Source organism: Cavia porcellus, unplaced genomic scaffold, assembly GCF_034190915.1.
Source record: "Cavia porcellus strain 051 isolate PalLab524CR breed Dunkin Hartley unplaced genomic scaffold, mCavPor4.1 scaffold_10, whole genome shotgun sequence".
Lineage (NCBI taxonomy): Eukaryota > Metazoa > Chordata > Mammalia > Rodentia > Caviidae > Cavia > Cavia porcellus.
This window is the reverse complement of record NW_026947493.1, coordinates 31,980,490-32,251,172: the sequence shown is the minus strand read 5'-3', so window position 1 is coordinate 32,251,172 and position 270,683 is coordinate 31,980,490. Positions and strand designations below refer to the sequence as shown.

At 44.5% G+C, this 270,683-nt stretch overlaps 7 protein-coding genes, 3 long non-coding RNA genes, 2 other non-coding genes and 1 pseudogene across 32 annotated transcripts; 8 read left to right on the top strand and 5 right to left on the bottom strand.

Moving 5' to 3' along the window:
* Positions 1-7,012: 7,012 nt before the first annotated feature.
* Positions 7,013-16,701, bottom strand: LOC134477870 (uncharacterized). The gene is made up of 5 exons (XR_010050115.1): positions 16,596-16,701; positions 14,730-14,814; positions 11,856-11,943; positions 8,284-8,331; positions 7,013-7,833 (listed from the first exon to the last, which is right to left on the bottom strand). It is a non-coding gene; the product is annotated as an uncharacterized LOC134477870 (long non-coding RNA).
* On the bottom strand, positions 7,316-7,452 carry LOC111754643 (small nucleolar RNA SNORA2/SNORA34 family). The gene has a single exon (XR_002789325.1). It is a non-coding gene; the product is annotated as a small nucleolar RNA SNORA2/SNORA34 family (small nucleolar RNA).
* Positions 16,702-45,388: 28,687 nt separating the features above from the next.
* On the top strand, positions 45,389-85,270 carry Abhd6 (abhydrolase domain containing 6, acylglycerol lipase). 3 transcript variants are annotated; one of them, XM_013144108.3, is made up of 10 exons: positions 45,389-45,527; positions 55,659-55,723; positions 61,793-61,944; positions 69,184-69,340; positions 71,121-71,234; positions 72,848-72,980; positions 73,655-73,812; positions 77,701-77,755; positions 77,960-78,060; positions 83,414-85,270. In XM_013144108.3, exons 3-10 carry the CDS (start codon positions 61,826-61,828, stop codon positions 83,588-83,590), a joined length of 1,014 nt encoding a protein of 337 aa, XP_012999562.1. In that variant the 5' UTR covers positions 45,389-45,527; positions 55,659-55,723; positions 61,793-61,825; the 3' UTR covers positions 83,591-85,270. The 3 variants fall into 3 exon arrangements, with proteins under 3 accessions (XP_012999562.1, XP_063113270.1, XP_005008328.1); XM_005008271.4 differs by lacking the exon at positions 45,389-45,527 and adding an exon at positions 45,646-45,796; XM_063257200.1 differs by lacking the exon at positions 55,659-55,723 and having other exon boundaries at positions 45,402-45,527.
* Positions 85,271-92,143: 6,873 nt separating this feature from the next.
* Rpp14 (ribonuclease P/MRP subunit p14) lies at positions 92,144-98,873 on the top strand. 3 transcript variants are annotated; one of them, XM_013144114.3, is made up of 6 exons: positions 92,144-92,241; positions 93,646-93,743; positions 93,840-93,924; positions 97,284-97,360; positions 98,218-98,296; positions 98,686-98,873. In XM_013144114.3, exons 2-6 carry the CDS (start codon positions 93,667-93,669, stop codon positions 98,740-98,742), a joined length of 375 nt encoding a protein of 124 aa, XP_012999568.1. In that variant the 5' UTR covers positions 92,144-92,241; positions 93,646-93,666; the 3' UTR covers positions 98,743-98,873. The 3 variants fall into 3 exon arrangements, with proteins under 3 accessions (XP_012999568.1, XP_003480169.1, XP_005008331.1); XM_003480121.5 differs by having other exon boundaries at positions 92,144-92,320; XM_005008274.4 differs by lacking the exon at positions 92,144-92,241 and adding an exon at positions 92,381-92,542.
* Htd2 (hydroxyacyl-thioester dehydratase type 2) lies at positions 98,860-99,426 on the top strand. The gene has a single exon (XM_023561706.2). The coding sequence runs from the start codon at positions 98,860-98,862 to the stop codon at positions 99,364-99,366; it is 507 nt and encodes a 168-aa protein (XP_023417474.1). The 3' UTR covers positions 99,367-99,426.
* A 12,271-nt stretch (positions 99,427-111,697) lies between these two features.
* Pxk (PX domain containing serine/threonine kinase like) lies at positions 111,698-189,163 on the top strand. 12 transcript variants are annotated; one of them, XM_063257198.1, is made up of 19 exons: positions 111,698-111,881; positions 133,983-134,033; positions 146,999-147,046; positions 153,584-153,770; positions 160,890-160,967; positions 161,429-161,502; positions 162,041-162,115; positions 164,982-165,086; positions 165,580-165,681; positions 166,959-167,120; positions 167,501-167,618; positions 168,806-168,884; positions 170,838-170,886; positions 174,453-174,530; positions 175,051-175,137; positions 175,598-175,667; positions 178,052-178,111; positions 184,566-184,595; positions 187,874-188,033. In XM_063257198.1, the coding sequence occupies exons 1-18, from the start codon at positions 111,780-111,782 to the stop codon at positions 184,580-184,582; spliced, it is 1,542 nt and encodes a 513-aa protein (XP_063113268.1). In that variant the 5' UTR covers positions 111,698-111,779; the 3' UTR covers positions 184,583-184,595; positions 187,874-188,033. The 12 variants fall into 12 exon arrangements, with proteins under 12 accessions (XP_063113268.1, XP_063113269.1, XP_063113264.1 ...); XM_063257199.1 differs by having other exon boundaries at positions 184,566-184,600; XM_063257194.1 differs by having other exon boundaries at positions 184,563-184,595.
* On the top strand, positions 151,423-151,543 carry LOC111754676 (small nucleolar RNA SNORA40; annotated as a pseudogene).
* Positions 189,164-189,697: 534 nt separating the features above from the next.
* Pdhb (pyruvate dehydrogenase E1 subunit beta) lies at positions 189,698-195,926 on the bottom strand. Its single transcript, XM_003480123.5, has 10 exons — positions 195,785-195,926; positions 195,645-195,698; positions 194,316-194,423; positions 194,162-194,224; positions 194,025-194,060; positions 193,221-193,506; positions 192,016-192,126; positions 191,621-191,712; positions 190,480-190,621; positions 189,698-190,171 (listed from the first exon to the last, which is right to left on the bottom strand). Exons 1-10 carry the CDS (start codon positions 195,824-195,826, stop codon positions 190,026-190,028), a joined length of 1,080 nt encoding a protein of 359 aa, XP_003480171.1. The 5' UTR covers positions 195,827-195,926; the 3' UTR covers positions 189,698-190,025.
* LOC134477869 (uncharacterized) lies at positions 195,919-199,820 on the top strand. Its single transcript, XR_010050114.1, has 2 exons — positions 195,919-196,337; positions 196,630-199,820. It is a non-coding gene; the product is annotated as an uncharacterized LOC134477869 (long non-coding RNA).
* A 22,524-nt stretch (positions 199,821-222,344) lies between these two features.
* On the top strand, positions 222,345-232,014 carry Kctd6 (potassium channel tetramerization domain containing 6). Of its 4 annotated transcripts, XM_063257186.1 has the most exons (4): positions 222,345-222,644; positions 225,948-226,055; positions 229,437-229,505; positions 230,637-232,014. In XM_063257186.1, the coding sequence occupies exons 3-4, from the start codon at positions 229,479-229,481 to the stop codon at positions 231,321-231,323; spliced, it is 714 nt and encodes a 237-aa protein (XP_063113256.1). In that variant the 5' UTR covers positions 222,345-222,644; positions 225,948-226,055; positions 229,437-229,478; the 3' UTR covers positions 231,324-232,014. The 4 variants fall into 4 exon arrangements, with proteins under 4 accessions (XP_063113256.1, XP_063113255.1, XP_063113257.1 ...); XM_063257185.1 differs by lacking the exon at positions 225,948-226,055; XM_063257187.1 differs by lacking the exons at positions 222,345-222,644; positions 225,948-226,055 and adding an exon at positions 223,108-224,687.
* Positions 232,015-233,571: 1,557 nt separating this feature from the next.
* Positions 233,572-261,114, bottom strand: Acox2 (acyl-CoA oxidase 2). 3 transcript variants are annotated; one of them, XR_001199397.3, is made up of 16 exons: positions 260,688-261,114; positions 260,226-260,433; positions 259,508-259,670; positions 259,167-259,318; positions 258,707-258,814; positions 257,444-257,563; positions 257,032-257,147; positions 256,342-256,514; positions 255,348-255,510; positions 251,721-251,911; positions 250,018-250,197; positions 248,307-248,412; positions 242,326-242,543; positions 240,744-240,846; positions 237,228-237,363; positions 233,670-233,802 (listed from the first exon to the last, which is right to left on the bottom strand). XR_001199397.3 is itself a non-coding variant. In XM_063257183.1 (15 exons), the coding sequence occupies exons 2-15, from the start codon at positions 260,383-260,385 to the stop codon at positions 233,740-233,742; spliced, it is 2,049 nt and encodes a 682-aa protein (XP_063113253.1). In that variant the 5' UTR covers positions 260,386-260,433; positions 260,688-261,109; the 3' UTR covers positions 233,572-233,739. The 3 variants fall into 3 exon arrangements, 2 of the variants coding, with proteins under 2 accessions (XP_063113253.1, XP_063113254.1); XM_063257183.1 differs by lacking the exon at positions 240,744-240,846 and having other exon boundaries at positions 233,572-233,802; positions 260,688-261,109; XM_063257184.1 differs by lacking the exons at positions 240,744-240,846; positions 258,707-258,814 and having other exon boundaries at positions 233,572-233,802; positions 260,688-261,110.
* LOC111754712 (U6 spliceosomal RNA) lies at positions 252,653-252,759 on the bottom strand. Its single transcript, XR_002789381.1, has one exon. It is a non-coding gene; the product is annotated as a U6 spliceosomal RNA (small nuclear RNA).
* A 46-nt stretch (positions 261,115-261,160) lies between the features above and the next one.
* LOC106025832 (uncharacterized) lies at positions 261,161-266,521 on the top strand. Its single transcript, XR_001199398.2, has 2 exons — positions 261,161-261,291; positions 265,843-266,521. It is a non-coding gene; the product is annotated as an uncharacterized LOC106025832 (long non-coding RNA).
* The last annotated feature ends 4,162 nt before the right edge of the window (positions 266,522-270,683 follow it).

Sequence of the window (270,683 nt, the reverse complement as noted above, 5' to 3'; positions counted from 1 at the left end):
TTTTTTTTTTTTTGTCCCTTCGAAACAGGGTCTCACTATGTAGCCCAGGCTGGCCTCAATTCCCCATGGTCCTCCTGCCTGGCTGCCTGGGATTACAGACATGCACCACCGTGCCCAGCCCAGTTAGCACTCTTGCTGGGTGACCTAACAGTGTGTTTTTTACCCCTCCCCCGAGAGCTTGCTAGTTTTTTTGTGTATATTCTTTCCCCTTGATTAGAAGGTCAGAAGATGGCTATTATAGAGGGTAAGTGATAAGGAATAGTAGAGTTTATCTTTTGCAGTCTTTTGTGTTGTTTTTTTTTTTTTTAATCAAGTTGTAAATAAGGGGCCTCTGGGCGGTCTCATAGGTGCTCTCACTGAGGGAAGGATGGGCCCTGCCCTGCAGCAGTTGGATAGGGGACAGCAGGGGAGTCCCAGGGGGCTCGCAGTGCAGGGCTTCTCCACCAAATGAAGCCCACACCAGCATTTGCCCAAACACCCGCTTCACAGTCTTTTTGCCTATTTATGCACTAGGTCTGACCACTGTCTCTCAGATTTAGTGGCTGAGCCTGATAAGGACAGACTAAAGTAGCATGTGGAGAGCAGGGTAAAGAAGTCATCTGTCTCATCCTTTGCTCAGTTTAACCTCAGATTAGATGCTTCATTTGTAGAATGAGAGCTGGAGGATTAAAGAAAGTAACTCCATGCAGTGTGTCACACAGTAAACCCTTATGTGCATAGGTAGCATCTCCTTCAGTCCTCATGTTTTGTGTCACTTTATTGAAGTTTAGCGTACGCATGAAAGGTATACAGATCAAATGCCCAGCTCAGTGAGTACACAGAGCGGACACACTTTTTCCCATGGAAAGAGAGAGAAAAGAAATGAAGAGGAAGGAAAACAGGCCTTTATTGAGGACATTGGAGGGCCGCTGAAGAGATTCATCCACCCTTTGGAAGCTGCAGGAAAAACAATTTATTTGGTTTTTTCAGGAAAAACCATTTATTTGGAGTTTGACAGGGGTGGAGCTAAGGGGGTGGGTGAAATGACCTGTTGACAGCTGGTAGGAGGAACCTATGCACAAGGAGAAAAGAAAAGCGGAAGGTTTGACTTGGGGGTTTGGGAAGAGAACACAAGGGGGCACTGTCCAGCGCCAAAGGGAGCTCCTGTGTGAGGAAAAACTTGTATCAGTGCGTCCAGCTGAAGAAATGGATTATCAGTGCTCTGGTACCCGCCGTGTCCAGCTAAAGAAGCAGTCCACACTCCAGAACCCTCCTGCCCCGTCTAGTCTCTGTCTCCTATAGGTGACCACTCGCATTCTTTCCACAGGTGTTGAAGGACAACTTACAGAATTATAAATAAAGACACTGGAGTAAAAAATAAGCTAAGACTGGGAATAAGGTCAGCACACCGGTGGTATTACGGGTGGTGGTACATGCCTAAACTAAATTATGTCTGACTCCCTGGAGTCAGTATCGAGGAGATAAATCCAGACCGCAGGTGAACTGAAGCAGCTGCTCTGAGATTTGAGGAATCTTTCCCTCTCTTACCATAGTGAGGGGTCTCAGCAATTTTATCCTGTAAGAAATATAAGTATCAAAGTATTGTTTTTGATGGTTTTACTTAGGTAGGTACAGTGTAATCCCAAAAGAATTAAGTGAGTACTTCTCTGGCAGAGAGGTCTGAAAGGCAGTGTGGGAATCAAGGAAAGATTGCTGGGATGCTGGTCCTGCTGACAGAGGAGTGTCAGTAGGAAACAAGTCTCCTCTTGTTTGAGACTGTCTGCCCTGAGGCGTAGCTATTGGAGGTTACCCAGGGCAGACCATCTTACCCAGCAGAAGTGACCACAGAAAGCTGAACAGGCTGTGGCTATAAATCAGGGCCTCCACTTTTGCCAGTAGTTGGCTGAAGGGACACCTGGGAAGCAGACCGATAGTTTTCCTCCAGACTCAACTTGGAATATTTCTCCCAACAGGAGCAATGATGGCCCCAAATTCTTAGCCAGTAAGGCCAGCTGCAAGTGTTTTCGGTTGGGGTATTTCAAGCTGGTTTAATGGCATGCCCACCTCCAGCCGTACCACTCAGACACCGCCTCCCCCAAGGTGTGTTGGTTGGAAATACACTTCTTACTAACTAAATGGGATGACCAAACTGTGAACCAGGAAAAATGGTTTAAGTAACTCAAAGTTTAAAAGGTTGAACATAGTGAAGCACATCCCCACTTCCCGACTCTCCATGCACTGGGTCCTTTCTCCCTGGGTACACCACACCCAGCTGAGAACTTGTATTTAGAAATAATTGTGAAATTGAGACTCCTTTCCTGTCAAGCTAAAAAAGTTTAAAATTATGATATTCAGCACTGGTGAAGGAATAGACTGATCATGGAAGTACAAAAACTAAGCTTTTCTAGAATAACACTAACCTCTAGACCAGTCATGGCAAACCTTCTAGAAAGTCTCTGAATCTGCAACCCAGCACCCGCTTGTTGCAAAGCATCAACACTGCAATTAAATGTGAATGCTGAGGTTTTAGTTTAGAAAAAATGACTCATACGTTACACCTTTTGTCATAAAAACACAGCAACAGAGCTCTTAACAGTACAAACAGCTTTTTATTGACAGTCAAACACTGTAGTTGGGGTGCTTGTGCACTGTTCCCCCCAAGCTCTGCTGATGGGCAGTGCTGAGTGATGTGGCTCCCCTGCTGGCCAAGAGCAACAAGTGCCTGCTGCGGCCCGGTGCTATGGCTTCACCATCACAGCACTGGATTCTGCGTGATGGGACTGTTCTCTTTGCTATCCAGTCCACACAGGCTGTTGAGGACAAGGCTAGTTACCCAGAGCGGCACAGGAACTGACTTTGTGTGTGTGTGGGGGGGTCTTTTTGAGACAGGATCTCACTGTGCAGTTCAGGCTGGCCTTGAGCTCACAAGAATCCTGCTGTGTGCTGGGATTACAGGCACACACCACCACACAGGCTAAAAACTGATGTTTTAAAATTGCATTTAAACTTATGTATAGAAAACCATGTGGTCGGTTGTTACCAACTTGGGCATTATAGGTCTAGCACATCAACAACCACTGTGTATGAAACTCCTTAAACTAAATACAGACTTTGATCCAGGGTGTTTCAGAGTCCAGTTTAAATGAAAGTGTTTATATGAAGATTTTCATCACTGCCTGACTTAGAACAGTGAACAGGTGGTGCTGTGGTTTGGCTAAGTGTGCCTGAAAGGCCTGGGTATTAAACCTTGCTGTGCCACCCCTGATACTGTTGAATAGTAGAACTGAAGATGCAGGGCCTATAGGAGGAGCCCTTTAGCCAGCATCTTTCCTTCCCTTCCAGCATCCCCAGCCTCAGGTAACCACTGTTTCTACTTCCTGCTTTGATGAGTTCAGTTTTTTTAAATCTACCAGTTTTTTGTGTGGATCAGACTTGACTTGGTTAGGTTAGGTGTGGCGTGGTGTGGTGTGGTATATGCGTGTTTCGCTTTGATACGTCCTTAGCTGTTCTCAAACTTCAGGGCCCAAGCGAGCCTCCTCTATCAGCCTCCCAACAGTTAAGCCTTCAGGCATGTGGTACAACCCTGCTGAGCTCAGCTTTTCTAGATCCATGGGTAGCAGGGTGTTTGCCCTCTGCCTGGCTTCACTTTAACATTGTATCCTGCAGGTTTGGTTGTCACAAATGGGAGTACTTTCTCTTTAGTACTCCTCAGATTTTATTGTCTGTGAGGTTATCTTTTTTTTCAAAAATACTTTTGCTGTCATTTAAAACATACAGTAATTACGTATTTCTGGAATAGAGTTGTATTTCAATATAAGTGTACAATGCAAAGTGATCAAATCAGGGTAACTGGAATATCTTCTCACCTTAGTAATGTAGCATTTCTTTGTGTTGGGAACTTTCATAATCTTCTTTAGTGATTTAGAAATCATTTTTGGCGAGTTACCCTACTATACTACAGAATATTGGAGGTGATTCCTGCCAGTGGCTGTAGCGATGCACGTCTGTAATCCCAGCCCCTGACAGGCTGAAGGAGGAGGATCGCAAGTTCAAAGGTAGCCTGTAAAATTCATGAGAACTTGTCTCAAATAAAATAAAAAGGGGTGGGGCATAACTCAGCAAAAGGAGGCTTGCCAGCATGCATGAGCCCCTGGGTTCAACAGTCAATAGCACTTTTTAAAAGATGCTATTCATCTGCACCCCTGTGTACCCCTTAACTACATGGTCTCTGTCCCTTCCTGTCCTCCACGGTTCCCAAAGCTCTGTAAACACTCTTCTTTTCCCAACTTGTTTTTGTTTCTTTTTAAAAATTATTATAAGTATGTGTTTGCAGTGCACAATGATTACATTCATTATGAGGAGTTGGTACGTGTACATAACACACCCAAATTTTTCTCCCCCTTTCACTAAACCCGGTTTTTATTTCTTTTTGCCAGCATCAGATGATTGATTGATTGATTTTATAAGGCTCTAGCAAGTTCATTATCAAGATTAACAGATAAAAGCAAATAATATACTCAAAGTACACCTTTAGATAAACTGGCCACGTCATTGCTTTTGCTATTGTAGGTCTCTTCTGGAACGTATGAATTTTTAGTCCTCTTCTCTAGTTCTGTGAGGGCTGCTGTGGGTATTTTGATTGGGATTGCATTAAACCTGCATACCTGTTCTGGAAGTGTGGCCGTCTGGACATTGGGTTCTGCCTACCCAGGAATGGGGGTTATCTTTGCATTTCCTAGCGTCCTCTTCAATCTCCTTCAGAGTCCTGTATTTCACATGGTAGAGGTCTTTCACGTCCTTGGGTGAGTTCATTACTAACTGCTGAAGTGCTCCCCAACCTGTTGTATTCAGTTAGGCTTTTGGGGTCACTGGATTTGTTACCTCTTTCTAAGATATCCTTGAGAATTTTTGTAGTGCTTTGGTGATCATGAATTTCTTAAGATGCTCCTTGTTGTGGGTATATATTTTTTTCTCCTTTAAATTCGAACAATAATTTTGCATGATATATCAGTATGAGTCAGAAGGTGTTTTCTTTTTAGGGCTCAAAACACTTTACTCCAAGGTCTCCTGGCTTTTAAAGCTTGCGTTGAGAAGTCTGCTATAATTCTAATGGGTTTATGTTTATAACGGAGTCATTGCTTTTTCTAATAACTTTTAAAATTCTTTCCTTATACTAAACATCTGAGATTTTGACTGTGATGTATCATGGAAAAATCCTTTTCTAATTGTGTCTATTTGGGGTTTTACATGTATCACTTATCTGTTTAGTTCTTTTGCTATGATTTCTGTAGACAGGTTTTTGTCATTTGTGCTGTTCTTATTTTTCACTAATTCCAGTTAATCTTAGGTTAGTTTCTCGGTCAGCAGTGTTGGATCCATTTTCCTGATCTTCTGTTGGTTTTAAGGTATCTGTGAGTCATTGGTCACCCATAAGCAGCCCTATCTTCTAGTTCTGACATTCCCCCCTCATATTGGTCCTTTCTGCTACCCATACTTCCTTTTTTCTTTTCTTTTTTTTTTTTTCTTTTTTTGTGACAGGGTCTCACTATATAGTTCAGACTGGCCTTGAACTCATTTTATAGTCCAGGCTGGCCTCAAACTCACCAGTGATCCTCCTGCCTCAGCCTCGCAAGTGCTGGGTTTACAGGCATGCACCACTACACCTGACTCTGCCCATACTTTCAGTAGTTCTTAAACTATGGACTTCTGTTTGTTATCTTGTCATGAATTGATTCTTTGCAGTGCTGTTCACTCATGTAATTGTACTGTTCTGCTTAGCTCATCAAGTTGCTTTATTAGTGTCTTTTATAAACTCACTTATCAATTGGTTTATTAAATCCATTATCTGTTCAGTTATATCCTCTTTGAGCTCACTAAACATATTACTGATCTGAATTTTAATCTCCTCTTTCATCATTTTGAGTAATTCAGCTGTGTGGCTTTGATTTCCTCTCCTTCAGTTCCCTAGTGCTTAACTTTGGGAGACTGGGGCATTTTGGGAAACACTTTGTTGCCTTATTATTGCATGTTTCTGTTTTTGTGTTTTGTTGTGTTTTGGATTTGGGATGTGTTTGGGGTGGGGGGTGCTTTTAAGCTCCTAGAGTAGAAGGCTTTTGTTGCTGGTATGGCGAGCTCTTTAGCTGCTGTCTGCTTCTCAGTGACCCACTCTTGTGTGACTGACTGTAGGCCTTTGCCTCTGTCCCAAGATCTGACCCCCTCTGTTAATTAGGGAAGGAAAGATGTAGTGTAACTGCCCAGCACTTACTTCTTTAGGGGTGAGCCACAGTATTGTTAATGACACAAAGGCAAATCTGGATGGTGGCCTACAGAATAAACCAACTAATAGCAACTAGATCAGTAACAGTGATAGTGTTGAAGACAAACTGAGTATTGACATAAGAAATAATAACGTACTACACTTAAGCACAGAAAACAGATCTATAATTGTAGTATAAACACCAACACAAACCAAAATATGGACACCCAGAAAATACCTACTATCTGCAACAACTATACCTCCACTAACAGTTGAAAAGAATTCGATAGTAATAGCATAAAGTTAATTATATAAAGAGTAAGAAAGCTTAGGGCTGGGGATTTAACTCCGTGACCTAAGTGCCTGCCTGGCAAGGTTATGAGTCCAATTCCTGATACCAAAAAAAAAAAAGAAGAAAAAATTAAGAAAGCTTAATGGTTATACTAGTAAAGACAGAGGAAGAAGTGAATGGGAAAATGAAGGAAGAAAACTTTGACAAATTAAGCAATGGATAAGGACTGTCAGCGACATCACCTCCAAGCTGGGAACTGGGGAGATGGCCCAGACCGACCCATGACCATGCAGGACCTCACCTCAGTGGTGCAGACCCTCTTTTTTTAGTTTTAATTTTTATTTTAAAGGAGTAAAATTAAACACAATAAAACAGGACATAAGAAAGCAATGTAAGAGATATAAATTTCAAAGCTAGACGACCTGAGATCTTCACTATCTTATCATATTGTCTCTTGTTTTCTTCCAAATAGTTGTCCATGTCTTCACATACAGAGAATTCATACAAAACAACATAGTCTAAAACTGATCCGAACAGAATGAGGAAGGCATTTTACATCTTCAAAACCAGACAATAGGGAAGTCACTAACGGCTGTCAGTAGAGTCTCTTGTTCTCTTCAAAATAGCTGTCCATGCTTTCATGTATAATGAAGTTCGACAAAACAAACAGGTGGGGAGGAGTTGCCTGGTTTCCTGGTGCTCTAGGTCTGGTGGCTCCTGTCCTGGGCTGCCACATTCTGCCACGCTCACAGCCGCTCACCCTGGGTTGTGGGGGGGGGGGTGCTTCAAGCTGTTTCTTTCTAGTGAATTGACCATTTCACTGCCCAAGTTCTGAAATGGCCAACAGACCATAGAAAGACATCTCTTTAGGCTCCTGCTTGAAACCAACAGCGTCAGAAAGCTGCCAGCCTTGATTCAGGGCCAGAGTGCAGACCCTCTTGCAGCAGATGCAGGATACATTTCAAACTATATCTGACCAGATCATTGCAAGAATTGATGATGAGTAGTTGCATTGATCATCTGTAGAAAAGCATCGCAGACCTCGTGAGGCAGGCTGGGGTGGGTGAACTAGAAGAGTAAAAATTTTATCAGTGATGACAGAAGACGAGATATTCTAGCCACTCAGAAATGCAGCATCAGAAGTGCTGAGACAAAGCCACCACCTATGACCTGGAAGATGACCCATGTTTGTCACCACAGAGCAATTTCCTAGGACAGAAGAATAAATGTTTGCAATACCTGAGGGCTGGTGTGGTCCTTCCTGAAGGGAAACCCTGAGTTAAAACAGTATGATCTTTTAACTTTCCTGTAAAACAAAAAAAAAAAAAAGAAAGAAAGAAAGAAAAAGAAAAAGTGAAATGAAAGATCCTGTTGAGTAAAAGGAAATGAATAGAATTAGATAAAGGGAACTGTGGGGAGTGGCTGAGCTGGAGATTGACCACACATTCAGGGCTAGGGCCAGGCCAGCCCTGGAAACACAGTGCTCGTTGCTGGGACTAGAGCAGGGCCAGTCAGCAGGTGTATGGCCATGGTGTTCTTGCCTGTTACCTGCAGCATGGATGGCTCTGAGAACGTTTCGCTTTCAGCATCTCAGCAAAACACTGAGACTTTATACTTTTGACTCTGTTGCACACTTCCCCCCTTTTACAGTGCATGAATAAAGAGGCAGAGCATGCTGGTTGGTCCACTGCCTCTCCCCTGACCAAGATCAGTCCCACCCAGTCTGGCTTTCCTTTTAGTATGTGTCTAGTCTTACCTTAAATCTCCTGTCATCTCCTCTCAGGACCCTGCTGGCTGCTCCGATCTTGGCAGTAACAGAAAAGAACAAAAAGAATTAAACTGAAAGAAAAAACCACCAACACCTAAAAAAAGCAGTAAAGAAGAAAGAGAAAAGCAAACAAAAAAAATGAGTTCCCCAAAATCTGTATTTTTGAATGAGTGTTTTTTTTTTTTAAGATCCACAGTTTTGGAGTCCAGCAAGTCCCATTTCTCCACCTCACTTTGTGGCCTGTAGTTTGTGAGGGCTCCTGCCTGTTCTAGAAGCCCGTGTATCTGTTCGCCCCACGCTGTGGCAGTGGCCCAGCGTGGGGCATGTTCTTGCTCATATTGGTAGATGAGGAAAGCCATCAGATCTCTGATCGTAGGTAGGCACCTGGGCAAGTGTACAGTACTTATTGCCAGCATTTCAGACCCAGTCAACTCTGAGAGCCACACATACTAGGCCTGCCTTCTCACATGGTGGGAGGGACTCCAAGGATTGGCCCACTGAGGAGTTTATGGTAATATGTGGTATCAGGAGGCGAAGCTCCCCACAGGAGGAGGTAGGTCACTGGAGTGTGGGCTGCAAAGCTCCATCTCTGTCCCTCCTCTGTTCTCTCTCTGCTTCTGCTGCCATGCCATGAACAGATTCTCCTCTGCCATACTGCCCTTGGAGCCAGCTGACTCTGAACTGAAACCTCTGCAGGGTATGAGCCTCCTTTATGTTGTATATGTCAGGTATTATGTCCTGGCATGAGAAAATAAGACAGCATCCTACTTCAGCATCTGTTGTGTGCTCCAGGAAAGCACCTGAGTCTCTGATCTCTAATGTTCTGAGGGACTATTTCAGCTGCCACTTCCTAAACTGAAACTGTTGGAACTTGTGTTGCACCCACCCCAACTGCCTGTTCCTGACTGTAACCGGCTGCTGAATAAGCCACACTGCTGACCCTAGCACAGGACGTCTGCCTGGCCTGTAGGACAGTGCCCAAGGACTCAGGCTCATCCTTGCTTCTGGCCCCGTGCCAGCCCCAGAGCATCCTCCCAGGTATCCCCAGCACACAGCCCTCGTCCTGTGCCCTGCTGTACCCAGCCCAGCACCCTTCACCCTCAGGCTCAGCCTTGCCAGCTTCTGTGTCCTGAGAAAGTCAGTGTGGTGCTCCAGGTCTGAGCCAGACACGTCCAGCTACACACAAGCCAGCAACCGCTGGAGGATGGGAACATCAGGAGGTTCCCAGAAGTTGTGCCAGCACTGTTCCATCCAGGTGCCCAGGATGATGGACATGGTGCTGGAGGCAGGGAAAGATCAGCAGAGTCAGGGACCTAACCAACCTGCAGTGTGGCCTCCCCTGCCACCCCTGTGAGGACTGGGCTGCCGGTGGATCTCTTGCCTATGTGGAAGTTGGGCCAGCCCAGTCTGTGCCCTGTCACCTGTCCAGGGAGCAGCAGGTCGACTGGGCAGACACAGACTGCAGAGAAACCTAAGGGCAGTAGGGCCGGGAATCTACTGTGGGGCCCTCTTCCTTCAGGGAAGCCCTACACATTGCTCTCTGGCCCCAGGCCTCCTGCCCACTGGAGGCTTGGTGCTCCTGCCTGGTATCCACAGTCTAAGACATATACCACTCGACTCCCTCTCGATCTCTGTGGACCTGGATGGCTCTTACCTTCCCACGCAGCTTCTCCTAAGCACATAGTCACCCCTGTGCCCTGGGCACCCGCCGAGCATGCGGCAGCAAGGAGACCCTAGCTCAGAGCCCCATCTTAGTGCGTCCAGTAGTTCAGTTAGAAATGGCTCACCAAATAATGGCTCAAAGAATTGGGTGACACAGCCAAGAACAGTGCCAAAAGTTTATCTGAAGGGTGAAGAGATAAAGGAAAAATTGGTTCTGTAGAGCGAACTTATTTCCCAAGCTAGTCTTGCCACCTCACTTTCTGTATTGCACAGACCTGGCCAGCCAATCTGACTTTCTTCTCCCATAGACCAAGCTTGGGACTTTGGCCCTGTAGCAGGAATCACAACCAGACCTGGGGTTTTCCCAGCCTTTCCAAGCAATCTGCCTTGTCGCTGTAGAGGACCACCTGGACAACTCTCCTTGAATACAGAGCAGGTACCTCCACTTTGGCTAACCCTAGCCCAATCTCCATGTACTGTTGTATACAGAGATGGCTAAGCTATTGCCTTTTCCCTTCATTTGGCTCTAAGCCATGTAAATAGGGCTCGCTGAGGTGCTGATGCATAATCTTTGAGGCTAGGCAACAGTGCTGTCTCCCACCCCGGTGTCTCTCTAAACACGGTTGAGCTGGGCAAGATGGTAGAGCCACCACTGCACAGCTGTTGACTAGGTTCAAGCCTCAACATAAAAGGCTGTGACTTCCCAGGACAGAAAAGTTTTGCACATCAGAACTGAAACACCACCTCCTAAACATTAAATGCTACCTCAGCTGTGTTACGCAAATTGGTCTTCCTGAATACCTTCTCTGCATGTTGCAGAGGTGCCTTCTGGCCACCTAGCCAGCCCAGCTCACAGTACTCACGTGATCCCTGCCATTCTCCCAGGCACTCATCCTTAGCCACTCCCTTCTTCATGAATTAGTAAAATCCAGGTTAGGCCCTGGGCCGAGGCCTTTGTTCCAGTGAGCCTTCATCTGGGCTAGACTCAGGATCCCTTGGCCCCCCACAACCATAAATATGTCTTAGTGTCTTTAATCCTATTGTGAGTTGCACTGGAAGTGGTAGAGTAGAATTAACTTGTTAGAATCTCAGTAAGTTTTCCATGGGATTACAGATAGAAACTTCTCAGACTGCAATGAGGACAGGAAAGGAATCTCTAGAGTCCCTACTTTGAAAACAGGAAACTCCCTCTTGACCCACACACATTTTCAGTTGCTGCTGAGAAATCATCCTCACTGCAGTCGAGGAGGGTGCAGCCATACCTAGGGGAGGTGACAAGAGCGTCTCATGTTCGGTGATGTCTTATGGCCTGGCTGCATGGGGGTGGAGAGGTAGGCAAGAAGGACAGGATTTTCCAGTATTTTGCACTGAATTATACCAAGGACCTGGAAATGAACTGGCACCCAGTGGGTACTTCCCATTTTCATACAGTAAATGAATTCAACCCATTTCAACTAGAAAACTCAGTTGATCCTGACCCCTGAATTGACCAACAGTGTTTTTGCTCTGGCTACATCCAGGATGGAGACCCCTACTCCCTGGTGGAATCTGGAAAAACTACTCGGGGAGGCTGAGAGCTCCTTCCTGGGAAGAAAAAGTCCCCCTGGAGAAGTCCCCAGCCCAGAACAACCCAGGGGGTAGTGCCAGGCCCAGGGCAGACATTGCCAGGACTCACTCCTCTTAGCCCTACCAACAGCTCATGGGAGAGTCTTCAAAGCACCCCGGGTTCCTCAGAACAGACAGGGGCTCAGAAAGATGACAGATGTCCCCATGACCAAGGGAATACCTCTGGCCTCAGAATTAGGGCACAAACTTTGTGAACATGAGGTGTAGGCCTACTGTGTGTAGCCAAACCATCTGCAGCTTTACATAAAGCCAAGCAAAGAAGGGGGGCTCACCACTCAGTAGGGTAGGCGTGAAGGAGGCAGTCCACCATCTTCCTCAAGTGCCTTGAGTCTGGCCATAGGTCCCCACACCGAGGCTCATCTAGGAGGAGTCATAGTGCACTTTTACCATGGAGTGGGACTCAGGAAGAAGAGATCAAACATAAAAATGGTTGCAAACCTCAAAATACCCCTTGCCATTTGGTAAAGTGAAAATTACCAAAGAATTTTCTGCACACACACACACCCGACTCAAATCCAGGGCGGTGTCTGGGGCTATGAGCAGTGAGAGGCCCTGCCTTGCCCTGTGTCTTCTTGTACTCCTTTGGGGATGTGTGTTCTTCCTTATGGAGACCCCAAGGAATACCTCATAACCCACTGTTTAGAACTTGGAAAATTACTGTTTCACTGGTGAATTATTGGTAGACAACACTACTGTCCATGGGATAACTAAGATAGATTTATGTGCCCTATTAAATAACATCCCAGCAAAAATTAGAAGAGAATGTTGTTTGGTCCACATGCCATGCTGCATGATTGGTTGCTAATGGAGCCTTAGAGGGACCTACATAGTTAAAAGGAATTACAGTCCACTGGCTGGTATCTTTGTCCCCAAAAGCAACAGCCAGCCTCTGATCACACTAGTAGGTGTTCACAGTTCATAGAGACAATATTTTTGTAGACATTGTGGTTGTGAATCTGTATCTCCTTGGCAGGGAAATAAAGGGGATCATTACCTTTTCCTCACTCGGGAGACCCCATCTTCCTGCACCCTTAACCAGTGTAATCTTACAACTTTCAGACCCAAAATCCAAACAGATCCTGTTTGGAAAGCAAGATTACATTATGGTACTAGGTTATGGGTCTCTGGATATGACCCAGGAAGCGCCTTTATCATTCAGTTTGTTCTTGGGCCTGTTCGGACAGCCCCCACCAGGCTCATAGGCCCTCAGGCTCCCCACCTCGATCTCTTCCTGTCACTCATCTTCCGCCCCCCTCCACTAGACTTCCTGTTCCTGAGACCTTTTTGCCCTCTGCCATTTCTGCACCATCCCTAGACCCCTTCTTGCCTCTGGACATTGCTTACCAGTTGCTCAATCTTAGTGCCCAAACCTCACTGCTGACTGCTGGTTATGCCTCCCATCTTGACCTCCCTTTTATATGGGCACCCCTGTGACTATTATGGTAAGTCAACTTTTAAATTCCTCTGCAGATGACACCACTTGTTGGTGGGGCGCTAGGCCCCTACTCACACTGGACAATATACAGGGTACTCCAGGAACCTGTGTTTACTCTGCCTCCTACTCCTTGCACACTTCCCTTATGCCGTGCTGTGTAATCCTACCTCTTCAGCCTTGATTCATAATTTTTCCTATCCTGCTAATCAATACCTTGTTGCTCCCAATGGAACCTGGTTTGCCTGTACTTCTGGTATAACTCCGTGTTCCAAGCATCACCTGTTCACCCAGCGCCTTGAGCTTTGCATATTAGTCCATATCTTTCCCCAAGTGTATTGGTAATCAGGAAATAATGGAGTCATTTGTTCCCTAGCTTTGACTTAATAGAGTCTGATCTGATTGAAGAGAAATCCCGTACTCATACCTGTATTACTGGGAATTGGAATGGCAGGGTCAGTAGGTTTAGGAGTGTCCAGCCCAATAGTTGGAGACCAAAATTATAGACACTTAAGTGCACTCATTGACCAAGATCTAGCAGCCCTTAGTGACTCTGTCTCCAAGTTAGACGATTCTTTAAGTTCACTGACTGAGATGGTTTTACAAAATCAGTGGGATCTAGATCTCCTGTTCCTAAAGGAAGGAGGCCTCTGTCTGGCCTTAGGAGAGAATTGTTGCTTGTATGCCAATCATTATGGCGTTATCCGACAAAGTATGGCCAGCCTTAAAGGGTGGCTACAGGAACGAGAACAAGCCAGACAAGCTGAACGGAATTGGTTTGAGCAATAGTTTTCTCCATCTCTATGGTTGACAACATTAATCACAGCAGCCTCCAGACCTGTTAATCTTACTTACTTGTTTAACAATTGGACCTTGCATTATAAAAAAATTGGTAAACTATGTCAAAGATCAGGTTCAAACTATAAAGCTCATGATTTTAAGGATACAAGGTTATGAACAGATACCTCTGTTTGAAAATTATGAGCCAGTGATTTGGATCACTGACAAAAATCCATGGGGAATGTTGTGCTAAAAATAAAGCTAAAATGCAAATTTAAAAAGATTGGTATTAGCAAAAAGAGCTTTGTCATTCTGTGTTATGCTTATCACCCTAGTAACCATGTACCTGGGGCACCACTGATGAGTCACGCATACTGTTCTGTATGCGTCATCACCTTAGTAACCTGTTTGCTGCATCAACTTGTTCCCTTTGTGAGAGACAAATGATGCTGTGTCAACCTTTGTTCACTTTGTTAGAAACAAATGTTCCTGGAATTAGCAGACCAAGGAAAAAAAGGGCTAACTACCAACTGCAAAATGTCTCTGACCCCAAGCAAAGGGGAACAAAGGCCTTCTCCATTTCTGCTCTGTCAGGTCACTCTTCACTTTGACGGTTAATGGGCTATAAAAATCTGTCAAAATTCTAACCCAGTGCACAGCTTTGCAAACTCCATCTGCACTGTGCCACTGGTGCCAGCTTAAATAAAAGCACTCTTTTTTTTAAAAAGACATCTTGCCCTAGTTTTTTTAAATAACATCTTGGGGCCTTGTTTTGGAGGTATAACACTGGGGATTTAGCTCAGTGGCATAAGCCCCTGCCTTGCAAGTACACAGTCATGAGTTCAATCCCCAATACTGATTAAAAAAAAGCCAATGTTACTGGCTTGCAAAAAAAAAATCAATAGAAAATCATTTTAAATGTGAAAATAGTTACCTGGGTGCTTGATGGTACCTACAGTCCCAGCTGCATGGACAGATGAGTTGGCAGAATCCCTGGAGCCCTGGAGCTGAAGATGACCCTGGACAGCATAGTGAGATACAGCATTTAAAAAGCCAAAACAAAACAGCGCTTCTGCTCTCCCCTTGGTGCCCACAGTGTGCAAGGACTTCCTTCCACAGACTCTCCACAGGCTGCATATGTCCTAGGGGCAGCCACATCCACAAGAAAGGTATGTTTCTACATGGACAAGGAGCTGAAGGCATGGGATTGAAACCTGAAGAGAAAAATCAAAAAGTCTAGGCTTTTTTTCTTTTCTTTCTTTCTTTTCTCCCCCCCACCCCCCCCCCCCCCGTATCAGGGATCAAACTCACGACCTTGCAGTTGCCAGGCAGGCACTGTGCTGCTGAGCTAGATCCCTGGAAAATTCCAGGCTTTTTCTTCTCAGCTTTTTTTTTCCGGGCATCAATATTAACAAGACCAGGATACCACATTCAGTGACTTAATAAAACACTGTCCAGCCAGATGTTAAATGTTAAAATATATACCTACTCTAATTTCACTTAGAAAAACTTTATACATAATTACAAAATAGTACTTAGTTCGAATTTGACATGGGTAAATATCTTGACAAAAGGTAAACATCATTTTGATATAGGGGAAATAATACAACTTCCAACCTGCTAGAGAGGTCAGATATACCGAGTTTGTGTTTTCCAATATCAAAGAATGAGTTCTAAGAAAAGAATGTGGGTCAAAAGTTTGATCAGCCAATAAGATTACAAGTCTAGCCACATAGTAATATTGAGCAATGGGGCAGCAGGTCATGTACCAAGGGTACACAGAACAAAGACCTTCAGGAAGGGCTGGATTGGGGGTCCTGGTCACCCACTGCAGTGACTGGTGTCTGTGTAGGCTTTATCGTACCAGGTGATCACAGTTATCCCTGGGGTGCAGTGTAAGCCTGGTCTCCAAAACATGCGCCTCCAGCCACAGCTGTACTGTTTTCATTCTCTGCTCTGAGGCTCCTGAAGGCCTAGGCCTGACTGCCTCTACTATTTCTGCCTAAATTAGCTGTCTTTGTAGACTGAAACTAAAATTTACCTAAGATTATTGCATACATCCAGGAAAGTCTCATCTACATAAAAGAAACATACCTGAGCAAAACAAAAACATTGCTACAATATAAATAATTACTGATTGTAGATGGTGATGCAATTGTGAATTATATTTCCTTTCAGTCTTTAACATTTCTGTAGTCTGGAATTTTGTTTTTAAAAAACTCACACATGTGGGACTGGGGATTTAGCTCAGTGGCCTAAGTGCCTGCCTTGCAAGTGGGTGGTCATGAATTCAATCCTTGGCAGCGATAAAAAATAAAAAAAAAATTTAAAAACTCAGACATGTACAATTTCTTATTTTCTAGGCTGTATGATTTTTTAAAAAAATTTTATTAGTATATGAAGTACATAATGATGACAGTTATCATGTGGAGTTGATACATGTGTGTAACACATCTTAATTCTTTTAAAAACCCCCACCCCTCCCCTCTCAATCTTTTGGTCTCCTTCCATTTTGCAAAAATTCTTACTCCCTATTTTCTATTGCCTATCCTTTATTTTCTCTTTAAATTGTTTATACTCTGGATTTCTTATATAAGAAAAACCGTGCAATATTTAAATTTGTGTATCATTTATTTCACTTAACATTGTGGTTTCAAGCTGTATCCATTATCCAATAAATGAGTCAAAGTTACCCTTCTTTATGGCAGAGTAAAAAACTGTTGTCCTGCTTACTTATCCCTTGCTGAGACAAAATACCTGATACCCATAGTTAAAGTAGGAAGGGTTTCTTGTGGCTCACAGTTTGTGCAGGTTTCAGTCCATAGCTGGCTGGCTCCAAGGCAGGTGGCATGGCAGAGGGGCATCACAGTTCACGGCAGGCAGAAGGCAGGAGGTCAGCAAAGCAGCATCAGCCTGCCTCTCCCTTTCATCATCCCCAGGCTCCTTGCCCATTCAATACAGCCACCCACACCCAGGGCAGACCTTCCCATTTCACCCAGAACTATGCCAGACCTCGGTGGACAACCTTTGTCCTACACTTAATCCCAGCACCACACACCCTAGGTCCAGCCCCCTCTGAAAAGCCCCACCTGCGACCACCTGAGAGGGACATCTAGACACAAGCCATAACAACTACATATACTATTTAAGTCAACAAGGTTTTTGTAAGTCAGATAAAAAATAAAAAAGAACCACCAGTAACAACAACTGGGCCATCTAGAGAGCAACACCTCCTTGGAGTGCAAAGCCTGCCAACCAAAAAGTTGTGATACATGTGAAGAATTCCAGGCCATACCTCAGTGCTGGGAGCCATTGAAGCTGGAAATTTAAGGGCTCCACCTTATCCCAGCTTTGTCTCATCTTTATTGTCTCATCCTCTCATGGTCCTTCACCCCAAGAACCTTAAGAGCTGCATGGATCACGGCACCTCAGCAGCACTCAGTCAACTGCCTTCCCTTCCAGGAGCCTACAAACAGCTCTGTTTGCAAAGTATTGAGTGTTTATCTGAGGGTTTTTTTAGGGCTAGAATGCATGCTTTGCTCCCCTCCTGTCTTACAACGTTGGCATTCTCAGGGCCCAGGTCAGCCAGTCCCCTCTGATGTCAATTGTCAGACTTGCTCTCAAATGAAGGAAAAAAGATCATTGACACCATCAGCTAGCAATGCCCATTGGACACCTACTGTGTGACAAATACCTGCCTCACGATGATGGAAAGGAAAGGATAAGACAGATAAGATCCCTGTACACTTGATGCTGTAGCTCATGAAGTTTTCTGCATATATCAAAAAGCTGAGAAGACCAAGCATACACATGTCTGAGGAAGAGCCTCAGAACCAACAGGCTGTGGCATGGGATGGGAGACAAAGACCTTCACCTCTAGCTCTCTGAAGGCACAGAGAGTTTTCATGTGTAGAGGAAAACCAAGCCTGGGGCCCATGTGCTAATGCCCGACCCAGTTTCAGAAACCCCCTCATGTCATCAGGAGGAGTACAGTGCCTTAACCCAAGAGATACTAAAATGACCCATGTGAGGTGCTACGTATGGGGACTACATATGAGGAAGCCTATGCCAGCTTTTTGTTTTGTTTCATTTTTGGTGGTAGTGGGATGTCACCCAGGGATGCTCTACCATTGAGCTACCTCCCCAGCTCTTTATTATTTTTTGTTTTGAGTTGGGGGTCTCACTAACTTGCCTAAAGCAGCCTTGAAGTTGTGATCCTCTTGCCTCAGACTCCCAAGAAGCTGGCATTACAGGTGTGCACCATGGCTCCCAGCTCTTACTGCTCTCATGTAACAGTTGATTGCTAATACAGACACAAGCCCAGCCCCTGGACTCCACTGGGATGACTGCTGTGTTTCATTTATCCTAATCACACACACACACACACACACACACACACACACACACACACACACACATCCCTATTCTTTTTTGAGACAAACGCTAAAAGCAGTGCAGTTTGAGCTTGATTCCCTGTGTAATTCAGGATAGGCTCAGTCTCTGAGTGCTGGGATTATAGGTGTGTGAAACCACAGCTGGCTCTGATATGTATTTTGTTGAAGTTTTGACTTATTTGCCAACATTTTAATTATCCAGATATAGTTTCATGAATGTCACAGTCTCCACTTCAGAACCACAGAAGCCTAGGCCCGAGGGTCCTCATCTGCAATGGGCAATGATCAGTGGGAGCATTGAAAAGAATGCTCCAGCCTTCTGTAGCACCCACCAGCCTGCCATGGGCCCCACCATTCCCTTGCGCTCCTGCTTCTTTCTGGGTGCTGTGGGCCAGTGACTGTCCCTTACGTTCTGTGTCTCTCCAGTTTTCCTTTTGGCCTTCTGTGAGCTACAGGCAAACCCTAGCTGGCACCCCTTAGCTCATGTGGCTGCTGGTCACCCACATGGAACCGTTTGATGTCACATTGCATCTATTTTTTTAATCTTAAGGGAAAAAAACAGAACAATAAAATGAAACAAAATGAAAATGGTCATAAAACAGGCAATCCACAGTAGTTACTATATTGCACATAATTAAACTTTAAATAGTTGCTTAGACTACGGACTTTGAGCTTGCAAAGTCAATCAAACAATACAAGTGTTAGGTTGTTTCTTTACTTCAGTAGTTATCATCTCAGCCTGTGTTCCTCCGGATCAGCCAGTTGTTTGGGGGCAGGAGGGCATGGCCTCCTTCCTAGTTCTCCCAGGGCAGCATGGCCACCACTGGCACACAGGGAGCTGGGTAACTTCCTTTCTGGTTCTCCTTGGTTGGTAGGGCTGCCACCAGCACACTTCGAGTTGTGTAGCTTCCTTCCTGGTTCTCCCTGACCCCACACTGCATCCTAAAGAATATTTCCTGCTGCCTATGTCCCCCTCTTTCTACTCTTCCTTCATACTCCCAATGGAGTCATGTGAAAGGAAAACTATTCATCAAAACTCCTGATGGGACATCTGCCAGATCTCTCTGCTTTCTGTCTCTCTGTCTCTGTTTCTCTCTCTCTCTCTCTCTCTCTCTCTCTCTCTCTCTCTCTCTCCCTCCCTCTCCTTCTCCATCCTTTCCCATGCATTTATACAACCCAAACCCACATTTATGTCTTGTTATAAGGGGATGGGAATACTGTTGTGACCCCTTTTAAAGTCTAAGAACACAAAGCTCGGATTTGAACCTAGATCTGACCCTTTTCAGCTCTATGAGTTTTGGACAGCAGCCAAACCACTCAGCCCTGGGAGGTTTGAGGCAGAGTCAGAAACTCTGCTCAGGACCAGTGAGGCCGTAACTCCTCCTCCATCAGGTCACCTGTCCAGGTGCCACCCTTGAGCATCCATCCCAGGCAGGATCACTCCCTCCTCTGAAGTACCCAGGAGTCTTCTCCCAAGACTGGGTCTACAATTGCAAAGCCCCATTGTTCATTATTGGAGACAATGAACAGTCTGAAGTCTCATGGGCCTGATCCCTCATCTATCCAGGAAACCTGGAGTTTCTACACCTGGGCCACATGGCTGTAAACCCCGCTTTGCGCACAGCCTGCCCTGACATGGTTTCCTTCCATCTGTCTGCAGAAAGATCTAGGGCATGGGATAAAGCTGTAGCTTAGTTGCAGGTTATTGCAAATAAGCAGCAGGCCTGGTGGGGGGGGGGGTGTCAGGTGTGCACATCTGTAATCCCAGTGCTCAGGATGCCGAGACAGAAGGATCAGGAGTGTGAGCCCAGCTCAGGCAAGTTAGCAAGATCTTGTGTCAAAAATAAAAAATAAAGTACAGGATGTGGGTGACTGAGAAGCCATGGGTGCAGTATCTAGTACTGAAAAATACTACTAAAGAATCAAAGAACTATGGGTCACTTAGGGGCTAAGTGACACTACAAACTGGCACTGTGTCACTGTGTCACCATAGAGGTTGGAGGTCTGCGGGGCAGCACCTCTGTTTCATCTTCTCTCCGTGTGGAGGCCTCAGCTCCCTCCGGATCCAGGACTCTGGCCAAGGGCGGTAGAGGCTAATCCGAGGCCCTGCCGGTAGGGAAGTATGGAGCAGTAGTTCGAAAGCACAGAAAGTTCAGATTTTAGCTCTTGCAAGTTGTGAAAATAGTGAAGGATGCTTAAACTACTTAACATTCAAGTGGCTGTCTGGTTAATCATCTTCAGAAGACTGGATTTCTGGACAGCTACTCTATCTCTGTTGACTTTTAAAACATAATTTAGACCTAGGATGTTGGCAGCCATCTATGAATTCTATGAACCTTTAATTACCTTGTTTCGTATGTTTGAAGCTTCCTCGGGGGGAAACAGTGGCATCAGCAGTGGTTGACAGTGAGGCTCTATTTTGGAGCTTTTCAGCAATGGAGTAGGAGGAATTCAAGAGGTTCGGCATCCAGTGTGTTACATTCTGTGTTGTCCACAGAAACTAATGCATGAACTAATTATGCAATGAGTGGGAAACAGATACTTGGAAGTAGAAATGGATAACGCATGAAATTATCTGTGTAATGTGCCATGGATCCTTGCATAACTTAGGTAATAAGCTGAGAAAGGAACTATAGTTTTAGAACACCTAAATTTTTAGGCCATGTGTAGATTAGAATGTGTTGGTAGTAGGGAAAAGACTGGGAAGAAAGAATACTGCAGTGTTGGTTGAGACATAAATTTAAAATCTTGGTAAAATCCATTTTCTTGAATCATAGAATATATAGAAATATACTGTGCCTATATCTTAGGTTAGGATTTTGTATCTGCTGTGTCATCTTTATTGGTTATTATGTTATATTTAATTTTGTGTGGTGATTGCATTTTAATCTACGTACTGATTAACTGTGATAGCAGTTACTTGGAAAAGGTATTCAGATTTTGAAATTTTATACATGTAGAATTTTTAATTATTACCATAGTTTTAAATTTTCGTGTTATTGAAAACATTAAAAAAAATAAGACAGGAGTGGGGAAAAAATTCCTGGGGTTTCAAATCCCCGTTAAAAGAAGCCACAGAGGAGGCTAGGAGATCCTGTGGGGCTTCCAATTTGCCACAGGCCTGCTGCCCTCCTCATGGTGATCCAGCCCTGTGTGCCTCCTGGGCAAGCAGAGACCGGCTTGGGGTTGGGGATGCAGAGCAGTGGTGGGTGAGGCTCACGGTATGTGTAACCTCCTGGGGTCCCTCTTTGGTACCCAAAGTGGGGCTTGTCTGCCTGGAGCCCCCTTACAGTCTGGGCAGAACCCAATCAGCAGGACGCCTGGCCAGGTTATGAGTAACGAGTGTTGCATGCAGCCTCTGGGCATCACCCACCCTTATACTTCCTTCCTTGTTTGTCTGGAGACACCATCAACACCTACTGACCTCACAGCTGCTTGTCTGCCTGAGATACTCATGATACCTGACATCCTAGCAAGATGGTATCCACATTGCAATGGCCAACAGAAACATCAAAATGACACCCAGAATTTGGAGACAGATTTATTTTACATCAATGGGCACTGATCAGACTCATTCCCAAGATGTCAGGCCCTGATCTCTGTTGTCTAGGGCTTATATAGGATAAGCAAGCAGGAAGTACAGAGACAGAATGGTTTGTCAGTTGGGGATTGGTTTATCCAGTGTGCATCACAGTGACCAGGTGTTTCTAAGAGACAGGAGCAGCCAGAACTGGAACAGGAACTGTTACCTGAGCTACTAACAAACTGAACTATACTGGATTGGGGAAGGGGGTGGGTTTTCTGCTACAACCTTAGCCCCATATTACATATGGGAAAAATGAGGCACATAAAAGCTCAATAACTTGTTCCGGGTCATGATAGAGTCCAAGTTAAATGACCTTTAGAGATTTGGGCAGGAAGATAAGGTACGAACTGTAAAACTGTCAGAATACAACTCTGTCAAGAACATTTCTGTGAGCAAAGTTTTGGGAATGGGGACGGCCTACAGCTAATCTTTTGGACTTGGGATCCCCTCCTCTGTGGTGATAGGCTGTGGTCCAGGCTCAGTAATATTGGAAGGTGGTGGAACTTCAGGTTGGGGCCTAGTGGGAGGCTTTAGGTCACTGGGAACATGTCATCAAAGGGGATTATGGGACCTCCATTACTTACTTCTTCTCTATCTTGTGGCCCAGCCTGAGGTGGGCAGCTTTCCTCTACCATGAGCTCCTACTGTGATGTGCTGACTCCACCACAGGCCCAGAAGAAACACAGCCAACCTCTGATGGCCTGAATCCACCAACATTGTGAGGCAGGTGACCCTTTTATCGTGTTAGGTGATCATTTCAGGTGTGTTAGAGTGACGGAACATTGACTGACACAATGCTGGATGATTATAGTTGGGGGCTGTCCGGTGCATTGCAGGATGTAACTTACTGGGTCACTTCTGCTCAATAGTTGTCATACCACCTGTCCTTCTTTGTGACAACCAAAAATGTCTTCAGACATATCCGAAGCATATGCACTTTCACTATGGCTGTTTGAACTCAGAGAAACAACTGCACCTCTCTGTGTCATGTCTTCATCTTTCATGGTTTTTACATCTCTATGCTGTGAAGACATAGCGAGTTTATAATTAAAGGGTGAGTTCAGCACAGTGCCTGGCCCCAGGAGCACGCTGTTGGATAACATTTCATCTTCAGTGTAAACGGAGGAAAGGGAGCCGACTTTCATGGAGGTGAAGAAACCTGCCAGGCTTTGGGGCTGAAGAGGATGGAGCAGCAGCAGAGGCTGGCGTATGTGTGCCAAGCCTTTCTTAACAGGGTCCTGGGCTTCACACCTCACCTCACCTTCACACCAGACTCTGAAGGCATGGTAGTGAATGTGTTATTCTACCTGCCAGGCCGGGACAGGGTATCCAATGGGACGCTGGCCTTGGAATGAAAAGTAGGCCTGGGGTATCACGGCAAATTTTTAGAAGAGGTGCGTTATGGGTGTGTGCAATGCCCAGGTTCATTTTTGCAAAGGATTTCTATGGATGAACTATAAGAGTTTTATTATATTAAATAATGTGTAATTAACAGGAAAATAAAATATCACTCAAATATTAAATTCTAATATGCAATGAGTAAGTAGAATAAGCATCAACATTTTCAACATCAGCTGTTTACCTGTCTACAAGATCTAAAAAATAATGGCAGAAATAAATTCCTATATGAACAGCAATGGAAATAGAAACAAAACTGTATCACAGAAGTAATTTTTGATTCGATTGTCACACCTAAGGCAGTCTTCATGCATGACAACTGCATGTTCCGTACACAAATCCCACTTACGCTGAGGACAGCACAGGGGTTTAACTTCCCTTTCCTCTTTGGCAGGCCATCCCTGTCACCCCTCTTGTCTCCCTCTTTTGTCAAGAGCTTTCTATTATATTATACAATATTCGTTTAGCAGAAAAATAAAATACCAATAAAACAAAATGTTAAATATGTACTGCTGTTTGGAATAAACATCAACATTTCCAGCATTAGCCATTTGTTTGCTTTCTAAATCTAAAAATCAACACAGAAATAAATTCCTATGTGAACTATGCTGCAAATACAAATAAAACTGTCACAAAAGTAATCTTTACTTCAGTTATGACCTACGGCAGTGTTCACATGAGAACACCATATTCTACACGCCAGATAGCACTCACACTGATAGCACCTGCAGGCAGAAACACTAAAATGACCCCAGGATTGGAGGCAGATTTATTTAACATCATACGGGCACTGCCAGGGAGAGAGTTGTCCCTCAAAATGTTATGGTGTCTGCAAAAGAGAGGTACAGAGGTGGAGTATTTGACTTTGATTGGTTCTTAAAATATGCATCACAGTGAGCAGCCATTTCTAAGAAACAAAAGGTATGGGAACTGTGACCTGAACAACAACACCTGACGCATACAGACCAGGGGGATGGGGGTGCATTTTCTGCTACAACAGCACAGGTGCTTTGTTTTCCTGAGGAGTGGATTCCCTGCTATAAATTTCTCTCTTAGAGCTGCTTTCATTGCATCCCATAACTTCCATTATGCCGTATCGGCATTATCATTTAATTTATATACTGTTTAATTTTTCTAATTGCATATGTAATTACTTATGAGAGTGGTATTTAGTTTTCATGTGTTTATGGAGCTTTGGGAGCTTCTTTGCCATTGATTTCCAATTTCATTGCACTATGGTCAGATAATATGCATAGGGTAATTTCAGTTCTTTTGCATTTACTTAAGTATGCTCTGTGGGCTGGTGTGGAGTCTGTTTTGGAGACTACTCCACGTAGTACTCCAGCTGAGAAGAAGGTGGGTTCTAATGTGGGATGCAATGCTCTGTGGACATGTACTGAGTCTATTTGTGCAAGGTTTGGTTCAGCTCTGATATTTCTAAGATTTTCTTGGTTGGTAAGTTCTTAACTAGATTTTCAATTTCATTCACTGATATTGGGTTATTTAGAATTTTGATATCTTCTTGATTCAGTTTTGGTAATTCAAATTTTCTTGGAATCCGTGCACTGTTTCTGCATTTTCCATCTTATCAGCATAAAAATTTTCAAAGTAGGTATTGATGATATTCTGGGTTTCCATAGGGTTTGTTGTGATTTCACCTGTTTCACTCCTAATTGCATGAATTTGAATCTTTTCTTTCCTTTTTTTTTTTTTTAACTAATAAACTCAATGTTGAACTTCAAGTTTCTAGAAAAAAAAGAGCAAGAGCAAGTCAAGCTTTTTTTTTTTTCCTTTTTATCAGTACCGGGGATCGAACTCACGACTGCCTACTTACAAGGCAGGCGCTTATGCCACTGAGCTAAATCCCCAGCCCCCAAGCTCAAAGCTTGTAGGAGGGAGGAAATTATAAAGACTAAAACAGAAGTTAATGCAATGCAGACTAAGAAAGTAATACAAAGATTAATGAATCAAGGTGTTTGCTCTTGGAAAAATTAACTAGGGACAGCTGATCCGGCTGGTATCAGGGAGGTGAGCCAAGGCAGAAGGCCTCGGGGCCATGATCTACTATTTTGTCCATCCATCTTTGGAGTGGTCTTGGGCCCTGTGGGGAGTGTGATGGACAGATTTCTTTTATATGTTTGGAGTTATACATTTGTGTGCACTCTTAATGATATTTGAGGTTGGTTGGTTGTTTTGTTTGTTTGAGGCAGGGTCTCACTATGCAGTTCAGGCTGGCTTTGAACTCACTTTGTAGCGCAGGCTGCCCTCGATCTCGCAGTGATCCTACTGTCTCAGCCTTCCGAGTGCTGGGGTACAGGGTGTGCGTTACCATGCCAGGCTTGATGTTGGTTTACAGTTAGATTTATAAGATGTAATCTCCATGTATAAAGTCTGGCCCTCTGGGTCTCCGGAGGGTGCTCTTGCGCCCAACTGCATCTGTATGCCGCTGGGCACCTTCCCTTTTCGGACACCTGGCTTTGCCATCTGCTCTTTAGCCTCAGGGCCAGCAGCAGTGGCCCACAGAAGCAGGTGTGGGCATTCTCGTCGGTGCTGGTTCTCTCCGCCTGCGCGTCTCGCGCCCCGTCTGGGTGGCGCTGGGCTCTGCAGCTCTGCGACACCGCGCAGCGGGAGTCACACGCAGCCCGTCGGTGGACACCGCGGTGGACCCGGGAGGAAACAGCGCTCTCCTGGGGCTGGGCTCGCTTGGCCCTGCTGGCAGCATCTCCGCGCCAGGAAGGTTTCCTCCCCACCCTTCCAGAGGACACTGGGCTCACGAGGTGCCCACGGGTCAGAGGGCTCCGCTGCGGCACTGGCGGCACTACGCTGGGCCCTTCACTCGTCGCCATCGGTACACACGTGCGGAAGACGGTTCTCACGCTGGCTGCTAGCGCCGAGCTGGCCTTTCCGGGTGACCACCAGGGGGCGCAGCGAGGAGCCAGGCGGGCGCCGCCCTCCCAGGCTGAGTGGGGAAAGGAGCTGAGGGCGGGCTGCCTGCGGCCTGAGATCTCCTCTTAAGGGGTCCCTAGTTTTAGGGCCTCCTTGTATTTATGTATGCTTCATTTTTTTTATTTTAAAGTAATGTCAAATGTCCCTAACAATTGCAAAAATAGCATACAGAACTCATATGTTCTCTACTCTGAATCTACAAGGAGTATTTCGCTCCATCTCTTTTTTCTTTAGTTTCCTATGACACAATTTTTTGCATCTAGGAGTAAGTTGGAGACATTGTCACTCTTTTCTCAAGAACAAGTGTGTTTTCTTATGGAACCACAGAATTATTATGAAAACCAGCAGGTGTAACCATGGTGCTGTGTTATTCCTAATCCACAAATCTTATTATGGGCCCCAACGGTTTCAGTCACGTCCTTTATAACCTTTCCTTCTGCTCAGGAGCCAACCCAGGGTCACACGAGGACTTGGCAGCCGACTGTTTCTACTTTAATCTGATCTGCTGCTCAGTCCCCTCCACCTTTCAGGACCTGACGGAACAACTCAGTAGTTCAGTGTCATCAGTCTGAGCTTGTCTGAGGTCCCCTGGGACTGGATAGGGGCTGCCTTGGGGACAGAGATGCTGCGTGTTGAGTGTGACTCTGGAATTTCTTAAACAAATGCCTCCTGCATGCCCATTGATTTGAGTGACTCTGAGACATAGGAAGCAGATTAAGGCTTAGCTGTTCCTAACAGTAGCTGGAATTTACCAAGAGCCTGCTCTTTCTGCACCAGCTGATTTGGGGGACACTTTCCTCTCAGAACAGTGTCATGTGGGTGCTTTTTCTGGGCCACAGCAAATAGAGGGCAACAGTGGCTTCAGCAGCTCTTACATTTTACATCCTCCTCACGTGAGCTGGCTCCTTCAGCACTCACGACTCCCTGTGTCCTGGGAACCTAGCCTCAGCATGGCTAGTTACCTGCCCCGTCTCATGGCAACGGGAGACACAGCAGGACTCTTGGTCACCTGGTGTGGGCACCTGCTCCACGCCACACACCATCCATACCTTTAAAACCTCCCACTCACACAGGCAGGGTGAGGAGGGCAGGCTCCAGCAGGAAACAAACATTCCTTAACCACCAAACAGCAGCCCACAAGAGGCCTCCTACTCCCAGGGTGGGGATTCCCCTCCAGAGGAGCACCGTCCACCAGTCATCTCTGAAATGGACTTGGACACAGCTAGTGCCGTTCATGACCGATGGCCTTCCGAAGGGAGCCCTGCAGATTTGTTGGAAAGAGCAGCTCCTGGCCTGAGACTTGGACTGTTTTGCATGGTGGGTTTCAGGAGCTCTGGTATGAAGTCACTGAACACTTCACCCTCCTCAGGCCACCAGTGGTGCTGTGGTTTGAGTATAGTTTGTGCCCACTGAAACTCAGGTTGAAATAGGATCGAGAGGTAACAGGGCCTATTAAGTCTAAGGGCAACTCACGCCTTTCTCCTTTATTTCCCTTTTCATTTTTCCAACCTGCACTGAAGCAGCACAAGCCACTAAGCAGTGCAGCCCTTTCCTCTTGGATTTTTAGTCTTCTCAACTGCGAGCCAAAATGAACCTCTTTTGTTTATTGATTATCCAGCCTCAGGGATTCTATTGCAGCAACACAAGGGTGAACAGACAGTTTCTGCCAATGAAGGCTCGAATATAAATAATGAATTGGGCTTGCCTTTGGTTTCGCTGATTTTTCTGCAAGTCTCAGCTGTTATTTTGGTCCAAGCTATTAAGACTTCTGTAACTGCAGGGCTGGGGAGAGTGACCCACCTTCCCCACTTGCTCACAGCGGGGGTTCCCAGGTCCCTTCAGAACATTAAGTAAAATAAATAGAAAGAATTTAGTAAGATTGAGAAGAATGTATGGAGTAAGTACCATTTTTATGGGAGTATGAACTGGGGCCCAGAGACGATAAACAATTTGATGGCAGCATCCCCTCGGCGACTGGCAGGCTGAGGGAGGCCGGAGAGTGGATCTCTGTTCTCACCCTCATTCTGCACTGCCTTCGGGGGTCCTGTGTAATTGTGGCATGAAGTCCTGACGCTGTGTTTGAAATGAGCCCTTAGAGAACGGAGGCAAAAATAAGCAAAAGCAGTGTTTCCATGGATACCCACTCTTCTCTAACCAGGCTGGGTACAAATGTAGCCACACAGGGACACCCACTCTCAAGGGAGATGCCTTTCCTAGGGAAGAGACTGCAGTAGCAATGTCCCATGTCCTCAACACGCAGCCTGTCACCTGCAGCTTTAGAGATGACAGCCTGCACAGAGAAGAGAAGGGGACAGACATCAGTCCCTGGTGCTGCCGGGGTAAGAGACAGAGTAAGGAGGCCATGTCCTCCTCTCGCCACTGGCTGTGGGGCCAGGGCAATGCACCCAGCCTCGAAGCTCAGTGTCCTCAACACTACATAGTGAAGCAATGACCCACTCAGTGGCTGCTGTGAAGACGGCAACAGAGGGGAGAATGAGTGAAAACCATGGACCCGACCGCAAGAAAACCATGAAGGAAGGCACGCCAGTTGCCATGGCCATCCGCCTGCCCTGTGTCTTCAAGTGACAATGATCCCATGAGGATGCAGCCTAGTGTCCCCAACCCCTTACCCTGCCAGTGTGACCTGCCCCATCTCTACTCAGTTCCAGCACCCATCCTCCTGCCCATGCTTTGCCTGTTCTGGCATTTGGGGTCACTAGAAAGAGATGGCCAAACTTGGCTCCTCCTGTTCCTAGCCCTGTTGGATCCCTGGAACCCCAGGCCTCAGAACCCCAACCCAGGCTCCAGAGCCACCCCCTGAAGGGTGGGAAGACATCCATGTAGAGAATGTGACCCAGCTCTCAGAGAAAAGGGGACATGGGCCACAGGCGGCTTCATGATCCCTCTGACGGGTTGGGAGAGTCAGAAAGCACCATGACATCATTGGCACAATGTGGCCTGCATCACTGAGAGTTCCATGAAGCTGTTTGGGTCAGTGGACCATGGTGGGGTGCTTTCAAAGCTCAGGAGAGGGGCCGAGGACAGGTGGGAGGCAGCAGTGTTGGTACAGGGACCTGGGTGACATGGATGCTGAGACGAAGCCTGCAGGGAGTCTTAGAGAAGCAGGCATCTTACTAAGAGCTCTGAGCTGCACCCACATCTGCTGGGGCTCTTCACCTGCTGGTCCACACCTGCATTAGCGGGCTTCACAGTCTCTTCCATGCCAACCTTTCATTATTCAGTTATGCTTTGGGGGCCCTCTAAGGATGAGGTGAGCACCATTAACACCACGTGTGGGGCAGGGGTGCTGGGAGCTGGCCTTGTGCTCTGCAGCTCCGTTCCAGCTAGGTGATGACCTGTGAGCATGCCTCTTGGCTTACTGTTCTCAACAGCCTATGAGGTTAGCACCACCACCACCACCAGCATCCCTAGGGCAATCTTGTCAACTTGATTTGCTTTCAAGACACCCAGGAGATTAGTAAAGTGTCCTTCTGGGTGTCATCTATACGTGGTCCCTGACCCCTTCCTCACTGACACTGTTCCCCGGCTCTGCTTCCCTGCCCCCAAGGACTGAGCGTCTTTGCTCTCTGACATCCTTGCACCTGCTATGTCTGAAGCCAGCTGACCAGGGACTGGGTCCTCCAAAGCTGTGAGCTACTTTAGGGAACCAATGGCAGGAGGACAGCAAGGCAGAGAGGAGCCAGTGCATGTTGGCCATAACCAATAACATAGATGGCCTCATTTCACCAATAAACAGAAACACAGGCAGAGTAAGTCAGGAGACAGGATCCAGCAATATGCTGTATACAAGAAATGCATTTAACTCTAAAGAAAGTTCCTAAACTGAAAGTCAAAGGAGAGAGAACAATGCTGTATGTGACAGGGAACCGGAAAGAAGTGGGGGTAGCTCATCCATCAACTGCAGGATGGGTGAGAAAGATGAGGCATTTTTATACAGTGGAAAACTACTCAGCTATAAAGAAAGATAACTGCCAGGCTCTTGTAGGTAAATGGATACAACCTGAGATCATGCCCACGGATGAAATGGTTCAGAGTCACATGGGTGGATGTTGTGTTCTCTCCCTTGTGTAAAAACTGAAGGAGTCGGGGGCTGGGGATTTAGCTCAGCGGCATAAGCGACTGCAAGCAGGCAGTCGTGAGTTCGATCACTGGTACCGATAAAAACGAAAAAGAGAAAAAAAAAAAAACTGAAGGAGTCAGTGGGATCCAAAATGTACAACAGATACTGTAAAAGTGAAAGGGGAGGAATGTCTAACAAAGAAAAAGCAGCGGCCATTGTTAAAGTATTATACTGTTTTGAAGACCTGTATTGTTTCCATTGTTCTGTTTAGTTTGGTTTTATTCTGTTTGATTTTATTAATATTTGATGGCATGGACAGCTATTTCAAAGATTAAAAAAATGTATTATGGTAGCCATTATTGATTTCCTAGTATACTGTTTTGAAGTCCTGAATTGCTTTCATTGTTTTGTTTTGATTGATTTTATTCTATTTTGTTTTGTTTGATTTTTATGTCTGATAGTATAGGCAGCTACTTTGAAGATAATGAGAGGCGTTATGGTATCCACTGTTGTTTTCCTGTTGTATTGTTTTGAAGTCCTGTATTGCTTCCATTGTTTTGTTTTGATTGGTTCTGTTCTGTTCTGTTTTGTTTGATTTTACTATGCCTGATGGTATGGGCAGTTATTTTGAAGATAACAAGAGGCAGTATAGTAGCCATGATTGATTTTCTTTTATCCTGTTTTGAAGTTCTGTACCACTTTGATTGTTCTGTTTTGATTGACTCTATTCTGTTTCATTCCATGGTTTTATTCTCTTTAAAAAATCTCCCCTACTTTAAGTTGTATGATGTATTGTGCCCTAGTGATGGGAAGGCTTCAAGTACACCTGTTTACAGAGGTAAAAAACAGAAGTTTAGATAGTTGGGTCTCTAACCAGCAGGAGAGCTGGCCTTTTGATGCCAGAGCTCAGTGACTTTACCCAAAATGCATTCCTGAGACTTAAGCCCCAGATCTGGGTTGCCTCTCTGCACAGGCACCTGTCTTGTTTGTTTGTTATTTTTTTCTTTCTTTTTTTTTTTGCCAGCCCAGCCTCCATCACTCCCATTTAGCACCCCAACCCCAAGTTCTTGTTTCGGTATCTCCCTAATTCCAATCCATGTGACAGGGATGTAGGGAAAGGTTTCTTCAACAAGACATCAAGGATACTAAACATAAAGGGCAGCTTGACTGCATTAAAATTAATGGTCACTTATTAAATACACTAAAGAATGGGAAAAGAGGGCAACTCACTAGCACACTGCAGTGTGAAGGGTCATCTAGCCAGCGTGCTTCAGAAGAATTGTAACCAACAAAGAAAGAAACTGGGGCCTCCTGGAAGAAGCAAAAAGATAGGAAGAGGAAGCAACAACAAAAAGTTCCCAGGTCCCAACCCTGAGAACATTGACCCAGGACAGGTAAATACAAAGGAGAATGAGAACAGCAAACATGCAATATCAGACACAGCACCAGTGGACATAAAGAGATATATTCAGGGCCTCATAGATGAGTTCAAAAGTGAAATATTTAGCCAAATAAAGCAAAATATAAGAAGATTAATAAAAGTGATACTAAGCACCCCTCAAGCAGACACAGACAGAAGAAGGGAGGAACTCAAACAAAGGAGAGAACCATTTGGTGAAGAATATAAAAAAATATAGAATACATGAAGCAGATTCAAAGAGATCACCAGGAAATTAAAAACTCTATGGAAAGATGGCAAATCAGCTTGAAAGAAACTAAGAATAGATTATCCAAACTGGAGGACAATTTTGAAATGTGGGAGTAGGAAAGAGAAAACTTTTTTAAAATAACAAGGAAACAAGCAGTAACAATACAAAGGCTAGAAGATGACAAGAGGATCTATAACTTGAGAATAAAGAATGTGAATGAGGAAGCAGGGGTACAAACAAAGGAACTACAAAGGTTATTCACAGAAATAATTAAGGAAAACTTCCCTAACATAGGAAAAGGAAATGATATTCTGATATATGAGGCATACAGAACTCTAGCCACCTACAACCAAAAGAGCTACACCCAGGCATATAATAATCAAGATCCCAGAAATTCAATATAAGAACAGAATATTAAAAGTTGTTAGAGATAAGAAACAGATAACCTATAGAGGAAGGCCCATCAGAATAATGGCAGACTTCTTGACACAAACCATCTAGTCAAGAAGAGCGTGGAGCAAAATATTCCAAGCTCTGAAAGAAAATAACCTCCATCCCAGATTGATATACCCTGCTAAACTGCCTCTAGAAATTAATGGAGAAACAAGATGCTTTCAAGACAAAGAGGAACTTGGGAAATTTGCAACCACCAATCCAACTCTACAGAGAATACTGCAGGGCATTCTAGAGAGAGAGAAAAGTCCTAGAATTCCAGGAACAGTGGCAGAGAGGCTTCAATGAATGGGGCAGAAAACAGAATAAAGAAGCAGACAACTAATGGCAAAAAAAGAGCATAATAGAAATGAGGCAGAGAAGATTTTATTCAAAACTGATATGATTGATAGTATCAAGTCTGAGAGTATAGGCAACTACACTGAAGATGACAAGATTCCGATACACATTCTGGTTTGCTAACTGCCAGTTTTTGAAGTTCTATACTATATACAAAGTTGTGTTTTTATTAATACTGTTATGTACTGACATATTCAATTATACTATGTCTGATAATATAGCCAATTCTATTGGAGATAACAAGAGACAACACAGGAACCATGGTAGAACGATTTGTAAAATGGTCTTATGTGTTTATTTCATTTCATGTGTTTATAGGAATATGTTTTGTTTTGCCTTGCTTTGTTTTGCTTCTCCCTCTAATATAGAAAGGATAGAAATACATGTTAAGACTCATGCATGTGTAGAATCTATAAGCAGTTTATGAAAACTGATCATATGACACATGATGAAATGAACAGATACTTTGAAGAAAAAGAGACACTAAAATACCCAGTGCTGATCCTGGAATGTCATAATGTGAAACCCAGCAATAGTATTATTCTTTGTTCAGAGTGATATTAGCCTGCTTGGGTTTATTCAATCTCAACATAATTGAAGATATGGATAACTGCATGTATGTTTAAGTGTATAGGATTGATAACCATATTTCTAAGTTTTTGTTGCATAGTTGAACAGAACTGGTTGCAATTTCACTGTTTGAATCCCCACTTTATAAGCTGTACTTTAGTATCTTGAATAACTATTTGTAAGAAGACAATCTGTAATCATCAACTAGTGATTTCTTACTATTTATTTTTTCTTTGACATTAAGTATTATTTCTACCCATTTTCTGTTTTGTTTCATCTTCCTTTAAATTAAATTTAAAAAAAAAGACACTACAGTACCCAGTGCTCATCACAGAATGTCATGATGTGAAACCCAGCAATACTATTATTCTTTGTTCAGAATGATTTTAACCTGCTTTAGTTTGTTTAATCTAAACATAAATGAAGATATGGATAACTGCATGTATGTTTAAATGTATAGGATTGACAACCATGTTACTAAGTTTTTGTTGGACAATTGAACAGAACTGTTTGCAGTCTCTCTGTTTGAATTCCTACTTTACACATTCCATTTTTGTATCTTGAACAACTATTTGTAAAATGACAATATGTAAAAATCAACTAGTGATTTCTTACTGTTTATTTTTTTCCTCTAAACATATGTATTATTTCTACCTATTTTCTGTTTTGTTTAGTCTTTCTTAAAAAAAGAAAAGAATGGGAAAGATAAACCAGAATCTGAAGAAGATACTTGCTATTCATATATTACACACCGCTAAGACAAAGATGATTTGACAAGAAATGACATGAGCATGGAATCCAGAGTGGAAACACAAATGGTAAAAAAATTACATGAACAATTGCGCTACCTCAGCAGTAATGATGGGCATGAGGATTGAGATCAGAAGTTACTCTGCATGCCCAGGATTAGAAGGAACCCTAACCAGGTACACCTGTATTTCCAGCACTATAGTTCAAGGTCAGCCTGATTACATAGCAAGTGCAGGGCTAGCCTGGACTAGACAGCAAGACCAAAAGGAAATGGTGGGGAGACAGGGAGAGAGAGAGAGACAGAGAGACAGAGACAGAAACAGAGACAGAGACAGAAAGCGAGAGACAGAGAGACAAAGAAACACAGAGACACAAGGCAGAGAAAGACAGAATAAATCTTGATTGTGCCAGCCATTTATAAGGGTGCCACCAAGATCCTGAAGAAAATATTTTCTTCAGTTATCTTCTAAAAGTTTAAAGTTTTGCTTTTTAAATTTGTCTTTAATTCATCTTGAATTGGCTTTTGGAGGGTGAGTGAGAGAATCATGAAATCTTCTGTGTGAATTCTCAGTTGTCCAAGCACTTTCTACTGAACTGTCCCCCCTTTCCCCAGTGACCTGAAATGTCACCTGTGATAAGCCGCTTCTCTCGCACACTGAGTCTGTTTCTGTGATGTGCTTTGTATTTTATTGATGTTTTTATCTGTCTCTGCATGAGAATCACATTGTCATAATGACCATACTTTTACGGTAAGTCTTGATGTGGTAAATCTTGCTGTCTTTTAAAATTGGTTCTTTTTCTTTAAAATGAAACCAGGAGTTTCTTAGGTTGATGGGTATTTGGGTTGTTTCCAAAATTTAGCTATTACCTCAATATAATAAAGGCCATTTATGACAAACCAACAGCCAGCATCATACTAAATGGCCAAAAATTGAAAGCCTTTACTTTAAAATCGGGCACAAGACAAGGATGTCCTTTATCACCACTCCTATTTAATATAGTACTGGAAGTACTAGCCAGAGCAATTAGGCAAGAAAGAGAAATAAAAGGGGTAAAGATAGGAAAAGAAGAAGTTAAATTATCATTGTTTGCAGATGACATGATACTCTACATAGAAGACCCCCTAAATTCCATTGAAAGACTCTTAGATACAATAAATAAATTCAGTAATGTGGCTGGATACAAAATCAATACTCAGAAATCAATAGCATTCCTATACACGAACAACAAAATTACAGAGAGGGAAATAAGAGAAACTGGACTATTCACATTAGCAAGCAAAAAAATGAAATATTTAGGAATTACTGTTACGAAAGAAGTGAAAGACTTATACAGTGAAAATTATAATACACTGAAAAAGGAAATTGAAGATGATCTCAGAAAATGGAAAGACATCCCTTGCTCATGGATAGGAAGAACAAACATTGTGAAAATGGCCATTCTCCCAAAACTGTTATACAGATTCAATGTAATCCCAATAGAAATACCATCAACATACCTTATAGATCTAGAGAAATCACTCCTAAATTTCATCTGGAACCAGAAGAGACCTAGAATCGCAAAGGCAATTCTAAGCAGCAAAGACAAAGCAGGAGGCATCACAATCCCTGACTTGAAGTTATACTACAAAGCAACAGTAGTAAAATCAACATGGTATTGGAATCAAAACAGAGCCGAAGATCAGTGGAATAGATTAGAAGATACAACCACAACTACAAACACACTCAACCACATTATCTTTGATAAAGGAGCCAAGCAGGTTCACTGGAAGAACAACAGTCTCTTTAATAAATGGTGCTGGAAAAACTGGCTCTCCATTTGCCGAAAACTAAAGCTAGACCCATGTCTATCACCATGTACTAAATTAAAATCTAAATGGGTCAAAGATCTGAATATTAAAACAGAAACACTAAATCTATTGGAAGACAAATTAGGTAGAAACCTTGGAGACATAGGAGTAGGTAAAGAATTCATGAACAGGACTCAAACCGCACGGGAAATACTTCCCAGAATCAATAACTGGGACCACTTCTTATTAAAAAGTTTCTGCATGTCAAAAGAAATCTCCAGCATAGTGAAAAGAAAACCCACAAACTGGGAAAAGATTTTAGTGAACTCTCTCTCAGACAAGGGCCTCTTGTCTAAAACATATAAAGAATTAAAGAAACTCAGACCTCCAAAATTCAAAGATCCAATCCAAAAATGGGCATCTGAGATGAATACGCAATTCTCAGATGAAGAAATGCAAATGGCAAATAAATACATGAAAAAATGCTCATCATCATTGGTCATTAGAGAAATGCAAATTAAAACCACACTGAGATACCACCTCACTCCTGAAAGAATGGCCAGGATCAAGAAAACCAACAACAAATGCTGGAGAGGCTGTGGGGAAAAAGGAACTCTCCTGCACTGCTGGTGGGAGTGTAGACTGGTACAGCCTTTGTGGAGATCTGTCTGGAGATTTCTCAAAAAGTTGGGACTGGAAATCCCATTTATTCCAGCTATTCCACTTCTAGGCATATTCCCAGAAGAACTGAAAGCATCATACCATAGTGATGTATGTGCACCTATGTTTATAGCAGCACAATTTGTAATCGCCAGATCTTGGAAACAACCCAAGTGTCCATCAACTGAGGAATGGATAAAAAAGTTGTGGTATTTCTATACAATGGAGTATTATTCAGCTATAAAGAAGGATCACATTGAGATATTTATCAATAAATGGGCGCAGCTTCAGACCATACTCATAAGTGAAATAAATCAATCTCGAATGTGTGAATACCGAATAGTTTCCCTAATGTAAGTAATGATTCAAATATATAAAAATATGTGGTAATCATGATTCCCCATTAGGTGGCCTTGAAGCCTTATAAAGTTTTCACTCATTAATTAGAAAGGCTTTATTCTGGGCTTCTTGATATGGAAATATTTGAAGCTATAGTATATGAAGTTTTATCCAAATATTTCAAGGAAAAAGGCACTATGGTAACTACTATTAAGTCGGGTTATTTGGTGATGAAGCACGAGGTTGCTGAAACAGTCATGCTTTGACCTCTATTGTTATATTGTTATGTCCTGTTTTAACTCAATCTCTCCCATATTCTTTAAAAAATTATTTAGTTATTTCTTATGTTTATTTTAATTAAGGGGAAAAATTTAAAAAATTAGGATATATAATAGTAACTCTTTTTGATTTCCTATTAACTTGTTTTGAAGTCCTGTAATACTCCCACGATCTTGTTTTGACTGATTAGACTCTGTTCCATTCTATATGATAGTATCAAGTTTGAAGACATAGGCAACTACTTTGAAGGCAATAAGATTCACTAAGATGCCCATTCTGGTTTGACTATTGTCTCCTTTGGAAGTCCTGTAATGTTTACAATGCCTCAGTTTTATTGGTCTTGTTCTCTACTGTTTTGTCCAACTTTATAATATCTAATGAGATAGACAATTCTTTTTAAGGAAACAAGAGACAATGTTGATAACCATTGTTGATAACCTTGTACTCTGTTCTACATCATGTGCTATGTCTATCCTTGGTTTTGACTGACAGCTTTGTTTTGCCATATTTGACTTTATTCTCTCCCCCCCCAAAAAAGTAATAAGAACTAAGGAGTAATAAAATCCAAAGTGTGTAAATTTTGTTGTAAAAAAGAGAGGGAGGAAAAAAAAAAGAGCTCTAACGGATGTAACAGCAAGTGTGTTTAGGGGTGTTAAATAGCTGACTATATCAATGTTTTTGGATCATTGAACACAGCTGTTTGCAGTCTCCCTGTTTGAATGTCCACCTTGTATTCTTTGATACTGTGTTTTGAGCAACTATTTTCAAGATGATAATATGTAATCTATTAACAGGTGATTTCTTACTGTTGTGTGTTTTTTTTTTTTGTAGTTCTGTATTACGTGTACCCTTACACCGCTTTGTTTTGTTTTGTGTTTTTCTCTTTTTCCTCTTAAATAAAAAAAAAAAATTTAGCTATTACGAACTGTGCTGCTCTAAACATGGATGTGCATATACCTCTGTACTGTGATGCTTTTAATTCTTTCAGGAAGATACCAAGAAGGGGAAGAGCTGGGTCAAACTGGAACTCTAGTTCTAACGTCTTGAGGAATCTCCACACTGATTTCCACAGTGGTTGCACCAGTCTATACTTCTGTCAACAGTGGAGAAGCATTTCTTTTTCCCCACAATCCTGCCAGCATTTCTTATTGTTTGTTTTCTTGATAATAATCATTCTTTTTGGGGTAAGATGGAATTTCAGCATTGTTTTAATTTGCACTTCCTGAATGACCAGTGACACAACATTTTTAATATATTTATTTGCTATTTGTATTTTGTCATATGAGAAGTGTCTATTTCAGATGCCCACTTTTGCACTGGGTCTTTGAATTTGGTGGTGGTGGGGTCTCTGTTTTTATAGTTCTTTATATGTTCTAGCTATGTCTTTAGTCTTACTGAAAACTGGCTAAAATTTTTTCCCACCGTGTGAGTTGTCTTTTCACTCTATTGGTGATTTATTTTACTGTACAAAAGCCTTTTAATAAGATGAGATCTCAAGAAAAAGACAAAAAAATTAAAAAAAAAAAAAAGCTGCTAGGGATTTAGCTCCACGGCATAAGCACCTGCCTTGCAAGCAGGCGGTCATGAGTTCGATCCCCGGTACCGATAAAAAAGAAAAAGACAAAAAAAAATTAATAAGATGAGATCTCAGTTGTTGATTCTTTTTAGAAATTCACGTACAATGGGAGTTTTGTTCATGAAGTCTTTTCCCATACCTATGTCTTCAAGAGTTCTACCTATTCTACCATCCAGCAGATTTAGTGTTTCTTTTTCAATATTTAGATCTTTGATCTATTTTGATTTTAGTTTAGTGCATGATGATTCCATAGCATAGCTGGATACAAAGTCAACATTCAAAAACCAATAGCATTCCTGTACACAAATAACAAACTCACTGAGAGTGAAATTAAGGGAAAAACACATTTTATAAGAGTATCAGAAAGAAAGAAAAAATAAAGACAGACAGACAGGAATCAATCTAACAAAGGAAGTAAAAGATCTCAACATTGTAAACTACAGTACTCTGAAAAAAGAAGATTGAAGAGTAAATCAGAAAATGGAAAAATATTTCTTGCTCTTGGGTAGGAAGGGCCAACATAGTGAGAATCACTATATTTCCAAATTGTTATACAGATTTTATGTAATCCCAATCAAAATGTCATTAGCATACCTCACAGAACTAGAGAAAACTTTCCTAAAATGTATTTGGAACCAGAAGAAACCTAGAATAGCAAAGGCAATTCTGAGCAATAAAGGCAAAGCATCACAATCCCTGACTTGAAGTTATACTACAGAGCTACTGTGATAAAAACAGCATGCTCCTGGAGAGAGACAGACAGACAGAGAGAGAGACAGAGAGAGACAGAGACAGAGAAAGACAGAGGCACAGAAACACAGAAACACAGAGTGAGAGAGAGACCCCGAGATCTGAGGATCAACGGAACAGATTAGAAGATGCAGACACAACTCCAAACTCACTCAGCCAACTGATCATTGACAAAAGGGCCAAACACATTCACTGGAAGAAAGATCACCTCTTTAATAAACATTGCTGGAAAAACTGGCTTAATAAACCCATCTCTAAGTTTTATCTTTCTGAAAAAGCCCTGCTAAAATTATGTTCTCCTGTTTTTTATTTCAAAGAAAAGATTTTAACTTTTTTTTTTTAATCGGTACTGGCGATCGAACTCATGACCGCCTGCTTGCAAGGCAGGTGCTTATACCACTGAGCTAAATCCCCAGCCCCCAAGATTTTAACTTTTAATTATGGAAAATATTTGTTACAGGTTTCTGGTAGATGCTTTTCAACTGGTTCAGGGAACTTTCTGTTCTTGGTTTACTTTGAGATATTGTCATGAAGGGTTGTCATGTTGTATAAAATATTATTTTGCAACTACTGAGATATTATAGTTCTTTTATATGTTAATGTGGCCATTACAGGGATATACATTTTCTAACATCTCTGTCCTGCATTCCTGGGATAAATCCAAGATGGTTTACAATGTATCACCCTTTGATCTGTGGTCAGAGCTGATACAGTAATATTTCATTCAGACTTTTTACTGCTGTGTTTTGAGTGATAATGAAGTAGTCTCGTTTTGGTATCAGCTGACATCCCAGAGTGACTTGGTCCATGGTCTCACACTTTCCATTTTCCATAACTGTGAGAGCTGTAACAATTACATGCTTGCAAATGTAGTCACGCTTGCTTCTTGACCATTCGGGCTTGATGTATTTCTCTGGTTAAGATTTTCCTCGATGTCTTTAATAATTCTGAGACTGATTTTCTTTTGTTTAATATTAACATATTTTCTTGGGGACTTGATCTTTATACTATTATCCAGCAACTCTTTCCATCCTTAGTAAGGTTGTCTGTTAGTCTTTGTTACAAGAATTATACAGCTGTCCTGGCTTTCTGTAGGACAGGATTTGCCCAGTTATCATTTTACACACTGTTCATTTTTTCAAATCCCTGTGTTTCAGGATTGCTTCTTGGAATGCACTCATGAGGCAGCAATGAAATGAAAAGGGTGAAGAACTTGTTGAGGATGGTAAAATTCAGCAAAATTGTCCCATCAAATGTGATGATGTCAACAGTAACACAATCTATGGGTTCAGAGCAGGGGTGAAATGAAGACACAGGAAAGGAGGTGACTGACTTGTTCCAATGCCTTTCAGTCATGTGGGAAGAGAGTAAAGATGGGGTGGTCAGTGGGACTCACTTTTGAACTTTAGGTAGGTGGTGAGCATGTAAAGTATTTGCTGTGTCCTGAAAGCTCCTGCATGGTATGAGTGCGATCTCTGAGCATCCTAAGTACCGCCTTCTAGAACATTTTCCTGTGCATGTGCTTGGAGTAAAGGGACACGACCCATGGGGCCAACATAATTTGTAGGTCCTGCCTAAATGTGGGATTCTCAGGCTCTACTCCTCCAAGAGACACCTGGGGCTTTAGTCTCCAGTACATATTGCCTGGGAATATGGTATGGACCTTTGGTCTCAAGACAACCCTGCATCCACTTTGTTGTTCATAACCTCTTTTTCTCATTTTAATACACACATGACCAAGTGTATTCTACCCAGGGTGGAAGTGTTTTGAAAAGGGTGCATCTGATCCACTATTTGCTGAGATAAATTTGAATTTTAAAGGCTTACTAAATAAATAAATAAAAATAGATTTTAAAAAGTTTTATTGGTGAGGCTGTTAAATGCCACTATAAAATTTTTGGCATATACCAAATTAGTGAAATAATTTTGAATTCCAGATTTCTTCCCAATTTTGATTGATGTAAAATTTGATGAGGAGTTGGGGATGTGGTATAAAACCCTAGGTACAATCCCAGCACTATAAAAAAATATAAAATAAAAACTTGATTTTTATATTCATCTAAATGAACATGTTTATTTTTAAAATTTAAAAGAGAATTGGTGCATTCATTAGAAAACTGTTTCCATCCTGATATTGTCAGGTTAAATAAAACTGGATTGCTGTTACTTAAACTTCCATGAAAGCACTAACCTCTGATGTTTGGCGGTCTAGATTTCTTCATCCTGTCCATGAATAGACCCTTGGCCCGAAGCCTCCTGTAATCTGGGTTTCATGTGTAATACCCTCACGGTCTCCATGCCTGTTTACATTAGTATCTGTGATAAAGCATAATGTAATAGGGATTCCTGTGTTATGACTGTTCACAGTGAACCCAAGCCCCAGCTGCTGCCATTGTCACGAGCTCTGCTCATACCTGTTTTCTTTCTTTTCTTCCTGAAACAGGGCCTTGCCATGTAGCCCAGGCTGGCCTTGAACTTGTGACGCTTCTCCTGCCTCAGCAGCCCAAGTGCTGGGGTTACAGGCATGTGCCACCATGGCCAGCTGATCTTCCTATTACTTCAGTAGTCAACACTATGTCTCCTGGTTTCTAGATTTGTGTATGAGTCTTCTTATCCTATTTGAAATGGGATGCTCACTCATAAAAGCCTTCTAGCATAATTTTTTAAAGATCACTGATTATGTTTCTGAGGGCATAGGTAAATGTCCGTTCAATACCCTGAGCTGTAACTTCTTGATCTGATAACTGGAACTAATTTAAATCAACAAGGGCTTGTTCCTGAGTTCTCTTTCTGAGCTCAGTTTCTCTCTTGGTATGTTCTAACCTGACAAATAGGAGTCTGTTCTCCATCACAAAGTAAAGTAGGAAGCCAGTGGTCTGTGCTGTGTTAGCATTCCATATGCTCAGTTCCTTATTTGTCTTAATTCAAGTTTGGGTTTAAAATGACCTGCTTTCATCTTCAGCATTTTGAGTAACAACCATCCTTGCTTCTAGTCTCCTTAAACGTCCAGGTTAAGCTGAGTATGTTGGCACATGCATATTATCTCAGCACTTACGGAGGCTGAGGCAGGAGGACTACAAGTTTCAGTCTCATGTAGGAAATTTAGAAACACCGTCTCAAACTTTAAAAAAAGTTTTTAATAGGGTTGGATGAGGCTGTAGCTCACTGGTAGAGTTCCCCTGGGTTGTACCCCCAGTTGCACAGGGGAAAAAATATGGTTAATCTTCTGGAAAATTTCCCTCAGCTTTCAACTTTCACAAAGGTGCCTGGAAAATCAGAGCTTTCGAGAGTAGTCATTTGGGTCCCTCAAAGTCCTCCTTATTCTTCCCACCTGGACATTCACTGACCTAGTGGAGGCTCAACTGGAATTTTACGATTAGAGTGCAAGTTACCAGGTCCTGGTCATTCAGTCTTTCTGTGGTCCTATACTGCTTTTGAAATGTCAACTTGTGTTGTGACAGATTATTACTTTATTCTTGATTGATATTGTTTGGCAGAGGAGAGTTTATGAAACTCCCTGCTGATGCTGGGCAAAGATCTCTCAGCAGATAAGGAGTTTCCCTTTGGTGACTAAAGAAACAAGGGTTCCCGGGGAAAGGAGGGAGCCCTGGGCCACCCACTTATCCCTATGCCTCAATGACAAGGCTCAGGGGCATCACTGACTCAGGGAGTGCTGGAAGTGCCTTCCCACATTCCCTTGTCTCCTTGGCTTTCCTGAGAAACCGGAGCTAATTAAGCTTCGCACAAGCTTAGGTGTGGAAGAGTCACCAAGGCTGTGACTCACCCCACGGTTTCAGCTGGGTTTCTAAACAACAGTGCTGTGAGAGGAGAGCTATCTGCACATAGAGACCACAGGCTATGAGTTAAAACAGAGGCTTAACTATCCATTTTTAACACAGTTCTCTTTTCCTTTGGTTTTGATTTTTCTAGTGCTAGGAAACAAACACAGAGCCTCACACAACCCAAGCACGTGCTCTACCACTGGGCTACACCCTTACCCCATTTTTAAGGTTATGAAGAGAAAAAATGAAGAAATATAAAAGCTGTCAGTTTTTTTTTTTTTTTTTCTTTTTCCTTCTTATCGGTACCAGGGATCAAACTCATGACTGCCTACTTGCAAGGCAGGCACTTATGCTGCTGAGCTAAATCTCCATCCCCAAAGCTGTCAGTTTTCAACACAGGTAAAGTTGTGGATGGCTTCCACACTGGGGCCTCCCAAGAAGTTGTTTTTGGCTTCCTTTCCTCATTATTCAATACTGGTCTGTCTCTGGGGAGGCTCTGGGAGCCGGGATTTCCAGGCCCTTAGATGGCTGACAGGGATGAAGGCCAGCTGTTTCCTCTCCTGCTCCCCTCTGGACTGCCCTGGAGATATTGGTGAAAGCGGCTTGGAAAGGTGTCAGCTTGGCAGTGAGGAGAGAGAAGATCAGAGAGAGAAGACAAAGCAGCACAGCCTTTTGTGAGTCACCTGTCACCAAAACTGTGGGTATGGTTCCCTGCAGTGACTCTCAGGCAGCCCTTGAAGTCTGAGTGATGAGGTGACCACCAATTTGGAGGATGCTGCTGCAGCCCCAGGAGACTGTTCCCAACTCTGAATAAGATCTAGCAGCTTTTCCAGATACGGCTTTTCAGGAATGTTCCCAGTGGCCTTCTTTCTGTATCTTTAGGGCTTCCTGCCCGCGTCCCACTCACAAAGCCCCAGACTCACCCAATTTCACCAGGATACCCCGCGCTGGAAAATGGGTTTGTTTTTGTTTTTGTCTTTTTCCTTTTTATCGGTACCAGGGATTGAATTCACCACTGCCTGCTTGCAAGGCAGGAAAATGGGTTGATGAGGGTGACTTTGCAACAGATTTCAGTGGTGAGAGTCCAGCTGAGTGGTGATCCCACCCACGTGTGCAGTGAGGAAGAGCCTAGCACACTAAGGATTTAGCGCTGCAGTAAGCCCCAGGTGCTCTGAGCACAGGCCCTGTCTCTGTTCACTCCTGCACAAAGCGCCACACGGCACATTGCAGGTGTTCAATACATGTTTGTTAAATGAACACTTTTTCTTTTCTTGCAGTACTAGGAATTAAACTTAGGGTTCTCACACTGAACTACAGTCCCAGCACTTTTTATGTTTATTATTTTGAGACAGGGTCCAGCTAAGTCTAGAAGTTGCCCAGGCGTGGCTCAAATTTGAGATCCTTCTGTCTCAGTGGAGAGTGAGCCCAAAGGAGGCTGAGAAAGCCTGGAGGAAGTAAAACCTAAACTGGACACGGACCCCGTTGCCATGGCACATGCCCTGAATACCAGCACTCTGGGACGCTGACACAGGAAGATTAAGAGTTGGACCTCAGTCTGAGCGACTAAACCATTTAGTAAGATCCGGTTTCGAAACTTAAAAATTTTACAGGTTGGGGATGTAGATCTGTATGAAGACCCTAGTTCGATCATCCCTAGTGCTGCAAAACATGAAGAAAATAATAAAATAAATAGAGCCTCAGAAACAGAAGGAATATCAGGCCAGGCTGAGGTTTAATTATCCCTCACAGGAAGACATGACCATAGCATGCGTTTCTAGGAGCGGCAGAGATCTTTCCAGATGCTAATCCCGATCCCGCACTTCTGGGCCTGGACGTCCTCTAAGGCGATTGCCAGTCCCGTCCTTTCCAGGCACAGAGCCCCGTTTCCTCTGGCAGGAAGCTAACCTCAAGCCGGCTTTGGGGATGGCATGGAAACCCGAGGCCGCGCTGCAACGCTCCTCGGTCCCTTTCTAACTCTCTTGGCCTCCTCAGAGCAGAGATGCTACCCGAGACCCTGGTGGGTGCAAAGCCCAGTGGCGCCGGCACACAGCGTGTGCTCGGTGACGGGAACCGAGCCCGAGCCTCCGGCCCGTGGCCCCAGTGCAGCCGCGGCTCAGGGGCTGCAGCGCCGCCGCCCACGCCTGCGCCGCTGTGCGCGCTTCCGGGCGGAACCTGGGCGCCGCTGACTAGAATCGAGCTGCCGGGGTCCGGCTGCGCCTGATAATAACTTTGCATCTAGGTATTGCGCGTGGAGCAGGAGGCGGAGAAGCTGGCGTGGGAGCGCCGGCCCCTGTACGTGCGGACCAGACTTTTCTGTCGGAGGACGCGGGTGGGCGCACTGCGCCTTTAAGAGCGCAGCGCGGCGGCGGCGGCGGCGGCGGAGGCGGCCAGGTGAGCGACAGCGGCGGAGTGGGGTGCAGGGTCCCGGAGCTCCCTGCCCCCGTCGGGCTGCAGCCCGCGGTGCCGGGCGTCGGAGGGTCGGAGGCGGCGATCCCGGCCAGGGGGACGCGAGGGCGGGCAGGGCTGCACCGGCCCGGGCTCCGCCGCGCCGGTCTCCCGCGCCCCTGCATCCCCGGGCCGGAGCCGGGGCCCCGCCAGCATCTCGGCTTCCCGTGACATCCCGCGGCCGCGGCGGGCAGGGGAGGCTGCAGGGAGTGGGGGTTAGTCGCGTGGACCCCAGGGTGAGGGATGGGGCGGTCGTGTTGGGGACCTCGTCGTGCCCAGGAATTGGGAGTAGAAGAAGGAGACCTAGGAGGCGCCTGTCCCAGCCTTACCCGGAGGCCAGCAGGAGATAGTGGTCCCCTGTCCTGCCCAGAAGGGTCAGATAGCTGGCTGCACCTGGATGGAAGTTAGTTTCTAATTCACAATAGGTGGCATAGAGTAAGCAAGTTCTGGGTGCTTGGTCTTGTTCTAGGCGCCTTAAAAAGATCACCCCTTGGAGCCTAGAGGTTTATGTGCCTTGTAATCCCAGCACTCCGGGAGGCTGAGGTAGGTGAACTGCAAATTCAAGTCCAGCCTGGATAATTTAATGACTTTAACAAGACCTTGTCTCAAAATTAAAAAGGACCTGGGATGTAGCTCAGTGAAAAGGCCCGGGGTTCCATTCCTGGGACTGGGGGAGAGATGAAAAAGATCACCTGCCTTGCTCACAGCAGCCCCCAGGGGGTTGGGGGGAAATGTGGGGTGGCCTCTTTCCAGGACATGGTGACTCTAACCTCAGACTTAGTCTGATCACTTCCTACTGGACTTTTTACCCAGTTTTTGTTGTTGTTGTCGTTTTGTCTTTTTGAGACAAGAGTCTCTCTATACAGTTCAGGCTGGCCTTGAGCTCACTTTGTAGCTCAGGCTGGTCTGGAACTCACAATGATCCTCCTACCTCAACTTCCCAAATGCTGGGGTTACAGGCGTGAGCCACCATGCCTGCCTTTTTACCCAGTTTTGATTTAACATTTTTGTTGTTGTTGTTGTTGTTTTGTTTTTGTTTTTGTCTTTTTCCTTTTTATCGGTACCAGGGATCGAACTCACCACTGCCTGCTTGCAAGGCAGGCACTTATGCCGCTGAGCTAAATCCCCAGCCCAAATTTAACATTTTTACAATGTTGGAAATTAGAAACAAATAACTTGTGTTCTTAGCACTGATTTATTTTTCTAAAAATTAGCTTCTGGGACTGGGGATGTAATCAGTGGTAGAATGTTTGACACCATGTGTGAGGCACTGTGTTTATTCCCAGAGTTGCAAGGAAGAAGGAAAGAAAGATTGAAAACCAAACATGAAGTTCTCAGACAAGCATGAGGTCTTCCCTGCTGTCCTCAAAGAGACTGAGGCCCAAAGAGCAGAAGGAACTTGCCTGAGGCTATATAGGTGGACTAGGTCAGGGGCTGGCCCAAAAAAAGGACCCTGGGATGATGGTTCATGGGGTGCTCCCTGGGCTGCCTCTGCTGCTCTGGCCCTTTGGCTTAGGCCCTGGGGACCACCCCTCCCGCTTCCTTTGCTGTAGCCCAGGCAAGCGAACATGCCTCTTCCCCCTGTGAATGCCCTCCCAGGCGGTTCTGATGTCTCCTGCCCCAAGAAGTGCTTATCGGGTACTCCTCCATGGGTGCTCCTCCAGGGCCACTCCCAGTTTGTGGCCTGCCCCACCAAGTGGGAGGCACTGCCCCTTGGGTGCAGCTGTGCTGGAGGAGGAGGAGTGCTTCCCAAGGCCTCACCTGCCTGGCCCAGCCCTAGGATGGAAAGAGAAGCACATGACAGGTGATTATGGCTTGTGACGTAAGAGTCGGCCCAGGGTTTTTGGGCCCTGCCACAGCTGGCTCCCTCACCAGGCTGCATCCCGATCACAGGAAGAAAACTGCCACCTGGTGCCCCCATTATAGTGCTGTGTTTGTTTCTGTCCAGAAACCAGACCTTTCTATCACTGAGGCAGCCCTGTCAGACATCTTCCCTCTACCACTTGTTGTCTGTGTGGCCTTAGGCAAGATCCCTTACCCTGTGAGCTTCGGTGTTGCTGAACCTGCTTCAGAGAACAGTGATGATTCTTAAATAAAATGATGCAGGGGGCCTTCATAACAGCATTAGCTGTTACGAAAAGCAGTGATGATGGACCATGGCCATGCAGTACAGAAGCTGTGTTAGACCATTAATAAACAGCTCATGTTGCCTGTTCTTAGGGGTGAGAAAGGGAGTTCAAGTCAAGCAAAAGTATGTGTGTGTGTGTGTGTGTATGTGTGTGTTTGTGTGTACACACATGCACTCAGATTTACAAAGCTTTTTTTAAAAAAACTCTTAAGCTATCCTTTACCTTTACCCTAAGAAACAGAGTGGAAGCCAGATATGGTGGTCCATGCTTATAATCTCAGCATTACAGAGGTTGAGGCAGGAGGATTACTGGAAGTCTGAGGCTGGTCTAAGCTACATAGTGAGTTTAAGACTAGCCCCAAGTACATAGTGAGACCCTGTCTTAAATAAACGAACAGAGGTGACATTGACCTGGTTTTTTTTTTTTTTTTTTAGCTTTTTAATTTTATGAGCTATGGATTCCCTGAGTATCTGCACACTCATTCTGAGTGTGGGAATCTTATTTGGGCAATTAAAATTATGAAACATTATCTGAACAGAATGACCTTAGTGTACAGTGTGTTTTGGTCTAAGCCTGTCCTAGGGGGAGACTTTAGAATCAGAGATTATCTTTGAATTTGGATGGAAGGAAAGTCAGGGTGAGTGTTACCACATTCACTGGCAAGCAGCTGAGAGTGGAAATATACTTTCACTGTGCCGTATTCCTTACAGAGCTCCTGCTTCTGAGTGACCAGATTGGTGACTGTGGTGAGGAGTGCAAGGAAAGAAGTCAGGGATGTCATCTCCAAACTAAGTGCCAGGAAGCACATCTGCAAGTTGGAAAACACTTACTTTAAAATTTCTCCTAAACCAAGTCTTTACTGGAATAGATTAGAATCCCACTTGAGAGTTTAAAAGCTGTTTAGATATTTTAAGGCATAGATTTTTATAAATTTTACTTTCGAAAGCAATTTGGGAAGCTCTAGAAGTCTTATTTCTGTGACTGTAGGGTCCGAAACGTGATCACTAGCTATGTTAGAAATGAATTAAAATTAAATAAGATTGAGCTGGGGATGTAGCTCAGTGGCACAGCACTTGTGCCTGGCAGGTGATTCCTGGTACAGAGAGAGGAGAGAAGAGGAGAAGTGGGGGTGGGGAGGGGAGGGGAGAGCCAGAGCAAAAGAGAGAGAGAAAGGAAAGAAGAAAGCTGGAAGTTAAGTTCTTCACATTTTAAACGCTTGGTAGCCACATGTGTCCAGGGCAAGGTACCTTAACTGTGAGCTTCAGCAATGAACAGCAAATAGAGACCATTTCCACCTCCACAGAAAGCTCTGGGAGACAGCACTGCTGATGGTAGAGTGTCGGGAAAGCCACTTGATAATGGGGTTAAGTTGTGTTTGGCAAGGCCAAGATGGAGCTTACCAGGGATGTTTCGTCCCTGGTATGGGGAGGTTGATAGAATTTCTTGGCCTCATTTCAGCTGTCCCTGGTTCTTACCACTGCTGGAGTCTGAGGATGAGGGAGAGGGTGGGATACAGGAGATGTCCCAGCCCTGTTTCTTCACCCCAGCTGCGTGGTAGAACCATGTAGGGGCCATCTTAAAAACACTTACCAGAGCTGTGCCCCAGAGCATCTGCCAGGGATGGGGAGGCCCAGGGATGTGGAGGCCATCAATGGCAGGTTTTAAAAAGCTCCCTGGGGAATTTTACTATGCACCTGTGAGTTGAGAACTGCCTTCAAGATTGAACTGAAACCAAAGTCCTAGAGGACTGGGAGGCAATTTTTCAGGGCAGATTTAGTGAATGGCTGTAATGTTTCTCACACTTTGCCCAGGAGACGGAGTCCAGAGTTCTCAGCAGGAGCCACTTTGTCTGTTTTTGGTTGTCATAGCTTAGAGGTAGCATCAGTAGAGACCAGAAGTGCTGCAAAGCCTCTAACCCACAGGGCAGCCCCCAATAAAGAGTTATATGGTCCCCAAAGTGACTCGGGTCATGGTCAGGAAACCTGATCTGGATCTGATTTGCACAGAGTTCAAATTCTTTCGGACCTTGAATGTACCTGCATCTCCTGAAAAGATGGAGGGTTTCTCCCAGACCAGGCACTTTAGGGCCTTTGGGAGCACATTCAGGCTTTCCGTCTCAGCCCATGGAGTGTCACTGCCTCCCCAAGGCTGGATCAGCTGGCTTTGTCCCGGGCTTCCTGATGGTGCCCTGGTGCTGTGCCAGGGAAACTGCTGAGTCAGGGGAGCAGAGAGCAGGCAAAGGCTCCTGCCAAGGTCTCTCTGCTGAAGGCTGGGATCCGGGGCCTGTTAAGTGATTAGCTAAGGTCACAACAGCTTTTGTGAGAGGCAGTTTCAGAAGCTCTGGCTGCTTGGCTTTGGCATAGTGCTGCTTGTGATGTGCCTGGACTAGGAATCCAGCCCTGTGTGTGAGGGTTTGTGGATACTGAGCCATAGGTTGCACTCAGAGCAGGAAGACAGCTGCACAGATCCTGCCCCAGTGTGGTCCAGCATCTGAACAGCCCCTGAGCAGAGAAGGGAAGGGGACAGAGGTGTGGCCAGGCTGCCTGACTGAGCTGTGCAGAGGGAGTGCCCAGTATGTGACAGTCACCATGGAGAGCTGTTTTCCCATACCATTTCAACTGGACCCCACACTGAGGTTCTCAAAGATGAAGTGACTTTTTTGTTTGTTTGTTTGTTTGTTTTCATTTTTTATCGGTACCAGGGATCGAACTCATGACTGCCTGCTTGCAAGGCAGGCGCTTATGCCACTGAGCTAAATCCCCAGCCCCATGAAGTGACTTTTCAAAAGACTGGTGGCTAGCCAGTGATGGGAGCAGGGATTGTGACCCAGAGTATTGAGGTGCAAAACAGAGCCCTCAGATGAGCATTGACAAGTGGGTCATGCAGCAGTAACAGGCAAAGCTTTCCAATAAGCTGGATCTCAAGCAGGAGAGAGAATCTGGAGGGGCAGAGGTGCCAGAGCCATGGAAGTGTGGAAGGGTCTGAGGGGTCTGGGAGTTCCAAATCAGTTGCAAAAAGACCTGGGTGGGGGGAGTTGGTGAATGATAGAAGAAAACGACACTTTAAAAATGGGCAGGTGCTGGGTCACCAGTGGCCTTGAGCCCCATGCTGAGAGCCACTGTGAGCATCTGGTGGTTGGGGCAGAGGAATAGAAAGTGGGTGACATTGGGCAGTTTGCTTAGCCTCTGTGGGTCCCAACTGCCCATCTAGACAGGAGCCTCTAGTAGTCCTGCTGTGATGAGAAGTGCTCACTGTGTTGGTGACATAGGACTGGCCAAGGAAGGACAGGCCTGCTTGAATACTAGCAAGGTATATGACTCCTCACTTTTGCACCCAAGTCTATTCAGTGGCTGAAGGGACCGGTCACTTCTCCATCTGAGAAGGCGGTTGCATGTTGACGGAAAGCTTGTTTGGTGTTTACCAAGTGCCCACCAAGAGCAAGGACAGTGAGTGTTAAGGGTTACAACAGATGCAGAGATGTGGTCTCACTTGTCTAGGGTTTGCAGCCTCGTAGGGCACAGCCAGTGTTCTCACCATGAACCACAGATTACAGGGGCCACGAGGAGCAAGTGTTAATTCAGAACTGGGTGGCAGGGAGGGTGAATTGGAGGTTGCTCAGGGTTTGAGGCAGGGCTAAATGAGGGAGCCAACCTTTGTTCTGCCAAGAACAGGGTTTTTTGCTTTATTGTTGTGACCTGGAGATGCCTGATACATGTTAGGCAAGTGCTCTACTGCCAAAGTGATATCCCCAGCCCTTTTTATTTTGAGCCAGTCTTGCTAACTTGCTTAGCCTGGCATCAAACTTGTGATCCTCTTAGCTCTGCCTCCTGAGTAGTTGGAATTTTCTTACAGGTAAAGAAAGAGAGAATTAACAGGTCAGTTCAGGTACAGTCACCAGAGGGTCCTACTAGCATATATCATACCTGGACCCCCATAGTTGCCAGTTTGTAGATGGGAACCGGAAGTTTTCATGCCAGGGAAATACTCACTTTGGACTTGCCATATCGGATCATGTGCTTCCTCCCCTGGCAGCCATCCAAGCTCTGGCAGCATCTGTACTGTGTTCATCTGTCTCTCCCAGGCCAGAAGACATTTTAAGACGAGCAGTGGACAGGAAAATAGTAACTCCTGCAAAAGGGGCAGGTTTCACAAAAGTGACTGATGGAGAACTGCTACAGTTACATGTCAGAACCATCCTAGGATATGGCAATGTGAGTCTTGTCACCGCCTGAGAAGGAGTGAGCTCCCCTTCAAAGCAGAGCCTGAGAACTCAGAGAATTAAGAGAACTGAGAAATGAGAAATTAAGAATTGAGAAATGCATTTTCTAAGAAAAGAAAAATGGCCTCTTCCTAATAGCACCATGGTAACCAAACGTTAATGGGGAGGGCTTTGCACACTGTGTTTAGTATGTGTTGTTATTTTTACAATATGCAGTTTTGATTTTTGTTTTATTTACTTGGCTAAAGTTCCAAACAAAGCTGTGTTCTACTCTGAACAGTGAAATTTCAAGGATGGCTTTGCCACATGCCCCTTTTTGCACTCATTTTCCTGGCACCTTACCTAGGGTGGAATTCTAGGCAAAGAGCAGAGAATGCTAGATTTGATGCCAGAAGCTGGAAATGGCTTCCTAAAATCTGGCCCCCTTAAATCTTGGCAGCTACTTATTACTAATGTCCCTTTACCTTTGTTTATGCCGGCTTTGTTCCTGTAGTTAGACGATGCTATAGGTCTTTTAAGATGTAAAATCCTCTTTAATCTCCTAACTGTTCCTCTTGTTTATTTTATAAGTGCAAGTTTAGGTAGCAGAAGAATGTTTTTGGAGACCCAGGTTCTATTTCAGGCCTGTAATAGCACACCCATGTACAGGGCTATTTTAACTCCTTTTAGTCATCTGAAAGATAATCTTTATGTAATGTGCTTTCTAGCACTTTGCTTTGAGGAAGATGAAAGCTTGTAATGACTATAGAGTCCATGCAGGTGAAGGCTCAGGTGGCTTTTTGCTTCTGTCCTATCAAGCGGAAGGCTGGCTTGTACTTTAGCAATGTGGTCTCGTCTTCAACATGGTTTTCAGCAGGTGGTTATTTCAGACCATCGCGGCCCACATCTTGGCCCAAAGAGATGTTTTCAAACTGCTCCACGAGGTCAAGGCTTCTGACACACATTTCACTGCTTCTTCTTGGTCACTTTGCTTCTGGAAAAGCCATGCCACAAGGCACACAAGCTGCTGCCCCAGCGAGCCCCTGACTGATCTCCTGCCCTTCCCTCCTCTTCCTGTCACCTGTCAAGAATCAGGCAGTAGGATTTCCCCATTCCGCTCCTCCGCCTCTGGGTTTGTGCTTTCTGCCAGAAGGCAGGTGGGCTAGCTGTTTCTTGAACCAGAACTCTTGAGGGGAACCTGCTGCTGGTACCATAAAGCAGGATGGTGCTCAGTCTTCTCCCAGAATCACAAAGAGGATAGGAATTTATGGCTTATGGACAGCTGTATGATTCCAGGGTGGAAAACTATTATCTTCTACTATAGACTTTCATGATAGTTCTATCATGAACTTTGAGCCAAAGATCTTGCTGAGTTGACTTAAACCTCAGGCCAATCACAGAGGGCAGGGTCTCCCAATCTTCAAATGTTATTAACCAAGCCATCCAGCTGATGTGTGGAGATGAAGGGATTTTCCCCCGATAGCATCTACATTCCTATTTCTTCTCTTGTGAGAATCTACAGTTTGATTACTGTCCTTCATTCCCTTTGAAGCTAGCGTAGAGTGTGTGATCAGCCAGCAGTTTGGTTTTGTAGTGACAGTGTCTGTGATAGCCACAAGCTGCATGTCACTGTGGAGCCGTTGACATGTGACATGTAGCTGAGGAACAAAGTTAAAATTTTATTTCATTGTGGTTACCTTACATTTAAATAGTTACCAGATGCTGGTGGCTACCCTTGGAAAATGTGTAGATAGACCATTTTAATTGAGCTGTTGATACTGTCTTTTTTCTTTCTTTTTCAGCTTGAAAGATTAGAAAGAGGGCCTCACAGGGCTGGGGATTTAGCTCAGCAGCATAAGCGCCTGCCTTGCAAGCAGGCAGTTGTGAGTTCAATCCCTGGTACCGATAAAAAGGAAAAAGACAAAAAAAAAAAAAAAAAAAGAGGGCTTCACATATGCTCGGCAACCTCTCTGGCACTGAGCTCCATCTCTGGCCCTCTATGTTTTAATTAGATTTAAACATCCACATTTGTATATGGTTGCAATTCGAAAGCCACAAAGGAGGAGTAGTGAAAATGCACTCGTCTCTGCCCCAGATTCCATTCCCAGAGCAGCCACTGCTGCCAGTTTCCTGAGCATCCACCTAGAAAGGTCTCGTACATGTGTAACATAATCTCTCGCTGTCTTTGTTAATGCAAGAGCTTTTTTTGGCGATAGTAATGGGCCTTGAGATTTTCACCCACAGGGAGCAGAAGGGCTGGCTGTCTTGTATTTATTTATAGTGACTGCATACAGTACTCCTGGAAAGTTGCACCATCGTGTACTTACCAGGTCCCCTGTAGTAGGTCCAAGCGTTTATTATGGTATAGACAATATCGTAATTAAAAACGCTGCACAAACATGTTTCTGTGTATGTAACTACAAGTAAATGCGTAGAAGGAAAGCATCTTGGTAGGTTAAGGGTAGGTGTGTTCTGTGTTTGCCACACATTTCACCAGTTGCCCTGTGGAGTTTGGATTGGTGTGTGACGTGTGGTGAGAGCCTCTCGGTCCACCTGCCCTCGGCCACACAGATGCTAGGCTTGTTCTTTGCCAGTGTAGTCAGTGAAGTCCATCATCAACCCAAAGACTTCATTTGCCTGTCTCATTGTAACTGTGTTGTACACCTTTTTATATGTTTAAGAGTCATTTCTGCTCCCTTTCTGCTGTTATCTGTTCAGTCCATTTGTTTATTAGTCTGCTGGAAGAAGCCTTTCAGACATTAAGTAAATGAGTCCTGAACCTCTGATATGTGATGGCTTTGGTGGTAGAGGGGAGATATTGGGGGTGGGGGTTGAAGCCAGGGCTTTCACACTGAGCCGCGTCCCAAACCATTTTTATTTTTTATTTTGAGAAAGAGTCTCCCTAAGTTGCTGAATTACTCAGGTGCTATACCCTAGCTCTGCCTCCCAGAGTGCTGGGATGATAGGCATATGCTGCCAGGCCCAGTTTCTTGTCTTGACAAATTTTAATCACGTTTATGATGTCTCCAAGCAAATGTTTAAAAGGCAGTTTTATGCAGTCAACTTGTTACTTTTTTGTAGCAGTAATACCAAAATTGTTTTATAATTACAATGTTTTGCTATGCCTTCTGGTTTTTATCTTTCTAAGAAAAGCCTTCTCCAAAGAGATATTTTTAAAGGATTCTTAACAGTTGCAGACCTTTGATGGTTCTGTTTCTCAGAGTTGACGCTGACCAGTTCCAGAGTTGTGTGGCTTTGTGCCCCTTGCCTGTCTCCTGACAGTCCTGCTGCGGAGCCCCTGCTGTCTGCCCAGCCCTGATTCTGAGCTTGGTCACTCCGTAGCAGGATTGTCCTCCTTCCTCTTCCTACATTAGGAAAGCCTAGTGCACCTGGAGAAGGAGCACCCTGTGTCTTTATTTGAACATTTTTGCTGAGCTCAGAGTCCCCAGAGCCGTGTATCCCCAGAGCACCTCCATGCCCCTTGTTGTATTGTCTGTTTAGCCCGCCTGACTGCCTCTTGCCCTCTCACCTACTTTCTTCCTTGACCTCCTGAATCCCTTCCTAAGGCTGCCTCCTTATCTGAGAGGGCCTGCTCTCTGTGCACTTTTGCCTGATTGGGGAGGTGGCCCGAGGCAGAGGGCAGCTATAAAGCCACAGGATGTGTGCACTGCTGTTTGTGCTAAAGAGGGTACTTTATTCATGTTGCCTTAGAAGAATTAATGCTTTGCCATTTTATTTGTGGTATTCTAGAGTCACATTTTCAGTTCCTGTCAGAGCCAGGAGCAGTTGGAAAAGAAAGCTGTGCTCTTTGACAAGTAAGTATGAATTTTTAGCACCATAAATCACCCCACAAAGCCAGCCCCTCAGGAACCTGGGCCTGCCACCTGGGTGAACTCCCTCTCTTTGGTCTACCACGGAGGTGACTCCCTGGTCTCAGTCTACTGGAAGGGCAGGTGCCTGAAGGGTTTTAAACTACAATATACTCCAAAAGCCCCTGTAAACAGTTCTTAAGGAATGTGCCGCAGGCAGGGCCCTGATGTGGAGAAAGCCTGGAGGACATGGGAACTGGGGACTGCAGTGCTTTCCTCAAGCATGTGGACTGTGGCCTGCCCCAGGGGCAGAGCGGAGGTCATCAGGGAGCCAGGACAGCATGGCTCTGCACTGGAAGTGAACGGCAGGGGGGAGGACAGAGCAGGGAGCTCTGCAGGTCTGGCAAGGGCCGGGGAGATGGTTAGTTGGGGCAGAGGTGGTCAGGAAAGTCGGTTCTGAGATGAGTGGGACCATGCAGGATGGTTCACATTTTTATCGGCTAGACATTAGACCAGTGCAGTCCCTGCTGTGAACGGAAACAACTGCTTCCAGAGGTGCTGGTGGGATGATGCAGGATGTAAAGGATGAGCCTTTACAGAAACAGGGGCAGTGAGGCCCCTGTGTGCCGCAGAGGCAGTCCAGGTACTGACCAGTGGAAAGTCGCATTCCCGATGAGGCTTCTCTTCCCAGGCAACATTCGCAGTGAGTGTTGACCCAGCCTGGCCTAAGAGATTGCTTGCATGAGGCCTTTAAGTATAAATCCTCGGTGCTAGGTTGTCCACTGTGGTAGCTCCTATCTCAGGTGGGTAGTCAAGCATTGGAAAGGTGGCCTAGTAACTAACAGTTGAATTTCGGATTTTGTTTAATTTTATTGAACCTAAGGTTGAAGGGCCATTTGTCTAGAGTAGGACAGGTTGACTTTGGGGCTGGTGTCTCTCCAGCACTGCATAACTGGAGTGGTGAAAGGAGGAAGACTGGAAAATGCAGTCACCTCTGGCAGGCCTAGCTGATGGGGCACTGTTTGCAGAAGTCAGTGAGTCAGAAGCAGGGGAGAGATGAGTCTGAGATGGCTTAGGGCCTGTTGGGGGAGGGTCCTGCATTTAGAAAAGTCTGAAAAAGTCCTGTTAAGTGTGTTGGTTTTTAATTCCCTGCAAGTGAGAGTGGTGAAAGATGGAAGCCAGAAGAGAATTATGGAGCACATTGTAAGGGTGGGGTGTGTGGAGAGCATCATGGGAATATCCAGGGAAGAGAGTTAAAAGGGCATCATGGTACCCTGGCCGGGCATGCTCGGCTGCTGGCTCAGGGAGAACAGACTCAGCCTAGGAGCACTGAGACAAAGGCCACAAGGCAGGCAGCAGTGAGCACCTGTGGACAGTGACCCTGGGGCATTGACATTTGCTGTGAAGCCTGGGCTAGCTTAACTATCGTTTGGAAATTTCAGTGTAACTTTCTTTCCCCCTGTGATGGCGAAGACCACATGATAAGGAGTTAGGGCGCAGTTTCTCTAGTTACTTTGTCCCCCTGGTTCTGGGGCTTCCATGTCAGAGACCCTTTTCACTGTTACATGATTTTTAGCTCTTGCACTTTAGCAAGGTTTAAGGAATTACTCTTTTCAGGAAGTGACATCAGAGGTCAGTGTGATAAACGCAGCTCTAGTTGACAGCTGGGCATTGCACTCAGATTTCAAGAACATGGTGTCTTTCTGATGGGATGTTGTGGAGAGCAGTTTAAAAATGTTTTTGTCAGTACGTGTTCGCATTACATGATGATTACATCCCTTCTGTGGAGTTGGTACATGCACGTAACATACCTTATTTTCTCTTTAACCTCGGCCATCAAATTTTTTTTTTTTACAAAGGGACCAAAAACATAGGTTGTAGATCTCTCTTTACACATTTGAGGTTTTTAAGCTACTAGAGACTGAATCTAGGTCATAACACATTTCAGTTTCTTTTTTTTTTATCCTCTCTCCCTTCCCTTCCTTCTACCTCCTTCATTCACTTGATTCCTTTTCCATTTGAGAAAGATCTGTCTCCCTGCTTCCTATTATCTGTCTTTTATTTTGAGTTTCTCTTATATGTGGTATTTAAACCTGTATGTCTGATTTATTTCACATAACACTATGGTTTTAAGGTGCCTCCATTTTCCTACAGATGACTCAAGTGTGTCCTATTTATAGCCCAGTAACTACTCCATCGTGTATAACTACCACGTCTTCTGTACTCATTCATCTGTTGTGGACACACAGGCTGCTTCCAAGATTCAGCCATTATGAATTATGAATTGTGCCTCTGGAAACATGAGTAGGCTTGTATCACTGTAGTATGATGATGATGTATAACTCTTTAAGGAGTGGGATAGTGGGTCAAATGAAATTTCTAGTTTTAGTTTTTTAAGGGAAGAATTTTTATTTGTGCAATTGTCCACATCTCTATATAGCTGTAGCAACCAGTAGGAATAAAGAGTGAGCCAGTGGCAGCTTGTAAAGTTGTTAACATGTTGTTTGCTGTTGAAGCAGTTCCAGAGAAGTCTTGAACCTGTCCAGAGCACACTGCACCCTGTACCTTGTGCATAAATAACGTACAATAAATATCTGCTAGGAAAAGCATCACAGAGGCAAAGGGGCATAAACTCAGACCTATCTACCAATTGGTGTTGGAACTTGGTCCATTACCTTGGGGACATTTGTAACTTCTAAAGCCTCAGTTTTCACATTTTTAATCTGGGAGGAATATTTTCCTCTCACAGCACTAGGAGAGATCAAACAGAAGGATGTGTGTGCACCTCTGTGCAGGGCCTGGCACACAGAGTTCTCAGTGCATGGAAACAGTTACTCCTGAGTGTTGGCCTTGGGCGGTGATGGCCACGCCATTACAGTTCATGTGATTGCTACTGTGATCATTATTATCCTAGAGGGAGCAGGACTTGAGTTTGTCAGATTTGATGGGCTGTAAATAGATGTCTAGAGAGAAAGGCAGTCTTTCCTGATAGGGTTCTGTATTCTTGGATTTTTGCTTTATACTCTGAAAACTTAAGATTGGAATATAGGATCCCCAGTTTTCAAAGTCAGTAAGAACAGTAGAATAAAATTGTAAAGTGTTCTTCATGACTCCTAGCCCCACACTAAACTGCAGTGTCTGGGTCTCTCGACATACCTCTCTATCCACTGAGTCTTTGCCCCTGTGTTCAGAGACAAAGGCCCCTCCTGCCCAGCTGGTGGCCCCCATCTAGGTGGACAGTGTACTGCTCTGTCTGGTGTCACCACAGCCCGCTCCTTCCTGACATTACTGTATGTCATGCTGTGCTGTGGGTGCCTGGGGCACTCAGCTGATCCCCAGATATGTAAAGAGTGCTGTCTTTTCAGTTTACTAAGTCAGATAACAGTGAATGTTATCAAGCAGCAGATATTTGCTAGGTACTGTTCTAGCTTCTTGGAAAACATAATAGTGGACAAGATTCTTGGGAGGGCAAGCCAGCTACACCAGTTTTCTGGCATGATTTCAGAAAAGACACAGAGTAGCAGAGAACAGATTTGGTTGAATGTTCTTGTTTAATGGATCAGGAGATCAACTTCTCACAGCAGATGTGTGTAAGAGCCAGGTGCAAGAGCCTCCTCTTAGCACTTTTTAAAAACTCCTTTTTGCTTAAAGTTACTTTTAAAATTAATTCACATCTGTAAATCATTTGAAAGTATCCATAAAATAAATGAAAAGGAACAGTATTCCTAATTGGTTAATACCTGTAAGAGGCCCCAGGCTCACAGAGTTAAGATGATCGGCCTGAGGGTTGCTTGTGTGTGTGTGGATGTCTGTGTCTGTGTGTCTGGGTGGTGCTGGTGATTGAATCCAGGGCCTTCACACTGGACTATATCCCCTGTCCTTTTTCATTTTTCATTTTGAGACAGGATCTTGCAGAGTCGTTTATTTTCCAGGTTAGGTGCAAACTGGCCTTCCTCCTGCCGCAGCCTCCCAGAGGGCTGGGATTACAGGCCTGTCCCACCATGTCCACCTGACGATTGTTCTTTGACTTGAGCAGGATTAAAACTGGAATACATCATAGTATGTATATCAGTATTTTCCAGTGCTGCTGCCCTGAAGCGTGGCTTGATGTTTACCTGATAGTCGTCGTCAGTTTCACGCAGTTTGTGTTTTAGTCCTTGTGATTTTCAGTCACTGATGAGCCCTGGTGCATAGGGCTTTGGTTTTTCTGTCTCCAGGCTGTGGGCATGTGGAATATTCTGTTCATAAACACCAGCGGGCTGGCAAGCTGCCCAGAGGAAAGCTGGGTCAAGTCTTTTTTTAAGTGAAGGATGTTGCAGAGGTTGGAGTAATTGTCCATGATTTATCTGTGTAGAAAACGTTGCAGTCGGAAAGCTTAACTTGATTTGACCTTGTCAGGGAAAGTATGTGGGTTCTTTGTAGTAAGTCCAGCTTGCTAAATTGAGCATATCTAGGAAGGACTTTATTCCACTATTCACTGTCACATGGAACCCGATGGAACTGTCCTCAAAACCAAGTGACACCCTCAGCAAGCACCCACAAAGAGCATTTATTTTTTCACCATCATACCTTTATTTCAGAGCTGCCATTTCCAATGTCAGAGCCTTGACATGGATGGCTTTGGGCATGTGATGCTCTAACTTTGTTGTTGTTGTTGTTGTTGTTGTTTTTGTCTTTTTCCTTTTTATCGATACTGGGGATCAAACTCACGACTGCCTGCTTTCAAGGCAGGTGCTTATGCCGCTGAGCTAAACCCCCAGCCCCGATGCTCTAACTTTGGTCCAAAGGAACATCATGTAATGAACTCCCTGCAGCTAAGGATTACAAATTCACTGTAGACCTTCCTAAAGACTTTCCGTGATATGGGAGAGGTCTGGGAAGCCGACGGTTCCCATGATCATCTTCTCGTATGAGGTCCATGATGTTCAGATCTGTACAAATTCCTTGCCCTTGGCAATTCATTTGCTGCCCCTGTGATGGTGAGGCCTTTTAGTAGTGTACATTTTGCCCTGCATTTCATAGGTAATTCCTCCAGGGAGTTTTGTGACTACCGAAAGAGGAAAAATGTTAGGTTTCTGACAGCATCTTTGGGAATGGTTTTTCCTTTAAAACAGCTCAATAGCATTGAGTCCATTTTGTAACTTAATTTTCTGGCAGGCTAGGCATGGATCTGAGGGGTAGATGCAGGAAAAATGCACTACTCCTGCGTTACACCCATAACTCCTGTACCTGTGCTTTCGAACGTCAGCGCATGTGCAATACGTGTGTGTCTCGTACTGTGCAATACAATCCCATACACAAGAGAGAACATACATGACTGTCCCTACCCTTGGGAAACCTGGTTCTAGAAGGAGAAACAGTCTTGTTTCCTCCCAACTTATTGTGTTATTTTCAAGTAAATTATACACTTCCATGAAAGATAATTCAAAACATTTGAAAAGTGAAAAGCAAATCTCTTGTGTATCCCTGACACCAAGCCCTCTAGTTCTCTGCCTTAGGTGTAACCATTATCTCCAGGTTCTTGAGTATCCATCCAGTGTACCCTGGGATACAAACATTCATGTATAGGTGTATTTTTTCATTTATTTCTTTAAAGTTCCCTGTCCTGTTTATTTTTAAAAATTATAAATCTGTAGAAAAGTAAAGGACTAATACCATATAACCTTCACGTGGAATCCCTAGTGCTCAACATTTCATCCTGGTTTCCTTATTTCTTTCTTCCTAACCACACACATGTTACTTTTTCCTTCCTGAGCCTTTAGAGTGAGTAGCGGACCTGTACCTACATCTGTGTACAGTGTACGCTTCTGCACTGCAGCACAGGCTCCTGAGAACAGTGTCCCACCTGCACATGGCGTCAGCGCCCGAGCAGCACCATTACCCGGTGTCCAGGCTTGACTCAGAGTTCCCGGCTGTGTGCCTTAGAGTTCTGTCCTTTTAGACCCACGCCTGCTGGGGTCACCGTCGCACTGAACGGTCAGGCTATTAGTTCCCTCCTGATCTGCCCTACCTGTCCTCTTTCCTTCTGGTCCTCCACTTTTAAAAGGAGGCAACGTTAACAGAATCTCTCTCCAGCCCCTGCAGGCATTGGCCCATTCTCTCGCCCAGATGGACCTTGATGTGGTGAACATGTTTGTGATTGCTGGAGGGACGCTGGCCATCCCGATCCTGGCATTCGTGGCCTCCTTTCTCCTGTGGCCTTCAGCGTTGATAAGAATCTACTACTGGTAAGTTAATTACATAACTGGCCTTTTCAAGAACATGGTAATATTGTCAACAATGCTTATCCTATTTGGTGTTGGAATAAATGTTATGAAATTTTATTATGAAATGTTCAAACATAAAGAAAAGTTGAGCTGAGTGATGCACACCTGTGATCTCACACTTTGGGAGGCTGACACAGGAAGAGCACCCCAAGTTTGAGGCTAGCCTGGGCTAGACTGTGAGTTCAAGGTGAGCCTGAACTATATAGCAAGGCCCTGCCTCAAAAGTAAAATAACAAATAAATATTTTAAAAAATTAGAAAAAAATAAAACGTTTCCAGAATATCTGCTCTGCTCATACCGCCTTTGTTTGTGTCCTATCTGCAGACCACCTGGACTTTTGTATTTCCTGTAGATTGAGTCACTTCTCTGAAAACCTTTAATCTGTTTATTTAAAAAATGATTGGGGGCCAGGCATGCAGCTTAGTAGCCCATTGCCAGGCTGGAGTTCGATTCCTGGTTCCCCATACTTGCCATAAACAGTAAGTTAGTATTCAAACCGAATTTCAGCACGGTGACATTAAGCAGTCCATTCTAGCCTAAAAACGGCTGCCCCGAGGCCCTGCATCTGTGTTCTCCTTGTAGGGCGCCAGGAAACACAGCTGCCCTAAGAGAGTACCGCTTTGTGGGGTAAGGAGGTGAACAGAAAGTGCTTCCCCCTCCTGCGCATTCCCGACTTTCCACACCACTGCCTGCTTGCCACAGACAGTCACCCCGCTACCCGCTGGAAAGAACATTGAAACAGTCCTGAATGTTCCCTAAGGGAGCCCCAGGTTTGACCAGCGTGGGGGAGTTGGCGGGCATTTCTGCACCCAGAAGTGCTCAGCGGTGCCCTTTACTTGCCCTCTTTTTGGCTTCTTGCACTTTGCTAGAGTGTGGGATTTGTCACCAACCAGTTGGGCTCTAGTTCTTGAAAAGAAGCTAACTGAGCAGAGCAGCTTTCATCTCTCACTCTCTGTCCCTCTGGGTGTTGGGGAGATGATGACCCCTCAGAGAGTCACCCAGGACCCACCTTCACTGACAAAGCCAAACCTGCAACTTCGTAACTGCTACCGCCCCTGCAGCACGGGTCGCGGGAGTTCTGTGCCTGGGACCAGGGATCCTGGGTGGCCCCTGACCAGGGGTGGCTGCCGTTGTGTTCCTACCCTCATGGCTCTGCCTCAGCACCGTGGGCCACCACACTCAAATGCCATTCTCTATTCAGCAAACCAAGTGGGGGCAGAGTGCAGTTTACTGACATGGACTGAGGCCATGGATGTGGCTGTCCCAGAGGGTAGAGATAGAAAAGCCTCTTCTGCTCTCCTGCTGTGGAAACTAGCCTCAGTGCTGCTGTGGTCTCTGCCTCCTCCGTCCCCAGGCTGCTGAGGAGAGCACTTCAGTCGAGGTCACCCCTGAATATTTGGGGGTTTGGCTTTGTTTTATTTGCAGTGCTGTTTGTAGCTTATATGTGCTAGGAAATAGTTGATTTTTGAAAAGTTACTTCCTAGCAAATATTTCATTTTTATTGATTTCAAATTCACATAAAATTCACCATGTTAAAGCATACAGTTCATTGGTTTTCATATATTTACGGTGCTTACAGTCATCACCGTGTAATTCAGAGCTTTTCTGTCTCCCCAAAGAACCCCCATACCTGTTAGTGGCCACTCTCATTCCCCCCTCTCCCCCGCTGACAACCACTCTCCTGCTTTCCATCTCTGGATTTGCCTGTTATGGACATTTCATGTAAGTGGAGTCGCACAATCTTGCTTTCTGTCTGACTTCTTGCATTTAGCATAGTGTTCTCAGGTTTATCTATGTTGTCCTGTGAATCAGTACTGCAGTCCTTGTTGTGGCTGACTGATACTCCATTTTGTGTGCCATGGACCGTCTGGTTTTCCCCTCGGTAACTCCCGATGACAGTTGGCTGCCAGGGTAATGATGTTGAGAGGCCATGGGGCCTTTACCAGGTGATTGAGTTGTTAAGAGATTAACATGGTGCTGGGGGCCTGGACTGTGTTACCGAGTGAGCGTGGGTCCCTGCAGAGCAAGGCAGCCCCTCCTGTTTTGTCTTCTGCACGTGCCTGCTGCCCTTCTGCTTTTTCCATGAGTGGAAGCAGCAGAAACCCCGCACCAGAGGCTGGGCAGAAACCATGCGCTTGGACTTTCCAAGCTCTTGAAACATGAACCAAAATGAACCTCTACTTATAAGTTACCTGGTCTGTGGTATTTTGTTATAGCACGAGAAAACAGACCACATTTCGTTTCTCCATTCAGCTGTTGCTGAATACTTGGAGTTGTTTCTGCCTTTTGAATGTTATAAATGCTGGATTTTAAAATTTTATTTATTAATTTATTTTTTTGAGATAGGGTCTTGCTATGTTGCCTAGGCTAGTTTTAAACTCCCAGGCTTAAGCAGTCTACTGCCTGTGTCTCCTGGCATGCCCTCCATCCCCCATGCCTAGCTCAACGCCTGTGATCTGAAAGCCTTCCTAGGCTGATCCCAGCTCTGAGTGGTGGCCGGAAGATAAACACAGTGTTTCTGTGAACTCAGATGCACAGGCCAAGAAGAAACCCCAGCTGGTTGAGGAGGATGAGAGTCCTAGAAATCCTTTCAGATCATGCCAGATGGCGCTATGACATGGGGGATTATGATTATAGTGACAGCACCTATGGCGCCACTGCAGAAGCTGTCAAAAACCCTGGTTCGCTCTCTGCCTCACTGAAAAGCGTAGCCCAGTTGCCTCTGAGTCACCTCACTGCAGGTAGCACTTACACGTGGTGAGTGGCTGTGCCATGAGTCCCTCACCTCCCTGAATTACAGCCACCCCAAAGGCTTTCTGACCACCAGTGGGGTCAGCTTGCAAAACTAGGTGCATCAGTTAATTTTCCAGTTTTCCAGGCAAACAGCAATTGCAGGTAGGAGAGACAGCCCTGCCCTGCCTCACCCCACCCCTGCTGCCCTATTGTGCAGACATCACACTGCACTCCTGGCTCCCTGGAGGTCTTCCCAGCTTCTCAGGGGCCAGGCACAAGTGTCCTCAGAGACCACAGCCAGTCTCCAGAGCAGCTTTCTCTGAGGCCGAGCATCCCTGGAATGTGGCCAGCCCACTGCCACAGTGACATGGACAGTGGTTGCTCCTGTAGGAGGTCCCACATGCTTCACTGAGTCAGCAGTGGCACAGCGGGATGCTGTGACTGCTTGGGTGCGTGGCTTCCGCAGCAGTGCTGATTTTCACTGTGTAATGAGAACACCGAGACCATCCCTAGGTGGAAAAGACTGAGATTCTCCAGGTGTTTTGCTTTACCAAAGAAACTCAATTGTGAAATTAGAATAAAAAAGTGTAGTAAATAACTGGAGAGAGTAAGAGGGACATGAGTTGGAAAGGAGGAAATAAAATGAGCGTTTTCTGCAGCTGGCAGGACTATAGCTAGACCATTGGAAAGAACTTATAAATAATAAGTAAATTTGGCTGGGATGATTAATACAAGATCAGTAATAAAAACCAGTTATATCTCCGCATCAGCAACAAGTGAAAGAAATGAAAAACAAAGAATTTAATGGTGTTATTTATCATTGATAATTATAAATTAACTAATAATAACGTAAAGAGTAACATAGAACGCTCTATACAGAAAATACAAGGTATTTGTGAGGGGAATTTAAAAAGACTCAATTAATGAAAGTATATTTGCAAGTTGGAAGCCGTCACTGTAGAAATGTCAGACCTATCTGCAGTGACCTGCAGATTCAATTTATTATAACAGGTTTCTTTGTGACGGAACTTTTTTCTGGTTTGTTTGTGGTACTGATGATTGAATGCAGGGGTGCTCACCATTGAACCACAGCCCCAGAAAACTGGATGTGATGGCACATGCTTGTAATCCCAGCACTAAGAGGATCGCCACCAGTTGAAAGCTGGCCAGGATTACCTAGTGACTTCAAGGCCAGCCTGGACTATAAGAGCAAGACCCACTCTCAAAAAACTAATAAAAAACTTTTTAAAAAAATTTTGAGACAGGGTCTTGTTAGTGATCCAAGATGACCCAACCTTGCGATCTCCCTGCCTCAGCCTCCTGAGTAGTTAGGATCACAGGTGTGCACCACTATACCCGGCCTATTGATGGAATTTAATAAGCTAATTCTAAAAATTTATAAGAAAAAGCAAAGGACTGATAAAACAAGACAATTTCTAAAGAGAACAAAGATGATTTATGCTACCAGCTGTTAAGACTAATTACAATATTATAAAAGTTGAGTCAGTGTGAAATTGGCGCTGAAGAAGACGGACTGGCAGAACTAGAGAATCTAGTAATAGAGTCTACTGCTTGGCCAGATCTAGTAGTAGATCTGATTTCTGACAAAGGTAGTGTGCCTTGCAGCAAACGGGCCCTGGGCTAACTAGATAACCATCTGGGCAAAGCTTGCTTTTCACACGTTTGTTAGGAACAGTGCCGAACCTGGAACCTCAGAGATGTCCCTCCCTAATCCCCAAACCTGTGACTGTGAGGACACAGCATTCCGTGGTGCAGCCATGTTATCTGCAGTGACTGTGTTACACTGTATGCAGTGGACTTTAGAACAAGGACCTTATCTACTGAGCCTCATGTACTCACCCTAACTAACTAACCCTTAAGAGCAGAGAGCCGCAAGGCCTGCGGAGAGAGGACTCAGGGCTGTTCCTCCTCTGACGCTGGAGAGGGATGCATGGGGGGTGCACAGGTGGGTTTTAAGACACTGACAGTCTTCACCTGAAGGCCTGCACACACACAGGAGCCTCGGTCCTACAGCCAAAGGAACTGAATTCTGCCTGCAGGGTACACTGAGTTACATGGTAAGACGGAGTTTTATGCTGTGTTTATTTTACCACACTAAAAAAAAAGATAAAGAAGTTGAAGTGCTTTCTTCAGAATTTCCCTGTAACTGGAGGAGAAACTTGTAGAACGCGGATTCTGGGCACTGAGGAAGTTCCTTTTTTGGATTTCTCAATGTAGGTCAGTAGAGCCTGCAGTGTCTTCTGTCCTAAAGCAGGAGCATTTGACTTCTGTGCAGTCACGCTCTTGCCACGTTCACTCACCTCATCTTAATTCTTGTGTTTCTGTCTGTAAAGTTGCCAGGAGGTCTAATCTCTGACCCTGGGAGTCAGAGAGAGAGAATTACTGTTTCCTATGGTTAACCCAGAGAAGCTGTAGTCTGTCTCTTTCCATCTGGGCCATGGGTCTTCTGCAATGTTTTAGCTGGGCCTGTAGCTTCAAGTCTTTTTCCCAGCTGTTCACTGAGAGCATTTTTTTGAAATTACTGACATCTACCTTCTCACTGGGACTAGAGCCTTAGTCCCCTAAGGTTTCCTTGGAAACTGATTGTGTGAAAACTAGTGGGCGCCCCGCTTGGCCTCCTCACTGACTTCCTGGCCCTGTTCTCCTCATGCGGTGCAGCTCGTCCCTGTGTCCCCAGGTCCTGGCCTCTGCCCTTTGACCTCCTCTCCACAGTTTCCAGCTGCTACCTTTGGGTGTCTGGTAGCTGCTCAGTTCCACCTTGTCTGAGAGGTATTCTTAGTGTGGCTTGCATCAGTTTGTGAACTTTTTTATATATTAAGGGTATCTTTTTTTCTTTTTCTTTTCTTTTCTTTTTTTTTTTGGCATGGGAATCGAACTCAGGACCTTGTGTTTGTCAGGCAGACGTTGTGTCACTTAGCTATGTCCCTGGCCCAAGGGTATCAATCTTTGGGTTAGTGATGAGTGTTTTCTAGCCATGCATGAGGCTCTGGGATCAATTGCTAGCCCCCTGGAGAAGAAAAAAAGGGGAAAAATAAAGATATCAAGTGTGACTCATATTTGTTGCAAATATTTCCCTCCACTTTTCCCTTGAATGTTGGCAAATGATATACCACAAGGATAGAATTCTTTTTATATAGTAGCGGTATCCACCACTTACTGAATATTTACCATGCCTGGATTTGCACAGAACATTGTATGTGGATGATCTTTTTAACTGTTGCTGTGTTCTTCCTGGAATGCAGAATTTTTTTTGTATTATCCGTGAGGAGTTGAGGTTCAGGATCTTAGAGTCAGCCAGAGATGTAGCTCAGTGGCACAGCGCCTGCCGGGCAAGCACAAGGTCCTGAGTTCGATTTCCAGTACCAAAATAAAATAAGATCCTGTAATCAGTAAATGAGTAAGCTTAGACCTAGAGCCTGAGTGAAAGAACAAACACTGCAATGCTATGGTTTAGAATTCTGAAATGTTTGCTTCCTCATTTGATGAGCTGATAAACTGGCCAATTCTATTTTTAGTAGAAATGTAAATAGCAATGAAGTCATTGAAGAGTATCAAAAGGAACACAGACTATGTCTTCCATGTCCATTCTCTAGCTCCTTACACTGTTCTCCACCTCTACTCAGATACCTTTAGTGGATAGTGTTCTCCCACATTTTTTGTGTGCAGATATGAGTAAGTACTTGCCGCCTTCTTCCTTTATTTTACACACATGGGTAAAGCCAGTTGGTTTAGGTTACTGGTTTTTACAAGGTTTGCCTGCCTCCTTATAGTGTAAACTATATCCCCAAGCACATCTCTGTTTGGATTGCCTTCCATTTTGGAGACCCTTCCAGCAGAGTTCAGTTTGTTTGGATGGAAGTTTCATGCTGAAATCAAGGCAGGGCCGAACTGTAGCTCTGCCAAGTCTTATGTAATCAACAACAGCTGAGCTCTCAGCCAGCTCCCATATGTTGTAAAGAATACAAGCTAGCGGGTGGGTACACAGGGTTCTCAAGAAATAAATTAGTCTCAGAGTATCTGTCTAGAACTATGTACTCACACAGAGTTCTGTGTGCAATATGCCGGGTGCTGCCCTTTCTTAAGAAAACATGCTGAGCCAGGCATGATGGTGCATGCCTATAATCCCAGCACTCTGGGAGGCAGAAGCAGGAAAACTGCAAGTTCAAGACCAACACAGGCAATTTAGCAAGATTGTTTAAAAACAAAAAACTGAGGATATAACTCAGTGCAGGGCCCTGGGTTCAGTCCTCAGTACCACTGGAAAAGAAAACACAGTACTTCTTTGTCCTTCGTGCTTCCTGAAAGTAAAGACCTGGGGAACTTCACAGAGGCCAGAAGTGGGGAAAATGTTTTACTCACCACCAAGTGGGGTATCTAGGGAGGATGCCTGTCCCTCAAAGCCACTTACTGAGAGCGTGCTGCTTTTGTTTGCCTTTGTTCCCCCAGGTACTGGCGGAGGACGCTGGGCATGCAGGTTCGCTATGTGTACCACGAAGACTATCAGTTCTGCTACTCCTTCCGGGGCAGGCCTGGGCACAAGCCGTCCATCCTCATGCTCCATGGCTTCTCTGCACACAAGGACATGTGGCTCAGCGTGGTCAAGGTGCAGTCTGCCACTTCTCCCTCAGCAGGACAGGGCTTCTGTGTGCATGTGATGTCCCAGAAAGAGTGGAAAGCAGAGGGAACCCAGAGCCACAGTCCAAGTTCAGTCTTAAAACTAACACAATATAGTAAGTTTATGCAGATTGTCTTGTCAGACAAAACTTACTGAGTTGAGTATTCTTTGTAAAATCCGTGCCTTAGAAATCTGTTTGCCCTGTTTTAGCAGAGATTTCTGTTTCTGATGCAGCTTCAGCTCAGAACTGCCACACTCATCAAGGCTGAGCTTTTAACAAGTGTTTGTTCTTTTATACTCCAGGTTTCTTCTCTTCCTCCCCACAACCTTCTTTTTACACTGTCCCCTTCCCCAATTCTTACACTTTAGAGCACTCACTGCCACCTCCACCAGGGTCCCCTGCCATGTGCTGGAGATTGAACAGAGCCTTCACACTGAGCTACATCTCTGGCTCTTTTTCAAACATTCTTTGTTTTAAAGGAAAATCTCCCTGATTCGCCAGGTTGCCGAGGATGGACTCAAACTTGCCATTTCTCTGCCTCAGCTTCCCATAGTGCTTGGATTATAGGCATGTGCATCATGCCTGAGCCTGTTTTCTCTGCCATTTAGAGAAACAGTCTTGATCAGGCAGCCTTCTGGAATAATTGTCCAAGTTGTCCTGGTTTGTTTACTGTGCATGTTAAGAATGACCAGTTAATGAAGATTAGGACTGGCAGAAGCCTGGGAAGGGATATCCTTGATCAGACCTGAGGGTTCCCAGGTGTTTTCTATCTCCAGAGGAAAACACACACATGCTCCAGTTACTGGTGTTCCTATCTCCAAATGCCACTGTGAGGCCATTCATCTCTCTTTTTTTTTTTTTTTTTTTTTTTTTTTTTTGTCTTTTTCGTTTTTATCGGTACCAGGGCTCAAACTCATGACTGCCTGCTTGCAAGGCAGGCGCTTATGCCGCTGAGCTAAATCCCCAGCCCCCGAGGCCATTCATCTTCATGCTTCCCTCCTCACTTTCTGTTCCCACTCTGCCTTCTCTGTGATTGGATATTTGTTTGTTGGTTACTGATCTTTTCCAGTTTTCCAGTCGAGAGTGGGAATCTCAATATGGTAAAAGATGCTTTAGGATAACAATCATCTAAAAGAATTAGAAAAAGAGAAAAATTCAAACCAGCGTAGGGTGATCAGACCTGGTTTTGGAGAAGCCAGGCATGATGGCACACATCTGTAATCCCAGACTTGAGAGGCTGAGCAAAGAGTTCAAGGCCAGCTTGTGCTACATAGTGAGCTCAAGACCAGCCTGAATATGTAGTGAGACCCTGTCTCAAAAAATAAAACAAAACAACGCATGGTCTTGGGGAAAGCATTTCTCCTGTTGGCTCAGAAGCTGGCCAGGTTTCTGGGAAAATACAACCATCCCTTAAAGTTCCAAATAAGATGCCTTGTGGAAGAGGGAGGGAAAGGGAAAAGCTGGTTTCTGCTGAGCAGTGTTAACAAAGAACAATAAAAGAAAGAAAGAAATCTCAGTAAGCCTGCTCACTTGTTTTGTGCCCCATCTCCACCTATCTACTGTGCCCCTTTTCATATATTAGTCTTTGGGGGTCTACACCCCATGAGCCTACTGGCAGTGCTTATGCACATTAATACTGGGAGGCCTGGAAGTATAAGCCCAAAGATGGCTTCCCAGGTCACTTGGTAAATGGGGGCACCCTTGTTAGAAAAGTGGGCAGATACCTCTTGCACACCTGATACTGACTCTGGGCTTATGTACCCTCAGTTCCTTCCAAAGAACCTGCACTTGGTCTGTGTAGACATGCCAGGACACGAAGGCACCACCCGCTCCTCCTTGGATGACCTGTCCATAGATGGACAGGTCAAGAGGATCCATCAGGTAAGCAGGAAGATCCTCCGCCATTGCATGCTCCAGGCTGGAGGCAGGCGGGAGCTTCCACCCTGACTCCTGGGCAGCGCTCCCTGGTGACACTGCAGCCTGATGCTGTCCTAGGTCAGCTGGAGAGGGCCAGAGCTTGGTACAGACTGTGCCCTCTTAGCCTCCTGCACTGGCCTTTCTCAGCTCCTTGGAAGGGGAGTCCAGAGTTCCTCAAGACTATCCCTTTTTGGAGGTCTCATGTTTTCTCTTACCAGCTGCATGGCCATGGTGTAGCACTTCTGCCTAGAGAGGGAGGGTGTGCTTTGCATTTTGTTGTATTTCAGCATCATCTCTAGCTTTCTCTAGCTGGGCTCTCCAGGGCAGGAGCCTATGAGCCATTTCAAAACTCAGGAGCTCTTACATTTCAGGTTAATATTAAGTAATTTCCCCAGATGAGGATATTTATGTAATAATGTTTGCCTTCTCCATTGACCCTACACTTTAATGAAATCAGGAATCTTATTTCTTTGGCCTTTTGCTGTATCCTCAGCTGTGGATTCTCATTTCTTGTGCCTGATAGATACATAAAATTTTTTAGATGGTGGATAGATGAGTGGGTGGTGGTTGGATAGGACAGGCTGTAGATGAGGGCAGGAGTCATTGAACTGTGGCCCTTGAGCTTTCTGGCCTTTTGGCTTTTATTTTATTGGTACGTTAGATATACATAATGATAACATTCATCATAGGAATTTGTACTTGTACATATCTTGCTTCTTCCTTTTTCTCATTCTCCTCCATTCAACCCCTTTACCCCTCCTTATTTACAAAAGCTTTGTTTCTATTTTTTCCTTTTTTTTTTCTTGTCCTTTCTTTCCTTTCTCTCTCCGCCCTTCCTTGTTCACCTCCTCATTTGAACATTTTCTTCCCATTTCCCAGTATTTGTTATATATTTTGGTCCTTATCTATACTTTTGTTTTCTCACACAAGAGAAGCAGTATAGTATTTTAACATGTCTATTCAGGTTTATCTTTTTTATGGTAGGGTAGTACTCCATTATATTAAAAAAAAAAAACCCACCTCTTCTTTATCAGTTCATTGGTTGATGAGCACCTGGGCTGTTTCCATGATCTAGCTATTACAAATTGTGCCACTATAAACATGGGTGCACATATATCGCTGTGGTATGATGCTTTTAATTCTTTTGGGAAGATGCCCAGAAGGGAGATGGCTGGGTTTCATGGACCTCCCACTGCTTTTGTTAACTGTTTTATTGGAACACAGACCCAGGCATTCAGCTAGGTGTCATCTGGCAGCCAGTGGCAAAGGTGAATGGTTGCAACAGAACACATGCAGCCCCACAGCGGAAAACAGTTACTCTGCACCTTCCTGGAACAGTTTCCTGCCTCGTGGCTGAGGGACTGAGAAATGTCCCCAACATCACTTTTGCTGAGTAAAGAGAAGCACACACTTGTCGAAGGCTCTTTCTGTGACGGGGCCGGCAGAGTCTCAGGTCCCCTTTGTCCACAGTGTGTCGCACTTCCCGTGGCCATGCTCAGCTCTGCGGGATTCTCTCCGCACGATCACCCAGCACTGCCAGTGTCTCACGGTAACCTCCTTCTCATCTCCCTTCCTAGTTTGTAGAGTGCCTAAAGTTGAACAAGAAGCCCTTCCACCTTGTGGGTACCTCGATGGGCGGCCACGTGGCTGGAGTATATGCTGCTTACTACCCGTCAGACATCTGCAGCCTGAGTCTGGTGTGTCCCGCGGGTGAGTGCTGATGCTGGAGGTCCCGTGAGTGAGCGGAGCAGGGCGGCCTGGCCCTCGGGCGACACAGGTGGCCACTGTCTGCTGTGGCGGTCTTTAAAATCCTCTTCTGATGTGAACTTTAGGAATATGCAGTGTTTAGTGATGACTAACCAAACAATAGTTATACACTCAGAATCATTACCAGCCTGACTTAAAATGTGGAGCCAACCCTGTTCCATGAAGAATTTAAGGTAGATGGTTAAAATGTGCACAGTGCTTTGAAGCACATAGATATTTTGAGATACAGTGTGAATATTAATATTCACCCTGCATTGAGCTCTCAGTTGCTAAGGTCTTTATATGGGTTTAATTTCCCCAATAACCATATGAAAGCACGCCTATAATCTCAGTGCTCTGGGAGGCTCAGGCAGGGTTCTCGGGGGCTCTCGGTGCACCTGGTCAACAGGCCACAGTGTGAGTAACCAGCATGAAAACACAGTCTTGAAGGACTTTTGTTTGTTTCTCTAAGCATGTTTTTGACTTTAAGTAAAGATGCAGTGCCAACTAAAAAGAACTCTGGTGAAAGAAACCTGAAGTGTATTAACTTTGGGCTGTTACTGGAAGTTCCCTGCATAAAATGTGGGTTGTTACAAAGACAGATGTACTGTCAAGCTGTTTTGGTTTGAATCCCACAGGCCTGCAGTATTCAACTGACAATCAGTTTGTACAGCGGCTCAAAGAGTTGCAGGAACCAGAAGACGTGCAGAAGATTCCCTTGATCCCATCTACCCCAGAAGAGATGAGCGAAATGCTCCAGCTCTGCTCCTATGTCCGTTTCAAGGTGCCCCAGCAGGTACTGTCTCAGTACCACATGCTCACCTTCTGCCAGGCCCTTGGGCGCCAGCTCCTTGTGCATTCCCTCCTGCATCTACCCTCAGCTCCATCTTGTCCTCTTCCATTTATTTATCTGTCCTTGAGACACGGTCTCGCTATGTAGTTCAGGCTGGCCTTGCACTAACTTGTAGCCCAGGCTGACCTCAAACCTACTGTGATCCTCCTGCCCCAGCCTCCTGAATGCTGGGACTACAGGCATGTGCCACCCCACTCCCGGCCTCTTGCATTTATTCATTTCACACATACCTGTAGGGTGCCTGTGATATGTCAGGTTTTACTGGACATAGTTTTATATATGAAAGAGAAGGTCCCTGGGCAGAGCAGTCTAGTGCAAGAGACAGACAGTTAACAAATAAACAAAAAATTACAAATTGAAATGCATTATTGAGAGGAAATGAAGATGATACAGTGGTTGAAAAATGGAGCCAGGAGTTGCCATGACCCACGTGCCTATTGAAGTTCCTGAGGTGAAGGACTGTGAGAGGATGGGAAAACAAAGAAGAGACAAAAGCGGAGGTCAGGTGGAACCCTGTCTCCTGAGGGGAGGAAAGGGACTGCTCAATCTCTATAGCAGTTCATTTATACACTTGGAGGAGGATGTCAATTTCAACCCACTGCCTCGCCACCTGTTTGCCTGGCTGGCCTGGGCCCTGGCCTTCTTAGAGCTGGAATGGCTTGTTTATGTGGCTTGCTTTGGGCTTTCTGGGCTCTCAGGGCTGGCCTTGCTTTAGCCCCACACATGTGACCAATCTCCAGCTTCAGCAGCTCCCCACAGGGAGTAGCTCTGGTCAGCCTGTCTGCGGGGACAGTATGTGCAAAAGTGAAAAGGTACACAAGGTCAGGACAGTAGGATAGAGGCGTCTTAGGCCCAGAGGGTAAGGACGAGAATGGGGTGAGAGGAAGTGGAAAGGAAGGAGGTGCTGAAGCACATTGCCAGGTAAAAACATTCAGTGGACATGGTGGCACACGCCTATGACCTCAGCACTCTGAGAGTACTGATTGCTGTAAAACAGAGGTGCTGGGCCTGTTGTCATTGTCACAGCCCTAGGTTCAATCCCTAGCACCAAAGAAGAGGCAGTACTTAGGAGCCCTTTACACTCCTAAAACTCAAGGCCCGTATTTATGGGGGCTGTATGTCTTGGCATTTGTGCAAGCACTGATTCCATGAGCATAGAGAGCTGGCGATCTCCTCGTGACATAGGGCCTGAACAGCCGTATGCTTTGAGAGACTCCCAAGTGAAAAGGCAAGTGAAACTGAGTACTGTGGTGAGCATAGGGTGGCTCACACCCTGAAACTCACCTGAGAACTGCTGGACTGGTCCTATGGGGCCTCATGGGTTATGGGAAGGAGCCCAGTGTTTATCTGAGAATAGAAATGCCCTATGCAGGATCGTAGGGGAGCATACACAGAAGCAGAAGCCCAGGGGCTCTGGTGAGTTGGAAACGATGCTGTGGACTACGGTGGTAGCAGTGCAGCTGAGAGCATGAAAACATCAGTAGGAAGAAGAATGGACAGGGCTTCCTGGGAGGTTGGAAGTGGTGGCCCAGACATCACAAGTGGCTTGCAGTCCTGAGTAATCAAGTAGCTAAAGGTAGCATTGTCTGAGCAGGGGAAGGAGAATGGACAGATTTAAAGCATACGAAAGAGCTTTGGACATGCTAAGCAAAAGCAGCAAGTTGTTGGTTCTATAAGTGGTGCTGAGGGAGATCTGGCTGAAGTTGCAAAGTGAGAGCTGCTGGCAGAGGAAGACAGACTGACTGAGCTCCCTTAGGGAGAAGCTGTGGGGGACTCTTATGGTTTAGATGGAGATGTCCCCCAAAGGTACCCATGTGCTCATACGCAGGGCTTCAGGAGGGTACGTGACTCCTGGAGCAGTATAGCTTACTTGGTGCTGGAGGTAGGGTACAGTAGGGTTAGAGGCAGGTTACCGTGGGCGTGACCTGGAAGGGTACGTATCCCTTCCTAGCTCCTCCCTTTATTGTCTGCTTCCTGCACCATGACATGAATAACTTTTCTCCATAGGCCTCTCTGCTATGCTCTTTTCATCTCAACCATGGCCTGCAAGCACGAGCCAAGATAAAGGTTTCTGCTTTTAAATTTTGGGTGTCAGGTATGTGTCTCAGGAATGAGGAACCTGACTGAGATAGGACCAAGAAAGCAGAGTTCGTGGCTGAGGCCTTAGGACCCCAAATTATTTATCTATTTAGGCATTGTAAACATGACTCAGTCACTAGGCATGGGTTATCCTGACAAAGACTCAGAATCTGATTCTGTGGTATGTACTGTCTTTGAAATCCTGATCTCTTCCAGAATTGTGTGGCCAGTGTTTTAGAAGACTCACAAGTTTTGTGTAGTCAAGGATAGGAAAACACTGAGAGAAAATAAACAGGAGCTCCAAAAACCTTTCCTTTCCAGGAGACCAGGAGCGTCCAGCACTTGAGGGCCATCTTGCATGGTGGCCGTGGTTTCTGGTCTGTCTTCCACTCTCAGCTCTTTAAGATCAGGGGCTTCGCCTTAATTGGCTGTTTTGTCTCCTGACTTTAGCAGTTTGTTGATGGAAGTCCCAGGTCTAGATCAGATGGATGATAGATGCCTTGATGATTCAGGGTGGAGAATGGATGGAAGGGTAGACACCGGAATCTGGGTGAACTGATGCCGTCCATGCACGGATGATGTAGGACTGTAGGAAAGAATGGGTGGCAGAGTGGTTGGTTGGGTGAAGATGGGACGGTACCTGGCGAATGCAGGGATGCAGGGTGGATGAACTGAGGAACACAGGATGAACAGTCATATGCACATGTCAGTTGGAAGCAGGATGGACAGATGTATCCATCAGTCAGTGAAGCAGAGGTGCAGGATGGATGAATGCAACATGGACAGATACATGGGTTCAGGGCCAATGCTGAGCACAACATTTGCTCAGCAAATGTAATTGTTCTCACTTCTGTGCTTCTACTTTGAGAGCCAGAACTATTTAGTTTCGTTCCAGAGGGTTGCTTTCACCCAAAGGAGCATGGCTGAGTCTTCCCAACGTCTTCAGTTGTACCCAGGGCTCCTGAAGGGCACTGAAGCTACTTAGGTTGAGTCCCAGGTGAATACAGGAAATGGCAGCTGCTCCTATGATTTCTGGACTCTGCCTAAGAGTTCTGAGGCAGGAGGAGCATTTAAAGACACCTCTTTGGGTCAGTAGCCTAGGTGATGGCTGACACCCCCACTAGCCCTCAGCAGGGAAGGCAAATGTGACATCAAATATGAGAAGTGCTGCAGAAGCCAGGTGTGGTAGCAACACCTGGAACCCCTGCACTGGGGGTCTGCAGCAGGATAGAGAATTTGAAGGCAGCCTGGGCTACTCTGTCTCACAAAACAAAATAAAGCATTATGGAACCCTCTCCAGAACTTCCTCAATAGTTTTTTCTTCATTGTATAATAAACCCCAATCATCCCCAGCTGTTCTATTTTTTAGAACAACTTTGTTCTACATTTGAATATCAGTGAATAATTCCTTGATACTATGTTTGTTATCTTGATTGTGTTTAAAGCTAAGCAGAGAACTTCTCAAGATAAAGTTGTAAAACTGCTCAGGTATCTTTTTACGTGCTGCAGGAGCCCTCTGGTTTCACCTGTCCCTCTACCTGTCCTCCCTCAATTTGAAAAGTTAAAAAAAAAAAAAGACTTTCAAGGAGTCTGTTTCCCAGTTACATTTGGACATCCTGAAAACTTACAGGACTGGTTCTTGACAAGTGCAGTGCATGGCTAGATTTTCTGGCATGTTGTTGCACAGAGCTGCGAGGGGTCTGGGAAAAGGAGCCTTCTCCTGCTTTCTGACTTTGGGTTGTTTATCCTCAGATCCTGCAAGGCCTTGTTGATGTCCGAATCCCTCATAACAACTTCTACCGGAAGTGTAAGTAGCCCTCTTTCTGGTTGGAACTTGGTACAGGTGAAGCTTAGGGTGGCTGTCTTTTCTTTCTGAAACTTCTGCAACTTTGTTGTTTTCTGGGCCCCCAAGAGAGGCTGTGGTGGCTTCGACTTCATTATGCTGTCCCTCATCCCTCATGCCCAAGGGCACAAGTCTGCACACACTCACCATGTTTTCTTTTTCTGCAAGTGTTTTTGGAAATCGTCAGTGAGAAGTCCAGATACTGTCTGCATCAGAACATGGACAAGATAAAGGTCCCCACACTGATCATCTGGGGGAAACAAGACCAGGTATGGTACAGTGTCCTGTAGAAGCACTTGACAAACAAGTGGTTATTTACAGATTGAGCCTCCTGGGTGATTTTTGTTAGGGGAAGAGGTGCCACACCTGTGCCGGGTGCCGGCGTTCACAGGAGCAGTCTTACGAGTTGAGAGCAGTGACATTTGATTTTTAACATGCAAGACAATTTGAATTATTTTTTACTGCTTTTTTATCAGCTGGTCACAGTGGTGTTGTTCTAGCTACTCAGGAATCCATAATGGGGATTCCTTGAGCCTGGCACAGTGTGACAAACCTACAGTGCATGTGCTGCTGTGGGCTGCATGTATCATTGAGAACACTAAAAGGTTTGCAGCACTGGCCTAGGAGTTAGGAGTTCAAGGTTAGTTTTAAAAAATCAGTCACATACTCAGAAAACTCCCAAAGATTACCAGAAAATTTATTGTGAAAACTTACTCTCTTTCACATCCCAAATCTCAGTTTGTTTCTTTGAGACAACTTTTATTACCTTACATATATTTCTTAAGCTAGAGCTTGGAAAACTTTCTGTAAAGGGCTAAATAACAGGTATTTTTGGCTTTGTGATCCAGGCTGTTAAAACTGTTCAGTTCTGCCCTTTGCTGTAAAAACAGCCTTAAATGCATGTAAACAAATGGCATGGTTGTGGCCTAGAGGACCTTGGTTTATAAAACCATAGAGAGGGGGCTGGGAGTGAAGCTCGGTGCTGGAGCACACCCTAGTCTGCCAGAGGCCCTGGAGTCAGTCCCCAGCTCTACCAACAAACCCCCAGAACAGAAGCACGGTGAGCCATTGTTGCCTACTCCTCCTCTAACTCATATCTGTCTATCTATCTGTACATATATATGTAAATAGTGTGTATATATGCCTGTATTTTTTAGTACAAACTTCATCTGTTTCAGTAATGTTTTACTCTTCTCCCCCTTCTCTTGACTCCCTGATCCAACCCAATATCTACTATTCAATATCATATTTCCTTAGTCTCAAACATGTCCTTGGTTTGCCCTTGTCATCACGATGTTGAGATATGTGGAGCGTGCAGACCCATTCTATAGAAAGTGTTCTTCAATTTGAGTTTGTGGATCATTCTGGCTGCCTAGTCAGACTGCTATCTGCTTCAGCCTTGTGGAGCTTCTAATAAGCAGGCTTTGGGACCAAGCAGTTGTCCAACCATCTTCAAACATCCCTCCTAGATTAGTCTTTAGCATTGTCATTGTTGTTATTATTATTATTATTGTTTGGTACCACTGTGGCTTTTCTTTTCTTTTTTTGAGGCAGAGTCTCCCTGTGTTCCAGTTTGGCCTTGAACTTGCAGACTTGTCTCTACCTGCCCGAGAGCCTGGGATGCATACGTGTGCTGCCACACCCAGTTATCTTCATTCTTTTTAAGAACATAATAACCCATTACATGGCAGTGTTGTTCTGTGCTTAGTGCCCAACTGCTGGTCATTGAGAATCCTTGTGTTTTGCTATTAAGCAGTGCTCCAGTGAACATCATTATATGTGTGTTTGTGGAGTAAGTGTGCAAACATTTCTGAAGGGTAAATTCTAGATGTGGAATTCTCTGGTCAAAGGGCACATGTGTTTGTTTATTTTGTGGTTTGTGTCTGGATATCTGCCCAAAGCCTCATACAGTCATGTGGGCAGGCTTCTAGAATTTTTTTTTTCCAAATCCATTTTATCTCAAAGAGAAAAAAGAAGAAAAGAAAATAACACAAATTTTCAAAACAGTCAAGCAGGGGCAGTAGTGTTGTGTACATTGCACATCATCATCCCCAGATCATTCACCCACAGCACAAGACAAGAACATCAGCACAGACCTCTTTCTTCAGTGAACTCAGAGAAATCAGTAGTATAACTACTTTAACTATTTTTATACATACATACATATATACATATGTTGTTTCAACTTCTCACATTAGTGAGACAATACAGTGTTTACACATGTGTCTGATTTATTTCACTTACAAGTATGGTCTCAAGTTGCATCCATTTGCCTATAAAAGTCTCCTGTTTATCCTTCTTTATAACTGAGTAGTACTATATTGTATAAAAATACCACATCTTTTTTATCCATTCCTCAGTGGATGGTCATTTAGATTGTTTCCAAAATCTGGCTATTACAAATTATGCTGCTATAAACATGGGTGCACATATATCACTGTGGTATAATGTTTTTAATTTTTTTGAGAAAATACCCAGAAGGAGAACAGTGAGTGGAATGTAATCTCTATAGTTTTTTGAGGACTCTCCACACTGATTTCCAGAGTGGCTGCACATGCTACACTCCCATCAACAGTGGAAAAGCGTTCCTTTTTCCCCACAGCCCTGCCAGCATTTGTTATTGGTTAATTTCTTGCTGTTAGCCATTCTTTCTAGAGTGAGATGATATCTCAGTGTTGTTTTAATTTGCACCTCTCAAATGACCAGTGATAATGAACATTTTTTCATTCATTTGCTGTTTGTATTTCTTCATCTGAGAAGTATGTATTCATCTCAGATGCCCATTTGTAGATTGTTTTTAAATCTGGGAGGACTGATTTTTTTTTAGTTCTTTATGTGTTCTCAGTAGTAATCCTTTGTCTAAGGTACACCTCGCAAACATTTTCTCCCACATTGTGGGTTGTCTCTTAATTCTTGCTGTGCAAAAGCTTTTCAGTAGGATAAGATCCCAGCTGTTGATTCTTTGTGATAGTTCCTTTGCAATAGGAGTTTTGTTCATAAAGTCTTTGCTTACACCAATGTCTCCAAGAGTTTTAGGTACTCTTATCTTCCAGGAGATTTAATGTTTCTGGGTTTTTTTTTGTTTGTTTGTTTGTTTGTCTTTTTCCTTTTTACCAGTACCAGGGATCGAACTCAGGACTGCCTGCTTGCAAGGCAGGCACTTATGCCGCTGAGCTAAATCCCCAGCCCCCCCCCTTTTTTTTTTGTCTTAATGTTTCTGTTTTAATATTAAGATCTTAGATCCATTCTGGTTTTAGCTTAGTGCAGGGTGAATCTTCAGCATGTGTAGAGCCAGTTTTTCCAGCACCATTTACTAAGGAGAGAACACGTATATTTAAGGTTTTAATAGGTCTTAGCAGATGGTCCCATATTAGTTTAGTGGGGCTCCCACAACAGTACCACAGCTGGGTGGCTTAAACAAGAAAAATGTATTGCTTGTGGTTGTAGAGGCTGGAAGTCTAAAATCAGAGTGTCAGTGGGGTTGGTGGTTTTCTGAGAGTAAGAGGGCGAATCTCCTCTGTGCCTCACGCCTGGCTTCCAGCGCGTGCTGGCAACCTCTGCTGCTCATCTCCACAGGGACTGTGCTCTGTGCATCCCTGGCACTCTGCCCACATTTCCCATGTTTATAAGCATCAGTGACATTCTAGGACCCGTCCTACTGCAGTATGCCTTCATCTTAACTGATTACATCTGCAGTGTCTCTGTTTCCAAACAAAGTCACTTCTGAGGTACCAGAGCTGGAGGTTTCAACCTATGGATCTGTGGTATTCACAGTTCCTCCCAGAGAGTCCCTCCAAAGAAATAGTCATTTATACTTGCACAGGCTCCTTTTCTATTTGTAATTTTTTTTAGAAAAAACGTCCTACTGGAAGTTTTTCATAAAGTTTAAAGCAAGAGGAGGCAGTGATAAACAAAGACTTTGTAAGGCCCACAGTACACATACAACCACAGTGTCTGTTAAAGGCTTTGAAGGAGTCCTGTGCTATTGAATGTTGTGAGAAAAAGACATTCAAAGGGAGCTTTTCCCTGTCTTGGTTTGCTTTCTGTTGCTACAACAAAATACCTGGGGCTTGGTAATGTATAAAAGACCAGAACTTTATTTGGCTCAGTTTTAGAGAATGGAAAATCTACCAGGAGGACAGCATCTGCTCAGTACCTAGGGAGGACCTTGCTACTACTTACTGCATAATGCCTGGAGGGCACACGCGCACCCAGAGCAAGCATGCCACACAGCTAACTTTTAATAAAGTCTCTTTCACGAATGCGCACGTACATGACAGTGACAGCAGTCCAGTGGTGAGGACAAAGCTGTCATTAATTTGTTAATCTATTCTCAAGGGAAGGGGCATAAAGTTTCCAATACATGAACTTTTGGGGGACCCCCAAGTGAAAGCCATCATGATGATGAAAACAAAGGCAGGAATTGGTTCATGCTGCGGTCACAGATGGCCCAGGCCAGAGAGCCTGGGAGGAGAAACGAGCCATGTGGTCACCATGTGTGTCTTAATGGGGGAATGTGGTCTCAGGTCAGTCGGCTTAGCCCAGCACAGGAATGGGGATAAGGAGAGGAGGGGATCGCACATGCCCCTCCTTCATAGCCAAGTGACTGAAAGAGGGTGTGTGTGCCTGAGTCACAGAAGCAGGATCCAGACTCTGCCAGCAAAGAGTCACCTGACTAGAGATGATGACCAGAACAATGAAAGCCTTTCTTCCTCATAAAGATCTTAGAGATGATTTGGGGCACCAGGGGACCAGCAGGGAGGAGGTCATCACCCACAGTCCTGTGGAAACAGTGCAGCAATAGAAGCACTGGCCTTGCAGTCAGGCAGTCTGTGTTGAAACCCTTTAGTAGCTGTGGCCAAAAGCAAGCTGCCCAGCCCCAACAGGTACCCCACTATCATCTGGGGCAGGAGTGAGGCACAAATGAGATAATGCATATGCAAGTGGTCATTGTCTTATCACAGGACAGATGTTCCATCCCACATGCCCCCTGTCTCTGACAGCTGGCCTCAGCCCCATGTGCAGAATTTCTTCCTGGACTCTGAAGTCTATTTTACTTCAGAGGAAGAGCCCAATTGTACAAATACAATCAGCTTCTTTATGTTTTGTTCAGCATGCCTGGGTAGAGGCCCAATATCAGAGGCTTCAGTGGGCCTCTATTTTATGGTCTTTTGCTTGTCCAGTTCTCTGGTTCTTTTCATGACATCCTCTTGGCTCTCCCAACACTTATAAATGATATCTTCTCCTTCCATGCCTCTCTCCTGTGCTTTCTCACATGCAGGGTTCCCCCGCCCCCAGCAGAGTTCCTGATACATAGAAGTCTTTTGACCTGTCTGCTCTCCACCACGCTGTGACTCCTTACAGTCAGGGACTGGGTACTGTGTTTTCCACCTTGACATTGCTGGAAGCAGTGTCACTTTCCTGGTACTAAGTTACAGAATGAAACAGGAGCCATGCTGGACACTCTCACAAGAGTCACAAACCCAAACAGCAAGGTGGCTTGGTCCCTAAATTCACCCTAGCTGCCTGACCCTTGCCAGGCTTTGGTGGAAATTCTACTCAGAGTACAATTGAGATATCTAAACCTTTGTGTGTTGTCTGATTCCTTCTCTGTCCTGATAGGTACTTGATGTGTCTGGAGCAGACATACTGGCCAAGTCAATCAACAACTGCCAGGTGGAACTTCTGGAAAACTGTGGGCATTCAGTGGTCATGGAGAGACCCAGGAAGACAGCCAAGCTCATCACCGACTTTTTAGCTTTTGTGCACAACACAGACAACAACAAGAAACTGGACTGATACCCAAACAGCAGCTTGCATTCTGCACACAGCATCCGCACCTGTCCCCAAAACCTGATGCGGCCACCAACCACTCTCAGGGATCCTGCCCCAAATGCAGCGGTGTGCCAGCATCCCTGAGGAACCCAGTTCCCATTCCTCTTCCCCTTCCTCTTGGTTCCACAGAGCTTCAGCATCCCCAGATCTTTTTCCCAAGATCTGGAAATCTCCAAGATCTTTTTCTCAATGTGGAAACTCACTTGGAACAAAATAAGAAAACCCAGGCCTGAAATCTCCCGAGAAGTCTTCAAGTTTGTGTCACTGACAAGTTTGTGCTGAGCGGCCACCCTGAACCATGATCATCAAGGACGTTTTCTTTTAAGACATTCCCTGCACACTGAGATGTGAGATGTTTTCGTTGCTTCAGGCATATTCCCGTGCATGGCCAATGGCTTCTGTAGGAGCGCGGTCCTCAGTCACTGCTCCCCTCCCTTAGGTCTCATTTAAATAAGTTTTGCGCAGAGGTCCATATGTAAACACAGTCTGTCAACCACAGAACCACGGAGGAAGACGGCAGATTGCGAGAGCGGTGCCTGCCTTTTCCCATTGTTAGAGCATGTATGTATGAACACTGCTCTGGAGAGACCTGCCCTGGAACTGTCTAGGCAGCAAGATGCTTGGGTGGATGAGTTGGCGCTCATGAGTCAGCTGTGCTGAGGGAACCTGGATGCAGAGTGGGGAACACCAGATAGGTTGGGTTTCCTACGAATCATTATATTTTAAAATAGGACTAATAAGGGCCAGGAATTTAGCTCAGTGGCATAAGTGCCTGCCTTGTAAGCACAAGGTTGTGAGTTCGATCCCTGGTACCAAAAAAAAAAAAAAAATATATATATATATAGGACTAATAAAGCAATAACACTCTAGACATCTATCTAAATAATCTGATTTGAGTTCCACACTAAAGCAGCTTGTAGGCCTCTTTCCTATTTTGCTGTGCTCCTGAAAACCCTTGGATGTAACATACTAACTTGTTAATGAATTCTGTGAATTCTGTGAACAGTAATGTGATTGAAAATAAGTCTAAACAGCTGTAAAAGTGACCACAAGGATGTGAAATAAGTTTTAGTAAGTCTAGATCAGCAACTTTTAGATGGTTCCTACTTTGGAGCTCCTAGTTAAGTACAATGTTGGTAGATTTTCTATTAACTTTAAAATGTGTTTTTAAAAGTAAGCCTTTCTTTGGCCCCCAAGTGGAGCTGTGGAAAAAAAATAAATAAATAAAAAAGTAAGGCTTTCAGGCTGGGCATGTGGCTCAGGGGCAGAGCACTTGCCTGGCATGTGCACGGCTGTGGGTTCAGTTGTCAGCTTTACAAAGTAAAAATACAAATGAAGATGTGTTGTACAGGTGTTGCAAGCTTTTGCTTATAAGTTAGTTTCATTTTAAGAAATCATGTTTATAGGTGAGTGTGGTAGCTCACACCTATGATCCAAGCACCCTGGGTGGCTAGGGCAAGAGGTTCACAAGTTCGAGCCCAGGGAGGAACTTAGTGACTTAGCAAGATCTTGTCTCAAAAAAATGTAAATAAAAGATTGAGAATGTAGCTCAGTGACTTGGATTCAAACTTCAGTGTCCTCCCCCCAAAAATCATCTTGCAGGTTTTATTCAACTGAAATATATCAAAACCAGAAGTCATCAAACTATTGCATTCCTTTTGACTCTCTTCTTTTGCATTTAAGAGCTCTAATCTTCCCAGAATCAATTCTTCAAATCTTTTTACAGCCCATAGCCACATAGTTCTGCAAATAAAGATGAACTTTATAGTTTAAATGAAAATTAAACAACAATTGTATTGAGTATTTTAATTTATAAGAGATAAGTGGGATGGATTTTAAAAACAATAAGATATGAAGATGTGACATCAATCTTTAGGGATGCAGCTAAAGCAGCGTGTGTGCCGAAAAGCAATAAATGGGGCTTCTATCTCAACAAGCTGGAAGAGAAATAGTAAGTGAAGCCAGAGAAAAATGGAACAGATGGAATCAAAAATCAGCAGAATAGAAAATAAAATCACAGATGTTTTACTTGTGATCACCTGTACTCCCCAGCAGTTTGAGCTTCATGGGAGAGGAAGTCAGTCATTCTTAGTGGGTGTGGGTGGGGAACAGTGGATTCCTTGGGATCACTGGACCCTAATCCACTGGATCCAGATCTGGGTTAGTCTCTCAGGTGAGGAGCCCTGCAGAGTGCAGGAATTCTTAGGCTCTCAGTTGCTGTACATATGGCAGGGTACTTGAAGTAGGGCGTGTGCTGACCAGCCCAGCCCTGAAGGACAGTGCGCAGGACTCTACAGGATATGGCTCATACCCCCTCTATTGTCAGCAGAAAACCTTGCTTATCAGTCATAAGCAGAGACTATGAGAGTTATTTTTGGTAAACTTAAGTAGGTCTTCAAGGTTCTCCCATGCCCCTCCAAGTCCTTCTCCCCATAGTGGGGAGACCCTTAAACCCACTGCTTGCCCCTGTGCTTATAACTAACTTGCTGGTTACTGCTGGTTAGCTGGTCGCATATAAGACTCCACTGTCCTGTGTGTCTTTGATGACAGTTCTGGAAAGAAGAAAGGGGTCATTCCTCTCAACTTTCCCTCAAAAACTGCCAAAAATGTCTGAAGTAACAATGGAAAACCCCAAGAATCACAACTAGGCTCTTGATAGTACTGCTCAAAGTTGGGGACTTCCTGGCTGTTGTTGGATGGACCCTGTTGGCAGATGCTGAAAAAGCCAAGGAAGAGATAGTGACTAGATTTCAGTTTGTCAGTCTCAGCATCTTGCCCAGAAGGGTGAGTGACACCAGCAGTGACCAGTATAACATGCATCAGTTTGATAGTACTGCGTGCTGTCCCTTCTGTCTGAGCTCCTCTGCAGCTTACCCAGAGGAAGTTCCCAGAAAATGCTGGTGATTGGATGTCTATCTGGCTGGGTCAGAGGCCTACATCTAACCATTCTAGTCACTTTGTTATGCCTGTCTGCCTCTCCGGGTCAGCTACACACAGAGGTGCACACAGACGCACTCCCTCTCATAGTTGGAAGCCTTAGTGAGCCCTTCTCTCTTCCAGTGTTGCCCTTTTAACCACAGGCAACTTTCTCAGCTATTGGGAGGAGTTTTCTGAGAGGGTGAGAATGGTCTTAGATGGTGTAGCGGAGACGCCCTGAACCTGCAGAGATCAGGACCACAGGGTTACAGTGCTAGGGATGCTGGTCTGACACTGCTCTGTGGCCCAGTGTCACTGCTCTCAGGACTTCCTGTGCCCATTGTGGCATCGAGGGTCTTGGCTGGCCTCGTCTGGGAGAGGCAGAGGACATCTGGCTGGTTGGCCTTCCCTTCAGCAAGATATAGCCCCTTTCAGCTCCTCAAGGAACCTTCCCTTCCTTTATGATTTCTCGGGTCATGTTTGGTTCTAAACCCTCGAGGTAGTGAACAGCGACCTCAGGCTCTCCCTAGGAGGCAGGTGCTTCACTGGGCATGAAAGAATGAAGAACTCTTGACAGTTCAGTGACCCCAGCCAAGGCTAGCTGTAAGAATGATGATTGTCACTGGAGGACAAACCGCCACCATGAGACATTAAAGTGAGCTTCTGTCCCCATCCCTCACCCAGCCCTCAGGGCCAGTCGTAAACCAAATTCAGAAAGCTCCCATTCAGAAAGGGATCAGGGTATTTACATCACTTGCCATGTAACACTCCTGCTACCCCACAGGATCAAACATATCCATACTTTTCTTCCTTCCTTCCTTTTATTTACTTATTACTTTTTGGTTGTGTGTGTGTGTGTGTGTTTCAAGACAAGGTCTTGCTCTGTAATTTAGGCTGGCCTGAAATTCACTATGTAGACAGGCTGGTCTTAAACTTGCAATAATCCTCCGACCTCAGCCGCCCGAGTGCTGGGGTTACAGGTGTGCACCACCATGCCCAGCAACATCCATATTTCTGTGGGCAGTGCATGCATGGCTACAGTAATTGGGCAAGAGCTGATTAAGTGCTGCTGCCAGAAAAAGATGTAATTTCCAGATTTTTTTCCCTTATTTTTTCCTTCTTATTTTCTTACCCTCCCTCCTTCATTGTGGCTAAAAATAAATAAAAAAGATAGAAGGCTGTGTTCTCGGTTTTAGTTCAGCTTGGCTCTGGACAGTGCACGGAGGAAGAGCTGGGTTTTCTAAGGAGGAAGAAGGAGTGGGCTCCCAGATGGGTGTGTGCTACAGCTCCCTCTTGTGCCTATCAGTAGGTCCTAAATTCTTTACTTACTAATCATCAGTGTTACAAAAATGGTGCTGTCACTTTAAAACTCATACAAAAAAGAAGGGAGTCTCCTGTGCCCTCTGCACAGGGTCCCCTTCTCCCATCATTGGTCCCCTGGGAAGTGTGGACACCCGCATACGCACACACATACCTATAAACAGAGGGGGCCCTGCACGTGGTGGTTGTGGATTTGTTTCTTGTGGCCATGGAGTCACACTGCTGTCCCTCCCCACTCTTTTCACTTCCCTCCACGTCTTGGGGTTCCTCTAGGTCTAATCTATAGATCCCCATTCCTGTAACTGACAGGCAGGATCCTCCAGAGAAAGTGTAGAAACCTCTCTAAGCACCTAGGAGAGAATTTCTTTTTTGTTGTTGTTTTTTTGTTTTGTTTTGTTTTTGTTTTTTTTTCCTTTTTATCGGTACCGGGGATCGAACTCACGACTGCCTGCTTGCAAGGCAGGCACTTATGCCACTGAGCTAAATCTCCAGCCCCCTAGGAGAGAATTTCTGAACTTTAAAAAAGAATCTACAGCCCTCCAGAAATAATCTGCTTAATTACAGGGTGATTACCTTCTCCCGAGATTCTCCCTTCCTGGGGTCATGGAGGTTTTTCTTAGAGGACAGATTTCTAAGCCACTTCTAAGGCAAGTTTTCTCCATCACTCATGTGCATTTAGGAAATGCCGGGCGAGGCGTTGACACTCCAGCCCCACCCCAGCAGGAGGAGGCCCCAGTGGGGCAGACATCCTCCAGGGGCTGGCGGAGGACTGCAGGAGGCCTCTAAGTGAGAATCAGGTAGTCCTGCTGCTCTTCTGGGTGATTTGCACCTGACTGGTCAGAGCTTCCAGTCCTTATGAGCCCTTAGTGAGCTGTCCCCAGAGTCCCTGCCTGCAGGAGGTACTGACCACGTCCTTCTAGATACCCCTACTGACTGCTGCCCTCTGCCTCCTGCTGTGTGTGTTGGCTGCCGGCAGCTCACAAATTGCCTGGAGCCTAAAGGGTTATCCCCCTCCTCCTGCCTCCTAGGGTTCCAGGAAATACAGCATGAGCGGTAAGATTTTCATTTTCAGATATGCTTTAAGGGTACCACTGGCACTCTACAGATGCCTGGGAGTCTGCCTGCGGGCAGTGTGTGGTTGACCTCACCTTTGGTAAGCTGCCTCCACTGCTGCGTCCCCTCCTCCAAGCAGGTTTCACATGAGCTGGCCCCTTCTAACCACAGACCGAGTGATTTTTAGGTTTGGAGATGGTGCTCAGGGTGGCCTCAAGGAGCCACTCTCAGCCTGGTCATCCCCATGGGAGGAGTGAGTCCTCTCTCCACCTCAAAGAGACCACCTCTTTGGGCTTAACTATCTTCATCTCTGAAAGGTGGTAATGACAGTGACAGTGCAGTCCATGGGGTAACATGGGCAAGCAATCTGGCACTTCACAGGTCTCCCTAACTGGAAGCAGTTGACTACTGTTCCATACCCTTCTGCTTCTGGTGATTTCGTGTCCCTTGTCCCATCTTCACGATGGCAGCACAGTTCCCACTGAACTGTGGGACTAGAATTCCTATTGGGTCCCTCTCTTGCCTTTTCTTCCCCGAGTCAAGAAAGCTCTTAATGTCAGCAGCATCCATGTGGCAGCAGTTAGCAGCCATACTACAGAGGTGGAAAAGGTATGGATTTAACTCCTTGGCTGCCATATTTTCCAGGGACATTAACCCAGATCTACTCCAACAAATTTGCTTTTAGTAAGAGAGACAGAGAGCTCCACAGTGCCCCTCAAAAGCCAACTGACTCCACATAATGTTTTTGTTTTTTGATCGCAAACTCGTAGCAATCCTTCTGCCTCGGTTTCCCAGTTGCTGGGATTACAGGCATGTGTTACCATGCTAGGCTGTTTTGTGTGTTTTGATGTAAAGTGATATTATGCTGCATTTTATTTTTTTTTTATTTATTTATTTATTTTTTTTGGTCTTTTTCGTTTTTATCGGTACCGGGGATCGAACTCACGACTGGCTGCTTGCAAGGCAGGCGCTTATGCCGCTGAGCTAAATCCCCAGCCCCTATGCTGCATTTTAAAGAAGGAAAAGCCCCCATACCATACTACTGGAGACATGTAACCAATATCATGGAGAGAGGAGGTTGGCTGCGGAAGAGGTGAAAAAAGAACTTACTTTTCATTGCTTATCCCTTTGTATCCTTTGAAATATGCTATTAGCCTATAATACCCATTCCAGAAATAAAAATTAAATCCAGACATGGTTGTCCATGTCTGTAATCTCAGACTCTGGGGGTAAGAGGATAACACATTCAATCATACTCTGGCAATTCAGTGACTTAGAAAGACCCTGTCTCAAAATTAAATAAATAATAAATAAATAGCCAGGCTGGAGATGTAGTTCAGTTTGAAGGTCTTGAGTTCAATCTCTAGTACAAAGTAAATAAGGTTCAGTTGAAAAATAAAAGTTAACCAGTGTTTTTACTATGCCAAAATATCTCTTATACTCAACTAAATTAAACAATGTATTATGAGAATTCAGGTGGTTAGGAAGGTACTTTCTTTTCATTTTTGACTAAAAACTTACCAAGGCTGTTGAAGCCCAAAATGTATAAGCTCTGTTTTTTCTGGGCTACAGCGTGGCTGGATGACTTTGCCAGACACCTTACACTATCAGTTATGTTTTCCTCAAAACTCTGTGAGGTAGAGACCGAGGATCTCTTCATGGTAAGAGCCCAGATAGGTGATAGGTAGCAAAGGATGGATTCAAAGTGAGTTACGGTAGCTTTCAAAATCCAGGCTTTGTTGAGAAATAAAATGACAATGTCTAGGGTCTGTGTTGATTACCTCCCCATTGTTCCAACTGGAACAATGTCTCCTGTCTTTGAAGGGAGAAGGAAAGGAAGCAGAACCGCAGGACTAGCAAACTATGGCTAAGGGCAAGGGCTAACCATTCCATAGCAGTGGGGCTTTAAAAAATGAAATGAGGGAGAAGGTTCCCCACTCACCTCCCCCAGTCCATGCTGAAGCAGCACATGCATTCAGGAAATACATGGGTGTCAGGGATTGGAATGCAGCAGAAGCCATCACAGACAAGACCTTGTCCTCAAGTGACTTCCACAGTTCCTTTTCCACTCACTATGTAGTCCAGGATAGCCTCAAACTGATAGCGATCTTCTTACTTCAGTCTCTCAAGTGCTGGGATTACCATGCCTGCCTTAGTGGTTATAACAAGTTGCAGTGTGGAGAGTGCCAGCCTGAATCAGCCTGTTCCACCACTTACAACTGTGTGACTTGGGACAAATAACTTAGCCTCTCCCTGTGCCTCAGTTCTACTTCTGTGAAGTGGGCATTGAAAGGCTTTTGGCCCAGGCCGGACACTAACCTGAACCAGGAAGCCACTATCTCCCCCCCACTTAGGTTCCACCCCAAAGGAGGCCACTTACATACCCCCCAAGCCACGTGTCCGCTGGAGAGATCACTGGACTCTAGGGGGGGGGGGTGCCAGTCATCTCTCTCCGTGTTCTCAGAATAAAGGCCTCTTTTTTGTTTTATACTTCTCATCTTTTGGAAATACTTTTCATCTTTTGGAAATAATCCTATCAGGCATGATCATAGTAGTAGCTACCTCAGGACTGTGAGGATTCTGTGAGATGTAGTGCATGTAAAACCTTTTGTCCAGCGCCTGCTGGCCCAAAGGAAGCACTTGATAAATATTAGCTGTAATTATTATTACTTATTACTAAATACACAGTACATGTTCTGTGAGTACAGGAGTCATGTCTTATTCTCCATAGTTCCCAGGACTCAGAATAGGGCCTGGCACATAGTAGGCCCTCAACAAGTATTTAGTGAGTAAACGCATAGGTGAAATTTGGCTTACATTTGGCAGTAGGGCCAACTGGATCTTTCCAGGTCACAACAGTATGTGCTGAGGAATGGGAATATTGACAACGGTCCTGTGCTTGATACCAAAAAAGCAGAGATACTGGGGCTGGGAGTGTAGCTCAGTGGTAGAGCACTTACATAGTATGTGGGAGGCCCTGAGTCCGATGGTCAGCACAAAAAAAAAAAAAAGAGAGAGAGAGACGCTAGATATAAAATTGTTAAAGAATGAATGTATGAATAAATAAATTTCTATGAGGGTTCCTCGCATACACTTGTACCTTGAGCCCCACACTCTGCAGTGGTACACACTTTCTCCAAGTGGTCAGCAGGGGGTGCTGCGCTCCGACAGCCTCTGCGCTTGCTCCTGATGGACTCTGGGTTCCTTTGGGCGACGTCATGTTCTGACGTCATATCCGCCCGCCCGCCTCGCTTCCGAGGTCGCCCCAGAACGAAGCCAGACGCAAACATATTAGGACTATCCCGGCCTCAAGCTCCGGCCACTGTGTGGGTCTGCCAAACTTTGGCAAATTCGTTCAGCGAATGGCAGTCAGGGAAGGCGCCAGGCTAATACCACGGAAGGCGGGTAGGCAAAAGCCCTTGGGAGAGCCGCCACGTTCTGGGATTGGTTTCTTGTTAGACTAGTGGGGCCGATTGCGCAGGCGCGGAGCGTGCTGCGTGTGCTGAGCACGCACAGAAGCGCTAGTGCGCTTGGATCACGTAACTGTGTTTGTGTAGTCCTGGTGGCAGACCCTGGCTGAGAGGACAGAGCAGGACTGTGCAGGGCGTTTCTTGCACCAGGAGCGAGGTGGGCACTAAATCAGTAGAGGGTGTTCGTCCAGAAAAGTTGTAAGCAATCTATAAGGGATTGAGCTTTTTAAAAAGTAGTGGTTTGGGGCTGCGGATTTAGCTCAGAGGCATAAGGTGAGGTCATGAGTTTGATCCCCGGCACCCCCCCCCCCCGTCCTGGTGATTGAGGGGTTTTGAAGAGTGGCAGGACATGAGGTCAGAGAAGTGCAGATCTTGTAGGCCTTTGCAGCGTATTGTAAGGGCTTAGGCCTTACTGTACAAAATGGGAAGCATTGAAAGGTTTCAGGCAGAGGAACTATCCTGGGGACGTGACTCCCAACCTGTTAAAAAAGTTAGATGTGCCAGGTTTGAGTCTGGATATCAAGCAGTGGATTCGAGGACAAAAGAGGTTAACAATAGGAAAAGTTTACTGCAGCTCCTGAAAGACAGGAAGGATCCGAAGGTGATTTGCTGCAGAGAATATTTTATGCAGCAAAATCACAAAGTGGGTAGCTACCAGTATGGGTCACACTACAATCAGTCTATAGGATTACAAGAATAGTTGCCTACCTAAATTTAATCCAGTAGCGAAGCAAGACATGTAGCCAAGCATCATTAATTTTAGCGTTTCTGTAACTTCTAACATAGAGCAAGGCATGCCTGGAAAGGGTGGGAGTATAGTTAGGATGTTCTGGTCACTCACTTAGAGGTCTGGGCCCACTAGAGTAGCTGGTACTGATTGCAGATTGATCTCAAGCTGCTGTTTATCTCTAGGGAGGTACGCAGGCCTGGCCATCACATGCCATCTTCAGCTGTGGCTCAGAAAATAAAAACAGATGGGGATATAGCTAAATGGTAAACCATTCTTGTGTTCAGTCCCCAGTAACATCAAAAAACAAAGTGTGTATGTGTATAGGAACATATGAGTGACCTTAGTTTGACCAAAAGTGGCAAAGTTACAGTGTCAGGAGGTCTTTTAAAAATAAGGCCAAATTGTCCTTCAAAATGTGAAAAATAACATGCACCCAGCTCTGGTTCTTTCCATATCACTGGGAAGAGAAAAAAAAAGGAAGAAAGATAACTTATACCTTGGTAATTATTAACGCTGTTGACTTATTGTAGGTGTGATCAACATTGGAAAAGATGCCAGCATCAGCTGCCACATATGAAAGAATAGTTTACAAAAATTTCTCAGAATACCACTACATGAAAGTCTGCCTGTAAGTTCAGTCCCCTGAGTTCTATTTTAGATTACTTTAAAAAATAATGATTCCGAATAAAATGAAACAGTATTTTTTTTTTAATGTTTGTTGCAGAGAATTTCAGGATCATGGAGTTGGACTGAATGTTGCACAGTTCAAACAGCTACTTGTTTCTGCTCTAAAGGACCTGTTTGGGGAGGTATGGAAGCACTGGGTAGATGAGCATCCTTAAATTCACTGTAAGAAATAGAGAAAGTGATATAGCCATGTAGCACACAGAGCAGTTGTTTAGCATGTGCCAGGCTCTGGTTTGATCCCTACACAAAGAAAAACATAACGTGCTTTTTTAAAAAAAATATTTTAAAACTACTTGAGCCAGGCATGGTGTTACACACCTGTTAATTCCAGCATTTGGGAGGCTGAGGCAGAAGGATCACCTGGAGTTTGAGGCCAGCCTGGGCTACATAGTTCAAGGACAGCCTGAACTACGTAGGGAGACCCTGTCTCAAAAAACAAAACAAAACACTACCTGAAGTTACATCAGGCTTTCAGAAACGATGAATTTTGATAGCGTTGTTGTTATGTCTTGCTTTTTGACAGGAACTTGTTAGGCAAGTTTTTGCTTAGCACAGTGCTACTAGTACCCTGCAGATATTTTTTTTGGCCCATCCTGAAGAGTTATGGTATTTATTTTTGAGTATGTGTGGGAGGTATTTAGTTGCTTTTTTTTTTTTTTTTTTTTTTTTTTTTGCTTTTTGAGTCAGGCTCCCCCTGTGCAGTTCAGGATGACCTTGAGCTCACTTTGTAGTCCAGGCTGGTCTCAAACTTGCAAGGATCTGCTTGCCTCAGCCTCTCAAGTGTTGGGATTATAGACATTCGCCACCACGCCTGGCTAAGAGATAAGGGATTTATATCAGAATAGCATATCATTTCCTTTAGTGAGAGAGTCTTGTTATTAAACATTGTGAGCCAATCTGAAAAGTATGCTTAGTGATACTGTTATTTTATAATCTGATGTGGCACTTTATCCTGTTTCAAATTATTACCCGAGTCCTATGCCTGACCTCAGTGGGAGCCCATCAGACTATGTTCAGCCGCTCATCCTGAAAGACCAAAGGAGAAGAGTAACGATGCAATAGGAAAGGAATGACTCTGGGTAGCCATAGTGAGAAGGCCAAAGTTTTCTGACAAGAGACTTGCGGTTATAATAAAAAAGGAACAGAGGCAAAATTTGGAGGCTCATATGGCTCACCATCGTATGCCGTGGGCTGGTTGGTTGATCATTATCTAGGATTCTTAGGAGAAATTTTGTTGTGATAACAAAGTTGCTGCCACCTAAGATGTATTTTCAGCTCTTGTTGCAAGATGTTTATCAGTCAAACCTGTTGCTAGAATCTCCACAAGAGAGAATGCTTATAAAGGACAAGAGGGTAACAGTTGGGCCCTCCTGCAAAACCATCACTTTTTATTCCAATGTTAACTTGAGAATGAAAGCAGAAATTGAGAACAGCAAGACAGGATTGTCAGGAAGTTATTTCCTGATTTGTATATTTTGTCAGGTCAGAATCTGCCAAGTGCCTCATCAGAATTTTAGAAACTTACTCTGCAGCTTTAGGGCTTTCCTCCTGATAGCCCACCTGCTTTATCCTGACAGCCCACCTGCTTCTCCAGGTGTTATCTTGTCTTTTCTTCTTTTACTTGGCCTTTGCTTCACTTGCTCGCTTCACTTTTACTAAAGTATTGCCATTACTTTAAAAAACAAAAACAAATGCATGTTGGAGGCCTTTGATTCAATCTCTAGCATCCAAAAAGATCCGAAACAAAAACAGACAAAAAGAGACGAGGTGGGAAGATCATTGTGAGTTTGAGACCAGTCTGGGCTACAAAGTGAGCTCAAGGCCAGCCTGAACTGCATAGCGAGACCGCGTCTCAAAAAAGACAAAAAAACAAACAAACAAACTTACTCTGCAAAAGGCTCTGGTAAGAAGATAAAAAGATAGGCTGTAGTTTGGGGAGAGGGATAGAGTTACAAACTGAGTATCTGGCAAAGGACTAAAACCTAGTATATATAAATATATATAAAAAAACTTCCAAAACCCAATAGTAAAAAAACAGACAACCCATCTAGAAAATCAGCAAAAAGTATGTACAGACTTTTCATTAAAGAGGATGGAGAATTGGTATAGAAACTCATGAAAAGATATTCTGAAGATCAGCCACCGAGGGAACTACATCAATATAATGAGACACTAGTGTATGCTTAGCAGAATGACTGAGATAAAAACAGTGGTAACTAAATGCTGGCAAGGGTATGGAGAGTGTGATCATTCATACACAGCTGGTGGGACACAGTGGTGCACGCTCCTCTGCAGCATAAACAAAGCATGTGCCTGCATACCGCAGCAGTAGCACTGCCGGGCTTTTATACTGGAGAAATGTGAACTTAGGTTCATGTGAAAGCCTATCATAAATGTTCATAGTCGATTCATCTGTAATAACCACAAACTGGGAACACACACGTTGTCTTCTATTGTGCAAATAAGCTATAGTACATTCAAATTATGGGATATACTTTACAATAAGAAGGAGTGAATTATTGATGCACACAACCAGATCGATAGAGAATTCCCCTGACGATCACACACTGAGTGAATATGTGTGCGTAGTGTTCTTGAAATAATACAATGTGGTGAAAAACAAGTGGTGGCCAAGGGTTAGAGATAGGGAGGAGAAACTGATGGAGTGAGGAAGCCTGGTGCTGGTGCAGCTCTTTCTCTTGATGGTTGTAGCAAGCTGTGCGGTAAGAAAACACATACACACACGTCCAAACATGAGTACGTATGTAACTGACCACATTCAAATTCTGGCCTGGTCTGACACCAATGGCCTAGTTTCAATTCTGTATAGTAGGGATGCAACAAGCCGATATTGGGGGATAGTAAAGGATGTACAAAACCTCCTGCAATTTGTTTCAATCTTCTGTGAACCTGTAATTTTTAAGAGATCTGTGCACTTTATGTGTGTCAGGTATAAAATAATAGTTTCAGAGCTGTAGCTATAAACAGAAGGGACCTTTGTCTCATGGGCTGGTGATCTTGATTCTTTTTATTTTTATTTATTTATTTATTTTTGTCTTTTTCGTTTTTATCGGTACCAGGGATCGAACTCACGACCGCACACTTGCACACTTATGCCGCTGAGCTAAATCCCCAGGCCCCAGTGATCTTGATTCTTGTCATAGGAAAATACGTTAAACGATTATTGACAAAAGGATAAAAATTGTAAGAGAGAAGGAAGTACGTGTCTAGTATGGGAAGAAGACAGCAAGCAGATGGAACCTAAGTGTAAGGATCAGAGAAGAATTTAAACAAAGATAGAGGAGTGGAAGGCTGAGCCATGTGAAGAGGTACAGGAACACTCCAGGCAGAGGGAGCTGTAATTAAATGAAGTGCTGATTTTTTATAGAAGAAAAACTTAAAAACAAAGAGTTGGCAGGATTCACTAGCATTCAAGAATGATGTTGATAATAGTTAGCTAATAGCATAATCCTGTACGTAGGTTGGTGCTGCCTTGCCCTTGGACGTCCTGACCTATGAAGAGAAGACCTTGTCAGCCATCCTGAGAGTGTGTAGCAGGTATGACAGTGGAACGTGCTAGTACGCTGACAGAGAACCTGGGGTACGCGTGCGGCAGCAGGCATGCAGAGCCCACTCTGGTGACATCACAAGTTGTTTTTCTAAACTAAAACCTCAGTGTTCAGGTTTCATGGCAGGACTGGCCTTTGGTGATAAATAAGTGGGTTTTGGGTTGCAGTTTGGGGACTCGGTCTCTAAAAAGCTTGCCATCACTCCATTCAGAGCATAGGCGGAGAGACTGACAGAGAAGCAACAAAAGTGGTTGCTTTCTGAATGAGAGCGACTTGGAAATTTAAACTGAAGTGAATGGCAACATTCATCTAGCAGGGGCTTATTGAGACAGAAGCTGTGATTTGGTTAAAACTGGAGTTTCCTAAGGGCCAGGGATTTAGCTCAGTAGCACAAGCACCTGCCTGGCAAGCGTGAGGTCATGAGTTTGATTCCTGGTACCAGAAGACTCCAAAAAAACAATCTGGAGTTTCCTACTTGATGGTTATGGTTGCAAAGTGAGAACTCTGTATTAGAAATACTCTTTATTTCATTTTATTTTATGTATAGACATACCATGCTTTGACCTCTTTTTTTTTTTTTTTTTTTTTGTATTTTTATCGGTACCAGGAATCGAACTCGTGACTGCCTGCTTGCAAGGCAGGCGCTTATGCCACTGAGCTAAATCCCCAGCCCCAATGCTTTGACCTCTTAAGATTTTTTTTTTTTTCTTTTAAATCAGGTTTTCTGGTAAAAAAAAAAAAAAAAAAAAAAAAAAAAATCAACTTTCTGGAATATGCAAAGAAAAGTATCAAGGAGATGACATGGGAGGAAGTCTTTTATTTACTGTTTTCATGATCTTTCCACAGTGGTGTGGTCAAATTGTGGAGCTCTTTGACCCTTCTGGGATCCTATAAAGGCAAAAAATGTGCTTTCAGAGTGATTCAGGTAAGAGCTTTTCCTTCACATATTAGAAACAAAGCTGGGTGTGGAAAACTTGATTTTAGTTGATGATTTTAGCTTTATTGCTTGAATAAAGCTAGTAGAGTTAATATCTATCAGAGAAAAGAATAACCTAGGTCTTTATTGCTTCTAGAAATGTGAGCCAAAGTACTTAGAGTTTCGATTGTATGGGAATTATTTGGCTTAGCTTCATTTAATGCTTATGCCTGGGGTTACACATTGGTATGTTCTTTCTGAGCTGCTGACTGCTCATTTAGCTAAGGATGCTTCCCCAATATGTTATTCTTCCTATAAAACTGGGCTTGTTTCTACATTGCCCTGTGTTTCAGTACAATTTTTTCCTAACGTTATTAATGTTTCTTTTTCTCTCCTAGGTTTCTCCCTTTCTCCTTGCATTATCTGGTAATAGTAGGGAACTGGTATTGGATTGAATAGTCTTCAATTTGAGGAACTTTTCTTGTGCTCCTGAAAGTATTTTTGACATCTCCATATTTTGAAAGCAGCAGCAGGCTTGAAGACCCCAGAGCTGAAGTTTGAGTGTGTTGAAGATGTTCCTAGTGACCCTCAGCCATCAGCTTTGGCGGGGTGGGCTTCAGAGGAGGTTCTGCTTGAGTCGGCCAGTGCTAAACAGACAGCACTCTGAGCAAGTGCACGTGAGAGTTGGAGACCGAGCCGAACTCAGCAGGGCCTTCACACAGAGGGATGTGGCTGCCTTCTCAGAACTGACTGGAGATGTTAATCCCTTGCATCTAGATGAAGATTTTGCAAAACACACCAAGTTTGGAAAGACAGTTGTACATGGAGTTTTGATCAATGGATTGATCTCAGCTCTCTTGGGTACTAAAATGCCGGGACCAGGCTGTGTGTTTCTTTCTCAAGAAATTAACTTTCCTGCTCCTTTATATATTGGAGAAGTGGTTTTGGCTTCTGCAGAAGTGAAAAGGCTAAAGCGTTTTGTTGCTTTTATCACAGTGTCATGTTCAGTAGTAGAAAGTAAAAAGACTGTTATGGAAGGCTGGGTTAAAGTTATGCTACCAGAAGCTCCCAAACCCTGAAATGTGCTGCAAGTTCAAATACCAGTGTATTTGTTATTAAAGAAGCACCTGAGGAAATGAGCTGCTGCCTGTCTAAAGTGTGACTGACAGACCTCAAAGCCTTATTAGGGAGAGGGAAAGGTGGAGGAGGGGGTGTTCAAATAATCCACTTTCCAGTTGGCTTTCTGCTTCACCCAGACCTGAGATCTTGTGTAATTTCATCATCTGTGTAATTAATTTGCATTTACTAACCTCTCCCTATATCTATGTAGGATTTCTCACTGTATTTATAACTAGGAAGCACTTAATTACTGAAGGAAGTCGAGCTGACTTTGAATACCTATCCATTACCGGTAAATCTAGACCCTTTTCTCAGCTATTTTGGGGTTGGGTTATTATGATTTGTGATCCTTTACTCCAAGGTGGCATGCTGCTCACCCTTCTCTGGGACTTGCCTTTCCGGTGGCTTTTGTTACAAGAGCTGAGTGCATTTGCATACTTGAGAGAATATCCATTCTATCTCATCCATAAAGCAATGGTAACATACTGGGCAGGATTGTTGTCTAAAGTGGTAGGCACAGATTTAAGCACCAGATCAGGCCTGTAAACTCTCCTGTTGTCCATTCCCCTGCAAGTGAGGTTGGAGATTTTCCTGAATTTTCCTAAAACTAAGTGGCCTGTTAAACAGGTAATAGGCCAATTTTCAGGTTGTCTATTAGTATTTTTAACCAGGAGTAGAATCTCATGTACAAAGTTTATATCTTAAAAATCCATGTTCTGGGCTGGGGATTTAGCTCAGTGGCTTAAGTGCCTGTCTTGCAAGCACATGGTTGTGAGTTCAATCCCTGGTACCAATAAAAAAAAAATCCGTGTTTTCCTTTTCCCATGAAAATGTGGGTCCACCTCACATTATGTAAACATCTGCCTATTGTGAGGGGAAAAAAATACCCTAAGAAATAAGACCACCGAGACCAGATTCTTAAGTTTGGTGCTATTCAATATGTCAGTACTAAGTACCCTCCCCTAATATGGCAAACATTTTTTTTTTTTTTTTTTTTGCCAATGCTTTTGAAACAAGGTATAGGGTCGGGGATTTAGCTCAGTGGCATAAAGACCTGCCTGGCAAGTGTGAAATCATGAGTTTGATCCCTGGTATCAAAAAAATAAAACAATATAAAACAACATATAAGTGGTCCACTTGTTACTGTAGCTTTAGTTGGTAACTGACCGGAGCTAGATTAGTTTTGAGTAAGATCTGGTAGGACTGATAGGCTCCTTGTTTTGTTGGAAAATAGCTTTTCTTCTAGCTGCTAAGTAAATAGTTTTTTTCTTTTAAACAAAAAGAGAAGCAGTGGAACTGATTACTAGAATTATTCTAGTGACTAGGGCACAGTGGTTATATAAAATGAGTTATTTAGCTACAGTTACTAACATACCATCTTCTAGTGTTTCAGGTAGTAAGAAAATTTAAAATTTTTTTATTTTTCAAATCTGTTTTACTCAAGGATAAAATGAAAGGAAGAAAAGTATCAAATTTAATATAAGGAACAAGGTTGTTCTAATTGAGAGCTCAGAATGGGCAGCATGTGGAGGCCGAGATCCACCTAGAGAAGACTTGTTTATATGTGAACTACTAGACATGCTGAAAATTTGCTGCAGTGTCAGAACAAAATAGAGAATTGAGGTCAAGAGCACTTAAACAACTTTGTCAAGTTAATGTCCATTTCTATAAGCAAGGGAACAGACTGATGCTGTGTAACTCATGTAAGGTACAACTAACATGGAAGAAAGCTGGGATTCAGACATGAGATGACATGGCTTCAAAGCCCTTTGCCTGTCACCATTTGACTCTCATGCTGTCCCACTCCTGGAGCACAGTCAGTTTCTATAGTAGTATTTTATTATATGGATTTAATTGGAACCAGTCTAGAATTTTTACATTCAGAATGTTCTGTGTTTTCCTGGTACTGAAATAGCAATTCCCTATATATTACTTGATGACTTAATACAAACACATGTCATCTACCATTTTTCTAGGTTGCTGCTAAGTGACTATCTTCGGGGCAGAATTGCTAAAACATTCTGAACATGAAAAGTTAAGTGCAGGCCAAGGGTGGCGAGGGAGGGTAGCTGATTTGCACTGTGTAACTTTGAAAAAGAGCTTCTAAAGGAGAATTTCCGTATTTTCAGTGCTCCTTAGGGTCATGGTGTTTGGTCCCACTAAATCATAAAAATTGGATCAGAAAAGTAGGCAAGATATGGTTGGTTTCCTCCATGAATCTGACTTGTTATTTTCATGCAGAGCCAAGAGTCTCAGTCCCTCAAGCTTTGTTAATGCCGGAGCTCAAGAAAATGGGCTGGTTGGCTTCCTCATTTCCAGTGCTACACAATCTGCCAAAAAGAATGACTGGCAGAGCTTGGGTGGCCTCATGTTAGGAAATCCTCCCCCAGATTATTGAGAGGTGTTCTCGAAGGACACTGTAGGTTAGATGTGGAAGTAATGACTAAAATAGACCCAGTAGTACCGCCACTTACCACGCAGGGGCATTGTAAGAGTCTGAGTTTTGTGATGTTTGATTGTCACACAAAGGAATACCCATCTTAAGTAACTGCAGCCTCAAGTACTGGAAAATTGCTTACCAGATTTTATATTGTATTAGAACATTTCCAAAGGAAAAAAAGCTGAGGGTTTAGCTCAGCGGCATAAGTGCCTGCTTGGCAAACTCAGGTCCTGAGTTCAATCCCCAGTACTAAAACAAAAGAGAAACATTTCCATTTTGGTGAAATGCCAGTTTTCTTTTTCAGCAGCAAGGAGAGCCTTGCCACATCCACCATTTGTATATTCATCTAGAAATTTCCCAGTGTACCAGTATGTCGGAGGTGATCGTAGTTTTCATGTTGTGCTGAACTATTAGGAATTACTATGGTTTTATATTTAAACGTTCTATCAAGGTTTGGCCATCATTCTGAGTATGCCATGACTACCTCGTGTGTTGGCATAGTTTATTAACTAGCTTTCTCCTAGCATAGCAGTAGGACCGCCTATTTCCTCTTGGGCAGGTAGCACGTGTGAGTGTTACTTCCAAGGTTCTAGATGTTTTAACCTTGATTCTTATCTTTGCTTCCTTTGAGCTGCACATAGTGGAGCCATGAATTTGCAGCAAATTCAGAGAAATTCAGATTTGGAGTAAAACCACCAGTCAAAGAGACTAAGTCTGTCAATCAAATAAGATGAATAGAGGCCCCAATTTTATTTATTGTTTGTTTGAGACAGGACCTCACTGTGTAGTCAAGAATGGCCTGGAACTCACTGTGTAGCCCAGGCTGGCCTCAAACTCACAGTGATCCTCCTGCCTCAGCTTCCCTTTTGCAGGGATTATAGGTATGTGCCACCATGCCCAGTGCCACAATTTTATTTCTAAGGTGATTTAACTGTAAAACAGTTAGGATTTCTTAGCCTGGGTAAAACTGCCCTGTAATGTGATGGAAGACAGCAACTGGGAACCAACAGCAGTAAGGGAAATGAGGATTAGTTTGAGTGAAATTTTGTTTAGTAGCTAGATCATGAATACGCCAAGGAAACTGTTTTCACTGGGAGGTGGTCCTGCTTGGGCAACAGTTCACAGGTTTCGGTGTTACGGTTTTGTAGAGCAGTTCCCAAGCATCAGCACTAAAACTCACTGATCAATCTGGCCAAACATTAAGTCTCAGAGAAACAACCTGTGGCCCAGCTAGCAACATAGGAGAATGTAAAATATTTTTTTTCCTCTTACTATCCTAAGTAGTTGTGTACATGACAAAAGCTGAGGTCACCTCTTCTTTCCTCATTAGCTTTACCCAGCCTGAGTCTCTGGAAGGAACCTGATGTGATGTATATCAGCTCTGTGAGGATTTCCCATGTTTACTCTGATTTGCTTCTCTGGCCCCAGCTACTCAGGAAGCTGAGGAAAAAGGATCATTTGAACACTGGGATTACAAGCTAGCCCGAAATCCTAGCATACTGGGCAGCTGAGGCAGGCAGATTGCCAAACCTGGGCAATGTAGGGCCTGTTTCAAAATAAGAAATAAAGGGATGGGGCTGTATCTTAGTGTAAAGGCCTTCGATCTGATTTGCTGTGCTGTAAAACCAATAAAATCAAGAGCGGATTGATATTGAGATTGACTGGGCGTGGGTCCCCAGCAGACCTTGGGATTCAGTTAAGCCCAGGATTTTAAGGAGGTTACTGACGTGGGTAGACAGTAATTTTTGAGGCTTACCATAGAACTCACTTATTTTTTGCCTCAGTACTTAAGGGGCCACCTTGTGGGAAGAATGTCCAGAGGACCGGAAGGGTTTGTTCCTGCTTGTATCCCATTAAATCTTATTTCTCACTTTCAGTTTCCTTTTCCCAGTCAGGATACTTTCATTTCTAATTCCCTGTTTTATCCTCTTCCTTTCTGGAGAGAAAAGCATTTGAGTTCCTTCCAGTTTCCTTTCTAATGTAATGTGAAGTCCTTTCTAATGTAAGAGCTGACCCCTGCTGCGGGAGCACCCTTTCTTCTGGCCATTACCTCCGGCAATGCGTTCAGTCCTGGCCATAATTCTGCAGGGCTGGCATGGCTGCATTCATCTCCATTCCGTCCTGCAGTAGAGGGAGGTGGGGCGAAGGGAAGTCTGCTGCCAGCCAGCTGTGGAGTCCATACAAGCCCACGGAGTTGCCTCAGCTCGGGTCCTTGCTGCAATCAATATTTAGTTTCATCTCAGGTTCCTGAAGGCAGCTTCTTGCCTAGTTCTTGAATCTGATTGTGACTTTTTCCCTCTAAGGAAAACTTCCTTCAACCTTTCTCCTCCTCTCACTCCCAAACTACTTTTACCTGCCTCCTCATCTTTTCCTCCTTGAAGCAGCACTGCCCAGGTAACAAGTGTGCTGGTGGCTGGTGAAGTCTCAGAGTGGCTCCCCACACTTGTCAGGTCTCAGAGATGCCTGTCCCCTTGAGAATGCCCTAACTGGCTCTCAGGAGAAGGCTTCACAGAACTAGGAACCTAGGGTGTGAAGGGCTCCTCCCATCTGCTAAGCATCTCCTGTCCAGCCTGTCCCATATTCCACTCTGCCTTCAGGGCTCAGCTCTCCCCAGAGTTCCCATTAACCTCTGGATCACTGTTCCTGTGTGTTCTCACTGTTTCCAATCATTTCTGTGGCTTGCTAGCAGGTGACATGTCTTATTTAACTTGCCTGTGCCTAACAGTGTCTTGAATCTTGCTTTAAAAAAAAAAAAAAAAAAAAAAAAGCAAAATTTTCTTTCTCATTAAAAGCCTTCCTCAAAGCCAGGAATGGTAGCACATGCCTGTAATCATAGCACTTAGGGAACCTGGGCGTGGGGATGCACATCTGTAACCTGACTATACCAGAGGCAGAGGCAGGAAAACTGCAAAGTTGAGCTCACCCTGGGCAACTTAGACCCTATTCAAAATAAAATGAAAAGGGCAGATGGTATAGCTCAGTGGAAGAGCCCTTATTTAGCGTGCAAGAGGCCCCCAGTTCCATCTTTAGAATTTAAAAAGAGTAACACTTCACATTAAAGCATTACTGCTGTAATTTGACATGAATACAGTGTTATCCTCTGGCCACATAATCTTAAATGAAGAAACAAATCTGCTTTGGAAACTGCCAAATGTCCTTTCAAGTCATTTGAAATTTTTCACCAAGTACAAGCTATGACCAAGGTAGATTTCCTACTATAGTACTGGATCGTGTGTATGGAACACGGTGAAAACGCAGTGAGACTGCAGCTGGCTGCAGTCAAGGAATGCTTCTCAGGAATTAATTCTGTGGGACCAGTGACTTGTTAGAGTGGTGGACCCTATGTGCTGCTTTCCCCTATTAGAGAGCTGCAAAACATGCAAAAAGCATAAAGAAATCATGATTCTACTTCCTAGGGGAAATGTTTTGGTATAGTTTTATGTGGTGTCTTTTCTGTAAACATACTGGTATCATTCAGATGCATAATTATAATTGTCATTTACTATAATGTCAAGAATATTCCCTAGCATCATTTATCCTTTGATAATTTGATTTGTTTGTTCTGTATGTGCTGATTGAATCCAAGGCTTTATACATATACTAAACATGTATTTAATCACTGAGCTACATCCTAGCTAATAATCTGATTTTTTTCCTCTTTGAGGTACTAGGGATTCAGTCCAAGGCATCACACTGAGCTATATTCTCAGCCCCCTTTTTAACTTTTTTTTTGGTAATGGGGATCGAACTCAGGACCTTGAATTTGCCAGGCAGGCGCTTATGCTGCTGAGCTAAATCCCCAGGCCCTTTTATTTTTGTTTGAGAGAGGGTTTTGCTAATTGCCCAGTTAGCCTAGCTGGGCTTGAATTTGTGCTCCTGCTGCCTCGGCCCTCTAGAGTACTGATATTACAAGTGTATGTAACCTTGCTAGTTTGTTTTTTAACATAAAAAATTCAAGAAGCTAAGTATGGTTGCACATGTTTGGAATCCCAGCTACTTCAGAAGCTGACGGAGGAGGATTACAGGTTCAAGGCTACTCTGGACAATTTAGCAAGACTGCCCCAAAATAAAATAAAGACTAGGATATATCCCAGTGGTAGAGCATTTGCCTAGCATGCATGAGGCCCTGGTTCAATCTCCAGTACTGCAAAAATAAATAAATCACTATACTATGATTTATCTAATCTCTTATTGAGAATTGGATAATTGTGCTTGAATACTGTACCTTTGAGGGGCTGGGGATTTAGCTCAGCAGCATAAGAACCTGCCTCAAAAGCAGGCAGTTGTGAGTTTGATCCCTGGTACCGATTAAAAAGAAAAAAATATTGTACCTTTGCACAAATCTGGTTATTTCCTTATAACCCTCCTTGAGGCAGAATTACAGAGTTATAGGATAAGAACATTTTTGAAACACTTGACAGGTATTGTTAAATCCTGGCTCCCTAATACTGAGTTTATTATATGATGTATTCAGTAAATACTTGAATAAATGACCACATACCAGTGATTGGGCCAGTTTATACTCCCAGTATTTGAGAACAGCCTTGTCTTGGTCAGTCCCCATCATAATAATGATTAAGCAGGATTTTGGTTTCCATGACTCTGGCAATGAAATGGAAATAAAAATTGAATCCTCCCAATATGATGTACAGTTCTGCTTTAATAGACTGCTGCTTTGAGACACTGGGACAAAAATGGACTGTAAGACTTCGGAGAACATGGCAGACAGATAGCAGCAGCTATGGAGGCTCTCTGAAAGACCCAGCTTAGAATTCAGGAATGGTGCAGAGTAAGGAATCATAAGCAAGAGGAGATATGCCCTGCTGACCCAAGAACGAACTGGGCTGAGAGAAACCAACTGGGAACGCAATCCTGGTGCTATAACAGGAACAGAAAAGCCTCAGTGTGGAAGCTGGAGCCCACGCCATTAAGCCGTGATTTGGGTTTCCTGCCGCTGCTGCTGCTGCTGTGTCTACATCGGCTCGGCAGGGAGAGGTACGCGCAAAAGCTCTGAGAACGGGAATTGGTGAACGGAGTTGGAAGCAGGATGGGCAGGGAGCTGTGCATCGACCTGCGGTGAGTGAGAGAAACTGGGACTCTTCCACGGTCTAGGAGACTCTAACAGAGGACATTCTGGGACCGGGCAGACTTGCGGGAACAGGGCGCTGCAGTGACTTCAGTCACGTATCCCCCTCTCAAGCGGGATTGGTGAGCAGTGCCTAGCCTATATGACGCTGCTGGCTGAGACCCAGTAGGCTAGCACAACCCAGGTCCCAGTGCCTGAAGGTAGGTTGACTTGGAGGGGCGGGCCCCACATAGGCTGCCGGTCTGCAACTTCCTGGTGTGCTGCAGTGGGCAGGAACACCTAGCCTGTGCAATTCAATCAGACTGTGGCCAACAGGGAAGGAAGCTGGGCTTCCTATATATGCTTGCATATATATAAGGAACAAAGAATATGGGAAGAGGGAGCAACAAGAAAGGCTCCTCAGCCCCCAATCCTGAGAAAGAGGCAATAGCAGACACAGCACCAATAGATATAAAGCACTATCTCCAGAGCCTCATAGACGAGTTCAGGAATGAATTTATTAATGACATGAAGCTAGACATAAGCAGAATAGTTAGAGAAATGCTAAGCACCACCCAAGAAAAAACAGATGGTGGAATGGAAGAACAGAAAAAGAGGGGAGAATTTTTTGATGGAGAAAATAGAGAAAGCATAGAATATGTGAAGCAGGTTCAAAGAGATTACCAGGAAACTAAAAACTCTATCGAAAACTGGCATAACAGCTTGAAAGAAACTAAAGACAGATTATCTGAACTGGAGGGTAGATTTGTAATATGGGAGCATGAAATGAAAAACTTCTTAAAAATAACAAACAAACAGCAATAATACAAAGACTAGAAGATGATAAGAGGATCTATAACTTAAGAATTAAGAACATAGAAGAAGTAGGGACACAAACAAATGAACTACAAAAGCTACTCACAGAAATAATCCAGGAGAATTTTCCTAATTTAGCAAAAGGCAAAGATACTCAGTTGTATGAAACATACAGGACCCCAGCCACCTACAACCCAAACAGAGCTACACTCAGGCATATAATAATCAAAATTCCAGAAATCCAATACAAGAACAGAATATTAAAAGCCATCAGAGACAAGAAACAGATCATTTACAAGGGAACACCCATCAGAATTACAGCAGACTTCTCGGCACAAACCATCAAATCACAAAGAGCGTGGGGGGAAATAATTCAAGCTTTGAAAGATAATAACCTCCAGCCAAGATTGATATATCCTGCACAACTATCCCTGGAAATTGATGGAAAAACAAAGTGCTTCCAGGATAAAGAAGAACTAGGGGAATATGCAACCACCAAGTCAACTCTACAGAGAATACTGCAGGATATTCTAAAAAAGAAAAATACGAAGAATCCAGAAATAGTGGCAGAGAGGCCACAATGAATGGAGCAGAAAACAAAATGAAGAAGACAAACTGACAACTAATGACAGAAAAAGAGCTCAACAGAAATGAGGCAGAGAAGATTGGATGATAGGAACAGCTATTTTGGAGAAAATGACATCATAATAGGTAATACTGATTTAGTATCATCTTGTTTTGAAGTCTCATCAAGCTTTTGTTCTTCTGTCTCAATTGGTCTAAACAGGTTGTATCATATTGGATTTTATTATATGTGATAGTATAAACAAAAACTTTTATAGACAAGGAGATTATACAGAAACCATTGTTCATTTTCTGTTAGTTGATTCTAAATACCCTGTAATATTGTCATTCTCTTAAATGGTTTTACATTGTTTTGATATATGTGATGCTACAGTATATGAAGTTATACTCAAAGATTTCAAGGAAAGAGACAATATGGTAACTACTTTTATGTCAGGATTATCTTGTGGTGAAACACTATTTTGCTTAAATGGTTATGTTTTGATCTGCGCTGCTTTGCTGGTATGCCCTCTTTTATCTCAATCTCCATTTTATTATTTTTTATTTTTATCCTTTTAATTAAGGGAAAAATAAATAAAAAATAGCAGGATATATTATAGTAACCCACTTTGACTTTCCATTATCTTGATTTGAAGCCCTGTATTGCTTTCACCATCTTGTTTTGACTGATGTTCCTCTATTCTGTTTTGCTTGATAGTACCAGGTTCGAAAGTTTAGGCAACATGTGTGAAGATAGTGGGATTCATTATGACGCCCACTCTGGTTGACTATTATCTACTTTTGAAGACCTGTAATGTCTCCAATGTTTTGGTTTTGTTGGTTTCGTTCTTTACTGTCTTGTTCAATTTTATTATAACTGATGATATAGGCAATTCTATTAGAGATAGCAGGAGGCATTATGGTAACCATTGTTGATCACCTTGTATTATGCTTTTACATTATCTATTATGTCCACCCTTTTGATTTGACTGACTCTGTTCTGTTATGTCACATTTGGTTGTCCTCTCTTCCAAAAAAAGTAATAAGAACTGTGGGAGCAACAAAACCCAAAATGTGTAATTGTCATTGTACAAAAGAGAGGAAAAGAAAGTTGCTCTAAACGATATAACTGCATGTATATTTAAGTGTATAAGATAGATAAGGATATTACTGAGTTTTGTTGGATCATTGAACAGAACTGTTTGCAGTCTCACTGTGGGAATGTCCACTTTATAAGCTTTAATTTTGTAATTTGAACAACTATTTCTAAGATGACAATATGTAATCCATTAACTAGTGATTTCCTACTGTTTATTTTTTTTCTGTAAATCTGTATAACTTGTACCGTTTTTCTGCTTTTTTTTTCTTTTTCTCCTTAAATAAAATTTTAAAAAATGGACTATAAGAAGAGTGCTTATTATTTTAGGGATAGATTTCTAAATTTGATGATTTTTTTTTTTTTGTCTTTTGCCTTTTTATCGGTACTGGGGATCGAACTCACAACTGCCTGCTTGCAAGGCAGACACTTATGCTGCTGAGCTAAATCCCCAGCCCCTGATGATTCTTTCTTCACAGCTCCCTCTTTTGGGTCTTGGCCCTGACACAGATCTGTCACAGGCACTTCTTAGGGTTGCCCAACAGTCTTTAAGTCAGAGATCTAGCAGGCATACCCTTTAAGACAATCTGGGCCTTTGCTATGATGTCAAAGGGTGGAGGTGGAACTACCAATAAATATTGTTACCTGTTTGAAAGGTAGGTGCTGAGTGGAGACATTTGAAGAATTAGAAATCCTTAGTTCTGTGAATTATAAGAAGTAATACTCCTTGGGCTTTATTATATGCCCAGTCTTCCTGTTCTATTGCATTCTTCCTATTTAACTTTTCATACAGGTCCTACTCTACTTTGCAGTTGGGAAGCTGAAGCTGGCACTCAGAGAAGTTGGGTAATTCACTCAAGGGATTGATTGATTGATTGATTGATTGTTTGAGACAAGGTCTCTCTCTGTAGCCCAGGCTGGCCTTGAATTTGCAGCAATCCTCCTGCCTCAGCCTTCCAAATGCTGGGATTATAGGCGTATACTGCTGTGCCCATCTAGTTTTATTCAAATTAACAAATGGTATAGCCCTGAAGATCCTGGTCATCTGATTCCAAACTTTAACCTCGCTATCTTGGAAAGTTGCCTGGGGGCAAAGGTATATGAATTGTGGTTTTAACTGTGGAGCAGATTTGGGGCTGAAAAGTTGATCCTGTTTCTCTGGCTCTTGATTTGGTGTTCTTGGTGCTAATATGGTGGGATCACAGACTCCTGGTCTGGGGCTGGGGATTTAGCTCAGCGGCATAAACACCTGCCTTACAAGCCTCTGGTCATGAGTTTGATCCCTGGTACCGGTAAAAATACAAAAAAAACAAAAACAAAAAAACAAAAAAAACCAAACTCCTGGTCTGAGGGATTTGACTGAGGTTCTGGGGTGTGAAGGTCTGGGCTGAGCTGGGAGCTTGGGCCAGAAAGACCGGCCTGAAGTCTCTGGACCAGCTGCTTTCTTCCCATTTATTAGAGCTCATGCCTTAGGGTTCTGGGGTCCAAAGCTTCCAAGCGTGGGGTCCTCTTTTGAGGGTAACACTGTTAAGTTCCCTTGTCAGAAGATTCGGTTTCAGGGCTTCCTGTAAAACCTGAATCAGAGAGGCCTTTTTAGAAAGCCCGCGGGTCTGCAGGGCCTGGACCGAGGGTTCATCCTGGAAGGCTCTTCCGAGGCTTAGCGTGCTTGGTGTGGAAGGCATGAGCAGGAGAGATCCAGTTCTAAGAGTCTCTAGTCTAACAGCCCCAGTTTCTTTCTTTTTTTTTCCTTTAACTTTTTATCGGTACCAGGGATTGAACTCAGGACCGCCTGCTTTGCAAGGCAGGTACTTATGCCGTTGAGCTAAATCCCCAGCCCCTTCAGCCCCAGTTTCTGATGTTTCATCGGAAAAGCCCAATTCTGCAAGGCCTGGTCTGGAAGCCTGGGACTTCCTGATTCCAGGACTCAGCATGCAGTAGCTTAGGATCTAAGAATTTCTGGTGATGACAGTTTAGGGTTTGCAGGGTGCTAAGGTCCTGGTAAAGCTGCGAAGAGCTGAAACGTTCAAGTCCAGAGCAACCACATGGGATAGCACACCTCCGCCGTCCGATGTACAAGAACGCTACAAAAGTGCAAAGTTAACGCGCAGTCGACGCTGACCCTGACGGCGCCAGCTCCCCGGGGTTTCGGCGCTAGGACCCGGCGGGAGGCGGCTGCGCGGCGGGCCTCTGTTGACAGCGTCGGAGGCGTGGTCGGGCGGCGCTAGGACCCGGCGGGCTGGGCGCGGTGGCGGCGCGTGGGGCGGCGCGTGTTGACAGCGGCGGAGCGGGGCGGAGCGGGCCGGGCCGAGGCGGCGGCGGACGGCGGGCGGCGGGCGGCGGGCGGCGGGAGTCTGCGCCCTGGGTCCTGACCCGCGTCCCGGGCGGCGGCGGCATGGCCTTCATGGAGAAGCCGCCGGCCGGCAAGGTGCTGCTGGATGACACGGTGCCGCTGACGGCGGCCATCGAGGCGAGCCAGAGCCTGCAGTCGCACACGGTGCGGGGGCGCGGGCGCGGGCGGGGGTCAGGCCGGCCGGGGTGCGGGGCCGGGGTGGGGGGCCGGGCGCCCCGCCGCGCCGGGGGCTGGCGAGCCCTAGCCGGGTCCCCGGCCCGCCACCGGGGTCGCCTGGAGCCGAGGGCAGGAGGCGCTGTGCTGGGCCAGAGGCGCGGCGGACTCCACAGCCCACTGCGGGACGGCACAGCTAGCGTGGCCGGGGTCAGCAGCCCCGCTCCCAGGTCTGCTGCGTGGCCCTGGGCCGTGACCGGGAGCGCGGACTGACCGGGTCCTGCTGGGCAGGTGTAGGAGTGCGCCCCTGCCCTCCCGCTGCCTGCTCTGTAGTGGGCAGTGGTGGCGTGCATTTGAATTTAAGACCCACTGGAGTAGCATAAAGGAGTAATAATAGGTCCTCGTAGTACACGCAGGCGGAGTTCATTGCTGTCACATATACCGTCTTTAATGGAGCTTTAAAGCCGCGGTTGTTTTCATTTGCCTGCACCCCCCTCCCCAAAGGCATACTGTGCATTATAATTTACAAGCAGTAAACCCAGAAACCAGCAAAACCCGTGGAGCTGGCCAGAGGGACTTTGGGAAATAATGAATGGGAAGCGATTTCTTCAATTGTAATGTTCTGTCAGACCACCAAATCAGATTGCAGCTCAGAGGCTTGTTTGTTTACCATTGCAGTGTGTTTGGGGGTTCATCATCTGGAGGCCAAAGCCCCACAATAGCCTTCTGTTTCTCTTTTTGTTCAAGCTCTTCTGGTGTTCAAAGAGACCTTTGATTCTGTTGTATTAAAATAGGACTTTTTGAACCTCAGTTTCCTCTTCCGGCGACCAGGCTTTGTAGGTCTTGAATTGTTGAAAATGTTCATTTTCAGTTAGGAAAATTATTTCTTTAAACAGTGCATTTCATTTCATTTTGAGTATCTTTAATCCTATTTTGTAGACATGTGAAAAGCCACCATGAGAATGCTAACCTTGTTACACTTGTAATTTGTTCCGAGGGAATATTAAGGATTGAAATAGCACAGGTAGTCAAAAATGATTGTGACTTGAACGCTGGCAAATAAATCTTACAACCTCTCAAGGAATAACGTTCTGTCTTTTAGGTCAATTTTGTACTGAAAGTGGGGAGAGAGATGTTTAAATGTCCTCGAGGTCACTTCCTCCAGGGAGCATTCCCTGGTGGTCCCTGCCCAAAGCCATGTGCTCATCTTTGCCTTAGCCTTGCTTGATAAATTAATTGTGTAATTCTTTACTTTTTCTTCTCCATCAGCTTATGAGAGAAGAGACAATTCTTGTTCACTTTTGGGTCCCAGGTCTTGGTAGGTGATAGGATTTCACGTGTTCTTTTGGCAAATAAATAAGTGAATTGTAGCCTTAGTGTGATACTTGCTCTTTTTTAAAATGGTAATTGTGAAAATCAGAACAACAAAGTATCTTAGGTACGAGCAAAGAGGTCAACATTTTAGCAAGATGGTAAGAGGTGCAATGGCATTCCATTTTTATTGGAGAGTTTTTCTTTAAAAAACAATAATTTTAGGCTAGAAATATGATAGTTCTTATAATGATGACTGAACACAAAAGACAATGACTCATAGGAAACTCGTAAGAGACAGACGTGATGAAATAAAAAAAAATATATAGCTCTGTCCTGTATAATTTTTGACTGTTCTATATTCTTGTCATTAGTTGTAAAGTTTGAGAACTAGAAATACTGCATCAGCCCAAAACTTTATTGAGAAAATTATATGCTGATGCAAATGTTTTAGACTATGAGTGTCTTTATGACTAAGTCCTTTTAAAACATGAACTGTTGGAAATTATTGTGGAACAAAGTAGTTGTTACAAGTGGTATGTAGATGAGAAGAGAAAGGCCTAGCTTTCTAGTGGGAAGATTGAAAATGGCTTTGCACCTTGTTAGCTAAATGGAGATGGTATCTCAAAGGTTAAAGATCTACCCTTGCTTTTATATATATATATGTGTGTGTATATGTATATACTTGTATATATATATGTATATACTTGTGTATATATATATATATATATATACTTTTTTTTTTAAAGCCAGTCTTACTAAGTAGCCCATGCTGACCTTGAATTTATGGTGATCCTCCTGCCTCAGCTTCCTGAGTGCTGGGATTATAGCTGTGTGCCACCACACCCAGTTTGCTTGGAAATACTGACTGTTCAGGAAGTTAGTCCCCCGGTGATAGACAGAAACTTATGGGAGAGAGTAGTGGACATCTACTGTATTAGAAGTGGGATTACCTTAGTATAGGCCTGTGACGACAGTAGTCAAGTGACATTGGTTGGGCAAGTCTGAAACCTTTTCAATTTTGATTTTGCCATGTGTAAATGGAGGTAATAAAAGCAGGCTGTCTTAAGTCACTTTCTTGTTGCCCAGGCAAAATACCTGGCAACCTCAATTTAAAGGAAGATAGATTTATTTTGGCTCATGGTGTCAATCCATGGTCAGCTGACTCCAAGGTGGAAACAGGATGACAGAGAGACATGGAAGTTTCTCGACCCATGGCAGCTATGGAGCTGGGGCCAAGGATATACCCTTCCAGTCATATCTGGATCGTTATGAGGTTTAATAAAATACTCTTTTGCAGTGTAAGTCCATTCCTTCCTTTTTCCATCTCTTCATTCCCTGACAATGTATGTGCAGAGTTAAACATATTAAGATATACTACTGCAGGTGAGCTAATTTCTCAGTTTCTTTTTTTTTTTTTTTTTTTTTTTTTTTGTCTTTTTCATTTTTATTGGTACCGGGGATCGAACTCATGACCGCCTGCTTGCAAGGCAGGTGCTTATGCCACTGAGCTAAATCCCCAGCCCCAGGTTTGTTTCACCTTGGGAAACAGTTCATAGCTGAAAATTTTGTATCTGTTTTAGGATATATGAACTTGGAAGGGAGAAATTCAACAGAGAAAATATAGACACTAGAAGGATGCAAAGAACACAATGTTAGAACAAGAAAAGGACCAGCTGGGCATGGTGTAATCCCAGCACTCAGGAGGCTGAGGCAGGAGGATTCTTGCAAGTTTGAGACTAGCCTGGGCTACAAAGTGAGCCCACGACCAGCCTGAACTGCATACATAGTGAGGCTGTGTCTCAAAAAAAAAAAAAAAAAAAAAAAAAAAAAAAAACCACCACAAAAACAGGAAAAGATGTATTTGTATGAGCCACTAGAGGGGTACTAGTGGTAGGTGATTCAGTGCTGCCTGTGATTTTTATTTTCTTTTTTTATGAAGCACAATGAATTTAGCTTCAAGAGATAGACCAGACCTATCCTCAAGGAAATGAAACTTCCATAAAAAGGCCAGTATTTAGGGACAGAATACTTTCAGTCTAAACTCCATAGAAGGGAGAAGGTTTGTCACAGAGGTGATTGGTGAGACAGCTTGGGAGAAATAAGAAAAGACAAGGAAAATATAAGTTCTTGGCTACATGCAAGGAAAAATTTAAAATCAAGAGAAAAATGCTAACCCCACTGAAAAAGAAGCCGGAGGAGTCAGACAGTTCTGGAGAAGGCTATTAGAAAACATGCTCATCTGCTCCTTTCCCGGTTTGTCCAAGTAATATGGATAGCTTTTCACCTCACTTTCCTTCTACTTAATAATCTTCGTGAAGTTCATTTGGATTGCGACCCACTTCCTCTGCATTAGGTGTATTTTGTTGTTGAAAAACTAAAGATAATTAATGAAATTTGCAGCATAACAATTTTTATAAATCTATGGAGAAGATAATGTTACATATTAAAATCTTTACTGAAAAGCCGGGCATGGTGACACACACCTATAATCCCAGCACCCGGAGGCAGAAGCAGAAGAGTTGTTACGAGTTCCAGACCAGTCTGGGCTACAAAGTGAGCTCAAGGCCAGCCTGAACTACAGAGAGAGACCCTATCTCAAAAAGAAAAAGAAAAAAAAATTTTACTGAAAGTGAATCTCTCCTTGATGTTTTGAATTTGGAAACCACATTTCTACACGTTTGTTTATTCAACAACACTCACTGAACAAAAATGATAGGGTGTTGGATCAGAAAGTACCTACTTTCCTGGACCTTGTTCTACTAGATTTTGAAGTCTTTGGTTTTCTAAGGTATATAAACAAGTCAACCAGGATATTTATTTTTTATACCAGTTCCTTCTGTAGTTTAGTTTAGTTTCAGCTTCTTTAGTCCTTTAAACTCTATTCCTATATCATCCAAATATCTATTCAAATGGGATACCAAAAAAGAACACATGATACTGTTCAGAGCCTGAAATTGTAGGGTAATCCAGTACTTAATTTCAGAATTTACCTGGACTTCTTTTGGGGATTCTATTTGGAAGTTTCTTTAAAATTCCAAGTTAGCCTGAATACTTTAAATTTTTTTCTTCAAAGATATTTGCATAGACAAATGTAGGATATATGATAATTAGGTTGGCAGCTCTTCTACATATTATAATAAGGTAATAATAGCAGTTATTTCCTGAGAATATAATCACTCATCTACTTGGTTAGGTATTTTTCTCTAGTTGTCCCAGAAACCTTGATGAATGAAGTCAGAAAGCTTTGAGCTGGAAGCCTTTCCAGACTGGTAATTAGTTCATTTGGGAGTGTAAGTAATCTCTTTCCATTGAAGAGTCAATGTTTTGCAGCCTGATTTAGGAGGCGTAGTGATACTCAGTTTTTATGTATCACCTCTTCTGAGGATTATCCCGTGAGGAAAGTTTCTTGTGATAGGAATACAAATAAGAGCCTGGCCCTAGTTGGTAATAGGAAGTGTGGGCTTCTGGGGCTGGAGTTTATTTTACTGAAAAGTTAATTGTGTGCTTTACTTCCCTGGGGAAAAGCAGAATTAGCCATACCTTCCACATGGATAGTGGTCTTGAGATTAATTGAAATACAGTTTGAGTGAAGGTTTAAACGGTTCATGCAGAGAGAGTGGCTCAAGCCCTCTGCACTCCCCACCTCCAGGCCTACAGTGCTATAGTTCCTTGTGGAACTGTGAGAATTTCTGAGTGCCTTTATATGAAATGATGCTCTCTCTGTGTCCCGGCTCTTGGCATCCTGAGAGAGCAGGAGCTGGACCTGACATTGTTTTGGAACTGAGTGCTTAAATAGGGCCTTGGGAGAGGGAATAGTAGATTTCTCTTTATGTTTTGTGTTTTCTTTCCTTAGACTGGAAGTCACTCTCTTGTCTTGGGGGAGATCAAAGGCCCTTCATTGCAGTATGAGACTTTTGACTCAGGTTGAAGGGACAAGTGCTGTATTTTGGGTAAATAGACTTCAGGAGGGAAGGGTTTGTGTGGTATAATTATTTAACCTCCAGTTGAGCCTGAATTTTTGTGAAGGCTTAAGATAACAAGTGTTTCTTCCTGCTTCCTAGAAGGACAGGATTGAAAACAATGCGGAAAGTGCCACTGCTGTCTTTGAATAGCTGATAGTTATATATTGGTGGCTAAAAGTGCCCTGTCCTCTTTAGTTGTGTGGAAAAGGAATTGTCCTGAGTTAAGTTTTGTTTTGTTTTTGGCAGTACCTTTGTATAATGCACAAACAATGCAGTCTACCCATTTAAAGAACAGGTCAGTGGCTTTTAGATATCTGCAGAGTTGTCACCACAATTTTAGAATTTTATTATTCCCCAAAGAAGCCCAGCACCCCTACACCATCACCCTAGAAAGTTTATTTGTTAATTTATTTATTTAGCGACTAGGGCTTGCTTTGTAGTTCAAGGTGGCCTCAAACTCATGGCAGTTCTTCCTCAGCCTCCTGAGTGCTAGGATTACAACCATGTACCACCACGCCTAGCCAAAGTTTAATAACATAGCAGCATGTTAAACTCATAGCATAGTGTAAGCACAGGTTCTTAAGTTCTTGGCCCTCATTAGAAGGACAGCGTCTCTCCATAAATATTCTGACATCTATCTGTATAACCTCGCAAAATCTCACTGACCTGAAGTCACTCTTACCTATGGGTCTTGGGGTAAACTTAGAGAATTTATTTTAGCAATAGTTGCATGCATTTTTTTTTTTCCTGTACCAAGGATCGAACTCACGACCTCACACTTGCCAAGCAGGCGCTTATGCCACTGAACTAAATCCCTGGCCCTAGTTGCATGTATTTTAAAAATGCTACCACATGTACAGTATGTTAGGAAAACCATATACTAATAGATGGATCACAACAAATTGCTTTATTTAGGTCAAAGCTCGCCTAGTGCCTTGTAATGTGTGTGTAGAGGATGACTGAGTTCGTGGTCCAGGAAGAGGCCAGAGTGTTCTGGGCGGGAAAGCAGATAGGTAACCCTAGCTGTTTCTACCTGCTAGTCAGAGTACCTCTATGTAAAATACTTAAACAAATCTGCCCACATTTCTTTGACATGATTCATTGACAACAGGTCATTTCTTCACTTGATTTTAGCCAAAAGCCAAGAAGCAATGACAGGTCATTTCTTTTCCTCTGTGTGTGTGTGTGTGTGTGTGTGTGTGTGTGTGTGTGGTACGGGGAGTTGAGTTGAGGGCCTTTGGACTGAGGAGCTACATCTCCAGCCCTTCTTTATGTATTTTATTTTGAGGTAGGGTCTTGTTAAATAAGGCACTGGGCTTGAAGTTGCAATCCTCGTGACAATCTCCCACAGGGCTAGGATTACAGGTGCGTACCACAAATCATTTCTCCGTGGTAATTCAGGTGACATTTTTCTCCTGTGGTGAGAGAGGAAATGAATGGCGTTGGTATGGAGAAATCCTGGTCCCAGGAAAGAAGAGGAAGAGCAGTCTTGTTCATGCTGAGCCCCTCTGGAGCCAACCCTGCCCTCAGGCACTTAGCACATTTTGTCTTTGCGTACTTTCCTCTGCGAAAGCAGAGTAAAATGAAACTGCTTGCAGCGACCTGTACTGTCAGGTGAGGGTCTGGGCGGCAGACCTCACACTGGCCCACCAGAGCTCAGGGCGTGTCAGGGAGGCCCCTTGCATGCTCTGGGCTCTTCTATGTGTGACTGTCCATAGCTGCCTCGTAGGTCTTTACTCCACAGACACCTCACCTTTGGAGCTCCAACTCTGCTGTCTCTGTTCCTAGCCGTTCATCCTTTCATGGGAAGCAGAATGGGCATCTTGTTCTGCCTCTTGCCTTGTTCTCTCTCTCTCTTTTTTTCTTTTTGAGACAGGGTCTTTTTTTTTTTTACCAAATTTTTTTTTTAATCGATACCAGGGATCGAACTCAGACTGCATACTTGCAAGGCAGGCGCTTATGCCACTGAGCTAAATCCCCAGCCCCTTAAGACAGGGTCAGGTTGGTGTTGAGCTCACTGTGTAGTCCAGGTTCAGGTTGGCCTCAGACTCATTGCAGTTCTCCTGCCTCAGCCTCCTGAGTGCTGGGATTACAGATATGAACCACCATGCTGGTTTCCATGTCTTTCTAAGTCTGTTTTGTTTTATTTTTAACACCAAACCCAGTCTTTCTTGTGTACTTATTTCTATTTTGATTGTTTCTTTTTTCTTTTTTTTTTTTCTATTTTGATTGTTTCTAATGAACAGTTCTCGGCGTGAAAATAGTAAGCATTCAGTATGAATATTTGTTGAGTAAGTGAACTTGTTGAATAGATATAGTCCTTTAAGGTACAACTCAAGAGTTTAATGAAACCCTTCATGTATACCACTGCCTGATGTCTTAGCTACCAAGCTGTCTCTATAATTTTTTTCCTCTGAAATTCCCATACAGAATATTAGTCCCAAAGGTATGAGCATTTTATGTGCCTGTTATTTTCTTTCTTTCTTTTTTTTTTTTTTTTTTATCTTTTTATTGGTACCGGGGATCGAACTCACGACTGCCTGCTTGCAAGGCAGGTGCTTATGCCGCTGAGCTAAATCTCCAACCCCATGCCTGTTATTTTCATTTCCCTGTTTTTTGCTTCCTTCTCCCAGGGTGCAACTGAACAATCTGAGGCCAGAGATAGTATCTTAATGACCCTAGATTAGTTACTAACTGTTTTCCACATGTTTCTTTGTCTGTAAAGTAGGGATGGATAGTGAGAGTCTGCTGGGGGTGCGGTGCCGAGATTAACCGAGCTCATGCTCCTATCAGACGCCAAACTTTGGAGCAGTCAGAACAGTCCCGTCACTGCTTAGTACAATTATAGATGCTGTAGTTATAGAGGCGCACACTGCCGAGTGCTTTTTTGGCATTTAGGTGTACTGAGTGGAAAACAGGAAAATTACTTAAAGTTAATCGTAGCATTAGCTGTAACTACTTTGATAACATATGGCAAAAAAGATCAGAAACATCCCAGAGAATACCTCCTGCTGCCCTTTTGGTCCTAGTTCCTTGTATCTTGTTACATGTAAGTGCAGCACAGACTCTCTTTGCTGGCCATCAGAGTTCACAGGGCTCCAGGAAGCAAGCGGGAGTGGGATGTGGTGGTACAGGCCTGTAGTCCCAGCACTCAGGAGGCTGAGGCAGGAGGATCTATGAGAGTTCATGGCTAGCAGTGAGTTCAAGGTCAGCCTGAACTTTGCTGCAAGACTGTGTCTCCAAAAACCAACCAACCAAAAAATAAAAATAAGCAAGTGAAATTAAATAATATATTGTTTGATACATTATATTAAAATACTATTTCAAAAATGTTATTTCAACATCAGTGAATATATAGTTGTTACACTACATTTCTTTTATCATACAAAGTTTTGAAATCTGTGTAATTTATAATTGCAGTACTTTTCAGTGTGGACTAGCACATTTCAAGTGCTTGGTAACCAGGTATTGCTTACTATCCTGTGCAGCATAGATATAGACAGTGAAAATAATATTCAGGCAGTGTGTGGTAGCACATGCCCATAATCCCAGCACTGGGTAGGCTGAGGCAAGAGGATTACAAACTGAGCCAGCAAAGAGTTTCAGTATAAAGGCTCTGGATTCAAATTCCAGTACCAGGAAAAAAAAAAAAAAAAAAAAAAAAACCAACTTAAAGTGCATTGCTATGGAAAAGAATCTGTGTTCTATTAAGTGGAAAAGAAGCAGATCATAATGCTACATCTAGTCTGCTTTCATTTTCATAAATAGCTGTTCATACCTGCAAATTGTCTGTAACCACACAGGCCAGTACTGTAGCCACTAGACTACTTTAAATTAATAAAACCAAGTAAGATAACAACTTAGTCTCTCACACAGGCTGCATCTTGAGAGCTCAGTGGCCTCAGGCGCCTTCTGTGTCAGATGCCAAACCTTAGATCACCAGTTTTCTCAGCCTGCCGCAGTGGCTGAGAAAGCCTGGGTGAGAGGCTGAGAGGCCTGGAGCCCTGGGCACCTCCAGCCTGCCCAGGGTTAGCGGTAGCACGCAGGAAGGACACCCGCCTGGTGCTCCCTTGTCAGTGCAAGCACCTGTGAAGCAGAGCAGCGCCAAGGAGGATGCTGTTCTGCTTGTGCACCCTAACATTACTGTACCCACATTCACCTTCAGACGTCTCATGTTTGCTTCCTCTCCGCAGGGAAGAAAACTGTAAATTTATCTCCTTGAATGAATATTAGTGCAACCCTCTGGAAGGTGCGACTTTGCATATGGATACAGTAAGGCACAGAGAAGTTAGGCCAGCAAACTAGAAGGCAGTGGTTGGACTCTTGGTTCAGGCCTCCCTGAGTAGAAAGCCTGTGTGCCCTTTTCCCTTGGTGACTTGTTGAGGTAGGGAGGAGGGATAGCACGTTCCGGCTGATCTTACACAGTGACCAGTCCTCCTCCAGTTCCAGGACTCTCAGGTGGCCGAAGGCCAAGAAAAGACATTACCCTCAGAGGAGAGCTTGGCCTCTCAGCAGGCAGTCGGGTCAGAACCACCTAAGAGTATGGTTCTTGGAGACCAGAGTCCTCAGAGAAATCATTACTGCTTCTATTTAATATTTAGATCTTTGATCTGTTGATTTTAGCTTAGTCCATGGTGATAGACTTGGGCCTAATTTTAGTCTTTGGGATGTAGCAAGCCAGTCTTTCCTGTACCATTTGTTAGAGAGCTATCTTTTTTCCAGTAAGCACATTCAGCCTCTTTGTCAAAGAAAAGGTGGCTGAGTGTGTTTGGAGTTGTTTCTACATCTTGTAATCTGTTGTATTGATCCTCAGGTCTGTGTTTTTGCAGTACCATGCTATTTTATAACATTAGCTCTGTAGTATAATTTCAAGTCAGGGATTGTGATGCCTTTTGTTGCCCAGAATTGTGTTCGCTCTTCTAGGTCTCTTCTGCTTTGCAGGTCCCGTGTTCCTCTGACACATGAATTTTAGAAATATCTTTCCTAGTTCTGTGAGAGTATTTTGTTTAGGATTGCATTATATCTGTATAACAATTTCAGGAGTATGAACTTTTTTGCTGTGCTGGTTCTTCCTACCCAAGATAAAGGATATCTTTCCATTTTCTGTATCTTCTTCTTCTGGGTACTGTGGTTATCAATGTAGGGATCATTTACTTCCTTAATTAGGTTGATTCCTATGCATTTCATTTTTTTGATGCTATTGTGAAAAATGTTGTTTCCCTAATTTCTTTCTGAGTGAGTTTGTTGTTTGTATACAGGAATGCTATTAGTTTCGGAGTGTTAACTTTGTATCCAGCTACTGAATTTGGTTATTAAATCTGCAAGTCTTTTGATGGAGTTTTTGGGGTCTTTTATGTAGAGTATTGCATTGTCTGCAAGTAATGATAATTTAACTTCTTCCTTTACTATCCTTATTCCTTTTATTTCTCTCTCTTGTCTAATTGCTCTGGCTAATGTTTCTAGAATCGTACTGATTAGGAGTGGTGATAGTGGACATCCTTGTCTTGTTCCTGATTTTAAAGTAAAAGCTTTCAGTTTTTGATGATTTAATATGATGTTGGCTGTCAGTTTGTTATAGATGGCTTTTATCAGACTCAGATAAAGAACATTTATTCCAATTTTTATAGAGGTTTTATCATGCATGAGTGTTGGACTTTGTCATATTTTTTTTCTGCATCTATTGAGATGATCATATAAGGTTTTTTGGTTTTTGTTTTTTGGGGTTTTGGGGTTTGTTTTTTTTAAGTCTTTTTGGCACAGGGTTTCACTGTGCACTTCAGGCTGGCCTCGAACTTACTTTGTAGCCCAGGCTGGCCTTGAACTCGCAGCAATCTTCCTGCCTCAGCCTCCAGAGTGCTGGAATTACAAGTATGTGCTACCACACTCAGCGATCATACAGTTTTTGTCCATGTCTGTCGATATGCTGTATTATGTTTATTGATTCATGTATGTTGAACCATCCCTGCATTCGTGAAATGAATCCTACTCGGTCATGATGAATAGTCTTCTTGATGATTTACTGCATTCTCTTTGCTAACATCTTACTGAGGATTTTTGTGTCTGTGCTCATTAGGGAGATTGGCCTATAGTTTTCTGTTTTGCTCGGGTCCTTCCCTGGATTTGGTATCAGGATAATGCTTGCTTCCAGAAATAAATTTGGGAGTATTGTTTCCCTTTCGGTTTCATTAAAGAGCTTCTGGGAGACAGAATAGGTAGAACTCTTGAAGACATAGATATAGGCAAAGACTTCCTGAACAAAACCCCCATCACAAAGGAAATATACAATGAATTGACAACTGGAATCTCATCTTTTTAAAAAGCTTTTGCACAGCAAAAGAAATCACCAACAAGGTGAAAAGACAACCGACAGAATGGGAAAAAATTTTAGCTAGTTGTTCCTCTGACAAAGGACTAATATCTAGAATACATATAAAGAATTAAAAAGATCAACCCCACAGATTCAAAGACCCAATCCAAAATGGACATCTGAGATTTCATGAACACTTCTCAGGTAAAAAAGTACAGATGACAAATAAATATGTGAAAAAATGTTCAACATTAGAGGTCATTCAAAAGGTGCAAGTTAAAACAGCATTGAGATTCCATCTCACTCTAGAAAGAATGCATATCATCAAGAAATGAACCAATAACATGCTAGCAGGAGAAAAAGGAACCCTTCTCCACTGTTGATAAGTGTAGACTGGTGCAACCACTATGGAAATTGATGTGGAAACTAGAAAACTAAAAGTAGAGGCCACAAAGAAAGGTAGATTTGGGACATTTATAGGTAAATGGAGGCACCTTGAAACCATACTCTTAGTGCAATCACATGTCCACACATGCATAAATATCACATTGTCTCTCTGGTGTGAGAAACTGTAAGTGTAAATAAGGACCAAAATGTAGACTAGATATTGTGAAATAGGAAGAAAATGTTTAAAAGGAAAAGGAACCTAGAGAGGGGAAGGAAAAAGAAGGAAGGGAAGAGAAAAAATGAGAAAAAGATAAAAAGGAAACAAGTTTTGTAACTAAGGAGGGGCAGAGTGCTGAAGGGAAGGGAAGGGTGTTGGGGAAAAAGGGACTCAAGATAAACCATGTACAGGCACAGATTCCCTGTGATGAAAGTGACCAACTTAATTTAAAACTATTAAAATGTGCAGTTAGAAAAAAAGAAGTCATTATGGCTGAGTTAGCAGAGTCTGGATGTTGCATCCTCTTTTCTAGCTAGTTAAAGGGTGAATGGTACTTTGATTGTGTTCACTGCGTTCATTTCTACCATTTAAGACATTGTGAGGTTTCCTAAACAGGTCAGTAAAGTTTATATGCTGTTTTAATGAAGCCTTTCGGAGGTGTTTTTGTTGTTTGCTTTACTTTGGTGCCAGATACACTTCCCGCGTTAGTAGGTTATGTAAGCTGCTTTGGTGTCATTTAAGGTGATTGTATTGTGAAATGCTGTGAGGCTGGCTGTTGGACATGCTGTATCCATTCTATGCTCATGTCTGAAGTTGGAGTTTAGAGTCCTTCTTTGCAGTATTTCTGGGAGCTGGAACAACAGCTGTTTTTGAAATCAGGTGGAGACCACCTCTCCTGTCAGGAGACCTGCCGCGGAGGAGGACTTGTGCTTCCAAAGCTCTGAGAGGGAAGAAGCCTGTGCGGGCATCCTTGCTCACCTCGTGAACACCTGAAATGTGTGCTTCCTCTATTCTGTGAGCAGAGTAAAAACTGGGGAATTTTGTTTTGCATAAAGCATTTGGGGAAGTCTTTTTGTGTAAAATAAAGCACAAGATTCTATGATCAGTTAGTCAGATTTGTAAATTTACTTATTGTGGTCAGAAAGGAGATGTGCTTGGCTTCACTCACCTAACAGAATTTATGTTAAGGTAGTGGCAGTTCCTCAGATGCCTCTTTAAAAAAAATCCTTAATATTTTCACTTATTTGGGGGCAGTTTTTGTACATTATTAGGCTGCACAATAATTGAAATAGCTCAAAGGTAGGTTCTGGCATCAAAAATCTACAGATAAAACAATTGCAAATAATGAGCACTTACCAGAGTAATCATTAGAGTTTGTTTGTTTGAACTCAAGGCCTTCACACTAAGGTACATTCCTAGCCCTTTTTAAACTCTTTATTGTGAGACAAGGTGTTGCTAAGTTGTCTGGACCCCACTCAAACTTGGATTGCTGCCATAGCCTCCCAGGATAGTGGGATTATAAGGATGTACCAAAATATACAGCAGTAATCATTCATTCTAAGAAAACGTTAATGATGGTATGCAGGGCTAGGGATGTGGCTCAGCAGTCATGAGTTCACTTCCCAGTACAAAAAGTAAAAGAAAAAAGATGGTATGCAGCTGGGCAGGTAGCTGGTGCCTGAGCACAACTCTTACAAGCTATTCTATACTAAGAACTTGCTCAGAAACCTTCTTGTCCTTGAGAATGTTGCTGACTGTGTCTTGTGAGTTGTACTGTAGGATCCTGTGATTTGCATGTTAGTTCTTCTAGCGGGCTACATCTCCCATGGAGATTTTCTTGGAGGCTGTTTGCTTCTGTCTGGTCGTAGTACCCAGCTTTCTCCCTCCCAAGGGTGCATCAACAAATGCCCATCACAGGTGCTGGGGCCTATCTGGGACATGAAGAAATGTATAATGCTAGTCCTTGAAGAGCTTAATCTGGTTGAAGAGATGCCCCTTCTCCAAACATAGATGGATATGTAACAAAATAGCAATAATGTATTTAAAAATCTGAGTTTCCCAGGTTTTGGACAAGTAGAAAACATCAGAGAAGAGAAGTAAGATAATGATATTTAGAACATAGTCTGATGTAGAAAGGATTGAATAGCAAGAAAGGGTTCGTCAGTTTGGTTGGGAGATAGAAGAACGTGGATGCTGGGGCAGTGGCATGATGTGTTTCTCCTGTGGCCAGAGGGAGCCTTAAGGTCCAGAGCACAGAAGTTATGGTGGTGGAAGTCCACTGCACTAAAGTCAGTTGGCTTTAGCATTCTTTTGGAAATTCTTTATGAGGGAAAGTGCCAGGAGAGATGTGGATTTGGGAGTGAACCCAGAGGAGTGGTTTGGCTGTCTTCTACCCAAGTGAGGCACGTGATCTTCTGAGCCTCAGTTCCCTCAGGTGCAAAACGGGTCTAATCATCTTCCCCGCTCACCTCCAGGCACATTCGCAGATGGTGTGAGTGGTGCTGTGCCACCAAAGGGACAAGGGTAAGGGGGCCCCAGAAGCTCCGGTTAAGTACAGGTGGTCCCTAAGCAGACAGGAGAGCTGAGCCCTGGCGAAGAGGCAGAGAGAGAAGGCAAGCCCAGAAGGCTTGCTGAGTGGTGGTTCCTTTGTTTCCTTCCTCCCATGGGAGTGTTTTTGTTTTTGTGGTGAGGAGCTGCTTCTGACTTAAGAGGTTTTGCAACAGTGATGCTCACTCTGGCTGCACGTTACAGTCACCTGGGGAGTGTCCGTGACCCACTCATGTGGGTTCCCCATCTCAGGCAAAACGACATTTATGGGAGCCAGAGCCCAAGCCTAGGAATCTTTTTTTTTTTTTTTTTTTTTTTTTTTTTAAGTTCTTTAGGTGACTCTAGAATGCAGCAGGGTCCAGACTCTCTGCTTTGGGTATAGAGAGGTGGAAGCACTGACAGGTAAAACCTCTCTGCTGCCTTGTCTTTCTGTACTTTGAGTAGTAGGATAATTCCAACAGCTGTGCCAAAGAGGAAGAGACCATAAATTCATTTTTGAACCCCTCCATGGTCATTTGAGCCCTCTTAGGGATAAGCTGGCTTACTGTAGCATTTACTTTGCTCTATGTATATGAACAGGTAGCGTCACTTAGTCCTGTTATTTGTGTGACATGTTTCTCATGGTTTACTGAGAGAAACAATGGTGAAAGCCTTCATGGCGGGGTGGGGAAAAAAGAATTATGCAGATCAGGCTGGTTCTTTAATGTTTTTCTTTCAAAGGATCTTCCGTTTGTAGCCTTACTGAAATAACCCGGTATCTAAGTGTGGTGGTGCACCCTGTCACCCTAGCTATTTGAGAGGATCACAAGCTCAGAGTCAGGCTAGGCATCTCAGTGAGACTATTTCTCAAAAATATAAAGGGCAGGGATGCAGCACAGTAGAAGAACACTTGCTTTGCATGTGAGAGAACCTGGGTTCAATCTCTAGTATCAAAAAAGGAGAGAGAAAGAGACAGACAGGCAGGCAGGCAGGCAGGAACTACCCTGGGAGCAGATAGACTTAAAATCAGATTTTCCTAAACCAGGATAGCAAACCTTTTATAGACCTAGTGGCCACATTGCAACTTAAAACTTACTTATTCACCGCAAAGTGTCAGCACTGCAATTAAACCTGAATATCAGCTGCTGGAGCAATGCTGGGCTTGGTTAGCATCCTGACAGAGAGAGCTCTGTGCTCTGCATGGCATGCATGCCATGGTTCACCACTGTTGTCCTAAACTCTCAGCAAAGGTACTTTTGAACCCAAATCACAGTGTAGAGCAGTTCTAAATGCCCTTTTGGAAATTTAGGAAATGCAGAATACCCATGGGGATGCTTACTTGGAAAATAGCCAATGTTGGAAGCTTTAATCAATAGTGGTGGAATGAAGCCCATACCCAGCACCATCAGGTGAGAGTCATCCAGTCTGTACATGAGGGGTGACCAGCCGAGTTCACGCAGTATATGATGTGTACCTTTCAGGACTGCAGGAAGATTCCAGCCCAGGACTTCCCCAGGTCCCCAGGGTCATCAACCACTTCCAGAAGATTGGAAGGTGTTGGGAGTCCAGGACTCAGGTTCCATGCCCAACCAGCTGCTTCCTGAATGTGTGCCCTTGGACAGCTCTGTCCCTTGCTAAACAGAATCCTTAGGGTGGCTGCCAAGAAGGATGGAATGAGACGTGTTAGGAAAGTTAGCCAAGTTCCTAGCACATGGTTATTGCTCATCGGACATTAATTTCCCCTTCCCTTTCCTTCTGAAATCATGTGTTTCTAGTGTACTGTTTGACAGACTTCAGTACCAGGCACACTGTCTTGCTTGGGTCTTCCTGGTGTGCCTAGGTCAAGAGTGTTGTCTAGAGGAGCAAGCGAGCCCTTTGGGGAAGTGTTTGCATGTGGCATAGGCCCTGGCCAGTCCTGCTCCACACAGCCCTCAGCTCCCCTTTCCGTGGCTTCTGGCCTTTATGGTTCACTGCCTCGCCTCGCTTATCCAAGCTGTAGGTTCTGTTCATCAAACAGGATAGGGAAAGATGTGTGTGATTCCTTGAGGACTCTGGGCTGACTCTAGCTGAGGAAGTAGAGTCCTGGCTTCTAATGTTGGCTTTTATTAGTCTTCAGGGCTTCTTCTGTGCTTTTGCAAGAGCTTACAAGGAGCAGGCACCCAGGCGGTTTTCTTTAGTTTACAGCAGTGAAAATTTGAGGTGGAAGTTACTTCCTTTTGGTAACACTGGATGGTGGGATCAAGCAGTGAGAAGCAGAAGGAAAAAGAAAGTGAAAGTGGCCTTTATTGAGTGGACTCTCTCGGAATCCACCACACATGGGGGTTTGGCTTTCTCCTCGGACTGGATAGAGGAGCGAAGGGTTATATGACCTCTGAATGGAAGTCGTACATGGGGCGGGCATTATGATGTACAAGGACCTGATTCTCTTCCTGCGCAAAGTTGAATGGAAGTTGCAGTTCGGGCTGAAACAGAAGAAGGAGGAAGTGGTTGTGAGGGTAAGCGTTTCCGCTTTGGCTTTTTGCCATGTTAGAACACTGCCATACTTGTACAGTAAGTTACACGAGGGCAAGAACCTTTCAGATGATTTTTATAAATAGGGGCGAACTTACTCCACTGAAGTAGATTAAGAATATTTCTGAAGGTTGGTCCGAGTACAGTGGTGTTTACAACTAATTGATCACAACCAGTTACAGATTTCTTTGTTCCTTCTCCACTCCCACTGCTTCACTTGACTAACCTTAAAAAAAATTAAAAAAAATTTCTGAAGGGCCGAGGATATGGCTCAGTGGCAGCACTTGTATGGCAAACGCAAGGTCATGAGTTTGATTCCTGGCACTGAAAAACAAACAAACAGAGAATGTGTCTGCGTAAAATCTCTCTTGTTTCCTGTTCTTTTTCTATATCTTTAACTGTGGCAGATGGGCTTAAGGACTACAGTGGAGATCGCCACCCTATTTTTTTGTAGGTTTATTTGTTTTTTTTTTTTTTCAAAGGGGAAATAGGACTTGAACTCATACATCATGCATGCTAGCAACTTTATGGTATTTTTATCATATATGTCTAGTCAGTGAGGTGTGGTGGCACACACCTGTAATTCCAGGAGACTGAGACAGGCCAGACCATGAGTTTGAAGACAGTTTGGGCTACATAGTTGCATCCAGGGCCAATAGCAAGCCTGTCTCAAAAAAACAAAACAAAACAAAAAAAACCCCCGAAAACAATATTATCTAGTCAGTTTTGTTGGTCTCTTGAAAAGGTAATTTCATTTCATTTTAATGAACACATAGTAATTGTATATATTTATGGGATATAGTATGTTATTATGATAAATACTATGTGAAGTGATTAAGTTGAGCTAATTAACATACCCAGCACCTCACATGCTTCCCATTTCCTTGTGGGGCGGACATTTAAAACCTATTTTTAGGAGCTTTGAAACATGCATCGTTATTAACTGTAGTCACCACACAGTGCAGTAGATCACTAAGACTTCCTCCTTCTGTCTGATCGGAACTTCTACCCACCCTGTCCTGTCCTCTGGTAACCACCTTTGACTCCGTCTGTACCTTTACAGTGGAAGCACAGCGGGGGGATTGCATCCCCTATAGCAAGGCAGAACCTCTAGGTGAGAAGTAGTGAACCTGTGGAGACCAAGTACCCAAACTGAACCCAGAACCCATGTTTTTATCATAAAGTGCCAACACTGCAATTAAGCCTAAATTTCGATTGCTGGGGCGACTTGACACGTGTGCCAAAGGTTTGGCATCACTGTCGTGGGTGGTGTGTGTGGGAGCCAGTGGTCTGTGGCCAAGGACAGATGATGAAAGCAATTCCCAGCGTCCTGCGTCTCACGCCTGCATGGACTGGGATGGCAGTGTTATTGTAACTACTTTGCCCTGAGTTTCTCTTCCTCGCCACACTGACATTTGGGGCCAGACAGTACTTTGTATGGCAGTTGCCTTGGGCATACAGCATGTTGGACAGCATCCCTGGCCTGCTGGGTAGCACTCCTCTTGCCTCTGTGACAGTCAGAAATGTTGCCCAACGTTGCTAAATGAATCATTGTTCAGAGAGCGCTGACCTAAACATATAGTATCTTAGCAGAAACATGTTGGTTAGGGTGTCACTTTAGGGCATCACACCCTGCTGTCAAGACTCATCCCTCTTTTCTGTGTGTGTATGTGTGTGTGAGTGTGCGTGTGTGTGTGTGTGTGTGTGTGTGTGTGTGGTATCGGGGACTGAACCCCAGACCTCTGCACCAAGCAGCTTTCCCACGCTGTTTGCCTTTTCATTTTGACACAGGGTCTCACTGTGTTGCCCAGGTGAGGCTTGACCTCGTGATTTTGCTACCTCAGCATCCCGGAATGCAGGGGTGACAGGTGTGCCCCACCATGCTTGGCTCCATGCTCCGTTGGTAGCTTGTGCTTTCTACCTGCCAAATACTCTCCCTAAACATTACTGTAGGCTGTTTTACAACCAAGTTTAGACTTAATGAATTGTGCACTGAGTAAAAGAATAGCATACAATGCCTTTCTAGTCAAACTGCATCTTTCTTGATCAGTTATACCCCCAATAGGAGAAACACTTAGGATGTGGAACGTGAAAGGTACTTAGTCCACGTTTACACCCAGTAGCAACATCTTTGTAAACCTATGTCCAAACTTTAAACTCAAAAGGATTTCAAGGAACCAGCAAATGCTTATGTAACACCTGCTAGCTGCCCAAAACAGCTGGAATTTTTAGTTTTTGGTGTAAACATTTTGGTGTAAACATTTACTGGATTAGTGACCATTATGGATGAAATTCTAACTATGAGTTTATTAGATGGATGGACTTTAGGAAGACGTGAGGAGATAGGGAAATTCCAGCTGGTGTCATCGGATGCTCCCCCGTTAACATGGTGGTGTGTTTTCCCTTGAGCTGGAATGTTAGAAAATATTATTCCTGTGAGAAATGAAGCAGTGATGCTCAGTCTGGTTTTTGAGATTTAATATTTTCCCCTACTTTAGACATCAAAATGTACTTGTATTTGCTTGGAATTGAATGAGCTCATTTACAGCTCCACTATTAAAATAGAAAGAGCCGGGCAATTTGGCAGTAAACTATCCCAAAGCAAAGAGCGTTTTAAAACTAATGAACTGATTCCCTAAAGTAAGACTGTGAGATGTTTTTAGCATTGTCTTTATATTCAGAAATAATTACACTAAGACTTTTCAGAGCTATACAAAAAGGTTTTTTTTTGGCATCGAGGATTGAACTCACAACCACATGCTTACAAGGTGGGCACTTATGCCACTGAGCTAAATCCCCAGCCCTACAAAAAGTTTTAAAATGTTTATTTTTAACTCCATATGAAACCAGCTGGGCACGGTGCCACGTACATAGTCGATTCATTCAAATGGAATGTGTATTGTATGGCTTTTATCAGCCTTTGCTTTATGCAGAAGCCTGGTGCATTTACCTCTGTGCCTCCAGCCCTTTTGTCTTTTTGTATCTGCAGTTTGTGTGATACTGTGTTTCACTCTTGATACTAGTAATTCATGTCTGATCTCTGTTCTTTGTTAACTTTGCTGAAGAACTTTGTCAGTTCTTTTTTTTTTTCCAAAGAATCAGTTTTTCATTTTTTTTTTTTATTTTTCACTTGTTTTCTCCTCTTACCTGTATTTATTTTCTCCCTTCTACTTGCTTAAAGTTTATTATGCTATTCTTTTCTTGGATCTGGGGGCAGTTAGATTATTGATTTGATATTTTTTTCATAAAAGCATATAGTGCTTCCATTTCCTTTCAGCATGGCGGCGCCTCATAAATTTTGATATGTTGTTGTACAGTAGGAATAGTTCCATCTCTGCTAAAGTTTCAGGATAGGTTTGATGTAAAAACTGACTAACACAGATTAACAAGAGAATGGCGTAACAGATATTTGATCAGTGTTTTATGTGCCATTGGAACCTACACAAATAAAGACTCAGGGAAAACGGTCTTTATACTTAGGTTGGATGAAGAATGGGCAGCTATTTTGAAATGTGACTGAACAGAGGGTTTTTGGGAACAGATCACTGGGAAACCCAGAAAGACCTGTCTGTTAAGATTCTTCCTGGCCCCTCTGTGTAACATCTCTTTCTTCTAGGTATATGGTGGGACCCTTTCTGAAAAGAGGGTATTATGGTCCATTATCAGAGAAGGTAGATCAAAAAATTTGGTTTTGGCCACACAGAAAGCCACACAGAATAATATTTCTGGGCCTTATACCTGGCTTGGGAGAGAAGAATTTTAGTTTCTATGATCCACCTGGAGAAAAAGCAATTCTAGTTTCTGTGGCCTACCTTTAGAAGAAAAAGAAAGAAAAGAGAATGCCAGAAAGATCTTGTTTCTAATCTCTTTCCCTGAGTTCAAGGAATTTAGCATGCCAAGGCACTGTCCTTTGGGATATCATGTTCCAAGTCCAAACCCTTTGTGTGTTTGTGTGTGTGTGTGTGTGTGTGTGTGTGTGTGTGTGTGTTTAGTTCAACGTGTTCTTTTCTCTTCAAGTTTCCTCTTTGGCCAGGGATTATTTAGAAGTATGTTAATTTTAAACGTTACAGAGATTTTCTTGTTATCATTGTTATTAATTTCCATTTTAAATTTGTTTACATTTGTTTTGTGGCTCTGGATGTGGTTTATATTGGTTTGTGGTACCTGGTCACTTCAAAAGAATTTGTATTCTGTTACTGAATGGAGTGCTCCATAAATGCTATTGTTTTATAATATTGTTGAGTTGTTTTATAGCCTAGCAGGCTTTCTGTTTTTCTTTCAATTACTAAGAAGGGAGTGTTGAAGTTTTCAACTATAATTGTGGGTTGATCTTTTTCTTATTTTAGTGTCAGTTTTGCCTTACGTGTTTCATGGTTCTGTTGTTTAATGCATACACATTTAGGGTTACTGTGTGTGCCTGGTTGATCACCCTTCTGTCTTTATGTTACGGCCCTGTCCTTTCTGGTATAGTGTGAGTGTCCCTTACCCAAAATTCTTAGGCTCTAAAGAGCATTTTGTCGCTGGGGATTTAGCTCAGCGGCATAAGCGCCTGCTTTTGCAAGCAGGCAGTCGTGAGTTCGATCCCTGGTACCGATAAAAACGAAAAAGACCGGAAAAAAAAAAAAAGAGCATTTTGTCAAATTTGGGAGTATTTGCATGTACTTTACCACTTAGGTGTCCCTAATCTGAAAATTTGAAATGCTCCAAAATCTTAAACTTTTTTGTGAGGGGAGGGATGAGGAGCAAACCGAGGGTCTCCCTCCCACAGTCTAAACAAGGGCGCCACCAAGGAACCTCATGTCTCACCCCCAAATCTGAAACTTTTGAACATCACATGGAGGCTTAGAAAGTTTCAGATTTCAGAGAATTTTGTATTTTCACATGAAAGATGTACAATTTAAATCTTTCCCCCCAAAGTCTACTTTGATACATTTATTCATTTTTTTTATCGGTACCGGGAATCAAAATCATGACCACGTGCATGCAAGGCAGACACTTATGCTGCTGAGCTAAATCCCCAGCCCCTATTCATTTTTAATTCTATGATTTTATAACTGAGACTCTTTTTCTCCTTCCCTCCCTTTTAGGAATACATTATTCGAGTACAAAGAGGAATTTCTGTAGACAACAGCTGGCAGGTAAGTATGTATTGTCGTTTGAAAAAAAGTCCACTTGTGACCAAACCCACATTTAGGGGATCTAAAAATCTAGAAAACAGAACACTCATATAATTTCAGTTATATTTCTTTTAGCTGTAGGCCTTGCCTTTAGCTTTAAGGCAAGTTTTTATAAAAGGCTTTCCTATCCCAGTTGCTTGGTTAAATTTTGTGTGGTGTTTCCAGGAAGTATATAGGAGTTTGTCTCTGGCTCAACCCAGAATGGGATACCTATAGCTGTAGTTTAGGCAGGTGAGGTGAGAATTCAGTCTTCCAAGTAGAAGGGTAAAGCAGTGTCCTGGATACTGTACAGTAGGGGGCACTGCGTTTCATGCACATTCAAATCTACTTGTGGGCAGCTTTCAGTGAAGCTGGGGGTGGGGGGGAGTGTCTTCTCGGAGTTCCAAGATCTTCTTTACTCCATAGGGACCTCAAAGAGAAAAGACTGGACAGAGCCAGAGGCCCTCTGCATGCCAGCTGACTTTGCAGAGGATGACTGAGCTCTGTACTGGGGTCATTCTTTCTTGTTTTAGTAATTTTTTTTTTTTTTAATCTTTCTCGTTTTTTAATGGTACCAGGGATCGAACTCACGACCGCCTGCTTACAAGGCAGGTGCTTATGCTGCTGAGCTAAATCCCCAGCCCCCTAGTAATTATTATTATTTTTTATTTTTTTTGTCTTTTTCCTTTTTATCAGTACCGGGGATCGAACTCACGACCGCCTGCTTGCAAGGCAGGTGCTTATGCCGCTGAGCTAAATCCCCAGCCCCCTAGTAATTATTTTTTTTAAAAAATATTTTAAATATTAGCTTTATTGAGATACAAAAGGGTGAGATAAAATTAACTGTTTTAAAGTACGTAATTCAATGATTTTTAGAATGTTTGCATTGTACATCCATCATCACAGTCAACATTAGAACATTATCATGATCCCCAAAGATATTACATACCCATTAGCAATCACTCACTGTCTCCTCCTAACCTCAGCTCCCAAACTGTGTTTTCAGGGTTTACCTACATTACACCATGGATTACTATTTCATTTATCTTCATGGGGTAAACAATTTTCCATTGTTGTGGGTTATATCCCATTATATCTATTCACCAGTTGATAGATTTGGGATTGTTTCTACTTCTGGATTATTTTGAATTTTCACCTCTTCTTGATTCAACTTTGGTAATTCATTTGTATTTAGGAATCTGTTCATTTTTTCTGTGTTTGCCATCTTATTAGAGTACAGGTTCTCCAAATAGGTATTAATCTTGATTTCTACAGGATTTGTTGTGATTTCACCCTTTTTATTCCTAAATGCATGGATTTAAGTCTTCTGTTTTCTTTTTTGATAAGGTTAGCAAACGGTTTGTCAGTTTTATTTAATCTTTCAAAGAACAAACTTCAATTCATCCTTTGTATTGGTTTTTTAGTCTCAGATTAATTTTTGCTCTGATTTTTATAATTTCCTACCTTTGTTTTTGGTACCAGGGATCGAACTTAGGACTGTGCACTTGTAAGGCAGGCGCTTACACCACTGAGCTAAATCCCCAGCCCCTCCCTTTTATGAGCACTAGGCTTGAAATGTTCTTCTTTTTCCAGATACTTGAGGTTTAGCATTAGGTTGTTTATTTGAACTCACTCTGTTTTTCTAATATGGGAATTCACTGCTATAAATTTCCCTCTTAAGATTGCTTTCATTATGTCCCATAAGTCCTGTTATCTTGTATTGGCATTATCTTTTAAATGTAAAAGAAACTGTCAAATTTTTTTCTTTAACTTAATCTGTAACCCATTGCTTTTTTAGGAGAGTTTCATTTAATCTTCATGTGTTTATGAAGTTTTTGTGGTTCCTTTTGGCATTAATTTCGTATTGATTCATTGATTTCCAACTATGGTCTGATAATATGCATGGGACAACTTCAGTTCCTTTGCATTTATGTAAACATATTCTGTGAGATAGTGTGTGGTCTATTTTGGAGAACCTCCCAAATGTGTATTCTGGTATTACAGGGTGGAATACTCTGTAGACCTCTACTAAGTTTATGTGTTCAATTCTGATAATTCATTGTTGATTTTTTTTTGTCTAGTTGATCTGTTTATTTGTATCACAGTTATATTAGTGCTAATGTGATTTCTCAGGTCTGTTAATATTTGTTTTATACAGTTGGGTGTGCTGGTTTTTGGTGCACAAACTTCAGAACAGCTTAGAGTGCTGGTTTGGTGATTAAGAATTTCTTCAGGGTTTTTTTTTTTTTTTTTTTTTTTTTTTGTCATGGAAGTATCTTATTTCTCCATCAATTTTGCAAGATAGTTTTGCAGGTACATCAATCTGGGATGGAGATTGTTTTCATTCAGGGCTTGAAATATTTCACTCCAAGCTTTCCTTGACTTGAGGGTTTGTGTTGAGAAGTCAGCTGTGATATTGATGGGTTTTCCTTTATAGGTAATTTTTTCTTTTCTCTAACAGTGTTTACATGTTTCTGTGTTGAATTCTGAAATCTTGACTATTATATTTCTTGGTGTAGATTTATTTTGTTCATAGCTTATTGGAATTCTATATACTTCACTTATCTGTGTGTCAAATGCTTTTTCCCTGTTTGGGATGTTTTCTGCTATTACTTCTGTGAACAGGCTTTTTATGTCACTGTGCCATCTCCTGCTTTTCATTGATTTCAATCAATCTTGTTATTCTTTGCGTTATCTAGCAGCTGTTGGATTGATTCCTTGTGATCCTGTGCTATTTTTAAGAAATCTTTCTTTTTGTGATCACTAACTGCAATCTTATCTTCTGTATTTGATATTCTCACTTCGTATTGACTCAGTTATACTGTATAATACTTTAAGTAGAGTTTTTATCTCCTGGGTATCTGTTTGAATGTGTTTCATGAATTCTGTTGCTTTCCTATGACGGATACTCATGGTTTCCATAGTTTTCTTAAACTCCTCTATTTTTTTTAGAAATGTGTATCTGCTCTAGAATCACTAACCATTGTCCTTCATTATGGTCACCATCTCTATAGTTATCTGAGAAATTATTTCAGATTTGATTTTTCCAGAGCCTTACTCATCTGCTTTGTTATTTCCGTAGAAAGTCCAGGTGGGTGGCTTTCAAATTGTTCCATCTCACTGGCCCTTGAGTTACTTTTGGTGAGCTGGAAGTCTGGGGTTATATCTTGCTTCTGTGTCCTTCCATTTTCTTTCTTTCTTTTTTTCTTTTTTTTTTTTTTTTTGTCTTTTTCGTTTTTATCGGTACCAGGGATTGAACTCATGACTGCCTGCTTGCAAGGCAGGTGCTTATGCCGCTGAACTAAATCCCCAGCCCCTCCTTCCATTTTCTTTACTTCTTTTTTTTAAATTTTAATTCCTTAGTTGATGCTTGCAAATTGCTTATGGCAAGTAGATTTATTGGTGGCATTGAGATCCCTTAGGAAATAACTGCTTCTTAGAGAAGTCTTTCAGGTATAGTAGGCTTTTGAGTTTTGAGTCTTTTGCAAGATCCTACCTCTTTAATTTATTAGGGCTGAGAAGTTGCTGCCTACTTGGCCTAGCGTCTGGTTTTTTGGCCCTAGCCTATAGTATTTTTTATGACCCTTAGACAATCTCAGTCTTGGCATTCCAGAAAGAACAACTGATTCGAGCAACTATATCATCTTGACTAGAGTAGTACAATCAGCAATAACAATAGCAGCAAACAGAGCCTAGGAAATGACAAACTGTGGTAGTTATTGATTTGCTACCTTTAACCATATGAACTAGATTTGTGATTATATAACAAAATCTAAATCAAACCAGAAAATTGTATATAGTAAATATGCCCTCAATATGGGATTTTCTAGTCAGGGAGAAATTTTAAAAGGGCTTAGAGGGAAAAATAGACAAGTAGAAGAAGAGGAAGAGATTAGAAGCAAGGCTGGAGTACAAAGATTATTCAAACCTTGAGAAACTGGTGCAGAAGACAGGAGGGAAAAAGGAAGAAAAAATAAAAACAAGAACAGAACAATAATAAAGCTAGAAATAGTATTCACATTCATAAAAGCAAAAACAAAAAAAAAAAGAAAAAAAAATGTCCACTTCAGGGTGTGTCTCTGCTGTCACTAGTAGACAGAGACCAGATCCATATCAATCAAACCCAGCAAGCCAGCCTAGATTTGCTGCGGTAGTGGATAATCCCAGCATGCCTGCATCTTTAGTCTGAAGCGCAGGCTGTTTTCTGATTGTGAGGCTGGAACCCAGTTTATTCAGCCTGCAGCACTCCATGTGCCTCCTGTCGGCTAGAACTTAGCTCCTTGACCCCTGCTGACTGGAACTCAGTTCCACCTCACCCTGACCCTGAAGCCTACCTGTAGCTGCTGTAAGTTCTCCAAGATGACTGTGGGCCAATTGCCCTCTTCTGGGGGACGTCTGCACCTGAATACCTCCCTAGCTACTGCAGTCCCTTGTGTTCACTGCTCCATTCCACTGGTACATTTCTCCATGAAGTCCTCTGGGTCACCACAGTCACCATGGATCTGAGGTTTGAGCTGCCCCGCCCAGGCAGCAAATCAGAGCCCAGGGAGAAATCACTGCCTGCCACCTCCCTCTGCACTGAGGTCTCTTCACTCTCCCTGGGGGCTTCAATTCTTGCTGTAGATCCTTGCCAGGACCTGGGAAGTTACTTCCCCCTTCTTCTCTTCTTCACACTCTATATTCTTCCAGTGCCTGGACACCAAATCTTGGAGAGTACATTTCTCTGCTGTTCACCATTTTATTACCTTCCTGGAAGTCTAGGGTTTTAGTAATATATTTATCATCCCACCACGTTCCAAAATCTTTTTTTTTTCATTTTTATCGGTACCAGGGATTGAACTCATGACTGCCTGCTTGCAAGGCAGGCGCTTATGCCGCTGAGCTAAATCCCCAGTTTTTTTTTAACTTTAAAGAGAGAAAAATAGGGGCTGGGGAAAAATAGGGGCTTAGCTCAGCAGTATAAGCGCCTGCCGTGCAAGCAGGCAGTCATGAGTTCGATTCCTGGTACCGATAAAAACTAAAAAGACAAAAAAAAAAAAAGAGAGAAAAATAAAACAAAACAAAAAATGCAAGAAAAACAAGAAACAAAAGAGCCAAATAAACAACAATAAGAAAATATTCAAAACAATAACAAGATAGGCTTTCAAAATAAGGTGGTAGGAACTTAAGAAAAGTTATTATCTTGCATAGTTATCTTCAAAAGAGTTATTCAGATTACCAGATATAGACATGCAAAATTGATCTAATCCTATGGTGTTAACTCTTTTGTTCCAGGAACTAATAGTATTAGTACTATAATCGTCTTAGCTATCTTAAGTATATATATATATACAAATTTGTATTTTTTTTCTTTTCCCTTCCTCCTTTTCTCCTTTTCCCTATCTGAGTTATTTTTCCCCTTTGAGCAGTTTATTACTGTTTCACAATATTTATTGAAGATTTTGGCTCTTACTTACTCTTTCAGTTTCTTACACTAGAGAGACAGTATGGTATCTACACGTGAGTTTGATTTATTTCATTTATAAGTATGGTCTCAAGTCACATCCATTTACCTATAAAAGCCTCAGCGTGATCTTTTTTATAGGTGAGTAGTACTCCGTTGTATAAAAATACCATGTCTTTTTTATCCATTTCTCAGTTGATTGGCATTTGGATTGTTTCCAAGATTTGGTTATTATAAATTGTGCTGCTATAAACATGGGTGTACATTTGTCACTAGGGTATGATGTTTTCAGTTCTTCTGAGAATATGCCCAGAAGAAAGATAGCTGGTTCAAATGGGACCTCAAATCCCAGATTTTTTAAGGAACTTCCACACTAATTTTCACAGTGGTTGCACCAGTCTACACTCCCACTAACAGTGCAGAAGAGTTCCTTTTTCCCCCCAACTTCTCCAGCATTTGGTGGTTTTCTTGATCCTGGCCATTCTTCTGGGGTGAGATGGAATCTCAGTGCTGTTTTAATTTGCATTTCTCTAATGACTAATGATGCTAAACATTTTTTCATGTATTTATTTGCCATGTGTATTTCTTCTGCTGAGAACTATGTATTCATCTCACTTGCCCATTTTTGGATTGGGTCTTTGAATTTGGGGGGGCCTGATTTTTTTTAAAATTCTTTGTATGTTCTAGATAGAAATTCTTTGTTGGAGGGACAGTTGACTAAGATTTTTTTCCCATTTTGTGGGTTTTCTTTTCACACTGTTGGAGATGTCAGAAAAACTTTTTAATGAGACAAGATCCCAGGGGCTAGGGATTTAGCTCAGTGGTATAAAAAAAAAAAAAAAAAAAGACAAGATCCTAGGAAGTATTTCCCCTGCAGTTTGATTTTTTTCATGAATTCTCTGCTTTACCCCTATGTCTTCAAGGTTTCTACCTACTTTGTCTTTTAGTAGATTTAGTGTTTCTGTTTTAATATTTAGATCTTTGATCCACTTTGAAAGAGTTTTGGCCCAGACAGGACACTGTAGCCGATAAAGCCTCAGGCAGAACCAAGGAGCTCCATCTTCCCCACCCCTCGGAATTTACCTGTGACTCTATCTTCCCCACCCCTAGAAATTTGTCCCTGGCGACAAACAAGTGCCAATGGGCTACCTGTGCATCCCTAATGCCCCCTCAGGCTCCACCCCCAACCTAAGCTAAATGTATGCCTCCACTCCATGTGTTCCACGGAGAGATCGCTGACCCCAGGGGGGAGATGCCGCGCCCCAGGGTGTGTGTGGGGGTCTCTCCCCACATTCTCAAAATAAAGGTCATTTATATTTCATACTTCTTACCTTTTCAGCCACCGTTGCCAGTCCCCCACAGTTCTATCACACTTTAACTTTAGTTTAATGCATGGGGATAGGCATGGGTCCAGTTTTCGTTTTCAGCGTATGGAAAGCCAGTTTTTCTAGCAGCATTTATTTAAGAGGCTATGTTTCTTTCAGTGAATGTGTTTGGCCCCTTTGTCAAAGATAAAGTGGCTGAGTGTGTTTGTAGTTGTGGCTGTATCTTCTAATCTGTTCCATTGATCTTTAGGTTTGTTTTCATTTCAGTACTCTGCTGAATTTTTTTTTTTTTTTGCTATGGGTATCGAACTCAGGACTGCGCGCTTGAAAGGCAGGTGCTTATGCCACTGAGCTAAATCCCCAGCATCCCATGCTGGTTTTATTACGGTAGCTTTGTACTGTAACTTCAAGTCAGGAATTGTGATGCCTCCTGCCTTGCCTTTGCTATTCTAGTTCTCTTATGATTCCAGATGAGTTTTAGGAATGATCTTTCTAGATCTGTGAGGTATGGTAATGGTATTTTGATTAGGATTGCATTAAATCTGTATAACAATTTTGGGAGAATGGACATTTTCACAATGTTTGTTCTTCCTATCCATGAACAAAGAATGTCTTCCCATTTTCTGAAATCCTCTTCAATTTCTTTTTTCAGAGTATTATAACTTTCACTGAATAGATCTTTTACTTCTTATTCGATTAATTCCTAAGTATTTCATGTTTTTGGATGCTGTTGTGAAGGGTGTGGTTTCTTTATTTCTTTCTTAGTGAGTTTGTTGTTGTGTACAGGAATGCTATTGGTTTTTGAGTGTTGATTCTGTGTGCAGCAATATTACTGCGTTTGGTTATTACATCTAGAAATCTTTCAATGGGATTTTGGGAATCTTCCAAGTAGAGTATCATGTTGTCTGCAAATCCTGATAATTTAACTTCTTCCTTTCCCATCCTTATTCCTTGTATTTCTGTCTCTTGTCTAGTTGCTCTGACTAATGTTTCCAGAACTATATTGAATAGGAGTGGTGATTTTGGACATCCTTGTCTTGATCCTGATTTTAGATGAAAAGCTTTCAGTTTTTGATTATTTAATATGAGGCTGGCTGTTGGTTTATCGTAGGTGGCTTTTGTCAGATTAAGGTAAAGACCATCTATTCTGATTTTCTGTAGAGTTCTTATCATGAATGAGTGTTGGACATTATCAAAAGCTTTTTCTTCATCTATTAAAGTGATACTGTGATTCTTATCGTTGGTCTATTGATATGGTATATTGTGTTTATTGATTTGCATATGTTGAGCCATCCCTGCATTCCTGGGATGAATCCCACTTGGTCATGGTGTATAATCTTCTTGATGACGTGCTTCTTTCTATTTGCCAGTATTTTATTGTGGATTTTTGCATCTATATTCGTTAGAGAGATTGATTCTGTAGTTCTCTTTTTTGGGTGAGTCTTTCTCTGGTTTTGATATCAGGGTAATACTTGCTTCCAATAATGAGTTAGGAAGAATTGCTTCCCTTTCAATTTCATTGAAGAGTTTGAGGAGTGTTGGCATTAAGTCTTCCTTGAATTTCTTGTAGAGTTAGCTGTGAATACATCAGGACCTGTGCTTTTCTTTGTTTGTAAGGTTCTAATTACATTTTCAATTTCATGAACTGAAATTGGGTTATTCATCAGTAAACACCTTCTTGATCCTGCTTTGGTAATTCATATGTTTTTAGGAATCTGTCCATTTCTTCTGTGTTGTTGAACCTATGAGAGTAAAGGTTTCTGACGTAGGTATTGGTGATATCTGTATTTCCACAGCACCTGTGTGATTTTGCCCTTTTCCTTGCTTATTGCATGAATTTGAGTTTTGTTTTCCTTTTTCTAATAAGGTTGGCTAGGGGCTTATCCATGCTATTTATTCTTTCAAAGAAGCAACGCTTTGATTTGTTAATTCTTTGTATTATTTTCTTAGTCTCAGTTGTGCTAATTTCTGCTCTGCTCTTCTCTTTATAATTTTCTCCCTTCTTTGGGCTTTAGGTTTGACTTGCTCTTCTTTTTCTAGATGTTTGAGGTGTAGCATTGGGTAGTTTATTTATGTTTGTTTTGTTTTCCTGATGTGGGGATTCACCACAATAAATTTCCCTCTGAGGACTGTTTTCACTGCATTCCACAGGTTCTGGTAAGTTGTATTTGCATTTTAATTTGCTTGTAGATAATTGTTTAATTTCTTTTTTAATTTCCTCTGTGATCCACTGATTGTTCAGGAGAGTGTTACTTAATTTCTGTGTGTTTATGGAGTTTTTGCAGTTTTTTTGTCATTAATTTCCAGTTTCATGGCACTATGATCAAATAATATGCATGAGATAATTTCAGTTCTTTTGCATTTATTAAGTGTGTTCTGTGGGCTAGTATTTAAGAAGAATGTATATCCTGATATTGTTGGGTGGAACACTCTGTACATGTCTACTGAATCCATTTGTTCACACTTTTAATTCAATTCTGTTATTTCTTGGCTGATGGTTTGTCTAGTTTATCTGTCTGTGTCTGTGGGGTGTTAAGGTCACCTGTTATAATTGTCTTATTACTTATTTGACTTTTCATTTCTATTAATATTTGTTTTACATAACTGGTTGCTTCCATAGTTGGTGCATATATATTTAATGTTGTTATCTTTTCCTCTTGAAAATTTTCCCTTGACAAGCATGTAGTGACCTTCTTTATCTCTTTTGATCATTCTTTAAAGTTCACATTTAAAGTTCACATTGTCTGAAAACAGAATAGCTTACCCCTGCTTTTTTTGTGCATTCCTGTTGCATGAAGTATTGTTTTCCACCCTTGGAGTTTCTATGAATTTCCTTCTGAGTTAGATGGTTTTCTTGTAGATAGCATATGGTTGGATGTTGTTTCTTGATCCATTCTGTCAGTCTGTTTCTTGTAATTGGTGAATTGAGGCCATTTACATTAATGGTTATAAGTGATATATATTGGCTTGTTTTGTCACGTTATCTTTCTGCTGTTGGTTCTTTAATTTTCCCCTTCGTTTAATTGTTTGTCCTGATTAATTTTTTTTTGTTGGCATTTTTGAAGTCATAGTTATTTTTATGTCTATCTAGAATATCTTTCAGGATTCTCTGTAGGCTTGGTTTGGTGGTCATGAAATTCTTCAGCTGTTCTTTGTCTTGGAAGTATCTTATTTCTCCATCGATTGTAAGGATAGTTTTGCAAGGTACATCAATCTATGTTGGAAGTCATTTTCCATTAGGATTTGAAATACTTCACTCCGTGGTCTTCTTGACTTGATTGTTTGTGTTGAGAAGTCTGCTGTGATTCTGAAAGGCTTTCCATTGTAGGTGATTTGTTTCTTTTCTCTAATAGCTTTTTTTGGTTTTGTTTTTTGTTTTTGGTACTGGGGATCGAACTGATGACCTTGTGCTTGCCAGGCAGGCACTTAGACTGCTGAGCTAAATCCCTGGCCCTTCTAATAGCTTTTAATATTGTTATTATGTTGAATTTCTGGGATGTTGTTGTATGTCTGAGTGTAGATTTATTTTGGTTATGGATAATTGAAGTTCTATAGGCTTCATTTATCTTTATGTCAGTTTCTTCTTACATTTGGGAAATTTTCAGCTATTCGGTAAATAGTCTTTTATATCATTTGCATTGTCACCTTTTTCATTTATACCCATCAATCTTATATTGTTTTTCTTTGCATTGTCTTGCAACTGTTGAATTGTTATTCCCTGATTCCTTGTTATTTTTAAAAGATCTTTCCTGTTCATTGGCTTCAATCTTGTCTTTGAGGTCTGCAAGTCTGTCTTCCCATTTATTCAGGTGGTTTTGCCAGCTTTCAGTGGAAATTTGGTTTCCTGGATATCTCTTTGGATCTGTTTCATGCATTCTAATTCTTTCTTATAGTGTTCATTCAAGGTTTCTTCATTTTTTAGTGCTCTATTTAACTATGTATTATTTAGATATGTTCAGCTTTTCTAGATTATCATTTCTTTGTTTAGCTGGGAGATTGTTTCTGATCTGATTTCCTTTACAGCTTCATGGAGTTGTTTTCTTTATTTCAGTTACTATCATTTCAGAAGTTTCAGGTGTGTGGTTTACACTTTCATCTATATTCATGTCTCCTAGGTTTGTTTGGGATGGGATGGAGATTTGAAATTACATTTTGCTGTTTTGTTTTGTCATTGTCCTGTATTCCTCTGGGGCAGCCAGATGCAGAGTTTCAGTTGTTACCTGTGTTGATGATGGCTGTCTGTACTGGAGGGGGTTTCCCCAGCCGAGAGATAGGCAGGACTTACCAGGTTCCTAGCAGCACTCAGGGGCTCCCCAAATGGGTAGAGTATGCTGGGCAGACCTTTCGCACACCCTACACAGTGCACTGAGGCTCCCTGACTGGTTGAGCTCCTTGGGTATGGCCCTACCAGGTGCCGCGTGGCCACTAAAGCTGCATGGCCAGGTGGAGTACACCGTGCAGGCCTCAGTTTGCACCATGTCCTGCACTGAAGCTCCCTGGCTGCTTGGGGTTGCTGGGCAGTGTGCTACCAGGACCTGAACAGCACACTAGGCTCTCCAGCTGCTTGGGGTTGCTGGGTGGGACCCTACCAGGTTCCAAGTGGTGTACCAAGGCTGCATGGCTGGGTGGCATGTGCTGTGCAGACCATGAGCTCATGCCATGTGGTGCACTCTCTAGCTCAAGTTTTTTCCCCACTTTAAAGTCTTCTGATCACATGTGGCCCACATTTGCTCTTCTCATTGCCTAGAATTTCAAACTGCTTTTTAAAAAATAATTCTTACATCTTACATTTATTTAGTATATATATGAGGTATTGAACACTGGTTTAAGTACATTAATTCACTCTAAATCAGTCCTATATGGTACTAGTATTGTCATTTTACATTTGAGATATAATTAACTTGTCTTTGGCACCCTTAGATCCTTGACATAACAGTGATGGAATTTGCCTATTCACTGGCTAGCTACGTCATTATCTTTTATTCTTTTGTTCTTCTTGGGGGAAGGGTCTTTTATTTAACCCTCTGATGTTCATTTGATAAGCAGGACCAAGAACAGCATCCTATTAGAAGAATCAAGCCTTCTTGCAGTGTTTAGTTCTTCTGCATTGGAGACTTCTGGGTACTCAGCAAAAATGTACTCTTGAAGCCTCCCCTCAGACTGACTCAATTAGACACTTTGTGTGGGGGAACCTGGTAAACTCCTGGTGATTGTTCTACACACTAACATTTTTCTTTTTTTTTATCGGTACCAGGGATCGAACTCACAACTGCGTGCCTGCAAGTCAGGCGCTTATGCCGCTGAGCTAAATCCCCAGCCCCCTACACACTAACATTTGAGAACTACTAATAAAAGCTGAAGTCCACCTGGGCACGGTGATACATACCTTTAATCCTGGCACTCTGTGGAGCCAAGCAGAAGGAGCACAAATTGAATGCAGCCTGGGCAACTTAGTGATACTCTGTATCAGAATAAAACACATTTAAAAAGGGATGGAGATGTAGTTCAGTGAGAAGGCCCTGAGTTCAATCCCCAATACAATCAATCAATCAGAAAAAAATGCTGATGGAAAACTATTCAAAAGCGGAATAATGTCTTTATCCAGAGCTACTAGAATTTGATTATGTGTAGTCAATGGCATAAACACATGGAAGAATGTAGATGGTAAAGGATGGACAGTCTACCGAGAGGGGAGCTGAGCAATCAAGTTCCGGTAGGGCAGCCCTACCCACTGGGACAGTCCAGGCTCCAGAGCCTCACCTGGTGGAAGGTTTAGCCACAACAAGGATGAAATGGCCTCAGAACCGCACATTTCTTTTGCTTGCATTCCCTGCTGAGTTAAACGTTTTTTTATTTTTATTTTTGAAAATCATTAATTCATCTCTCCATGAGCCTGGTTAGCGATAAAGTTATTTGAAAGACTGTTTGACCTGGAAACAAATGCTTCCACTTAGCTGTTGGTGTCTTTTGAGTTTGTCTGGCATTAACCAATTTCACATGGCCTAGCCAACTCTGGGGCTTGGCCAGGCCTGTTTTCTGCATTGGTGAGGTTAAACAAGGTAAGACCAGGAAGGCATATCCTACTTATCACATGCACCACGACCGCAACATAGCAAAAAATGTTAAAGAAAATGGAGCGATGTCCTTGAATTAAAACACTGCTGTCTTGTCTCTTACAGATTGTTAGAAGATACAGTGACTTTGATTTACTGAACAACAGCTTGCAGGTAAATACTTGCAAACTCTAGCAATATACACTGATTGCCTAGGGTATCTTTGAAATTGTTTGGAAACATTGTTTGTTAGCTTTCCATCACTACAAGTAAATACCTGAGAAAGTCAGTTATAAAGAGTAATGATGTATTTTGGCTCACAGTTTGGGGCTTCAGCCCATGATCAGTTGGTCCTGTTGCTCTGGCCTGTGGTGGGACAGCACATCATGGTGGAACAGTGAGTGGGGCCTGGAAACAAAGAGAGTGATCAGGAGAGAGATGCCTCATATGCTTTACTAGGACATGTCCACAATGACCTAAAGGTCTGCTAGGCAGCCCAAAGACCCCTTCCAGGTCACTCAAGATTCTACCACTCTGGGAACCAAAGTTCTAACACATGGGCTTTTGGAGGACATTCAGAATCCTAACTATAGCAAATGGCGTATCAGGAACGAGAATGTAGCAGGTTTCCTTTGCAGATGAGATTAATTTCATACTTTTAAACAGATAGTATATGGCTCCAGAAACAAACATTTGGCCTTGGAAGGCAGAGATAGGATCTATGCAAGTTCAAAGTTAAGCTCAAGGCCCAGGGATTTAGCTCAGCGGCCCAAGCACTATGTAAGGTCATGAATTTGATCCCCACTGCCAAAAAATAAAAAATAAAAAGGCTCATCTATACAATGAGACCCTGTCTCAAAAAAAAAACCAAAAAACAACCAACCAAACAAACAAATATTTGGGATAAACGTGTGATTTATAGTTGATAGATACCTTGCAAGCTGAGTACAAGACCGTGTTTTTACAACAACCTTAGGTACTGATATATCATCCATGTTTCACAGATTGGGACTGCTTTTTCTCTTCAGTGCGTATTTTTAAATTCCTGTAATTTAAGTGTTCTCATTCAGTAGTGGTAACAGAAGGGATGAGCTGCAGTCCGTCTGGAAAGAGCCAGGGCAGGTAAAGGGCCAAGTGTCTGGTTTTGAGGGTGCTGCATGACAGGAAGGCCTGGAAGAGCGGTGACGTCTGCCTCAGGAGATTGCTCTTCAGGTAACATGAATGACTGCAGACCACTGGGCCTGTGTCCTACCCTAAATTTGAGTGGTAACAGAAACCCTTTGTGCCCTGAGCCAGGAGGTAAAGCACTGCTGCCTGCTAGCCACTACCACGTGTTCTAAGTGACCCTTGATGCAGTCCACAAAGGTTAAGAGGGCTGCTGGCTGGGAGGAAGCAAAATGCCTCCTTTCCTTCAAACAACCATGTTTTTATCAGTCAGACATGAGAAAATAGCATTTGTAGAGTCCAAACTTTACACAGTACTACCGAAAACAGGAGTGCCTTTTTTTCCTTATGAAAGTATTGGCTTGAGTATTTAGATCTTTATGTAATTGCCACATGGTCATGCGTTTGACACATTGTCTTTTTTTAAAAAAAAATTTTAATTTTAGCATGACCAGTTTAAGTCTCCAGAGAGAATACTGGCAGAGATCAGATTCCTCTCATTGGTGGAGTTAGTTTGTTTCATTTATGGGTTTTAATTGCACAGTCTGTGCACTTGGACAAAAGCTAGGCCTGTAATGGCTTTAAAATAAGGCACTGATGTATAGTTTGTTCCTGAAGCAAATTTTCTGGGTATCAGTGAGCCACAGTGGTGTGAGCATTTGGGGAGTTAACCCTAGTCCTGCTATATGTTTCAACATTTGTGCACCCAAACCTTCATATGATGGAAGTGACCTTTGTACAGGGTCTTTCTTCCACCTCAGAATAAGACTCCTGGGAACTTGAGTCTCTGAGAATGGAGGTGCTCTTAGTTTGGGAATGTGAGCCTGAATCTCCATGACTGTTCACTTTTGACCCTTTGGATAGATTAGAATCTCTTTTTTGCTTCAGTGTAATTTTTCCTTTTAAATGAATATTTTCACTGTGCATCTTATTGCAAAGGCAGATAGTCACATGGATTGGTACTGGCTTGTGCTGGGCAGAGCATAGCCAGACATCACTTCAGTAGACATCACTTCAGTGGGAGGGTTTTCTGGGTCCAGTAAACAAACAGAAGAAAGCAATACAGGTGTTGGGCAACAAGATAATTTCAAAATACCTTCCAAAAACACAGATGAAAAAAACCTCCAAATCACAAAATGAGCTTGTTACATAATTTTCAGTGTTCAGTTAGTTACTCTTTTGACAGATAAATAGTTCCTGTTGAAAAACAAGAAATATAATACATATATGAAATGGTGTCTTAAGTCTAGTAGGAACATACCTAAGTGAAAATAAGAAAGCAAAAAATAAAAAAATTTAAAAAAAGAAAATAAGAAAGTAGAATGTAAAGTTATATTGCTATGTAATAGGATTTTTGAAATATTTAGAATTGGGAAGAAATATGCCAGAATGCTAATAGTGATCCCCAGGTGTTAGGATTATGTATTACATTTACTTCTAGTTCTTTATATCCTCTCTACTTTCCAAGTTCTGTACAAATACTTTCATGTAAGCTGTATTAAGCAGGAAAGTACAAAAGGCTAAATTTTCCAAAAATTTTACAGCAAGAATCTATTGTAACAATGACAAAAAATCATTACCTTATTTTAAATAAATGCAATATCAAGACACCAGTTATCTAAGCAAATTATTTATAACAAAAAGAAAGGAGCAGTTGATTGAAATGATGGGAACTGGGCGGAGAACAAAGGAGCCTGCCCCGTGCACTTGGGAAGGAGTCCCGCCCTCGCTTATCCTAACACTGAGACTTTGAGTCTCTCATCATTCCCGGGCTTCACATCTGAAATGAGGGTGACTTCTGAAGTCTCATATGGCGTGAAGTTTTGTGATTCCAATTTTATTACCATCATTGACTTTGGGGAGGAAATTGGAACAAATTAAACGTCTTTCAATGGTTTAAAACTCTGTAGAATAGAGCCTGAAATATAATTGAAGGTGGTTTGGAGGATATTAAGGTCTAATGATGCAAATGAGTAAGGACAGATGAAGTTTGTGTTTGAGGGCTTTTCCTCCTAGTGAAAGCTGGCATTCATGAAACTGATACAGTTTGGGTATAGAGGCTTCTAGGCTAGTATAGATCAAATTAGGGCTCTGGAGCCTGCCTGGGGAGTCATCTTTTGCTTTGTTACTCTGCAGTTGATAGGAATGGAATCTGAGGTTCTCTACTTGCTGTCTTCTCATAGAAACGGAGTAGGGAAATCTATAGGGCATATTAAAGGAGAATGCAGGTAAAGATGAGGGGATAGGTGTCCTACTGTTGAGGTGTCCAGGAAATCAGTGGCGTAGTAACAGTTGGTGTGCTGGTACTATATTGTTTGTCTTTTTTGAGATGGGGTCTCACTATGCAGTTCAGGCTTGCCTTGAGCTCACTTTGTAGCCCAGGCTGGTCTCAAACTCACAAAGATCCTCCTGCCTCAGCCTCCCAAGTGCTGGGATTACAGGCGTGAGCCACCACACCCGGCTGGATTTCCAAATTTTGTAGTCTGTGATTGGTAGCTTCTTAGAAATCATACAAGAAAGCTGAAGTGGAAGATAAATGTCTCTTGTGTGCTAATCTTTTCTGTGTAAACAACACACATAAGCCAGGTGTGGGAGTGCATACCTGTGTACCAGCCCTCAGGAAACTGAGCAAGGAAGATCAGTGTGAGTTTGAGATCAGTCTGAGCTAGCTAGTGAATTCAAGGGCAGCCTAAACTGCATAGAGAGACCCTGTCTCAAGAGAAAAAAAATAACAGTAAAAAACAGCTCACACTATGTGGTTTTGTGTGTAAGCAATATTTATTGTGAGGTCTTTACTTCAATCTGTCTCATAGCAGGGACACGATAGTATAATAGAAGCTGTAAGCAAAAAAGAATTCTTTGATTTTGAAGAAGGAATGGGATAATGGGATATTTGATCAGTACATTTTCCTACAGTGCAATGAAGATTTAAAAATAGATTGAGCCAGGTGTGGTGTCGCACATCTGTAATCCCAACACTTGAGAGGCTGAGGCAGGAGAATTGTCATGAGTTCAAGGCCGGCCTGGCCTACATCATGAGTTCAGGACATCTTGAACTACTTAGCAAGATGCTGTTTTGCTGTAGAAAGAAAAGAAGGAAAGGAAAGAAAAGAAAGATTGATTGATGCTTGGAGGGCTCACATTTCAAGACAAGTATTTTATCAAATTCATTCTAGTGTTCCCATCTCGAATGAAAAATAACCAAAATGTTGGAATTCAAATCCAGTGATACCAGACATGATTCCATTCTGGGTTATGTGGGATTCAGGTGGTGCTGTGTGTGTGTGTGTGGTGGTGGGGTAGCACAAGGCAGTTTGTGTCTTGATTACAGGTTAATAATAATTTTTCTTAGCCTCTTTATATATACAATCGTTTGATAAGCAGAGGGGATTTTCTTTTATTTTTAATTGAAAAAAATATGATTAATAGGTACAAAAAATAAATCCTCTTTTGCAACTCAGAACTCACTATTCACTATGCGTCTTGACACATGTAAGAAGGAACGTTACTGTTGGGCACAGTGATTCAAGTCTGTGACCCTGGGACTCTCAGGCAAGAAGAATGAAGCCTGGGCTGTACAGTGAGGATCTACTCAGAAAACAAAGCAAAAACAAAAAAATATGGTAGCCTAATACAAATTAAAGGGCTGATGTTAACATTAAAACAGAGTAGCAAATGAGCATTGTAAATATTTCATGATAAAGAAATAGAAATTATTAACAACCTATTCCCAGAGGTAGCCACTGTTAAGCAGTGGTTCGAGTCCTTAGGTTACTTTTTGTGCCTACAGAGGCATATCTCTGGGCATGCACACATACACACACAAGATTATATTCTGCAGTTTCATCAAATAGGTTTAAAAGAGTTGTGTTTTAGGTTTTATATTACTCTTGATTTAATATTTTATGTCCCTGAGTAAAAATAAATACAGATATTGGTTTCTATGTGTCACAGGTAAATAATATACTTTTTCATAGCATTTTTTTAGCTAATAAAAGAACTGCAGTTAGGTAAAGCGTGATTGTATGAATGAAGAAAAGTGAACTGAAATTTAAGTGTCTTATCTACCAATAAATTACGCCAGGATAACAAACTCACGAAACTTGCACTCTGACATATTTTACAAGTGTGTTAGAGAACAAGAATGACAATTCTAAATTGTCATTCAGCCTTTTCCTCTTATCTAGGATCAGCTTCAAGGTCTTCGTTGGTCTGTATCATTGTTCAAAAAGTAGAGTGGAGCTGTCTAAACTGAATTTGCGTGCATGTGGTTTAGACTGTATTCATTTGGAATTCAAGATGTCTTTATCTTCGATCCATACACATACCACTAGGACTGCTCTAATATAAGCATTAGGATCGAATAGCACTACTCTCTGAAAGTCATTTTGCTTGCTATATTAAAATGCCAATCTGATACTTTAAGTTTAAAAATACAGACTAAAAAATAGACTCAGACTTTTCAGGGATCTGGAGAATGATAGTGAGATTGAACAGCTGCATTTACTTTTTCTTCCTCCCTAACGCACTCTGAATAATAGTAAATTGATTATACACACACACACACACACACACACACGTGCACGCGTGCATGCACAACTGTCAGAGACAAATAGAGAGCAGAGGAGAAAACTATAGCGAACCTTGTAGATGAAAAGTCCAGTGGATAAGAACTCACTGGTTAAGCACATGGTGGAAGGCAGGCTTCTAAGGGAACCACATAATTGTGTGGAGGCCTCAATTTACCTCCAAAGTGTTCAGCAATTATTTTGAATTATACTATTAAGAATATAATTTACCTAATATAAATAAGGTAATGCAGTAACTAAATTATAATATAATACTGTTGGATAAATGTGGATGGGTTGTGTGCAGGGCAAGGTCAGAGTTGTGAAAGAGAACTTAATCCTTATCTTCCATAATAGGAAGCTTATAGATAATGCCTAAAAATGATGTTATGATATAACAGCCTGATCATTCCCCAGAGCCAGAAGATCAGTGGAAAGAATTGAAAAGCATTGAATGTGGTTGTCTAAGGAGAAAGGAGATGGATGTGTCATCTTGTCCTGGCAATTCTGGGAGACAAAGTTTCACGTGACTACTAATAACAATTTTTTTAAAAACAATGTACTCTTGATGTTATGTTCCTGTGTAAATTTGGGAGAAAAAAATTTTAAATCTAAAGTTTTAAAGTCATATGTGTGCTGGGTGTGCAGGCACATGCCTGTAATCCTAGCAATTGGGAGGCTGAAACAGGAAGATCACTGTGAGTTGGAAGCCAGCCTGGGCTACAAAGTGAATTCAAAGCCAGCGTGAACTATATAACAAGACCCAGTCTCAAAAACCAACAACAAAAATAGAGTCACTATTCTTCACGTAGCATCTTAATGTATAAATTTTTTCACATTTTTATAATATCACCAAAATTTATATGCATCATAAGATCTTTTGTCTTAAATGTAATAAACTGTGATGATTCTGATATTGAATCTTATTTGTGGGTGACCTGAGTATACTCTTTTTTATTTATTTATTTTTTTATGTAAGATTGCAGGCCTAAGTCTACCTCTTCCTCCCAAAAAATTGATTGGAAACATGGATCGTGAATTCATAGCTGAGAGGCAGAAAGGTCTTCAGAACTATCTCAATGTTATCACCACAAATCATATCTTGTCTAACTGTGAGCTGGTTAAGAAGTTTTTAGATCCAAACAACTATTCTGCAAACTACACTGGTAAGCAAAAGAGTCCGTGAGCTCTGGGCAGTTGGGGCTGTGTTCTCAGCAGGAGATGTGCATGGGGAAACTGCATCCACTGGGGGAAAGTGCATATATGTACGAGGGTGTTGTTTATTTACAGAGACAGTCTTGATTAGAACTTTCTGTAGAGTTATAAAAAATGTTTGTAATACAGCCACACAAAAATATGAAATATATTTATGTAGTTCTAGTCTTGTCTTTATCTTTTTCTGACAGAACGGAGGGTATAATCCACAGTTGTGTATTCAGTCATTTTAGCTTGACTCTGTTTTTTGTATTTGCAGCGTTCAGTGTTCTGGTTTTCCAGAGATTTACTTCTGTGTCCCTCCACTTACTCGCTAGGGACCTCGAAGTGCAAAGCACAGAGACTGACTCTCTGCCTCATCTTTTGCTTATCAGGGAGCCCCCAGGGATCTCAGGTGGAAAGGACTTCTCTTTGGTACTGATCACACACAACATCAACAGGCAGCAGGAGGAATAACTAAATGTTTAATACACTGTGTGGTATTGCCTGGAAGAGATCAGTCAACATCATTGCAGTTAGGAACCAGTGAATAGAACTCAAATGACTGGGTAAAGCAAACCAGGCTTAGAGTTTTTCTCAGTAGACCATGGGCATTGTTCATCTCCTTGCTAAGTGGATCATCTTTTGTGCTGATGAACTCAAGAACCTGTGTATAATAGGTCAGTGCTCAAGAGAAGAGAATTTCTCAGAGAACTGGGTTTTCAGACCCATTGCTTTGGGCTGGGATTAGCTCAGTGGCAGAGCACATGCTTGGTTGGTACAAGGGCTGGGGTTTGATTGCCAGTGTCTGAACAGACAAATAACATTGTTTTTGGTGTAATTAGAGGGAGAAACTTTTTGTTTCTGAATCACAGATGAAGAAACAGAGATCTGCTTGTTTAGATGTTAAACTTTTCTGCATAGTAGAATCACCTGGGAGGCTTTAAAAAAAAAAGTCCTGATGCCCAGACTGCAGGCATGCCATTTAAATCAGAACCCTTGTTGGCCGGGGTTGTGGTACATGAAGTTTCCTGAGTGCCCCCACTGTGCTATCAAGTTTGAGGGACCTGCTGCTTACAGGGTCATTCACTGGCATTGGCATCATGAGAACTTGTGCGGAATTCCAGCCTCATCCCAGACCTGCTGAATTTGGATCTGATTTTAGTAGATCCTGGGGTGAGTTGCATGCACAATAAAGGAGGTAAAGCTGCCTTTGTGTACTTGCTATAGTTAGGTGCTGTGTAGGGCTAAGCAGAATGCCTTTCCTGAATGAGCCAAGAGAAGGAAAGTTTATTTCAACTCACATTTACTATAAATTACAAGATTAAACATCACAAGCCGGGCGTGGTGGCTCACGCCTGTAATCCCAGCACTCAGGAGGCTGAGGCAGGAGGATCGCTGTGAGTTCGAGACCAGCCTGGGCTACAAAGTGAGCTTGAGGCCAGCCTGAACTGCATAATGAGACCCTGTCTCAAAAAAACAAAAAATGAAAAAAAAAAAAAAAAGATTAAGCATCACATAGTTACCAGGAGCCCATTCTTCCTCCACTTGTTTTTTGGTTCCCATAGAGAAAGGACATGATGACACTTAGGAATAGGGCTCCCTAGTCAGCTCACGTTAGAGTGGGATCTTTTGTAACTTCCATTTTTCCATACTGACCTCAGTTGTTCCCACAGTTGTCGTCAGCAAGTCACCCTGACTGACTAATCAAATCAGCCCAGCCCCACTCTGTGCTAGTCATGTGGTCTGCCTGTTTTCCTAAGAGTGTCTGCTGGTGTTCTGAGACAGCCATCAGTGTGCCCGGCCCATGTGATTGTGATGTTCACACAGCAGACCACAGCTGTCTGCTACACCGTGTGCCAAAGGCAGGGCTGATGGCAGGGGTGTAGGCTCAGGGTAGAGGTCCTTACTGCTGACACGGAGCGTGTCACATGGGTCAGTGCTAGAAGAGATCTTAGAGATCTTGGAGCTGTTTTATCACAATTACGTCCCTTCCCCCCACCCTTTTTTTTTTTTTTTTGTCTTTTTCCTTTTTATCGGTACCAGGGATCGAATTCATGACCACACACTTACAAGGCAGGTGCTTATGCTGCTGAGCTAAACCCCCAGCCCTGCCCCTTTTTTCTTTTTTTGGGTGTGTGTGGTTTTTTGTGACAGGATCTGGCTATGTATTTCAGGCTGGCCTTGAACTTACTGTGTTGCCCAAAGTGGCCTTGAACTCATTACAGTCCTCCTGCTTCAGCCTCCTGAGTGCTAGGATTTTAGGCATGCACCCTCACACCAAGCCTCCTTGTCCTCTTAGAGATAAAGGAACCAAGATCTGCAGAGAAGAAGGGCCTTCTGCATTTGTGTGACTACTGTTTGGTATGAGATTTTTTAAGTTAAAGTGCTTTTTGGCCTCTGGAAGACTGTCTGATCCCTGTTTATCCCTCCACTGAACTTCCTCCTCATTGTCCACACTACCAAGGGTCCAAAGTTAATGTGGGAGGGTAATAAAAAGGCCCAGAAACTTAGCAAGATCCAAGTGTTCACAAGCCCTGCTTCTATTTAAAGGGCAGAGCCCTAAATGGAACAGTAGGTGAAGGATCCTATTTGCAGAAAGATACTTGGTTTTTTTCCTCCTTTAAATAAAACATTAGCACTTGCCTTGCCTCTTAGCTGACTTACCAGCTGTGGTCAGGCCACTCCTCTGTGTGAGCCATTCCTGAAATGCGCAGTAAGGCCTCTGCTTCCCTGGAGCACTTCTCTCTGTGAGTGTGGACGGTGTCTGCTTCTCAGTTACAGATGCCCTGTGAAGTCAGCCTGCTTGAGTTCTGTGGTGTTTGAGTTCCATGTTTGTGTGGTGGCCAGGCTTCAAGGTCGCTGTTCTTGCTCATTGCTGTGACTGGGCTTGGGGCTGTGCTGCCACCGAGTCCCCAGGGGACGGTCAGCTGCGTGCTCTGCCGCCTCCTGCCTACCAGGTACTCAGCCTAGAATTGCTCCATGGGCCTTCTGTTCTTTTCTTGGCTTACTCCAAATGACCAAATCCACAGAAGGTAAATGTAGGCCTTTGGTCCTTTGTGGGGACTTGTCAGATACTTGTTTAGTTAGGGAATTGGACCAAGGGCTGGCATTGTACAGGGAGGACAGGTCACTCACAGTTGTGAGAAGTGTGCGAAACACATACATAGAGTACCATCTTCATCTTACTAAAAAGCCACATCTGTCATTTGAAAGCCCCAGGTACCCTCCAGCCATCTTCCCTTCTCAAACTTCCATGTCCCCTCAGAGTAAAGGGCTTTTTCCTGTCTACACAGAATCATTTGAACCAGAAATCAGGAGACCTGGGTTGTGTTCCAACTTCGTCAGCAGCAGCATTTCCCTCAGTGGTCCTCAAGATCCTGATACTAGAAAAACTAGAGGCTGGGCAGAGGAGAACGGAACAGGGCATGTTGAACTTCTCTTCCAGCCCTGCAGCCCCAGAAATCACTTAAATAGTAGAATAAACAGAGAGAGAGACTTGGGATAGGAGATCTTTTTGAAACAAGCAGGGGGCTTTAGAGAGGGTGAGATCCAGAGTTGAAAGACAGCCTGGTGGGAACACCTGGTACCTCTGCGCCTCATGTGAAGGCAGAGACCAGCCCAGACCACCAGGCTGTGTCAAGGCAGCATGGTGTGGAATTTACTGTGCCTGGGTGCAGGCAGGCAGAAGGTGAAAAGACAGAAAGGAGCAAGCACCTCAGTGGGCAAAGTCCTTGAAACATCCAATGTAAATTCTTGGGTGTGCCCGGGTGTCCTCAGATGTCCCAGGACCTGCAGAATTCCTTGTTGTGCCTTATCTCTTGCCCTGTCATCCTGTGTCTGCAGGTGACAGACAGACTCCGTGCTGAGCTGTTTCTGCTGAGAGCAGTGCCTCAGGTGGCAAGCAGGGTGGGGACTGGGGGACTCTTCTGTCTGTGCAATTGATCCTTCCAGTGGGAAGGCTCAGCTCTATTCCCTGTCTGGAGCTGGCTTACCAGCACTCCATGTATGTCCACTAGTGCTACAGAAATCGAGGGCACACAGGCCTTCCTTTCCGTGGGTTTCATGCTCTAATGAGCAGTTCCACATGCACTGCCATGGTTTGAACCTTTAGTTCTTTCTTTATGAAATACTTATGAAGTACTTACTGTGTGCCAGGTGCTGTACATGCAGCAAGGAGAAAGGAAGAGCCCTTCCCCATAGTCCTGCCATCCCAGAGCACTTATGCCAGGAGGTGACAAGTGAGGCCTGTGGTCACTGCACCTTGGCCAGGGGAGGAGGGTGAGGGTTGGGAGGTGCAGATGGTGCAGCCCTGGGGATGAGAATTCTGGAAGAGATAAGGCGGCCCTGCAGACTGGTGTGAGTGGAAGTGAGCCTGAAGGGGAGGGGGTGAGAAGGCTTCCCCCAGATGAGGAGGCGTGGCTCCGGCCGCAGTGTACAGTCTAGTACTGGAAGAGTAGCCCTGCTGTGATGGAGTAGCTCTGTGGGAGAGGGAGCACCGGAGTGTTCTGGAAGGGAGTCGGCCAGGGGAGCAGGAGGGCTGGACAGTGGGATGGGGCAGGTGGACATTTGAGGGAGGCTGAGGAAGGAGGCACCTCAGAGCACAGAGTGTGAGGCTGCACAGCCGGGAACTAGGAGTGGCTGCTGGTGTGCACTGGAGGAGGCTGGGTGCTGCTGAGGGCGGGATGAGTTGATTGTAGGAACATTGACTGTGGGAACATGGTAGCCATGTGCTTTGTTTAATAGTAAGTCACAGATCAGTGGGAAAGTTAAAGTTTAGCATGTTCCTTTGTTGACAATATTTCCCTGTTCTTGAAACTGTATGTATATAATGACATAAAGTAAATGTTGCTGATTAATGACTTTTCAGAAATCATGACTCACTGTGAGCTTAAACAGCTGTCCTACAGTCTCTTGATATGACACTGCACTGAATTTGAAAATTATTTTTCACACTCCTCAAAGTTGATGGGAATAATTTTCACTTAAAGTTTACGTTCACATTATTTTGGAAATGCTAAAATTCTATATCATGGTGTTGGGTTCTCAAAGCATTGTTGATAAAGATGTGTGTGCTAGGGGCTGGGGATTTAGCTCAGCGGCATAAGCGCCTGCCTTGGAAGCAGGCAGTTGTGGGTTCAATCCCCGCTACCGATAAAAAGGAAAAAGACAAAAAAAAAAAAAAAGATGTACGTGCTTCTGGCAACTGTCAGTCCTTCCAAATGGTTTGTTGCATACTAGGGTACGAATGACAATGAAAATGTCATTTATTTTCTTAGCAGATGCCACTGACAAGTCACATATCGAGTCATTAAACAAATGACTAGCAAATTGTTTTCTTCCCCAAATCACTTAATGCAGAAGAGCTGTGAAGTATACCACAGTGATACTGTTTGCCCTCAGCTGCTAACTCCAGAGGAGGTCTTTGGCTTGGGCAGAACATTTCTAGTGAGAATCCCTCACATGCCTGGTCCTGGTCTCGCTGGACCATAATTCGCACTAGGCAGAGGTGAAATTCCATGGTGCACTGGGAGCGTAGCTGTTTGCTTTCAGGGTTTGGGAGCAGCTTCATTGATGCACTGCTGTCAGCAGAAAGGAAATGGCAGCTTACAGATGCACTCTTCTCAGGAAATGTAAAAAAGCACAGTTATTCTGATAAGTTTCTTAATACAATGAACTTTAAAGAACTTCCTCTCCTCATTGTCATCTTTAAAGGGGGAAGCACTTGCATGATAGACAAATACCAAAAAGAAAAGCATGGATGTTTTTTCCAGTAAATAGATACCCGGTGACTTCCAACAATGGAACTGTTGTTCCTGAACATAGATGTTTTGCCAAAACATTGGTTTTATTTCCAGGGTATATTTAAGGCTACTCGTTCCTTTTTGGTGAAAGCTATAATTTCATGAGGAATGAAGATGGAATAAATATCACTTGGACCAACATTAAATGCTGGTTCAGACCTTGGAACATATTTTGAATCCTGGGCTTGGATTGTAGTCTGGTTCATATACTGAATTCTTGTCTTAGGCCAGCTATTTTACATATTTTAGATTTTTCCAATTTTAAAAACTATGTAGTTTCCTATCATTAATAATTGTATTTCTTGCTTTTCCAATAAATTGGATTATTGAATAATTTTACAGAGAAGTTACAGCAGTAGTAGTGTTTCCATGTGTCCCTTTCCACACAGTTTCACCAGTGTTAACATCTTCTATTCCTGATACAGGGAAAATACAGCTCCCGACCCATTAGCTGTCAAATGCACATAGTAGCTGGTCTCACACATTGAGGAATGAAGTCACAAACCAAGGAGTTTAGGACAGAAAGTTTCATTGGAAATAAGGGGAAGGAGAATTTACTCTTGGATTTCCAGGAGGGGTCCCAAGTGATTGGCTATCCTTTGTCAAGATAATTTATAGAGCAAAGTCACAATGTGGGTGCAACATGGGTCAGACTACAATTAACCTATGGGATTACAGATATAGCAGCTTAGCTAATGATACTGATCCAATAGGGAAACAAGTCATACAGCGAGGGTACATGGAGAGGAGTGTGGATCCAGACTTTCCGGTCACTCACTTATGTGTGTGATGCCTGTTTGGGCCCCCTGGACGGGGTGGCGCTGATTATAGCACTCTCAGGTTGCTGTCTATCTCTAGGGAGGCTCACAGACCTGGCTATTGCTTCTCCATCCTGAGGTCTGGCTCTCTCCAGATTTGCCTCCAGCCACAATTCTGTTGTCTATATTTTTTGTGCTGATGTCCTTGAAGACCTGATCCCTCTCTGACTGTGTATTAATATCTGTCTAACTTAGCTACTTGTAATATAACCATGCTCTTTTATCAAATTGAGAAATTAACATTGGTAAATTTAATATAGGCATTACTCAGATTTCATCAGCTTTCCCACTGATATACTTTATCTCTTCCATGGTCCAGTTTACAATTCCACATTGTTTTTAACTTCTTATTATATTTTGTAATTAAGTATTTCAAGGTCATAGACTATAACGATTTTGTGAATGATTATGAAGCATGTGACTCTCTCATAATAAGTTTGACTAATGAGTTTCTAAAATGTCTTTGCAGAAATTGCCTTACAACAGGTTTCCATGTTCTTCCGATCAGAACCAAAGTGGGAGGTGGTGGAACCGTTGAAAGACATAGGTGAGAACCTGACCTGCTCATTCTATGTGACAGATAGACCACAGACTAGATTCTTAGTGATGGATTTGATTCCTATCCCAAGAAAGCTCTTACATCTGGTGGCTTTTCGTCCTTTTTTGCCTCCCTACTGCTTGAGGATGTAGACCATAACTTTTAATGTTTCATCTTTGGGGGGAAGTTAGATGGCAGTAACTTTGAGAATCACCACTTATTCACCTGTCCTTTTCTCTGAATCTTAATGAAGTACTGTTTCCTGCTGTTTCCAAGAAGAGCATAATTCCTTTGTTGTTGTTTAGTGTGGCCTTCACCATGTGAATAATACCAAATGATTGTTTTACACATGATTATATGGCTGTGGGTAACATGGCCAAACTTAATTTCAATTAATTATTTAATCAGTGAAACTTAAATCATTTGTTATAAAAATTATGGAGCTACAAATATTTCTGCTTGTATGGCAGGCTGGAGGATTAGGAAAAAATACTTCTTGATGAAGATTAAAAATCAACCAAAGGAACGGCTGGTGTTAAGCTGGGTAAGCTAATTTTTGGCTTCCGTTTTGTTTCAGGAAATTTAGACGTCTGACAGGAGGATTACAGAGCTGTACTGCAGACCTCAGTGATAATGTCAGGGTTTCCTCAGTCCCACATCAAAGGACAGTCATTTTACATTACTTTGCTATTCATTTGGTTACCTTAGATATATTTAGTCAGCTAGTAAATGTTTGGAAAGAAACAGAAACAGCTTAAAATATTTCTCTGAAATCTTTTTAGGGTTGACAGTTTCAGAGTTTAGGTCCAAAGAAAATATTTGGGCATTACTTTATTTCTCTTACCACTTGGGGTGTTCTAGTGATGAGTGGTCAGTGAAACCACGTGAAATTACAGTAAAGCCCTAATATTTGTGTGTTTATGTGTGGCCTCTCCAGAGAGGCCTTGAAGAGCTAGACTTGGTGTGGTTGTTATTTTGGTTTACAGTCAGATATCTGGGTGGTCTATTGGAGGGAATGATTTAGAAGAAATTTTTCTTTTGATGCCAAGGCAGGACCCTCATACTTCTTCTCATGTTTGCAGGCTGATCTTGGCCCTGACAAATACTTGTTGGATAAAGATTTTCAGTGTCTGATCAAACTTCTGCCTTCCTGTTTGGTAAGTATGAGTCCTGCTATTTTCAGTGTTGATCACAGCCTTGCAGTGTTTTTTTGAGGGTGAACAGGGCCAGAAGAGCTAGAAATACTCAATAGGCTCGAGAGAATGGACAGGTGCAGAGGATTTACATGAAGGCCAGAGTTGTATAGCACTACCATAGATCAGAGGCATTTAAAATTACATTTATAGCCAGTCACATACCTGTAATCTCAGCACTCAGGAAGCTGAGGCAAGAGGATCACTGCCAAGTTTGAGGCTAGCCTGAGCTACATAGTAAGTTCAAGGTCAGCCTGACCTACTGAGACTATATCTCAAAAAACTAATTAAAAAAAAGCCAAAATGGGGCTAGGGATTTAGCTCAGTGGCATAAGCGCCTGCCTTGCAAGCATGTGGTTGTGAGTTTGATCCCTGGTACCAATAAAAAACAAACAAAAAACAAAAAAGCCAAAATGTTCTGTTAAGCTAGTGAAACCAAGCATTGAATGAAATATGGTTTTAGTGAGGGGTGATGGAGGTCCATGGTAAATGCTGCCTCCTTGAGTTTGGTTGTAGGACACAAACTGTCAGCATAAACTTTTAAACCCAGGTCTCTCCCTCTCTCCCCTCCCTTCTTTCCTTCTTTCCTCCTCCCTTTCCTTCTTTCTTTTTTGTGGTGCTGGTGATTGAACCCAGGTGCTTCATCATGCTGGGCAAGCACTCTACCTCTGGATTACATCTCAAGCACTTTATGTTTCCCTTAATAAAGATCTGCTTCATACAAAGCACAAGTCACACAAGAGTACATTAATTGTAAAAGTCAGAAGGCACAGGGGAATAAAAATAAGAAAATGAAGCTAACCTGGGATTAAATCCCAACCAACTAGAAGTAGGAACCAGAAAAGTTATTGTCTTAGAGTTTTTGTATGATTTTGTTTGAAAATATATATTTATGGTTTTACATTTGATCTTAGCCAAAAGGCTGAGAAGCGATATATTTATGGTTTTCAAATCTGGTGTTTGTTTGTTTGTTTTATTAATGGTGCACCTGATCCTTATTACTGATTACATAGAATTACCATTGGCTGTGCCTTAGTTTATTCAACTAATTTGCTAGACATTTGGATGTCTACCTTTGGCTGTTACATAAAAAGAAAAAAGCGGAGGAGCACAGTGGCACGTGCACGTCATTCTGCTGTGTGGAAGACTGAGGCAGGAGGGTCACAAATGTGAGGCAAGCCTTGGTAACATAGCAAGACCTTGTCTAAAATAAAATTTAAGAAGGCCGGGGACGTAGCTCAGTGCAAAGGTCCTGGTTTCAGCCTCCAGAACCAGAGGGAAAAAGACAAACTAACAAGTGTTAGCTAACTATTTGTACCCAGACTTGTTCTCCAAAGATAAATATCTAGAATGAATAAATAGTGTATGGGGAGATATTTTGAGACTATCTGAATGTCCTACATCAAATTCATTAGTTTGAGTATTCGGCATTCCCTCCTATTTATTAGGAGACACTCTGCCATAAAGAAGACCATCCCTTCTTCCTTCCTCTATTCTTTCTTCCGCTCCTTTTTTGAGAGGTTGCTGGGATGGAACTTAGGGCCTCCTGCATGCTAGTTAAGTGCTGTACCACTGGGCCATACCCTGAAGCCCTTTTGGTTATATCTGTATGAATTTGGGGATTTTTTATTCCACTCCTGTAGCTTCTTTCTGGAGTGACAGAAGTATTCTAGAACAGAGTATGATAGCATCTTACTGTGAATATACTGAAAGCTGTTTGGCTGGTTGGCTTCTTTAAGTGGGTGAACTGTAATACATGTGAAGCATGTCTTAATGAAGCTGTTAAATCAGCAGCAGCCATTCTGATGTGATACCAGGAGAAACTTCATGGTCAGTTATTACATTTTCTTAGACACACGTACCTTTCCACACTTTCCAATCCCCTTTGTGTCCCAGATCCTTGTATTCTCAGCTCCCAGGGTTCAAATTGTCATGATACTCCTTTGGGCTTTGTACTATGAAACCAGTTCATTCCAGGTTAAATGAGGACTTTCCTTTCATGCATTAAGTAATTTGTCTTTTCCTCGCCCGACTTGCTTTGTGCCAGTGTCCCCATCTGAGGAGGACACTGTGACTCATCATACTGCAGATGTCTGTAGAAAGGCAGGAAAAGCCTTCTCCGCTGCCTTCCCAAAGGGCTGTGATGCCAGAAGATGCTGCTTTTGTTTGTTTCCTGGCTGTCAGGCCCCTGGCTTGGCATCCAGACAGCAGCACTGAATACCAGGCAAAGCTGTGACAGACACTTTTATCCGCATCCCTGCTTGAGATTGCTTTCAGCTTTGGCTGTATGTTTTGCCAGTTTATAGATGCAGAATATCAAAACCACTACTCCTGGCCAGGTGTGGTGGTGCACGCCTGTAATCCCAGCACTTGGCTGGGTGGGAGGCTGAGGTGGGAGGAGCCCCAGGGGTTTGAGGCCAGGCTGGGCTACAAAGTGAACTCAGGCCACCCTGAACTACACAGTGACAGCCTGTCTCAGAAGTCCCCAAGAAACAGAAACAAAAGACCACTACTCCCAAAACTCAGACTTTTCCTCACTTCTACAGTGCTTTAGCCGGAACTGTAAGAATGCATGTACCAAAGCAGACCCCTTCACAAGCTGAGCTCACTGTGTCAGCTTGCAGCTCCTTTCGTCACTAGACTTTCTGTCCTCGGAAGGAGGAACCAGTTATCATGTCATAACTTGAAAACTCCATCTCTTCAGGGAATGTCTCATTTGTGTGCAGCAAAACCACCATAGAGGCACTTGACTCTGCCTCACCAGTCTCTGGACCTAAAAGGACCTAGATCTTTAGGCAAGTCAATGTGGATTTCTTTTTTGTCTTGGCAGCACCCTTATGTTTACCGGGTTACTTTTGCCACAGCTAATGAATCCTCTGCACTGCTAATCAGGATGTTTAATGAAAAAGGAACTTTGAAGGATCTGATCTACAAGGTATTTGTGGGGAAAGTTCATGCATTAAGTTCTCAGGTCCTTTGGAACTTGTTAATTACTGTGCTTAGTACTATGGTTCCAGAAGCAAGACCTTAAGGATTTGATTTTAATTTTGGATTTAGCTGGAAAAACTCTATCCAGTTTGGTTAAATAACATTCCTTTCCCTACTTGAGGGTAAGATGAGAGGTTTGGGGATTATAGACTGCTGTTTTGGGTCTGTTTGAAAGTTTGTGTCTTGAACTTGTTAACACAGTACCCAAGAGCTCTAACAATGTGCGAGACTTTGGGGACTGCTAAGGCTGAGACTAAGCCAATCCCCGGAACACAGAAAGCGCCAGAACCCAGGTCAACCTCTCAGCTGCACAGATTGTTGTGTTTTGTACTCCACATCCCCTGGGCTGCCTGGCGGTGTCTCTCGTGTCTATTTAGGAAACTCAGGTGCTCAGTGGTTCCTCTGCCACTTCCTTACATGTGTTTTGTTCTTCCTTAAAGGCAAAACCAAAGGATCCATTCCTAAGGAAGTACTGCAACCCTAAGAAGATTCAGGGCCTTGAACTCCAGCAGATAAAAACATATGGGCGACAGATACTAGAGGTAAGAGATACTTAACTTTTGTTGAAGTTGCCCTGCAGTTTCATCCAAAGTTATGGAAAAGTTCTCAGATAATATCCAAACTCACTGACATTGGTTATTTGTTAGGTGACAGTAAATGTATTCTACCCCAACAAGCAAATATTTGAAATGAAGGTGACAAGAACTTAAATTCCGAAAGCTTTAGCTGTTACAATTTTGTGTTTGATTTTTAAGAATTTTGCCAAGTGGATAGCTTTTGTGATATCTTAGGTTGATCTGTATCTCTGTGCTAAGATATGTCCCTATGTCTCCCTTGTAGAAATGTGAACAGCAGTGATACCTACTCCCACTGGGGCTGGAGACAGAGTGCAGTGTTAGTATACTTAAAACCAAAGGCCTTGGCTTTGATCCCCAGCACTGAGAGACAGACAGACAGACAGAGGAGAAGAAGAGCCAAGCCAAGCCTTTTCCATGTCACTAAATAATGTTCTCCAGGCTTCTCAGATTTTGCAGTAAAAATACTTAAGCACCACACTCCCCCATGTCACATCTATTTAACTATAAATTATATACATATACCACTGCTAATATATTTTTGAACATAAGTTAAGAGAAAATAAGATTTTTAAAACTAGAAAGAGCTGTTGTGTTCTTTGCTTTTAGTTCTCAGTGCATTGCCCTGGGCACCTTCTTAGCTGGTTTCTCCAGGTCTTTGCACAGATGTGTAGAGCCATCTGTACTCCAGGGAGCCACTGTTTGTTTAAATGGCAGCTCAAAATGTGATTCTTTTTGTGGAAGCCTGCTGTGTGTTCCTATTAATAAGTGAATTGGGCAAAGATGAGACTAGAGCTGTTTTCAGCTCAGCCTCTTGAGTAGTGGCAGAGGCACTGGTGTGACGACTTAACTCTTGGGGAAGGAGGATCTACTGCCTGAGGAGAGCTGGGACAGAAGCTGCTCCAAGCGAAGCCTTTGGCATCAGAGCTGCTTTCTCAGGCTGCTTCTCTGTTCTTTGGGAGCTTTGCTCCTGGGAAGCATTCAGTGTCACCCCTTTCCAAAAAGTGGAGGTGGCATTTTTCTTCAGCAGTCTCCCCACTGCATGATTTTGTTTCAGAAAGTACTGAGTTAAAGACAAAAGTGTTCTTATTATTTGTTTTTGCTTTTGGCTAAAGATTGAACCCAGGGCTTCCTATTGGGTGTTTAAGCCAGGGCTGCCTCTGCCCCTGAGCTGGACCCCCAGCGACTCCATCTTGCATCTGAATGAGTTGGGGGAAATATAACCTGCACATGTTTGTTAACAGGTACTAAAGTTCCTACATGACAAGGGGTTTCCTTACGGGCATCTTCATGCCTCCAACGTGATGCTGGACGGTGACACTTGCCGGCTGCTGGACCTTGAGAACTCTTTACTGGGCCTCCCTTCCTTCTACCGGCCCTACTTCACACAGTTCAGGAAGATCAATGTGAGTGACTCGGGTAGTCCAGCCGGAGGTTCACCGGGAGGGGAATCGCAGACTAAACTGAAGTGCCAGGTGGGGCAGGGAAGGGAGGAGAGTGGAAAACCACAGAGGGCAGACCACACCTTTTGGTTAGAAGGGTTCCTTCTTTTGGTTTGGTGTGGGTTTTTTGAGACGGTGATTTGCTGTGTAGCTCAGGCTGACCTCGATCCTCCTGCCTCGGCCTCCCCAGTGTTGGGATTAGAAGCATGTGCCGCTGTGCCCAGCTGCCTCGTGAGCTTCATTTCGGAGTGGGCCTTGTTTCTCAGTGGAAGCCTGGGGCAGGAGCATAGGAGGCATAAAGCCAAACCGAAACATGAATGTGCACTGCTATCTTTCTCTCACAGACATTGGAAAGCGTGGATGTCCACTGCTTTGGTCACTTACTGTACGAGATGACTTATGGACGACCGCCTGACTCGGTGCCTGTGGACTCCTTTCCTCCTGCACCATCCTTGGCTGTGGGTCAGTACGGGGCTAGGGCAGGCCTCGAGGGTCCTGGTAGTCTGCAGAGCTGCTCATCCCCTTTCTAGAGTCCAAAACAGCCAGAGACACTGCCAATGGCTTGTCTCTCAGACTGAGACCTTTAAGAAACTTTCTGTAAAATATATCAGAATTTTGGAAACACATGAATGTAGTCTTTTTGGTTTTTTTTTGGTCTTTTTCTTTTTTGTCGGTATCGGGGATCGAACTCACGACTGCCTGCTTGCAAGGCAGGCGCTTATGCTGCTGAGCTAAATCCCCAGCCCCCTGAATGTAGTCTTAATCGAATGCAGAATCCAGGGCTGAGCAACTTGAGGCTGGTCTTAAGGACTCAGGCAGGTATCAAGAATGAGACCACAGCTGGCATGTGACTAAAAAGGAACACAAGTGCCAGGATAGATAAGAGCCCAGCAGGCCCAGTCAGGGGCTCAGCCCCCAAACAAACTGGATCCCAGAGCGCTTCCAGTGTTCCTGAGGACAGGTGGGAAGCACCTTGTGCAGGAGCTGGTGCAGGCTCAGGGACCCTCCCAGTCTCCCACAGCCAGCTCTGAACTAGGGCCAGGCGGCAAGAGAAGGGCAGGTAAGCTCCCAGACCACTGTGCTGAGCCTGTGCAGGTCAGTGCTGCGCAGAGCATCATGCATGTGTCAAGTGAAGCAGCTCATGAGAATGGGTCCTGAGCATCTTACGTGTTGGGTGTGAACAACTGAAACTGAAGGGTGTACTGTGGTTGCTCTTCCTTATAGCCTCCAAGGTGTTGGATGCTGAGTTAATCAACAGCTGACCTCCCAAGTACTAGTTTTGGTTAAAAACAAGCCAGCAGCAAAATGTCTTCCAAGTTCAGGATTTTGCTTCTGCATAGTGTTTATTTCGCTTTTATGAGAACATTTTTATGACTGAGCTGTTGATTTCTTCCTCTAGTTGCCTTTGAAGTCCACTTGGCTTTCTGTGAGCACGAGGTTTCTGAGGCATGTCTCTTGAGTCCTGGGTGACTCCAGTGTTGCTAGCGCTCCCCTCCCCCGCGTACGCCATCTGTCTGTGTGTGAAGAGTTTGACACTGTTCTGATCAGCCTGCAGACAGCTGTTGCAAAGCTGTGTCAGACTTTTCATCGCCCAGTGGGTTCGCCAGCAGTGTGCTGTGGAACTAAAATGTGTATCTGTTCATTTCAAGTGGCCGTGTTGGAGTCTACGCTGTCTTGTGAAGCCTGTAAAAATGGCATGCCTACCGTCTCCCGGCTCTTACAGATGCCGTAAGTCAATCATATGCGTCAGTTGTAATCTGAATAACTGTTGAACACTGGACCGCTGTGCGCAAGGGCCTAGGACTCAGGTGCTGTCCCTGCAGAGTTGAAGTGACCTGCTTCCAGATGTCTCACTTGCAGCATAGTGACATGTGTCCTCGTGACCTCTCTGCTGCTGGTCTGATTGCTCTCCTTGAACATCAGCATCCTCCCTTGTGTGTCTCTTCTCCGTCAGCTTTAGCACTGTGTGCATATCTGTAGCACCCCAGCTTAGGAAACGCCAAAGCAGCGCTGCCCCACACCTCTCCTCCTTGAATCTACCACAATGCGGTGGTCACTGGTGGCGGATGACTCACAAGTCACAGGGCCTCACAGTGAGGGCTGCCCTCCTGAGGAGGCAGCGTGTTTCTGGGGGTCTGTGCTTCTGTTTGGTTATTTCCTCGTGGTGGGTATAATCTGTGAAACGTCCAGCTTGTCCTGGGCACTGTGCTGTAGACTTTGAACTCAGAAGACATTCTCTCTTAAAGCCAGGGGAAGAGCGGATCAGGGTTTCCTGAGCCTGATGCTCTTTTCTCTCTCTCTTTTTTTTTTGGTACCAGGGATCAAACTCCTGACCTTGCACTTGCCAAGCAGGTGCTGTGCCACTGAGCTCTTTTGTCTTTACCAGCTTGGTACCTAACAGGTGTCCTAAGGAAACAGTGACAGATGTGAACCAGGCAAGGGAGAGCTTGTGTGTGCAGTCAGAGTTCAGAGGAGGCAGAGAGATGACTTCAGGTTCTTTAGCCATTCTTTCTACAAGTTATTGTTGCTTTGTTTTGTTCTGTTGTGATTTAGTTTGGTTTTTTGGTACTGGGGATTGAAACAAGGGGTACTGTACCACCAAGCTACTTCCCACCCCTTTCTAATTTTGAGAGAGGGTCTTGCTAAGTTGCCCAGGCTGGCTTTGAACTTGCATTTTTCTTTCTTCCAGTTCTCCCATTTTCCTATTATAATCCAAGTATTTTTTTTCACCTAAGTCTCTCCATCCTGTGGGCTTCAGTCTAGAGAACGGCAATGGGAGAGGTGTGACCCATGTCAATTAAAATGTGTTGTCTGCAAGTAAATGGCAGGGAGGGCGAGGACTTTGGGGAGCACTGTGGGGAAAAGTGACTTTGTCATTTCTGCTTGGATGAATTATCTCTCCTTACAGAAGGGGGACGTTTCAAGGAAAGTGTCACAGGATGCAGACACTATCACTATTCAACAACCATTACAGTCAAAGTGATTCAGAGGTCCCGAGCTACTGCTTTCTGACCTGGGGGCGGGCACTGGGGATCCAGCCCAGGGCCTCATGCAGGCTACACAAGTGCCACATTGCTGAGCTCAGCCCTTGCTAATGTACTCTCAGCCCGTGCTACTGGTTTTGATAGCATACTTTTGAGGAAAATTTATATACCTTCCCCAAAGCTGCTGTTTTTTAAATGAATCATGAGAAACAATTGGAAGCAAAGTATTCCAATCAGAATAATTCCTTTGTACTTACTTGAACATTTGTCTTTTACTGAGCTCTAGAATAAATTTTATTGAGGTAAGAAAAAAACAGAAAAAACAGCTATTCTGTTTAGAAGCATCTACTACTTACATTTGCAATATCTTTGAAAGTTGCTATTTACAAAAAAAAAAAATTTTTTTTTTCCTTCAAATACAATATTGCCCTACAATGGGGAAATAACTTCTGGTGCCCCACCGGCACAGTCTCCTGGTGACACTCCCTAGGCGGGAGAGTAGGAAGGTCCGGAGGTCACACTGGGGGATCCACCTGTACATTCCTGTGCCTTTCTCCATTCACATTACATGCGGGTTGGAGCAGGTGGTGGGAGCAGGGAGACTCCAGGGGCCAAACACATCTCATCTGCTGTGCTCACAGATTGAGAAGCCACCTTGTTTGATGAAGACTTTGTTGTTTGTTTCTTTTCTTTACAGGTTATTCAGTGATGTTTTATTAACCACTTCTGAAAAGCCACAGTTTAAGGTAAAGCAAATCATTTTCTTAGCATGTGATATAAGTAAGTTGGCTTGAAAATCACCTCTTTTAAACTAAAAAAGAAAAGGTATACAATAGGGAAAATTTGGAAATAATCTAAATATTTTACAATTAAAGTCTAGTTTTATAATATATAACATAGTTGTTTGAAGAAATTTTTGTCTAATAAAGTAAATTTTTTATCTAACAGTTTCACTTTATACAAGCATTTTAGTGACACGGACATTATTATGATTTGGGCCAAGGTTTAAAAAACAGGATATAACCGGGGGTTTAGCTCAGCGGCATAAGCACCTGCCTGGCAAGTGCAAGGCCCTGAGTTTGATCCCCGGTACAAAAAAAAAAGCAGGATATCACATACCTTGCATAAAGTTACCCACCCGCCTCTAGAGGGCAGTCTGGAAGGAAGCCTGGGGCAGCAGTGGAGGGAGTCACAGGGCAATCGTGGGCTGGGAAGATGAGAACCAGAACCATGCCTGCCATGCTCTTGGGACACTGGCCGTTATCTGCAGCAGCGCTTCCCAAACTCAGCATTTGACATTTTGACTCAGATAATCCTTGCTGTGGGACGGGGCCAGGTGAGGCAGTAGCCTTGGTCTGAGTCCCATCCTGTCAGCTGGGATTACTAATCCCAGCACTCCCAGCACGTAGAAGGCTGAGGCAGGAGGATCGCCATGAGTTTCAGGTCAACCTGGAGTACGTGGTGAGTTCAGTGTCACCCTGAACTGCCTAACAGACCCTGTCTCCACAAACAAAATAAACATAATCAATGTGATTCTAAAAAACTAACATAAGTGTCTTGTATATGCATTGACTTTGTAGGAAGTTACACAGGAAGTAGTGATGGGGTGGAGGCTTTTCCCTATGTACCTTTTTACACATTTTGGATTTTGAGCCATTTGACTATCTTACACGCTGAATACTTTTTAAATTTAAATTCGAAAAGAATAATAAAAATTCAGCATGTCTGTTTTCCAGGCCTCCACTCCTCATAGTTTAAAAAAATAAATTCAGGATTTGGCTATAATTATTCCCCAACAGGAAAAAGAGTTAATCTTGTGAGATTCAAAATATAAGCCAATCGCAGAGAAATTTTCTCTAAAGTTATAAATATTATAATTACTTGAATTTGTATGTTCCAGTAAGCTTCATGTATTTTTAAAATTGTAGCAAAAATCTACCTACTTAATGTGTATGTGTGTGTGTGTGTTTTACTGGGGATTAAACCTAGGGCCTTGCCAAGCCCTCTTCCTCTGAACTACCTCTCAGCTCTTTTTAAATTTTATTTTGAAGCTGCCCAGGCTGACCTTGAACTTGGATCAAGCACTCATCAGTCTCCTGAGGAGCTGAAATTACAAGTCTGAAATTACAAATTACACACACAGCCTTCTTCACCATTTGTGCATGTACAGTTCAGTGGTATAATTGTCTTCACATTGTCGTGTAATGGACTATAATGGGAACTCTATACCTACAGAACAATTTCTGTTTCCCCTTCTTAGTTCATGGTAACCATCATGTTATTTTCTCTTTCTGTGATTTGACCACTTGGATACCTGAGATAAGCAGAATTGCATTGTATATGCATTATGTTACATTGTGTTTGCTGATGGCTCCTCCTTGACTCCAGGACTCTGAATCTCCAGCAGTGTTACTCAGTAGAGGATGCCCTCTCCCTTTCAGATCCCCACAGACTCAAAGGAAACATTGAGAATTTGTGTTTTGTGATTAAATCATTTCATTCACTTGGCATTACCTAGTCATGATTTATCCATGTTGTAACATTCAACCAAATTTGCTGTGTGTGCGTGTGTGTGTGTGTGTGTGTGTGTGTGTGTGTGTGTACGCGCGTGCGCTTGTATACCAAAAATTGAACTCAGGACCTCACTCTTGCCAGACAGGCTCTGTGCTGCTGAGCCATATTCCCCAGCCTGCCTTTAAAAAAATTTTTTTTTGCTTCTTTTTAAAGGCTGAATAATAATTTTCTGTGTGTCAGTGTATTCACACACAAGCCGTATTTTCTTTATCTCTTTTTTATGCTGGATTATTTGGGCTCTTTCTACCTGCTGGCTATTTTGAACGATGCTGTAATGAACATGAGTACACAGATCTATCTTTTTGAGGTCCTACTTTCATTTTTTGTGACTATATAACCAGAAGTAGAATTGCTGAATTATATGGTAGATCTGTTTTTGTTTTTTATTTTCTTAGTGGCTGTACCATTTTATATCCTACCAGCCGTGTACAGGGGTTCCAATTTCTCCATACCCAGACACTTGCTGATTTCTTCTCACAGTGGCCATCCTAGTGTGTGTGAGCTGGTGTTTCAGTGTGGTTTGCACTGCATTTCTGTAGTGATTAGAGATGCTGAGCATCTTTCCATATGCTTGCTTTTTGGCCATTTGTATATTTTGTTTGGGAAAATGTCTATTTAGAACTTTTACCCAATTTTAAATTGGGTTACATATTTTTTTGTTATTGTTGAGTTACAGAAGTTCCTTTGTATGTCCCTGGGTATTAAATCCTTATCAAATATGTAATTGGCAAATATTTGGCTTTTCATTGTTAGTAGTGTCCTTTGTTACAGAAAACTTTTTTTTTGTTTGTTTGTTTGTTTGTTTTTTCATTTTTATCGGTACCGGGGATCAAACTCACGGCAGCCTCCTTGCAAGGCAGGTACTTATGCCGCTGAGCTAAATCCCCAGCCCCCTGTTACAGAAAACTTTTAAATCTTTTTTTTTTTTTTTTTTTTTGTCTTTTTCATTTTTATCGGTACCAGGGATCAAACTCACGACTGCCTACTTGCAAGGCAGGCGCTTATGCCGCTGAGCTAAATCCCCTGCCCCCAAAACTTTTAAATCTTAAAGAAATCCAATTTATCTTTTTCCTTTTACTGTTTGTTTTTATATTTTGGTGTCATATCCAAAAAATCATTGCCAAATCCAATATCATGAAGTTTTATTTTTTTCTTTCGTGAGTTACAGTTTTTAGTCTTGCATTTAGGTCTAGAACCCATTTTGAGTTGATTTTCATATATGCTGGAAGGTAAGGGTTAGCCCCTAACCCTTGCATGTAGATAGCCCAATTTTCTCAAATCCACTTATCAGAAAAACTGTCCTTTCTCTGTGTTGTTCTTAGTGCCTTTGTCAAAGATCATGTGGCCATATTCAGCAGCATTTATTTTGAGGTTCTCTGTTGTGTTCCATTGGTCTGGGCATGTCTTTATGTCAGGACCAGAGTTTTGGTTACTGTAGATATGTAATAGGTTTCAAAAGCAAGAAGTCTGAGTCTTCTCCAAGTGTGTTTTTCTTCTTTAAAATTGTTTTGGCAGTTTGAGATCCCATTCAAATTACTTGAAATCTGTATCGTGTTAATATATTCATTACCAAAATGCTGGAGAGCCTGGGGATTGAAATGCGACTGTGCTAGAATTCAGTAGCAGCTTTAACCAGTCTTATTTCAGAGGGCTGCCTTCCTCATAACCAGCTGTCCTCGGTGCCTCTAGCTCTCAGAATCTCAAGCTACTTCATTGATGTGCTTTTCTCTTCTTTTAGATTCCCACAAAATTAAAAGAGGCATTGAGAATTGCCAAAGAATCTATAGAAAAGAGACTAATTGAAGAACAGAAACAGGTAAATTAGTAGTCATTCCCATTGCCCTGTGATCTTTTAGTGTCCCCACCCTCTACCATGGTCTTCATGCTAGCTGTCTTTTGACAGATTGTTCACTCTGTAAACATTTTGTGCATATTTGCTCTTAATCAGGTTCTGAACTGGATACTATAACCTAGAACTGAATACTTCACTGTGCTCTCAGTAGCTCAGTCTGAGGAGAAACTGACCCATGTACAAAGGGTGGTCATCCTCTGTGATCAGGGGGTGCCAGATGTGGTGGTGAGGCACGATCGTACTCTACAGATGCCGCCATGGGCCACATTCTTTATAAAAAAGAAGGAAGGAGGAGCTGGGGAGTAGAAAGTGCTTCATCCCCTAGTATACTCTTCCTCCAGACCTCTAGATCCAAGCCAGGAGGCAGAGAGGCTTAGCAAAGAAAACTTTTTTTTCCAAATAATTTGATTTGGAGAGAAAAGTTTCATTAGAAAACTGCCTATAGTATATGCTTACATTTATGGGGGTTTATGGTCTCTTAAAGATTCACCAGCATCGAAGACTGACAAGAGCTCAGTCACACCATGGATCTGAAGAAGAAAGGAAAAAGAGAAAGATTTTGGCTCGGAAGGTAAGCCTGGGGTCTCTGAATTCTCCCTGTGAATTCTTGACCGCACACAAGAAAAAATTCAAGGTTAAAGGTCTACATTTAATAATACAGATTTTTTGCTATATCTCCTGGAAAGCTGAAAGTGTTTCCAGATGATTGGTTTGTAGTTTTTAAAAAGCCACATAATATTAGTAGAGCAGCAGACCATATACTTTTCTGGCTTGCTGGGCTCATTATGGCATGATGTGATTGGACGTAATGATTGGCCTGAGATAGTAAATTCAGCATTCTTGGTTTTATTTCCCCCTTGGCTTGTGGCTTCTTCACTGTATTGAGTTAAGAGTTTAAAAATGACTCTGTCTATGGCTAGTTAAACTGTATGCCTGGAAGATTTTTAATTCTTTTTTTTTTATGGTTTTTAATTCTGACTCTCAGATTCAGTGTGTTGATACTTTGCTTCCCTCTCCTTTTATTTTTAAAGAAATCAAAACGATCTGCTATTGAAAACAGTGAAGAACATTCAGTGAAGTACAACAACTCTAACAATTCAGGTAACTTTAAAGAGCCATAGAATCTAGAGGGCTGGAAGAGTAGGAGTCTATAGTTGGAGAGGTTTGGGGTTCTGGTGGGTACAGATCAGACAGTGTAGTAACGAATGTAGAGAATAAAAGAATTCTGTTCCTAACAGAGGATTGCAATGGCATCTGTAGGCCCAGCACTGAAATGTTGGGAGACCCTCAGATGTCACTGGGTAGCTCTGCCTCTTCACTTACGACTAGACTGAGTCAGTCAAAGGCACAGGAGCACCTGCCGTGGAAGAAAAACAGACTCAAGTTAAAATGCAAGGCCTTCTGTTTTCAGTAGAGCCTGGATAAACTGAAATTACCCCAAACCTTGGCCTGTGCTCTAGAGGACACTGTGTATGGAAGGATTTGCATGCTGTGTGGATGAGCGAAAGGACTATGTATTGGATGTCAAGAAGCATCATTCTGGACAGCCCAAGGTGGTATAAAGGGCACTGTCCTGAGTCTGCAGATCTTACAGCCACTCCCAGTTGCCCCTCACCCAGTCCCCTGGGTTGGGCTTAAATGTACCCATATTTAAAAATCAGGGCTAGGGGCCAGGCCCTTCGCTTTTAAACACGTCAGCAGCATGAGGTCCTAAGTTCAATTCCAGGTTCCAAACCAAATAAAAAATAAAATAAGTAGAAATCAGGGCCAGGCTGAATGATCCCCACGGCCTTGAAGTTCGTACTTTGTGCATCCGTGAGGTAGAACACTTGACACAGGGAAGGAAGGCTTCACTCCAGCAGGCGACAGATGTGGCCATGAAAGGCTTTGGGAAAGGAGACCTGAGGCTTTAGGGTTAATCATTACATTTTTAGGCAGGAGAAGGGCCTAGCATGATTGCCAAAACCTCCATGGTGCAGGCTGGAGAAGGCTGGGGGAGAGAATGGAAAGAGGTCCCAGGAGGACCGAGGCAGGCTGCTGAGGATGGACACTCTGTGGCCAGCGGGTCACTTCAGCGTTGCAAGTCTCCTATCTCCATGTTCGATGGCATGGACAGAGACCACTCTATTGTCAGTAGGCTGAGATTCCCATCCGTCTGGCAGTCAGCCTGTCAAGCATCTAGTTCTTTAGAAAGCAGAGAAAACCCACTGTGCTGTCCAGCTTCCTGATACCTGCCTGCAGAACTGTGTGCCACGTGCAACCAGAGGGGCACCAAGGACTCTCCAGACACACTCGCGCCCTCAAGAAGTTCAGGAACATGCGGTAGTGGTTATCTATAGCAGTGTGCAGATAATGTACAGACAGTGCAGGTACTGCAAGTTCAGTCTTCTCCCCATTGAAATCGTTAGCACTACAAATAGTATGATAAAACACAGTGAGTTTTACCTTCTTTTTCAGTAAAACGCTCTGCATATTTTTAGGAGGCTGAGGGAGTATTACAAGTAAGGAAAGATAGCAACCTGGAGGGAAATGTGGTTTAGTTAGGCCACTTCCCAATGTACCCAGTGTCCATGAGGCACCAGCATGCCCTTCTGGGTGGTAGTAGAAGTAGGATAGGCCTGCCCAGATCAGCTGTTGGTAGCTTCACTGACCACAGCCCTCCCTTTGGGTGTGTGCATCTTTGGCCTAGGGAGCACCAGGCCAGAGAGCTTTGGTTACTTCTCCAAGCATGGCAGAGGCCTCCTATCACCCTAGAAGAGCCTTATGCAGAGACTACTGTCTGCTCCTGAGGCTGCTTTCATGCCATGCACACGAGGAGGACAGACATTTTCTAGGTAATTCTAAGCTAGAGGGAGGTGTTAAGAACTTGTGCATATCAAGGTTTCTAGGTCCATAGAAAAGCACACAGAGAATAGGGTTTTGCACATTGTTTCACTGTAAATGAGGGCATTTACTGAATTTCATGTAAGAAAAGGATTAGAAAGTTCACACACTGCACAGTCTTACCCTCTCTAATCAAATGCACATCCTGATAAAATGGAAATTCTGTGAATACAGTGCTGGGTGAATGCTGTGAGGAGCCCTTCCTTTCCTTGGCAAGGCCCTGCCAGGTTGTTGTGTGCCATGTCTGCCGTACAGCTCTGGCCACTGTCATTTGTCATTGCCTAGACATGGGATTGAGTCAGAATGAGAGACTGCAGATAATTGCCTAAGCTGTGGACTGTGCAAAGTTGGTTTTACACCAGGCGAGCTGAGAAGACCAGGAGACTCAGCCTTTAGTGGCCTAGGAAGGAAGCTGACCCTGCACTGGAGTGACAGCCTGTTGCGTTGGATCTAGTCTCCCAAGTTTCTGTCCCTTAGCACTTGTGACCCACATGCTAGACCAAGTGCAGATTCTCAAACAACAGTGGGTTTCTGTTTGTATCAGATTCTAGTACACATTAGCATCTTTAGTCCCCATGAGCGTTTCTGTTTTATCTTAGCAGGATCTGGGGCCAGCTCACCTCTCACATCCCCATCATCTCCGACTCCGCCTTCTACAGCAGGTTAGTAAAGTGGAAGTGACACACCTTCCTCCTCTCCACCCATGGAAGAAAGGGCTCTTCCTCTTGCCTTGGCCCAAGCATTTCGGGGGTCAGATCGCACCAGCCTTCTCTGGAGAAACCAGAGAGAATGTAAATTAGCTGTGTCTTCCAGGAGAAACTGTGTTCACTGGAAGTGGATTGGTTTTAGAGCTATTAGGCACCTTTTGGTCAAGCTTGCTGTTTGCTGAGGCAGCTTGTCTTCAGACAGAATAAACGCACCTGTGCCCAGGGCCCTATCCCTCTCCTCAGGGAGCCAGTGTGCACTGGGTTTGTCTCAGAGCAGAGCTGCTGCGGCCCCTAGCGTCCAGGGAGCTACCCTGCCTTCTGCCTGCCTGCTAACTACTCGTACTTTATCCTGCTCTGTGATGCATTTCATTATCCTAATATGTCTCTATCACTAGCCTTTGTTTTGTAAATTTAAAAGGAATTTATCTTGGAACTTAGAAAAATTATCTGATTCTGTGGAATAGTTTCATAATACTGTCTTTACTCTCTTCTTTCCTTTTTGAACTAAAACTTCTCTTCTGACTACTTTTTAAGCCCAGTAAAAGCTCCCTGGAGCACCCTGTTTCTTTATTTCCTAAGCGGACCAGATAGTTTGGATGTCTGAGGTGCGGGTTCCACCCCTCAGAGTACATGAGTTGTTCTTGGAGGGTTCCTGCAGTCGTGGGAGAGGAGAGTCATCAGCAGGATTGACCAAGATGTGACAGTACTGATATTCGTGAAAATTTATGGTGGGCCCTAGGGGCTACCAAAAGCATTTCCCAGTTCTCTCCCAGGCTTTGAGCTGACCTTCCTAAGGAAACACCAGGCAAATGCAAGGGGCTAGTTTGAACCGTCTGCCTGGGGGCAGGGGTCTGCCCTTGCTGGCTGATAGCAATTACTGCAAAATGTTCTGGGGCCAGGGCCAGTTTTGAGTAGTGAAGAACCTGGCTCCGGTAAGTACACACTTCTTCTTGGCTTGGTCAGCAGATTTTATATGAATTTCCCACATACTGATAAAGACAGATCTTTGTTTTGTGAAGGTGACTTATTTAGGCTGATCCAGAGTTTCTGGAGACTCACTGCCCAGCCTGGGTAGAGCCATTTGCTAGAAGATAGAATATTAATTTTATACCATTTGGACATAGTAAGGAAATTAGACAAAATTATCTCCATAAACCCTCCTTTAACAAGTAAAGTGTCTGCTGAATATGTTGTCAATATTCAGTGTAGGTTGATTCTCATTTTTAAGTGTCTCGGCTGGGTGTGGTGGCACATAACTGCAGTCCTAGCACTAGGGAGGCTAAGACAGGAGGACTCCTGTGTTTAAGGTCAGCCTTCACTGCATAGTGAAATCCTGTCTCAAACAAACAGAAAACTCAGTGTATTCAGACTTATGGGAGGAATTGTCTGCCTCTGCTTTAAGTGACAGCTATCTCAGCTGGGCATGGTTGTGTACACCTATAATCCCAGCCCTGGGGATACTGAGGCAGGAACATCTTCTGGAGTTTGAGGCCATTATGGGCTATGCAGTGATTTCAAGGCCAGCCTGAACTACATAGAGAGACCCTGTCTCAAAAACAAAAACTAATGCAAACAGAAGTGTCTCACACAGTAGCAAGTTTGCATGAGATGAAGTAATTTTCGACTGTTAGAGGAAGGGCAGGGATATAGCTCACCTGCAGTGAGCTCTTGCCTAACATGCATAAGAGTTCCATTTCCAGCACTGGGGGATAAAAGCATTTTAAAAAGCACTAGAGCCAAGCACAGTGGTGCGCACCCATAGTCTGAGCTGCTCAAGAAGTTGAGAGGGGAGGACTGTGAGTTTAAGGGCAGTTGGGTAAGTTAGGGACACCCCATCTCAAAGTAAAATAGCAAGGGCTGGGAGGCTTGAAACTCAGTGGTAGAGCACTGGCCTAATAGTGTGACGGCCTGGATTCAATCCCCAGCACGGCAGAGTAAGTTCATTGATTAAACAAGTAAATAAAGCATTTGCCTAAAATGAGAGAAGAAAAACAGGACTCTTTTGGGATTAAAGTCAGTACTGGAAGAGTTTCATCGAAGGTGAATGGGAGTGGCAGAGGATGGGTGCTGTGAGTGGACAGTGCTACCCCGAAGACCAGTGGCAGGACAGAAGTTAGCACACTGAGGCCCAAGTACAAAGACATCCCACCAGTGAGGGCTTCCCAGCCCTAGCAGCTCCTCCTTTTCCTTTACCTTTCTCTTCTATGTTTTGACAGAATTATCAGTTCTACCCCAAAGACAGTACTCTGACCTCTGCTGGGGATTTTTTGTAATACAGCTCATAAAAGTAATGTTTAGCATTTGCCTGGGAAGCTAGCACTTCAGGCCCTATACAGAGCATCCTCATGAAGTTTATTCAGTCGGTGTTTTCAGGAGGCATTTATAAGGGAGCCTGTGGCTTGCCAGGGACTCTGATGGCCCTAGCTTGGGAAGATGAACAGCAAGGTCCCAGCTCTCGTAGTCTCCTTCCTGAAGCCTCTCAGGAGCTCCACAGTGATAGACACAGTGCAGGTAAATGCTGCCTTTGGGATCTGGTCATAACAATACTGTCTTTTCCCCTCAGTTCCTCTAACAAGGGCTCCTCATATGGAAAACTAGTACACAACAAGCACAGCCTTGAGCTTCATTCTGTGCGCGGCATCAAGGGATCCTAGAAAGTAGCCACTTCCTGGTCTGTGGCCTTCAGGCAAGTAGGCTGTAAGTCCTTGATGGATATCCTCAGGGTTCCTCTGCCTTCAGGGCCTCTGCTGGGCAGAGGCGGACCTAGGCTTTCAGCTGCTTACCCTGGCTAGACTTGGAGGACAGGAAGGCTGGCTTTTCTTGGCCTGTCTTTCTCACTGCACTCTGCACACTGCTTATCCTGCTGTGGGATTCATTTACCCCAATTTGCAACCTGACTTCTAGGCTAAGTTTATGGGTTTAAGTCAAGGGTAGTGTCTTCTGGGTTTATGATGAATTACTGTTTTCAGAGAGGAAGGAGCCAGGTGTGGTGGTGCACACCTATAATCCCGAGCACTCTGGGAAGCTGAGGCAGGAGGATTACAAAGTGAAACCCAGAGTGGACAGTTTAGCAGTTTAGCAAGACACTGTCTCAAAATAAAAAAGGGCTAGGGTTGTAACTCAGTGTGAAGGTCCTGAGTTCAATCCTCAGTGCAACCACCAAAAAAAGAAAAGGAAAAAAATATCTTTGTTTTCAAGGACTAATATTAATGAAAGAATTCCTACAAAAGATAGCGTCTCAATCACAAACACAGAACTTGAGACCTGCACCAATGGTGTGGGAGTCCTAAGCTTGGGAGCCACTGCTTCCTGGTTCTGGAACCTTAGCCAGGTGCTTGGCCGCCAGGTGCCTCCAGTTCACAAAGAGAGAAGCTAGGGTACTGCCCCTGTTCAGCTGTTGGAAGGGTTCTGTGAATTACATGTAGGGGCCGTGCCCAGCACCTGGAAAGCCATTCACACAGTTCGCTGCTCAGACCTCCAGCCAGTCTGTATCTCTGGCCAGGTTTTGGTTATCTCCTCTGTAAAATGCAGAAAGCAGAAGTTAGAGGAGACCCTCCCCAAGTCCCTCACCAGGCACGCTGTAAATCTGCTGTGGACTCTATCTCCCAGCTGTGGGCTCAGCAGTTACCTTAGCCAACTCTGCAACTTAGGCAAGTTGAATTTCTTCTGAAAGCATCAATTTTCAGTTCATTGATGTAACTCATGTCTTCCTCTCAGTTACCTTTAGCATGGGGCAGATGTGACATGTTGTTACATACAGAGGTCTCACTCCCCTGGGTCCTTTCCAGCAAGTAGGCTCCTCCCTTTTCTCTCTGCAGCACCTTCTCATGGGGCATCTTGAGGTTTTTACCAAATTGATGGGAGGAATATCATCTCCCTACGTCTGCTGACAGTTCTGTCTGGTGACGTGACATTCTCTAATTCTGCAATCCTTTTTTTGGTAAGAACATTGATTTTTTTTTTTTTTCTCTCTTTTGGTACCGGGGATCGAACTCAACGACCGCCTGCTTGCAAGGCAGGTGCTTATGCTGCTGAGCTAAATCCCCAGCCCTGAGAACATTGATTTTTGCTAAAGATTGTTTTCTGTCTTAGGAAAGTCACACCTTCAAGAAGTTTAAAATTCTTACCCCGATTTATTTCATGGTAAATGTCATCAATTAATGTTTCTGTGAACACACTGAGCTGAGTAGTTTAAAAGGTCCCAATTTATATACACATAAGTAAATACTCCATAACTCTGCCCCTGTCACTTTAGGAGCAGATGGTCCTGTCACTTTGCTGTCTTTGTTTTGTTTTTATTTTTTTAAAGCAGATTTGTAAGAATATTTTAGGAAAGCTAAAGAAGACAGGATGCTAAATTGTTTTTTATAAACACAGCTAACTTATTTTGTGCTAGCTACTGTTCTAATTGGCTTTTGGTCATTGTTTCATTTAATCCTCATGAATATCTTTCTATCCAGTGAGAGCAGATTCCATTTCAGCTCCGTTTTACAGAGAAGAAACTGAGGCTCTAGTACAATTCAGATGAAGCAACCAGTGTCACACAGGCAGGGGCTGGTGCTATAGCCGGGATTTCACCTCGGCATGCCTCTAATCATTTTTCCGGCTCACTTACTGCACGCCTGGCTGTAGTTGCTCTGCAGTGCCTGCGCTGTTAGATAGACACTGTGCCTGGCTCCTGAGACCAGACCCTGGATGTAGAACCAGGAAACCTGGCCTGAGCCCTAACTCTGCACTTGTCTGCTGTGACCTTGGGCAAGTAATTTCCATTTTTCAAAGCTGTGTTTGAAGAGAACATGTGCTCCCTCCCTCTGAGGGGGACAGTATAAACGCCGAGCTCTGTAAGCAGTGAAGCACCGTCAGGTATACGCCAGGAAGGCCCTGATGTCCGAGAACTGTAGCCCTCCATGCATGCACTTTAGTGTTAAGCAGTAATTTTGAGGAAGGAGAAGCCAAGTTTGTACAAAACCTGGTTTGGAAGAATGAGTGGAGGAAAGAGAAGTTTCAGGTCTGGAGCTGGAAGGACCGAAATGGTAGAGAATGACTGAGGGCTTAAAGAACTGGAAGGAGGGTGAAGACGGGGAGCGGGGTTGGCACAAAAAACAGTGAGTTTTGGAGTGCTGGTGCTTTCAGAATGTGTTAGCCGAATCAGAGCCTAGAGCCTGTCAAGGTTTGAAATGGATGTCTCTGCCAGAAGAATCACCTCCTTCTCAAAAGGGGAGCACACTTTACAAAGCTGCACTTGGAGGTGAGCAGAGTGCCCTGCAGACCTGCTCTGTGCAGCCTGCTGCTCTGCGCTGCAGCCGGCTGGCCTCTCCTGGTGCTGGCCTGTGTCTTCCTCCTCTCCCTCCTCGCAGCCCCATCCCAGTGCGGGGCTCCTCAGAGTCACCCTAGGTGAGGGCTGGGGAGGGGGAAGCCTCCCAATGTGCCTTATGGGTCCAGGGCTGCAGCGGGCAGTGTGAGCAGTCTGCCTTGCCCTTGTCCCCAGGCCTCCCTAGGAGGGGCTCTTCCCTGAAAGTGGGGAGTGGGAACTCAGATTCACTGGCCTGGAAAGAATTATCTTTCACTTTTAACACGCAGTCTGCTCACTTTAAGAGACAGCATGGGAAATGTTTGCCTTGCTTTTTCTTATTAAGTGGCTGTCATGCCCTCAGAGGAGGACGGCAGGCAGCCCGGCAGCTCTGCCTCAGGTCCACTCTATGCTTTTGCTCTCCACAGCTCTAAACTGATGTAAGTCTCTGTTTTACTCAGTAGAAGACCTGCTTTGAGGAGCATTTCAGACTTTCTTTAGCCTTCTCCTTTTTTTTTTTTTCCAATTCCTTTTCTATCCCCTTCCCTTCACTTTCCCTCCCTCAATCTTTCCTTCCCCTTTTGATAAACTGTCCTTATTTAGTGGGAGAATGGTCTATCCTGGAGACATCTGTTGTGCTCTCCAAGGGAAGGAAGACCTCAGGGTGCTTTTTGAAGTGAATGTTATACTTCTAAATAAATAAACACAGTACCTAACTGGCTCAAGAATGTGAAGAGGGAGGTGGCTCCCTGGTCACTCTAGTAGTGTGTGTGTGTGTGTGTGTGTGTGTGTGTGTGTGTGTGTCATGTTTAACATGTTCCTGTGCCCTGAGCCACCCGTGGCCATGCATGCTTGTGCTGTCAGGTGGCCTGGGACAGTCATGTGTGGACTGTGGGGAGTTGGGAGCTACCAGCAGTGAAACAAACAAATTATGGCCCTGATGTGAACAAATGTGTGAAAAGGGTCATGTCATATTTATAAACCAGGGCATTTTTCATTGAGAATAATTAGTGTGTGATTCAGGCTAGTATTTTACTGTTACTGTTTGATTAAATGACACAAAAACTTGAATAATGACTTGTGTCCCCTTTCTCTCTTTCTCTTTGCTGTCTTCAGTAGAGCATGCACCATTTTGACCGTGAATTTTCGGTAAAGTAAGCTATGCTGATTTCTGTCTCACTTTAAAGATGCTCTGTTTCTGTAGGACAAATAGGACCCAGTACTTCTAGGTCACTGAGGTGACCTCCATGCACACGTGGAGAAACAGATTTGAGGCTATTTCCTTACCTGAACACTTGAAAGAAATACAGCATCTTTAAAAAACACCATATACTCATTTCATTTCCATCATGACCTTCAAAAATCTTCATTTTCACTCTGACTTTTGTTTAAAATATAGCTTTAAAAACCACAAATCAACTGCATGGCATTTTGGTGTATTTTAATTTTGGAAACCATGACTCTCAAAGTCCTGTTGCAAAATATTGGTTCCTAGTGCCTCTGATGCAGAGAAAGAAGTGTTAAGCTATTGAGTTTTTTGTTTACATGGAGACTGGCTTTTATAACGGACAGACAATGGGGAAAACCAGTTCTTAAGCCCTCTCAAAGCCTTGTGGGACTGGAGTATGACCCTTATCCACTTGAGGCCAGTGCAAAGGTGGACAGCAAATGCGTGGGGGGCTGCTGTGTGTTGGGAGTGATAGTGCTGCTCCCTCCTCACAGTGGTGGGTCCGTCTGGCGTGGCTCTAGTGTGGTCTGGTGGTCACTCGGCCTTCCCACTACCCAGAGGTGTGGACACCTTTCTATTGCTCTTGCTAACACTGGGCTAGGGACGGGACTCTTGGGTATCCTCCCCAGGCTGGGGGCTGTTGCAGCCAGACCTTCCTGCTTGAATCTGGCCTGCACTCCTGGCTGTAGCAGTCTTACCCTCCACCAAGGCCTCCACCAAACGTCAGGCTCCCATTGCATTTGGTGGGAGAGATTCGGGGAAGGGTTTTGTCTAAGGTGAGTGAGAAGGGAGAGCTTAAGCCTGTCATCATACACATGAACTGTTTTGGAGGGCTGTCTGTCCTAGACATGTGTTAACATGGACACCGTGCGCTCCTCTCTGCGACCTGGGGAGGAGGAGCGTCCACGTTTTTAGGAGTGCAAGGAGTGCAGGCATCACACAGGTGTTGCCAGCCCTGCCATTGTTACCAAGGCGTTGTGGTTTAAGTCTCAATAGAGATTTAAACCACACAGCTTCAGTGTCCATTTGCCATACAGGAAGAGACACAGCCCTCATCCCCCAGCATGGTGCAAGGTGTATATCCACTGCCTACATTTTCACCCCTCACCTGTGGGGCCAGAGCTCCTCCTTGCTAGCTCCGTTAGTTCTGAGGGCTTCACTTTGTACTTTTAATTTCCAGTGCTCAGCAGTGCGTACAAAGTCGGGGGATGTGCCCGAGCGGCCTCGCACCTTCACTGTATGGCAAGTGGCTGTGGTGCCCCAGAGCTCGGCCCTGGAACTGGCCTCCATCTTGCCAGCATCCTGGGCTACCGGGAGAGTGGTCTCCAGGTGGCCAGCGCAGAGCCTCTTGCAGGACCCCCAGGTGGTGCTACAGCCCAGGGGGTTGGGGGGGCTGGTGGTGGCTAGAGGTCCTGGTTGATGCAGACTGATCCTAAAGATCATTCTCAGTTCCGCTGCCCTCTTTTGGCCACTGATGGGAGAGCCTGCAGGGAGCACTGGTAGCCCCTCACCCTGTGGGGGCAGAGCCTCTTTGCTCGCTCCGTTGGTTCTGAGGGCTTCAGCAGGGCATTCCTCCTGACACCTTGACTGCTCACTACCAAGAGACCTTTCTGGAGGGACATTTCCATTACATACTCATCCTACCTGGGTTTCTCACTTGGGCACTCCCTTCAGTTAAAGTCATTTTTATCTTTATAATTGTGACAAAGTTAGAAACATGTTCTCACAGTCCATCCCAGCACAGAACATACATAGCTCCTGCATTCATTAGTTGGTACTGAATAGCGCCAGTGAAAGTTATGTTTTGTTCATCTGTCTGTACTTAATCTTTATTTGTGTTGCTATATTTCCATTTTTTGAGAATTCTAAGATTGCAGAGCATTTGCATGCATTTGAGTGATTCTTTAATTTCAGCTACCTTAGGTTGGGATAAAAGATATGGAAGAAGGTAAGTAGTTTTCTGTGCACTCTGAGACAGGCTTTTGCCTGTCACATTTGGTAGAAAGAGTGTGCTCTCTCACTGGTGATCCCGTGTCACTCCTCCATGCTGCGTCAGTGGTGCTGTCTGCCTGCCGCCACCACAGTGTGGGGACCACCCAGGAACAGCTCCCTGGTGTCACCCCAGGATGGTGGAGGGTAGTGACAGCTGCAGACAGTGGGGTCTCGAATGCTGTGAAGTTCACGGGAGATAGGACGACTAGTCTGCTGCTCAAAATCCTGCAAGGGAGGACTATTTCTGTGCGTATTTTGTTCTCAGAGAACAATTCAGTCATTGATTCAGAAGTACACAGTTCAGGCTGAGGCAGGAGGGTCTCAGGTTCAAGCCTAGCCTGGGCAACTTAAGAGGTATGTCTAAAACAAGGAAGGGCTGGACCAGGCATGGTAGTACATACTTCTAATCCTAGCACTCAGGAGGAGGCAGGAGAGTTTGCACGCGCGCGCACACACACACACAACACACAGCTGTGCCTGGAGCTGGGGGAAGTGTTACATGTCTACTTTCCCTGTCCTTGCCCCATGGGATGAAGTTCTACATTCTAGTTCTCCTGATGCTGCTGTACATTGGTGCAGTTCCATTCTGTTCCCCAGATGGGCAGCTGTGCAAAGAGCAGACCTGAGCGAGACTCCCCAGGGGGAGTGCACGATAAGCCCTAGCTTTGTGTTCCTCACAGCTGTTAGTATCTTGTATTTCTTCAGTCCAACCTAATAAGCAGTTCCTGTGTAGAACAGACTCCTGGCACTGGTTCTCAGCCAGAGTGCTGAGTGGTTTGTTGTTTTACACTAAATCACTCCTTTCCAGTCTCGTGTGTCTGTCCCTTTTGAGTAAGTGACATCCGAATAGCCCAGCGTAGGAGTAGGGAAGGCTGCCGGGACCTAGCTAAAGTAGCTGATGGGACTCTTTCTTTTCGGACCTTACTAGAATTTGGAAATGAGGTCAGTGTCATATCACCAGGTGTGGCTTCATGTCATTTGTGCTGTTTATTCTACCTTTTCTCATGTGACTGTTACTTCAAAGAAATCACCTTTAATTGAGTACTCTGCTGCTTCTAGCTTTTGTGTTCAGTATTTTAAACAATGGTGTCTTGGTCCCTCTGAGAACACGTGCAGTTTCCATAGAATTATTCTACCCAGGGCTGAGTGGCAGCAGCATGGGGTGGTGAGGAGTGGGTGACCTGTCTCCTGTCCCTTTCCCCCACAGGGCCATGTGCAGTACCTCCACCGCCGCCTCCACCTCCGCCTCCGCCAGCAACGGTTCCCTGGCCTCCAGGGAGCACAGAGATGCCTGCACAGCTCTCAGCCCAGGGTGTGAACGGCGTTAGCCGAGGGGCCTTGCTCAGCTCCATCCAGAACTTCCAAAAGGGAACGCTGAGAAAAGCCGAAACCTGTGATCACAGTGCCCCCAAGATTGGCTAAGCTTCCTGTTTACACGGGGAGAGAGAAGTTCCCTCTGCCCTACTCCCACCCCAAAGTACCCTGCTGCTGGCTGAGACCCGGAAGCCAGCCCTGCCACACACTGTTCTGCATACGTTCCAGGAAGGGGCTTTCAGGAGAGCAGCATGGGCCAGCACTGCTGCCCAGGACTCTGCTCCTTTGTTAGCACTGTGAAGGATCCTCGCTGTCCTCTAATGCATGTCTTTGGGGGCAGCAGGCTATCTGAAGCAGGATTTCCGCCAACCAAAGGAAACAGAAACAAGCAGTGACAGTATCTGTTGCAGGAGTGAATGGCCTCGTGCTGTAGTCCTTACTACTCGTCAGAGATACCCCTTCATAACTCATCTGTTGAAGCATTTTCTGGACGTTCCTTAGATAACTCATTTCTGCTATCTTTGTTTTGCCTCAGACATTAATGCTGTAGCCCAAAGTAATAGTTACGTTGCTGTGTGAGCAAACCAGCCAAGTTCATTCCTCCCCTCACACTTAGGGGGTGGGGTGGGGTCCCCAAGAGTCTCAAGTGACATTGGGAATCTTATGAGCACAGAACTCAGTCAGGGCTGCAGGAGCAGCTACACCGGACCCACACTTTTACTTAGAATATGTTGAAACAGACAACAAAATATTAAAGTTCCTACCAGTTAAAAGATGTTAAATCCTCAGCAGCTGTCAAGTTTGGGGTTTGGGGTGGTCATTATTACCACATAAGTAAATTTGACATTTAGGAGTCAATTCTGATATAGGAAAGATTTATCCAAATGTATTATCTTTTTAATGCTACTCATTTAATATATCTTTTATCATATGATTTGCTTAAACTTTAAAATAAATTGCACTTTAAAGGATTATGAGTAATCCATTTTAAAATTCAAGTACACACATCAGTGTTGGTTACTATGCAGAGAGAATGTTATCGTGTACAGTTTCATGAAATCTGTGAGAAATGTTCAGCTGTATTTTTTATTAAAATAAACCATGTCAAGAAACATGCTGTTTGTAGATATTTCAAATGACAATTTTCCATTTACCTTTTGTAAACATAAAGACTCATACCGCAGTTTCCTTCCTGTCTTGTCTATTTTGTTTTTGTCATATTTCCTCCTTAATATATGATAACAGGCCTATCTTACTATTTAGATACTGCCTCTAGGATTCTGTAATTCATTTAAACCAGTCTCTTCTCTCAGTTGAGAGGACAGTATCTGTAATGTTTCTGGTGATCGGGGAAAATGTGTTCATTTTAAAGGGAATTCTGGGCATGTAAAGCGTGGAGAAGTTGCTATGCCATGTGTGATGTGGTCTAGGTCATCCATTCCTGATGAAGTTACAGGCCAGAGTCCTGAAGTCAGCTTTGCTGTTTTGGATGGAGTTTCTGGTACATGGATACTGACAAGCAGGGAAGGCTAGAAATGCAGCTCAGTGTTAAAGAGCTTACCTAAGGTGTAAGGTCCTGGGTTTGATCACCAGCACCACCAAAAAAAGCTAAGCAATTGCTTATATATGATCACCTTATTTTCCATTTGACACTAATTTCTCAACAGAATTTTAAGACTTCTGCCCACATTTATTATTTTGTGAATATAAAAATGACTCATAGTAATGAATTCCTTTATTATCAAAACACTGTAACAGTAAATTTATACAATGTCTTTTATACATATAAGTTATCATTGAGCTGTGTCATCAGGATCCTGTCCTTGTATATCAATCTTACTCAAGGAACAGGGCAGCTGTAACAGACACAGTGCAATCTGCTGCAGGCGTGTGGAGTTTCCCACTAAAACACACTTAGCTTTTTACCAGTATAAAATATTGTTGCCTTACAGATTTCTTTATAAGCAGTAAGATCTTTCAGTCCAATCCACAAGTCCCAGCCATTATTTTAAATAAATTTCAATGACTTGAGGTTCAAACCTGAACTAGATATTTAATGTTTTCTTTATTGCAAATATGATGTCTTTGACCTGAGGTACAGAGTTGTCTTCCAGAATCTTTGCATAAGGCATAGGGACATCAGCACCAGTGACACGAACAGCAGGAGCATCCAAGAAATTGAAGGCAGGGCCTGGAAGAAAAACAAGGCTCCCCTGAGAGAAGGGCAAGGAGAGCCAGCTGAGTCTACCACCCTGCAGAGGAGAATGGCACCCAGGAAGAGGAAATTTGCTGTAAAGAAATTCTAGCCGTGGGGATCCATTCCAGGTTTGGTTTTTTTTAATCATTTACCCACGGGGGAAAATGCCAACCTGACAAGTCAAAAGATGAAATCAATTACTTGGCCACCCCTAGCTCTGAATCTCTCCCTCTAGTATGGATCCAGGTACACAATGTTTACTAAAGCTTAACCACAGTCTAAAAGCAGTTTCTTCGAAATACCTTCCATGATCCTGGCACAAATTTCAGCTCCTACTCCAAACTGCGGCCAACCTCCTTCCACGGTTACAAGGTGATTAGTTTTCATGACACTGGCTTCTATGGTTTCAATGTCCATTGGTCTAATGGTACGCAGATTTATCACCTGAACAGATAAAACATCTTTACAGAACCGCTGCAGCACAGACACAGCCTTGACTCCACTGAACCACTTCTTGGCCTTATCACACATGACTACTTTTTTGTTTGTTTGTTTCTTATTAATCTTTGGGTACAGGAAAATCTAATGTGCCTATTGACAGATACATGAGTCGAAAAATAGGAAAGGAGAAATTCCTTAAAATAATAATTTATCCCTCTTTATTAATGAGTAACATTTATCCTTCCTATCTTTGACTTCCCTCTTATCAAAACATCAATGAGCCAGTATTTGAGTGCTCAGTGTATCTCAGGCAGTCAAATAAGCATTAATTCTCACAATTAACACTAATGGGTTAGTATTTCTATTATCTTTACTTTATTACTAATGAAACAGAATGAGTGCCTGACTTGCCCAAGTAGAACCAGCAACTGGTAGGTGCTATCACAAGGTTAGAGTTTTTTTTTTTTTTTGGTGGTAGTACTGAGCTGGGGGTAGGGGTGGGTACCAGCCCATTTTTATTTTGAGACAGGACCTCATTAAGTTGCCCAGGCTGGTCTCAAACCTGCAGTTCTCTCCTGCCTCAGCCTCCCAAAGTCCTGAGATTACAGGTGATGTACAACCACGTGTAACTAGAATCACAGAAAAATCTTGAGTTTTCCTCAAGTCTAGCTCTAATGCTGGATTTTAAATTGAGAAAGTAGGTACTGTTCTAAGAGATCTAAAATCCAAGTGGTAAAAGCTAAGATAAAGGTGTAAAATCAGCAGGTTCAGCTTTGAGATAGAACGAAGCAGCAAAGCACGATTTTATATCCAGTTAAAATTACGAGTCAGACATGGTGGCTCACACCTTTAATCCCAGTACTCAGGGGAGCTGAGGTAGAAAGATCACCCAAGTTCAAGGCCAGCCTGAACTGCATAGTGAGACCCTGCCTCAAAAAACTTCCCACTGTTACAACTTCTATTTTTGGATCTTTTGATTAAAAGCAAGTGAAAAGTACTCACCTCACATTCAACTCCTTCTTTAGAAAGCACTGTTGCAGCTTCTAAGCAATGGCCCACAGGTCTCGAGTGGGAAACCACAGTTATGTGTGTCCCTAAAAACAGAGGTCACAGACCAGAGGTGAGGTTTGAAACCAAAGACACAGTACCACTCTGCAGCCAGCTGTGGCTCGATGCCTAGAGCGGAAACTCAAACCTACTGGGCTGAGCACCTATGAGCCCCCTTGCCTCCTACTGAGATTGTAAGCATGCACCACCAAGCCTAACTTCACATTGTTGAGCTCTACCTTTGCTTTTTTAGTCAAAGTAAATGGCTGTAGTTTCTGGATTAAATAAGACCTACATAAACAGGAGCTGGATTTAAAGGAATGTCTAAACGTACACTAAAGTTTTCTTACCTTGCCTTTCTATTTTGGCTTTTCCAATAGGAATCAGAAAATCCTTTGACTGAGCTTCTGCAGGAAATTCAAAAGGAACTCCATACATCAGTTCATTCTCTAGTACCACCACTGCAAAATATCACATTGAAGCAAAATAAGCAAGTATAGAGTATCTAAAAATGCAAAATACAATATCCCACTTGTGAAAAGTCCACTATGTTCATTACAAAGCCTTCTTTCTTTCCTTTTACGTGTTTCCCATGTCTTTTGAGACAGGGTTTCTCTATGCAGTTCAGGCTGGTATTGAACTTACTTTGTGGCCCAGGCTGGCTTTGAACTCAAACTCAAACAGCGATCTTCCTACCTCAGCCTCCCGAGTGCTGGGACTGCAGGCATGCGCCACCACACCTAGCAGGAAACCTTATTTCTATCATGTCCAGTACCTTAAAGATGGTTTAGGTCAGTGGTGGTGAACCTGTGGCACACACGCTGCAGCCTGCCGTTTGTTACCACTGAAAGTTCCCAAAACTTCACCATCATTGTTTTAGGTACTTAATCTTTGTAGTTTGACTGATTTAATTTCGCCTACTGCAGTGAAGCCAGTGTGGTGGGGGTCAGTAAATGTCTCCTTTACCGAACTGGCCTTGTGATAGAAACAAGAAAAACAAGCACATTCTTTACTACCTTTACGTATCTATGTATCATCATCATTTTATGTCAAGACCTATAAAATGAACCTATTGTGCTTCCTTCTTTTTGTTTCTTAGAAAAAGAATTTACCACAGAAGGCTGAGGCATGCTCACATGCCACAGTTTGGGGGGATGCATGACACAGTGGCGGGGCAGACCTCTCTACTTCAGGGAGGACCCACCCCAGTGGCATAGCCACCACAAGGGCAAGCAATGGGCGTCCACCACATCGGATGACTGACCGATGGTCATCGGATGACCAACCCAGCCCCCTGCCACGAGGCCGAGGGCAGGTAAGTGAATGAGGTCAGCCGATTCCACGCCCTTCCCTTGCACATGCCACTGAAGGGCAAGGTGGAGGAGCAAGAGGCCCACGGACAGGATGAGAAGAGCGATCCCATTCGCCACGCATGTCCACCCCTCACCTGGCGCAGCTTAGGCTTGGCTCAGGAGGGCGCTCATTCACTATGCCTCCTCCTATGCAGAGATTTCAGTTTGTATGTTCAAAAGAGACTCAGGGTCACTCTGCCTACCTGGATTGTTATCCCGAATGGCTGATTTAATAAGTCCTTTTGCATCCTCTGCATTCCAGGGGCTGACCACCTTCAAGCCTGGGCAGTGCCCATACCATGCAGCAAAGCACTGGGAGTGCTGGGCAGCTACACCTGCTGAGGCACCATTAGGCCCCCTGAAGACGATGGGCACAGGCTGGAGGCCCGCCGACATGTAGTAGGTCTTGGCGGCTGAATTTATAACCTGGTCAATGGCTTGCATAGAGAAATTGAAGGTCATAAATTCACAAATGGGCCGCAACCCAGCCTGTCAAGAAAAAAAACATGGACATTAAAAAAAAAAAACAATAACCAGACAGCAACAACGAGTGACCAGCAACTACTCCACTCCTCCAACATCTAATGCTTTTATTTTTTTAAAAGGTCACACTGACAGCTGGGCATGGTGTGGCTCACTCCTGTAATCCCAGCACTCGGTAGGCTAAGATAGGAGGATCGTTGCAAGTTCAAGACCAGCCTAGGCTACAAAGTGAGCTCAAGGCCAGCCTGAACTGCATGGTGAGACCCCATCTAAAAAAGGAAAAAAAAAAAAGTCATACTGGGCCAGGGATTTAGCTCAGTGGCACAGGCATCTGTTTGGCAAGCGCAAGATTGTGAGTTCAATCCTGGTACTACAAAAAAAAAGTCATATTTAGGGCCTGGGTATATATAGCTCAGCAGCACAGTGTCTGCCTGGCAAGCGTGAGGTCCCGAGTTCAACTCCCAGACTTTCAAAAAAAAAAAAACCTTATTTTTAAGGAAATCTCTTTAAACAATGTTACATACCATAGCTGCACCCACAGCAATTCCAGCAAAGCCCATCTATAAAATAAAACATAAGCATGAGTAAAAAACCCACAGAAGTTAGGACTGTGGACACACACATATGCCCCTCAAAGTCTGGCTTCCTGCTGGAAGCTTACCTCAGATATGGGCGTGTCTATGATCCTCTTGTCTCCATACTTCTTCCACAAGCCCCGACTAACCTACAATTTAGAGTTGATCCCATTACTTTCAAGCATATGTAGAAGCAAATGGCCAGCTCAATTTTGTGTAACTTTCACCTATTTTGGTTACCTTGTATGCTCCATCATACTGGGCAACTTCTTCCCCAAGCAGAAATACCCTCTCATCTCTCTCCAGCTCCTCATCCATACCTTGATTGATAGCATCACGAACTGTCACCTGTCACAGGCATGTGAAAATAGTCAATAAGCTATAGGATTCTATAGGACACTGTTGAGATTTCTCTTTTATACTTGCCTAGGCAACCCACAGCATAAAACAGGCAATCTAATACTAAATCAGGTTCTTTTAAAAATTCCAGGAATCTAAAAATAACATTCTGTTCACATGCAGTCTTTGGCTTACTGGTAGGTTTCTGAATATGTTTTTTGATATGTACCCAAGCCTTAGAAAACCACTTGTGGGCCACGTTAGCTCACAAGCAGTTTTCTAGGCAGAACTGTCAAGTCTGTCAAGCCTGAGAGTAAGTACTGAACACTGACTAGGTGAGTGCCAAACACTTTGCATTCAGGATGCTGGAGCTATTATTTTAATATATAGAATAGTAAAATCTTCTAGTAAGTGCATATGGGTTATGGTGATGGCTGGGGGAATGACAACCACTCTATCATCCAGCAACCCCATTTCTAGGTACACACTGGGTAGAACTAAAAGGAGGACTCAAACATACACCTGTATACACATGTTCATCGCAGCACTATTCACCGATCCAAACGGCAGACACAACCCTAATGTCCATCCTTGGATGAATGGGTAAACAAAATGTGAATATACTTACACTGGAAGCTATACAGCCTGTCAAAGGGGACAAATTCTGATTCACACTATAACATGAATAAACTTGAAGACACCTTGCTAAGTGAAATAATTCAGATACAAATGGTCAAATGCTCCATTTATATAAGGTTCTAGAATAGGTAAACGGCCACAGGGGTTACTAGGAATCGGGGGAAGGGAAATGAGGTGTTGTGTAATGGACAGAATTCCTGTTCGGGTTGATGAAAAAAATTGCGGCAGTGGTGATGGTTAACGTACTTTATGCCTCTGAATTAAACTCTTTAAAATGGTAAATTTTTCGATATATATAGCCACAGTAGGGAGGGAGGACAGTGAAAGAAGCCGTCAGTTTTTCTCCATTACTCATCTGATTGCAACCAGCTGGACCAGAGCGCCATGCCAGTGTGACGGGTATTAGGGGGCGACCTAGGCAGCGGGAGTCCCACGCAAGACACGGCCATAGCAGATTCAGAGGCCCGTGGCCCTCGCCCCACTGCCGGACGCCGAGCAGCCACAGGGGCGTCGCAATCCCGGCCTCGCTATGCCCCCTCGCACAAAGGGCTCCCCCCACCGCCCGCGCTGATGACCGTCCCCGCCAGTTACCTGCAGTGTCGCGGGCGCGGTTCGGTGAAAGCGTCTCTTCAGCAGCCCGGAAACCTAGCGAGGGGACAGAAGGACTCTCAGCGTGGACGCAGGGTGGGCAAGGGTGGCGCAGAGTCGCGGGGTTACAAGCCACTGCCTACCTGCCGTAGGGGTCGCTGCACCAGAGCCGACACTGCCGCCATCTTGCCCGTGTCCTCTACCCGCAGCCTAATGACAACACAGCTGCCGCCCGCGTCTGCAGACCCCGCCTCGTAGCCGTCTCGGCCAATGGCAGCGCGCGGCGCCTGCGTGTCCCGCCCACCGCCAGCCGGAGGGTGTGGGGCGTTTGCGCGCCGCCGCGCTGCGCGGTGGTCTCTGACGCTAGGGTTGCACGCCCGGCGCACACTGGAAACAGCTGAAGCTTGGAAGTCCAGGGCTGAGACAAACTGTTAAGAGCTCAGTCGGTGAGGCTGGAGGGACTTGGAGAGTTAGGTCACACCTCTGCGGATACTGGAAACCTTTGGTCACCAGGGAGCGTTTGCACGCACTCTGGAGACGGGGAACTCACCTCTCTGTGCGTTGAACCACGTCTTCGCTGCACAGTGCCTTCAGTTCTGTAGAGTGCAAGCGACAGCTTGCCTTGTATGCAGCGCCTACTGTGTGCCAGGTATTGCGACGTGAGCTCTATAACTCGTCGCAGAGAACCCCTCGCAGGTGACTTGTGTATTGTTATATCCATTTTGCAGATGGGTAAACTGTCACAGAGACTGATTAAATGAGTTTAGGATTGTGGCTTTTCCCACTGCTCCCTAAAGCAGAAGTTGGGATCCTGCGTGGAGCCATTACAACAACCTGCAGTTAAAGAAACCTTTATGGGAAGGTGCCAAACTCCTGACCATGGGGCAGACTCTTAAAGCTCGTTAGTCTGTCCCTCGGAGGGTCAGGCAGGAGAACCTTAAGTACGTAGTCCTCACCCAGCCCTAAGACCTTCCAAACATTTTCTTAGGGGGACCAGAGCTGCCGCTGACGATCTGCCACCTCTGCATCGAGGCTTCGTGAACTGTGGGAAGGCTGGCTCCTCCCAGAGTGCTGGGGAGCCAGGGCAGTAGGAATCGCTAGATGACCCATCTGCTGCCGGAGAGTGGGCTGCGAAGTGGTGAAGGCAGAAGCCGGGAGACCCAAGGAGTGTGCCGAGGAAAGAGCTGGAACCAGCAGGGATGCTATGAGATTTGCTGGTGGACGATGGGGCAAGGAGAGAGGCTACGGGGAGATACAGGTGTGCAGAGGTGGGGAGCTAAGTCTGTTAGAGGGCCGAGATTCCATCCACAGCCAAATTGGATATAGGAGCCTGGGGCTTAGAGGGCAGCCTGGCCGCTGGTGTTGTTGGGCAGTTCCTTAAATGGCGCACCAAACAAAAGTACTGCAGGTCCTTCTTGTCTCGAACAAAGAATTCCCGAGATGAGCCAAAAAGGATGCCCAAAGTTTCTTTGAAAACGCAAGGTGAAAGGGTAAGGGAAGAACCGACCCCGCAGAGCAATTGGGACAAACAAAGAGAGAAAAGGATAAAAAGGAAAAATGAAAGTGCACCCCGGGAGGCACAGGAGGAGTTCCTGCGAGGAGTCAAACTTCGAGCTCCTCCTGTCATCTGCTTACTGAGGCTGTCCACATCTCCTGGGAGCTCCTGAGAAGCTCTAGGTGCCAGCCCCTGGGACTCAGCTGGCGTCATCCTGGGGTCTTGAAATTGAGAGGTCCTGACCATTTCTGGGCCAGCTTTGCCGTGTGGACAGCTGCCTAGATATGGCCTTCACTGTCCTGGCCTCTGTTTCCTCATCTGTAAGATGGAGAGGCCGTCTCTGAGGATGTGGTCCACGCTGTCCAGGTGACCCTCACTTCCACCTGCATCCTGTCCTGTCAGCCTCCAGTTATGACTCCAGCGGGGCGGGGGATGTTCGCTTCCTCGGAGCCCTTCAGTTCCCTTCAGGAACATCCCACACCTCCTCAGAGGGCCGCAGCATCTTTGAGAAACTCCGACTTGGATTCCGGCTCAGAAGGAAAAACAAAGTCAGTCAGTTTCAATCCTTTCAACATTCTGCCCTGGAAGATTCCAGAATCAGAATGACAAAACCAAAGGGTGGTGGAGGTCTAGGTCAAGGACAATTATCACAAAAGCCAAGACTTTTTTTTTTTTTTTTGCAAGTGAATAATTTTTTCAATTTATTTGGTGAAAAAAAACCTTATCTTTTCTTCATTGACTTATCTTTGGAGATTTGCCTGAATTGTCTGAATTTTTTTTCTAGATTCAAACCCATGACAATCCTGCCTCAGCCTACTGGGATTACAGTTGTGCGCCACCGTTCCTTGCTCAGCTGACCATTTTGATCGGCTTATTTTTGGACTTTGTACTCCGCTCGTTGAGCTGTGTGTTTAATATAGCTGTTTAGTAATTTTTTAAATCAGATAGTATGAGTCCTCCAACATTGGTGTTTCTCAGTTTCTCTGCATTTAAAAGGAAAGGTCAAGAAAAAGAAATCAAGATTTACCATGTACAGGTGTAAATTGTTCATAATAAATGTAATCATTATGTAACCTAAATTGTGCCGATAAATATAATTAAATTTTTTAAAATGTTGACAAAATTTCTGCTGGAATGGTATTAAGTCCACAGAACATATGAGGAAAATGTTATTCTAAGTTCACTGAGTTTTCCAGTCCATGAGCCCTATGTATCATTCCACTTAGGTCTTCTCTGATTTTCTTCATCAGTGTTTTATAATTTTCAGCATATAGGTCCTGCAAACCTTCAGTAGGTTGTGCTTGTTTCTGTTTTTTAAATTTACAAATGCTACGTAAAAATTTTTTGGCCAGGGATTTAGCTCAGTGGCATACCAGCTGCCTGGCAAGCAGGAGGTCCTGAATTTGATTTCTGGCACCCCCCCCCATTTTATTTTTTAATTTCCAATCATTTATTGCCAGTATAGGAATATAATTGATTTTTTATTTTGGTACCAGGGATCAAACTCCAGACCTCACGCTTACCAGGCAGGCACTTGTGCCGTTGAGCTACAGCCCCAGCCCAACAATTGATCTTTATGAGTTGACAGTAAGTCCTGCAACCTTGCTATACTCACTTATTCTAGAAGCTTCTCTATAGATCACTTGGAATTGTCTGCTATATAGTTATTTTGTCTGTGAAAGGGACCATTTTATTTGTTCCTTTGTAATATGTACACCTTTGGCTGTTCTGGCCTTATTGCCGGCCTGCTAGTGTAGAACTGAATCAGAATGAGAAACAGAAAACATTCACCATTAAGTGTGATGCTTGTTTTGAGTAGTGTTGTGTGTGTGTGGTTTTATTTTTGTTTTTTATTAGATGCTCCTGTTCAGACTACTGATGTTCCCTTCCGTTCCTAGTTTACTGAGTTTTTTTTATTATGAATGGCTATTGAACTTTGTTAAGTAATTTTCCTGTACCACGTTAATTAATTATGTCTTCTTTAGTCTGCTAACATAGTAAATGACAATGTTAGAGTATGGGTTTTTTTTTTCCAAGTTTTAATTTTTTTATTAACACATATGTGCATAACATAATAATTACATTCCTTGTGGGGAGTTCGCACATGTTAAATTCTTATAAACCCTAAGTGGTCATGCTGAGATACACATATGCATACATATTGCTGGATTTGATTTGCTAATTTTGTAGGATATATTTTATGATCATGAAAGAAAATTGGTCTGTAGTTTTTCTTGTATTACCTTGTCTAATTTTGGTATTTTGTATCGGAATCATGTTGGCCTCATAAAATGGGTTGGAAAGTGTTCTCTATTTTTTATTTTGTGACAAAGTCTTGGTCAGTCACTAACTTGTCCAGACTGAGTTAGAACTTGTCATCCTCTGGCTTCAGCATGTCAAGAGTCCCAGGATTATAGGCACATACCACCACACCTGGCTTGGAAGGGGAAACTTTTAAGAGACCAAGTAGGAGGTCTTCGGGTCACTGGGGATGTGCCCTTGAAGGGGATTAGGAGGATCTGGCCCCTCTGCTGTTTCTCTTTTTCTTTCACTCTTCCATTCTATCACATATTTCCACTGTGATAGACTGCTTTTCCATGGGCCCAAAAACAATACAGCCAACCCAGCTTGGACCAAAGCCTCTCAAACTGTGAGCCAAAATAAACATTTTTCCTCTTTATAAATGGATTATCTAGGCTATTTATTACAGTAACAGAAAACTGACTAACAAATTTGTGTTATATTGAATATATAAAGTATATGATACATATATAAATATAGATAAAGATATGGATATTTTGGAGAGCTACTTACAACTCTAATTATTTGGTTTTTACCACATGCTGGATTATATTTTGTATTTTTATTGCATTTTCTGCTGTCAGAAAATAGCCAGGCTTAGTACAAGATCATCTGTGGAACAAGGCAGCTGATGTAAGCATGAAGCAATCTTTATGGATTGTCTTGAAATCAGCTAAGTGTCATGACCAGCTTTGGCCTCCTCCAACCTCACTGGCCTGTCTTTAACATTGTCTGGGGGCTCCTGTCACTTTCTTGCAGGGTGTGAGTATAACTCCAGCCCTGGGCCTGCCAGAACCCTTTGGGAAATTGAGTAAAGTATAACAGAGTGGAAAGAGGGTTGCATTAGGAACCAGCAGCCCTTGTTCCTGGATGGTCTGTGAGACCCTGAGCTTTCTGGCGCTGCCTGCTTCATCTGTGTGCCTATCTCAAAGTCAGAGCCGTCAGGAAGTCAGCTGTGTGTTGACCACAGCGAAAAGCAAATCAAGAGAAACCTGAGAATGATTGCAGTGTTGGCATCTATTGAGCAAGTACTCTGTGCTTGGCATGTGCCAGGTGCTTCCCATACATCTCATTCCATTCAGCACTCTCACTACTCCTGGCAGAGGCAGTTTATTATTATTATTATTATTACACAGATAGATGAGATGCATGCACTTCCCATGAGGTATATTCAGCCTGTATTGTGTTGCCATGTGATAGACACAGTTGAAGGTGTACAAAGACTTTATAGGTGACTCTAAGTCAAATTGTTCAGGCAAACTAATATCAAGCAAAAATGGCCAAGGGTAACATTTGGAGAGCTGGGTGGTGAGGATGTGAGAATTCACGGCATTGTGCTCCAAACTTTTCTACTTGAAAGCTTTTTAAAAAAGGGAGCAGGAAGTGAGTCTCCCTCCCATCCCCGTCTCCTTCCTAGGGCTCCTCTCCCAGGGAACCAGCACTGACCCTGGCTTCCTCCTTGTTGTCCTAGAAGTACTCAGTTTATGTGGGCGATTGCACAGGTCCATTCTCTATTTCTGGTGCCTCATTGGTAGAATTTTTTTACACTTTTCTAATGAGTTTTTATTATTAGTTAACTCATGATTCAGGGTCCTAGGATAGGGACCACCATACACCCACATTCCCCCTCACCACCCTAGGAGAAGGACTGGACAGAGGAGAGGTATAGTGTAGCCAGTTCAGATCTTCCCAGGAAACCTACTGTCTTAGTTTCTTTTCTTGTTGTTGAGACCAGAGTTAAAGGAGGAAAGGTTTATTTAGCTCCCAGTTTGTAGAGGTTTCAGTCCATAAGCAGCTGGATCCAAGGCAGGGTGGCATGGCAGACAGGCATTGCAGAGGAGAAACAGTTTGTGGCAGGCAGCAGACAGCAAAACAACAAAGGATGGCCACAGCTCTTTCCCTTACATCTTATCCAGGCTTTTGGCAGATAGCGCTCACACCCATCCTGACACCCTTGATCCTAGCATTGTACCATGAACAAATCCCAGCATGGCACACTTTAGATCCACCTCTGAAAAAGACATCGCCTATGACCATATGAGGCTTTGGGGGGACACAAGCCATAACACCTACCTTTTGTTCAGTGTTCATCCCAGGCTGAGACTCAGGATATGATGCAGAGGGATTTGTACAGTCTTGCCCACAGGAACATCGACTCCCTCCATTTCTGTGAGGTTGACTGCCGTAGACACCCCTGAACCAGTTTACAGCTTAATGTTGAGTTTTGTTTTTGTTGTTGTTGTTGTTTTTTTGGATTTTTACCGGTACCAGGAATCGAAGAGTTTTGGTTTTTAAAACTTTATAAGTGTGACTTTTTAGAAGAAGCCATTGAGTGAATTCCCATATGTTCATCCTCAAGTGAGAGTGATTACAGTAAATATCAAATAAATATCCCAATTAAATTTTGGGACTGGGAAATACTTTGTGTTTTGTTTTGAGACAGAATCTCACTATGTCGTGCAGGCTGGTCTCAAACTCAAGGCAATCCTGCCTCAGCCTCTTGAGTGCTGAGATTACAAGCATGTGCTATCATGCCCAACACGAGAAATGTTTTTCTTTTAAAACTTTGTTCAAGATTTTGGGATATTTGCATATATGTGATTATCTTGGGAATGAAACCCAAGTTCAAATCAGAAATTTCTTTATGTTTCACGTACAACCTATAGCCTGAAGTTTATTTTATACAGTACTTCAGTGCATATGTGTTTTCACTGCAACCTGTGGTATCATATCAGTACTCAAAGAGTTTTGGATTTTAGACCACTTGGATTTTGGATTTTCAGATTAAGGATGCTCTACCTGTGTTTTCTTGCCCAAGATTACCCATAGAGGGAGCCCTCTTGTTTGACTGCAGCCCCAAAGCCAAAGCTGCCACCCAGGGACTCAAGAGGTAGATGCGTGACTTTCAAAAGTGTTAACACTTGTGTTCTCTGGCCTTAGCCATTTTTGGGGGGGCTACAAATCACACATAGTTTGGCTTTGCAGCAGGAAAAGATTTCTGAGAAAGCTCTGTTCACACACTGTGGGTAAATAAAATACTCCATTTCCAGACCCAAAAGCGACACCTCCTCCTGTCTAGCTGTTTGGATGCTGATTACATGATGAGCTAAGATTTTGTATGGAAGGAAACTAACTTTGTTTAATACATGGGCACCTTACCTATTTTATATCACTGGAGTGGAAAGATATCTCTGTGACTCAGTCATAATGCCCGTCTTTTCCTATGTATCATGGATTGGTTGATTGATTGATTGATTGATTGTTTGAGTTGGGGTCTCACTTTGTAGTTCAGACTGGCCTGGAACTCAATATGTAGCCCAGCCTGGCCTTGAACTTGTGGCAATCCTCCTGCCTCAGCTTCCAAGTGCTAGGATTAGAGGCCTATGCCACCATGCCTGATCAGTTGTTATATTTAGAGAGACAAAATGGCATTGTACTATCTCTGGATCTGTGCAATAAATTATTAAAATAATGAGTATGGTCCTATTGTTATTATTTTTGTCTTTTTGAGACAGGGTCTCACTCTGCAGTTCAGGGTAGCCTTGCACTCCTTTGTAGCTCAGGCTGGCCTTGAACTTGCGGCAATCCTCTTACCCCAATCTCCCAAGTGCTGGGATTACAGGTGTGCACCACCACACCTGCAGTGTAGTCCTTTTAAACATATTTGTATCATATCAGTATGTAAAAGATTAGTTTAGCCAAGTAGGACTATTATTTTATTAATGTCCAATATGTATAGTAACTTGAAGTAGACTGGGTTTTTTTGCCATTTAGACTATGTATATAAATGTGTATTTTCAAAAATTTGCAACTCTTAAAAGATTTATATTACCTTAAAATATAGCATAAATAGCTGTTAAAATAAATTTTGCCACTTCAAGGAATTTGTATTGCAAAGTTATAAAAAAAAAAAAAGTGGGCAATTCTGGGAGTGGTGGCACACACCATAGCCCAGCACTCGGAAGGCTGAGGCAGGAGGATCACTGTAAGTTTGAGGTCAGCATGGGCTATGTAAGTGAGTTCAAGGTCAACCTGCACTACATAGTGAGACTGCCTCAAAAAAAAAAATGGGCAAAATGATATATATAACTCATGGCAACTACTTCTAATAATAAGGAAAATAACCTAAATATTCATGGGTCCAGACTAAAAAGCATTTGGTACATTTATAAAATGGGAGATTATGGCGATAGAGTAAGGAAGCATTCTGCATATGAAAGGCAGAGCCATCTTTCCCAAGAATTTCTGCAGAATGGTTAAAAGGGAAATGGGGGGGCTGGGGATTTAGCTCAGCGGCATAAGCTCCTGCCTTGCAAGCAGGCAGTCGTGAGTTCGATCCCTGGTACCGATAAAAATGAAAAAGACAAAAAAAAAAAAAAAAAAAAAAAGGGAAATGGGAAAAAGCAGACACAAACCCCAGTATGGGCTAAAATGGGGGATACCGGACAATACTTTCGACAATTTTATTTTTTAAAAACTTTCTACTTTGAAATCATTATTCATAGACGGCTGCAAACATGACTTAAAAGGTCCTCTGTTTCCTTTACTGTGTCCCCCAGCACTTACGGATCAGGTAACTGTAGTAACCAGAAACTGATCCTGCTGCAATGTCCAGTGGTGTTCTGTGTCCTTTCACCACCTGTGGAGTGGCCACCAGCACAGGGGAGATGCAGACCTCTCCAGAGCATCACCACAAAGAGCTCCCCTGAGCCACCCACAGGAGCAGTCCCCCACTACCCCGGCAGCCATAATTTTGTTCTCCATTTCTATAACTGTGTCATCTGACGCTATTACATAAAAGAAGTCGTACAGCATGAGATGGGCTTTCACTATTTAGTGCAGCTCCCTTAATATCCGTGCAAATTGTTGCCCATATCGCCAGTTGCTCCTTTATTTTTGAAGCATCCAGATTCCACGGTGATGCTGTGTCTGCTTCTCTGATCGCTCACCTGAGTATGGTCGAACCCTTGTGCGTTTTCAGTTTGGAGCTATTACAAATGTAGCTGCTGTGAGCAATCTTGTACAGGTTTTCATGTGAACATAAGTTTTCATTTTTTCTGGGATAAATGCCCAAGAGTGTGCTTGTTAGGCTCTAGGAAAAGTGTGTGCTTAGTTTTTTGAGGAACTGCCAAATTATTTTCCAGAATGCTGCACCCTTTTACATTTCCAACCACAGTTTTCTTTTTACACAAAATGTTACCGACTACTGTTAACACGCTGGCAGTGGGCCAAAGGCACATGAGAAGCTGAGACACTTTTATTTTCTAGAGGAATTTAATATGCATCAGATGAGGGAAAAAGGCAGGTCAAGATGAATCTCTTCGCTGGCCCACAAAATTCCACATTTAGCCTCTTAGTTTATTGGAATAATTCTTCTATCAAGCTAACTTTTTCCTTAAATTTAAAAAAATTTTTATTTTGATACAGGGTCTTGCTAAGTCATGAGGTTGCCCAGGCTGGGCTCAAACTTGCCTCTTCCTGCCTCAGCCTCCCAGATTACAAGTGTGTGCCACCACACTTGGCTTAGTCTAAGTTTTTGTTGGAAGCTTCAGTGAGAGACATGTTTCATAAGCCACCTGGTCATACCTTTTTATCTCTGATCCAGACTTGTACTCGGAATGAGGGCTGCCAAAGAAGCTCACATCCGTTCTAGAATAATAAAGTTAGCTAGGTACCTTAGAGGGTCATTTCAGAACCATCCTACTGAGGGGTCCTGTACCTACACACGGGCTCTCAGCAATGGGCTTTAGTTGTTAGAGTGCAAACGTCTAGTCACACTCACCTGCATCAGGAGTCCAGGCCTGGGACCACGCTGCTCTGCTCAGTTACAGAGGCTGCATTTCCTCACTTGAGTGTTTGAGGGCTTAGGTAACAAGCAGAAACACCACCTACCAGGCCTTCCCATCCTTCTGCAGAGAGCTTTAGAGCACCTACAGGCCAGCCAAGGATACGGTAGTGAGCAAAGACAGGGCCTTAAAGTGCCACAAAGAGAGCGTAAGTATATTCCTCGGCCTGGTCTGGGGCACGTGGCTAGCTTTTAGGAACTATTTCTGTTATTACAATCAGTCCTTGTTTATAGATTTGAATGCAATATAACGTGGCCAGTGTTACACATTTTGTATACTATCATATATGTATTTTTTATATGGTGTTGGGGGTTGAATCCAGGACCTTACATGTGCTGGGCAAGTGCTTACCACTGAGCTACACCACCAACCCTCCCCTGGTCTAGTACATTCTTCAGTGTAGTCAGACATTAAAATATAGAATTGTTAGGAGCTGTGCTGGTTTCATCTTGCCTCTAACATCAGATCGGTTACTTATAAAATCACTCACTTTGTGCTCAAAACCTAGGGTTTCTTGCTTAAGAGTCTCTTGCACAAAATATGAAGAAAGACTGTTTATAAACTTACAGAAAGCCCTTTACTGAGTGTTTGAAGGTTGGTATATTACCAAAAGACTCCCACAACAATAAAAGACAGTTTCATTGTTGATGAAAGTCAACACATTTCATAAATACTTAATCAGTAATATAAAATTTAGCAGAGGAAAAACCCTTAGAGGAAATTAATTTTTAAAATTCTTAAAAATGCCAAAAAGTGCTGAAGATATAGTTCAGTGGTAAACTACTTTTCTATCATTGGAAAGCCTTGGGTAGATTTCCCCCAAAAAGGCAAAAAATAAGGCAGCTGGATGAATGCAAAAATATAAGAAGAGGTCTGAATTTGCAGCCAACTGTTCATTCCATAAAGTGAACGCGTGGACTGGTAACCAGGCCAGCTGGGGTACATGGCTGAGGTCAGAATGGTCTGTTCTGGGGCAGAACCAATATGGCAGCCATGGACAGATTTGAGCATATAGAAAAGGAAAAATAGTTTTCCTCAATTCTTATAAGTTCACTGTTGGAACAGACTCTTGTAACAAAAGACAGGTTAATAAGAGGAAAACAAAAATTATTAAGATACATATTTCATATCTCCATGGGGGATACTCAGGGAATGAGCAGTTCTCGAAGAGGTAGCTTTGAATTCAGCTTTGTTCTAACATTTTCAAGAAAGAACAGTATATTTTTCAAAAGTGAAAAGACAAAGGATTTTGAGTCTCTAGCGGTGGCAGTTTGTGGGAAGGTAAATCAGTGACAGATAAAGACTAGTTAGTAGAGGTTGTGCACTGGAGATTCCTCCCCTGCCATCTGAAGGTCTACAGTCATCTTGAGTGGAGAGAAAAGCAAACAGGACATATTTTGTCTCTGAAAATCCATTTTCTGCTTTCAGGCAAGCAGGGTGAGGGCAGAGAGTTTCCTGCATCAGCTAGCTTGTCAACTACCCGCAGCTCTACTGTCCTTATTTGGAGGTATTTGGGGCTGTCATATGTGATCTCCCATAGGCTTAGTATAGGGCTGGTGAGAAAGCCCTACTGGGTGGGTTCAGGTCACATCCCTGCTTGCCAGAGGTGGTGAGAGGGAATTCGGAGCCCCCTTGGTGTCCACAAGGGAAGCTGGGGTACTGCCCCCCGTGTGGATCCAGACAACCATGCCTGTTTCCAAATAGGAACAGACAGATGCTTATCTCAGGGTTACCTTGTTGGGTAACAAGGACCGCAGTCACCTTCACCAGCCCTTTGGCAGTCGGACAGAAGTTCCCCAGCCTGAGTTTCTGATGCAAAAATGCCCCTGTGAGCCAGTTATGTGGTACACTCTGCTAGGCTGAGATCCAAAGATCACAAGTTTGAACCCTACCCAGGCAACTTAGCAAAACCCTCTCTAAAAAAAAATACACACATTCACATTGCTGGACTGAGATGGTAGCTAATGTCTCTGGAAGCTCTGAGATTTCCGGAGATTTCACAGCTGTCGGCACTCCTCTGTCCCCACCCCCTTAACCTTTTCAATAACCCTGGGGTCGACTGGCGATAAGGAGGACAAGGCTTTTGGTTGGGCACTTGAAGACAGCCCAGACTTTGCTATAACAAAGGTTAATGTTTTATCATCTCCCTGAGCCATTTCCCCAGGCTCTCTGAAAGTAAATGTTAAGGTGATGAAAACACTAGAGTTGGGTTCTGGTTCATTTGAGAGCCCTCACCCTCAGTGTGCACCTTGGGAGCACCGACCTTTCTCTGTGGCCTGGACCTTTGTAAATGTGGGTTTAGGCTGTCAGCACTGATTTAAAGAGATTTGCTTTGTTCTGCTTCTGAGAAAGAACTGACATTCACAGCAGGGTTTGTGGGGTTAATGGTGAAACCTGAGGTGGCTTCTTTCCTCCCTGGAGGGACAGAGTGAGTCAGATGTTTGCACAGAAGGCTGTGGTGTCAAATCCGCACATCCACAGCCTTCTGCCTTTACCACTTCCAACCAGGAAGGTGTGCGGCAAAACAGTTTTAATTGCTAAACCCTAGCTGCAAACCCAAATGTCTGGATTTTGTAAGAGCTGAGTGTGAACAGCTGTGAACAGTGAAGATTTTGTGCTCCCATCATTTGCTTGCTTGCATGTGCTCAAGCCCACATCAGGGGCCTTGGCCATTTGCTGCTGGGTGCTTTCCCCCTGGCCAGAGACCAAAGCCTTTCCTGCAGGTTGAGCTTCATTCCTGCTCTTCACTGAGATCTGCGGGACTTGTGTCTACCCCCATCTCCTGGGGACTCTGTGGCAGCTCAGAATCATCACACCTACTGGAGTTGGTCTGAAGCTCAGTTCAGAGTTTTGGTGGACAAGAGATAAAACTTTCTTATCTAGTGTTCAGCTCTGCTTCTAACTGCAGCCTTTCCTTGGGCACCAAGTTCTCACAGCCCTGCAGACTGGGGCAAGGCCAAGGGAAGGCAGGGATGAGTTGCCTGTGGGTGGTCAGTCCATGGAACTGATCGAAGGATCTGTGGGTCCTGCCAGTGTGGCTTTCCCACCATCCCAGTCCTGTCTGAGGTTGCCTAGTGATTGGATTTCCTCCCATGGGCTTCCACACTCTGGATCACGTTCCCAGGCTGCTCCCTTATTGGCTGCAGGAAGGAAGAGAAGAAAACAGCAAGAGCCAATGGTGAAGATTAGCACCTTCCAGCAGGATCAGGCCTGTTGCCAGTTCTTTTTATGCTGGCTCTGTGTTACTAGATGGGAATTTGTAGACATCTTTTTTAAAAGAAATTTTAAAATGATTTAAAAATACTATACTAATATTATTTTCATTTTACAGATCAGAAAACTAAGGCTCAGTGAAATAAAAAAAAAAAAAAAACAAACTATCATGCAGCAAGTGATAATAGCTAGGTCTTGAATCCCAGGCTTCCTGATTCTGGAGTCCAAAACCTCAGTTATGAACTCACTATATCTTAGATACTTAAAAAATGCTGGTGCTAGAAACCTGCTAGTATTTTTTTTTTTTTTTTTTTTTTTTTTTTTTGGTCTTTTTCCTTTTTTTCGGTACCGGGGATCGAACTCACGACTGACTGCCTGCTTGCAAAGCAGGTGCTTATGCCGCTGAGCTAAACCTCCAGCCCCCTGCTAGCATATTTTAAAGTTATATTTTTATACTTGTTTTCATTTCGGCTTAGATTTTATACTATAGTCCTATCCAACTCTCAGTGGGACTATAACACTCAGCACCCAGCAGTTACCCCAGCTGCCAGGCCTGTGTTACAAGCTCAGTAAATACTGATTGATTATACATGCACAAGTGATTTTGCTTTTTCACTTCTGTATGTGAATCAAATGTGGCAGAAAAAGAAAGAGGTTGCCAGAGGCATTGCATTCTCTAAAAAATAGGGGAAGTCCCTTTAGTTTTGCTTTTTTATAAAAAGTTAAATCTACTCAGACTTCAGCTTAGATTCATTTTGGCCTCCTAGATAGTTCCCAGTCTAATTTGCTCTGGGATGCAGCCCTGCAGAGTCTGTGCATGACATACAGATAGACAGACAGACAGACAGACAGACAGACCCACCTTGGTTTTAAATCCTGGATACTTGCTGTCTGTGTGACCTGGATTGGTCACACAGCCCTCTGACTTCTGTGTCCTTTTCATAAAATAGGAGCAATATAGAATGTACTTTAGGGACAGCAAAAAGTCAGTGGGCATCCAGGGTCTACTTCCAGTCTTTGTTAATGAAGTCAATCTCATCAGATGATCTTATCAATTTAAATTTTAATCCTAAATTTCTCCTGTAACCTCAAGTACAGGATGCCATCCCTTTGGATGAAATGAGGAATTCATGCTTATGAGTACAGTTTACAGCTGATACACTTTCAGCTGTGAGGGAGAGAAAATGCTGACTCAACATGGCTCAAACAGTAAGGAAATACATCATCTGAAGGCGTGAGGGTTGACTTAGTGGCTCGATGATGGCAGCTGAGACTCAGATTCTCCCACCTCTTTTTCGGGTTCCTCTGAGAGTCTGTTACAGGTTCATTAGAGCAGCAGGAAAAGCTGCTGTGACCGGACACAGCAACACCCAGAGGGCCAGCCAGACATACTTGCAAGGAGCACATCCAAGACCCCAAGTGGATCTGTGAAGGTATAGATGATGACCCCTCTATGGCTGTGGTTTTCCTATGCATACTGCCTGTGAAAAGTCTGGCTTATGAATTAGACCCTAAGGGATTAACTATTATAACTGTATCCTAACAGCTGTAACAGAGGCTTGGAATAAAGGTTGTATCACTGTGGATGCTCTGTCTAAGTATCTTACTGAAGTGAGATGTTAGCACCTCCGTATGTGATTTTTTTCCCTCCTTAAGTTGAGCAATTTGAGCTTTTCACTTACAGGAAGCACTTTTTGGTGTATCAGAATGGCTAATGTGTCCTTTGGGGCCACTATAGTAAACTCCAGGTTAGCTGGACACGTCACACTACCACGACTGTCCCTGTGATAAGCAAGATGTCTACTAAGTGGTGAGCAGGTGGGAAGCATCTGTCCTGCACAAAGGACATTCATAGTCCAGGCAGGCCAGAGCAAGGTAAACAAGATTTCTTTTCTTTTCTTTTTTTTTTATTGGTACCCGGGATCGAACTCATGACCGCACACTTGCAAGGTAGGCGCTTATGCTGCTGAGCTAAATCCCCAGCACAAGATTTCATAAGGCTACTCAGAACATCTGCAATTTAAAAGTCATGAGTTGCTTACTCCTGGAATTTTCCACATGATCTTTTCAGCCATGGTTGACTGTAGGTGACTGAAACTGTAGACAGTGAACACTTGGATAAGGGGGCTGACTGTTCTGAGACAAAACAGGGGCTTTTTATTTTTTTGTGTCCCCTTAGTAGGAGCCAGGAAGTCTTTCCTGGAAAGTTCCAATCAGATCTGCCCTCACATTTTAATGGGCAGAGCTGGGTTACATGCTAGAGTCTAATGGAATCAGTAAGGCAGAATTAAACCAATTAGGATTTATTTCTGAGCCAGGGATGAGGTGACCATTTCCTAAGTCATGTGGAGGAGGAGGTTGCCTTGAACAAAATCCAGGATATGTTAGCACAGAAGCCTGGGGGTTATTTTCATTGCCTCCTCTTCAGCCTGTCACCTCTGACGCTGGACAGCTGGGTGGGGCTGATAGGCAATTATTATTTACCAGTGTTCAGGGAGGAGGCTACCGTATGCCCAGGGTGGTTGTGCTTGGGAACAGGGTCTCTGGGAGGCAGGCAGTGCATATCAAAGAGTGTGCCCCTTAGTTTTCATGGCAAGGCGCTGGTTGGAGTAACAGTGTGGAATAATCTCTGCTACTTGAGGTAAGCAAGAAACTGTGCCTGCTCCCTTGAAAGGACAGGCTGATTGGCAAGGGGCCTCACCCAAAGGACCAGAGTAGGGTCAGATCCTGTGGTTAGGCCAGCTTTACCAGATGTGAAGGCAACATGTAGTATATTGAATTTTAATCCTAGGCCTTCTGCTACCAAGATAGATGTGGGATACAGAAGGCAGCCTCCCTTCCTGCTTTCCAGCCAGCCAGACCTCAGCGTCTGCCCAGCAGCCACCAGCCACCCAGTCACCCTTCCTTTATCTGTGCCCTGTGCCCCCTACTCCTTCGCACAGTCGGGCAGCTTAAACGTTTGGACCCCTACCCGCACCCGGTACTCCAGTAGGCCTGAGGATTGAACCCAGGTGTGCGCTCAGCAAACACCACCTCCCCAAGCCACCTCTTGTTTTTCACGGTGTCTCCTTCACAGTTGTTTGCGGGAGGTCAGCCCTGGAATCCGTCCTTCTGGTCCTGTGGCCAACTCTTCACCTTTTCCAACTCCGCTCTAGTGAGTAGGTCACCCACCAAATGGAGAATATGCATCCTGTTTTGCTTTAGATTTTGCTAGAACCACCCTGCTCTGCCTGTGAAGATTCTGTCCCCCTTGACCCCCATCTCATGTCATCCAGACTCAGTTTCCCTTCCACGCTGGGTGCTGGATCCTGTTATCAGCCCCAAATCCTGTGGCAGCGGCTGTGAAAAAGTAGAAGCCCGGGCCCTGCTATGATTACCGCGTGCCTGGAACCTTCCTCTTGTGCTTTACAGTGAAGTTTCTTACATCTGTTCTTCCTGACTTCATGTCTAAGACCCTGAAGGCCAACATTCTCTCGTCTAAACTCTGGTACTCTCACTGACCCCCAGGCTGCAAAGGAAGACCCCAGCCCTCAATCACTCTCTTAAGGCCCCACAGATATTTTCGTACTTCATTTAAATCACCAAATTCCTTTAAGAAATATTTATGATGCATAAGAAAGTTGAAATAGAATCTGTAAATGAATAGTTACCTGGCATCTAGGTAACATAGAAGGCATTCAATAAAAAAGTATTGAAATAGTCAATAAAATGCCTCAGTGGACTTAAAATTCTGATTGTTACGTATTTCAAAGGCTATGTATTCATGGTGATGAAGACAGTGTCAAGGCTCCCAAAGATTACTACTTCCTTTGGACCTAAGTGTACGGTTGTACTAGCACCAATCACGTGCACACAGCCTTTCACTTTTGCTTTGCTTTTTGTTATCTATATACTGTCTGGGTTGTTAGTAACGTATTTCCTTACATTGATTAATTTTTAAATCTGCTCTAGATCTAAGCAATAGTATCTGTGCATCATGGGGTGAGGTGCTCGCTGGGAGATGTTAGTCTATGATTGATTTGCCCCTTTGATTTCACACCCCTGGCAGCATATTATGGCGGGAGCACGCATCGGAGCAAAACTGCTCACTTATAGCCAGGATGCAGAAGAGGAAGGGGCTGAGGCCCCACCATCCCCTTAGAAGAAGCACTCCGGGAAAGACTTTCCACTTCATCCCACCTCTTCACAAAACCGGCAAGTCGCGGACCAAGTCTTTGACACCTGGTCTTTGGGGCACAGTTCTGGGTCTAAACTATTGCGGTTATACTTACAAGAGGTCCATTTTATGGCTCAAAGAGGAAGGAGAAGGAAGAAGGAAGGGACAGAAAGGGAAGGGGAAATGAGTGAGGAAGGGGCCACTGGAAGCCAGCGATCTTACATTTCTTGACGTGTGTATTGGGCGTGTTTACTTTGTGGAAGCCCACCAAGCTGTTCGCTTTGTGTCTATTTTTATACAGTTATATTACACGAACTAAAACAATTCAGCCAATACGAGCACGCCATTTCTCCCTCGTTATTACTTATTTAGTGATACTTAAAGTTGTTTCTTCCCTGTTTATTAGTTTGTGTAATGACATCAGTCTGTCAACTTCATTTTACAAGATTAGGAGTGTAGGTTGTGTGTGTCTCAATACAGAAAGGGTTATGAAAAGATATATTTAGCTCATCATACATGTGCCACAAGGGCATCGGTGGAAGCCATTGTTACTCACGGCAATTATCAACACAGACGATGTTCAGTGTGCAACCAGAATAAATGGAACTTTTAAGAGGCCTTTTGGAACAATCAATCTCAAAAAGTCTTCTCTCTCTCAGCTCAATTCTCCTGCTTCCTGCCAGAGTTTCAATGCTATATTTATCTTTTCAAATCAGCAGTACAGCAATTAGTTATTATAATAAGAGCCACCAATTTATTGTGTGCTGACTTGATGCCAGGCGCTGCATTCTTGGATTTTTCCACACTTTAGAGACTTGTTTCATCATCACAACAGCCCTGAAACAGTTTTGATTTCATGTTGCAGTTGAGGAAACTGGAGTTAAAAGAGTTCCAGGATCCCATCCTCTGGTGCTAAGTGTCAGAGCCTGAGAGCGAGCTGGGGTCCTGCTCCGTCATCTCAGACCTGACATCAGTCACCGGAAATAAGTGACACGTGCGAGATGATTCCAAATCCCAAAACATGGCTTTGCACATGGTTACTATAGTAACTGCACTGCATGATGCTCTTATGTTCTACTGAGATTTCAGTGGGTCCCCTGTTGGCCCTTGGGGTGTGGAACCCCCACGGCCATCAAGAATCTCAAGAGACATTTTATTAGGTTTCAAATAGCCTTCTCGCCGTGTATTTCAGGAGCCCCTGGAACATTCAAGGTCTCTTATGATAGCAGCTTCACAAATATTACCAATTGCACCTTGTATAAAACACAGGAGCTCTAGAAGGTGACTGTAGGGGAGGAAAAAGATCCCTTTCCTTTTGCCCTTCTGTAGCAAAAGAAAAATTAATAAGAAGAAACACATGCATGCTTATCGTATACAACTTTTATAGGATGTTGGTGCTTTCATAAGAGAACAGACCTAAAGAAACAGTTAAGCCTGGTATGCTGGTGCATTCCTGTAATCCCAGCAGTCAGGAGGCTGAGACAGGAGGAACACTGGGAGCTCAAGGTCAGTCTGGGCTACAAAATGAGTTCAAGGCCAGCCTGAACTGCATGGTGAAATCCTGTCTCAAAAAGATGAAAGAAAGAAAGAAAGAAAGTGATTGTTAAACCTGAATGCTTTTATACCAGATTTATGAAGTGTGAGTAGTCACGGCAAGGTCTGAGCTAAGGACAGTAAAGCAACCAGGGCCTGTTGCCTTCTGTCTCTTCCAGCACCCCTCCATCTTTGGGAATGAAGAGGGCACCTCTTCCCCTAGGAAGAACTTACAACTTGCTTGGGTGGGGGGCAGAGGGTCCTTCCCTCCACCTGCCATCTCTCAAATCCTTTCAGTTTAAAATATTCAGCATGCCAAAGCACTATATTTCGGAGTGGCATGTCCTGATTTCCATCATAACACATCCATATTTCAGACAGAGTCATACGAACTCCATCTGAGGTGGGGAAAGGGCATGGGTCCCCTCCCTGGGCCGAGGGAAGGGTGCTCATCTAAGCAAGAAGAGGTGAGGGAAGGGAAGCCTTGGGCCCTGGGCAGAACAGGAAGGAGCAGGGCTCTGCTTGTGCTAAACTAGCAAACACATTCAGAGGAGTGGCTCGGATTAGGATGGCGGGGAGGGCTGACCAGGCTGGCAACCTGTTATTGCCAGCGTGGGAGGGGGTGCCGAGCATTAAGTGCTGCTGAGAACTCAGAGTCTGGAGTCCTCAGGAACCTTCTGCAGGCCAGCTGGTGAGGCTGTGGCAGGGCAGCTTTATCCTGGGTGACACAGAAGGACTCTCAGGACCAGTAAACTTTTCATGGGTGACATATGGAGACATTCATGGGACCAGAGACAAAAGGCAGAGCTTCTGAGTTCTGGGCACTCTGCTAATTACAGTCCTAATGGTGAAAAGGACGATGATATCCCAGGCCTTTGTCTCAGCTGTGGTGAGAACCAGATTCCTTTCTCTGGCTCTGTAGCTCCCGGCAGGATTCTGGAAGCTAATGAAAGAGAAGGTGATAAACAGCGGTAATTAGGAAACTTATAAAAGAGAAGAATGTTCCCACCAAACTCACTTAAGCGTCTCCATGGCTGGAAGAAAAGAAGGTGTTAGAAGCTGTTAGCTGCAAAGGTCACTTCTGCCCGAGAGGCAGGGAAGGGGAAGCTGCTGTTTAAGAACTTATTTCTGAGTTGGGGCAGCAAGGGAGTAAAAAGAAAGAGGAGGTCCCCTGAGAACCTCAGGTGGTAAAACCAGTGACAAAGGACCATGGGGGTCTTAATAGAGGGACACAGAGACAGACAAGGCAGAGACAGAGACAAAAAGAGACAGAGTCCACCGCCAGGGGTGACAGTGGAGGGTTTCCTGTGATCTGTTTCTTGGCTGACCAGGAGCCCCTGGGAGGGGGGACTGAAGGACCTAGGCAAAGACTGGGGGCTGGATCAGCCATGCCATTGGCTGCTTTAGGGTCCCCTCCTTCTGGGGTGCCAGGTGTCACCCTGGCTCAAGAGGGGGCTATGGGACATAACAGGAGCCGACTACAGCTTTAGCCCCCAGGGGACCCACTTGGCTTCTATAGCAGCTGAGCCCCCTCTCCCTTGGGGGTGCCTCGCCTAGGACACCCTCAGGCCAGCCCTCCACTGTGGCCCAGGCAGAGACTTTCACCTTGCACTCCCAAGGGTCTCTTCTGGTTCTTGAGCGGCTGTTTTGGAGAACCCCTAAAGGACCAGACTTTCTTTTTGCAACCCTGATCCACAGTAACCCTAAACGCTCCCCGATCCTGGGAGCTAGAGTCAGAGAGGGGACTTAAAAGGCTGGGAGTGGCACTTCTAATGGGGTGGGGGATCATGGGGTGGACCCCCTGCTCACAAGCATGCGTCCCAGACACTTACCCTGTGCTCTGCTCTGCCGGCAGCCCTCTCAGCCCGTGCCTTTCCCCCAGCTTGCTCACTGCTCTCTCTTCATTTCTCCTTGATTCTCCTCTCTGAAAATCTGACTCTCTCCTTTCTGCCCAGATTGTCCTGAAGGAAGGTTGAGTATATGCAGCTCTCACCCGCGCATCTCTGTCCAGTTGGCAATGGGCAATTTCAAAACAGAGGGAGGGTTTGTGCTCAGTGGGAGGAAGTCGGGGCTGCTTTGGGAGCCCAGGAGAGGGGTGAGTGGAGTTATTGGGGCGGAGGTGGAGGCTGGGACCCATATCCCTTCCCTCTTCATCCTGGCCACCCTCGCACTGAGCAAATCTCCAAGTTAGAGATTCAGAGAAGGGAGTTGTTCCTGATAGGGTCGCCAGGTAAAACACAAGATTCTCTTTCTCTTTCTCTTTCTCTTTCTCTTTCTCTTTCTCTTTCTCTTTCTCTTTCTCTTTTCTCTCTCTCTCTCTCTCTCTCTCTCTCTCTCTCTCTCTCTCTCTCTCTCTGATACTGGAGATTGAACCAGAACTGTCACACTGAGCTATACTCCTAGCTCTTTAAATTTAGAAAAAAACTTTTTTTTACACACGGTTTCGCTAAATTGCCTGGGCTGGGCTCCAGTTTGGAATCCACCTGCCTCAGCCTCCCACAATTTGTGCCACTATGCCTGGCTAAGACACTTGTATTTAATGCAATATGTGGGCTATACCTATAGTAAAAATTATACATTGTTTAGTCCAACTCCAGATTTAAGTGAGCATCCTGCCTTCATTTGCTAAATCTGGCCACCTAAGTTGCTGATGAATGAGCAGGAGTTTTAGAGGGAAGGGCACGCCTGCAGAGGGAACAGCATGTGCCAAGACCTGGAGGTAAAGGGTCCCATGATTCATGCATGGAACAGAACACTGTCTGCTTGGCTGTGGCAGGGGGAGAGAGGCCATGGCCAGAGCACGCTGAACAGCCCTATGTTGTCAAGAACGTGCCAAGTGCCAGGTACTGTGTGAATCCATCCTTACTCGAGGATGTTCTTAGGAGCCTCCCCAGAGTGGACGTTCACGGTGCCCCTGAGGAACAAGGAGGTGGGATTAGAGCTGGGGACCTCAGCCCCTTTGGGAATTCAGCAAGTCCTCCCTGAGTTGATGACGACAGTGTGCTGAAGGAAGGTCAAGGGGACACGAATCCAGCAGCTGGGAGAAGAGTGCCCTTGGCACAGGGACAGCAGAATGGAAGGCCTGGAGGGGAAAACTAGGCAATAGGTCCCAGAAACAGATGTGGACAGCGAGCTGGGACCCAGAGAGTGGGAAGCAGGCCGGGCATGTGGGCTGGGACAAGCCTGTCCCGCAGAGGGATGCGGCCACTGCAGGAGCATGAGGTGGGCAGGACAACACGACCAGCTTTGTGTACTTGAAGGTGACTCATGCTGGAGACAGGGACAGATGGGCAGCGTGGAGGCAGAGAGCATGAGGGAGACTGGCGAGGGGGCGACTGCAGATGTTCAGGATGGACAGGCTGCTGGCTTGGCCTAGTGCGATGGTGGCGGGGACAAAGAGGGAGAAGGAGAAATGGATCCAGGCTGTACTGAGGGGGAAGGCTTGGAAGGGCTGGGTTCCCTGGCACTGGGAAGTGAGGGGGAGGCGGGAGCAGGCATGACTCAAAGCTTTTGGTTTGGGCAGATGGGAGGACGGTGGCACCATGTGCTGAGCTGTGGGGGTGGCGGGAGAGCGTTCTGGTTTGCATGTGCCGAGCGTGAGGAGGCTGGTGCGGGCCCCTGGGGAGATGTGCAGGAGCCAGGTAGAGCAGTGTTCACATTGCCCTTCCCACGCTTGGCTCTGGGGCCTCTGTCAGTGGCCAGTCTGTCCTCTGGTTTTCTCGCTCGTGCCAGGGGATCGTGAAGTTCATCTGCCCTCAGAGCTCTGGTTAGGGTGAGGTGGCAGCCTCCAAAGTCAGTCCCTGTGACTCCACCTCTCACCTCCTGCACCCTCATGTACCATTGGCCACATGAGTTTCCAGGCTGAGTTGTCAAAGGCATGGTGGCTTCTGTCTTAGGTCATGTCAGCTGCCATCTTTCAGGAGAGGCTCATGTGACAAAGAACTAATATCTTGGGCTAAAAGCCATGTGGGTGATTTCAGGAGCTAACGCTCCAGCCTTCTAGTAACTGCAGCCTTGGTAACAGCTGAACGGCAAGTTGAGGAACCACCCTGTGCTCCTGTGAAGCTCTAAATGCACAGAAACTGAGGCAATAAATGTGTGTTTTTGTTCCGAGGTAATGACACTGACACAGGGGGTAGAGTACTCATCATGGCACCAGGCTCCAGACTATGCAGAATCCGCAGCTCTGGAGCTCAGGAGAGGGCTGAGCGGGAGGTGTGGCTCTGGGAAGCTTTGGCTTAGAGCAGTCAGGGATCCATGAAAGCAGCTAAGTCAGTCTTTAGGGAGATGCAGACACAGGGACAGGGTGGCATAGGACAGACACTGGGCATGAGGGGCTGGAAAAGCGAGGGGAGCATCTCCAAGAGTCTGAGAGGAAGAGCTACAGAGGAAGGAGGGGAACGTGGCATCCTGGGGCCCAAGGCTAGGGGCTGTTTGGAGGCTGTGAGAGGCTGCTTCCCTGCAGAGGCCTGAGGTGCAAAAGGCCAGGGAGATGCTTTTGGGTTCAACACCAAGAAGGGTCCTGATGCCCCTATCAAGACCCAGTTAGGTAGAAACTAGATTGAATATTGTGGGATGGGGCCTCAGTGAGGAGGAGGGCAGCAAAAAAAGAAAAGGCGGCACGGACATTAGTTCTTCCCCTGAGCCTCCTGAAGCCCACCTGACACTTGGTCAGAGAAGTCTTCACATTACGTGGTGTCCTGGGGCTTTTACTCATTGGTGTGTGTGTGTGTGTGTGTGTGTGTGTGTGTGTGTGTGGTGTGTATGCAGAGAGACAGGGAGGCTGGGAGGTCTGAGTCTAGAGAGGCTAAAGAGCTGGAAAAGGGATGGTAACAGAGCCCAAGGAGGGCATTATTGGCCAGGGGGAAAATTCTTCAGCCATCCTTGGAGGAACAGACAGTGCAGGGCAGGTAAGAAAAATCCAATGCTACTGCTGAAGCAACATTTCCTAACAGTGGGGAGCCAACTCACAGTGGAGGAGTGGGGATTCAGCCCTCCGGGTCTCATTCCCACTAACTGGTTTTGTCAAGTGTGACTTGGTCCTTTGCCTTCCCAGAATCCTGCAGGGTGGGTTTTTTCCCATAACGTGCCTAGCTGCCATAGTAACAGCCTCTGCCAGGAAACCCTTCCGTCTTTCACCACAGGAACTTGGATACTTGGAGGCCACCTAGAAAAGACAGACCCAGGAATCCAGGTGGCTGCAAACTCCTGGTAATCCTGAGTTGTATGTAGTAAGATAACTTCCAGGGTAAATGGTTTCCATGCTCAGTCCTCTGAGCAAGAAGTCCCTGAGCATGAGAATCCTATAGACTATTCAAACTACAGAAAACCTTAAAGTGAGGCATGATGCTGTACATCTGTAATCCCAGCACTGAGGAGGCTGAGGCAGGAGGATACCCATGAGTTTGAGGCCAGCTTGGGCTACATAATGAATTCAAAGCCAACCTGAACTACAGAGTGAGACCCATCTCAAAAAAAAAAAAAAAAAAATCCCAGGCTTAGAGACATACAGATGTTAAACTTATAATAAAAATACAGTGAGTTTTTGGAGTTGTGTGCACCTGTAATCCCAGAATTTGGGAGGCTGAAGCAGGAGGATTGTTGAGAGTTCAAGGCCAGCTTGGGTAACATAGTGAGTTCATGGCCAGCCTGAACTACACAGCAAGACCCTGTCTCAAAAGGAAAACACAGCCAAACAAAACTTCTTAGGCTTGTAGCTCATTGGGAGAGGATGTATTTCGTTTGAGTGGCTCAGGTTTCACTTCTTGGTACCACAAAAATAACTCTGAAAATTCGCTGTATTTTTATTATAAATATAATATCTACATATTCCAGAAAATAAAATAAAGAACATTACGAAGTGATACATCACTAATATTCCCATCCTGTTACCTACAACACTATGATCAAGGGTTTGACATTTTTCCTTCAAAATTTTTGTCTATGGATATTTATGTCTTTAAAAATAAAACTAAAGGGCCAAAGGTTTAGCTCAGTGGTACAAGCAAGCACCTGTCTTGAGGTTGTGAGTTCGACCCCTGGTACAAAACAAAACAAAACAAAACAAAATAAAACAAAACAAAACAAAACAACAAAATACTAGGAGCTGACCATGGAGACACAAGCCTGTAATCCCAGAATCTGTGAGGCTGAGGTAGAGGATTATAAATTGGAGTCCTGTCCAATTTCATTTAGAACTTGATTTAGAAGACCTTGTCTCAAAATTTAAAAAGAGGGCTGGGGGGCTGGGGATTTAGCTCAGTGGCATAAGCACCTGCCTTATAAGCAGGCGGTCGTGAGTTCGATCCCTGGTACCGATAAAAAGGAAAAAAAAGAGGGCTGGGGACATAGCTCAGTGCAAAGACACCTGAATTCCAGTCCCATTATCCTAAAAGTAAAGTAAAAATAAAACTAGGGGTCTGTTATGGATTAACAGCTGGTGGGCAATTTAACACCAGGTGGATTACATCAGCATGGCGCTAATGTGTTAAGGCATTAATGCGTTAATGCATTGTTGCATTGAGGCATTGTGGGTTCTCCTGAGTTGCTGTTTTGAGCCATTGGTTCTCCTGGACAAACTTTGTTCCTCACATGGAGCATTGCTTCCTGGCTCTGGAGGAGAAGAGGTGTGTTGCTTGGTCTCCAGGATGAACTCATCATGCTGGCTTCCTGGCAGGTACTTGACTGTGCTTATCGTCGGAGGAGCTTGGGGCCTCCATGTCACTGAGAATAGATGTGCTTTTCAGGACAGCCCTGGTCTTTTTATTAGTATGACTTCTCAGGTCCAGTGTAGAACCCTCACTCCACCCGCACAGCTCCTTCACCCCTCTGGCATAGACTTTCTGGCTTCCACTGCTGACCCTTGGGCCTTCCCAGCACGGATCCGTAAAAGAGACTGGCCTGAGTCCCTCTTATGGGCTCTAGACTTCCAGTTGGAGTCATAGGAGGCATTGTCATGAGCTCTGAGTTTTCATCTGGATTCATGTGGGACATTGCTGTGGGATTTAGGCCTTGACTAAATATTCTGTGTTTTTGGTGTTGCGGATAGATTTCCTGCATTTTCTTGTGTTAACTCCCAGTGACCATTATAAAAATAATATTATAACTCCATGTCCTGATTCTAGTTGTTCTCTGCACAACCCCTGACTACAACAGGGTCTGAAATGTAGCTCAGTGATACAGCAAGTGTGTAGTATGCTTGAGGCCCTGGGTTCAATCCCCAGCATTGAAAGAAAAAAACCGACCCCCCCCCCCGCCCATTGTGATTATTCTATCTATGCTATACTATTTTGTATGCTGATTTTTTTCACATATATTGCCTTGGATCCTCACCTAGGTTTTGTGACTATGCTAAGGTAGTATTCACTTATGTTGAAACTCACTATGTTGAAAAATAGTACATGACCTGATCTGAAGTTTTGGAGAAAAAGCAAATATCAATATAGCTGTGATGACCATATACACTCAGACAGGAACCTAGGTGCACTTCTAAGGCTCGCTTCTCTGGTGGAGAAAGAAAAATGGCCACACCAACATTATGTAGCTGGTCTCACCCAGAAGGGGACAGCAGTGTGGCCAGCTAGGAGCGAATGGCCTTCGGAGCAGAACCAGTGAGCTCCGAGGCATTGGCTAATTCCTCGTCCTCCACGGCCCTGGCCTCCTTCTGGAGAGTGGACAGCACCCCGCCGGCCTCATGAGGCCACCTTCTCAGGCCTGGGGCCCCTGCACAGCGCTCCGCCCCTCTCAGCATCTGGCTGCCCTCCTCTGCTACCCACCAGGCCAGACGGCCGGCTTGGGGCGGGCTGCCCCTCCGGCTCTTCCAAAGGGCCACCTCCCGGGCGGGCGAGCGAGCGGGAGAGGAGGGCGTTGCGGGGCCCTTTCCTAGTGCTCCACCCGGGTCTTCTAATCATGCTTTTCTCGATACTCTGGTCTTTCTATTTTGACTGCTCCCTGCTTGAGTCCTAGTGGCCGCCGTCCTCCCTTCTTGACGTCGGGTAGAAATCCACGCAAGTTTAAGGAACGCAGAGGAGAAAGAGCGGAGCACTCCCGGGCGCGGAGGATGTGCGGGCGCGGGGCGGGGCCTCCGCCTTGGGGCGTGGTGTGGCGTGGCCTCGCTCTCGGGGCGTGGAGGGGGCGGGCCCGCGGGCCGGGGCGGGGCTTTGGGGCGAGGGCGAGCGGGCTCGACCCAGCTGCTCAGGCGGCGCTCGCTGACTGTCGCCGGCTGCCGGGCTCCCTGGCTTGCCGCCCAAGCTGCCGTTAGGGGGCGCCCGCGCTTGAGGCGCCGCGGCTCTGCTGGGAAGGCGCCGCCCGCGCCGGGCCGCTGGGGCCGCCACTCCGGGCTCGGGTCGGTCGTCTCCTCTGCCGCCGCCGCCGCTGCTGCCACAGGCGCGGGCTCGCGTGTCCCCCGCTCGCGCTTTTGGGCCGCCCGCGTCTCCCGGCCTGGCCGCCGCCGTCGCGCAGTGAGTGGGGCGGGCGCTGGGCTGTGGGCTCGGGAAGGCCGGCAGCGAGAGGCCGCGCGCAGTGGCGGGCGGCGGGGCCGGGGGCCCGCCAGGAGGGTTCGCGCGGCCCGGCGGGCCGGGTTCCGGCCCGCAGCGTCGCCCGCCGTGCCGGTCGGGTTCGAGGCTTCGCTCCCCGGGGCGGCCGCCGAGCGAGGCCCGGCCCGGCCCTGCCCGGCCACGCGGGGTTTGCGCGAAAATGACTCGCGGGTAGGGGCGGCGCGTGAGACGCGGCTTGCCCCGGTTTAAAGCGGCGGCGGGGCTTTCGAGCCCTGCCTCGGAGCCTGGGCTCCGGAGACGCTCGGCGTGCAGCCTAGCTCAGCGTGCTCGGGTCTTCAGCGCTTGCAGCCGAGGGCGCCGCGGGAGTGGGGACCCCCTGCCGCACCTGCTGGGCGCGCGGCGGGGAGGCGGTGTCGGGGGTGGGACAGGGGAATGAAACGTGACCGGTCCCGTGGGTATTCTGCTGAAGTTACCCTGTTTCTGTTCCAGTATAGGAGTTGTAGAACAAGTTGGTAAATCCAGTTTTAGGACTTTGTGATAGAAGTTTGAGTGATAAACAACTGGGGGTGACCCGACTTGGCTGAGAACGTTAGGGTCAGCCCGAGTGAGTACCTGTGTCCTCCATTCTCTCCGCGCCCCCAATTCATTGTTATTTTCGCTGTCACAAATCCCTTGGTACCTGATGGATCCCAAAGTGGGAAAGAAGCTGGGATAGCACAGGCCTGAGCACAAGATCGAGATGTTTTCAAATGAACAGATGGGTTCCTAGGAAAAATATAACAGTGTTTTCGTGAATGGGGTTGGAGGGCGGTGAGAACTTGTTCTTTGATGGAAAACCATGAGTCCATACGAATATAGTGCTTGGTTTATTTTTGTGATGCTTGAGATATGAAGGACTGAGTGGACAGCATAGCCATAGATGCCATTCCTCCTAAGGACTGTGATGAGTTTTCATAAATCATATTTTAATGAAAACGGCTACCTAAAATCCTAGGGCGAAGCCTATCAGTCTCTCAGTGTGTCTTAGATTTTTATATATGGCATCTATTTAAAATAGAATGCACGTTTTTATTTGGAGTTGGCTTTACTTTGGAGATAATCCTGAGTCATGCTTTAGACGAGTGCCTTCTGAGATTGAGCACTCAGATGTCTGTAGACGTAAATGCAGACACTCCCCTGCGCCTGGATCCTCTCTCTGGAAGCTCTGGGGACAGGGAGGACCTGTGGAGACTGAACACAGAGCAGGAGGTCTTCTTTCTCCGTGTGTGCCTTGTCTCTAGGCCTGTGCTCTAAGTTACTTGTGTTCACACTGGTAGGTTTCTCCCTTTACTACAGAAAAATTGTGTTTATGCTACTGGCACAGGTATCTTTCACATTTGTCCATTGCTTGCTTTACATTCACGATCTTAGGTATTGCCTCTCTTTCCCTAGAAAAGAAACTGGCCGTAAAGAGTGATTTACTCGGGGTCTCATAATTAGCTGAGCAGAATTGGAGCACTGGACCTTCCCCTCCTTGCTAGCCAGTTCTCTTTCCTCCAAGCTTTACTGCCTGCAGGGCCTTTACCTTCCTCCTGATCTAGTACCCTATTGGCCAGATTTTACCCTTGTGGTTTTTTTTTTAATGGTGTGATTTCTTTAGGGAATGTGGTTTTGTTCCATTTTTTTCTCATGGAAACTGAGGTAAGAATTTTATGATTTTGTGATTGTGACATCTCTTATATTAAGGTTACTTTTGAACTTACAGCTCTTTTTTTCTGGACCCTGTGTTTGAGAGAAGAGCAGGAGAAAATTACTTAAAAAAGCTCCATTGTGCAGTGGTTTAGTTATGGATAATCCAACATAATCATATTATACTTGTATGCCTGGCCACTTGCACTGGCCTGTATGTGGATGCTAACCTAAAAGACTCCTTTAGATGTCGCTGAACTAGTTACTATAAAAAGTATTTCACTTTCAAACTCCCACGGTTTAAGAACAGAGAAATTCACTACAAAGGCAGTCTTGAAGGTAAGTATAGATGGAGAGAATTTATTGAGCCCTCTTTTCAGAATGCCAGACACAAAGGTTTCAGTAGAAAAGCATTTTAAAGTGCTAGCCAGAAACTCTGGGGCGGCATAGTACAGGTTTTTATGATTATTTTTCCAGGTTTTTATTGCAATGCTTAGGTTGTTACAAAGGAGTGGGACTTTTGCCTTGGGGGGAGAATTAGTATGTAGCACAAATGATAAACCCAGAATATTTGTGTTAAATGAGTTCATTGCCTCCCATAACCTTGTAAATTCAGTTCCTCTGTGGGGAGGAGGTACCTTAGTTAGCTGCTAATGTTACATCTTTAGAATTTATGCATTAGTTACAGTGACCTTTGATGCTTAAAGCATAGGTGAATTCTCAGTGTTGCTTTGTAGTCTTTAGAATAAGATTTTTTGGGGGTGTACTGGGAGTTGAACCCAGGACCTCACGCTTGTCAGGCAGGTGCTTTGCCACTAAGCTATATCTGTGGCCCTGGAATCAGAATTTTATTTGCGTCAAAGTTCAGGTCTTTTCAGGTGAACTGATTTCACTAATTTTCTTTAAACTTTACAATTGTGCTTAGTTGTATTCAAGTCTTTTAAAACAATGTTAAGTAAGAAAAGCCAATTTTTTTTTTTTTTTTGGTTTTTTTGAAACAGTGTCTTGCTATGTAGTCCAAGCTGGTCATGAATGCACTAAGTAGCCCAGGCTAGCCTCAAATTAGTGGCAGCAATCTTCCTGTCTCAGCTTCCTGAATCCTGGAATTACAGGCAAGCCCTCTACTGGTGACTATGCCAGAAGAGAGAGAAAACGAGAAGCAGATGAATCATTTTCTAATTGTTAGCAAATCTGGAAAATGATTTTGTAGAAGAGATTGAAGCTATTCCGGAAATTCTTTTGGTTTATGTTTTCTTTCATTCATCTGCATTGTCTGTGATTCAGAATCAGCTCTTGAATAAGCAGCTCCCCCCTCACCACCCGCCTTATGGTTTCTCACTGTGTCTAAGCATCGCCACAAAGGGTGGAGAGGATGTTTACAAGTCAAGAGCTGAGATAAGACTTCAACTGATTTAATCAATGTTATTCTCCCCCTTAAGCCTTCAATGAATAATTTGATTATTTAGACATTGTTATTAGAAGTGACTCAGTGCTTGCTTCAGTTTATTTTGAAGTATCTTACATACACGTATAAGTATGAAGGCTTTGGGGTGCATTTTTAAAAACATGGTTTGCTTTTGTTTTGTCTTTTTGAGACAGTGTCTTGCTGTGCAGTCCAGGCTGGCCTTAAACTCCCTTTGTAACCCAAGCTGGTTTAGAACTTGCAGCGATCCCCCTGCCTCAGCCTTCCGAGTGCTGGGTTCACAGGTGTGTACTACTACACCTAGCAAGAAATGTGGTTTTGTGTACATTCGCATAATTGCTTTCTTGGATCATTAGGCTTAAAATTTCATTACATCCTTGTAACTGAACTTTGGCTTTTGCTGTGGAATAAGTTCAGGGGAATCATCTAAATTTCTTTTCATGACTGCTCAAGAAGTTATCTTAGGGCCAGGGATTTAGCTCAGTGGCATAAGCATTGTCTGGCAAGCCTCAGATTGTGAGTTTGATCCCTGGTACCAAAAAAAAAAGTTATCTTAGGCGTGGTGATGTATGTCTGTAATTCTAGTACCTTGGGAGCTGAAGCAGAATTGCAAGTTCAAACCCAACTGGAGCAACTTAGTGATTTACCAAAGGCCTTTTTCGAAATAAAAGGGGAGGGGTTAGACATGTATTTCAATGTAAAGGCTGTGGATTCAATATCCAGTGCTGCCAGTAAATAAATAAATAAGGAGTGGACAGACCTTCATAGTAACAGCTGGTTTTGTGTTTGCTTGTTTTGTTTTGTTTTGTTTTGCCATGTATCTGAAGCTGGTTTTGAACTCACTGTGTAGTCCAGGCTGGCCTGGAACTCAGAGCAGTCCTCCTGCCTCTGCCTCCCAAGTGCTGGGATTACAGGTGTGCATCAGTTATTCTGATGTCTGTTTATTTCCTTGTCTTTGGTCTTTCATTTCGCATTTAACTGTTTGGATGTTTGAATATCCATAAATTTGTATTTTTGGTTATTTATGATAGAGCACAGTAGTCGTCACTCCCCCTAATGGGTAGGTTCCTGCAGGCTTACATAACCTCAGGAGAATTTTTACAGGCCTTTATGACTTACTAGCTAGGTTAAGTTACTGTCAAATTGTAAACAAATCGCTATTAGGTGGAATGGATTAAAAGGTAGCCATAATGAATCTAAGGTTAATCCTTTTCATTTTTTTGTTTTCTTAGATTCTGTTCCTCCAGTTTCTACCCTAGGAGAGGAAAGATCTAGACCAGGTGTCAGAAAATGCAGATTCTTGTTCTGTGCCCTCCCAGCTGTGGGACCTGGAAGAAGTCTAACTCTGGGTTCCTCTGTTTTACATATCTGCAGTGGGGACAGTAATCTCTGCTTGTTATATGAGGAATACTGTGGGAGGCGAGGGAAAACTTTCTTTCTTTTTTTTTTTGTCTTTTTCCTTTTTATCGGTACCGGGGATCGAACTCACGACTGCCTGCTTTCAAGGCAGGCGCTTATGCCGCTGAGCTAAATCCCCAGCCCCGGAAAACTTTCAAATCCCTGTTTAAATTGTTTCTGTACTAAGGATCCTTTCTTGGGTTTTACACATTTCCTTTCCATGGAGCTCCTCTATGAAGTCCTCCAGTTTCCTGTTTGGATTTCTTTCCCTCCTGGTGGCCCTGCCTGTCTACTCTTCGGATTCCCTTCTGTATTTACAGTGTTGCACGGTGCCTGGCTTTGTGGATTGGGAGCTCTGTGGGTCAGGGATCACTGTTACCCTGTTTCTGTGCATCAGGGTCACACGCAGGCTCACCTCTTTCCCCTGCCCCTGCCGTCGTTGACCTAAAATAAGTATGGGCTAAATGAGTATTTTCATTGTCAGCAGAGAATGCTTTGGGTGACAGGAAAATGCCACAGATGAACCTCTTACCAGGGCTTTTGGATGACTGGACTTTAAATTGCTCAGTTACTAATGTACTGTTAACAGTAATTGAATCAGATGCTGGTCAGACAAATTGGTAAAACTCATTTCTTGATTCTGTTTACTTTAGATAACGTTTGTGAAGCAAGTCAGAGCAATGACAGCTCTAAATTTGACATTTGTTACATTTCTCCCTCTGTAGTGTGCAGAGACCTCTGTATGCAGCAACTGAGTGTAAAGACTTAAAAAGTGCCCGCACGTCTTGTGCTCCATGTTTTAGCTAGTTTGGTTTAAAGACTTTGCAAGGTGGAGAAATAGATGCTCCAGGCTCTGATTTCAGCCATGCTGTGCTATGCAAATGTTCCCTCTATGCCTGAGTGACCTTTTGAGAAAGAGCCTTTTGTGATCCTCTGTAGCTGGTGCTTGTGCTGAGGATTGTATGCCAGATTCCTCTAAAAGTGGGAAAAGTGGATCTGTTCAAAGACCACATAAAAAGCCGGTGCTTTTCCAAAATGAATGCTGACTGGTCTGTGTTTCTTACTGTCTCTTGCCAGCACTTTTGAAATTTGCTCTCAGTTTGCTTTTCAGGTTGATGTAGGGATGAAGTGTGCGAGGGAACTGACAAGGCAATTCAGGAGCCGGAAAAGTGTTTGTTTAAGTGCTCTTGAATTGTAGATAAAAATAAATCCAAGCTGGCATCATTAGTGTATGGGTGTTTATCAGTGTCCTAAGCTGGGTTTCTGCCTGAGCACTGACTGATTGCTCAAAACCATACCTAGAAAATTCTTTTTGCTCCAAATTGTGCCCTTACAGTTTGTCATTTAGATTGTTTTCTATTTGCTTTGACTGTTGCACAAAGATAAATACCTCATTATTAAAAGTATAATTAGCTTTTAATATTCTGAAATACTACTTTAATGCATTTCTTTTGGAAAATGGTAGTGGTGTCTTGGGAAATTTATGATTTTGAAGGCTTTCACTGAGAGCTCTGAAAGTGCTTATGAAAAGGAGTTTTTCTTTCTGTTCTTCTCTCTTTCATCGTACTTGGGATTGAATCCAGAGCCTTGGCCCTGAGCTGGATCCCCCCCCCCTTTAATTTTGACACAGGGGCTTGGTAAGTCACTAAGATGAGCTCCAACTTGCAGTCCTCCTGTCTCAGCCTTCCAAAGTGCTGGTATTACAGGAGTGTGCCACCATGCCTGGCTTTTGTTCTCTTAAATGACTCCCTTGTTAAAGATTGTCATAAGTTTATGTCAATAACTAGGCCACATGGCCCATACCTGTGGCCCTAGCACTCAGGAGACAGGCAGAAGGGTTGCTGCAAATTCAAGGCTAGCTTGGGCTGTTACATAGTGAGTTCAAGGCCAGCCTAGTGTAAGACCCTATCTCAAAAAAAAAAAGTTTATACCAGTGTAAGACTATAGAGTTAATCTTATCAAACTGGCTTTTCAGAAAAGAGAAACCTTGAGTCACTGGTTTACCTCCTAGGCTCTCTCCTCCTTCTCCAAATGCAGCATGGTTCCCTCTGCGCTCTCAACGCGCTATGGCATTCAGGATAGGGTTTGTGTCTATGGAATGGGACGCTTCCTTCCCGATCTTTGCCCAGCCTGCCCCATAGGAGATTTTAGTTGAATAAACAAAAGTAGTTTTTCCTGCACTTGGGCTGCTCCGTTGCGTGGGAGGCTTTCCTTCTTTCTGTTCCTAGTTACATATGCCATCCTATGTCTGTTTTTCTCCCCCGAAGATTCCCTGGACCTGGGCTCCCCGAGACGCTGCATTGGGACAGATGGATAATGGAGACTGGGGCTGTATGGTGAGTGGGGTACACAGCACGCGTGGAAGGCTGGGGAGTCACTGTGTGTCTGTGCCCTTTACTGAGTCTTAGCTGTAATGTGTCTTAGAAGGGTCAGAGGAAGAAAGCAGCTGCTTTCTTCTGGTGGGATTTTGTTTGTTTATTTGATGTTTTAATGGAAGCAGCCTCAGTACCGACTCTCCAAAGTTTTACAGTTTCTTTGAAAGATGGCCTGATTTTCTCAGCCTTCTAAGTGTGTGACTCTGAAACACTTCCCTTATGGCCTGGTGACGCTGAAGGGTCCCGCTGGTGACGGAATGGAGTGGGGAGGTTTTCTTGTGCTTAGGGAGGTCAATGGTGGCCAAGCTGCCTGTTCCTCCACTTGTACTTTCTGTGTGTGCCTATCTTTCCCTATTTTTCCCTTCTAGTGAGAAATACTTTATTTACTTTCTTTAGTACGTGAAGACTGTCTTTTTATTTTTGGTCAACATTTTCTGAAATCAAAAGTGTATTACTTAGAGAAGCTTGCTTTTCAGAATTAAAGGTCAGATTGCAACACTGAAGTTACAAAAGTGAATACACTTACCAGATTATGAAAGGTTAAAGCTACTGTTAGTCTTTTACTGTGTGATGTGCTTGGCGTAGGGGGTGTTGACTGAACTGTTTTAATTTAGTATTTGAAATTTTTATTTCTATAAAAGAAGTTAATGAGATTATGTCTGTATGGATTTTTATTTTTAAAATAAATTTCATGTTTCTCCTTCATTGAGAGAGAAACTCAAATAATATTAAAAATAGATATCTTTGTATTATCAGCTCATTTTTTATCTTACATTAAATTGAATTAAGGAACCAAAGGTCTTTTTTTTAAAAAATCAGAAAAACCCTTACGTGCATATATTTTAGCGTGGATTTCTCCTTCCCATTATATGTGCTAACTTGAAAACTGTGAATACTCAGCTAAAACTCTGTGGCTCTGGAAGCCATGCCCTGTATTCTTAGATAGATCCTTGAAATAGTATTTATCTTTTGTATTGAAAGTAAGTATTATAGAGCTTTAAGAAATCTCCTGCCTTGCCTGTTATTGCTGCTTTTCTTAGTTTGTCAAAGTTGGGATTTTAAAAATTTCACAACTGATTTTTAAAATTTCAGATGACTGACCCAGTCACGCTGAATGTAGGTGGACACTTGTACACGACGTCTCTGACCACACTGACGCGATACCCAGACTCTATGCTCGGAGCCATGTTTGGCGGGGACTTCCCCACGGCGCGAGACCCGCAGGGCAATTACTTCATTGACCGCGATGGACCTCTTTTCCGATATGTCCTTAACTTCCTAAGAACTTCAGAGCTGACCTTACCCTTGGATTTTAAGGAATTCGATCTGCTGCGGAAGGAAGCAGACTTTTACCAGATTGAGCCCCTGATTCAGTGTCTCAACGACCCCAAGCCTTTGTATCCTATGGATACTTTCGAGGAGGTCGTGGAGCTCTCTAGTACTCGAAAGCTTTCTAAGTACTCCAACCCAGTGGCTGTCATCATAACCCAGCTAACCATCACCACCAAGGTCCACTCCTTACTAGAAGGCATCTCCAATTATTTCACCAAGTGGAACAAGCACATGATGGACACCAGAGACTGCCAGGTGTCCTTTACATTTGGACCTTGTGATTATCACCAGGAGGTCTCCCTCCGGGTCCACCTGATGGAGTACATCACGAAACAGGGCTTCACAATCCGCAACACTCGTGTGCATCACATGAGCGAGCGGGCCAACGAGAACACAGTAGAGCACAACTGGACTTTCTGCAGGCTGGCACGGAAGACGGATGACTGAGGGCTGCCGAGGCCGTGCCGGAGCCCTCTCCCGGCCTGGGAGAGACTGGGCTCTGTGTTCCCATCGTCGTGGGGGCTCTTATTTTTAATATTTGTATTTATTGGAGAGCATTGAGGACAAGAAGGGAGTTTCGTGCTTTAGCAGACTCCTCCATGTCTCGTTCCATGTGCCCCGAGTATGCATGTGCCTGCCAGCCTCCAGATACCTTTTTTATAAAAAGAAGTCTGAAGATCATTATGGTATATAATCTCCCCTTAACAGAGCTTTTCCTTAATTACAGTGCTAAATGATTTCTGAAAAATGGTTCCTAACTTAACTAGTAATACAGGAATGAAGGAATAAGCAGTGTTTGTGATGCCTCTGAGAAAAATCAAAATATCATGTAGGGTGACCTTGTTTCCAAACCAGTAAGCAGTCTTGTAATGTTAAAGGAAAACTGTTCTGATCATTTAAAGGTACTTGTTAAGTACTGCTTTTTACAGTTATGACAACTGTTTCTTTCTATGCATATAAATCAAGCAACCAAATACCTGTAGCCATGGAAATGTCTGACTAGAAATATTTATATTGGATTCTGAATACAAAATACCCCTGTGGTAGAAATCTTACTTCTTATGCCTGGTGCAGTGTAATTCTCAAGTGAACTGTCCACCAGGAAAAAGAAAACCTAATAAAAAATGAAATACGAAAATTAGGCTTGTCGTTATTGGATATTATTACTTAAGGGAGAAAAATCATAAAAGTCTACGTTGTTTATACCCCTTTATATGCTGTCCTTAGCATTTTGTATTTGACCTTCGAGGACTTGGTGGAACCTTGCATTGTAGTTTGTAAGTATTCTGTGGTTTCACTGAAGGAGGGATGGTAACATTTTGTCTAAAAGTTTGTCTAAAAGATTGATGAGTATAATGTTTGAAAATGTTTTCAAATAGGACTTACATTAAAGATCACAGGTTTTCCTTGAATCGTCATAGCTCTGAATGTGACTCACTGTTTCACCTTTGGGCTGAGCACAAGGACAGAACAGCTCAAGCCATTTCATTCTCAGACATTGTGGTGACCCACAGATGTGTGTTTTTGTCAGAGTTAAGTTTATCTCTGAGGAAAAGAAATGAACTGCGGTGGAGGAAGATTCTGGAATAGAGATGGGTGTACTTTTATTTATTTCACTGTCATCTTACTTTACATAGTTCATTTTATTCTGTTTCTGGAATGTTACAGGAAGCATCACGTTAATTACAGTGAGACTTCCTAGTTTAATAGAAATCCTTACATAAAAAGGAAGTCGTAGCTTTCCCCCTGTTTTCTAAGGGAACAGTAATGCTCAGGCTGTGTGCCCTGGGCTGGTAGGTCACACTGTTAACCTTCTCTCTCTGGGAATATTTCAAGGTGCTTTCTGTGAAAGATGAGAACGGTTATTTGTGTCTTCTTCTGCTGATGTCTCTCTGAAAGTTTACTGTGAGATTTGACACGTTGCCCACACAGACATCCATCATCAGCATGTTTGTGCCATCTTTAAACCAAGATCCCTTCCTACTATCAACAGGCTGCCGTGGTTTCAATAAATCAGTGTACATACTAGTACTACATTACCACTGGAGAAAACTGGCTCCTCTTTCGAATTGATGGGTGGTTACCTTAACAAAGTAAAAACCACAAAACACCAGCCAGATAGGTGCAGGTGAACTAGTGGAGATCAATATGCAGTAAAATTATTTGGCTTCAAAACAGTTGTGGAAATAGGAATATTTTTAGTGTTTCCAAGTTGATGGAAGCTGGGAAAGTTTATGAGACTTACAGGTTCTCTTCCTTGTTGCTCTTACAAGTGGTGTTTGTTTTTGATATTCTCAGATATACTAATTATTACCAACTAAAGGATTGTTCTTTTGAGTAAATTAAGAAAAGCAGGCAGAGGTTTTTTTTCTTTGAAGTTTATTTGTCAAGTGACATTTAATTTTCTGTGTTTCATCTAGTTGGGTAATTGGAAATGACATGAGAAATGTGGCTTGATTATATTTAGGTAATTGATACAATTAGAACTTTCAGTGAAAGTTTAGATACTTTTCACTGTGAAGACTTGAATTTTAAAAACACTGATACACAGTTGTGTTCGTGGGCTCTGTTTCATGCAGATCATTGCAAGTGTGGGCGCTTAGAGTGTAGGTCCGCAAAACACAGGTGGGCTGAAGGGAGCAGTGACCAACACGTGGGTACCTCACTGCTGACCCAGTTCAAGAGCTGCTCACACTGTCGTTTTCCTGTTATGCTTTATTTTGAATTAAATCACAGATACTGTTTCACAGATATTCAGCCAGTGTCTGAAAGATGACTCTTGAAATTACATACACATACATAATTTTAAATTTAATTATATAACACCATGGTGCCACTTGGTCCTGGAATAATGTTGATTATTTCATAGCTTGGATCCATGACTTCGTATTAGTGGTTGGATATATTTCTTGTAGGCAGGGTTCTCCTGAAAGAAATACATTATTAAGATGGTATTTGCCTGCCAGGATTAAAGACTCTTACTTTCAAATTAAGCAGTTAGTTTTAAAAAAGTAACATTACATAAGATCTTTAATTTCTCAAATTATTTTTTAAATTCATTTTGTGTGAACATATGGAAAGACATTTTCCCAAAGGGCGTCTTTCCTTTCTCATGCGGATTTTAAATTGTGGATGCAGGTGGCTGATTAAAAAGAAAACATACAGCTTATCTTTGCTTTTGGAATTTTAATACAAATAAAAGGTTTGGCTTTCTAAGGGTCTGTGTGAAATCGAACATGAACCACAGAGCAAGGAACCAGAAAGCGGCATCCAGTCAGCAAGATTGTGTCTCAGAATTGGTTTCTCTGGTTTTGTTTTGTTTTGTTTGAGCTCGGGTCTCACTGTGTAGTGTAGGCTGGCCTTGAACTCACTATGTAGCTCAGACTGGCCTCGGACTCATGGTGATCCTCCTGCCTCAGCTTCCTTGCACACATGGTCTACAACTCTTTTTTTTTTTTTTTTTTTTTCTTTTCCTGTTTTTTTGAGACAAGGTCTCTGTAGTTCAGGCTGGCCTCGAAGTCACAGCACCTCTCTTTTCAGGCTCCCGAAAGCTGGGGTCACAGGCCTGTGCTATCACACCTGGCAACATGGCCTTCAACTCATTTCCTACTGTGTCTTTAATACCTAAAACAGTTTCTGTCAGCATAGTGTGTGCTCAATCTGTACTTACTGAGTGGCTCGAATGAAGGCATCTGTGGATGTGTTTAACACATGTGTTACTTGGGGGAATATTTATAGTTATATGTTGGGAGCAATGGGATTCTTGATTTGAAATGACCACTCCTGGTTCTTGCACTGGGAACGTCAAGATGGAATTGCCTAGGGATGAGTTTGTGTAGGGACGGGAGATGTCTTTTGCAGTTTTCTCTGGAGACGCTTGCTCAACTTAATATCCAGATCAGGTGGAAATGCAAGGCAGACACTGGCCAGAGTCAGCCGAGAAAGGGCACATGTTCCTGTCCAGGGGTAAAGCCAGGGAGACGCGATGCTGCATTTACTTCAGCACAGCACTGACTGGTAGGGAACCAGTAAGTATTCCCACTGGCTCTTCTCTGTCTACAAGGCCTAATTCTCCATAGCTGCTGTTTTAATTTATTTAAAATACGTATAATGTGCCTTTTTGTGCTGTGCAAATGAAAAATATCTCTTTACTGGATCTTCAGAATTAGCTCTAGTAGATTAGAAAAGAACATGTTAGAAGTTTCAGTGGTCTCCGAAGGCGTCACAAATGTGTATGTGATTATGCAGCCACAATGAACACTCCACCAAGCATCTTTGCCACTCACTGGAAACAAGGTAATTTACCACCTTACCTTACTAACTAGCTGTGTGTGAAATGGCCATGGTGCACCTGTCACCTTTCTAGCAAGGTAACGAGGCTGGATGACAAGCATTTGTCTGCAGCATTTGTGTGTAGTGGGTCCCTTGGTGTCACTGTGTGGGTCATAAGACTGTTCCTTTGTTCCATATCCTGACAGTGGGACAGGGAAGCCTCCATCTGGGTTTATAGTCAAATGAGAGGAGAAGACAGAGAAAAATGAATGGGATAAAGTTTTACCAAATCCCTGCAGCTATGGGTCATGCCTCACTGAGATAAGCCTGCTCTTAGAGATCCTGATTAAAGTCTTTAAAAGTGAAGATGAAAAACTAGAGAATCTGCATTCTTCAGTGACCACAAGATCCAGGGACCTGAAATGTTTCCGAGGTGGCCAGTAAAACAGGTCTGAGCTGTGCAGGTCAGCATTTCCTGACAGGTGTGTGGTGGGCTGGCTCTGTGGAGCACCAAAGGTCACACAGATCCTGGGTACCGGGCTGCACTGGGAAGGCCACGATATTTTAAGGCCAGCATTTAAACTTAAAAAGGACAGAGATCTCATTATTAGAAAAAGTGACAACTAGAAATAGGCTAGTTGCTGGGCATGGTAATGCACACCTATCATTCATCCCAGCACTCAGGAGGCTGAGGCAGAAGATCACTGTGAGTTGGAGGCCAGCTTGGGCTATGTAGTGAGTTCAAAGCCAGCTGTCACCAAAAAAAAAAAAAAAAAAAAAAAAAAAGCCAAACCAAAACAAAAAACAGGCTAGTAAATAGATAAGTAGTAAATGTACGCTTTGTTGGTTTGTTTTCTGAGATAGGGTCTCATGTGTATTTCAGACTGGCCTTGAGCTTGTGTGGATTCTCCTGCCTCAGCCTCTTGAGTGCTGGGATTACAGGTGTGTGCAACCTCCTGGTGCTAAATGTATGCCTTCTTTATTGCTTGTATTTCCTTGCTGAGTTGAAAGGATGTATTCCTGAAGGTAGGGTGGACCGAAGTGGGCTCGCCTTCCATCTGCCAACCACCCTGAGGATGACTGGTTCTGTTATAATTTTAGATATTCAAGTTAAATTAAGCCATGAGGTATCACAGAATACAAATTGTTAAAGCAAGTCTGACAGCGTGCTAGGTGTGAAGGAAAGCCTGAGAGCTGCCAATAGGATGCAGTACTAAGACACCTTTTCTGAAATTAGATCGGAGAAATAGGAAAGTCAGTTTCACCTTTCATTATAAAATACCTAGATCTGCAAAAAAAAAAGAAAAGAAAAAGGTCTTTTGTGCCCTTTGTTTTGATCATCTATTCCAAATCTGCTATCAAATGCTGGCTCCCCAAATTCTAAATACAAGATTTATTTCTTGAGTTACGTATCTACTGGCATTCCTAACTCTTCCTGCTAAAGCTGGGTGGAGCCTGGGCCTGGCCTGCAGGGCTGGGGTTTTATGAGCCTCCCCTCTCTTCTTGCTGTTCTGACAGAGATTCCTAGTGTTCTCCTCAGGCAGCTGCAATCACCTCTCTGCAGCCCTGGCTGCTGCTGTGCACGGCTCTCTTGACTACCAGAGGTGACATGGCAGCCCTCCTTCCTCCTGGGAGCTTGGGGACAAAGGAGTCCGGTCTGAGCAGGAGCCTTGGAGCTTCCTGACACCTCACCCCAATTCTGTCACAAAAAACTGGGTTAGAGGCCGAGAGGAAGGGGTGCAGCCAGCCTTGACTTACCTTCTTGGTTTTCGTCATTTGGGAGTCAGCTTGCCGCTAAGTGTACATTCTCTGGGGTTTATCAAGCCTTGATTTAGAGCCGGCTTTCTTTTTAATTTCCTTTACCAACTCTGAGCAGTGCATTTGCTGAGTCTAGTTCCTGCCAGGCCACGCCCCACTCCTGGTTTCTTTTACACAGTCTCTAAAAGTGCTTTCCACAGATACCTATGCCAAATGATTTTCAACCTAATGGAAATCAATCAGGCTGAGGAAACACAGAGGTGTATTTAATGCCTGTTTTCTGTTCTCTTATATAATTTGTAACGTGTTATGCTCACTTACCTGAGAATTATTGTTTGGTGACATCTGAGCCCACTGGAACAAGCGTTCATACACGTTCCCATCATAACAGCCAAGCGCAGAGTTTAAGCACTGATCGGTGAAGTCAAAAGCGTCGGTTAACAAGACAGCATCCTTCCTGAAAGGAGACAGGGTTCACATCCAGGCTGTCTCTCTGAAGGCATTGTGAACACCGACCGTAAGAGGCATCATCAGTCACTTCTCAAATAATTCAGCTTAATTTCTAATCAGATGCATAGATTTAAATCATAAATACATATTGCATTTCCTTAGGGCTTACTAGTTGAAAAACAGCACAGCCCAGATTCTCTCTCGTTTCCTTCTGACCGGAGGCAGTTTCGTCTTTCCCCTGATACTGTCCGAATGTCTGTAAATGTCTTGTTTGTGTAACTGACAGCTCCCTGATGCTTCAGAGGCACTTTCTACTTAGTGTCTCTTAGCTGCTGTCTGTTGGCTCTGTTACAAAAGACAAGGTTTTCCTTTCAGCATCCTCTCTTCACTTCTGCCTCTCCTGACCCCGTGCTTCCTCTCTTGGTTCCTTATCTTCTAATATAAATTGTAATTTTGGCTCGATCAAAATACAGCCTTGTGGGCTGTGGTGGTGCATGCCTGTAATCTCAGCACGTGGGAGGCTGAGGCAGGAGGATGACTGAGAATTCAAGGCCAGCCTGGCTACCCTAAACTACAGAGCAAGGCTGTGTCTCAGAAAAAAAATGCAGTGCTAACGTTAGGATGATGGTACATTGTCAAAGCATTGTGGCGGCTGAGATACTGTCCCTGACTGACCCTTTCTCGATGCCTCCTCCTCATTATGATAAGCCCTGTCACCTGTTTAAGGTCCCTCCGTCCACCATGGTCTCACTTCTCTAGTTCCATGGTGCGTTGTATTCACTTCTCAAAAATACATTTAGCCATTTCTCTTGCTTTTCGTAGCACTTTAGCAAGGTGGAAATCCAAGTTTCCACTGCCTCTGCGTCACTAGTTACATATGCCTGGGAAAACCAGTCTCCTCTGATGGCCTTAGAGTCCAGTGCGTCCTGCCGCTGCTCCACGATCATGGGTTTTTATTATTGTTGTTCGGTTTTTGTTCTGTTTTGTTTTGGGGACAGCCTCACTGGCCTTGAGTTCGCTATGTAGCCGGGGCTGCCTTGACCTGGTGCCGACCCGGCTGCCTCAGCCCCCCAAGTGCTGGGCGTACGGGCATCGCCAGCAGCCCCGCTGCAACCGTCTTCCATTGCTTTAGTTCACTCACTCTATCTCTCTCTCAGGGGATGGCTTCTTCTGTTCCCTGTCATCCCCAGCTCTGCCCTGTGTACCTCATCTCTTGTACCCTTTCTCACTGATAAAGTAGAAGCAATGAGGGACTTTTCACATGGTCCCCTCCTGTGTCATTTAGCTGCTTACCGACCTCCTGTACTTGGATTCCTAATAGGTTTTCTAAACAAAACACCTTCAAAACCAAACCATCAGTCTCTTCTGCCCACCTGGCCCTAACCCAGCCCCCCTGGTCTCCCCCATTTATAGTCAGTAGCCTCGCTTCCTCTTTCTGTAGCTCCATGTGTCTAATCTGTCAGTGAATCCTGTTGTACTCTCCAAGCGTGTCCAGCCTTGCCTGCGTCTCCTCATCTCCTGGGCTCCCACTCAGACTGTGGCTGTCGCTTCCCAGCTGATCTCCGTGCTGGGCTCTTGTTTTCTCAATTAGTTTTAGAGTTGAGGATTGAAACCAGGGCCTCGAACATACTAAATAAATGACCTGCCCTTGTGTTACACCACCAGCCTTTTTTATGCCTAACATGACAGTTGAAGCCATTCCTTAACAACCTACAACCGATTCTTTGTGTGTGACTGTGCTGTGCTTACACAAAGTGAAAGCCCGGGTCCTAAGACTGGGCAGCGGGGCTGACCCTCTCTCCCCTTCACGCGCACCCTGGCCCCTGGCCTCCGCCCTCCTCCGTCTGGGTCATCGTCCCCAGCGGATGCCTGTGCCACGTACCCTCTGGCCGACACCTGTACCTGCGCCCTGCCGGTGCCCCCCCATGTCCCCTTCCTGCCACCCTCAGGTCCCTTTGCAGATGCCCTTCCTCCCGCAGGCCGCGCTGGACCTGCTCCCCCCAACCCGCAGCAGCCCACCCTCCTGTGTGGCCCTCACGCCCCGCTCCGTCCTCCCTGCACGAAGCACCCCTCCCTTGCATGGAATCGATTTGCCTCCTTGTGCATGGCTGCATGTTTCGCGTGTGCACATATGTAGGCCTGGCTTTCCTTCTCCGTGAGTACTGCAGCCTTTTTAAATCTGAAACTCATATCTTTCATCTGGGATGTTTTCTTCAGTGATTAGTGATTTGCCCCCTCTGTTTTCTTTTCTAGACTTGTTTTTCAGATGATGAACAGGTAGGGTAGGTCCTCTCACTTTCTAAAAATCTTTTTTGTCTTTTTGCTTTTTTTTTTTTTTAATAAGTTTTCTCCGGTTTATCATTCAATCCTTAAGTTGAATTTTAAAGATTTTCTCTCTCTCTTTTTTTAATTTCGAAGAGCTTTTTCCCCCCTATGATTATTTTAAAACAATGACATTCTGGTTCTTAATTTGTGTAGGTGTTTGGTTTGGAGTTTTTTTTGAGAGAGGAGGCTCTTGCTATGTACTTCAGACTGCTCTTGATTTATGTAGTCTAGGTTGGCCTCGAATTCCCAATGATCCTCCTGCTTCAGCCTCTCAAATTTGTGTTTGTAATATATCTTAACGCCCAGCTTTGTGTTTGAAGTATATCTTCTTAATTACTTTTTTTTTAAAGTTTCTTTCTCACTGCCTATTCTTATGTTTTCAAGTTGCCTTGTCCTTGTTTGCTGTGATTTCTATCTCTTGTGTTTGGGGCTTCCCTCAGGCATCTGGGGATTCCAGAGTGTCTGATCATAGCTAAGCATTAGTCTGTGAGGTGAGTCTCAGTCTTTAATTCCTTTTCCTCAGTCTGGTCCGATTCTCTACAGGAGCGTCACTGTGTTGTCTTCCTATAGGACATGAGCCTGGTTGCCACTTTTTTGTTTTGGTACCGGGTATTGAACTCATGATCTTGTGCTTGCCATGCAGGCGTTTACACCCCAGAGCTAAATCCCCAGCCCCTGGCTGCCCCTTCTGAGGGTCTAGTACAGAACAGTGCTCAGAGGCGGGAGGATTAGTAAGTGGCCTGTGAGGCTGCCAGTGTTCTGAGGGAGGCCTAGTTCTTAGTTATACGGACAGGGTTTATGTTCCCTGGTCCACAGACGCTCTGTTTACCCTTCCATGATCAGAGCAGGGTTGAGAAAAGTTTAATGGGGATTCAGCTTCTTTGGAGTTGGACTTTCAACCTAACCTGTCAGCTCACCTTTGTCCCCAGTGCCAGAAGAGGTACACAGTGCTGCTGGCTCCTGGGGCGCAGGGGGCTCCTGGCTGGACCTGTATTCCAAGCCCCAGAGTGTCCAGGAAGGAACAAAACTACACACCTATGTTTAACCTGCGTCTTTACTTACAGGCACCCAGCTGAGACCGCAGGACCACTTCACAGCTTGTTAACACCACAGAGAGCTGGTCCTTGGTGTCAGAGTCCTGCCCTGCATTTGTCATCCCAGAAGTCTGAAGGAAATGATGACAGTCAAGGCTGGGGTCTGTGTTAAAAGCATGAGACCTGCCACACACCTAATGACCTGCAGGAGCAAGGTCACTTAGAAATCATAACGTAAGTCAATCAATCTGTGGGTCTGAAGCGTGTGTAGTGCAGAGCTCAGTGCTGTCTTGTCCTGAATTCTCTGAGTCCCTAGAGCCAAGGCAGACACTTAAAAGGGCTGTTTACAGATTTAAGAAAACCCCATGCTTATGAGGTGTAAAGGTGGTTTTCAGTATCTTATTACCATTGCCAACCAGGGCTAGAATGCTTTTGTGTTCACATGCTTTAAAAATAGCAAGTTTCAGAAAGTTAGATAGGCTTAGGCTGGTATTGTTGAGTACTTCCCTATGTTCTAATGACTTCCCCTGTTGTGGTGTCTGTAGTAGGGAAAGTTTAAAACTACTTTTTTTTTTTTTTTTGGTACCAGCAATCGAACTCATGACCTCACACTTGCCAAGCAGGCGCTTGCACCACTGAGCTAAATCTCCAGCCCAGGGAAAGTTTAACACTGGGGCACGATTGTGTCAGATACATTTTAACTCTTTTTCATGGTTTAATTGAACAAATATTCACTAGCCACCAACTGTTTGCTTATATGTGGTCATAAATGGCATCTAATATACAGTTAGATATATTAGTAATTTGGTCTATGTGTCACAAAAATCTTGTTTACAAAAATTTCAATTTTTTTCTTTTTATTCTCCTAGTATTGCTGATAGAAAATCAGCTCCATCACTCCACCTCCACCATTTGGAGAAGACATATTTTCAGCCCACTGAGGTCGTAAAAGGGTTGTGTTCTCAAGTTAACCTGTTCTTAAAAATCTTATTGATAATGGTAACTGATTTGTATTGTTTTAATTTTTGTTACTCCTAATATCATGGGCTTTGGTTTTGATATGCTTTTAAAGCAGTATTTAAATTATGTATAAAGTAACAGGATGAAAACATTGCGTTAGTATTTCATGGCTCTAAACTATACTGTGTTAAGGCCACATTTTAAAAGTATTTGTATTGCTACTTTACAAGTCAGTATATGAATTATTGAGTTAAAAAATTATCTTGAAACTAAGGGAATATTAAAGTAAGTCTACTAAACTCGGTAAGAATTTCTGTAGTTCATTCAAACAGACAGAGATATGCATAAAATAAATAATACTTCAACCTTAATATGCAGGTAAAGCACAGTTCTCAAGCTGGGCATGAGGTTGGATCTGGCTTCTCCTCTAGGCAGTTGTGCAATTCTGAGCAAGTTAATTCTCATAATTCCCATCAACACCCATCATTCATAGGTAGCAAGTTTCATGTTATTCACATGCTTTGGGTGCTGTCCTCTTTTGGGACAGTGTTGAAGAACTAACTGAATTGAGGTTATGTTTATCCTTATGTGTACCGGGGTCTAGGATTGTTCTCTGAAGGCTCACGTGGTCTGAAGACCCAGCCACTCACCGGATCAGGGAGAGCAGGTCCAGGTAGGCTGTTCTTACCATGTCGACTTGGGGGCCAGACAGAAAGCCATCATAAAGAAAGATGCCTGAGTCAGCCAAGATACCATGTAAGGCGAAGAGGTCACAGAGGCGTTTGAGCACTAGCTGAATCGCTGGCTCACTGTCTAGTTTCTTCACGGCGTCCTGAAAACTCTTCACAGTGACATAGTAGCAGTGAGCCTACAAACACACAAAGGTGCATGAGCCACTGATTTCTTTCTCTTTTTTCTTTTCTTTAAGAGGAAAAAACAGAATAATCAAGAACAATCAAAGAACTACAACAAAATGACATAACAACAAACAATAGTGATACAAGATTTTAAAACAAGATGATAGGAATTTAACAGTGGCTGCTGTATTGCATATTATTACCTTCAAAATAGTTGCTCAGGTGACCAGATACAGGCATGCAAAATTGATCAAACAGTATAATTTCCATTTGAGCAGTTTCTTCCCCTTTTACTATATCTATTATAACTTTTGGATCCTATTTACTCTTTCATTCTTACACTAGGGAGACAGTATGATGTTTACATGTGCAAGTCTGATTTATTTCACTTATGAGTATGGTTTCTAGTTTCATCCATTTACCTATAAAATGCTTGAGTTTATCATGCTTTTTGGTTGAGAGTACTCAGTTGTATAAAAATACCACATCTTTTTTTTATCCATTCCTCAGTTGATGGACGCTTAGGTTGCTTCCAGGATCTGGCTATTACAAACTGTGCTGCTATAAACATGGGTGCACATATATCACTGTAGTATGATGTTTTCAATTCTTTGGGGAAAATATCCAGAAGGGGACTAGCTGGATCAAATGGGACCTCTAGTACTAGTTTTTTGAGGAATCTTCACATTGATTTCCACAGTGCTTGCACCAGTCTACACTCCCACCAGCAGTGGAGAAGGGTTTCTTTTCCCCACATCCCTGGCAGCATTTGTTATTGGTTAATTTCTTGATTTTAAATGCTACCTCAGTGCTGATTTAACTTACATTTATTGAATGACCATTGATGCTGAGCATTTTTCATATATTTATTTGACATTTGTGTTTCTTATCTGAGAATTGTATATTTTATTTCTTCATCTGAGAACTGTGTTTTTGAATAAGGTCTTTAAGTTTGGGGAACCTGATTTTCTTCAATTCTTTATACATTCTACATAAAATGTCTGAGGGATAGTTGGCAAACATTTCTTACCAATCTGTGGGTTTTCTTTTCACTCTACTGGGGATTACTTTGGGTGTGCAAAAACTTTTTAATAAAATGAGATTCCAGTGGTTGATTCTTTGAGGCACTTCTCATGTAGTTTGTGTTTTGTTCGTGAACTCTTTGCCTATCCGTATGTCCTTGAGATTTCTACCTACTTTGTCTTCCAGTAGGTTTAGTGTATGTTTTAATATCTAGATCTTTGATCTGTTTTGACTTTAGTGCATGGTAATAGACATAGGAATCAACCAAATAAAAGAAGTAAAAGATTTACACATGGAAAATAACAGTACTCTGAGAAAAGAAACTGAATAGGAATTCAGAAAATGGAAAGATATCTCATGGATAGAAAAATCTAACATTGCAAAAATGGTTATTCTCTCAAAACTGTTATACAGATTCAATGCAATCTCAGTCAAAATACTGTTAGTATACCTCACAGAACTAGACAAAACATTCTTAACATTCATCTGGAATCATAAGAGACCTAGAATAGCAAAGGCAATCCTGGGCAACAAAGGCAAGGCACGAGGCATCACAATCCCAGACCTGAAATGATACTACAAAGCTGCTATAATAAAATCAGCATGGTACTGGCAAAACAAAACAAAACCAAAAACAGAACACCAGACCTGAGGATCAATGGAACAGATTAGAAAATGCAGACACAACTACAAACACACTCAGCCACCTTATCTTTGACAAAGGGGCCAAACATGTTCACTGAAAGAAAGACAGCCACTTTAAGAAATGGTGCTGGAAAAATTGGCTTCATGTAGGGGGCTGGTGGGTTCGGGACTTGGCTTTGGTTTCCTCTGGGGAAGTTTCAAGTAGGTTTGAAAGTGGAGAGAAAATACACAAGGGACACAGAGCGAAGTGCCACTTTTCTAAAAAATACAGCTATTTATTGTCTGCCTGGTCAAAGCAGTGGTGCACACACATGCATGTGTGCGCATGAATGTGGGGTTAAAGTGTAGTGGTTCAAGTGTATATAAAATTTGTCAAGGTGAGATAAATTCCTGGACGTACTCAGTGGTGTTATTTAGCCCAGAGACAATGGTCTGGCTCTGTCTGTTGTTAAGATAGTAATTCAGTACTGGTCGTAAGTGACCACATCATTAACCTAGTGACAGACTGCTCTGACAGATGGGCTCCTTCCCCAAGGCCTCCTTCTCCCTTCAGCCCAGCAACTAAAGGATGAATGCCTGAGTCAGCAGGAGCCTTCAGGATTCTGCTGTTCTTGCACTGCAGGCTGTTATATATTTTTGAGTATTTGCCTTCTGTGTAACACAAATGCACCTGCTTGTTTTACCAGGTAAGATATTTGAGTTCCAGTAAGGAGAGAAAAGGGAGAGAGAGACAGACAGACAGACAGAGAGACACAGACAGAGACAGAGACAGAGAGATAGAGAGGCTTTTCAGCTAGGCATGTGAGACATGCCTGTAATTCTATAGGAGGCTGAGGCAGGAGGATTGGCTAGCCCGGGCTGCAGAATCAGCTTAAGACCAGCCTGAATTAGAGTGAGACCCTGTCTCAAAAGGAAAAAAATAAGTATTTCTCAATTTTTTATGTGCATACAGATCCCCCAGAGAAAGTAGTTCCTCTGAGAAGCTTGCGCTGCTGGGACCGATGTTACTAGAAGGTGTAGAGCAGAGGTGAACCTCAGCCGCCTGCCTGCCGAGGCAGGCTGTCCAAATCTTGGAGAGCTCTGAAAGATTCGCTTTCACTGGTGTCTAGAGTGACTCGGGGCTCAAAGGAGCTCATGCGGGGACTCAAAAGATGCAGGAAAGGTCATCTGAGGTGGGCTGTAAGGCTGTACTTCAGGCAGCTGAAGGCATTTTTTTTTTTTTTTTTTTGTCTTTTTCTTTTTTATCAGTACCGGGGATCGAACTCATGACTGCCTGTTTGCAAGGCAGGCGCTTATGCCGCTGAGCTAAACCTCCAGCCCAAGCTGAAGGCATTATTATGAGGCCCAAGCCTTGGGTGTGAGGAGGTGATGGGTGTCCGAGGAGCTTTTGTCCCCTCTGCAGGAGGGCCCAAGTCCAGGTCCAGGAAGCCCTGTGAAGGGTCTGGTCAGGGTTTCAGTCTGTGCAGGGCATCAGTGACCGCAGCCTTCCCCAGGGTGGTAGAGGCTCAAGTTTCTTATTTGGAGAGAGCCTGCTTTCCCCAGAGAGGCCTTACACAGCTGCCAGCGACCCCACTTTGCCAGTGTACCCGTGTGAGGCCTCATGGTTGGGCTGGTCTGAAAGCTCCAGAGATAGAAGATGAGCATGCGTATGGTGCTGGCCCTGCTGGCCCAAGTAGCCTTTGGTGCTCAAACTGGGTCCAGGTCAGCAAAACTAAGGACCTAGCTTTTGTCCTGGAGCCCTGCTTTGTCTGCTCTAACCTGCAGGCCACACCTGTGGGCTGTCAAGTCTCTGGGCTGAGAAGTAGAATAAGGCAGGGCCACCCGGGGGCACTGGCTGGCTTTTGCTCAGAAAGCTTGGTGGGGGAGCGCAGGTGGCCTCCGTGCCTTGGGGGGAAAGGGTGTGTCTTTATTGCTAACTGCCTCTGAAGTATTACCCAGTCAACTCAGTCTTTGTGAGCAGGTGCTATTAGGTCCATTTTTCAGATGAAGAGACTTAGGCTCTGGGATGCTAAGTTCTTTGTCCAAGGTCACATGGCAGAAAGTGGATGAAACAAGATCCAAGCCAGGGCTGCACTCTTAGCTGCCTCCAGTGCTACAGAAGCCAGGGGGACTGAGGTGGACTACGCCAAGCCCCAGCATCCAGAGAGTGACGCCTCTCCTGCAAGGGACCGAGCTTAGAGGCCGGCATTCGCTCGGAGCCCTTTGCTCGAGGTCCTACTGCGTGACACCCACAAGCTGAGGCCACAACCCAGCCCCTGGCTTTTCTTCCCTCGCCGCCATGCCAGTGTGGCCCCTTGGATCCCTGCATGATTATTCCTTGCCTGCACTGATAGCTTTCAGAAAGACAAGGCCTTGCCCTCTGTGAGCTGGGAAGCTGCTCACGCCATGCTCTTGCGAAACACTAGGGTGCCCTGGACTTAGCTTCTTACCCTTGTGGCCCGGAGCTTGAGGCTCATCTTGGCCGCTCATCACACTGAGGCTGCTGGAGCATACAGCTTGCCTCTGAGGCACAGGGAAGGGAGGCTTCGTCCCTTCTTGGGTGCCCTGTCCTCCCCCTTTGAAGGAGGATTCTGCTAGTCTCCCTGGTCAGGGCGTGTGGACTAAATGAAGGCAAGCAGAGGTCTGGAAACAGGAAAAGGAAGAGTGGGTAAGGGGGGTCCTTGGCATACCCTGTATGTGGATGGGGCATGAGCATGGCAGGGGTGGGTGCCCTACCCAGGACCACTGAAGCCCAGCTGCAGAGGTGGGGCACAGCCCCAGCGGGTGTAGTGGAGGGCTGGGTCGTCAGGTGGCACCTCTGCCCGGCTGGCCTGACCAGTCCCACCCTAGGAGGTCCCCTGCAGACCTTTTAGGGCTCTCCTGTCTGAGGCTGTCATTTTCCAGGCCTGAGGCCTGAGAGTTACAGTGATCCTCCCAGCTTTTCCAATTGTTGGCAGGGCCACTGTCCCAGCTCCCTAAGCTCCACAGGCTTTTCCCTCTGTGGTACTGGGCTTGAACCCAGGGCTTTAGTACTCAGCTACCTCCCCAGCCCATTTTTAAGTTTCTAGACAGTGTTTCACTAAATTGCTCAGGCTGGGTCTAAACATGTGATCGCTCCATTCTCACCTCTCCCCCTCTCCACGATGCTCACTGGGGAAGTCACTGTCCACACCTAGCTATCCTTTCTTCTACCCCTCAGTATCTCTGCCCCTACCCACTTTTCCCCACGCTCTCTGTGCAGCTCAGAGTGGGTACCACCCTGAGTCCTGGACAGAATGTTACCCCTTCCTTCTGACTGGCTGCCAGCCTCCAGTCCACTCCTCCCTGGGGCCACAGGATCCTTCTAGAATGAAATGCTGATCATGTTCACCCTGCTAACATAAATCTGGCAAAGGCTTCCCACTGCAACGAAAACCAGAACCCAGCTTCTCGCAAAGGTGCAGGAGGTTCTAGACCTTGTCTGTCTTCTCCCTCTGCCCGCCCTGCTTTTCCTTGCATCCATTTTCCCTTCAGCACTCACGTGGCAGGACTGGAGTTGCCTCCCAAGTACCAGACCTTTCCTTGCTTCTTCCTTTTGTACCTTTTGGAAACCTTTCTCTCCAAAGCTGTCACCCCACCCTTCTGCAAGCTGATTTCAAGCATCTTATTCTTTGAGGCACTTCTGGGAAGTCAGCAGAGATGCATCTGCTCCTGGGTCCCACGGCTGCCCCTGTTTCCCTGTCCTGGGCCTTCCTTGATTGTAGCTAGGTGTGGACAGTGACTTCCCCAGTGAACATCCAACCCAATGCCCAAATATTTGCCGACTGACTGTCGATTATGCACAAACACAAAACATGGTGAAAATTGAATCAGACATCCAAGAATTGCTTCCAGGGCTAAGGGGAGACATGACCTGCTTTTCTATCTGCGAGGAAATGTTTGAACAACCTGAAGCAAATCCAATAACACTGCCTCATTACCTTTTCCCCTAAGAGCTGCCAGCAAGATTGCCTTGGAGTTAAGTCCTTTAATTAAAATACCTTGGACTAAAGCCTTGGATGTGAAATGAGGGCAGGCTGCGGAACAGGGCTGGGGATGCCTGCTGCAACACAGGGCCATGCCCCTGCCCCTCAGTGGCGACAGCTCACCTTGGCAGCCTGGACAAGGCTAACACTTGTCTGGTTCCAGGCATCCTGCTGGTCAGCCCCGGACTGCGTGAGCACCTGCAGGTGACGTGCTGAGTCCTCTACGAGCCTGAGAGCCAAAGAGAAAAGATTCAAAATTGATGGATGATTTCTGTGTTGATTGCTCAAGTGGGGTCAACCTAAATGCTTGATGAACCGCACCTCTTCAAGGGCAGGCAGCCCCAATTTACACCGGGGAAAACTGAGTCCCTAAGAGGTGGACTCACTTACCCAGAGTCCACGGCGAGTAAGGAAGGAGCCAGAATTTGAATCTGTTGCTTACCACCATGTTCTAAAGCCCTAGGCCACAAGCTGACCCTTTTCTAAGGCAGTTCCATCCCGATAACCAGTGTTTCCTGGCCTGAGCGAGAATGGTTATTTAATTACAGGCACCCAGCCTGCTACAAGCTCTACTTCAGGCGCCTAACTCTTGACCTCCAAAGCACTAAGTGAGTTGTTTGTCCTGCAATTGTTAACCTTTAATCTCCTGTATTTTCTTTTTCCTGCCTGTCCATCCATGACTCTTGGAATTTGTGTGTAAAACAAACTGTTTATTAAGCAATATTTATTTTGCCCTTTCAGGAAAGAGATAAACAGATGCCACACTGAGTTTGAAGCAAGGACAGAAAATGGCATTTTAATTTCCCAGCAGTCTTATTTGCCTTCCTCACCTGCTCCGACTGAAGCATCAGCTCTGGGGGGTTTATCAGACTGATTCCTGGTGGATCCCTACCTCTTAGGACAGTGCCTAGCATACTGTAAGCATGTAACTAAAGTGTCCTCAAGTTGCTGGGAATCTCTAAATAACTACTAGCCATCCCTTTGGCCACGCATTGGGATATAAGACCTCTTATTGTATGGTGAAAATATTTTTTTCTCCTAGTTTGTTTTTGATGTTTTAAGTTTGGGGCAAAGTTCAGCAGGCTCCTTTTTAGGTAGTTTAACCTGTTTTCTACAATGGTGTCCAAATGGGCTAGGGCTTCTTTTCATTCCTAGCTTCTAGCATATTTGATCGGTCATGTTTACTCACAGAGTAGGTACCTGACATTATTTGTAAAGTGAAAAAATGTATGAGTCCTGGGGTTTGCCTTGTTCCCTGAGCCTAGCAGACCCTGGAAATAACTTCTATTCTGTCAGATAGCCAGTGTCTGTTTTTTGAGACAGGGTCTCACTATGCAGTTCAGGCTGGCCTTGAACTCATTTTGTAGCACTAGCTGGCCTTGAACTCACAGCGATTCTCCTGCCTCAGCCTTCCAAGTGCTGGGATACAGGTGTGCATCACTGTGCCTGGTTTATAGCCACTGTTTTGAAAACTGTTTTTAGATATTCAGGTGTTTCAAACTCACAGGTATTGGTTTACTTCCTAGTATTTGTTTGCTATTGATACATTTGTAGTAAGCTATACTATGGGCATATTTATTGTATGGCAAATTACCATAGGAAGCTAATGATTTGAAAACTTTCCTTCACTGGCCAGAGATGTGGTACCCCTGTACCACTGTGATCAAGATACAGGAATAGTGGTTGTCAATGGCTGATGCCTGGGATGTCCCCTTCTCTCTACCCAGGGCAGGAGGAGCTGATGCCCCATGACAGGGAGTGGATTTTAGAAGTGTATGGATCAATTTCCACCCGAACAATCCCACAGGTCTGGGTGTGAGGGGCACTGGCTCACCTGGCCGCTGTGTGTGCCCAGGCTGTGGTATAGATCTCTGGGAGGAGGAAGTCAGAGGCATTCTGGGCTGGGCACTTGTCATGGTGAACCATGGTGAAATACTGGACAGACTGAGGCAGAGACCTCTGGGAGTGAGCACCTTCAGTCTCCCAAATCTGCTGGTAGTTCTTCATCAGAAACCTGAGGGTGGGAACAATGAGATGGGGCTAGCCCAGCCCTCACCCCCAGGGAGCCTCCCCCATTCCCAGAGGACACGCCCCCCTTCCTGCCAGCCTCCTCTCTTGCTCTGAAGCCTTTTGGGCTGTCCTGCCGAGGCGCCCCTAGACTCCAGGGCTGTGAGCTGGGCAGACACCCTTACACAAGTGAACAATGGGCATACAAGAGGGAGGTAAAGGAGGACTCTGCTGCCCCCTCACAGTGCTGCCTAGAGGCTGTGTGTCTGGGAGGCAGCACTCTGCTGAGAGCCATGTGATGCCCTGGGACTGGCGTCTCCTCCATCTCTAGATGGGGGATCGGACTCACCCCAAGTGAAACTGAAGGAGAGTATCGGGGAGTGCTTGCCACGGTGGTAGGCAGTATGTGTCATGCTACTGTATTCCTTTTGCACGTTTTTAAAAAACCCATCACTGCTATTATTCCATTAGCCAGTAAACTCCTTTCCTCCCGCATACAGAAAGACTGGCTCTGACCACTCACTTGGGAAGGTGAGTATAGAAGGTTCCCGTGGCCTCAGAGGAGGCTGCAAGGACACTGGAAGAGGCGAGCTGGCTGTTCCCTTCCTCTCAAGTGTGGGCTCCCCCACCCTTTTTGGTGGTCCTGGAAGTTGAAGCCAGCTTTCTCACTGAGCTACATCCCCAGCTCCTTTTATCTTTTTGAGACTACATCACTCAGGCATCCAGGTTGGGCTTGAACTTGTGATCCTCCTGCCTCAGCCTCCCAGCGTGCTGGGATTACAGGCATCTGCCACTCTGCCTGGTTTGAAGCCTTCTGTGCAGGTTCTGTTCTGAGCCTCAGGTCTCGGGCTGAGCAGGGCAGGCATACTCCGTCCTCAACTGGTACAGTTGGGAGCAGAGCTAATAATGCGAACCCCAACACTCCACCAAGGATAACAGTCGCATAGGCTTTGATGAGGAGGGCAGGATTTTTCCTGTGAGTGCTGGGAGGCCAGTGCACACTTTAATCAACAGAAAGATGTGATTCCTCTAGGTTTTGAAAGATTCCTCTGCTGCCCATGGAGAAGTGGGGCAGTGGAGGAGCAGGAGACCAAACAGGAAGGGTGACGTGTGTGTGAAACCTTAGCACCGGGAGGCTGAGGTGGGGACATTGCTGCAGGTTCAAGGGCATCTTGAGCTACAGTGAGTTCTAGGCCAGCCTGAGCTACATAGTGAGACCCTGTTCAAACAAGGCGAAACAAAACAACCCAGAAGAAAAAAGAGAAGAAGGAGGAGGAGAAAAAAAGAACCGGGACACCAAGTAGGAGGCTGATGCTGCTGTCCAGGCTGTCCACCTCCCAGCGGTGGCCTGGCTGGGAACAGCAGTGGATGGGAAGTGTGGTGAGCTAGGGACATACCCTGGGCCTCGGCCCCCAATCAGCGCTCCCCAGGCCTGCTCCTTCCATGGTATCAGACAGATGCCCCAATAGAGCAGAAGCTTAGGGGGTCTTCAAGGGTCTAAGGGGACACCTGGGCCACTCCAGGCCTTACCTGGCTACCTGCAGGTAGAGCACTGTATTCTCGCCCTCGTAGGTGCAAGAGGCCACCACCTGGGTGGCCAGGGATGGCAGGCCGCTCAGCTTGGAGTAGCCATGTCCACCGCAGGCCCTGCGGCAAAGCTCTACTCCATATGCGCAGAAGTCTGTCATCATGGCCTTGGAACCCGTGGTCAATACGTGGAGCTGTAAGGACAGGAGGGGTCAAGCAGTGCTGGACTCCGTGGTTCAGTGCACTTACGGCTGACCAAGTGCTCATGGCCTGCTGAGCCCTGCTCTGGAAGGTCGGGGTTACTCAGCTAACATTTTATGAGTAAGAAGACTGAGGCTCTGAGAGGCTCCCGCAGGGTGCTGGGCACAGAAAAAAGAACAAAGGACAATGTCTCCACGACCTTCCCCAAAGAGTGTGGCCTGGACGGGCGCTGTACCCTGGCAGTTATGTAGTCTGGCACCTGATCCGGAAAGCTGCTCCATGAGCATAGTACCCCCATCAGCTGGCCCATTGCGTGGATTTGGGGAAGGTGCCCACCCAAGATTCATGTCTGAGCTCTTCACCTGTAAAGTGGCACTATCAGGGCCGGGGACTCTTGGAGGAAGGGGAGCAGGTCAGAGCATGAGATCTTCACAAGTGGGAGGGTGGGTGCTATGCTCACAGCTCGGGCTGCAACATGACTGCGTTGTAATTTGTCATTGTTAGGAGGTGGGACCTTAGGGCCCTTGTGAGTGGATGAATGCTGTGATTGGGGGTTGGGGAGGGACTTTGATACAGAAGTAGACCCCTCCTAGTGCTTTTTCATGTGACCTTTCACATGAGACCTTCCTGTGACCTTCCTGCGATACAAGGAAGCCCTTACCAGAACCCTGGAGGAATCTGGGAAGTCTCTACAACAGTGAGAAATGAATTTTGGGTTGTTTTGTTTTGTTTTGTAAAATATGGAATGCTTCATGAATTTGCATGTCATCCTTGCGCAGGGGCCATGCTAATCTTCTCTGTATCATTCCAGTTTAGTATATGTGCTGCCAAAAGCGATCACTTGGGTTGTTTTTTAAGACAGGGTTTCACTGTGTAGCCCAGGCTGGCTTTGAACTCACAGTGATCCTCCTGCCTCAGCTTTCTGAGCGCTGAAATTACAGGGGCATCCACCAGGCCCAGCCTGTTTATAGGCCACCTAGTTAATGCATAGTAGCTGAACAGACTAAGACAGAGGTTTCCAGGAAGCACCTGGCTTGGGTTTTTGGGTCTTGGAAGCCCCTACCCATTTTTCCAATTTTTGAGTCCTTGGGAAACAAAAAAAGAACATGATGGAGTGGTGGTCAGTGGCAAAAAGCAGCAGGCTAGAAAGAAGTCCACTGAGTTGGACTCAGGCTGGGAACAAAGGCCCAGCTGGGGTTGCTCTCTGGTCATCGTACGCTTGACCCCTTGCCCTGCTCCCAGCATCCATGCAGATCCGAGGTCTTGGGTGCTCTGGGGTGGGCGACAGCTTACAGGCTGTAAAGTGAGGAGGAGAAAACCGAGACCTGTGGGCTCAAAACTGTGGGTCCCTGGGTGTGGGGGCGCAGGTGGGTAATCTTAGCACTCAGGAAGCTGAGACAGGAGGATCACTGTGAATTTGAGGCCAGCCTGAGCTACAAAGTGAATTAATTCAAGGCCAGCCTGAATTGCACAGCAAAACTTTGTCTCAAAAATACTACAAAACAAAACAAACAACCCTCCCAAATCATCAAGAAAGCACTAGAAGGAAAGTATTCATGTGAAACTACAGAGAATTTTTTTCTGTTTTTAGATTAATTTTCTGTTTTTCCTTTCTTCTTACTCCTTTCTTTTAATTTTTTTCTATTTTTTATTGTCCATATTATTTTTTCTTTTATCTTCTATTTCTTATTGGTCTTTTTCTGTTACCTTTATCTTTTTCTGTAAATCTTTTTACTATAATGGGATCCTCTGTCTCACTCTCTCCTCCTTTTCACCTCCTATTGCTTAATTTTTCAAATTTTTACACTCTTCCATTCCCAATTCCTTATATTTTTGATAATATAACAGTAAACTTTATTAATCATTAGTGGAGGCATAGTTATCACATTTAGTAGATATCTGCTGAATGTCAATATTTGGTTTGTTGTAAGATTTATGCCACAGGTTAAGGGACGTTGGTATATTTTTTATTTTTTTATTATTATTTTTAGTTTAGTTTTGAGACAGGGTCTGGCTGTGTAGTTCAGGCTGGCCTTTAACTTGAACTCACTGTGTAGCCCAGGCTAGCCTCAAATTTGTGGTGAGCCTCCTGCCTCAGCCTCCTGAGTGCTGGGATTACAGGCCTGTGCCACCATGCCCAGCCATTTCTGATTCTTACGATATGTCAATATTCAGGGTTTTTTTTTTTTTTTTTTTTCTGTACTAAGGATGGAACTCTCAACCTCGTGCTTACCAGTGCTTGAGCCCGTAAGCTAACTCCCCGCCCATCGGTTTGTTTGGTGTTACTGTCTGTTACTGTCAAGTAACACTGTCTGGTGTTATTGATACCCAAGGTGGAATAATTGTTGCTCTTTACGCCAAGGCCCAGATTACCTCTGTATCATTAACAGTTCTGTGGTCCACTCCTGCGGAACCAGGTGCCAAGTCAATTACACTGCACCCTGACTCGTACTGATAGAGCTAATGGGGTCTTGGGAGGCAAAGACCTATAGCTAGCCACGCCTTTTGTGGGTCCCCAAAAAGCAGAGTAAAGACATCTCCACACTAGCATCAATGTCTTTCCACCATAAGTGCCATAAACCAAGGCACAAAACAAAAAACAACAGAAACACGAGAAGACCAGGCAACAAAGTGCCCCCCGAAACGCCTAACTCCCACAGAGCCCATCCATGGGGCACTGAGGAGGAAGAAAGCAAAAGCCTCCCTGAGTTATTTTACAGGATAACAACGATTAAAACTCAGGTCAATGAGGCGCTCTGCTGGCTCACAAAAATATATGATTAATCAGCTAACGGAAGAGGTGGTGGAAGGTCTTTCTTTCCCGTCCCCTTTTTGTGCCTCAGTATGCTCATCTGTAAAATGGAGATATAAGTGGTATCTACTGTAAGCAATGCTTATGAAGTACAGTACCTGGACAGAGGTCTCAGTGTGGAAGTAAGTCCACTGCACTTTATCCAAGGCCTGTGGGCCAGATGTGTTTTGGAATCAGAATGGATTTTGGATTTTAAAAAGGCAAAGCAGGGCATTTAAGGCCTGTCTATCATCCACCTATCATCTATCTATCTATCTATCATCCATTTCATACCCCCAGTGGGCTCTGAGCGGCTTAGGGAACATACTACCATTTTGGCTGCATTTGTGCTCAGCAGAATAGCTCAGGGCAGCTCAGGCCAGGTTACACTAAGCTGCTAAGTGAGCCCCAGGGGAGTTTTGGTTTCCAGAGCTTTGGGGGTCTCAAATACACTTCAAGGAGTGTGGGTCTGTGTTCTCTATACTGTAGGAAATATCTCCTCTATCATCACTGGGTCTCCCATGTCAGGGTACGGCTCACCAGCACCCCAGGAACTCAGCCAGAACGGGGACAGAAGGCCCCAGGGGTGGAGCCGTCCCAGCCCCTGTGGCAGCTGCTCCTTGGCAGACGGGGGCTACCTCGGGCAGGAGGCTGGTGTCATTGCTCTGAACAGCGTTGTAGGCGTGCTGGAAGAACTCCAGGAGGCTGACGGCCTGGAAATGAAAGGCGTAACTCATGGCCAGTGGAAAAAGGAGTTTCTGCTGCTGAGTCTGGTAGTCCAGGATTTTTGCCTCTGGGTCACTAAGAGGAAGAGAAGCAGAGGATTTGGAAGCTTTTGAAATGTCTTGTCCACCTCTGCCCATCCCCAGCACCATAAAACCTGAGTGCTGGAAGCTCCTTATCACATTACGAAGGTGGCAGGATTGTAATATCGACCCTCGAGGCGTTATCTACCGTGAACATCTGCACGGTTCCGGCAGGTACTGCCTCTTATGGGGAGGATTACAGACTGCAGTACGACCACCGTATTATCCTAAAATCTGAGCAGTTCTGAAGTCTAACATACCCAGCCCCCAGGATCAAGTGAGGGGTGTGGCCCTGCACCCCTGATGATCCGAGCTGCCCACGCCCACTTGCTGTGTGCTAGGAAGCATGCCACACCTACACCTGAAGACCCCAGGGAGGGGATGCTGTGTGCCATGTCCACTGCCTAGCACCGTGTCCAGCATGTGGAAGCTGTGCATGGAAAGGTGTGGCTGTGGGAAGCCTCCTGGCAGTGATGGGAACAGGGCCTCTCTGGGGCAGCCGCTCCTCGCCCCTCATGCATCCCCTGTGACCATTCTGGGGATGGCTCTGCAATCCTGGCAATGGGGTGCAGGTAGCAGCAGCGCCTTCTTCCCAGTGTCCTGTCCTCCGGGAGAGATACCCTTAGCCAGAAACTGACAGATACAGGCTGCTGATGTTCAAGGGAGCCAGAAAGCCGCCCCCCCACTCACGTGGCCGGGCAGGCCTGGATCTGCTGCTGCTTTCCAGTACCCGGTTCTGGCACCGTTAGAGAGGTGTGAGGGCAGCGGGCCCCAGGGGGCTGAGCCTTTGCTATGTTCTCTGTGATGGCCTCTGGCTGCCCCTTACCTAGGTCGCAGCCGGCCCTGGCGACGGATGACAGAGTAGCGTGTGGCGATGACGCAGGCCTTCTGTAGGGAGGGCAGGACTACCGACGTCAGAATGTCCACACGGGTCACCACCATGGGCAGGTAGTTGCTCTGTGCTGTCCCACATCTGATGTAGGTGCCATCCGGTAAGACCTATGGGAAACAAGGGCAGGTTCTGGTTGGGGCTGGAGCCGAAGTCCCCATCCCGGAGTCCCCAGCTGTGGCTGCTTATTCCGTGTGCCTCCTGGTCATCCGGAGCAGTTGCAGGTGTGGCCACAGCAGCAGTAACACATGAAACACTTCCTTGCTGCTGCTACCTTGCCACGTCCCAGTGTCCTGGTTTACCCTCATCTCCCCCACGATCTATAGTGAAAGAGGGAGCCCAGCACAGTCTCGGCCTCAATATCTGCCCGCACACCGGTTGCCATCTTTCTGAGTGCTCTGAGTGGCTCTCCCAGGCCCCTCTGCTCTCCCATCACAGAAAGGTTTGAGGCTCAGGGAGGCAAAGTGCCTCTCCCAAGACCACACTGCTCTGCAGCTGGGCGTCTGCTCTGGTCTGTGGGACACCAGAGCCTCTCTGGGAGTTGTAGTCCAAACTCAGGTATAGGGTAGAGGACCAGAAGTGGTGGCGCCCTGGGCAAAGTGTCCATCCCCTGTCCAGTCCTTGGACCTGTGCAAAGCGGCTTAGCATGTTCTCTCTAGGAACTCGCACGTGGTCCAGCTGCAGGAAGCCATTGTCTGCATTTTCCAGGCCCATCCTGGGTCCGATGTCCCCAGCAGTGATTCCTAGGACATGGAGACGAGAATGTCTGTCAGTTGAGTGCCTGCTATATGCCTGTCACCACACACACATTCGGGTTCCCAGGAGTCTCTGGCCTTGGGGTCACTGTCTCCGTGCTGCAGGTGAGCAAGAGAAGGTCAGAAGGTGCTAAATCTTATTCAGGGTCCCCTGCCAGTTAGCACTAGTCTATCCAACTGGACCCTTTGTGGCCTCATGAAGATGTGTCTGCACTTCTCCCATGGGCCTCTGGGTCTCGGAACCTTGTCCCAGAGCAGGTCTCTAAGAGAGAAGCATGGGTTACCTGGCAGCGGGGTGTGGTCCTGGGGGCTCCGGATGGGCACCACGAAGGCATGCATGCCCCTCTTGGCTCCTGAGCAGATCAGCTGGGCCATGACAATGGCATGGGTGGCCAAGCATCCCACTGAGGGCAGGCAGAGAAGCATGTCACAGAAGGACCAGTGCACTGCTGTCCCCAACCCAGACTCTGAGACTGGAGCTTCCTGATGGGCAACTGAGTTCTCAAAAAGTCACTGGTAGCAGAGAGGAAGACTTGACCCCAAATGACCAGATGCAATGAACAGTGATTTGGCAAAGGAACTGTGAAATGAGCAAGGTTTTAGGGAATTTTGCCCCCTACCAAAACTATTCATCAGTCTTTATCACTAACCTTAGAAAAATGAATATAGACAATAAAATTTGTTAAAAATCCAGGTGGTCCCCATCCTTGTATTGGTATTTTCTAGTTCTCCAAGTCAGGTTTGTAGGGATCATTTTCCAGATACAGAAACTGAGGCTCAGAAAGCAGAGTGACATGCTGGTCCCTTGTGCAGAGGAGGTGGAGCTGGGATTTGAGCCCTGGTCTGACTGATCTTAAGCTGCAGATTAAGATCTCCACAATTTTGACTATGTCTATCTGTCTGTCTCTCTGTCGCTCACCTCTTTGACCCCCTTCTTCTGTTTTTATTAGGCTCCTTGCATTTGCTGTGCTTTCCACTCTGGAATTCACTGACTAGCCCCCAGGTGCCCCAGACTGGACTGAGAAGGGGTTTTCAAGCTCACAGGCGGGGGCTTGGTGACTCCCTTCTTGTAGCCTGGCAGTCACTGAGCCTCAGGGATTCGGGGTGTGACTGCCACCTGGTGGCCATCTGGTGAGAGCCAGGCAGGGCCAGGGGCCAGGGAGGCACTATGGCCTGTTGCAGGCAGGCTTGATCATTAACCTGCGGTGGCGGCGAAATAAATAAGAACCCTTGGGCTTATAGGGACACCTGAAACCAGGCCAAGTTTGTGTGCCTGTGTGGCATACGCACATGTGTGTGTATATATGGGGAAGAGATGCTCAAAATTGGGTCAATTCTTATATCTACTTCCTTGGGGACTCCCAGCCACTCACCAATAAAATTTTTGATTTCTTACCCATTTCAGGGAAGTGAACAGCTATGCCCAGGGTTTTCAGCAGAGAACTGCAAGTCACCCTGAGGTCTGCTGACAGGTCAGAGCCAGGGCTGCTCGGCCTGCACTGTCTGCTCTTTGGAAGGACAGGGAAGGGGCCTGGGAAGATACTCACGGTCTCCAGGCCACCACTTTGTGGCAGTTATTGTGGGGCTGTGTATCACAAACTCCTGGGTGGCTGCGTCATAGGTGGCTTCAGTCTCCAGGCCCTGAAGGTATGACCCTTGGGATCAAGGAGGGCAGTCAGCACTTGGCCAAGGTGGGGTGCTTACAGAGCAGGAGCTTCCCGGTGGGCCTGGCCTCTGAGGGTTCAGCCCAGTATAGAGCGAGGGTCAGTGCTTTGCTGTACACATGTGGGTCTTTGTCCTTTCATCTGTTAGTTTGTGGGGTGTGCACACATGCGTGCAAGGAGTAATTTGCCCCACGGGTAGCTGATACAGTATATCTGTGCAGATTAGAAAAAGGTGCCCCTTCCTCAAGAATTGAATGTTTTCACATTAAATGTACAAATCTATGAGACCTCTGGAGCTGTGCAGTGCACAACCTAAACACCGTGTGTGGCAGCTCTGGCTCACCATGTCCCATTTCTGTCTGTGCGTATGTTGCGATGATCTGGTATGTTTTGCAGAGGGGGACCCATTTTGCAATCTGCTCTTCTGAGCCCAGGCTGATGATGGCTTTCGTGGCAACAGTATGCACCCCAAGAATTATATCTCCAGAAAGGGCCCTATGGGAGAGAGATGCTGTGCATGAGTGCCTATGGAGATGAGGCCCAGGTATCCTGGGCCTGCCGGTGTGCAGGAGGGAAGGGCCATTGGTACCCGGGCCTCCCTCCCGTGAGGACCGTGAGAGGGGACAGAGCTCTAAAGGGGAGCCCAGGTAGGCTGCTCTTTAGTGGGGCAGCCCTGGGGAGCACCTCCTTGCGTAATCAATCTCAAGCCCATCCTCTGGCCAGTTCAGGCGCTGGGCCATCTTGTGCAAGAGGAATCTTTTCTGAGCGGCAGCCTGGAAATGCTCTTTCTGCGTCATGAAGTAAGTGTTGACAAGACTGAATGCTGGGTCACTGCGGAAGAGGCTCTCTGCAGGGGATAGAGAACAGAGGCCCTAGGGATCAGGCCAGCGCATACTTTCACAGCTTCCTGCCCGTCTGCCCCACAGCAGGAAAGTCATTTTACAGATGAGACAGCTGAGGCCCCAGGTGGGAACTGTGACCTGTCCTGGGTGACAGAGCTCTGTGCAGCAGAATTCGGGCCAGCATCTGGCTCTGCTGCAGATTGAGACGGATTCAGGGAACAGTGCACGCTAATGGCACAGTCATAGCCAAGGAAGTTAATCACTTAACAGTGGAGTTTCAAGGGCAAGAGTGCCAGTAAAGTTCTCTTCTAAGACAGGCATGTGGGAGCCAGGCATGGTGCTGCAAGTCTGAGTTCCTCATGGCGGGAGAGCTGAGGCGGGGGAATCCCAACTTGTAGCCCACTCAGGGCAACTTAACGACTTAGCAATATCTCATCACAAAATACAAAACAAAAATAGGGCTGAGGATGCCACTGAGTTCAATACTCAGAACTGAAAAAAGAAAGAAATTAAGGAAGAAAGGAAGATAGTGTGGGGTCAAAGCAGATGTGCATTCTCACCTACTTCCCGGCGCAGCGTGGTGTTCCGGGCACCCCTGTCCAGGAGGTTGGTAAGTCGCTCCACATCGAAGGCCTGCCGACGCCTCTCGCTTTCTATGTCAGGGTGCACTCGCTGGCTCCAGGAGTCTCCCAGGGACACTCGGTGTGCCCGGCTGCTCATGGTTCCCTGGTGTCCCAGGACAGGCCTGCTGCCCGGCTGCTGTGCGCGCTGCTCGGGTAGAACGGGTTGTGCTAGCAGCGCCCCGCTGGGCTTCTGTACGCTCGCTCCGCCCTCTCCTGCCCTCCCCTGCCCTTCCCTCCCCTGCGCCACCCTTCTCGCCCCTATCCCTCCCCTCCCCCCTCTTCCCTGCCCTCCCCTGTCCCTCGCCCTCTTCCTCTCCTCCCTCTGGCGCTGAGCCAGCTCTGTTGCCAGCCCTTGCCTACTGAGTGTGAGCTACAGAGTGGACTTTTATGGGGTCTCACCACAACACTCGAGCTGGGGTCTCTGCACTTCGCTACCAACGTCTTCCGGGGAAGCCTCCACGGAAAGTCGGTCGAGGACACCCGCGGAGAAAACTACCTTCGGTTAAGTAAACAGCCCGGAGCCAGGCAGCTGGGGGTGCCCGAGGCTGGAAGCGGCCTGAGCAAAGGCACAGCTCTGGCCAAGCTGTGCCCCCCTGCGGGCTGGCGGTTCCAGTTCCCTGCTCCCGCTTCCTGGGCTTTTGTGCCGCGTTTCTGGGAGCTCTGAAGCGCACCGTGGAGCCGAAGGGAGGACGCCTGCTCTCTGCGATACCCTGGGTCCCCTGGGGTCCGATCTCCTTTACGGCCGGCCTTCGGCCTCTCGGAAGCTCACCTTCCTCTGCCTCCAACCCCGGCCACCTCGCCCCCGCCTCAGCTATGCCCTCCTGCAGCCCTGCGCCCAGCCTGAGTGACTCTTGCTCTGGGGCGAGGTCGGCCAGCGCCAGTCACATGGCTTCCTTCTCTGCTGGGAGCTGACTGTGGCCCCACCCGCCGCACACTCTTGCCCCTTTCCGCCCATCTGGCCTCCTCCTGCAGCCCTTTGCCCCTGTTGCTCCATTTGACCAAGGTTCGCGGTTTGATGACCCTAGTAGCCAAGCTCACAGGGACCCCAGCTCTCCAGGAGCCCTCCTGACAGAGGCACCCTGCCCCTTCCCTTTTGGGCAGTGATTAATTTTGGGGACAAGATCCCACACGTCCCTTCCCCAAAGCAGCAAGCGCCCGGAGGTGGCGCCACGTGAGCGTGGGTCCCTGGAGCTGTGCTGGAGATGGGAGCGCGGTGGGGGCGCATGGGGACGCCACCCTGCTGTCCCCTTTCTTCCTCCCCCTAACCCTAGGGTGTACTATCTGCTGCCTGCCTGCCGGTCTCTGTAGCTCTCTTCCCTCTTCTTCTCCCCTCCTCTCCCTTCCCCTCTCCCCCTCTATACTTACTCTTTTTCTGTTTATCTTGACCTTGAATATCCACAGATTCTTTTTTCATTAGTGCGTGTTTGTGGTGCAGCGTCTACATTCCCCGTGGGGAGGTGATGTCCTTAGCGCCTCTGAATTCCTTTTTTTCTCCCTTATTTCCCACCCTCACCTCTCAGTCCCGTTTCCCTTTAAGGAAGATCCATCCACATGCTTCCTGTGGTCTTTTATTTATTGCTCTTCATTTATTCTTTAGATTTCTCCTATGAGAGAAACCAAGGTATATTTAAGTGGGGTGTCTGATGTATGGCCCCAGGGTACACTCATTTTTCTACAAGACTCAGGTTTATCTTTTTTTATGGCAGAGACATTCTCCTTTGTATGTAAATACCTCTTTCTTTCTCCATTCATCTGTTGAGAGACACTGGGCCACCTCTAAGATGTAGGTGTTGGGAACTGCCCTTCTATAAACGTGGGTGTGCATGTAACATTGTAGCTGAGGTGTTTAACTCTTTGGGGAAGATTCTTAGAAGGCAGAATAGCTGGGTCAAATGGGATTTGTAGCTTCAGCTTTTTTGAGGAGTCTTCTTAGTGATTCCCACTAGCAATATGTGAGCTTCTTTTCCCCTACAGTCTCAGCAGTGTGTTATTATTTGATTTCTTGATGATAACTGAAAGGATTTTGGCCCAGACAGGTCACTGTAGCTGGTAAAGCCTCAGGTGGAACCAAGGAGCTCCATCTTCCCCCACCCCTAGAAATTTGCCCCTGGTGCCAACAAGTGCCAATGGGCTACCTGTGCATCACTAATGCCCCCTCAGGCTCCACCCCAAACCTAAGCTACATATATGCCTTCACTCCAAGTGTCCCACAGAGAGATCCCACAGAGATCGACGACCCTGGGGGAGGGGAGGGAGATGCCGCACCCCAGGGGCTGGGGGGTGTGTGTCTCTCCTCGCATTCTTAAAATAAAGATCATTCTTATCTTTTCAGCCACCGCTGCCCCACAGTTCTATCAATAACCATTCTTTCTGGGGTAAGATGGACTCTCAGTGTTGTTTTAATGTGCATTTCTCTAAAGGTCAGCAAAAGCATTTCTTCACATATTTATTGCACATTTGTACATCTTCTCTGGAGTGTCTTCATTTTGCACGCCCATTTTTGCTTGGGTTTTTTATTCTGGGGAGTCTAATCCCTTGGAGTTCTTTATGTATTCCAGATATGAGCCTTTTGACTGATGTATAGCTAGCAAAAATTTTTCTCTAATTCTATGGTTGTCTTTTCCCTCTGTTGGTTGTTTTTCTTGCTGTGCAGCTTTTAACGTGACCACACAAGACCTTATGATTTAGAAACCTTTGGAACTGGCTTATGGGAGGAATTTGAAAAAGTCAGGGCATGCAGGCTGGGGAAGCCTGAGACTGCTGGGAGCAGAGCCCTGTGAATCCTTCTGGAGAGAGATCAGAGGACTAGAAGGCTGATAGGAACTTTCTCCTCGTCTGTTTGTTTTGGTTTTGAAACAGGGTCTTGCTTTGTACCCAGGCTGGCTTCAAACTCACAGCAGTCCTCTTTTCTCTGCCTCCTGAGTGCTGGGATTACAGACATGCACCACCACACCCAGCTAGGAATGTTGATAGGAAAGATCAGGTTCAAAAGATTTCACTTGGGAGCGAGGACTCTATTGGGCGCTGGATTTGAGGCCATGTGTGTTAGACTCTGGCAGAAAAGTTTGTTTACATTTTACCTGGGACTTGAGACTGCAGGAGACTGAAATTAAAGGCTATAGACAAATTGATCTGGTGAAGGAAATTTCAGTCATCTGGGCTGTGGCATATGTTGGCTAAGTTTACAGTGAGAATCAGGGGCAAAATCCAGGGCAGAAAATGTTAAAGTATATTGTGGCTCAGAAGAAACCATGTGTAAAATTGGGGCCGAAGGAGGTGTGGCTGCTGAAGAGATTAGTGCCATTAAGAAGGAACCAAGTACTTAGTACAGGGACAAGAAGAAATATACCTTGAAGGCTTCTCGCAAATCAAAAAGACCCTACTCATTGATAGGATTATTTCCAAAAGATGAAAAGTATAAAACAAAAAGCGGCCTTTATTCTGAGAACACGGAGAGAGATGACCGGTGAAAGAGTTGCCGGCCCGGCATCCCCCACCGCTGGCGTCCCCTCTGGCGGAACACGTGGAGTGAGGCACATAAGTAGCCTCGGTTTGAGGTGGAACCTAAGGGGAGAATTAGGGATGCGCAGGTAGCCCATTGGTCCTAGGTTTGACGCCATAGGTAAATTTCCAGGGGCGGGGGAGATAGGAGCTTCCTGCTTCAGGTTGAGGCTTTCCTGGCTACAGTGTCCTGTCTGGGCCAAAACCCTTTCACTCATCACAGGCTCAAATTACAAAGGCGTCAACCTTTCTTTTGCAACGTGTCCTAGAGACCCCTGCCCCAGAAAGAATCCCTTTGGTATTGGTTCCCTGGATTAATTTCACTGTGCTCAGCCATCTGAGCACTTACTGACTGCTGCATCCGTGACTCAGGGAGGACTTGTTACGCTGGCCTGTGTTGGTGGTAGATCTTGGCATTGTTCATGTGGTGCTGGTTTCACCAGCTTGCAAAATGCAAGAGTTGTGGGATGCGGGAAGCTTTCACCCAGATTTCAAAGGAAAGTCTGAGACGCCAGGCAAGGAACCCCTGAGAGGACAGTCCATGAAGTCATGATGAAGCCAGACGCAATGCAGAGCAGAGCTACAGGAGATCATGCTGTCAGGAGCATTTTCCGAGGAAAGCTGCAGGCAGGGAGCACAGACAGTCAAAGAGAGGTCATGTGGGTCACAACAAGGAAGAACGTGGGCCAAGTCCTTTGGGACTCATATTTCAGTGCTGTGTGTCCCAGATGACAGGTGTGGAGCTACAGGACTTACTGTTTGCCTTGCTTGGTTTTGGTTTTGCATTGGTTCAATTCTTTTCTGTCCTCTTAGTTTTCTCTTTGGAATTATGTAATTTGTTTTTTATTTTTACAGAGATTCACAGCTAATGTTTCTCCTCTCAGGAGATATTTCTGATCTTTTGATGAGTACTGGAACTATTGAGACTTTGGGAAAAGGATTATTTGATTTTCAGTTATACAGGATAGTGGTAGCATGTCAGGCAGAACCATGAGCTTGTGTTTATTTGGGGATGAACTACAGTTTAAGAAAATACGTTCGAGTGTCAAGTTTACCAGAGTAGGATGTGATGGTCAAACTTGATTGGATCAATGTAATTGGCTTGGGAGCTGCCCACGAACAAACTGATGGGTATGTTTGGCTGGGTCATGGTGGCATGATCTTGGGTACTGTACCTGGTCCTTCACTTATTTCTTTCTGATTGCCTTGAAGTCAGCTGACTATGTGATCAAACCCTGTGACACCACTGAGCCAAATTAAACATTGCTTTGGTTACTTTTCTATTTGCTGAGACAAAATACCTAAAAATTAAGGAAAAAAAGGTTTATTTAGCTCACAGTTTATGGAGGTTTCTGTCCATAATCAGCTGGCTCCAAGGCAGGGTGGTATGGTACAAGATCAAACATTAAAAGTGGTGGAAGACAGCACAAGCCACAAGAGCAAAAAAAAGGGGGGGGGGATAAGCCTTTTTTCCTCCCTTACATTGTGCAATCAGGCTACTCTAGGGGAGGTGTAGCACTCACACTATGTGGGTGCCCTCTTCTTACAGAGGCTGAGGGTTTTTACAAAGTGAGGACTTTAGCTCCCTGCAAGGTCAACATGAAGGATTTTAATCAAAGCAAGCAGAAGTGGCACTTTACCCAGCGGAACATGACAAGGCGCCCAGGGCGAAGCTGAGCAGGTTATCATAGTTAAAAGGAGGGGTAGGTATTGTTTCCGTCATGGGCTAAGAGCTGTGGGTGGCTCTTGTACTTTCTGTGTAATGTGTCTTTCTCTGGAGGAGGTTGGCAGCAGGGCTCTCCATTACATGGGTATTTCCTTGTTCTTGTGGTTAGGCTCTTGTAACGTGGCCATGGCATAGGCCTTTTGTTCCTATGTTTGGGCTTTTTCGGTGTTGGGGGCTGGTCATTGTTGGCCAGATTCATCAGTAACTTAAGTTTGTTTCTCTCCCTTGCTAAATGACTGCTGCCCTGATAACCATCCAGGACAGCTGTTCTCTGTGTGATGACTTAATGAGACATTCTGATTTGTGACTCTTCCATCTTCACTCTAGGCCTCCATGCCTGTCACCAACCGGAAGAGAAAGCCTTCAGAATGTCTCTGGGGCCTCCCATTGCCTCAGCCTATGGATGGGTCTCATCATACTCTAATTTCATTGGTCAAAATTGGTCACAAGATCCTGCTCAAGGACAGGGGACTTGGAAACAGCCTGCTAGGTGCCTGGAGAAGAGGACAGAAGAACCAGATGGGAGGAACCATGCTGCTGGGGACTGGCTTGACATGGTGCAGAGCAGGCAGCGATTGATATGAATAAATTAACAAAAATAAATTGAATCTAGAGTCTGTCTTTAGCCTAAATGACTTGTGGTGAGCGCCGTGGCTGGTGTGAAGAAGAAATTAATCTCCAGGTCAAAGCCTAGGACCGAAACCAGCAAACAGTCTGGGAAATCCTGGTGCCTCAAAGCAAGACTCCCAAATTTCTTCTAGCTCAGTATTCTCAGCAGATAATCAGGTTATGAGTTAACTACGCTCTGTTCCTATGTGTGTTTCCAGAAGGGCTTTGTTCTTCAAATCCTTGAGCCTTTCTCGCACCAGCAGCTCCTCCCCATCACCTCCTGCAGCCCACCAGCACACCCCCAATCAAGCTGTTCACCTAATAAAGGCCAAGGACTCTGTGCCTTGGGGTCTTAGTCCTTATTAGTTTCTTGTAAATAAAAAAATATATATACATATCTCGCCAGTGTTTTATTCTGTTCTTGTACCCCTGAGTGGGAAATTGGTGGTCCTAGGCCAGGGCCCCAATACCATTCCCACCCTCTTGGCTTTCTCGGGCTTTGGGTGAGTGAATTAAAACAGAAGAGAAATTTTGGGGAGTGATTTTTCAATAGCAGTAAAAAGATGGGATAACATGAGGACCTTCAGAGCTAGCATGAGAAGGTGTGAACAGAGAATTAGGTGATGGGTGGGGCGTCCGAAGGTGGGTTCAACATGGGGTGGGGTGGGTACACCCCATGATAAGCTTAGGACCTGAGAGAAATAAACTAGTGAAGCTAGGACTTAGAGTGGTTGAGTTAGCCAGAAACCCAAAGGAATGGAGCTACTGGGGAAAGGAAAGAGGACCATTACTGACTTGTGTGGGGTATGGACCACATGCCCGAGGACTGCCACACTATATTCATTAATGCTGTTTTCTCAAAAACTCACAAGGGTGACACTATCGGAACCCCCCCTTTAAGAGATGAGAAGCTGCACATTATTAAGTAAATAGCTCAGGTCACCTAGCTGGGTTAGGGGGATGTTTGTGCAGAGCTGGAATCCCGCAAGTCTCCCCAGATTCTGAATTTTATCTGACTGCAGAGCCTGGAGCCTGGGTTCTCTCACCTACTACCTGTAAACGCATCCTGAAGGGGAGAGAGGGGGAGCAGGGACCTGCACCCTTGGAAAGGTGCTGGGCTTTATGTCCTCTTGTGTTCTGGGACCTGCTCGGCAACCTGCAGGTCACGGTGCTCAGCACAGATCATCCTCTTGCTCCTTCCCTGGGCTTCGGGCCTGGGGGCAGCCATGTGGACCCCTGGGTCCCATTTGGCCTCTGTCTTTTCTAATGTCTGTGAGCAGGCTCGGCTGGGGGTTCTTGTGCAAGGGTGTACTGTGTCATTGGTTTGGGCAGGGCCGCTGGTGTGAGGGAAGGTGGAGGTCATCAGGTCTCTGTACACTCCGAGTGCTGCTGGCACCAATGAGAAGGCTTGAATGGGGATGCTTTGCAAAATGCCCTCTTGTTGTCTCCCTCATAAGTGGTACCAAGATAAAAGGGTTGGGCAGATGTGGTCCAGATACAATTGTGGATTACCTGAGATAATCACTGGGAAACATTCACACGAGTTCCTGGCACAGATAAGAGATGTTCAAGGAGTTTGGTTTTTACTATCTTCATCACAGATGTGGAAAATGGAAAAGAATCCCCAGCATGTTGCCCAGGCAGGTAACAAGTCACAAGCGGCAGGGCAGGGGCTCGAATCCAAGGCTGAGACAGAATTAGTCCCTGTCCTCCTGGGACCCTGAGGATGGCAGCTGAGCAGCTGGGATTTTAGCCACCATGGATTGCAAGAGCACATGCCTGCCTTTTCCACTAAAATACTGTTTTGCACATAGAACAGTGTGCAATTATTTTCTGGCCAAGTGGCACAATGGGTAATAACAATGTAGGGGAGGAAAGTACTTTTCCCTTGATCCTTCTGCGTTCTTAGCTGGGAGAGGCTTCCCTAATGAGAGACAGGTTATGAGAGGAAACGTTTGCGTGTAGTTCAGAGTTCCGGCTTATGTAGCATCTCCATGGCAGAACAACACGCTCGTGAGAAGCAGCAGGACGGAAGAAAGCCTTGGTTCGTCAGGACTGGAAACTGAGCAGGTTTGCTTGCTGAGTCCTCTGGCGCTATTTCTGGGCTGCTAAAGCGTCAGCTTCTAGAGTAGAGAAGAATTTATATCCCACTTTAGGCAGCAAAAGGAGAACGCAGAAAGAGTGCTTTCCCTCTATTTGCTGGTTCTTGCCTTTAGCTCAAAAATGATTTTTACTTCAAAGGTGCATACTTTGGGGCAATATATTCTTCAACAGCTACTTAAGTGAGAGTCCATACTAAATGCTAGCCTAGTACCGACTATAAACTGAAAAAGCCCCCCAGGAAGTGAGCACATTGATACCTATTTTACAGAATGGGAAAATAGGGCACAATTTTCCCTAAAATTGTAGTTAGTGGGTGCTAGAGTCAGGATGTGAAGTCAGATTTGGGGATTTTTATGGCTTTTGTGCTTTGCCCTGGAATCTGTGTCTGAACAGAATTGGACACGGAACCATAAATTCTGAGCTGCCTTAGCTCTGGGAAAGGTGGTGAAGGGTAAGGCGATTGTAAGCATCTTGACTTCAGTCTTCCTTGCTGTGTAAAACACCGGTTGAAAATCACTGCATAGTTCTGTGTTGCTGTTTCTGACTCTATGTTTTTGGGTAAAAACTGATGAACTCTTTTTTCCTCAGCTTCTGGGAAGCTCACAACTTTCTTACAATTAATTGTGACGGTATCCCTGACTCCAGGTCTGGAATAATTCCTGTCCCCCAACTCCCCATCACAATGCCTGTCTTTCACTCCGTGATCACTGTTTAATCTGGAAGACAGAAGCCATGCTCTGAATTCACAGCCACATGAAGGATAATTTAAGGCCTAAGAGTAATGGAAGCAATGTCACTGGGGACAGAGGATGGCAGATGTTGGGGATGCTCTGGGCACTCCTGCATGTGCCGTTTGGGCTGTCAGACCCAGTGAAGGGCCTCTGCACCGTGGCTCTTTCTGTTTTTCAGGACAAGCCTGAAGTTGGCTTTGCAGGGAGGATGAGCGTTTTAGATCAGACACCAAGACGGGCAAGGATTCTCTAGTCTCAGAGAAATGTTTAACTTGGAGGGGGGCTCTGGTCCACTGAGCTGTTGCCAAGCACCCTGGGAGCATTGCTGGGGCCCTTCATCAGGCACCACTGTTCCCTGTCTCTCTGTAGGCCTTTCTTGGGAAGAAGATGAGTTCACTTAATGGGAAGGCTAACTTTGGAGAATAATCTCAGTCCCATATCTTCTTAGGATGAGTGCCAGCAAGTCATCAACCCAAATAATTTTGTCTGGTGGGCTGTTTTGGTGTCCCCACTCCCCCCATTCACACATTAAAGCTCTAATGCTCAGTGTGATTGCCTCTGAAGATGGGTTGGGAGGTAATTAGGTAATTAGAGAAGGTCACAAGGGTGGGCCCGCATGATGGGATTAGTGCCCTTAAAAGAAGAGATACCAGAAAGCTTGGACTTTAAACCTCCAGAACTGTGAGAAGACTAAGATGGCCAGTCTGTTGTATTCTGTTGTAGGCAGCACAGGCCAACTAAGACATGACAGGATGGACTCGGGCAGTTAAGTCCTTCACGTGCCTGAGCCTTGTTTTCTTCATGTAAGAGTGGGAAGGATGACACAGGATTGCCACGGGTGGCTATATTGTAGGTTCTCCATAAGTGCAGTGATTCTTACTGATGTCAGTGCACAAATTTTTGAATCCTTTGGGTCCCAGGGCCCTGCTTTGGGCCCGGAGGTAAAGTTGAGGAGGACCAGACGAGGCCTCTGGGTGCCTGGAGCTTGGGGTTCCTAGCATCTCCAGGGCGGTGAGGCTGCTCTGCAGAGCTGCAGGGACCCACACTGCAGAGTCAGGAAGGGAGGGCTGCTTCCCTTCCTGAAAGCTGTCCTCTTCCCACGGCTTTGCCTTGGGGGCCGGGCTGCCATGCAAGATGGTTTTGTTTTTCAGAGCCCAAATCAGCACTGGGAGAGGATGCAGCCTCCGTGGGACAGGGCTTGCAGTCTTGGTTCCTGACTGGGGCAGGCCCTCTTCCACAGCTGTACAGCAGCCCCTCCCTCTCTTCCTCAGGGCTCCAGGACTGGGTGGTCATTGACCTTCTCCCTGGAGGGCTGATCCTACTCTGGACTCTCCTGGGGGGTAGAAGCTGCAAAACCGAATTGGATGGCGGGGGCCCAGGCAGACTGAGGAAAGCCCAGGGGTCAGACAGAGCAGGACTTGCAGGCCAAACTGACCACTCTGGGTGAGGTAGGACCTGGGAGAGGAAGGCAGATGGGGCCTTCTCTGGTTCCCACGGCTAAAGCGAGGGCAGGATCTGGGTAAACTGCAGGAGAAGGAGACGGATTTTCTTATACATCTATTCAGCTGATCTCTGAGCGCCTTCTGTATGCCCTATGGGTGTGGATTCCGGAGAAACAGGACAGCAATCCCTGTGCTCTGGGGCTGACCCTACTGTGAGGGGATGTAAGTAAAGTATGAACGCTCAGTGATAACAGACTTGAGAGGAGAAAATAAGGCAGAGAGG

Excerpts from the sequence above, each read along its gene's own strand:
- Abhd6 (XM_013144108.3), top strand. The coding sequence starts at position 61,826 with ATGGACCTTGATGTGGTGAACATGTTTGTGATTGCTGGAGGGACGCTG. Across the intron at positions 61,945-69,183 it reads TTGATAAGAATCTACTACTG|GTACTGGCGGAGGACGCTGG; the intron begins GTAAGTTAATTA and ends TTGTTCCCCCAG. Across the intron at positions 73,813-77,700 it reads GTTTCAAGGTGCCCCAGCAG|ATCCTGCAAGGCCTTGTTGA; the intron begins GTACTGTCTCAG and ends GTTTATCCTCAG.
- Rpp14 (XM_013144114.3), top strand. The coding sequence starts at position 93,667 with ATGCCAGCATCAGCTGCCACATATGAAAGAATAGTTTACAAAAATTTC. Across the intron at positions 93,744-93,839 it reads CACTACATGAAAGTCTGCCT|AGAATTTCAGGATCATGGAG; the intron begins GTAAGTTCAGTC and ends TGTTTGTTGCAG. Across the intron at positions 97,361-98,217 it reads ATCCTGAGAGTGTGTAGCAG|TGGTGTGGTCAAATTGTGGA; the intron begins GTATGACAGTGG and ends ATCTTTCCACAG.
- Htd2 (XM_023561706.2), top strand. The coding sequence starts at position 98,860 with ATGTTCCTAGTGACCCTCAGCCATCAGCTTTGGCGGGGTGGGCTTCAG.
- Pxk (XM_063257188.1), top strand. The coding sequence starts at position 111,780 with ATGGCCTTCATGGAGAAGCCGCCGGCCGGCAAGGTGCTGCTGGATGAC. Across the intron at positions 111,882-133,982 it reads AGAGCCTGCAGTCGCACACG|GAATACATTATTCGAGTACA; the intron begins GTGCGGGGGCGC and ends CCTCCCTTTTAG. Across the intron at positions 174,531-175,050 it reads TAATTGAAGAACAGAAACAG|ATTCACCAGCATCGAAGACT; the intron begins GTAAATTAGTAG and ends GGTCTCTTAAAG.
- Pdhb (XM_003480123.5), bottom strand. The coding sequence starts at position 195,826 with ATGGCGGCAGTGTCGGCTCTGGTGCAGCGACCCCTACGGCAG. Across the intron at positions 194,225-194,315 it reads AGTATGATGGAGCATACAAG|GTTAGTCGGGGCTTGTGGAA; the intron begins GTAACCAAAATA and ends TCTAAATTGTAG. Across the intron at positions 194,061-194,161 it reads TAGACACGCCCATATCTGAG|ATGGGCTTTGCTGGAATTGC; the intron begins GTAAGCTTCCAG and ends TTTATTTTATAG.
- Kctd6 (XM_003480124.5), top strand. The coding sequence starts at position 229,404 with ATGCCATCCTATGTCTGTTTTTCTCCCCCGAAGATTCCCTGGACCTGG. Across the intron at positions 229,506-230,636 it reads ATGGAGACTGGGGCTGTATG|ATGACTGACCCAGTCACGCT; the intron begins GTGAGTGGGGTA and ends TTAAAATTTCAG.
- Acox2 (XM_063257183.1), bottom strand. The coding sequence starts at position 260,385 with ATGAGCAGCCGGGCACACCGAGTGTCCCTGGGAGACTCCTGGAGCCAG. Across the intron at positions 259,319-259,507 it reads GAGATTGATTACGCAAGGAG|GGCCCTTTCTGGAGATATAA; the intron begins GTGCTCCCCAGG and ends TCTCTCCCATAG. Across the intron at positions 233,803-237,227 it reads CACCAAACAATAATTCTCAG|GAGAACCCTGCCTACAAGAA; the intron begins GTAAGTGAGCAT and ends TATTTCTTTCAG.